This window comes from Python bivittatus, unplaced genomic scaffold (genome assembly GCF_059951505.1).
Source record: "Python bivittatus isolate LINGU-HERP-01145 unplaced genomic scaffold, Pbiv_v1 ctg000050_np1212, whole genome shotgun sequence".
NCBI classification, from domain to species: Eukaryota; Metazoa; Chordata; class Lepidosauria; order Squamata; family Pythonidae; genus Python; species Python bivittatus.
The window spans coordinates 8,734,786-8,939,680 of NW_028277033.1; the positions used below are offsets into that span (position 1 = coordinate 8,734,786).

General features: G+C 40.3%; 7 protein-coding genes and 1 long non-coding RNA gene across 16 annotated transcripts; 4 read left to right on the forward strand and 4 right to left on the reverse strand.

Moving 5' to 3' along the window:
- The first annotated feature begins 348 nt into the window (after window positions 1-348).
- SYT15 (synaptotagmin 15) lies at window positions 349-18,755 on the forward strand. The gene is made up of 8 exons (XM_007437738.4): window positions 349-673; window positions 5,886-6,078; window positions 7,774-7,916; window positions 9,609-9,904; window positions 11,133-11,303; window positions 12,243-12,363; window positions 14,070-14,240; window positions 16,379-18,755. The coding sequence occupies exons 1-8, from the start codon at window positions 667-669 to the stop codon at window positions 16,513-16,515; spliced, it is 1,239 nt and encodes a 412-aa protein (XP_007437800.2). The 5' UTR covers window positions 349-666; the 3' UTR covers window positions 16,516-18,755.
- SHLD2 (shieldin complex subunit 2) lies at window positions 18,744-53,468 on the reverse strand. 4 transcript variants are annotated; one of them, XM_088129533.1, is made up of 9 exons: window positions 53,360-53,468; window positions 35,461-37,724; window positions 34,232-34,339; window positions 33,310-33,504; window positions 29,223-29,357; window positions 27,925-28,131; window positions 27,225-27,459; window positions 21,579-21,694; window positions 18,744-20,633 (listed from the first exon to the last, which is right to left on the reverse strand). In XM_088129533.1, the coding sequence occupies exons 2-9, from the start codon at window positions 36,920-36,922 to the stop codon at window positions 20,446-20,448; spliced, it is 2,646 nt and encodes an 881-aa protein (XP_087985659.1). In that variant the 5' UTR covers window positions 36,923-37,724; window positions 53,360-53,468; the 3' UTR covers window positions 18,744-20,445. The 4 variants fall into 4 exon arrangements, 3 of the variants coding, with proteins under 3 accessions (XP_087985659.1, XP_087985653.1, XP_087985666.1); XM_088129527.1 differs by lacking the exon at window positions 53,360-53,468 and adding an exon at window positions 52,859-53,349; XM_088129540.1 differs by lacking the exons at window positions 33,310-33,504; window positions 53,360-53,468 and adding an exon at window positions 52,859-53,349.
- A 76-nt stretch (window positions 53,469-53,544) lies between these two features.
- Window positions 53,545-76,859, forward strand: GLUD1 (glutamate dehydrogenase 1). Its single transcript, XM_088129554.1, has 13 exons — window positions 53,545-54,076; window positions 62,439-62,519; window positions 64,832-64,887; window positions 66,141-66,204; window positions 67,169-67,263; window positions 70,793-70,972; window positions 71,712-71,849; window positions 72,334-72,471; window positions 72,598-72,678; window positions 73,680-73,803; window positions 74,071-74,162; window positions 74,692-74,754; window positions 75,535-76,859. Exons 1-13 carry the CDS (start codon window positions 53,614-53,616, stop codon window positions 75,652-75,654), a joined length of 1,695 nt encoding a protein of 564 aa, XP_087985680.1. The 5' UTR covers window positions 53,545-53,613; the 3' UTR covers window positions 75,655-76,859.
- Window positions 76,860-78,109: 1,250 nt separating this feature from the next.
- ADIRF (adipogenesis regulatory factor) lies at window positions 78,110-88,881 on the reverse strand. The gene is made up of 3 exons (XM_007443678.4): window positions 88,648-88,881; window positions 85,161-85,223; window positions 78,110-78,376 (listed from the first exon to the last, which is right to left on the reverse strand). The coding sequence occupies exons 1-3, from the start codon at window positions 88,706-88,708 to the stop codon at window positions 78,249-78,251; spliced, it is 252 nt and encodes an 83-aa protein (XP_007443740.1). The 5' UTR covers window positions 88,709-88,881; the 3' UTR covers window positions 78,110-78,248.
- A 198-nt stretch (window positions 88,882-89,079) lies between these two features.
- LOC112541562 (uncharacterized) lies at window positions 89,080-109,362 on the forward strand. Of its 5 annotated transcripts, XR_015793633.1 has the most exons (6): window positions 89,080-89,369; window positions 103,371-103,472; window positions 106,141-106,313; window positions 106,577-106,727; window positions 107,952-108,034; window positions 108,942-109,362. It is a non-coding gene; the product is annotated as an uncharacterized LOC112541562 (long non-coding RNA). The 5 variants fall into 5 exon arrangements; XR_015793629.1 differs by lacking the exon at window positions 106,577-106,727 and having other exon boundaries at window positions 106,141-106,384; XR_015793631.1 differs by having other exon boundaries at window positions 106,577-108,034.
- Window positions 100,046-114,054, reverse strand: SNCG (synuclein gamma). Its single transcript, XM_007435776.3, has 5 exons — window positions 113,782-114,054; window positions 105,506-105,547; window positions 104,005-104,132; window positions 101,504-101,584; window positions 100,046-100,428 (listed from the first exon to the last, which is right to left on the reverse strand). Exons 1-5 carry the CDS (start codon window positions 113,900-113,902, stop codon window positions 100,414-100,416), a joined length of 387 nt encoding a protein of 128 aa, XP_007435838.1. The 5' UTR covers window positions 113,903-114,054; the 3' UTR covers window positions 100,046-100,413.
- A 7,568-nt stretch (window positions 114,055-121,622) lies between these two features.
- On the forward strand, window positions 121,623-144,426 carry MMRN2 (multimerin 2). 2 transcript variants are annotated; one of them, XM_007435775.3, is made up of 7 exons: window positions 121,623-122,128; window positions 135,142-135,264; window positions 137,363-137,469; window positions 138,006-138,071; window positions 138,989-139,138; window positions 139,227-141,068; window positions 143,746-144,426. In XM_007435775.3, the coding sequence occupies exons 1-7, from the start codon at window positions 121,887-121,889 to the stop codon at window positions 144,126-144,128; spliced, it is 2,913 nt and encodes a 970-aa protein (XP_007435837.1). In that variant the 5' UTR covers window positions 121,623-121,886; the 3' UTR covers window positions 144,129-144,426. The 2 variants fall into 2 exon arrangements, with proteins under 2 accessions (XP_007435837.1, XP_025027283.1); XM_025171515.2 differs by having other exon boundaries at window positions 138,992-139,138.
- A 6,786-nt stretch (window positions 144,427-151,212) lies between these two features.
- On the reverse strand, window positions 151,213-171,995 carry BMPR1A (bone morphogenetic protein receptor type 1A). The gene is made up of 12 exons (XM_007435774.4): window positions 171,976-171,995; window positions 169,134-169,339; window positions 165,252-165,414; window positions 164,367-164,469; window positions 162,946-163,042; window positions 162,353-162,452; window positions 158,783-158,927; window positions 158,264-158,456; window positions 155,631-155,928; window positions 154,767-154,942; window positions 154,114-154,244; window positions 151,213-152,744 (listed from the first exon to the last, which is right to left on the reverse strand). The coding sequence occupies exons 2-12, from the start codon at window positions 169,192-169,194 to the stop codon at window positions 152,619-152,621; spliced, it is 1,593 nt and encodes a 530-aa protein (XP_007435836.2). The 5' UTR covers window positions 169,195-169,339; window positions 171,976-171,995; the 3' UTR covers window positions 151,213-152,618.
- Window positions 171,996-204,895: the final 32,900 nt, after the last annotated feature.

The following is a 204,895-nucleotide window of genomic DNA, read 5'->3' on the forward strand; positions in this document are numbered from 1 at the left end:
AGGAAAGATTTGCTTCCACTCACACAAAAGGAGGACCTTGCTCCCTCCTCCTTCATTTTTTAATTGCCTAGTTAGGAAGAAAAAAAAGTTGATGAGGCTTTATTTAAAGTAGAAGCCAAAGCAAGAAAAATTCCTTGCAATTTTTCTGCTCCTGTTCTCTGCTGTGGAGCAGTTCCTTCATCACAGACCATTTTAAGTCAGAAGGATGCTCCAGAGCCAGGAGCAAAACCCTCTCTTTTCAGGAAGGAAGGGGTGGCTCCAGCCCAGCTGGGCCCACTTGCTGCTCCTTCCCTAGATAGCAGGACTTGGCAGCTTCTCCCGCAGTCCTGAAATATTAAGGAGCTGGTGTGTGTCCAGGAGGAGGAGCTGGTTATTCAACAGCCAAAGGCAAGCAAAGACAGACGGAGTTCTTGCTGCCTTCGCCTCTCTAATTGCAGGTAGAGCAGATCTGGGGAGGGGGGGAGCACAGCAGCTGCAGCTGAGGAGAAGCCCCACCGTTGCTGCTACCACCACCACCTCAGATGCGACGGTCCCAGAGGACAGCAGGACAGAACAGCTGCTAGGGACAAGTGTGTGGAGAACTGGATCCAAGTTGGAATTGAGGCTCTGAGCTGCACTGCACACTTAAGATCCTGGGAACCGCACTGTTTCTGTCTTCTAGGACTCATGTCTGGTAAGGAACATCCATGTGGGCTACTGCTCAGAACAGGAGTTCCACCTTTGGAGCTGGGGCAGAAGAGTTGGAGGAGGAGGGCAGAAGAATCTCACTTTACTTCAGTGGAATCCATAACCTGATCTCCTTGAGCACGTCTCTGATTCAGGCAAGGGTGGCTTAGAATGTGGGAATAGCTGTCATATTTGCCTCTGCTTAGCCAATATTTCTGTCCAGTTGGACTGAGCAGACCATGTATGGAGTAAGCTTGGGGTTACCAGTTGTTGATATGCAGAACTGAGAATCTAAGTAGATGCAACTGGTCCGCTCTTCCGTCACTGTTTGCCCCTGGCTGTCCTGTCTGCACAATCTGCAGAAGTATTTCCACCCCAGACCAGACCATCAGAGTCTTCCTCTATTTGAGTTTCAGAAGCCCAGATCTGTATTTTGAAGCTAGGGCACTTAGTTTTCACTTGTTTCTTCTGTGTACTATCCTAAGGGATTTAAAGACAACAATGGTGATTAACAACTTTGCAGCAAATTCCATTTTCAATACTATGATTCTTACTTTCTCCATGTTTTACCCTTACTTTACCTGGATATCTAGTCACTTATCCAAAGAATTATCCTCCTAATTCTCATGTCTGAACTGCTATTAAGTTCTTTGCAGGTTGAAGAAACTTTTGTTTGAGTTCCCTAAATCTAACTATTGTGTTGATCTAATGGAGAAGTTGATAAAGCTGAGAAAATAAGATCTCAGTCACCTGTTGAGAAAGGCTGAAGTCTGAGGGACCTGATCAGAGAGAGAGAGAGAGGGGGGGGGGGAGGGAAGGAGAGTTCCAGGTAGTCTGAGAAAGATTTCCATCCCCACAGAGAGGATAGATTCTTCTTTTGACATATTTCTGAAACTGATGTTGGAAACTATGCAGAGGTGTATTCATGCATAGTAACTCTATTCTCCAAGTCCCTGTAACATTAAGAAAATGAGAATCCCTTTCCAGCTGTGGTAGTGTTTCTCCCTCTTTTAGAAGGCTGGAGAAGTTCTGTAAGGATCCAGCCTCATACGTGACAAGTATTCCACAGATGGAGAGAGGGACACACATGTCCCACTGATAAGGTCATCAACCTTTCCTCTGCCAGCATCCAGCTTTCATAGATATAAAAGCTAAGAAGATGTTCAGAACATTCAAGAGGAACATTATATGCTCAAAACACCCCTTTGAAAGCCAGCTCATTGTTGTATCCTTAAAAAATGCAGGCATGTGCCTTTAGACCTAAATGAGCATCTATTGTAATCTGCATGCATCCATGTTTATGTCCAGATGACAGTTTTAAAATATTACAGCTGAACTTTCACAGAAAGTGGCGACTCTCATTTCCTGGCCAGGTGATTGTAGCCCCAGCATCTTCATCCACCTAAAGTGCCCCGAGCATCACACTTACAGTACACAATCACAGGCAGAAATCCACTAGTTTGCAGTAGTTTCTCTCCATCCAGCCAAAGAGACCGACTTAGATCAAACAGGCACCCATTTCTAACATAGACAAGCCCAACATGCATTAAAGAGCTATTCGAGAAGGAAATGAACAACACACCCATACGCACATTACTAATAGGGTAGAAGTCTGCAAAGTATGGGATGAACTCCATCCATGGAATTCCAAGCTACTACCATAAATCAACTACCCTTCCAAGAGACAAGATATTGTTGATAGCTGTAAAGTGATGAATGGTTTAAGATGATTGCTTGCTAATGCCTGCTCCTGTTGAACACTTGTGGTTGGAAATGGCTTTTTACAAGAACCCATTAAGGTAGAATGTCAGGAAGAGAATCTGCCATCCTGGGCAGAATTCTGACACCTATTTATTTATTTGATTTGTATGGCCACCCAGTTCACAAGAGAGACTCTGGGCAGGGTTGTCGAAAAAGGTGGAACTTCGATCACAGTGTTGCGGCCAGCATCTTAACTTTTTGCATCGTACCCTGCAGGCTCCCTTGACTTTGGGCAATTAATGGTTTACAGGAATCTGAAAATAAAGAATTAAAAATAAAATACAGTACAATATAAAGTAATATAATAAATCTTCAGAGCATCAAAACAACAGGATAATAGAATAACAGAAATCACAAGATAACAGGAGTAACAATAATAACAGATGCAGCTGAGCCCAACCAATGTATATCTCATTCATGATCTGGTCCAAAACTCAAGGGGAGAGCCAGAATGGAAGGGTTGGGTTCAAGCAGGTATGAAAAGTGAGTCTGAACTTGAAATGTGGCCACAAAAATTCATGCAGAGGATTACCTTTAGTTTATTATATGCACATATAGCACGTCGTCCAATGCTGCATGTGTGATTTCTCAAGATGAAGCTAGCTAATATCAGGAGCATGGAAATGGCCTGTAGATAGACCCTTCTGTATTTCCCCAACTGATGCCCTCCAGAATGTTTGGCTACAACTCCAATTATTTTAAACCTATATGCTAGCTGTGGATTATGGGAGATTAGTTCAACGTATCTGAAAGGCCTAAGATGGGAGAGGCTGAAATAGTAAATGTTGATGAAGTTAATTTCCCTTCCAGTTGTTTTCCCAAAGCTATGTGGAGGCCAGATAAGAAAATCAAGACAGCAGATTGTATTATACAACCAAGTTTTCACTTTTCTTTTCTTGGTGTTTGCTGTTTGACCTTTTTAGCATTTCCCCTCTCTTCTGTGCATAGTTAGTGTTGATGGTGGGGTGGGGAAATGGTTGGGATACTGATGATAAGTAGAATGGAGGAAGTTAACCAAGCCTTGTGAAATGGGTGGGGAATGCTGACCTAGATGGCTTCAGCTCCCATGTAAATTTGCCAATGGTGAGACTGTAGAAAAGGCTCTGGCTGAGATCTTCCCACGAGCATTCTTGCTATGTTCTTTGCATGGTGCAACTGCATGGTGGAAACAATAGACATGGAGTATATTCAAACAGCACTTGGGATCCTATGTACTTGGGATAATATGCTCCCCATCTTAACCTCCCTTTAGTAATAATCTGAAACTCTTCCGGGAATGTTCCCTTCACATCTTTGATCCCATCTGCCCATCTTAGCTGTTGTCTTCCTCTTCCCCTTTTCCTTCTCTCAACCTTGCCGAGCATCATCTTTTTTCCTAGCCCATCATCCCGTTGCATCATACAAGATTCAGTTCCATGTTTTCTGGCACTGGCACTCCTGCAACAGGACTGGGGAGCAATACTCTCTTTGTATCAGGAAACATATGTATCCTTCAGTTCTGAGTCTCGCCTGCCCTGCTTCGATTCCATTTTCTGAGCTTTCCAGTTCATGCTTCATCTCAAGGCGTGAAGGAAAGGAAACACACACAGCCAAATAAAGTTTGCTGCCCAGTGCCTCAAGCCCTGCAAATTGGCACACGCTTCCCTGTTCCCCACCCAGTTTCTTCTGTGAAAGAAAAGGGGAAAAATATCTTGGTTAGACTGATGTGAGCATTCAGCTCAAATCAATACATGGTTGTAGGTATGCATGTATGTGCCAGTTTCAAAGGAACTTGGGAAAAAGTTGGTAAGGACTTATTCGTTCTAGGACTGGAACCCCCCAAAAGAAAAGGGCTTTACTTGTATCACCAATGTCTGGCGTTCATTCTGTCGGAGGAAGACCAAGGATTGGGGTTGGAGACCCTTTGTTACAAGAGCAAAAGTCATCCTTCTCCATATATTGCCAGCAAGCGCATTGAACTGCTTGCTTCTCTAGAATAGAATGCCCGCTATAGGTACGGTGACCATATTTTCTTGGGAAAAATAAAGGACAAGCCTGAAAAAGGGGCAAATCTGAAAAAGGTTCATAAGGATAAAACATTTTAATTGCTTAAAACTTTGCTTTACAAAGGAAAATTCAAGAGCAAAACCAAGAAAAACTTTATGAAAATGCCATGTTCTAATCAAAATATCTGAAATCAAACAGTAGGTGTGAATGTATTTTTTAAAAATTCAATCTCCATATTTTTCACATGAATGTGAAAGACTGTGGTGCAGTCCAATAAAAGTGCAAAAGTCCAAAAAAACAAAAAACCTTTATTTGTACAATAAAAGTTAAATGATCTAAATAAAGGACAAAAGTGAGTTTGTAAAAAATAAATAAATCTAAAGGACAGCTTTCTGAAATAAAAGACTGTCCTTTATAATAAAGGATGTATGGACACTCTAACTATATGGCATCTAAAGAGGGAGAGATTGGGGATTGGGGCCCTTGCCATAAACCATTCCCTGCCTCTTTGCACACACATGTGCATGTACACACAAGTCACCTGTTGCTAATAACTGTACTCATTTTGCTAGATCCACCCTGGTTAATTGATATTGTTAAACCCTGCATAAGAGAATCACAGAACACTTTCCAAGATAGAAAATTACAAAACCTCAGAGCAATTTTTACAACCTACTCCATAGTCAACACAAGATAAAATATAGGTAGTCCTCATTCAGAGACTGCCTCGTTTAGCGACTGTTTGCAGTTACATTGGTGAGGGAAAAGTCACTTTGCAACCAATCCTTGCATTGACAACCTTCGCAGGTCTGTAAAGGAAAGGAAAGATGAAGTCAGATTGTAAGTACAGTCGCGGTTTCACTCAGCAACTGCTTCGTTTAATGACCGAGTTGCCAGTCCCAATTGTGGTCACAAAAGAAGGACTACCTATATTTATCTCTCAGTCACAGTGAAGTGAGTTTCTTTTCCAGGACATGAACACCCTGGAAAATCCTGCATGACCAGGATAAGGAGCCCCATGACTTCCCCCAGAGATCCTCAGGGGATCTCCCTCATTTGCAGAAGGGATGGGTCCGGCCCCTTCTTGAAAGAGGAAGGAGTAGGGAGGAAGAAATACCAGTATATACTCTGTTATTGCTTTGGGCAGTTGGTGATTGTGACTATCACTTCTCTGGTATTTGTTCATTCAGCCACAACTCTATTTGCCCCTTTAGCTATAGGACAGAGTGGAGATGGACTGTCCCAAATAAGTGGAAGGTAGTGGGTGGAGACATCAATTAGCCCCTGGATAAGGGCTGGGGTTTGGACTGAAAGGACAAATAGAAGTGTTGCATATCTGAAGAAAAGAGGATGGAGTTGGAGCTTACATTCCCCCCAAAGCAGAAACTAAGCATCTGCCAGAACATTGGGCAACATGATTCCTCTTTGGTAAGTGGATGTCTTCTCTTTTTTCTGTGTGTTTGTGTACCCAGAACAGGTAGTTGCTGTGGCTGGCGGAGTGGTGGGTGGACTTCTTCTGCTGGTCCTTCTGGGGATAGCAGCATACCTTTTTTGGAAGAGTAAACATCTCAAGGCCTCTTATGAAGAACTGACTGATCCTGTCACCCCAGTTTTTCAGGATCCAGATGTTGCTCAATCAACTTCAGTTCCTTCTCAAAATGCCAGGTAAAAATGTCCTTTCTGCTGGCCATCACCTACCTTCAGGGACAGAGATGCGGAGGCTCTCTGCACCATCACATTCTCTGGGAGCTTCTTCCTCTGCCAGGGATGGGGAATCCAGACAAGTCTCAAGTGGATCATCTCAGTAGGTCAGGCTTTGGGAAGGAAAATCAGCCCTGGCAATCCAAGACCCCTCTGAACACTGGGCTGGAGACAGGAAGTCACTTATCCTTCATTCCTCTCTACCAAGTAGCAAAAGAAATACAGAAAATACAAATAAATAGACTGCAGACATTTAAGACCCTTAACTGTGAAACAAAGGATTCCAAAAGCATACGATTCTTCGATAAATGCAACGAGTAGCAGACAGTTTGCTCTTTTCCAGATCATTGAACAGTCCCTGTCTGAATAATAACAGTGTGAATAATAAAATGACTGTGTATAACTTAAAAGCACGCCACATTAAGACGGGAGGTGGTTTCAACAGATTTTTCCTTTGCAAGAACTGTGGAAAACTCTTATTTCTAATTATCAGCTAATTGGACATAAAAGATGCTCCTTTTGAACACCAAGAAAGTGAACAAGGAGGGAGGGAAAAGAAGTGCGCAAACTGGGAAGGAAAACTCGAGTTTGTATCAGCCCCGGGGCAGAATTTCCACAAACAACCTACCTATATAAAGCTCCCAACCATTTTTCCAAACCCTTTGCGTTGATCCACCGTCAGTGTGATGCTGGAGCATCTTTGACAGCAGTGCATTGTCATTAAAATATATAAGCAAACAAAATGCAAGTTTTCGGAGCATGCTGTCTGTTCTTATAATTAAATTGAAGGCCCCTGCAGTAGTTGAAGGGAAATTAAACCAAGATGGGCCAAGTTTCAGAATTTACTTGTCATTGGATGATACTCAAAGCTTTGAGTAATTTAGCTATGATTTGAGGGTTCTTTGGGCAATCGTGGTTAAGGCTGGATTTCCATTCGAAACCATTTTTCCATAGAAAAATGTAGTTCTCCTGGGTTCCTACCTCCTTTTTTCAAATTAAGTCAAAGCCAAGAAGAAAAGAAAGCTTTGTCTTCCCCCTCTCTCTCTTTCCATCTTACTGGTTTAAACTTTGTTTCTCACTTTTATTCATTTATCATATTTTTTGCATTTCTAATGAAAGGCAGGCAGTTGATTTCCTGCTCTCAGAGCGGAGCCCTGCTCTTATGAACAGAGTTGCCGTGTTTTTATCGGCAGCTGTTGCCTAAAATGGCTCAGGGTGTCCTCATCTTGGAATGATGTCACAAGGAAGTCCTTTTATCCTTCTCTCTTAATTTTATTTTATCTATTTGGTCTTGTTTTCTCAGATCTGTACGGTGGTTTTATTGCTCTTATTTTGTTGAGCCTGCTTTTAGGTGCTGTTTTTTTTAACTGTTGCAACTACTTTGCTGGTCACTGACTGTAAATAAGTGCAATTATAGAAGAAAAGGTAAACGCAACCCTAGAAAAGTTCTGGAAAGCAATGAGCATGATCCAATTAATGTCAAAGACCTTTTTAAGTTCCTTCGATTTCAGTGGGGAGAATTGAAGCTCCAATCCCTTCCATTTCAGCTGGAAGGATTCCAGATGCTCAACCTCGCCTGCATTCTTTTCAGAGCATTTAGATTCCTGATATCTCTTTCTTTTCTTAATGTAACTCAATGCTGTGTTTGTCTTTGGACAGAGCAAAAAGCGTTCCTTTCATTGTTCCACCCAAATTTCATCGACAAGCATGGACTGATATGACAAATGGAGAACAGGTCCAAGAGGAGAACGACCTCTATGTTACCCCAGATTCTGGGCCTCGATCCTCTTTCCATTCTTTAGGTAGGTTGGCACTATTTAGGTGGGTAAAATTTCAGGAACTGAGTCTGCCCAGCAATCCTACTTCAGTATTATGTTTAATGAAAATTGCTATTGTGTGGCTGTTTAAATAAAATACTTTCCTGTTTAAATAAAATAGTTTCCTGTGAGTCTGTACAAACAGATGTATCTGTTAGAGACAGAGGAGGAGAATTACTGAAGTAATTAAGGTCCGAAGCCTATTTTATGGTATGATGGTGTAATCTGGTTTAAAATCATTTCCTGTATTTCCAGTGTAACTCAAAATACTGTACGTGAGCATTTGTTCCTGCCCTGGATTGGCTTCATAACTACAGGATCCCACAGACATTGTCTTTGGGTGACAATTAAGCCTATGATGGTTGAGCAGGAAACGCACTGGGCCTGAGGTTTCAACTAATGCTCTGAAACTCTGCATAATCTGGGGAGAATAATTTCCCATTGGTGGGAACTTTACCTCACAACAACTCCCAACTCTTGGACTGATAAATCTAAGAGGCCCTGTAGCTTCGCACTATTGTTTCCATGCTGGTTTGATAAAATGAGAAATGTTCCTTGCTGGCATGGTGCATTGCTGGTTTTGCAGCCACCCCACTGCATAAGAAATACTCATGGTGTAGAAGGCACTATAACAAGAAATTTGGAATATGGGCATGCTACCATCAGAGGGTATCTATGTCTTGATGAGATATCTGAGTGCAAAGCAGTAAGTTTAAGGTGATGTCTTTAATTAAAGGACTGAAGGACAGCATGCAATTGTCTTGTCTCCATATCACTTCTTCTCCTAAATTCTTTCATTTAGATTTAAGTAAATTGCACTTGAGGTCTGCTGTGAAGTTTGTGAGGTCTGGATTTATACTGCTAGTGTAAATAATTGTGCAGAAAAGAGGAACCAGATTTTCCCAGAAACCTGTACCAGAAATGCAGCAAACTGTCTTGTCTGTTCACAATGAAAATTTCTTTTTATTTCTTGCAAATATGTGAGTATAGTTTTTAGTTTCATATTTATTTTGGTCATTGACCAGTACAATACATAAATATCGTACAATATTATAAAACACTAGAACCAATATAGGTAGCATATATGAGTTCATGAAGACACACAGGTTGCTCGAAAAATGTCAGCTTAATCCCAAGATTTTTTGTGACTTTTCAGGTCACAGTGACTGCTGTGCAATTCTAAGTGAGGTCATCAAAAATCTATATTAAACATGTTTAAGTGATGAAAAAAAGGTTAAATAAAACATTTTAAATGGCTGGGATTCTATGTGATAACACAGAGATAATGTGTGTTTTATGTATTATGAGATTTGGCTGCTTTTAATTAATTAACTCCTAATTTAATTAAATTCCATTGTCCATTGGAGTTGGATGACTATACAATTTAAATAAAGACATACAATTTTCATTTTAGGATTCATTGATTATCTTCTACCGATGTATGAACTAACTCCACTGAACCATATTACATTTACGAGGTGGTAGGAAGTAACATGCGGGTTCTGTCTTGGAGGCTTGATCCAGATCACCCTCAGGTGCAAATTAATGTGTCATCATCAAGTGAAATGTGTGGACGATCCACAGCGAATGCTGTAGGAACAATCAGATTTTAAATACGGTTTGCCTCTCTCATGTTTTTAACTCAGTGAGGTTGGATGTTTCCTTTCTCTCCTGAAGCTGGAGCATACCTTATAGGAACCATTAATCCAGAGCTCTACCGGTTTCCTGAAGACAAGAGCGAGACAGACTTCCCAGAGGGAAATATTGGCCGGCTTTGGTTCTCAGTGGAATATGAGAAGGAGTCGGAACGGCTCCTTGTGTCCTTGATTAAAGCTCGAAAGCTGCAGCCTCCCTCCAGTTCCTGCAACCCCTTGGTGAAGATCTACCTCCTTCCTGATGAGAGACGTTACTTGCAGTCTAAAACAAAACACAAGAATCTCAATCCTCAGTTTGATGAGAATTTTGTTTTCCAGGTAAGCAAGCTGAGGATGAACTAGATCACTATCTTCTGGCTTTGGAAAGTTGACAGCCCAAAAATATCTACCCTAGCCTGGTGGACCTTCATTTTTAAAGAGAAATTTGTTTGGGAGGGGGTGATCAGGCAATTGGTGAGAAGGAGACAGTTTACACCAAGACCAACTAATTTTTGTGAAGCTCGGTCTAGTCCAGGCCATTTTGAGGGCAGTTCAATCTGACTCTGAAATAGTTAGATCTCATTCAAAGCTCAGATTCAGGGAAACAAAGTTGTAGGGAAAGCACAAACTGCTAGCAGTTCTGTTGTTTTTTTAACATTTTGAAAAAGAAAGTTCTTTAAGATCCAGAACTTTAGGAGAAGATGAAGCATGGCACATTTTGTAGAAATTAAGGTGAGGTTATACAGCTATAATCATAGTTTTTTTTTTTTTTTTTTAAGCTGAGCTTGTCAGGAAGAAGATTGGCAGTCTTAAACTTCCCTTCCCAGGAGTTCCCTCACCTTGGCCCTGCTCTGGCTTAGTGGCTTGGTAGTTCCCACTGCCATCTCCAATCTTCCAGGGCCCCCATTCCCTAACTTGGCTGTGTGAGAGAGATAGGGGCCTTACAACCACTGATGTCTTTCTGTCATGGGGGTCAAAATGTTAAAGTAGAAATAATTCTAATCATGCTAGCTCCTGGCCATGTTCTATACAGGAGCACGGCTAGAGGTTTCAATTCTTTTTCCTCCTCACCTCACCTTGGAAGATAGAGCCATGACAGCAGAGGGAACTGGGCTGGAGCATCTCTCTGTCTACATGACAGAGTGTATCTGTCCCTTGTGAAGATGTGGATTCTATGTCTTCCCTGTCTCACGTGTAAGCTGGCCAGGTGTGAATGTCAGGTTCTCAGCCAGCCAGTCACAACAGCCCCAAAACTCAAGTCCTTATCACCTCAAATGCTGAGACTGGAGCGACCAACAATGGTCTGATTGAAAGATCATTTTCATTCGAGGGCAGACCATTTCATTGTTGGATCCAATGCTCCTTTATCCTTCATGAAACCATGAAAAGGTCCCCTATGGAGAAACTGACCAAGACTGGAGCTTTATGTATTGCCAGAATTAAACTGGAGAGGTTCTGAGCCATCTGCTCTGCCCTGAGCATTCAGATTATCTTGGTCTGCCTTGTGTTCGGAACTGTGGAGAAATCCAGCCCAACTGCTTATCCTTCTCTGCTTCCTACTATCTAGATTTCCAGCAGTGTTTTATTTCAAAAGACACTGAAGTTCTGCGTCTACCATGTTGACAAACAGAAGAAGCACATTCTCCTGGGCCAAGTTATCTTCCCCCTGAAGAATGAAACCTTAGCTGAGGATGGGAAAGTTGTTGTCTGGAGAGATTTGGAACCAGATACCCTGGAGGCAAGCGATGAATGAAACCTTAAGTTCATTAGATATATAGCCACATGGCTTTGTTTTTGTTTTTTGAGAACAAGTTTGTAAGCAGTGAATTTGATGGATCCTGACATACTCTCTATGTTGGCTAGTATTCACACATTATCTAACTCCCTGTGTGATTGTTTTTAACTTGGTGCGATCTGTGAAATTGTTCGTTTTGTGGGAAACCTTTTAGTGTCATCTTAGCTCAGGGGTCATAGAGAGTGGGGCAGTGATGACAAAAATTGGTTGAGGCTGTTTTGAGGCTGTCTTTTTCCTTTGATTTGGTGGGACATTTTGAAGCAAGTTCCCTGCTTTCTAAGCTTTATTAAGTCCATGCTAAGAGCTTCAAGCATCAAGTGTGTCCTGTCTCGAAATGCTGAGTATTTGTACTGTTCCACACATTTTTAACAATAGTGGAGATATCTGGGGACAGAAATAAGGGAAGTGAGGATCAAGTTAAGTCTTGAAACCTCAAACAAGATACCTCTGACTTATGTTCAACTAAACCATTATGGGTTCTTCAAGAAACCCTGGCTTAGCATTATGTGTGAGTACAATCAGCATCAGATGGGACGAGCTAAGAAAATCTTACTGACCTTCTTCCCTCTTCTCAGTCCAACAGGGGAAATTTGCTGAGGAAAAGATGTAGGATAACCTTTCCCATTTCAAATTGACTAACATTCTCCTCCTTCACCACAGTGCTGACCACTATCTTCCCTCCCCCCAACCTCCACCCCACGTCGGGGGTGGAAAAGGATTCAATTTAATGAGAGATAAGAAGTATAGTTCATTACTGCCTCATTAGCTATGTCATTTATAGTCCAGATGTCCCACTAATTGGAGTGAGCAAGATGTCCAGTAGTGGAGGAAATAATATTTGTTCAAGACGTCTGACCCATGTCTTCTTCTGCCTCCTCCAAGCCACCTTCTGAACATGGCGACCTCCAATTCTCCCTCAGCTACAACGACTACCTGGCCCGTCTCACGGTGGTGGTGCTGAGAGCTCGAGGTTTAAAACTCCAGAATGAAAGAAATGCTCTTGGTCAGTATGGGGAGATACACAGAGTTGTTTTGCTTTGTTTCTTTTCTCCAGCTAAGTATAGTTTGTAGGAATAATTTTGTCTTGCTTATGACTGCATTCTGAATAATGAACCAGCTGACGACAACCTCTGTTCTTCACCTGGAAGGTCAAAATTTGAGTAAACTGGCACCTTCATTCTTCATCCATGATAGGAATGCAGGCAAAAATTAAATGTTTGAATGTGTTTTTCACATCTCAGTTTGGGTCTAAATTGCTACCCTATCTGGGTTGCAAAAATCCAGATCGCTTTATGGCAGGGTTGAGATAGATCTCTTGTTTCTCTGTGTGGCCATCCAGTGTTCATTCAGAGTTTTGCAGCAGCCTACACTAAAAGAAATACCTCCATGTATTTTAGCCCCAAATTCCTGTTTCAAAAACTGTTTATCCTCAATATCAAGAAATTCTATTCCCAAAGATTTTACTTGGAACTCAGTGTCGATGTCGAATGTCCTCTAAATATTCTTAAGACATTTCAATGTTTGCTTAATATTCTATCTGTGTTTGACATCTCATGATTTTACATTGTAGTATTTGACATTTGCTATTTACCACTTGGTATGTAAACTTACCTACCCCAGTCTATTAAGAAGTTTACCAACAGTGATTTTTGAGGGCACTATTAATCATTCACATTTCACACACCCCTACGTCTCTCTTTCCCATGGCAGCCCAGGTAGGCAATGTACTGAGGCATTATAGGGAATGGAGATGCAGGTTGTGGTCAGAAAAGTCAAGCTGGTCAATGCAGTGGTGCAATCAAGCTCTGTCTGTTTTTATGTGTGTTGCATGCGTGATGCAGATTAAAAATAGGCAGAGCATTGATCACATCATTGTGGCCACCAGCTTGACTTTTTTTTAACCGTACCCTGCAGTCAATGAGGGGTGGGGGTGGGGTGGGGAATCTGTACTCACGTCCCCTATCTTGGCACCTACATGCTTATGCTGCAAACAGAAGACCTCAGCTGCAGGTGACCCTCCCAGATCCATTTTCATGGCCTTCTGAGAGCTTCTCCAAGGTCACACGGTTGGAATGTTGTGAGTCAACAAATCACTGCTTTTTAGTGCCATGACTTTTAGGTATTTGCTTTCTTTTACAGTCATAATGAGGGTCCCTAGGAGGTTTAACACATCTGTTTTGCAGGGACCCTACCAAAACAAAACAAGTCAACCATTTTAGCTCCAGAGACATTTCTCCCATGTTCCTATAGCATTTGGACGCTGAAAAAAAGAATTGAAAAGTTGTGTATTCCTGCCCCTGTATATACCTGAGGTGAAAAAGGATCACACTCATAGTAGCTGGCTGAATTTAGATCATATAGAATAGCATTGGAAGGAGTCTGATATCAAAACTGTGTTTTAACTTTCTCATAAGGAATCGAGAGATGATAAACTCAAAGCATTCAACTTTATGGATGTTCAAGCAGCAAATGTTGAGTGTTGGCCAAAGTTTGTTTTAGACATATCCATATCTACTTCCCAACAAAATCAAAATTCCCACTTATCCATGCTTCTAGTTGCCTGAAAATTTGGAGCATTGTTGCAGATGCAGCCCATTAAATTAACTGAAATTATATTTTAAATGGTAGTCTTCCAAAGCACAATTTTCAGAGGATGCATTTGAATATTGTTTTCTCCTCAGTATTTCCAACCTCATCCTTTTGTTCCAGGTGTGTTTGTCAGAGTGTCACTAATGCACCATAATCAGTTCATCAAAAGCAAAAGGACCACAGCAGTCATTGGATCCTCCAATCCATTATACAATGAGACTTTTAGCTTCAGGGTTGACCAGCTGGACCTTGATGCAACCAGTCTGAGCTTGTCTGTTCTCCAAGGAGATGGTAAGCAGCCTATGATGTTAGTTTCAAGAGTCCTGACGTCTTACATGAAGTTCTCATTTTTCAAGAGAGAGGCTAACACTAATGTCGGAAACAATGTTCTGAATTGAGATTGGCCTTGATATGATCTAGCAGGCTGTTCTTCCATTCACAGTTCCTAGTTTGCACTGCAGGATGGCCGGATGATTCTTGTGGTCCCTTCCATTTCTATAGTTCTTTGATTCATTACTAGAAATCATGAAACACTTTTCTTCTTCCCACAAATTAATCTTGCACTGGACTAATAGGTGCCCCTCCCTTGAAATGTGCCTGAAGATATTGGAAATAATTCTATGCTGAGTAGCTGACTAATGTTTCAAATCCCTGATCAGCCATGAAGATCTTGGGATGATCTGAGGTCACTTATTGCCTCTTCAGGGTTGTTGGGAGGGAGGGGGAAAAGAGATGATTAGATTAGGTCTTCTCACTTATGGTCAGAAACCAAGATGAGGCAGAGGGAAAGCATCAGGCAAATGGCCTTCAGCTTACAAAGAACTGTGGTTTGCTGCTGCGTCTCTCCTGCTCTCTGTTCAGGAAAAATTCACTAGATATTATTTCTAGTGGAGAAGAAGCATGTTATCTTGCATGCTTCATCTGCCCTGTGTCAAGATCTCCAAGCTGGTTTCTGGAAAAATTATGGAACACAAAAGGCCCACCAGCTCAGGCCAAAGTAGCCACTGCAGGGAGCTGTATCTAGCTACTTGGAAAGGGGACCACATTCTTCAGACTTTTAAGTTGTTTTTGCTTTTATACTAACAAGGAAGGAGAAGAGGCCATTGTGAGAATCTGGATCTTGATGCCAATGCTGTGGTACTGTGAACTTCTTCTCTGGGTTGGAAAAGGAAGGATCCCATTTTGCTTAACCTCAAGTGGCAAAACACACTGGCTCCACCCCCATAGACAGCTTCCTGTGCATTACTTCTTTCATATTCCTACCATAGATGAGTTATAGCTACTATAGATGACTCACAGCACATAGCAACCATTAGATGATTTGGGATGATCTCAAAAAGCTAAGCAGCATCAGCCCTGGTTAGTATTTGGATGAGAGACTATTAGGAAATCTCAGAACTAGGACATTTAATTTAAATAGCACTGGAAGAATTCAAAGACAAACCACTGCTAAACTGTTGCAAGAAAATTACATGGACATGTCCATGAACCATCAGGTATCAAGTTCAAACACAGTAGAGACTTTGTTTTTTATTATACAGGAGATGGAACATGAAATGTGTGGTCTTCCAGATGTTCCTAAATGACCACTCCAGCCCCTCAGCCTGTATAGCTATTGTGAAGGATGCCAGAATACGTAGTTCAAAAATAATCAGTAGCCACAGATTATCCACCCTGAAATTCTGCTGCCTGATCTTTGGCATACTGATTCAGAAGTTTGGAAGGAGTTGGGGGAATTTTTCCCCAAGTTAATTGTGCATAGAATAAGGTTGAGTTGTTCTAAAGAATGTTACATAATTCTTATTACTCTCTTAAAAGTACAAATGGATGATATATCTGTGTCCAGCAAGCAAGTGCAATCTTGTTTCTTTAGGTATTTTCTTACCTTGTTCCTGGATCCTACAGTCATACTTTTACCTGCTGGTCTTCCTCCTCCAACATGGGGGAGAATGAGCTCATTTTAGCTTCTCTTGGAGAAGTTTCTAACTTTCTGGTTTTTTTAAGGGAAATGACCATTGGAGGTTGAGTCAAGAAACCAGGTATTTTGGTTGCCATCAAATCAATTTTGAAAGAGGATCATCCACTGAGAGGAGAAAGCAGTCAAAACCTCTGCTTGTCCCGCACATGTCAAACATCAATCAGAAATGGCAACAATAGCTTAAAGGCACTATTAATACTGGCTTTGGGAGAACAAAGATTAAAAATGTGTTCCACGGGTCTACAGTTTATAAATGAACAACAGCCTTCACCAGTGCGTAGTCCTAGATGGGCTCAGTTGTATTCTCAACCCATCCGGAAAGTGCCAAATTAGGGAAAACTGGGTTAGAAATGTTGATCACCCAAGAACGTACAAACTACTTTTGTACGTACAGATCTGATGCTGATCCTTATCATTATTTAATTCTCATGGTTTTTCTGACCTTGTTTAGAAACCTCCTCACTGGGCTGTGTGATTGTTGGGCCCTTCATGTTCACCCGGGGGAAGGAACTAGAACATTGGAATGAGATGATCAGTAAACCCAAGGAGCTGGTGAAAAGATGGCACGCGCTGTCGCTTAGCAGCTGAAAGATGGAGCACTTTCCTGTTTAACTTACAAGAGAGTTTAACGGTGGGTCCATCTGAGGTACTTCCTGCTTCTGTTCATCACAGAAGTTCTGTGACCCAGTGATCAAAGACAAGGGACAACATCTCTGAAGAGGCTGGATCTCATTCTGATCTCATGCTAGTGGATGATTTCAAATCCACTGAACTGCAGTGAGAAGATTATGTGATCCTAAAAATGAGAAGTACTCATCAGTCACTGAGAAATGTGTGCTGGCTGTATTGCTACATTTACCATAACTGACATTTGATGTGCTTAACCCCAAAGTTCTGTGAATTAGTTTGAATAATGCATCCTTAAGTATAATCCAGAGCTTAAATCAAGGGGTTTAAGAGTACCTATGACAGGGTGATTTTTTTTTACCCCAAGCAAATTACTGTTTATGAAGCTACAACGTTCAAGGGAGTCTTCTAAAATAATAATGCAGCATTCCTGCTGAAAGCATGGGCTATTGAAATGGAATAAATGGCATAATGGCTTCATTTTAGCCATTTATTTTAGCCAGTTTGGGGTTATTAACAGAATACAACCTTCAAAATACTTAAGCTGGAAAATTCAGATAGCTAAAGGCTGATGTTTCCATCACAACTCAGTGGAAGTCTGCTGTCTAAAATGTTTCCATAGCTTATTTATTGTTCATCTTGGAAATACCCCTCTAGACTTGTAGGATCTCATACAGGGATCCAGTGGTTATTAATGAAGAACTGAATAAACTTGCACAACCAGAATGGTGTAAGTTTCAGATAGTTGCTTTAGTAAGCAACTTCATAAATATTCAAGCTGTCTCCCTGGTGAAATATCCTCTGCTTACTAGCGGCAGTAGAAGAAATGGAGACTGGTTTCTATCATGGAGTTGTCAGAAAATTCGGTTCTATTGGCGAAAGAGTAATAGTTTAATCCTTTCAATAGCGAGGAACAATCACACTCCATGAGTTATTTCTCTACCCTCAGCAACAATTAACTAATTACTTGCCTCCTAATCTGGCAAAGAGCTGGCAAGTAAACACAACAATGGGGAAATCAAGGAAAACTGATCTATGGAACCAGTGCTGTAATCCCTGTGTTATTGGAATTGTTTCCTGCTGCATGAAGACTTCGCCTATTTTCGTGCTGGTCTGAAACAGCTAGCTAGGCAAAATTCTGCATTAGTAAGGCAAGTGTTTTAGCTACTACATGATTCTTGAAGACCAAATTATAAACCTGTACATAAATACAAAAATGTTCACATAGTAGGGTTCCTCCACCCCAAAACCCCACCTTTCTATCTGAGATTCAGTCGAGTAAATTCTACTTGTGATCCTTTGCTATGTTCACAAATAACATGTACATTATTTAAACAAACTTAGGAAAACAAATCAAATGATTTCAGAAACTCTTCTGAGAGTCAACTCGTGATCTTTTGCAGCTATTAATTTATTCCTTAGCTCAACATCTCTTGAGCAAAGGGGAAAAAAAAATAAATCAGGAAATTAGTTGAAACAGGAACAGCTTTTCTCCAGAACAGGATACAGTATTAATGAGTCCAGTGCTGTTTTGCAAAAGCACAGGATTTTACTCTTTACTGCATTTATGGTTAAAGGAGTTCTGGTAAAGTGCCATGTCCTTCACTGAGTGGAAAACAAAGACTTTACACATTGTGCTGAAATAACGCCATTTGTTTCATTTGGGCTTAGCTCACAGTGGGAATCTAGGCACTGTGGTCTGTAGACGACGCTGTAGTGTTCATGCCCCTATGATTAGAGATGAGCTTGTAAATGCTGATTGGCAGATAATCCAAATGTGTCAATGCACATCAACACACCATTGTGGCTAATGCTGGAAGAGTACCATCTCTTTTATTGTAGGGTGGGGCACATGGTTGCAAACCTTCTTTGCCCAGGATCACCACAGTGCTGGCAGCCGTAACGTGGTTTCAGCTCGTGAAAACTCCTGTTTTGTAAACCACACTTAGAGTGATGTGTGAATCCAGCTGATTATGCTTTTCTTAACAAACCGTGATCGAGCAAATGCAGACTGAGCATCACGTCTGAACCCACCACCGTGCTGTGTTCTGTGTTGGCTGCTATTTTGCAAAAGAACATGTATTTGGTATCACTTGAAATGTCTTGGAGTCATATAATGTGTATTTTTGATGGTCTGTCATGTATTGTATTTTGTTAAAATAAATATTGCAAAGCCTGAGAAACAAGGCATTTCTCCTGTCCCTCTCAAGTGGGCGCTGTACGTTTCATCTTACATAAAAGGGCATTCGAAAACAATAAACTGGTGCACCTTCCCTAACAATTGTTGCACCTCGTCCAGGAGACCTTAGGCTCTGGTACCAGGTTCTGCCTTGCTTTCTGCACGCACCTTCTCAAAGGCCCATCCCTCACAGTTTTCAAAGCACACAACTGAGCTGGGCACAAGGAGCTCCAGGAAGGTTAAAAAAAAAAATTCCTCACCTACGCAGGAAGCCACTCAGGTGGTGAAAATTGCCAGGCAAATACTTCAGAGGAGACAAGCAATTGCTTTTCTGATTGCACGGATAAGGCCTCTCCAGCTTGCTCCAGGCTTGGCTGAAGCAGCAGCAGAGCCACTCGAGCGAGCTGTGCCACCAAGGGCCTTTCCACTCTGAACTCTCTGGGGGAAGAAAAGCCTTTGGTCAGGGATGGGGGGCCTGCAGCCCTCCAGATATTGCCCAGTAAGTGCCCAGCCGCCCACACCGCTGACAGGGCTTGTGGGAGATGCAGCATGGCAACATCTGGAGCTGGTGCAGCGCATCCGTACTATATCCCTGTGGATGGATATTTCTCTCCTTGTTCCCGCGGTTGTTGCAAGACTTGCACCTCAGAGCCAGTTCAGAATGCGGTAGCCTGCTACTCTTAGTAAGACTTCAAACAGATAAAAAATGTATTTCAGTAAAATGTGTTGCAAGCATAAAAGCTTTTTTGGCAATGTGGGGAGGTTTTTCTAATACAGAAAATAATACATCTGCAGGACTGAATGACAGCTGAGTAATGGGCTGGTTCTGTATATGAAGGAAGGTCACCACACTCGCGAACCCCCTCCTCCCCAAAAAAAACCCTTGCTGAAGCACTGTGCCTTATGAGAGCAACGTTTTAAGATCTAGGCTTCCCACCACAAATCAGAAGGGGTTTGGTTGGGCTCCACTAAGCTAAAATTCTTAACTTACACAAAAAGAGGAAAGAGTTATTAAATTTACTTAAGGCTGCACTTAGTTTGAATTTGAACCTGTTTCCCAGAGGATCAGCCTAAGAAACAGATTTTTTTTTCTTGTATATTTTAATCAGATGCATAATTTAAACTCTACTTTTTTCTTCTTCTTCTTTAAAGCACTTGTTTGCTTTGCAGGCTGACTGAATTTGGCACATCTCCTCCAGGAAGTAAAGGGTTTTTACGCAAATGTAGAAATTCTTGCCGACAGTTTGATAACACAGCTGAAGCCACCATTTGTAAGAGAAAAGCCTCTTTCTGCAATTTTGGATACTTGCTTTTCAGTACGTCAATATTTACTTTGAAAAGTGGGATTCCTGAGAGATAAACCAGTACAATTACATCAAGACAAAAATTGGGGTTGATAAAAAAGGGTGCGGCAAGGAAAGGCGTTTGCTTAGGCGACACACTTTAAAAAGTTGGCAGTGGGAGTTTTCAGATTCCTTCGCCATTAACTCTCTTTCAGGAAATTATTGAGGTCTTGAGGATAAAAGACCAACAAAGAAAACATCAGTCATTTCTTGAACAGCTTTTAATAGCTATCCTGAAGAAATAATTGTTCTTGAAATGTACAAAAAGTATTCATGAAAATAAAATGTATTCATTCCAGGAGAAAGGGACATTCACTTTACCCCCGTTTTACATCATTACGTGGATTTGGAATGGACTGAACCACCTCCTTAGAAATGGCTGCTTCTGAGATCGAGGTGGAAACTCAGGAGCTGGAAATCCTTCTCCAAAGGAAAACTGTTTTCATCCAGGACGAAACGGCTTCTGATGGTTAGAACATAGGTTGCCTTTGGGTCAGTGATCAGGGAGTGGCACAGATCGGCCACGATCATCCCGTACGTGGTATCGGAGGAAGGCTCTGCAACAGAAGAGGAGGAGGAGGAGGAGGTGAGAATCCTTCCGTCTGGGGGCTCCGAGAAACCTCTTTTCCCTGGCTATGCTATGGGATGGAGGAGCACAACGTATGTGGAGCCTGTTCTGATTCCTAGGGTATTTATGGGATGTTAACAGATCACTGCCCCTGCTATTTTGAATTGAGAAATGCATTCTGCGAGGGGTCCAGGCTAACTCCTAACTCCTATCCACTCTGACTCCAAATTCCTCGTTTCTGCTGAGAAAATGCCTGTGCGACTGCTCTCAGGGGTTCCTATCACACAATCCTATAGAAAGGGAGTTAATAATGCCCTTTGCTAGCACCCCATTTCAGTCCACGCTTCCGTACAGAAGAAGCACATTTTGTGAGGTGGTCTGGTGTGGGGGTGAAAGCTTTGTCCTGTGATCCAGAAGACCCAGATTCAAATCCTGCCTTGGCCAAGTATTCTGTAGCATCCTCCAATCCTCACTGGTGTCAATAAAACATCATGAAAACCGGTGTTGTGACTGGGTGATGCCAGCAACGCTAAGACATGCCCTGTCTCTCAGCCCAGGCTCCCCCACATGGGTGTTGGGGGGGGGATCAGAAGAGGGTCTATTATGTGCACTGCCTTGAGCTCCTGGAAGAAAGGCGGGGGATCACTCCAACCAACCAACCAACCAACCAACCAACCAACCAACCAACCAACCACGTCTTCCCTAGCCAGGTACCCTGCAGGTCTCTTGGATGACAGCTGTCATCATCCCGAGCAGCAGGGCACAGCTGGAGGTCACCAGGCTGGGGTGAGACGCGTCTTAGCCTTTGAAGATGGAGTGTCATCAGGGAACAGAGGCCAAGGAAGGGTCATTTCTCTTCGCTTCATGAACCAGGAGTTAAGGGATTACAAACAAAAAAATCTCCAGGTTACGCAACCGATCCCCTGGGTATTACCTATGATCTTCTTCAGCCATTCTGCTGGAATATTAAGGAATATCCTCTCCATCAATTCGGATCCCACCTGAATGGAGATTTCATATCCCCCATCCTCAACAGTCATCACAGCAGGCCTAAACGAGGAAACAAGGGGAAAAAAATCTTAATAGCCCTTCAGTTTAATGGTTTGATATTTCCTATTACAAGATACTTAAGAATATAATTGTCTACAATTACATATTATTGTTTATCTAGGAGTGCAGTATTGCGAGGCAGGGAGATGCCTTGCCTTGCTGTAATTGTGTACAGTACCTGGCATTAAAAAGCAGCTTAATTATCCCTCTAAACAATTAAACCAAGGGCATTATTTTCCAAGTCTTTGGTTCCATTTAAAAGAATGAAAAATCAGCACCACAGATCTTAAAAGAGAATCTGTAAAAAACTGAAAATGCCAGAGTGATGCAATACTGGCATCTTCCAGATTTGAGCAAGAGGAAAATGTGAGATTAAGAACAGTAATTTTCCATTTTGTTTCAAAATCAGAGTCTAGTTGAAAATATTTTAAACTGTAGGAGATCAGACATATATGAAGAACTGTGTTTAATTTTTAAAAAGTCTGCCTTGAAGTCTTCTATCAGCTCAGATCAACGAGAACTCAAGGTCTGCAAATCAGATGGACTCTTGCTTTTTTCACGTCTTGTTTACAGAGAAGTTGCAAAAAAATATATGTACCCTTTCAATTTTTTCCAGACCTCCAGGACATGTACTGAAATGTGACTTCCTTCTTGAATTTTAGATCATGTGTGATTGTTTCTGATTGTTATAAGTCATAAGCACAAAATATGCTGAAGGTTTCTTTGCCACTGCCTTTATAAGGGAGGTCTTTATCAGGGCACCTTGGAAAGGAGGGGCTGAACATGCCCTCTATCCTACAACTGAAACATCCTCTTGGAGGCGAACTGGTTTTAAGAAGCAGGAATATGTGAAGCGTCCAGGCACTGAACCCACTGTTGGGGTACCCTCGCCACCCAAAAACACAACATTGTTGCCGTGAGAATTCCCATGTTGTCTGAGCATGCATAGAAGACACATCCGTTGCAACCAAGATACAACAAGCAGCAAGTTCAGAGGATCCCTTCTGAATTTCCAAAGGCTTCACCCCACCCTATTAAGAACGGCTGTGCCCAGGATTGTCCACAGGAGGGTCAGAAGAGTCCAGCTGGTAGCCACAACATATAATCAAAGTCTTGCCTTGATGTGTGTTATACAATTTATATTAAAAAGGGGTGGGGCTTTGATCACATGGTTGTGGCTGCCATCTTGGCACCCCGTGGACAACCCTGGGCTGTGCTTCATTCAATACAGCACTTCAGACTCTCCCCTAAAAGTAAATAGTAGCCATTTTTCTTTCTTTCTATAGAAACGTCTTGACTACTGTACTGCAGGAAGTCAAACAATTTATTGGGGTTGATTTCCGAAGTGTAACATTAGGGTTGGCTGCCCCACAGACAGAACCTGCAAGTCACTTTATGTGTAAATGAATCTTAAGCAACAGAAGAAGGGAGAGGAGATTCCAGACACGAACTGCACCCTGAATGAGAAAACCACACAAACACACGTTTCTACAACTAAATGTGCAGCAAGGTGAGCTATCCCGGCCTTCGCTTGGCTCAGAAACACATCGCAGCCCCTGCACAGCTACCCTTGTGCCCGCCAAACCCTTGGCACTTCCCCACTCAAGGACATTTTCCACTTTGAAGTCCAGAGCGGCACCTAATCAGCCCGGTCTCTGCATGCAAGCAATTACTGTGAGCAGAACTACGGGGGCAACCAGAGCAATCCTTCCAATCCCCCACTAACACTTTTCATCAACAACAATTAAATGGCAATTTCAAAGCGAAAGAAGCCAACTCGCTAGTTTATACTAAATTATTTACACATAAAAACAGTGTCCAATTATAGCCTTATCAGCTCCTGATAAGGCTGCCAGAAACAATTTCACCAACCTTCACTGTCTTTGTAAAGTCCAAAGCACCCTCGGCACACTAAGGGCGTAAACTTGCCGGGCAAGCGTTACTATAATAATAATTATCCACCTGGTTTCATTACCATCAACAACCATGGCTGGGTTTTACCCACCGCTGCCTACTTTGAATGCCTGGAGAAGGAAGGCAAGGTAGTGCGTTAAAGAAACAAAATCCACACTCAGCTTGGCGCAGCATCGTCTGATTCAACTCAACGGAGGCTTGTTGCAAAAGCTGGACTCCCGCACGTAACACATGCGATCCCACCTGACTTTGGAAGCCCCGGAGGAGTGGGAAGTTTAAGAGAAAGGCCCTCGGCTCAAAATCCCATTGCCCAAATAGTTGGGACTGAATATGGAGCCAGAGGATCCACTGGGCATCTTTTTCCCTTCAGGAAAAAAGGCAGACTGAAAACAGCATTAGTATTGTTTTCTGAAGATGAATAAAAGCGGAGAGAACGGGCCCAAGCTACGGCATTAAACCTAAAAACTGCAAACAAATGAACAAACTATGGAAAACTGATATGGGGGGGGGGGGGGACAGAATAAGCAGCCTGAGCATGAGTTTTCACTGGGAGCAGCTCCTCCATTACGTTAATATGTTGCAGCTAAAAAATGGAAAATATTTCATATGAAATTCATAAGGCAAAAGCTTTGCTTGTACCAATTTCATGACATTTCAAGAATATTCTCCAAGAGAATCACAGGATATTTCAAAGAGGGCCTCAGAAGACAAGGGAGGCAAGCAGAACATGTAGGACTGGAGCCTCTTTTGGGCTGTGGTTGTAGTCAGAGGCTAAAGGGGCCTTACCTTAATTCTCCAAGTCTTTGGAGTGCTCTAACATGGCCCTTATTCCCTAGTTAAGGGCTTCTGCTTGGAAACGGCTCTCTTTCTTAGAGGGCGATTCCTTCCCGCTGCAGGCGTCTGCTGAAAGCATGGAAACACCTCTTACAAGTCCAAGAGCCTTCACAAAACTAGGGAGCTAAGAAAGTCTTTCATGCCAGAGAAGCAAGAGGCAACGTACCTATCATATTCATTAAAAATATTGCCCTCCACCCCACTTGCAAGGAAGACACAAGCACCTAGCAAACCTCGGCTAGTCAGGAAAGTGGAGACCTAGTTAGGACTTAAACAGGACACCACTAGTAGGCTAGGCTGGGCAGTCAGCCACAATAGCAAAACTCTTGAAGAGAGCAAGCTACTTCCATATTACTACGAAGAAAGCTATATAGATACATCCATATAGTGACTCCTGGCTCAAAGAATAGCTTACTTTTATAGTAACATGCGATGATTTTGTAACAAGGCCACCAAACAAACCTAGGAGCAGCGATTAGAAATCATAGAAAGTCAGGCAAAAGTGGCAGAAGTAAAGATTATCACCTTCAATCTGCTACTGGGAGATTAAAATGGCTTTGGTGAGAAAGGGCCCATAGATGGGCCTGGGCCCATTTCAGCCACAGACTGGGCCGTCAGCCTGGTTGTGAGTTCTTATCACCAACAAGCACCTTCGTATACAAACTGTGTAAACACAAGGGAAATCACCTTTAGGGCTTCTCCATAATCATGGGATTCTTCCAAAGCATTAAAAGCCAAGAACATTTCTCAGAAGGGATGCTGAGCAATTTGAGCTGAAATGGCTTTTGGCTACCCGGAAAAGTGAGGATTTTGCTACTTTTATATTATTTTTGCGTTGATGCTTAAACCAGCCTTGAGTTCTATGTAGCTCGATGCAAAAACAAGCAGCAACCCTACAACCATGCAGAACACATGCTATGAGAAAGAACAATATAAATTTGATCCTTTCATGTTAGCCTTTCTCAACCAGATGCACTGGACTGCTAACTACAGATTATGAAAGTGGAAATCCAACACTCTGGGAAGGTAGCAAGCAACGGGAAGCTGGTTTGAACATTCACTTCACTGCATAGTGAGAATCAAGTTTTGTTTCTTGTCCATTTCGGGGTGGGAATCCAAAGGCTGCATATGGTTGTCCATATGTGACTCAGAGTTTCTGATATTCAGATGTTCACATATGTCCTCCAAGACATTGCTGGGGATCATAACACAGCAAACACGACTACAGCCAAAGCAAAAACTTTGGGATCAGAGTAAGGTGAGGGTATCTTTGCATCTCTGCTTTGTAGAATAAGGCCTCAAACTGATTTGTCTTTTCCAACTTCTATTATCATTATATGAAGTCAGATATAACAGAAGATACTCCTTTTTCTCCACAAACTGTCCCTTGCTGCCATCTGGTGTCAGCCAACAGGAAGCTGCTCTTCCTGTAGATAAAGTCTCTTTTGGGTCCAGCTTGACTCCTGGTGACTTTATGGACACATTTGTGGCATTTCCTTTGCAGTACTAATGAGGTCTGATAAGGTTTAGCTTTTTGAGATCAGCTACATGGCTGCCTCCTAACTAGGCTTTCTGTACTAATTGTGAAATAATGGGTTTCTAGAAACAGGATGTAATATCTAGTTTTCAATCAGCAGCTGCTTCAACAGCTTTTTTTAAAAGTTTCCATTCCAAGTTTGCATCTAGAATCCTCTTGATATATTGATGTATGCTTTTCTGACACCGAGGCTCACAAAGACAAATGTGTAGCGAACCATGTAATATCCAGGGTATTTACTTTAACAATGTCTAGATTTCCCAAAGACTTCCATGATGTATACTTAAAGCTTTCTAATTTCAGTACATAGAACCACACAAGTGAAAATTATAAGTGAGAGGTCCAAAATAAGACCTTTTCAACCAAGCTAGGTGTGGTCAAGGCTGTCCTTCAGTTGGCTTCACAGTTTTTCAGGGTTTTTTTTTGGGGGGGTGGGGGAGAGAAAGATTGGGAGAAAATTAAGGTCTTGGAAAGACATCACTCTTGCTCCTCACACCAAGCTTTTCCTTCCCCTCCCCCAAGAAGGATGAAAAGAGGAACTGTCTAGCTTTCTGCACACTTGGCTAACCGTGTGTCAGGACTTAAATGATTCATGAATCTACCTGGACTATCATGGGGTGGGAGCTATTTTGGTTTCAAGTTAGGTCTTCAGTGACTCTCAAAATTTGTTGCATAACCTAGAACTAGACTGGAATCTCTCGGTGATCCTTTGATGCAATCCAGGTTTGAAGGCCCAGAGAGGACTCCAGATATGATGGGCAGGCCTGTGTTTTATATGCCACTTAAAATAATTATTGTATTTACTACTCTACCAAGCTCCTTCCTGCTCCCTCCTTGCTTCCAGAGCCTTTCCTAGCAATTCCACAAGCATCAGAAGGACTAAAACTTTCCTTTTCCTTTGAAGTACAATAGGATATCTTTGCCCAAGCCTATAGCAATGTTCAAAGACTCCTGCATGTGTAAGACGAATCCATTTATCCATGGATAACAAAATAGCCTCCGTTCACTATTGTCCACCCCCACAGAGGCAGAAAAAACAACAGGACAGAAAGCCTTCAACCCCTCAATCCATTCAGATAGTGAATGTAATTTACTTCACCTTCAAAACAGGGCTGTTTTGCTACAAAGGAGTTTCTTTAAAAAAATATGTAATGTAACTACAGAGAACATTAGGAACATAAATGAGAAGCTGCTACCAACTTTACTGATTTGAGTTTCTTTCTGTTCTTCTCCTTTTTTGTTTACCTGTAGAATATTTTGACTTTGTTAAAAGGTAAGCAGGTAAGGCATTGCTTGTAGATCTCGTTATCATCTGCCTGCAGTTCATGGCCACATTTCGCACATCCCGTGTAGGTGATCAGAGGAAGAGAGGCAAATATGTGTTGCAGCGAAGTATCAGCATCAAAAACACGCTGCCCACATGATAAGGAAGCATTCATAAAGTTCAACTTTGAAATGGAGGCCTTCACTTGGATTATTCCTATGAAAACCACAAGAATTGGTAGAGGAATTATGTCACTTTTTCTGAGGCAAGAAAATAGTAACTAAAAAGAATGCTATCTGGATCAGCGTGACTTGTAGCCCAGTGAAATTTAAGATCAACGGTATCTGCTCGTCCGTGCAGACTCATAGGAAAACCACGCTGGACTTATGCTCAGGTATGTAACAGGTTTTTCCTGATTATACCATTGCTGGGTCAGGTCAGAGCGCAGAGGGTGATGTTCTTGATGAGAGATCATATCCATGCAGTTCCCTGTCACTTATAAACTCTGTCAAAGAGCTTTTTAATTAAACAGAATTAATGCAGGCAAAAAGTTTGCATGCCAATGGTCCTGTTTTATTCTGAGTTGCAACGCTTTGCCTCAAACTCTTTGGAAGGGAAAAGGATAGGAGTTATATTAAGACACAAGACACCTTCTTCCTGAAACAGGAATAAGGATCTCACCAGAACACTTCTCTTCTAGATGGGCAGCAAGGGTGGACATCTTCATCAACTCTTCGACGTTCCTTTCAAACTTCTCTTTGAAGGCAAGAGCTCTTCTATCATCATCAAAAAGGCATTCTAGGACCGACCAAGGTGTGGTGTGCAATTCCAAGTCACCAGAGACAGGACTGTGTTTTACAAAGAGATATCTAAATTCCCAAATATGATCTGTGAAGAAGAATAAGAAAAGCATTAACATCACTGAAGCTTTGGACAAAACACTCTACTTTCAGAGGTAAAATAACCGATAATACTGTAAAGGAGATGTCAACTTTGACAACTTAACCCATCTTAAAACATTATTTTACACAATAATATATGAACTAGTATTTTGCTATTTGTGAAAATAGTATCTCTCATATTTTGAGTATACACACAGTTTCTACACAGATTGGGATGTTCGAGGCAATCTCATTCTTGGGGGGATAACTAAAGCAGTGGAAGAAGCAATATTATGGCCCTCAGTCCCAATTAAGTGGCTAGACCAATGTATCTCAATCTTGGCTACATTGTGATCTACTGGCATGAACCCAAGAATCCAGAGTTTGTTGGAGTGGATGGCTATAATAAATTTAATGAAATAAAACAACTAAATAATTAAAATAAAATCCCAGCCATTTCGGCCATTACTTAAAATTCTGGGAGTTGTCAACATTGGAAAGTGCTAGAAACAGCTGCTTATCACACATCTTAGTATATCAATTATGATACAATAAAGGGTGCCTCTATGGAAACTAGTGAAGTGTCATGGTTAAGATGTTGGACTTTTAACAGAGAGACCCAGGTTTAAGTTTCCACTTGACCATGGAGCTACCTGGGAGACCTTAGACCAGACATTCTCTTGTTGTGGGAATAAAACTGGGGAGATCCCCCATTAATTTGCCCTGGCCTGCAGGTTCTAAATGCAGTAAATAAACCATCTCTGAAATATAGGTGCACGGTAGAGATCATTATGGATGTTGCTGGTAATAGAATGAACTGATATTACACGAGGAAGCTGAAGTTGGTTTTACTCCAAGAAGAAACACTTGAGCAATCAACTAACCAAACATAGGTTGCAAAATGAGGGAAATCAGGCTGTTCAGGAGAAGGACAGACACAGACTCACCAGATGGTGAAAAGTTCATTTGTGTTAAAGCAGGAAGGAAAAGGGGCAAGGGAAGATAACCCTGCATTACTTGTTCCTTGCCACAGTACGGCAATGTGATACAGCAATGCACGTAGCTACAGTTATTTTAAAACATTTAATGACTTTTTACCTTTTTTCCTTTGCAGCTGAAGGCACTGGGCTGCTGCATCTCCCCAGATGACCAAAGCATAAGGTTGATCCTTGATTTGTTCCACTGTTAAGATAATTTTTCTTTGTTTTTCTCCTTTAAAGCTATACATAGATTCTAAAGGTTGAAAAATTGGAACAGTAAGTATGGTTTGCTTAAGAAAAGGAGGGGGATATCATAGCTTATTAAGATTACTTGAAATAGTAATTTGTTACATAATTTGTTTTCTCCCTATCAAAGCATTGTGTTCATTCAAGGTTATGTAATTTTTACTGAACTTGGTGTATCTCTGAGCTTATATTAAGAGGGGTTTTTGGGGGGGGGGATGCATTTGAGTCAGTCTTGACTCCTGGAGACTATCTGGATGAACCCAGGAAGTTTTGGCTGGTGTGGGCCTTCTGGGCTGTGTGGCTGTGTTCTGGAAGTTTTGTTTCCTAACGTTTCGCCAGCACCTGTGACCGGCATCTTCAGAGTGCAGGAGCACAGACAGGAGCAGTCCTCTCTGTGCCCAGGGTGATGTGACCCTTTTTGTGGGTATTTATAGAGATTCACCCCAACGTACTTCAACGCATATGCAAGACAGAAGCCCTTACACCCAGACTATACGGACTCCCCAAAATCCACAAAGACTCGATCCCACTCAGACCCATCATAAGCGGCATTGGCTCCCCGACATATGAATTATCCAAACATCTGGCCACCCTTCTACAGACCCACGTTGGACAGATTCCAGCCCACATCAGAGACTCAGGACATTTCATCGACAAAATCACCACCCTGAAACTCAACCCCACGGACAAACTGGTCAGTTTTGACGTGGTCTCCCTGTTCACCAAGGTACCAGTGAGGGACACCCTGGCACTCATCAAACAGATCTTCCCAGAAGACATCACAGCCTTATTTCAGCACTGCCTAACAACCAGTTACTTCCTATGGGATAATGAGTACTATGAACAGATGGACGGTGTCGCCATGGGAAGCCCCCTGAGCCCAGTCGTAGCAAATTTCTACATGGAACATTTTGAAAAACGGGCTTTAGAAACCGCACCCATTACCCCAACAGTCTGGTTCCAATTTGTGGATGACACCTTCGCAATTTGGAGTCAGGATGAAGAAGACCTAGAGAAGTTCCTGAACCGCCTAAACAGCGTCCACCCCAATATACAATTCACCATGGAAAAAGAAGTAGACGGCCAACTTCCATTTCTAGACACGTTGGTCATACGCAAACCAGACCTCAAATTAGGACACAAAGTCTACAGAAAACCCACCCACACAGACTGTTACCTACACAAAAACTCCAACCACCACCCACGTCAGAAAAGAGGCATTATCAAAACCCTCATGGATCGTGCCAATCGGATCTGCGAAACCCAATTCCTAAACTCCGAACTTAACCACCTTAATTGGGTCCTACAAGCGAATGGCTACTCCAAGAATGAAATAAAAAGAGCCATCAAACCAAGAAAACAACATGCGACTGAAGAAGAAAAACAGCCACCCACCAACAAAGTATTTCTGCCCTATATCAAAGGGGTCACAGACCGCATGGGAAAACTGATGGAAAAACACAATTTCCAAACAATCTTCAGACCCACCAGAAAAGTACAAGAAGTGCTAAAATCAGCAAAAGACAAAAGGGATCCCCTCATCGCCGCAGGAGTATACCGCATACCATGCAGCTGCAGGCAAGTATACATCGGGACCACAAAACGCAGCATCCATACCAGGATAAAAGTACACGAAAGGCACTGCAGACTACAGCAACCAGAAAAATCTGCAGTAGCTGAACATGCTCTCAGGCACACTGGACACAAAATCCTATTTGAAAACACAGAGATACTGGACAACACCAACAGCCACTATACCAGGCTATACTGGGAAGCCATTGAGATTCACAAACACCAGCACAGTTTCAATAAAAAAGAGGAGAGTCTAAAGATCAACAAAACCTGGCTACCAATCCTGAAAAATACAGCCTGCAAAAGGTCAGCGAACTCAGCTCAACCACCAGGACATGTGAACAGTTCACACAATGAACTTGCTAATCACCCCCAGCAGCCCCTCGTTAACAACTCAATAGAAGAAAAACCCTGCCTAATCCCCAGGAAGATACACACAGATTCTGACACCAAAACAAGCAGCCACTCAGTAACCCAACCCCTCCCACACACCCCCAATCCCCCTCCCCCCCAGATCTCTATAAATACCCACAGAAGGGTCACATCATCCTGGGCACAGAGAGAACTGCTCCTGTCTGTGCTCCTGCTCTCTGAAGATGCCGGTCACAGGTGCTGGTGAAACGTTAGGAAACAAAACTTCCAGAACACGGCCACACAGCCCAGAAGACCCACACCAGCCATCGTATGCCGGCCGTGAAAGCCTTCGACAATACCAGGAAGTTTTCTTGGCAAGATTTTTAGAAGTGGTTTGTCCTTCCTCCTAAGGCTGAGAGAGAGTGACTGGCCCAAGGTCACTCAGCTGGTTTTGTCCCAGGACAACTCATGGTCTCCATGAGTTTCTAGCCTGGTGCCTTAAGCACTGCACCAAACTAGCTTGCTTATGTTAAGTAACCTGACTTATAAGAACCACATACGATAATGGTAAATTATTTCAGCATGTCCTGAATCTCTCCTCCCTACTGAAGATATAGCAACGTGTCTATTCAATCATTTTGATAAATATCTTTTTACTGAAAATTTTTAAAAAACAATAATAAACGACAATACAAACTAAACTCAGAAAGGAAAAGAAAAAGAGAGAAAGAGAGAACAGAAAGAAATAGAGAGAATTCATTTTGGATTTAGTTATTGGCTTAGGTTACAAGAGATAGCAGCACCTAATCGACCTTGGCTGATTTCAGAAGAGTGAAGCAGGATGTCACCTGGTTAGTAGTTGGATTGAAGCCCACTAGAAATCCCAGGGCTATCAGTTAGACTGAGAAGTCCAAAAATCATCTCAGAAAGCACTGGCAAACCACTTCTGTGCTGTTGTCAACTGCTCCCCTATTCCCCCCTCCCCCCAGTTAAGGACTAGCCAGTGTTGTCACCAGGAACTTGATTTGAGTATGATTTTATTTAGACTTCAGTAGTGTGAAGAACTATTTTAGATTGGAAGGTTTGCAACTACCAACACCCCCCACTCCAGACTTAATATTTAATCACAATATACTTTGATGGTTCCCTTCATGTTAAAAATGATTTCTACATGGTATCTGAAGGAATGAGATTCAAGCCCCTTAAGGACAAGAAAAGCTGGGTGGCATTTTGGATTTATTTTATAGGCAGATGGAAGAGGTTGCTACAGTTTCCTAAAATTCACTAATAAGTTCTAGATGTTACATTTTCAAAACTAGGATTCCAATTATGCTTATAACTGAGCTTTCAGTCTATTTAACAGGTAATGAATGCTTTTTCTTTAGGAGTGGCAGAAACTATGCTGAATTCTGAAGCTCTCAATTTAGGACTGAGAAGCAAGAAGGTAGTAACAAATGTTACTTAAGTATGAACAGCAAGAGATGAAAAGGTCCAAACACAATAAATAATTCTGGGCATGCTCTGATTTCATGAAATCAAAACTTCTCTCTTTGCATTATCTAGAAAGTTAATTATTAATGGCTAAAGGCTGACACTATCCACATATTCCTTCATATCACTAATACCACTTCAATGCTCAGGAAAGGATTTTGTCAAATCAGATGACCACTAGACACAGAGAAGAACCTAAACTTGTTTTGTCAGGAAGGAAACATCAGGTGGTCTCGAATCATCTCATGACCTTTTTCTTATCAACAAGAGTTCAGATATACGGTACTCTGGTACTGCCCCTCTTTTCTCCTTGAGATGGACCTGGAAAGGATGTTTGCATGCTTAATGGGAAGACCGGACAATGTCCCTCCACAGATAGCTGTGCTAAAGTGCTTAGCTGGTGTTTTTCTCAAAGGAGTCATACAGAAAAACGAGAATTATAAAATCTAGAGTTTGCAGCATTCACAACTCCACTACTGCTTTCCACTGCAACGCACAGTCTTGGGGGCTTTGTGAAGTCTAGGATTAGACCTTCAACTCACCTATCAGCACGGTGATGTTGACGATTTTCAATACTGCGTGCACCAATGTATCTGGTTTGAGCTGACTTAGAAGAACATGCGGAACGTGGTCCAGACTCTGCCTTTGCCTCTGAGGGAGCGCTTGAAGAGGGGCATGCTTTGCAGAAACGTATGTCAGCAAATCCTGGAGAATATTACTGTCTACTAGATGTGAGACTTGGGGGGGGGGGAAGAGAGAAGTGCTAACAATTACCTCACCTTTGGCTATGGAAGTTGCGTATTTGTTCTGTTGGCAGTTCTGCACCAAATATTATGAGCAAATGGAATTAGCCATACGTCTCTGATATAATTTTGTTAATACAGAGATAACAGATAGTATTTCAAACGAGAAGATCAGCAAGGGAACATCATCCTGCTCCAAATACCAGCTTAGGGCTCCCTGCATTTCTGAGGCCTTGAAGAACTGGGCTTCTCCTTCTTACCCATCCCACCTATCTATGTCTAACCTTTTAGCGTGTAATTTTGATTGTGAAGCCTATCTCATTATTACTGAATTTGAAGGGACCCTAGCATATGGGCCCTCTTCTTCTAGCAGGAAGCCCCCTCAATCAACTTCCTCAACAGAAAGAATGCATGGACACGATCAACTGTTCCCAAGGCTCAGAGGCCAGACTAAGAAAGTGGGATGAACAGCAGTTTCTCATATCAGGTAAAAACAGATTTTACTGAACCCTAGGTATGTCTCATCCTTAAAAAATCCAAAGGCTAAGACTGCTTTTAACATTCAAATATTCCCTCCACATTACATCATTTAATTAACTTGGGAAAAAATACTTGTATTAGTAAAAGCTGCAACACATTAATGACTTGATAAACACTGAGTATAAATCAGTGACCTAACCTTGGGACAAGATTCCTCTGCATGTACTTTGTTAATCCTCACCTTCCTTCTGATTAATAGTTGAACAGCTTCCAAGATTCAACAGTCTGGTAGTAAATGTTGACTGCAACATCATTTCTCCAATCCAGTGGTTCTGATAAACAATGACGTCTGCAAGGAAAAGACAAACGAGGTCTATCAACGGAAGATCACCCAAGAGCTGTACTTGCATCGGATGCTGTTTATTCTTAGGGTTTCCACCAGACAAAGAGGTTGAGTGCGCAAGAGTACTGGAAAATGAAACTATGGCTTTCAAAACCATTTATGCCTCTATTAGATCAATAGCAAACCCCAGTAAAATTAACAATGAGTGAAATTTCAAGGGACTCATTTCATAACAAAGATTGAATAGGCTGAATGTAGGCAATCCATGTTTCTGAGAGGTAAAAAGGAATTATAGACCTGTTCTCTCTTTCCTGTCCCATTATGAGCATACTCTCAAAACTAGAATCAGAAACTCATTTCAGCTTAGAAGGTGAATGGTAAAGCAATAGTTGTCCATTGCAACATCATGCCAAACTGTAGATAGAGTTAAACTGCAAACTTAAAGTGAAACCACGCCCAAGGGAAGAGCTTTCCCAAATCCTGGTCTGGAAAACCCTTAAATGAGCACATGGCAAGAGAAAGAAGGAAAATGAACTGACCAAAAAGCTTGTGCTCCAGCTTAAACTGTCCTGAATGAAGGCAAATCAGAGAGATACAAAACAAAGTGTGGGACAGCTTCCACACATATATATATATACAAATATAATTCCACAGGCGCTTCCTGGATTTCCATATGGCTATGGGCATATATCTCATTTTGTTCCATACTGTTCATGTAATTCTCAGAATCTTTTTATTTTGCACTTTTTCATCTGCGCTTACAGAAGAATGCCTCTGAAATATAGAGGCACAAGAGGGCATGAGAGTCAACAGAAACGTACATGGAATGGGTCTGTTTGTATGATCTAAATTCTGCACATAGTCACGTATAAACCAACATAACCATAATGAAGGACACCATTTTCTGGTGGCTGGATAATCCCACCTTCTAAAAATATTAATGCAGTTGTACCACACCTCACCATGCTTCTGTTAAAGAGCAATGTCAATCGAAACATTTCCAGGTCATATTTACAGTTTTCTCAAAGATTATGACCTGGGTTTTGTTTAAACAGCACAATAATTGAAAACTAAGCATGTAAAATATCCCTCTTACAGATGGAAATGTAACTGTTTTACAGACTCACCTGTGAATAGTACGATATCTCCAGGAAAGACCGTAAGTGATAAAAATGCTGCGGCTCTCCACAACACAACCTTCCGTTGCATGGCCGACTGATCAGAAACGACAACTGTGGCTAAGGGGACTTTGGAGGATGTTGTAGTTCCTAGCTTGATTTCTTTGATGTGACAAGGATGCAGCACTATGACCAAGATGGAGTACTTCTGGCCTTTGTCAACACAGCGTTTTAGCAATGACAGTTGCTTTTGAGCTTTTTTGATTCTTGGGATCCTCATTTTTTCAGTTTTTTGTACTGGGCAAACTGGAGAACAAACTAATTTGGTTCTTTTGGATTGCTGCTGATCTCCAAAAGTAACATGAGAAGTAGTTACATTATCTTCAGAAGCGTGAGTCCTTTCAGCACAGTGGTCTTCTTGAGAACATAGCAGTCTTTTCTGCCGGGGTTTAAGGTGGTGTCCTTCTTTATCAAGTTTAACAGGTGAATATAGAGGACCTATGGATACACAAGTATTTTCCTGAAAGCTAGTTTCTTTGAAATATGAGTTATCTTGACTAGAGTTATCTGAATCAAAGAGTTCAACAGAATTGACAGAGTTTGGTTTACTGTTTATGTCAGCCTTCTTAGCAGCCATATCACCATCTTCATTTAATTTAACTAGCGGTTCTGCATCTGCTTCATCTTCCCTACAAGGTATGGCCAATTCTACTCCTTCCACTGCTATAGGTTTGTTTTGCATTTCATTTTGTCCTACAGCATACTGTCCTGAAAAAAGAGCTACTTGGCTTAAAGTCAGAATACTAAGGAATTCACTGTCTGTTGATAGGTCAAGAGTTGAATGTGTATCTAGTAGGCTTTCGGTTTTTGATTCATCTGTTTTTTGCGAACATGTTTTCAGATACTGACTCAGGAGCAGATGAGATTCACACTGAAAATATGATGGATTATGATTCTCTACCACACATTTTTTTAATCCCTTCTTCTTAGAAACCAAGGGAAAAGTACCAAGATGGTTATGTATTCTGCAACTAGCATTTCCTTCAGTATAAATTGTTTTGCTTTGTTGACACACAAGATGCTTCTTCTGGTTCCCTCTATCATCGTAGACAATACAACTGCTGTCAGGTGACTCACCCAGTACCTTATTTTTATTGCTGAAGGATTTGACACTTCCAACACTCGTTGCACAACCTGTTATAAAAGCATCAACTAAGCTACATTTTTTCCCAAAGTTTGCTGGGAAGTGATCTTTGGAATCGGCAAGCAAAACTGCATCATCTGCGGTCTGATGATCAAGAGTCCTGCAGTTTGCACTACAAAGGTTAAAAGTGTCATTGGTAAATGAAAGATAGAGTTCTCTCCATGGTTCCTCAGTAGCTAAAGAAGATTTATCTTCTTTAGTGTTCCTTGGAGCAGCTGGAAGAATGGGCGCACCAAAGAACATGTGAATTTGAGGTGTTCTGGACATTTTTGTTTCTTGCAGGTTTTTGATTATGGGGAAAACTTAGCTTAATGTAATATACACAATAGTTCATTTTATATGTAGTGCCTAAAACGTAATTTTTACTCATTCATAGCTTTTCCAATAATTCATTCAAGGATAGTACAGTTAATCTGTCATAAAATATCCAACAAACAAATTTCATCCACTGGCTTTGGGGAAATGCACAATATTAAATATTCATAAAAATACTCAAATTGGTTTCATCAACACACTATAAGCATGGAATTTATAGTCCTTTTAATGTTCTTGGAGTCTCATATTCTCTGTATTTAAAAATTAATTTTATGTTATACTTTATATTTTAAAAATCTCAGAGCACAAGAGGGTACAATAGGCATTCTACTCTTTTATTCTTTAATTTATTGTTGAAAGCTCCTGCTAAAATATTGAACCCTTTCACAGAATTATACTGACAAAAAAAAAGGTGACATTTTTTAAAAGTATACACTATGATGTCTTGAAAATTTGCTTTTTTTTAAACATATGGTAAAATATCCAATTTTGTTCAATAGCACAGACACAGTGAAATGAAAACAAAGTCAAAGATGAAATTTTCCAAATGATATTTCTCTGTTGAAGTGAAATAGACTATTTTTCACATTACTGAAATCTTCATGCTTTGTGTTACATTACAAAGTGCAAAGAACCAATTTCTCGCATCAGGAATTTTTGAAAATTATGACAAAATGTACTTTGGTTGAGCTACGAAGACATCCACTTGAAGTCAGGAATCCAACGTCTCTGGTAGAAATTTCAGATGTTTGTTCTATTGCAAAGAATTGAAACACATACAAACAAAACATTAAGCATTTAATAACAACATTCAGTTTTCTTCTAAAATAGTTCAGAAGCACATCTCCTTCCCAATTTAGAACATGTTGAATGTAGATGCTGATCTGACCATTAGAGGTCACCATACCCTCGGAAACCTTCATGAGGCGTATATGCATATTTTCTATACTTAATCCAGTTGTAATGTTGCAGCAAATTACAGCATCATCCAGTCATGAGGAAGAACTTGATCATGTATCTCCAGTTTCAAGAGTGAAGTACCAAGCTTACATTTCCATTGTAAATCACTAAGATATAAATCCTCTTAAGGTAATTTGAATCATAATCATTATTTAAAGCAAAATTGCCTGAACTTTGGGCATCAGAAACACATTTTTTATTCTGCTTTTATAAACTGCTTTTATAAAATATAAAAAGTAAAAAATGATTTACAGAAATGATGATATTTTATATATACATTACACAATTACAGAAAAGTAAAAACATTTTTAAGGATTTCCAGTAGGCCTTTCTCAAAACTACTTATATCCATTACATAAATGGGGAAAAACAGATGAATAAAGCAATATTGATACCTAGAATATTTTAATACTGGACAAGCTAGAAGAGAAAAGAACACAAGATGGCTTGTAGAGACCTACAGCTGCCGACAAGGACCACATGGAAGCAACACTGATCTGTTACAGGCCATCCTGGAGGACACTCTGCAACCGACCTCCCTTCTAGACAGGAAAAGCCAACAGGGAGTTTCTGTGCTGCAATTCATCAACAGTAACTCTCATCTTCATCTCTGTAGGGGCTCCCTTCTTCCAGAACAGTTTGCCCTCCCCACTCCAAGCAAGGATAGATCCCTGATTCCTAGTCGTCTAGAAGCTCCTAAAAAGTTGGTGGTCCAGTGAGACTTTGGGAATGGAGTGCTATTCAGCTGGGGATACCAGAAATATTATAGTCACTATAAACTGTATTTGTGTTGTTGTCTGTTAGTGTAATTGTTGCATTGGCTGAGGCTATTGCTTTTATATGCCACAACGAAGAGGTTTATAAATTCATGAATAAATATATATCTGCAGTATGTTCTACACTGTATTTTTCTTCTCATCTGTTCATAATTCCTCTTCCCATTTTTATTAGTCTTCAAGATGCAAGCTCTGCCTCAGGAATTTTTACTTAATTATTGCTCCATGTCAGTGTGCTTTAGGGATCAGGCCGATAAGCCCAGAATGTAATACGATTCTGGTTCAACAGCGCAGAGTACAAGGTATATTGATCCCATTTTGTAAAAGCAAAAAGAACAAACCAGCATTTGTAGATTAACAAAACCAAAATAAACCAAGGATGGAATTAATAGATGAGAATTCAAGGATCAAATAAAGAAAAAGTGAGAAACTCTAAGTCTGATGGAGAATTCCATATACAGTTGTGTATCAGTAATAGCCAAGCACAGATTAAAGGTTATGCTGTGTTTAACAAGATATGATGAAATTTTAGGCACTGATCTACTATCAGCAGGGTGGAATTTGCTATCTGTTGGAGAGTTCAAAAGTAACAGAGGAATGACAAGGGTAAATAATATTTCAGCCAAAAAATGTGAATTCCATCCCATCCTGGTTGTTCACAGATAAATTACATTTAATAGTAAAAAGGGGATATTTTATTTAGATTCGGGTAAATTTGTAATGTTTTCAGAATCTCAGGATGCTCAGTTAGTATTTATTTGTTTGTTTATTTATTGGAACTGTGGGAAATCTTGAGACTGCACAGTAAAACACTCTTAGAAGATGACTTAAAGGGTAACATATATTAAGCAAAAAGACAACAAAATGTCATTTCCGCTCACAGAGTCTTGTTTTCTGGGAGCTATCCCTGAACCTCCAGACCCACCTCTGGCCTGACCTGCTGTTTCAACACTTTTTCTGATATGTTGTCCTAGTAAGGGAAGAATATGGGCCCTGCAATGGGTCTGCACCTACAGGGTGGAATCCTCCTGGCTGGGGACAAGCCCCCACTGGATGGCATGGAAGTTGTTTATGAGCTGTCATGTATGGACGCTGCCTATATTCCAGATAGCATTTATCTTCAACCCATGTGAAGAAACAGGATGCCTGAGTTACAGTGGTGGTTGTAGGTTCTTGTCTTCAACATGAAGAACAACATCATTTTAAAGTTTCTATTGTTAGGCTTGAAGGATGGATCGAATATAATTTCTCAGATTTAGCACAAATTTATCTCAAGAAAGACCATCACTAACCCAAGAACAATGTTCAATGTTAAATAATCTACCTTGACTACAGAATTTCAATAACTCCGACTACCTAGATGCGCCTCTTCTGTTCAGTACATTCATTAGAAAGAAAAGAAAGAAAAAGAAAGTAGTGTTTGGTCCACTGCCAACTCTGGAACTTCAAAAGAGCTTTGAAGATTATGATGGTTAACATCAACTATATCTGAAGTTTGGGGATATCATTCACCGGCATTTGTTTATTGAAATATAATTATGCCCTGGACCCTGTTCAAGAGGAAGATCCATCTAAAGCTTAAGGTGTTAGAGAAGTTGGTTGTTATTTATTTTTCATTCATAAATGGGGCAGCAGGAAATTCAGAAACAGAAATAACTGAACTCCCTGGCAAATTCAAACTATTCCAATTATTTATATCCCCCATTCAAAATACAGGCCTCTTGAAGCTGGCTTACAAGTACCACCAATAATTAATAAAGCCACTCTATGAATAATATTAAAACAAATAAAAAATGTGACCAGCATCTTTCCCAGGAGACAGAGATGCCAGACCAGGTGCAGCCATTCTGAAGTTAACTTCCCTTTCCTTCCCCTGGTTTAAAATCAGAATTTTGGAAGAATATAATTTATTTTCATTCATCTAAATTTCCTTTGCTAAAATGCTCTCCCAACAACTGGGTGACCTCCTGATTACTTTCATTTAAACTGCAACTTTTTTCTTGAAAAACCTGAAATTAATCTCGGTCTTCGATAAGGGTCATACTGACAGCTCATGTTCTACTCAAGGTCTCAGTGTCCCTTTGTTGGCTGTTTTGTTCATAAAGCTGATGGTGGTGCAGAACGTGCCAAAACTCCTATCCCAGTCAATACCTACTGCTTCATCCAGATTGGGAGAGGGAAAATCTTCTTGTACCTAATTCCAAGCAGCGGTTGTCTGCAAAAAGCAGACAAACCAGAACAATGTTGGGTGAACCAGGCCACAGTTAAAGTCATAAGGAGAGACCACAGTTGGGGTCCTTGTGGCCAGACATGATGAAAAAAGGGGTAAAAGTAGGAGGCCTGCTTGGGCTTGTTCCCACAGTGCAGTGTTGTCCAAACTTGGCCACTTTAAGATGAGTGGACCTCAACTCCCAGAATTCCCCAGCCAGCATGGCTGGCTGGGGAATTCTGGGAATTGAAGTCCACTCATCTTAAAGTGGCCAAGTTTGGACAACACTGCCATAGTGCAAGGATGGGCAACTAGAGATGCCAGGACTGGATACTTTCCAAATCACTTCTATGCACTTCCCCAGCTATATAATGACCAAAAGCAGTGTTATGGTTTCTGACTATTCCAAGGCAAAGACTAAACCTATTTCAAACTAAGTTTTTAAAAAGTCTCCCCCAAAAAAGTTTGGGACAATTACATCCTAGCCCATCTGCTCTGGCCTCCAGCCTCCCAATGAGCATGATGGGTGGCCAAAAAAGTTGCCTCTAACCTGGCTTGATTATATGTAAACCAGCTCAACCTGAGCCTTGATCACTTCGCTATCATGAGCCAAGAAGGGCAAGGGTTGAGCAGGCACGCTGCTGCATTGGTCAATTTGCTCATGTCCTTCGGTAAAATCAACTGAAGCGAATCCAGGTAATTGCAGCTGCGAGAAGTCTAAACTGGGTTTCATCACAGACCAACAAGGATGGATGTAATTTCATCCATAGACAGGGATTATTGGTGCAGTCACTTCTATAGACTGCATATGCATACAATAAGAGGAAGGCTGAAGGCCAGAGTACATTTGCAACTGAGAGCAGCCATGGGAGGCCACCTTTCACAAATATGGTTTTCCTAGTGCACAGGACCCACCACTATCCATCAGAAGGCCCACTTGCCCCTGGAACGGTCTCTACCATCCTGCTGGGGTTGTGGGAAATCTTATTCATTGATTATCTAATTAATATCCTGCCTTTCTACTCTAATCTCTCAAGGTAGTTTTGTGAACCCCAAAGGTATTCCTGGCAATAAATATGAGGTTAGATGCCGTATAGCAAGCCTGGCTCCTGGTTATTTTTATTATTAAAAGAATCCTTTAAAAACAGCCAAGCACGTCAGGAAACCCTGTGGGCTCCAGGGGAGGTTCTGGGGAAATATTGACATTCCAGGCACCACACTGCCGATTCTTGGAATCAAGTTCAGTTCCCAGGGAATCCATGCCTCTGTCTCTGCAATCTTGGGAGTTCTTTGGTATTGTGTTCTTGTTTTTTGTTTTGCTTTCTTCATTGCTAGTTTAGCCATAGTCCTGGCATTTCCTGGGGGTCTCCCATCAAATTCTAACTAAATCTGCCCCTGCTTTGCTTTTTAGGATTAGCTAAAGCTAGCTAGCTGCTGCCACCTGTTGACCGAACCCTATGGCCAACAATTCTGCATCTCCCGGGTGACTTAATGGCAACCTGAAATTCTAACTTATATTTTGATCCTGCAATACAGTTAAAAAATAAAGAGTTAATGCTACTAAGCGGGGGGGAAAATCTGCCACTCACATGTACTGGTTGGAAATGAAAAGGCACATTTCCATTACCACTGTTAATTATTACACCATTTCTCAATATGTTCCAGTATGAGCAGCCAATAGAACGTTACCTCTTTATCTCCAAAGTGGTCAGAGTCTTACAGATGGGTCAATGATCTATTAAAATCCAACTACTTGCATCAGCAGATTTTGAGCTTTGCTGCGAACTGCGACTGATTGTTGAAACAGCTCTTACCACACTGTTCGAACACATGAAAGGAAGAAAAAAGACCCCTTGCACAAGCATGTTAATAAGATAAAGGATTCTTACGTGCAATGTTTGAGCATCTACAATTGTTTAGGCCATAGTATTTATGCAATTTTATACTAGGGCTCTACGTGCTTCAAACATGATTTCCAACACAGGTTTCAGAACACGCTGGGACCCCAATGGAACATCTCTTTAAAGCAGCCTGATCTTTTTTTCAGGCTTCCCTGAAAGATATGGGATTGCTTTAAAGAGGAGCAGTCTGTGCACTCTTTCCATTCCAGAGGACCTCTTCTGAATCCTTTCTGAAGCATACACAGCCCTATTTATACATACCTGCACTGGGTGCCAGTTTGCTTCTGGGTCCAATTCAAGGTGTTGGTTATCACCTTTAAAGCCCTACATGGCATGGGACCAGGTTACCTGAGGGACCGTCTCATCCCCTTTACCTCAACCCATCCCACCTGGTCAGACAGAGAAGGTATGTTACACACCTCGTCTATGAAAGAATGTTGACTGGCAGGGCCCAGGAGGACAGCCTTCTCTGCCATTGCCCCCACCCTATGGAATACTCTCCCCCCAGAGGGGAGGCAGGTCCCCACTCTCCCGGCCTTCCGGAAAGGGCTGAACACCTGGCTCTGCCAACTCATGTGGGGCGAGAGGGGATATAACCAACCCTGGGGGTGGCTAGTGCCTTGAAGATGCTCCCTGAGTCTAATAACTCCTTGGAAGGTATTTATTATTTTATAGGATGTCTTCTTGTAACGTATTTTAATTCATATTTATTCTAATTCATATTTATTCTTTTTACTGTAAACTGCCCAGAGTCACTCTGCAGTGAGATGGGCAGTGGCAAATTTGAAATATAAATAAATAAATAAAATATCCCAAGTCTTAATGCAACGTTTATTTTTCTGCAAATTTGACTCCTGGCCACCTGTCTCAATGGCTTGGATTACACATTATCCTGTACTATAAACCATATTTTACCAACCAAAAGGCTGGGCTCACACATGATGATTATTTAGAATTACATAATCCACACTGCAGTTTAGTGTCATGCATGAATTCAGCTTGTACTACTATTCAGGAAGAGTAGAATTAGGTTTGAAACGGGCAGGTTACCGCAAGCCACTGCGTAAGAAGAAATGTGCAGCTATCTAAAGATCAAGTTAATAGTTACTTCTCAGAACAACGAATAAGGCTTGCATCAAATTAGATAACTTTGTTTTTAAGCATGTCCATGCTGACGAAAGTAATAATGAAGACGTAAGTCACCTTGAGTGTCAAGCAGGCAGGTATAGCTAAAATACAGCTAGGATATTCCAGTTTCTGGCTGCAAGTATCAGCAAGGGCAATCAAAAATCAGCAAATACTAACAGGCCATTTAATGAGATTTTCTAGGTTTTTCCCTTTATCAGTATCATGCAACTCACACAGCCTGAATTTAACAGGCAAAAGTACAAAGGGAATTTTTAAAATTAAACTTACATTGCAATTAAATCATTATTCAAGCTTAATTTTCAGTTTGATTTTGCATAAAAAAACTACAAAAGTGAATTTAACATAATCAAGGTAGTAATCCTTAAGGTATTTTTTATTTTTTGTTATCTGCACTCAGTCGCTACCGACTCTGCAGTGACTGCTTTTTGGACGAGTCCTTTGCGCCACTGTGTCCCCTTAAGGTATTTACTCAGATGTAATGTACTCTGCCATGGAGTTCAATGCAGAATACATTTGGCTAGTATCATTCAGTTGCATGTAAAAGTTATTTATCTGCTTTAAGTGAAAACAAAATTGAATCCTCACAAAAACTTGGGGCAAAGACTTAGGTCAATAGAAGAACTCCTGCTTTTTAAGAAATTCTGAGGTTCAGCTCCTGGCATCCACAAAGAAAATGTCAGATAGCAAGACCAGATTTGACCCTGAAAAAATGGCCCAGCCCTGACTTCAGTGGACCAACAGCATTTCTGTGAAAGGAAAAAAAAAAAAAAAAAAGGTGGGGTGGGGGGAAGTCAGGGAACCATGTACAATATATTCTTGTCAATTTTGCAAGAAGAATGGAGGGCATGACCACTTTCCTTTATCCTTTCAGCCGTTTACTCCTATTTTTCTTTCCAATTTTATCAAGTTCACTACTTGTACGCCCATGTTCTTTCTTGTTAACTCTTTTTTCTTTTTTTTTTAATTTGGTGAATTACAAGATGAAACTTCAAGTGAGCGGATTCCTTGTACTGACTCCTCTCACTTGAAGAGGGTCCTACTTCTGAATGACACATGTTTGTACTTTACTTTTTTTCTGAATGTTTTATGTAGAGGCCGATTATGATGGGATCCCCAATTCCCTGCAGTCCAACAAGACATATATTTCGCACTGAAGTTCAGGCATTCGTTAGGATTAAATGAAAAATTATGACTCAGGTTGGCGGTTCCATAACTATCAACATCATAATTTATTGCTAACAATTATTCTTTCCATGACTCAGATTTACAGCTTTCCAATAAAGCCCATCCATCATTATGTATTCTAACTGGCTTCCAATAAAAATAGGAACTCAGATAGAACAAGTTAGGAAATAACAATTTTAAATTTCCTAGAAGTCTATGGAGTAGAACACTAGGTCTAAAATATAAACAAATACCTTTGGCACAATCAGGAAAGTTTACAGTTATACAATATGAAGCATTCCTGTTAAAATGTAACTAATCTGAAAAATGAATGCATAACTAATCAAAGACCGTATTATGCAGTGAAGGAGAGCAAGCAATGGACTCTCCTGTCCCCACTGCGCTCCAGTGGAATGCTATTTTAGGAAAAATCAAAAGATGAAGGATTCTGCTTTATGAACATCAAACTGATCATGAGGTGGGGGGAACTTTGAAAGGTTTGGGTTCATTTCAGCTGGGAGATTTTAAAGGGATTGAGGAATATAAATTATTTGTTAGGTTTATATTACCCCCCAGGGTGAGTTTCTGATACAGGCAGCAAAGTGGCTTTATCATCGTTAATTTTTATTTAAGTCATGAAATTATGAATCAAGTTCAATGTCCATAATCAAGTGGGAAATTCTATCTATCTATCTATCTATCTATCTATCTATCTATCTATCTATCTATCTATCTACCTGTCTGTCTGTCTGCCTGTCCGTCCGCCCACCCACCCATACACACACACACACACACACACACACACAATATACCAAGATAAACATCTTCCCAGGAAGGAAGCTTGGAAGGGCAACCCAGTGAGTATTAACATAGTAAGGCCAATGCTTACGGTCAGTGAGAGCTCCAGTGGCGTAGCACTGAAGGGGTTGGTGTGGGATTGGGGAAGCTCAGGTTCAGATTCTCCCTCAGCCATGGGTAACTTTGGGCCAATTCTCCCTCTCTGTCCACCTACCAGACAGGGTTCTTGCTGGGATAAAACCACGGGTGACCTGAACTCCCAGATATGAATCTAATGAAGGAAGAGGAGGGGTATCAAAACCACAGAAAACTCCAACAACTAGACAGAGCAATGCATTCCCTCTATCTAGCACCTGATGAAGATCATATATTAGTATTTGTGTCAGACCTGCAGACTGTAAACATCCATCCAGATAAACTATTTTGGTCCAGAGTTCCCTGGAGTTGGACTGCTATTATGTGGGGTTGTGTTTAGTTTTAACATGAATGAAAAGTGTTAAGGAGCCCCAAATTCTCTTTATGCCACCTTTGTTACAAACATTCAGTGATGAAACCCAGATTATCTCATCAGGATGGGTTCTTTTTGCTCAACACTTTCTTAGAGACCTTCAGAAGGGCTGCTTGCTGCTCTTGGGAAAATGGGAGATTTAGTTATGTCAGCATATCTTGTTAGGGTATCTCATTGAAAGGTTTTATTTAGACAGCTGTGAGCTTTCAAGGTATTGTTTTCTTTCTTGCAACAGAGGAGAATATATGTAACTCAGACTGAATTCTTGGGTTCTTGCTACTCTGACCTTGGCGTTTTGTTTGTGGGGCGGGGGCTGCAACATGTCAATACCAGACTAACTCTGATGACCTGATGATATTTTATGGTATTTTTTCCGCCCTCCCTTCCTTCTCTTTACCAGAATCATTCTGGAGGCTGAACCAACCTCCCCAAGTTTTATTTATACTGAGTTCTATAGTACAACCCAGCTTGCAAAAAATGTGCCTGCTGACATAAAGTTGCATTACAATATGATCCAATTGGGTGGATCATGATGTAGAAGTCATCATTATTTTAAGACAACATCTGAAACAAAGGTCCAGGAATTACACAGGAACACCTGCCATTAGGCAGAGCCAGTCATTCTCCTTCAGCAAAAGAGAGACCTACATGTCTATGACTCTTCATGCTAGCGAAACCGGACATGAGGCTAGTAACTTGACTGCAAGAGAACTGCTGTCTTTCACCGCCCAAAATGGAGCTTGCTGTAATGACGGCTCAGCATGGAAAATCAGATGTGAAGGGGAATGTTTCTTTCTCACTCTGAAATACACTTTTTAGGAAGAACTTCCCTTACAGTATGTTCTCTTATGAGCAGCAATCTGTACAGCCACCGTTTCTCTAGTCTGTCAAAAAAAGATAAAGTGTCACAGTCTTCCAAAACCAATGCATGAGATGAAATACCTGTGCTGCCCTGTGCTGGGCGCTGCTACCCAGATTTCTCCAAAATAAATGGAAGAAGAGAGAAGTTAAACATCACTGCCTTGGGAGCCCTTGCTAAGATACACTTTCCTGTGTCCAGTGAGGCTTTTTCCTAATGGCAGTGATTAAGAGGGCTAATGACGAGAGTGCCTTTCCAGCAGAGGCACTGCCATGCTACCTGCAGGAGATCATGTAAGGCCAGCAGAAGAGAACCCAAAAGTTGTGCACTGTTGAACAATGATGGGGGGAAGCTACTTGTCTAGCTCCCTTATTCCTAATTGCTGATAATGGGCCTGCCATATTTCTGCTCTAAAGGGTTATTGGAAAGTCTTTAGAGTGTTATAGCACAGGATACAAAGGCCAGGGCCAGAGACAAAAGGTCTCTTTGTAATGATCTAGGATTCAGGCCATAAGCTTTGGTTCTTCTGCCTGTGAATAGAGGCACAAAGGTTTTGGCACCGTCAGCTGTTTACAAGACATAAAAATGTGCCCAATTAAGTTCCTTGAGATGCCTTTCTGGATGCTCCAGGATCAACCAGGTTTCTGCTCATAAAAGTTTCACTGTCATTTGCGCTTCCCTGCGATGCTGAAGGTTGCCTGCCACTTCTCCTATTGGTTTCCATTGGGCAGTGAAGGCAATACTTTTTTGGGGGCGGGGGGTGTTAAATGATCTGTGTGGTTTTATTTTTTATCACACACTATGAGTTAGAGTTATTTATCTGGTTTTTATTTTGTAAACCACTGGGAGTCATTTGAGCTGAGCAGCACAGAAATACTGTCAAATAAATAATGATGCCTTTGTTAATTTCTAAGAATCATTTCAAGGTAATCACTTCATAAAAATCCAGTTGCTCTTTTATTGTGGACCAGAATATGTACATTTCTGCAATGGCTGAATGAACAGAAATGCTGTTTCAAGAGACCAGCAGTGAAATACAGTTTTATGTGAATAAGTAAAGGCAGTGAAAGATCTATCCATGTTCCTGTTAAGTGAAACCACTGAGTTCTCAGTGTATCTATTAATGAAATCAGCTATGTCACTGTGGCTTACAGACAAGATTCAAAAGTTGGGGTGACTTTCTCTTTTTAAGTCGAGATACCTACCCACCCCAGCAGGAAAAAGAATAAGGAAAATAAAAAAACGTTTCCACTGTCACAGTTGGAACATTTTACAAGCCCAGTTCTTACGGGGCATGCAAAGTTCCATATCTACACACTGCAGCATTTCTTTGCATATATTTCTTAAACTGGGAATTCTTTACCACTTCTTGTCACTCCGAGCCTGACAGACACAAGGAAAGTGCTGGACAGCACAGCACCCTCAACATGGCTATCCAGAGAAGAAATGAGAACTCCAGAGTAGGCAAAAAAGTGTTTTCGGAGGTAAGAAAATTCTCAACTGATTTTGCAATGGTGCAGAGCCGAGAGTTCAGCTGCGGGGGAAGGTCTTTCTGTCTTTGATCTCTCCTCTATTTCGTTACCTCACTTCTATCATTCCAGGATCATGTCAGCCTTGTTCACGTGACCAAACGTGAAATACTAAACGGATACTAAAAAATACTAAATGGAAGGCACAAAGGGCAGCAGGTACATGCCATTAGCTTATGCCCCAGCCCCTACATGATCACAAGTTCCTAGTACAGACCATGCCATGAGGTTGTGGCAGCTGACCTCTTCCATTCATTCAGGACACCATGTTCAGACGCAGTAACAAAAAAAGAAAAGAAAAGCTGGTTCTAGGCCATGAGAATTTTAACCACCGAACATTATTCTTGTCTTGGCTAGAAAAGCATTTGTGCAATCTAATGGCAGACTCAGACTTGCAGTAAAGGTAACTAAAGGTGGCGTACAAGTGAACAAATAAATGTGCTAATAGAGGTCTTGATGTCTCTATGCGGTGGTGGTGGTGGTGGTGGTGGTATTATTATTATTATTATTATATTATTATTATTCCAAGTACAATCATAGCTTAAGTGGATTAGGACCTCTGCCATTTCTTTCCTCCATCTAACGAGGCTTGTGCATTGAACATGCCCAGGTTGACCTAGACATTTTGTATTTTCCTCTACTAATCTAGGCCACTTTTGAACACTTGCTTTATTTCTACCTTTTTTTTTTTTGATCTCTTGTTACAGTGCTTAAGAAATGCTAATGTTTCATTCAGAGCCCAAAGATTCAGAAAAGAGTTTTCCAACAAATTCTCCTACTTATGTGACTTCAGTCACAGTTCAGGGAAAAGGACAGGAGGGCTAACGCTAGTTCAGCAGCGACTGGCTGACAGTTTCCCCCCCTTCTGAAAAAAATGCACTTTAAACAGAAGGAGGTGCACATGCTCCAGACTGAGACAAAGACAGTATGGGGTAGGTGGTCAGCAGACTTCCTTAAAGAACAGCTGTTGCTCCATCATCACAAAGATTTAGAAGCCTGCTTTTAAAGTATTTGCATATACTGAGAAAACAGCATGGTGCATTTCAGGAAAAACACAGTTTCTGCCCATTTGCAGGCTGGCGATCTAGCCTATCCACAGACACAGCCAAATACCGAGGCTCTTGTTATCTCTTGGGGATCTGAAGCAAGCAATTTCTATCTTGGACACTGTGCAAGCAACCCCAATGCAAACAAATTGATTGAAAGGGGAGGATTTTCAAAACGGTTAAGCTTTAGAAATGCCCCTTCACATGACAGTTACATTATTTTTGCAAGCTATGCTCTTTCCTTACACTGTCAGGGGAAAAAAACAACCTGCATCATTACAGCTGTTACTTAACTATGTAGCAGCTTTCTAGCATTTTGAAGGTCACAGCAGTTACATTTAACGTGTTCCCATACAGCATATAATAAAAACTGCTTTCATGAAATTTAAACAATTTAAGTTTATTTATTTCAGGGTTTTATATACCACCCATATGTCCAATGAAAACAGGAGCAAACAGTATCAAGCTATATATCTAATAGGCTTTGTTGTATTATCTTACAATAATTCAGCTTTACTTTAATCAGAAGCAAGCCTCCTTTTTAGTTTCTGCAGGCTTATTCTTGCAACAGTACACAGCGTGGACAGAGAACGCGTGACCTCCAGTGAGCTTCAGGACTCCATTTCCCATCAGCTCCTGAAAAACACTCGCTTCGGCTTCTTTTCTTTCTGAAAAGCCTACCAAGAAATCCTAAAAGATAACTGCAAATCTGTTTCCACCTTTAAAAAACTCTGTGGACTGGAAAGGAACCTGATATAAAACAAGCCGAAATCCAGCTCAGAATGTGCTATTAAAGCCAAAGGAATGCATTTTATTGTACTGTACTCCCATTTAACGATCAGTGAAGACACTGGGGGATTCTGTTTCTGTTATTAACTGTCAAGGCTGATCAGATACTTATACTGTACCAACTCACCAGCTTGCTTACATGGGCCATTTTCTGCTAGCTCAAATATATGAAATTCCCCTAAAATCATCTGAGTTTACAGGGCTGAACTCAGTAGGAAAGCACTTCTGGGTAGATATGCCTTAGATTTAACTGGTAATGCCACTGTTCAAATTTACTGCAGTGGCATCCAAAATGGCCAAAATTCAAATGGGCAGCAGTTTAGTTTGCAAATATGACTCATCATTACCAAGGATTTAAAATAGGGAAAGATAGAAACTGTGTATGTGATCAGGGAGAAATACAAGGCATGGGAAAAGCCTTATATATCACCATTATCCAGAGTTAGGAGCATGTTCAGTAGGCCAATCTTCTGCCATTACGGATGGAAAAAACGAACCTAGCCGATGATCAATCAGCTCTACTAATAAGCAAAGAAACAACTTTCATTTTGAAAGTTTCAACTAACCAACTCCATCTGTAGTTCCCAGACTGAAGAAATGTTGCCAGCATATTATACCCCAAATTCTGATATTTCCTGTAATTTAATGCATATTTTTCCATCTGGAATGTCAGAGTCAATATACGTTTCTTCACAGAATGGTAGTTTTAACTGAAATTTAACACAGCTCCCCACAGTATGGTATCATTAATGAGATTTGAAAGGAGCTCTAGGATAGCATTCTATGAATTTTTCTGATGTGCGTTGCAAAGATCAGGACAGAATTGTGAACTGTGTCCCTAGATTTAAAAGTTGAAGCAGCCAATCCATATTCCCATTAAGGGTTGGTTTCAACTCTTAATGCTTAGAAATGCCATACTCAAATTTGGTGGGGGTGCGCTGGTCCTTATTCCTTTCTAGACGTGCACTCCCCGCAATATACATTCTGCATATTTTATTTTTAACTTCATCAGTATGCATTTCAGCAGCAACCTTATAAACTCAGCATATTCTCAGCGTGCCACCTCTTCTGAAGATACTGCAGCGCAAGACAGAGAGAGGGAGAGAAAGACACCAGTGTTCATTATGCTAAAATGAGCGGCTGTGTTCACATGAGACTCGTAATCAGGGCAGCCCAAAAATTAGCCATTCCATTGGCACAGCATGTGACAGTTGGCGCTATTTATCAAATCCAGTATTTATTTATATGATCAAAGAATAGGAAATCATCCAAGAAAACCTAACCAAAAACAAGGGAAGGGTGTCACAATCCACCCAGGAAAGTGCGCATTAACAATATTTAAAATAAAAAAAGTTGTATTAGTCTAACGAAGTCAGCTGTCGTCACCCCAGTGGTTCAGGGGTAGAAGTCATTTATTTATTTATTTAAAACATTTACATAGCCGCCCACCTTATGTCAAACTCTGGGCGGCTCCCAACCAACAGCGAAGACAACATCAATATACCATTAATATCTACATATATCTAATAAAGCCACAAATGTTAAAACCTGGCACCAAAGTTAAACTTTCACACACACGGTCCACGTGAAACGCTCATCTGCTGCTCTTCGTTTAGTCATTCATTCATGGCTGTGCTCACATGACACGCTGAACCGGGGGCAGTCCAAGAACGAGCAGTTGCGCAGGCGCAACGGGTGACAGCTGGCTCTATTTATTTATTTAGCCCTTCATTCATTGGACCAACAAAATGCAGTTGATTAGGACATGGTTCCTTCTATTGCACAATCCCAGAAAAATGGGTCAATTGGGTAACCAAGATTAAATGTGTTGCCCGAACACTGCCCAGGTATTACAACAGTCTCCTCCTTTGATGTGGCTTAGCTTGCAAGGCCCTAGAGCAGCGTTTCTCAGCCTCTGGGGCTGGAAGAAGTGTGGACTTCAGCTCCCAGAATTCCCCAGCCAGCTGGGGAATTCTGGGAGCTAAAGTCCACACATCTTCCAGCCCCGGAGGCTGAGAAACCCTGCAGGATGCCTCATAGGGAGCCTTGTGCTTGGAAAGGGCTTAGCCTGCACTGTTGCACCCAAGAAATCATTTCACTTCACAAATAGGCAGGAAGGACATCATTATCATTATTGCTATTATTATTATCATTTTACCCTGCCTTTTTTTAAATCTATAACTCAAAGTGGCAAACATACCTCATCCTCCCACCTCCTCCCCCCCACCCCGTGAGTCGGGCGGGGCTCCGCCTTAAGAGACCTGCGGCGGGGGGGGGGTTGCAGGCAAAATCCGGACTCGAGGGCAGGAGGGCCTCCGAGCCTCCCCGTCGGTAAAAGAGCGTCTCTCGCGGAGGGCGGGCCGGGTTCGGGATCGACCCCGCACTCCTCCGGAGATCCCCCCGAGAGAGGCCGCCTTCCTCGCGGGGCCTGGCCCGGGGCGAAGGGCGACGTCGGGGAGCACAAGACGGAAGGACGGGTTAAGCGCATAAAATAAAATACGCCCCGCGGCCTCGTTTGGCCCTCCATTTTGAATAAGCTGAGCGGCTACTCGAGGGCTCGCGGGCCGAGGTGCGTGGATCTACGGGCGTCGAGCCCGTCTCTCGCTCCGTCGTCCCTCCCTCTCTCGATTCATTCCCTTCCAAGGCTGGTCCGCTCGCGGCCCGCCTCTCTCCCGCCCTCCCGCCGGCGCCGCCACCTTACCCGCCGCCACCCGGTCCGGAGGAGGAGGGCGGGGCGAGCGCGGGCGCGGGCCAATCGCGAGGCGCCCTGCCGCCCAGGACTTCCGGCCGGTTGCCGTGGCGCCCGGCGGCGGCGGCGGCGGCGCGTGCGCAGAGCGGCGCAGGGCGGGCGCGCGCTCCCGCCCGCCCCTGCGGGCCCCTTTAAAGGCGGCGGCGGCCGGGCCGGGCGTCCCCGTCGCCGCAGCGCCGCCTCAGGCCGCCTCCGCACCCGCCGCCATGTACCGCCGCCTGGGAGAGCTCCTCGCGCCCGCCCGCGCCGCCGCCGCCGCGCCGCCCCCGCCGCCGCCCGGCGCGGAGCCCTGCGCGGCCCTGGCCGCGGCGGCGGCCGGCGCGCTGCGGCCGCCCCCGTCGCGGCGGCCCGGGCCCGCGGGCGGGCGGCGGCACTACTGCCAGGCCGCGGGGCTTGCGGAGGGCGAGGACGACCCGAACTTCTTCCGCATGGTGGAGGGCTTCTTCGACCGCGGCGCCGGCATCGTGGAGGACCAGCTGGTGGCCGGGCTGCGCACCCGCGAGAGCGCCGAGGAGAAGCGGCACCGCGTGCGCGGCATCCTGCGCATCATCAAGCCCTGCAACCACGTCCTCAGCGTCTCCTTCCCCATCAAGCGCGACAACGGCGAGTGGGAGGTGGTCGAGGGCTACCGCGCGCAGCACAGCCAGCACCGCACGCCCTGCAAGGGAGGTGAGCCGGCGGCGGGCGGGCCCGGGCCCTCGGCGTCGGTTGGTTCTGTCTTGCCCTGCTGCTGCAGCGCCCGCGGAGGCCTGGCCGGCCGGGGGTTTCCTCCCCTGCCGACGAGCCTCCGAGGCTGAGGCGAAACAAGCTTTCTGAAAACGTGGGGCGCGGCCCGCTCGCCCTTCGTTTCTCTCCCCTCCACCCCCCGCTTTCCTTTAGTGCTGCCGTGTTCAGAGGCAGCTATCGGTGGTGGGATGTGTTGTGACGTTACGGCTGATTACAAATGGAAAATCTCTTCCCAGAATTGGTCGGGCTAAAATAATTAACGGAGCGGCAGCCTCCTTGCATCGTTTGCATCGCACGGCCTCCCGAAAACAGCCCCCCCCCTTGCACCATAGTGCAGGGTTTAGGTTACATGAATTTTGCAATTTCGCGTGTCTTTGTACAAGTATACGGCGAGAGTGTTTCGTGCCTGTCTGTGCATTAGTGACTTTTCTAGCGCGCTCTCTGCATAAGGGAGAACTTTCAAGTTGGCTGTTTTTGTGATTTTCAAGATGGAAGTGACTGCTGCACCAAGTCGCTCCTTAGAGACTGGCCTTCTCTTCCGTGGTTCTTGCACAGATACGTTTCCTGCTATCCCTGCTTAGAATATCATCCCAGTTAACCTTGTTAAAGACTTGTATACTCCTCTTAAGGCACATTATCTTCTGTTCTTCGGCTTAAGTGTGGAAGTCACTGGGAGAACGAATTGGCAGTCAAAGAATCTTACAGGAGTTTCCCTTAGATGCCTCACACTAGAATTTGCCCTCACGGATAAGTGGCGGATTAGAGCCTTAATGCACGAAATGGAATGGCTGCGTTGGTGGTTTGACTGTTTATTGTGTGACTAAAAAGTTCTAACAAACACAAAGGCTGGCCTGCTGCACAGTGGCAGCAAGAATGCCTTTGGGTGCCGTGTGGATCCCATAGGCATTCTTACGAAATAAAAGGGGTGAGTAGCTGCGGCGCTGGTCTTTGTTTGAGCCCCCCGCCCCTGAAGAAGGCAAAGCAAGCTGACAATCGGCAGCATGCATCCTTGCAGGCTGCAGAGAAGGTCGTCCTGGATATTTTGTGACTCATCACACCCGTGTTGGTGTCCATTTTGTGAATAGCCAGTTTATTTGATAGATTTATATCCCAAGTTTCCTCTAGGAGCTCGAAGGGGTTCCTCCCTCAGTTTTCCCCTCCCCAAAGCAACTCTGTAAAGTTGCACTGAGAAACAGTGACTGGCCCAGTCATTTAGTGGGTTTCTGTGGCTGGGGGGGTTCTCTAATGCAGGTCTTCCCAGTTCCAATCCAACATCTTAAGCACTAGACTTGCTTTTGGAACTAGACCATTGTGAACAGGGCACTTAAAATGAATCTCTGCATAGCTCTTAGAAAGCAAAAAGTCCACTTAGACTTATTCATTCTTTTTTTGCATCAGATACGCTTTTTTAATGCAATCATTGACTTGTTCACAGAGTGTATCCAACAGTCGACAGTTGGTTCAGGACAAAACTTGCAAGAACCGTAAGAATTGCAAAACATCCTTTCCAAGTATTACCTGGTTCTTTAGATAAGAATCTGCACCAAAGGTTAGGAAGGTGCATTTTTATATAATGAAGACATACCTATTCTCTGGAGGAGAGAGGTTCCTCCCCTTTCTGCCCCACTTTTAGTCCCCTGTGTGATAAACCAGCTTTTTGCAGGTTCTGACCATTTCCTACAGCCCATAGTTCATTCTTGTTTGAGTTACATGAGAGAAAGGAGGTTTTCTGAGGAGTCTGGAGGAGCTTGGCATTCCATAGGTTTGAAGGAGGCTAGGTTGGACAAAGACCAGTTAATTGCTGGAATTCTATTTTGAATTGAATATTTTTGTTCAGTTACCTGATATTCAGGGAGTGACTCAGTCTTTGATAATGGCTAGAATGCTTGGGGCTTATAACAGCACATCAAAATAAATATTTGATAATGAGGCTTACAAAAGGAATTCTGAAGAATTTCTGTGGTTTGTTGACTGTTTCAGATGTGAAGTTTACACAGCTGGGAAACGGGGCTTATTTTGGAATTCTTAAAGGATGGGGTGGTCCCAGTTCAGCACGTCCACATTAGTTTTGAGGTAAGGCTTTAAAATTCAGTTGTAGCCACTGAAGGATACTGAATGAAATAACTGCCTTGATGCAAACCAATTGTTCTTTAGTGGCTATATATAGTGAAGATAACTTAAGAATGGCACAAGACAAATGCAGTATTTTCTTCAGTTTCTGCCATCCAGATTGATTTCTTCCTGTGCCCTGTTGTCACAATAATCTTGAAATAACTTTATCACCACATAGCATAGTGTTTCCAAAGTTACTAATGCAGCTCTTTGCCCTAATATGGTTCTCTAAGAACCAGAACTTTTCCCTAACCTATGTAGGGAATCAGAATCCATTTACTATCAATCTCCAAACTGTTCTAACAGAAAGAAGAAAATTCTTGCTCAGTGAGCTCCATTAAATTGGCTTGGCTTCTTTGATTTCCCCAGTGCTGGTAAACATCAATAGCTTCCAAGAATCCTGAGATATTCTGAGTTTTAGTGTAGTGAACTGCATTATTCTCAGATACTTCTCTCAATGGTTGCCAAAGCCCCTTTGGATTATTTGCTTGTGAAAGTTTTCTGCACAGAGGTGAATGCTAGGAAAGATGGTGAGTTCGCAGAATGGATGATATGCCTACGGACCTGCCACCAACAGAGTTGCTGTGCTTGAAGTAGGTGGAGATGTTTAGAAGATACAGGTAATCCAACAGAAAAATAGATCCACTTGCTTTTTCTGGATTTTCTTTTCGTTTCCTTAACAGCCTCTCTTTTTCTGTAATTGATTTGTTAGTTGCTTTATATTATTTGTTCTTTTTTAATAAAGCTTTTTGATAATTGGAAATTGGGTAGTCTTCTCCCTTCTCTTTGACATTTAAACTTCACACCGACTTATATATTGCCCCTTTTTACATAATACATAAGTGACACAAGAAACAGTAGCAGTTTCTGACATGATCCATGAGTTTGACAATAGTGAGAGCCCTCTAATATGTCTGTTGTATGACAATCTCTCATGCTTTGGACTTCTGGCATACTTTTGGATATTACCAAGTGATTCCCTCAAAGGTAAAATTATAGTAATAGAGAAATTCCTTGAACCTTAAAGCATGATTGCCTGTAGTAAAGTTTAAAGCTTGGATCCTTGGTGAACTTTTAGTTACTTCCAGTGGGATATTGAACAAATTTGAATAGGTGGTCCCTATATCATCCCATTATTTAGAAGTGCAACATGTTATGGCCTGTTCTTAGAAAACCCTTGAACAAAATTGGAGGTTTCAGTCAGGAATTCTTGACTAACATATTTTCTCACTTTTGGAAGGAAGTCTTGCAAATGACTTCAAGAAACAGGAATCTTTCCCCCAACTTTATTATTGATTATTCATTGATTATAAAGTATGCTCTTATTTTTTGAGAAATCATATACTTGAGCTTTTAATATATCCATAGTAAATAAAATTTGGCATGGCATGTTTACATTTAGCGGGAAGCAAGAACGACTATTAAGTGGAAATGTAATATAAAAGGTAGACTGCTATTTGCCTGTTATAAAGTGTGTGCATTCTCATTTATAAAGGTTGTCATGTTGGAAAAGTCCATTTGAGAACTCGTCCTGTGAACCACTTAAAGCAGTGTTGTCCAAACTTGGCCACTTTAAGATGAGTGGACTTCAACTCCCAGAATTCCCCAGCCAGCATGGCTGGCTGGGGAATTCTGGGAGTTGAAGTCCACTCACCTTAAAGTGGCCAAGTTTGGACAACACTGCTTTAAGACCAGCACAAATAGTGCAGGCTAGAGCAATAATTACTCTTTAAATCACCTTTTCCACCCTGGACCTCATCATTCATGCTGGAGGAGACCAAGTCCCAGAACACCCACGGAATATATTTTACAACATTTCTGCTGCTGAGATGACAGATAATGGCATTGTCCCCATAGCATCATCTGCCCTCCAGCTACAGAAAGAACTTCTATATTTAGAGCTATCCCCCTTTTTTTTCTGTCTTAACTGCAAAAGGAAATTTTACTTCCTTATCACCGCCACTGGTGAGCAGTAACAGTCAGTGGTTAGGGAAAAAGGGAAAAAGCAGACAAACCAGAACAATGTTGGGTGAACCAGGCCACAGTTAAAGTCATAAGGAGAGACCACAGTTGGGGTCCTTGTGGCCAGACATGATGAAAAAAGGGGTAAAAGTAGGAGGCCTGCTTGGGCTTGTTCCCACAGTGCAGTGTTGTCCAAACTTGGCCACTTTAAGATGAGTGGACTTCAACTCCCAGAATTCCCCAGCCAGCATGGCTGGCTGGGGAATTCTGGGAGTTGAAGTCCACTCACCTTAAAGTGGCCAAGTTTGGACAACACTGACTTAAAGTATCGTAGTGAGAGAAGGATAGTTGTCAGTGTTTTCCGGCTATTTTACAGCAGATATGTTTAAAAGCAGGAATCCCGAGGTTTGCCTCAAACATCTTTTTGAAGTGGTTTTAGAAACTCTGGGTGCTCAGGTTAGGGCTAATTCATAACCTGACAGTTATGTTTTCAATCTGTATTCCAAGTCTATGTCATTATAAAATTCCACTGGAGTAGTATAGGAATATATGTTGTTATGCTTAGCTGAATTTGTGGATTTCATTTTTAAATGGCTGTGATGAGCTAAACTCTGCATGTTGGGACTTATAAGAGCAACTTTAGATTGGCCGTTAAATTAGCTAATAAAAACCGTTCTACTTTCTAAATATTAAAAATCCAAATAACAAAAATAACGCTCTTCTTCAGTAATGTAAAGCAGGAACCAGTAGTAGCGTCACGCATGGAGTAAAAATACTGAGCCCTAAATTTGTAAGGAGCATGGGTCTTGGGCTTCTTTGCTGGGATTTAGATTTTTTTTTTTTTTTTTAAAAAGGCCAGATCATTTTTCCCCCCCAAGGGCTGTAAGGCAATTCACAATCATTCATAATATAGTAAAGAGAAGAGCACTGGTGTTAGTTTGTTTGCCTGTATGATCATGTGCTTAGAGGTGGTGCTTCAGAAGAAACTACAGCTGCTTGTGTTCATCATCTGGACAGCTGTCTACAGAACTAAAAGTGTCCTAACAAGGTACAGGAAACAGGGATGACCTTCTGGTAGTGGAGTGTCATATGCTACTCTCTGTGCTTTATCCAGACTCCAACAGAGATACACAGTCTCAAAGGAAACCATTGTTCCTGTAGAAAAGAACAAATAGTTGTGCTGACGTTTTGTCTTTGTACTTGGATCAACCAGCAGAGCCTTAAGCCCAGTTATAATGGGTGTTTTATGTCATCTCTGTCTGCAAACACCCTTAATTGGTTTTTAAAATCCCTATTAGCTTCCTAATGGTGAAAGTCCTTTCCTCTTGAGTAGTGCACAAATAACTGAACTGGTGCTTGCTTCCAATTCCACAATTAATGTGTTGCTAAACAATTAAAATCTCCAAAGCTGTTCTTGTTAAACCCAGCTGCCTCCGTAAGAAAGGGAATCTGTGCAACCCGTGAAGGCTTCTTGCCTAAGTTCCAGATGTTCAGTTTCCCTCCCCTCCCCTCCCCTCCCCTCATCCAAGTCCGGACTTGGCTCAGAAGGACCTGGGGTCTAACTTCCAGTAGCAGCCCTGTTTAAAGGTATCTAGTGATGAAAATGTGGCAGCAAGACACATGTCCTCTATTGATATTTTGTGGCAGAAGAGGAAGGATTTTCCAGGGATATCCTGAAGCCTGTACTTTATGACCCCATGCAGATGTCTCTGTTCTGAGCTATAAAATATGAAAGTATTCTATCATATAAGCTTTATTTAAGGGGCTAAAGTTAGTTCCTCTACTAGTGAATTGTTTGGATTGCTAATACTGATAGGTAAGACCTTTGGTTCCTTGTGTTTTTGTATCACCATCATTCATAAACTGAATTATTGCAGTTTGTAAACAGCTGCTAAATTGTGTGTGTGTGCAGCTTTACCCTTAAGTCTGTCTTTTCCAGAAGAAAGTTAAAAGCTTACAAATTTAACTTCTTTGAGGATCCTTTAGTGATTTTTCACTGCTGCTTCAATACAAAGGAGGTGAATCTGTTCTCTGCAAACTTTGATGTCTTAGTAAGTTAACTTTCTTTTTCGGGCGTGCCGGGAAAGGAAAATCCTTAACAAACAACATCTTGTTCCAGTGGAAAGTTTACCCATAGTTATGAGTCATTTTGTAGTAGGAGGCTTTTATAACAGAAAAGCGTATCATCTGAGGATTTTGTCAAAGTGAAGATTTGCCTCTGCTGGGCATGATATTGCTAACTTTGGTGTAGTTTTTCTTGCATTTCTAACAGTTGTTTTCTTCAGTTTCTTAAAACAAAAGGCAATTGCAATAAATTTGGTTAGGAAAATATACTAGCACTGGATCCTCAGTAACAATACCATGAGCCTCTGGAAAGAAATACTTGGCATTACAAGAGAATAAGTGTAGCTCAGGGTTGAGCTCGAGTTCTTGGTGCTCTCTGAGCTTGGTTGTTTGCTTGCAAATGTTTCGTTATGCAACTAGGTAACATCATCAGCCTGAGTGGTGGTGGAACAGTTTTCTAGATTTAAAGCAGAGTAAAGGATGTGTGTGCGTGTGTATGGATCCCTAATTTTTTTCAAAGTTGTTGCTATTTATTCCCAGTTACAAGTATCGTACTATTTCAATAATATATTTTCTAACTATTTTTTTTTCTTGTGCATAATCAAAGTCTCCATTACATTCAAGAATAGTTTCTTAGTTTATAGCCTTAAGTCTGACAATCCTTGATTCCTGTCAAGTGGAGTACATTCATTTTCTCTTTCTTTTTAGTTCTTGGGGAACTTCCGTGATGTTGTCAAGAGTTCAGTGACCTGCCATTGCTTTTAAGTGGGTTGATAGCATTTGCAGCATCAATGAATGTTTAAATGCCTTATGGCTCCAACTTGGTAAATTTTAGTTGTTAAACGAGACTGGCTGTGAACTTGCTGCCTTGCTTGGTTGCGGAGGATTAGGTAATGCTCAGTAAGAGGGCTGGAAGCAGGCTGCCCAGATTAATGTGCTTCCCAGCAGCTGAAATGAGGAAGCGATAGCTTCCTCCAGAGCAGACTTTGCAAGATGGTGATGTATGCTGCAGGCACGTGAGCATTAAAGTAATTCATCTCTTTTTCATAAGCAGATTCTTGATTGACCAGAGAACACAGAGTAAACAGTTAATTTATTCCAGAGAAATCCTGCATCTGTATTATTACGCTGTCTTATATTTCAGCAGTTGAATCCAGAAAATTGTGGACTGTTTAACTTAACATGTGTTTCAGATCAGTTAGTAGAAGCCATTAATGATTATGAATCATATGGGGGTATAAGTCTTGCTGAACAAGCATCAACATTTATGCAAAGGCAGATCCTTAGTTCTTTGACAATATTAATAAACGTGGGTGAGAGTGAGCTGGTAGACATTATTTAATTGGATTAAAAAAAAAAAACTTTAAGACCTCAGCTCCTGGAAATTTTAGGTATGGTCTCCCAAAATTTCAAAGTTTATCTAAGTTTAACTTTTAATATAACTGAAAAGAAAAATACAAGACTAGAGTAACATATTCAACTATTTGATTTTACTTAAATTTAAATGTAAAAGAAATCAAACCAAAATATGTTTTTATTCTTATCTGTTCAAGGAGCTGAACCTTTATATTTCAGCTCAGCTTTTTGACATTGAAATTGATCTTTGTGATTTCTTCGTTCATTGATGGCCTCCTTAAACTCAACTGTCTGTGTTATTCTGTCAGTGTTCTCCTTATTGCTTGAATGTTGTATTTTGCTGTGCACAGATCTGCCTGTTAGTGCTGGTTTGCTTGCACTTGGGTATTCCAGAGCAAAAGCAGCATATAGAATGTTGGAAAATTGAGCCCTTGTGAATAATATTAGGTGTGATTAAAAAATATTTACAGAATTTGGAAATGAAGTTGGGATTGGGTCTGTGGTTGGGTTGGATTCCTGCTGAACAACCAGATGTGAAGATGATAATGCAGTAGCATAAAATCCTTGAACAAAATGGCTCCTATTGTGGGTATGTGTGGTGGCACAAATATGAGGGCTGATAGAATTACCTATGAATTTAGCTTCTCTTTTTCTGTTACCAGAAGATTGGGCAAAATAGATTGCATTGTATTCACCCTCACCCCAGTAATTGCTTTTTGTACAGTTGTGTTCCTTTCTGTGCTTATGGCCTATTCCTGATTGACAGGCAACACAATGCATCAGTCACTAATGTTCATGTTTCTCTTAACAGGTATTCGTTACAGCACGGAAGTGAGTGTTGATGAAGTAAAAGCTTTAGCTTCTCTAATGACATATAAATGTGCAGTAGTTGGTAAGTAATTCTAAATGCTTGGGTTCACACATCACACTAAAGCCAGGATTTTCGGTTTTTTCAGAAGGATGTTTATGAGCTGTGTGGGATTATTCCCATATAAGAGTTGGGAGTTTTGGGGAGTGGGAAGATCAGCCTTGCTCTGGTGAGCTGCTCAAGAAGGTGTTGAAGTGATGGCCTATGAGGGAGGTGGCTTGTCTCCACAGATTTGGTGGGTGGGCTGAGCTTGTAAAGTAATTGCCATGTTTTCCTCAGAATTTTAAGTTTCCCTTTCTGTTTTCTTGGTGTGACTGCTAGAGTATGTTCGAAAGTGAAGGATGTCCCTGGAGTAGAGAGATCTGCTATGCAAATTTTAGGGCATTTCAGGGAAGACATTTCTAGTCTTCATTTAGCCTCACTGTGTGGCTCTTTTTCAGTAGAAAACATAGAAAAGATGCTTAAATCTGACTTAATACAAGCTTTTAAAACTCCTGTCCATTTTAGCTGTTTGAGATGAGCTCACAATTTCTTGTTCTGCTAATCTCTGAGCGGAGTAGCACCACCGGCCTTAAAAAGGCCTGAATCCAAAGAACCTCACCAGCTACTGATGAGTCACAAATAAACCTTCTTAGTGCTTCAGAAAATAGTGCTTGGAGATGCAGGTGTTCTGAAACACAAAGCATCTCGGTCTTTTTCAGTCTGGTTTTAAGCCTGTTTAAGGGACAAATTCAGCTACAGTCATCCAAATACATGATTTCTGTAGGGGGGAGAGAAAGAGACAGAGAATGAGCGCATGCAGCTCTGTTCATCCTGCTTGATCTCCGAAAGGCTTGGGTTCCATCAACTCTTGCTGTCTTCCTGGACCATCTCTGTGAGTTAAGTATTAGAGTAGCTTGTGTTATAATGCTTTTGCTCCTATTTGGAGGAGCAGTTTCAGAATAGCAATGGTTGCCATCTATGCATTCTGGCAGCTATGCTGTGGAATGCCACAAGGTACTATTCTGTGCCAGTGCAATTAATAACATCTCTCAAGTGTGACTTGGCCAAGCAGTAGGGCATATGAGGCCAATAAACTGAGACTGAATCCAAACAGGATGATGGCCTTTGGAAAGTTGGGTTCTGACTATAGGAATTGGGGGAAAGGGGGTGTTTTTGTTCTTGCCCAGAAAGAATAGGTGGGTAGTTTGGGGATACGCATAGGGTCATCATTGCAGATCATATGATCTTTGACCAGGAGTGCTTTCTATTAATTTTGGATAATGTATCAGCAACATCCTTTCCTGCAGCTAGGGACAACCTAGCTGTGGTTCTTCCCACTGATAAACTCATACTTTGAGGAAAAAGCTCATTACGTTAATCTTCCTTCAGAAGCTGGTTCAGGATGTATCACATTGTTGAGTGGAACACCTGGCTGGTTGATGCCCTTCTGTTGTGCTGGATGTGAGCAACGGAGACAAGTTTAAAGACTTGCAGTGACTTGTAGGGTCATTGGGAAATGGGATCAGACCCTGACAGATCCCCCTTTGCCATTAGACCTGGTTCACTTAGATCATTCCAGCAGGACCTGCTGGGTATATCAAGAGCTTTGGAGTTCAGTTAGAGAGTGTGGGCTTGCCCATAAGGTGCTCCTCTTTGAACTTGGCAAAGTGCCCCTGTTTTATCACTTAGGTGCCTGTAGAAACCAGAAAAGGCCTTCCCTGTATGAGTGGTGTATGAATGTCTTGTTGTTTCTGTTCACCTTTTTCCTCTTTTTAAAATAAAAAGGCCTTAAATGTCCTTTATCAATTTTCTTGCTATATAAAAATGTAGCGTGATTTTTTTGGGTGGGGGGAAACCTTATTATGACCTATAGATAGTAAAATTGGGCTGGAAGGTGTTCTTGGGAATTTCATGCTGTGGAGTTTAAGAAAAATTCCTAGTGCAAGTTAAAGACTGATAAGCAATGAACATTTGTCGAATAACAATATTTGCTATAAATCTCATACTTCAGATCTTCTCATTTTGCAGACCTAATTAAACATAATATATATAAAAGAAATATCCTGTATTTTATATGTAAATAATTCTTTTAAAAAACCAATTGTGAATCAATCTCGGATACCTGTCCTCTTTTCATTATGTTGAAGGGCATGGTGAATTATTTTAAAATAAATCATTGTCTGTGTTTTTTCATTTTCTGCATTTTATGTTAATATCTTTGTGACTAATTCCCAAAGTGGAAAAGACCAGACAGGCATCAGAACTAGTGATAAGTTAAATCTTTACCATCTTACTTTACATTCTTGTCCTTTGTTTTTTTTTTTTTTAACTTGAGCATGAACATTTGTTTTCAGATGTGCCATTTGGTGGTGCAAAGGCTGGTGTTAAGATCAATCCTAGGCTATATACAGTAAGTTCAAATTCCAGAAAAATATGCTTTTCATCAGCATGTTTAGGCTTAGATATCCAAGGAGCTATCTTGCCAAAATAGGCTAGTTAGGACAATGGAGTAGAACCCTATATTTTCTCGGTGTGGAGAGATTAATTGCATACATTCATACCTATCGCTTGATTCTCTTTCAGATAAGCAATAATATGCAAATCACAGGTAAAAAAAAATCAGTTGCCAGATGAGCCTGTGAATATTGACCCTGCTGCCCATCATGATTCTGGTCAATTGAGGCTTTTGCCCTTCTTCTAAAACAAAAAGAATAACTTGGTTACCGGCTTTAGTTCTACTCACGTCACTGCTATCAGGAAGGACACAGCGCTGGTCAAATTTTGCATGTTTTGGCCAATATGCCAATAAAACCCTAGTTTACTTAGTGTGCTCTCCTTCTGTACAAGTTAGAATCTCTAAACTAGAGACTACTTTGCGACCCAACATATGCTTGGGAAGTACGTGCCGTGTACTGACAAACTCATAGAATAAGCGGAATTAAATGAAAAGGTTTATTCCAGTCACAAGGTTACAAGGTAAAGGGTGGTTCAGAATCATTGCTATAAGAGATTGTAATCCTTAGTTTTATTTATAAAACATCTGGCTTGTTTCTAGCAATCCTAAAGTGGGAGTTCAAGTCATTATGTGGTTAAGGTTAACTGAGAAAATAAAAATCTAAAAAAAGGTTAAAAATCCCAAACGCTTTAAAAATGCTAAAATATGACAGCAGTAACAAATCGGACACTGTAGAGGCACTGTAGCACCAGTTTAAGCAGAAACCTGAATGAAAAGGTATATCTTAACAGGCTTGGTGCAATCATACTTGAATAGGGAGAGAATTCTAGTGCAGAATGAACATCTTTTTCCTGCCTCTAAGAGATAGAGTATTTTTCCTGACCTCACAGCTGTCCAATTGCGGAATAACTACCTCCTCTCTTCCTCTGCTCAAGCCCTTTAGGAACGAATGGCAAAAATCAGCTCCAACCTACTCTTGTTCAGAGGTTGGCAAGATTAATAGCCGCAGTTATTCCAAAGTTCATGTAGAATCCAAAATAGTGGGTTGGGATGGTGCCTCACCCATTATTGCAATGTGGTTGAGCCTAGACTAGCCGATGGAACAGAGACTGTTGGGGTTTCTTTTACCTTTGGTAAAATCATAACAGTTGACTTTAGGGGTTGATTACTCACATCCTGGATATTAACTGCCTCCTTTGTTGTTGTAGGATAATGAATTGGAAAAAATCACAAGACGGTTTACCATAGAACTAGCAAAGAAAGGCTTTATTGGTATGTAATACTGGAATATCTGTTTGATTTGGGTGAGAGAGATCATTCAGTAGAACCCCCTGCCTTCTGACTGCAAAAAAAAAAAAACATTGGTAACTTGGATGTTGCGTGCATATTTTGAACATACCCAGAAGGACAAGAGTGCTTTGTTTCCTTATCCTAATTAATCCGTTACAGTAAAGCACAGTGTCTGAGCTGTAGGCTTGCATGCTTGATGTGTTCAGTTCCAGGGATATGCAGAATTCATTAATCTGGGAACAGAACGCTTCCAGATCGATGCATTTTGCATCTTTCTCTTCAACACTCCACATTAGAGTACCCGGAAAATCATGTTAAAGGGACCAGCTTTTACTTGGCTTCTCAAAAAGAGTATTTTGACTTGTTTGTTGGCTTCATAGCTGAGCCCTGGGCTGGTTGGAGAAACACCCATCCTACCTTGCTCTCTTTTTGCTGTAAACATGCTGTTCGTTCTGTAATAATCTCTCCAACATCCAAATAATAAAAATAAGATTTCCTTCCCTTCTTTCAACTTGCAAATATCTGTGGATCCTGAAACCTCTTCTGGAAGCCAGGGGCCATTCCTTAACAAGATGTGGTAGAGCACTGAAAACAGCTAGGGGGGAGAAGACAGGAGAAATGTTAAATTTATAAACTTCCTTTGGTGGCTTGGGGTATAAGTCACTGTCTTGTTACTTCCACTTCCCACTATCTAAGATTTTTTCAAGAAGTAAAGACAGTCTGTTTCTTTTTGTCTTCTAAGAGGTTGAATGGGGATCCTTCCCTCTATTTAGACCAAGGGATCATAAATAATAAGACAACTTTACCTCTAATGGCTTTGCAGTGTAAGCATAACATAACTGTAAGCGAAATCACTGCAGATCACAGCCAGTTCTTCTGGTTTCCATGCATAGAAGTGGTTTGTGTCTAATGATGTTCCCTCTTTGCTCCTGGTTGTGTCGAACAGGGCCTGGTGTTGATGTGCCAGCTCCTGACATGAGCACTGGTGAGAGGGAGATGTCGTGGATTGCAGACACCTACGCCAATACCATAGGACACTATGTAAGTTCCGAACAAAAGCACAAGATTCAGTTGTGGCGGAATGGCCTTAAACAACATGTTCTTCAAGTTGCACACAGCCTAACATAAACCTAGAACTTTAGCACCACCTGAACAGATTGAGTTCTTTGCACAAGCAACATAATGCAAAGGGTTGCATGATATGAACAGTCTATATGTCTGTAAGTTGCGCTGTTTAATGAGTGCCTTTTCCCAAGTAAATAGTCTTAATTGGAAATGTGTATACCTAGAAAAAGCTTGCCTGCTTTATACATGGCTATTAAATTCCCCATTTATAATCATAATACAGGAATCGTCCTTCAGCTTTAACTGTGTCTCCAGAATGATGAGCCCAGCTAGTTTTAACTCTCAACCCCATATAGAGCCTCTCCTCCAACATGGCAGATGGATTAGCAAATGCACTCAATTTACAGCCACATATTTGTGTCTCTGCTGCCACCCCAGGCGATGTGCTAGCTGATGGAGTAGGGACACCTAACGCAGGGGACCTGATAGCTTCCTCTCTATGACAGCACCTGCTCCTGGAAGCTTGCAGATCAGTTAATTTCTGGGCTGCTGGAATAATAATAATAATAATTAATTATTATTATTATTATTATTATTATTTTGCTTTATAACCTGCCATAAAGTAGGACACACCCTTGTTGCATCCTTTTTCTCCCGACACAGCTGTGCTCCACAGCCTCATACCAGTTAATACAATCTATCAACTCAAGTTCAAAGAGTTGATTGGATTCTCTTCCATTGTCTGCTAGTTTCTCTGTGGATTGGAGCCATAAAGTGATAAAGATGCACATTGAGGAAGAGACCTTGGCATGTCATCAAAGATGGGTCTTTGGCATTTGTTGCCCCTTGAGATTAGATGATATTAGGACTTTGAGAGGGCCAGTCTAATTCTCTCCCATAATCTGCCTGTAGCTCATGGCAGTGTAACTGGTGGTTGTTGAGGTTGTTGGGTTTTTTTTAAGTGTTTATATGCCACTGGCTGTTGACAAACTGACATAAAACTATGAAAACAATTCATGTCACCATAATTATACATGTGCTGTAATAGCCACAAAATGTGGCCATGCCCAATTCTAAAAATAGTAAATGTTTAACAGTAATTTAAAGCTCTGCTTTCTGATTTTGACCACCGTATCGTTGACTAGGAAAATAATATTTTCGAAGTGCCGTGCGGGGTTGCTTTCCTTCTGAATTCAGTTTTGTACCTAACCCTCCTAAACCAGAGGGCAGGAGAGAATTGGAGACTACGTTTTGGCCACCAAGAGGCTTCCTTCCTTTCAGAATTCTTTTAATTATTCTTGCATGAGCAAGCAATTGAATCATTCCACTTCGGTTCATCCGAGTTAACATTTTACTTGTTTGGGGTGACCATGGAAACAGTTTTCTGAACAGCCTCTTGACTGACTCCACAGACTTCTCTCATGTTATTTTATATTAGATGCATACTTACTTTAGCAAAAATCAGTCTCGATTGAAAGGCCATGAAGTTTCAGCTAAGTGTCAGATGGTGCATGTGCAAAGTCTTTGAACATTTATTATCCTCTGCGCATTGCTGAGAGGAGGAAATAATCTGCTCTTTAGTATTCTAGTCAGTAAAGCGGTGCTTCTAAACAACTTTTCCCCTTTTTTGTTTTACAATGCAGGATTTGTTAAGAGAGGTTTTCCTCCCTTAGTGCCCTGACATATTTTCTCTGGGTAGCAAATTGTTAAAAATGGGCAACTTCTTGGTCTTGGATCTTATGTAATAGGGGATTCACTGAAAGCTCCTATTTTATATTATCACTGGGAATGCTTTAGTGTATAGTATATTGCCTAAAGGAATTAATTTATTGCTCAGCGTGACTGGTGCAGTTCATGAATTTAAAATCCAGTGAATTTTCTTTGTAAGAATTACTTGTGTGTGATGCAACTCGTGTTTATTTAAAGTGCCAGATCTCATCTGCATTGAGATTTGCTTTATCAAAGGTTTTTATGAAGCCCAAAAGCTACTAATAGACAAGAGTTGATAAAACAAGTATTATAGGATGTTCTGATTGAAAGCTTGTTAGCTTAAGATGGTTGTTTGTTGTTTCATCACTACTCCAAGGTATGTGGCATGCTGCCTACAGCAGACAAGGAAATAAGAACTGAGCCCACAAATAAACTAAGACTGGCCCAGAAACTGATGCAGTTGTAGGTGTGATGTTTACCCCCAAAATATAGTATGCCAGAGACTTGTGGGGGGCACAGAGGCTTGCAGACCATATAGACACATTTGCAGCATCTGTTTCACAGAGGTTAGGCCATGCAGTCTCCTCTCTGTGGTTAAGCCTCAGATTGCAAGGCTCAGCATGGTTGAGCAGAGTACTTGGCAGAGCTGTATGGCGCATATGGGGACTATGACAACAGCATTATACACTTTCTACAAATGAAATGAGAACTTAAAAAGTCTGGTGTGTAAATGCTCATATGAATCATCAGCCAAAGGAAATAGTTGTAAGCAGTGAGTCAAACGTCCTAAAACTAAGACCAGCCAAGAGGAAGAACATTTACATTTTGAAGGCATCCCCATCAAATGTAAACGAAAGAAGAACAACAGATGTAAAACAAATAGAATATGAGGTTAATTTATGAAGTTCAGTGTCAATCTTTTTGGCAGTTGCCAAAAAATGAAAAAGATTGTTTCCAAGCATAAGGAGTCTGTTTAGCAAGACTTCTTGAGAAGGGATTTGAGCAATTATACTGTTTCCCATTTAGAAGCGATTTATCCCTGCGTACTTTGGAGCAGAGATTTTTCTGTTTCCTTTCTAATGGCCCTGCACTCCAGCGAGGGAGGGAGCCTCTTCACTGACAACAGAGAAGCCTGCAGCTGGCTGTTTATTTAATGGATTCCTGAATCTGTCCATCTGGAATCTGGTTATATATTCAGAAATACTGAGAACATTGGTAAAATTGCAAATGGACTCCTCATGTTCCTGCATTAGTGGCAGCCAGGGTGAGGAAACACGTAGCACAATGTGTGAACCCACTACTCCTAAATCAGAATATGATTTATAATTTGTGACTTAGTGTGTAAAGTTGAATCACGTGATAAGAGACTTCTGATTCTGATAGTGGCTTCGTATTTCTAGTGATTTGCAGTTCGTCATTCTTTGAAGAATGCAGACATGTGCAAAAGTAGAAATTACCCAACTACTTTTGGATTTGGTTCCAGAAAGGGTACAGTGAAGTAACCCCCACTGTTTTGAAGAATCATGTAAATAAAACCTGGAGAAGAAATGATTTTACAAAGAAAGGCTGAAGGAAGAGTTATCTTTTCATGTTTTCTTTTGTCCTAACTAAGTCAATTAATGCAGTATAGAAAGTTATTTCTCACATAGGCTGTGATGTAAATATGACAGTTTTTGGGTACTGAAACCCAGTAAGGATAAAACTCAGCAGAGGAGTCATTAACATGTTCTAGGATAGGTATTTTGAGAAACTCTGCCCATAACTTTCCGCATGAACTTCCTTCCTTATCTTCCAGGATATTAATGCCCATGCCTGTGTGACGGGGAAACCCATCAGCCAGGGTGGCATCCATGGCCGCATCTCTGCCACAGGTCGTGGTGTCTTTCATGGGATTGAGAATTTCATTAATGAGGCATCCTATATGAGCATCTTGGGAATGACTCCAGGATTTGGAGATAAAACTTTTGCCATCCAGGTACTGTCCTTGAAAGAATCACATTGGGGAGGAAAGGGAGAAATGTTGCCTTAAGACACATATAGCCTTGAGATAAGACATTTATACCCTTTGTTCTTTAATTCTTCAAGCGAGAAAGTTAGTGTCTTTGGTCTGTGTACTGTGTGCTCTGCTCTGTTACTCACATATGTGATCCACACAAACTTTAAATCAGGAGTATATGTGCTTGACCTGTGTTCCCCGAAGCTGGAGGAATACTGTTCTATGTCGTCTACAGAAATTCTGTAATTTATTTCATGATCAAGTGGTCTAGGGCTGTACCCTAGACTAGAAAGTCAAAAGAGAAAACAGGAAAACACATTCTGAGAGATGGCAGTGGTAAACTGTTTGCATATCAAGACAAGAAAATGGCAAGGGTGTATCCCTGTCAGTCACTAAGAGTCAAGCTTTGCTTTTTAAAAAACATATAGAATATTGGAAGAACATTTATCTCTCATTAAACACATAATGAATTTGAGCCAAATGATGATTACAAGTAATAAGTAGATGGGGGGTTGTGCCATGTCAGTCCAGTCATTGTACTCGGCTGTCCATCAATCGCATAGAGGCCCATCTGTTTTCCCCTGGATGTATATGAACAGGGTGCTTCTGATTCCAAAGCTTTTCTCGTCTTTAGGAAGTTGATGTGCTTCATAAAGCAGCACCAAGGAAAGTAAACATTTGCAAGGCTAAATAAAAACTTATTTTCATTTTTTTACAGGGGTTTGGCAATGTAGGTTTGCATTCTATGAGGTATCTTCATCGCTATGGTGCAAAATGTGTAGCTATTGGAGAAAAGGATGGTGCTATCTGGAATCCTGATGGACTTGACCCAAAGGAGTTGGAAGATTATAAGTTGGTATGCAAAATGGTTTAGCAGTACTTATTATTCTGTTACATTAGCTTAGCAGTCGTCTTGATAGCTGTACTGGAAGTTTTTGTGGTAAATAAAACAAGCATGATTTCATGTTGGAAAGAATGTATTAGATTAGCTTGAGTGAGGCAGCCAAACATTAGACCTTTAGAAGAGAATATCAAAAGAGGAAGAAGCTCCCAAGTAGGATGCTGTCTGACAAGGAGGGACAGAAAAAGAAAAAAATGGGAAGGTAAGCAAAATAGAAAACCTCCCTCTGAAAAAAGCATGGCTGGCTTAGAGCCTTGAACTGGATACCTTATATATATTATTGTAGCCTCCTCTTGGGCAAGTATCGCAGGAGTTGGAGTTTTTGTGTGGGTTTTGAAGAATATAGAATCTTCATCCAAGAGTATGATGTTGGTTAAGAAAATTAAGATTGTGGCTTAAGAAACTAAAGCATAATAATTCCCGTCGTGTCTCTCAACAGCAACATGGATCCATTCTCACCTATCCAAAAGCCCAAGCTCTGGACTGCCACATTCTTGAAGCCGATTGTGACATCCTCATCCCAGCTGCCAGCGAAAAACAGTTAACAAAAGCCAACGCCCACAAAGTCCGAGCAAAAGTAAGATGGACAGGTTGGGCTTGAGGCTGGCTCTGCCAGCTGAGACTTTGTTCTCCACCGGCTTATTTCACAGCCTCAGTTAAAGATTTCCTGTGCTTCACAGTGATGCTTTGATGTTCTTTCCAGATAATTGCTGAAGGTGCTAATGGACCCACGACCCCTGAAGCTGATAAGATATTCTTGGAACGGAATATCATGGTTATTCCAGTAAGGCTCTTTTGATAGTTGTTGTCTGAGGTGAAAGATAATGTTAATTTGATTCATAAAGATACTTCTGATTTTTTTAAACATAACTATTCTGTTGGGATTTTTAAAAACAGAACAGATTTTAACCTGTTTGTCTTCAGGAATGTAACTAGCCAATAATTCTATCAGTAGCAAATGGGTTATGAAGGGTGTCTGCACATGGCTGAGTGGATAAGAAAAATGGATGTAGGAGATGACATTGTTTTTGCCTCATCCTCAGCAACATACCTCTGAGGCCAAGCAAGCCCTTGGTCTTGGTCTACAAGGAATAAAGTTCTGTTGTACCCCCTCTTCCTCCTTGCCATGGGTTAGTTTGGGAGCAGGAAGGGAGTCTTCCTCAGCCATCCTCAGCCCCCATAAAGTTCCATCAGCAGAGGAAGGACCTTTGGATCTTGATGATCTCCTTGCTTGCTTGCCTCCCCCAAATTTCCTTAGCTGCTCCGATTGGGGATGGAACCGGCCGTTCATCTTGATTCCTGACAATTCCATCCCGTGTATCCAGAAGCTGTCATGGTTAATTGGCTAACCTAGTATGTTGTATGAATTCAGCTAATTGGGTGGGAGTAAAAATGCATAACCTGAAACCATGAAACTGGTTTCTGGGCTGCTGAACAGGATGCAAAGGCAGTTACTTATTCCTTTCTGCTACTCTTTGCAGAGTGATGTCTCCTCACTTTCCTTTGGCACCTTGAATTCTTTTACTCTTTGTTTAGCTCTTTGGCCTCACTTGGAGCCAAACACAAATTTGACGTATCTGTTAGCTGTTGATAATTGTTTATCGATTATAGTAGTTGTTAGTTTACTTTTAAGTCAATGGCGCTTTCATTTTAGACACACTGTATGCCTGAAGAATTTACTGGTGTTCTTCCTGTTAAATCTATCTTTCCAATCTTTATTAACCTATCTGAAGGTGGCTTAACTTGTCTACTTATTCTTCACTTCCTGACACACTCTTTCCACAGGACCTTTATTTAAATGCTGGAGGTGTGACTGTATCTTACTTCGAGTGGTTGAAGAACTTGAATCATGTCAGCTATGGTCGCTTGACCTTCAAATACGAAAGGGACTCAAACTACCATCTGCTAAGTACGTTCAACAAGTTCTGTACTTGACACACACGTGCCTGTTTGTTTTACTACAAGAAGCTAAAACTATACTGATGGTTTTTGGCATTGCATTGCTGAAATTTTTGGCAGGTTAGTGAACTTAGAGGAAATCTCACCTTTAAGTGGAAGTAGATGTATCTTGGCAGCACATTAAAAAAGAAAATTTATTCTACTCGGAGAATAACAGTCTTTTGATCATCCAGTTCCCTCAGCTAGGAGTTTTAACTGGCTGTTTTCTTTCTCCTAGTGTCAGTTCAGGAGAGCTTGGAAAGAAAGTTTGGGAAACACGGGGGAAGTATTCCAGTTGTGCCTACTGCAGAATTCCAGGATAGAATATCTGTAAGTAGCTCCTGCAATTTTTTGTTTTATTAATATGTAGGCCTGGGCAGACTCTGCGTCATGCAACAACAAAAGCAACAGGGAAATATGGGGAAGTAAACTAAAATGCCGCACTTTAGCTCTGTCGGGTTGAAGTTTTGGCTCAGGCAGTGTTTATGATACCAAGAATAAACTGACCAATTAGAGTTTTGTCTAACATTCAAATATTACAGTTCTGACTGGAGATCTGGAATTTTGGTCACCAGTGCAGTCTAAACTTAATATTGTTAGAATAGTCTGCATTAGTTCCAGTATGCAAAGTATACATTGCATATTCAGATATTTTTAGCTTGGTAGGTATAAACCGTTACCAACCTAATTTTTTTTTTTTTAATGGACACTAATTTTCAAGTAACTTCCAATTCCCTTTTCTAGTCAACCGTTAAAACGCTATGCAGAGAAGTGACATAGGAATTCGGCCTCTTAAGCAAAACCAGCCCCTTGCTGGTGACTTTAGACTTAACGTTGATGGCAGTTCTTTTCCATATAGGGTGCCTCTGAAAAAGACATTGTGCATTCGGGCTTGGCTTACACCATGGAGCGTTCTGCTAGGGTACGTATTGCACAGCCGTGAACTCATTAAATGCGGCGGACAGAGGGCCAGGAGGTCAAAGTCATTGGTGTTTTCCTGTCTGTGGGCTATTCTTGCATTTGTGCCTTATCGTAGGAAGATAAATGAAAAGCAAATGGTAGGAATTATTATTCGTATTGTAATTAGCCGTTAGGGTTTCTGTATTTAGAGATGAGAGGGTAGGATTTCTAGTAACATCATAGGCATCTGCCTATGAGAAAGTTTTACTAAAACAACGGAGCTCAGTATACACATATATTTAATTGCACTGTTAAAGTTTCAGCTTAATCAGAGGAAAGTGAGATTTCTCTTAGTTGCTGTCCTGTGACGGGCTGGCCATTGGAAATTATCCTTAACTGTGTCATTACTTTTGTGCAGTTTCTCAACCAGCCGTGTTTTGAATTCCCCCATTTTTTTTAAAAAAAATCAGGCTGGGATGAATAGGTCTTTGAACAAAGCAACAAAAAATGTTTAGTTTGTCATTCATAACGCATAACCCTCTAGATATCACTCAGTGACGGCTCCAATCCTCTGAACCTTGGCTGTTTTAGCTAAGGCTGATAGCAGTGGGAGTCCAATAACATTCCCAGGATCATTGGGTCTCCAAGCTTGATTTGTAACTTTGCAGATTGCCTCAAGCCATTTAGAAAATACATATGAAGCTACAACTTAACGATCGTTCAGTGGTTTCTCTGCATGCACACCTGTTTAGAAAAGCATATGTGTTGGGAGACATCATTGTACTATTTCTTTTTTCTGTAGCAAATCATGCGTACCGCCATGAAGTACAACCTTGGTCTAGATCTGAGAACAGCGGCCTACGTCAATGCGATTGAGAAGGTCTTCAAAGTGTACAACGAAGCCGGTCTGACCTTTACATAAATGGCTGCTCTGTCTCAGCTTGACACCCTGTTCTGAGTCCTGTTGAAAAAGTTTATGACAAGTTTACATATAACCACAGAAATCCTTTTCTCACTTAGTTGTAGTGGATATGATTCTCAAGTAGCTTCCATTCAAGCTAGTCCTTTTTTTATAATATTGGGGGAAAATCCATGGATTTAGGGTTTCATGTCAAGAGACAACTAAAGACAACCAGTTCATCTGCACCTGCATAGAGTTTTGTAGGTTTCATCTTGAAAGTTAAAAATGTTCCCTTTTCTTGTATGAAACTGGTCTTGCCTCAATAAGCAACTTAGCAACGCTTCCAGTGACATATGATGTTGAAGCAAATATTAACTATTCAAGCACTTTGGCTTCAGGCAATGCAACACTTGTGGTAGTTTAGGCACTTTTGAGTAAAGCTCTTGGATAATCAGTTTCAATGGCATTTCTGAAGACTGAATAACTTAGAATTCTCATTTTTGCAGTTACCAGAGCCAGAAGCCTTGTTCCTGCTAAGCAATGTTCGTGTTTTTCTTCTTTTTAATCTTTGCTCCTGCTACGTCTTGCCTCTAAATCATGTACTTAACCTCATCTTGATTTAAGCACTGTCCTGTGTGCGTAGAAAGATGAGTTCCAGGAATTATTATTTTTATAAGCTAAACGAGTATCATTGATGTACAGATATCCAGTAGAATGGCCTCTTGTTTAATCTTGTCACCACATATCCACTTAGCTTATGTATTTTTTAAAAAGAATAGCATGTACTTGAGCATAACATTGGGAGATCCGAAGAATTTTTGTAAGTTTTTATTCCTCTTGTTTGTATTTTAGTTTTTGAAGTGCTTTTAGCATTAGCCATTTGCCTGTTGAACAATTAAAGTAGAAATTATTGACACCAAGAAGATTTGCAGGCATGTTGATGTTTTTGCTCCATTCATCTGGAAATTCTGAACATAAATATTGTTAAGAGGGGCCTTGAATCAGGATTGGATCGCTCACATGGTTGCCTTGAGGGTTTTCACATGGTCTTGTGTCCAGATGAATCCTATAAAGTGCCAGATGTATTTATGTGATCAATTAGGATGTTTTTAAGATAAACCCAACCCCTCCTGGAAATTCACGCTTTTTTTTCCCTAGCTCCTTTATAACTCATGACATAACATGGCAACAAAAGCAATTATTAAAAGTTGACATTTTGAAACATATTCTGGTTTGTGTGTTTTCTACCCTGTATAAATAGAGATGGGTTTGGATCTAACTGGAAAGCTTCCAGTTCCCACGCCATTCCTGTTGATATAGGCTCAGAACTTTTCAGTCATTCCTGGAAAGGAAAGCAGAATGCTTAAAATGAAGAATGCCTTTTTCCCATTGGACAGCAGGAACTTAAAGAGCTGCACCATAGAAAGTGATATGTATGTGGACATTTTACTCATTTTTCATTTTTTTTAAAAACATATATGGCCACCCAACATTCGAACAGTGTTACTCTGGGTGGCCTAAAACTGAAAACAATGCAAAATGAAAGCAGCTATCAGTAATAATCGACGGCCTGACTCCCTGTCCTACCCTTTCCCAATGGAGACTTTAATCATCCCAGCCCTGACACCCAGGGGAATTTTTAAAGCCTTTCTAAATGCTTTTCTAATTTTTTTCCTAATTTTTAAAGCCTTTCTGAATTTTTAAAGCCTTTCTAAATTCTTGCCAATTCTCACAATGACGGCCATTCAGAGATGTGGGAAGGCATATGTGACAATGGTATTCTTTTGGTTAGCCCTAAAAGTTTGGAGATAGTAAGAATTGATGACTTCCATTCAGAAGTTCTTGCATTCTGAAGTGGGGGGACCTGAAGGTGTCAACCTCTTGATATTCATTCCCTGATGGACTTCCAACAAATGCAAGTTCTTGCTGCAAACACTCCCTTAGCCTTCCAAAATCTTCCTTTTTTCATTAGCTCTTGGGGTTCTTTCTGCTTAAAATTCAGTTTTTACTCCTTTTTCATCAACAAGCCTCAACTGTTGCCTGTTCAGTTCTGCAGTTTAGGTAGCTTTTAATGTATGAGGTATTGTAATGTAGCTAAACACAGTACAAAACTTCCATCAAAGTGTCTTTCCTGAAAAGAACTTCATCTGAGTTTTTCATACAAACGTTTCAACCGCCAGCTAAAGAATCTCCATTCGTGTGTAAAAATACTGTAAATGATGCGCAGCATATGTGTATATATGTGTGTATGTTAAATGCAGATAGAGTGTGGCCACCCTACATCGTACATATATGTGCAAGCTTTAAATGCACAACTGAGATTTTCTCTGTTTACACACTTCCCACTGGAAGCCTTGAGAAGCCAGCCTCATCTCAGTTTCCTGATACAATTGTGGAGAGCAATCATTGGAAATGTGCTGTCACCATTTACTCTGAAACTTGGGTTTTTTAATGTTTGATACTGCAACAAAATAAATGGAATATATTATTTAACTTTTAATGAAGGTGTAAAGTACATCTCATAGGTTAACCATCTGAAAACAATTTCCAATGCATAAAAAGATAGTTTTATCATTTCGAACACGCAAGGCAAATCGAAGGGAAGACCAGCTCATTTAGGCTGAAGCGTTCTTCTTTTCTTCACTCTCGCCAAAGCTTTTACTCCATGCTGTCATCTGACTTGTTACATTTTGCTTTGCCTTTTCACCAGCATCGTGTGCACTCTTGCAGGTGTCGTCAATAGCTTAAAAAAAAAGGAAATCATGGGATTGTTAAGTGTCAATATGTGCAATTTGCCTCTCTGGGAATATAGCAAAATTGACATTTCCTAAAGTCTGATATGAATTGTCTGAGGTCCCTTCTGTGTCGAAAGAATGCGTGGAATAGATGCCCAGAACCTTTTCCATCTATTCTTTTCCATCTGTAATCTGCAGTACACTATAATCTGAGCCAAATCCTGTAACCTTTGGATGGTGCTGATGATGTGCTCAAGATCAACATGATCCAGTTCATTTAGCAGATTGTGACGCTTAACAAGAGACACCATCCTATTTTACTTGTTTTTTCTTAGCAGAAAGCTCGCTAAGGTCAGAATTTGGCATTGCTGAATGCAACTCTGATTTGTTCAAAATGAGTTTAAAAAACACCTAAATGGTTAATCATCATCCAAATCAAACCCTCGTTCAATTTCTATTTCCTTTGAAAATGGAAAACTCATATCATTACTTGGTTTTATTTTCTATGGTTTCTCAGTTACTGGAGTCATTTCTCCTTTTCGTCACCAGCAGTATTATATTGAATAAAAGGATAGGTTTTCACCTGGTTCCATCAAGCCATATTTATTTGCATGCCATTATGTCCCTTCCCTCAGTTACGGGAAGAAATTACAAGATGCTGTTCACTTACCTGATAAAATGCTCTTCACTTACCTCATAAAATATTGTGATTCTAGCCACAGGAACTGTAAAAATATGTATATCCCAACCTTTGTAATTCAGTTTTCCAGGTATGCTCTCTTTGGGGAAAATCAAATTGAGGCTTACCAGTGTTTTCAGCACTTGTGATAGCAAGGACATCTGTGATTTTCTTGAAAGCCATTTCATTTTTAGCCATATCATTGGTTTCTTGGAGATGCTGAAAATAGACTTTTTTTTTTTTGCAGTATGCATTGTGCCTTATTGACACAGACATAATGATTCTTCCCATTCCACTGAGGACTTTTAACATTTTTGGTTGAAGGTGTTTTGGGCAAGTGAATGAAATCTTCATTCTCTTATCCCAAAATCTTTTCTAGGTTACTGAAATTCTTTTGGTGATTTCAGATGGTAAGCATCTGTAGCAAGCAGTATCCTTCGTGTATTAATATCACTTGACGTGCAATTCCTTGTTTATGTTTTCTGGAGCCTAGTCTTTTACCTTGATGTCGCCAGAATTTGATAGTAAATGCATGTTCTTTGCAGGCAAAGTGGATTTTCTCCTAGAATAAAAGCAGTGAAGTGCTGGGTGTTATTTTTCCAGAAAGCAGAAATTGACAGTGCACCATGTTTTTCTCACACTGTCATTGAGCTTCTCCACCATTTCTCCACCATCTGCCTGCGTTTTTCCTCTGTTTCTCATGATCTTCATGCTCCATTTGAAGTTGCTTTTCCTCTGGCTTCTGGGCTTCTCCTCAGATTCATGCTGTAGATGGTGTTTCTCCAGTTTGATGTAATCCAAGCTCAGTTGTGTAATACTTGGCAATGCAGGGTTGATAGAAGAAGCGGGTGAATTATTCAGTCATTTGGTCACTTTGGACTTTGATCTGATGGACCTTCTTTTCCCAGGATTGTCATTAACTACTGCTTTGAATCCTTGTAACCTCTTGCTTGTGTCATCAGTGATGGTACCTGGCCACCTTGTCTTCTACTAGCCTCTTTCTCAGTTGCCTTCCATTTTTCCAGGTCTTCTCCAGTGACTCTCACATTCGTATATGTGTCCAAAATATTTAAGTTTTAGCTCCCTTATTGGTGCCTTTAGCGACCGGTCTGCTTTTACTAGTAGTAAACGATCTTCTTGTGCATGTTATTCTGAACAATTCTATAATCCCACAATTTATTTTTTTCTTTCATTCAGTCAAGATTTCACAGGCATATATTACAACTGGCAAAAAATTTGACCTTAACAATACATGCCTTTGTGGTCAGGGTGGTGTCCCTGCACTGTAATCTCACAGTATTTCTCCCAACTAGCAGGCATGTCTCCTATTTATTTTTAACAGCTACGGTCATAATCCTTCTGATATTTTTGAACTAGAAAGATAAAGTCTTTTACTACTTCACCCTCTTCTCCACTTAAATTTAGAGTCGGCATTGCCTGTTGACACAATCTTAGTTTTAATGTTGACCAGGAGACTGGCTTTTGCAGTCTCTTTCACACTCAGCTAGCCATTACTTCCATCATCTTTGCTTCCGGTCAGCATCGTGATATCATCATATCTGAGATGGTTGATGTTCCTCCCATAATTACAATTCTTTTAATTCCATTTCTTCTAGTGCAGCCTTTCTCTGTATATATTCTGCATATAAGCTAAATAAGTATACAACATTGGTGTTCTCCTTTCCCAATTTTAAACTATTTAGTTGCTCCATATTCCATTTTAACTGCTTCCTAGTCATCAGGCAAATTCTTCAAAAGGCAGATGAGATGACCTGTTACATCAATATTTTAGAGGACTGCTGACAAGTAGCTTTGGTCTAATAGTCAAAAGATTTCATATAAAATATGACTCCCTACTTTTTAATCAGCATTATGTTGAGTTCTTTAGCAGACATTCCTTCATAAGGGAAAAATTTGACTATAGATTGACTTACTGCCTCATTGCCCATGCTGAATTTTTCAGACATCTTCATTTCTGTCACTGTACCTTGGTGCTGTAAAGATTTTCACACTGTTTCTGCAAATCATTAAAACTTCATGGACTATAGCTTCTACTTCATAATGCATTCACCATAGAGTTGTAGATTATTTTTTACTACTACATATTCCTCAGACAAGAAACTTGAGTCTGTGGAACTTCCCATCATTTTTAATTAAAGCCCCAAGTTGGTGTCAGAAAATTCTATCTCAGCTCTAGAAGTTTTTCATTGCTCCCTCTAACATAAACACTCTGGTCTTCTATAAAACTCAGCCTGGTTCTATGGCAGATAAATAGGACAACCTTACAAGATGAACAAAATGATTATGTTCCCTCCATTAAAGAACTTAATTATAAAGAGTGTTAGTTCTCAAGTAAGTTAGAACTTTTGAAAAAGATCAACTACATTTTATTAATACTTTAAAAACTTCAGCTAATACACTTTTAACAGCTTTTGCTTCAGCCCTGTTTTCTGATGGTGACTCCACTCCACCAATTCATAATCAGAGTAATCTTCCATTGCCTCTGGGTGTTGACGGTTTCTAGGATCATTTAAAACCTGAAGCTCCTTCTGGCCAAAATTTTGCTTAAGGACACCGACACTGTGTTTTGCTTCCTGCTCAAATCTTCACCACAGCCTCACAGGGCACAGCTTCCTGTTTGTTTTGGCCACCAGTTCCAGCCTCCAGATCTTTTTCTAGCAGGGTTTGCTCAGATTGGAAAAATTCCTTCCTCAGGAATCAGTTCTTTTTCAACTCCTCTTCCAAGTCGTACTCTTTTGTATTTCCCATCCTTCCAAATAAATTGTGAACAAAATCTCAGACCCATCAAGTTCTTTATAGGCCATCTAACTACCAATCCAATTTGTTGGTCTACTGATCAATCCAAACTGAACAATACATTCTGCCTGGTTGGCTGGTTGGTTGGCTGGTGGATGGATGGATGGATGATAGGTAATTTCCCCCCTCGAGTCTCCTTTCCACACAATTGTGATTAAGATAATCATAACTGTCTTGTGTTAAACAAAGCCACATTAACTCAGCTGCATGATAGGGTTTGTTCACAGGTCTTTTCAAGCTATTGCAATATATAACCAGTTAAAAATATAGCTTATTTTCATGAGATGTTTACAAAATACGGAACATAAATATCAGTGTACCTTTAGAATCATTTAAAAAATACTTTGTGAACAAAGAAACTATATTGGGTTAAACTATTGCATCATCTGTTCTGACAGGGCCTGACTTGGCAAGATCGCCATGGAATGTCTTTCCCATTATTGTGCTTCTTTATGACTGATGTAAGATCCTACCCCCAAGGGAAATAAAAATTAAAACAAACATTAATCAAGTTCACTCCTGGTAACTACATGCCATTATAAATTTATTGGCACCAATGCAGAAGTGATTGCTATTCCCTTGTTCGATAAAGTTCCTCTGACTTCTCAGGTTCTCCCATAATGCTGAGGTGCCTAGTGGGTCTCCCATCAAAGTATTAACCCGATCTGACCCTGCTTAGCTTTCTGAGATCAACCAAGGTCAGCTGGTGGCAGCTACCTGTTGTAACCTCCAAAAGAGGACCATAGTATACAAATCTGTATAATAAAGTGATTTGATTTTTGAAAACACTGACTCTACTTCAAGAACAGAGTTATGGGGGCGGAGCTGGCGTCGCGGCGATACGGCGGGCGATCCTGGGCTCCCAGGATGGCAGCCGATATCTCCTCGCCCGGACGGTCCCGATGGACCTAAGCCGTCCCGTAGAGATGGCGAACGCAAAGGGCGCGTCCCGCGGATCTCAGGGACGCCGCAAGTCCCAGATCGATCCCAGGAGAAGCTCTTGAAGCCGGTGGAGGAGAGGCAGCCAAAAATGGCTGCGAAAGCCGGGACAGCTCCAAAGGAAGATGGAAGAGAAGGGTGTCAACTGGGTGAGATGGACTTTTACTATTCAACTATTCTTAGAGAACACCTTAAGTAACTTAAAGAGATTTTTAAAAGTGAAGAAAAGTGGATTAAGCGGCGAGATTGAACCCTATTAAAAAAAAGAAGGGGGAGAAAATTTTTCTTTTCAACTTTCCCTTTTTAGTGGAATTGACAAGATGTTTTTCTTTTAAAAAAAATATATTTTTAACTGGATTGGCTTTCTCTTTTTAATACTCAATAACTTTTTATTTTAAGCCTTTTTTTTTACTAAGATTTTTTTATTGTTATAAGAAATTTATATCTTTTTGACTTTGAAATGGGGAAAGTGGAGTTAAGAGAAAGTAAATGAAAGAAAGTTGCACTGCCATTTAGAGGCGCGAATTAGTGCTTTTTTTTTCATTGTGACGCACGCTCAAAGACCCTGTGCTTTCTAAAAAGATAGTGGGATGTGCATGTTTATACAGGTGCCATCCGTAACTATAAACAAGAAAGTGGAGTTGAAAGCGACTTTGAAAACATTAAGATGGAAAGTTTGAGCCAGTCACAAGAGCCTTGATTAGTGGCAGTAGCTCTTTTTTCTGCTAGAAGCTCTGCTTTGCTTTCTATTCCCCCAGATGGATTTTTTTTTTAAAGAGGCTTAGCCTTTTCCTTCTTTTCCTTTTCTTTTTATTTTTCCTTCTTTTTTTTTCTCTCCTTTTGCTTCTTTTTTTCTCTTATTTTTGGCAAGAACAAAGATAAAGAATCCTTTGACTCAATGAAGGTTTATCAAGATAATAGACTATACGAGAAACACAATGCAGAAAAAGATCTTTAAACTATTGAGGATGACTATAAAAAATTGGAAGAAGAGCTGCAGAAATTCTCAAAAAAAAAAAAAAAAAAGAAAAAAGATATTAAAGCTAAAATGGACTTAATTAAACATAAAACGGGATCATTGGAAAAGGAAGAAATAGTACAAGAAATCAGAAACATTAAACGGAATTATTGTGAGGCCTATAAACTGAGAATTAAAAGGGTTAATCAACTGATAAATGAAGAGAGACAGATTTGTTCTTGGCACTGAGGGTGAGAAAAAGATTATACAAGATTATAATGGAAAATCGTACTAAGAGAATGTACAAAAAGAAGAAGTAAAACAATATTGAAAGAAACTATTGCAGATGTTTAAAGAGAAAATCAGGGGAATACAACAATGATGGAACTGACAGAAGCTTCCAAAAGCAGAATGTTCAAAAGGACACTTATTATTGCTTTCTCTTATCCAATAACATAGAAAAAAGGAATGAACAGCCAGATATTTTGGGACATTGAATGAAAAGGGTGAACTCAAAATTATGCAAGCGCTGGAATAAAGTATAAATCTGAGATATATAGTTAAAAATTGTATAACATGTAGTGAAATCTGGTTAGAACTGTAACTTGGTTAGAATTGTAATTGATACTGTAACTGATATTGGTTAGAATTGTAACTCTTAAGAATTGGAAAAATTAAAAAGTACTTATGCAGGAGGAAGTTATTCAAAATTATGGAATGTGCAGAGATGAGTTAAATTGAGATTTGAAATTAGAGTAAGAAGATAAGCAATTTTATATGACACGGGATTTGTTTTTATTAATGATTAGATGAGAAAATATAGTAATGTAATAGATTAGGAAATTTTATAATAGAAATTTGATATTAATTATTATATATATACACATATAATAGATAGATGGAGATGTATTACTAATCCTATTGAAAGTTAAAATTTTTTGTAATATATGATTTTATAGATTAGCTATGAATGATTAATAATTGTTAATTGATAAGTATACAAGTATATTTTTGAATAGATGATATGAGAATTTAAGATTATGAAAGGGGCACCAACGAGTTTAACTGGTTGACACACGGTATAAAATGGAAGATGCTTTTTTATGCCTTTTTATGTTTTTGTTTGTTCATGTTTGTTTTGTGTTTGTTGTAAAAATAAAAAAAACATTATAAAAAAAAAAAAAAAAAAAGAACAGAGTTATGGTGGATTTGGGGAGTTTTCCATTCCCTGATACTGGCTAGCTGAAGACAAGTTTATTACAAGCAAGATCGAACCTGACTTCCCTTGTTAGATGTCTGTACAGGAGAAAAACTGCCCTGAATTGGAAGGAATGTACCATCTTCTATGTTTATAGCAATGTAAATGCTGCCCCAAATTATTAAAAAGTGGGTTTCTTACCTTTCTGACCAGCTTCTGTCACCTGATCCAGAACGTGCTGCACAGCCTGGCCTGCTGAATTAACTGCAGTCATAAACAATAGCATGAATTACTCCCATAGAAATCTTACACCAGTTGCTTAAAATAGTCAAATCTGCATCTTAAAAAAAATAGCAACAGCCAAAGTTGTGTGTACAGTAAGAGCAACTATATCTAAAATGACATATTCAGCATGAAAAAATAAAGTATTCAGTAACAGCAATAAGTTATTAGGTAAGTAGTATCTCCATTCACATTCTGTATTTAAATTCAAATTCTGTAAAAAAAAAATTGTGCATTATCAATATTAGATTAAAATACATTTTTCACCTTTCTGGTTTTGAAGGAGATTGTTAAAAACACTAAATTCTATTTGATAACTTCGTGAAATTTTCAGGGAACTTTGCAAAAGAATCTTTAAAATCACACTAAAATCTAGAAATGAAAAAGTCAAGTCTCTAAGCCAAGCTTCATTCCCAGTGACTTCATGAACTTGTCCATCTAATTTTCTTGGGAAGCAGTTTGCCATTCTGTTCTTAAGGGCTGTCTTCCTTGACTTCATCTCTGGAATACTTTGGAACTTCATCAAGTGTTAACCAGCCCCGGCTATGTTTAGTTTCTGAGCCAGATAACATCAGCCAGGCAGGAATATAAGGAATCAGGATTTCCCATGACAAAGGCCTCCCTTACTAAGACTTGCAAGCTAAAAGCTTCCCGCAAGATCTTGGGTTGTACTGTGAGATCTTCAAGTGGAGCAATTGGCTCTGAGGTTCTTGATTCAGGGGTCCTATACTTGCTGTTAGTCCCATCTGATTGTCTTGCTTAGTAGAAATCCGCCAGTGTTGGGCTTCTGGAAGGGATAGTCATGGATCTCCAACTTTGGATGGAGTGGGGAAAAGTAACTGATGTTGCTCAGCTCTAATTTTTGGAAAGGGCAAGAGATGGTGTGTTCTTCAGTATACTCAATGAAGAAATTATTTGAAAAATACTGAATGTAGCAAGAGAGTGCATTACAAAGGATGTCTGAATTCTTGGCCTACCACATTATAGTTGGACCATGCTCCACAGTGGAAGATGGGGCATCTGCAGTTCTAAATAATGGTTTCTTTCTTTCTACCAAACCAAAAGCACTTGGTTGCTGAAGACTGTCCTTTTTTGCCCTTGGTAACCCTTGGCTGAGTAATAAAATTACTTCTACCTTTTTGACCCTCAAAGTAAGGGAGAAGCTACTTGGTTATGTTGATGGAGATGGAGGGAACCCTTGCTGTTCTCATCTTCTCCTTTGTCAAAACGTGTCTCTGCTCGCTGTGTTCTGGAAAGAAGTGAAAACCATCCTCTTTCACCGGGCCATTGAAAGATAGTGCAACAGGAATGTTTTTATGGCCTTAGTGTTATGATGTTCTATCATTGGGAGTCACCCAGTCTCATGAAGCAGATGACATAAAAAATGTCATTAAATAAATAAATAAATAAATAGCAGGAAGAGCCCAGTGGGGGTAGTTATAGTCTGGGACAACTTAGTAAATATAGATTTTTTTCCATGCATAACTTAGTGGAAGCTTTCCAAGAAAGAGTTAGGCAAACAGATGCTACAGGCTTAAAATGAATTTTAATTCAAGCAGAATTTTTTTTAAAAAATGAGAAAGCTGTATTTTAGGGAAACATTGTAAATTGTGGACTCCCCGAGCAAAAATCGATGTTTATGATGGCTAATATTCCCTTCAGCCATAGCTGGATTCCTGCACACTGAAGTTTCTCTCCCTATTGTTGACACTGTAGGAAAACTGCGGTAGTCAGCGGTAGTCAAAAACAAGGAGGAATCTGAGAGCACCTTTTAAGATTATGCCTTATAGTAAGATTTGTTAGTCTTAAAAAGTGCTACTTAATTCTTTCTGATTTTTGTCTCCCTGCTGTAAAAGTTGCCCCTTTGGGAATTCTGTAAGCCACCTTGATTTCTGGTCACTTGGTAAAACCATTATGTGCAGAGTTACTATTTTTTGAAGAACTTTAAAATAGCATCTTGTGACTTGACAGGACTTGAATGGAAAGCTACAGAATGTTATTTGTCAATGTGTCTGTTTTCAAACTTTCTGAACCGCACCTTAAAAAAAAAGTGGTAAAAGTCAAGATAAGCCCTGCGGGTGATACTGTTCTGGTAGAAGGGAGTTCAATTCCAGAGATTCCCACTTTCTGATAAACAAGAAATTCTTTGTTAAATACATCTCCAATTTCTAATCAGTCCACATGTTTATGCTCTATTTTTATTTGTGGAATAAATATGGGCAAGGTGCCCTAAATATCTGAAATGGGTACTCATGTTACGTAACACGTATTGGGGGGGGGGGGGACGCTAAAAATACAAAAAAACAAAAAAAACTGGGAAAAAAGGCAGAGGGTTTTTTTTGTTTGTTTTACTTTACTCCCCCCCCCTCCAAATTCTCACATAAAAGGGCAGGCCTATAAAATGATTCCCTGCAGACCCACCATTTTCCTTTTCACTTCTCCCCATTTCAAAAGGCCAGAAGAAGTAGGAGGAAGAAAATGAGGACTTAAATGGTGAAGGAACAAAGAAAAGATCCTAAGGTGGGGAAGAAGAAGAAGAAGAAGAAGAAGAAGAAGAAGAAGAAGAAGAAGAAGAAGAAGAAGAAGGAGGAGGAGGAGGAGGAGGAGGAGGAGGAGGAGGAGGAGGAGGAGGAGGAAAGGAAAGAAGGAAGGAAGGAAGGAAGGAAGGAAGGAAGGAAGGAAGGAAGGAAGGAAGGAAGGATGGATGGATGGATGGATGGATGGATGGATGGATGGATGGATGGATGGATTTGCTCCATGTTAAGGCTTTCAATCCAGGCGTATGATCTGCAAAACACAGCAGGGGAGAAATACAAGCTAATACCTTACCTATTTAAGTCAAACTGTTTGGCAAACAAGTCCCCTTATCTGACATTATCTGTGTCTCCCCAAAGACACAGGAAAGAAAAGATTTCCCAGACCTAGCTGACATTCCTTTCATTGGACATGTCAGGAACTTTTGGTATGTCAAACAGTTGTCCTACTACTGATCCCTTTCTCCAAGCGAATCTGCTTTTTGCAGCCTGGAGACAAACAACTTGCACGCTCCTACTTAGGGATAGAGAAGACCGGGAAAAAGGCAGAAGGTCTCTCTTGACTTCAAGTCCCAATAACTTGATGGACACCCTGGTTTATTTTTCTTGGCCACAGTGTACAAGGTTTGCCACCGTCTTCTTCTGGGAGGTCTTTGTAACTTCCCAGTCTGGCCTGCAGCCCTCGAGTCTTTGGTGGTCTCCCATCCCAGTACTACCCAGGTCTGACCCTTTCTTCAGATAAGCCAAAGCCAGCAAGGTGTGGACACAAACCCCATGTTGAGGTTAGGAGTGGATCCCCATCCAGAAAGGCTGTATGAGGATTAATGCATTCCAAAGTTTCCAAAATGACAAGGAGGTCAGAGGTTATTTACCTGCATCCTGGGCAGTGTTGCCGATCTTTGTTGCTTCCTCTGTAAAATTGAGTTTAAACATGTTTGCTGTCCGGGGGGTGATCTCTCGCTGTGCGCTCAGTACTCAGTTCCGCAATGGAGCCCAGTCCTGTTTCTCTGCTCCCAGATCTGTTGGGGTTTATATAACGGAGAACTCCTCCCAGATGGCACTCGGAGAAGCACGCCAAACTCTGTTTGGTAACTAGCTTCCAGCTGCAAAGGCAAAGCAGTGATGTTTGGAATTGCAGTGTTCCTTTTGGGAGGAAGAGGGTGTGGTTAGGCTTCAAAGAGAGGGAGAGAGAAGGAAAAGATCAAATATAGCTTTCCATAGCTGCGAAATGAAAATGGTTGTTGTCGGGAGTGTTGGCAAGGCAGACTATTTCCCTGGCTCTTCGAAAATATTTCCACTGGGAAGATTATGACTCAGGGGCTCTAAGGCCGCAATAGAATAACAGTGCCTTGCAACGTATGGAATGCGTGGGGGTAGGGGAGAGGCTCACAGCTGCCAAGAATTGTGAACTGTTCAGTTGGGCAAGGTTTCAACTTTAAGTCAACTTTGCAACCTTCTGATTACATGAAATGCAGCCCGGCAGGTAGGAGCATTTGGCCCTTGGCTTACAGGGCTGGAAGAGGAGGGGGGAAAAAAAGGAAGATTCATGAGTCAAGCCCTAGATAAAAGATCTGACAGACCATCTTTGAGTCTGGTAAGTCGCAAATTGCACAGACTGGCCCAAATTTCGGGTTCTAGTGAATGCTATGGGTTGGTTGACAATGTTCCCTTTGACAAGGTTTCTCAAAAGGGAAGAAAGCATATCTTGTTGATACATCATGGGGTTTGGAAGCAGAAGGTCTCACATGTGATCCTAGAAGCACCGGTTCTGCTACTGCAGATTTGGAAACCAGGTTAGCCTTTAAGTCTCTGGCAGATTGTGTCCTTCTTTGTGTATTGTGGTGTTGCTGAGGAGAAGATGCAAATGTTGGAGGAAGTGAGCAAATACAGAAGGAAGTGTCTTGTCCAGGGAAGACTGGAGCTCTTAGATGTTACTTCTGAGTTTTAACTATGAGGAAGTAACCTGAAATGGCTCCTATTGGGTTGTTTTCTGCAACCCCTTGACAGGTTCTTTGTCTAAGGTGTCTACAGTTGCATGAGAAGCTTTGATTGGAAACAGTGTTTTGCAGAGGCTCAGCAGAGCCAGGTTGGTTAGTACTTGGGTGGGAGACTGGTCCACCAAGGGATGCTAGGATTGAAGACTGGATTGGGAGGTGCAAAAGCCTTCATTTTAGCAGATGGTAATGACAAACCACTTCCACTTTGCTGCCAAGAAAGCGCTGTGGAGGTGTCATGCAGTCAATCGGTTCTTCAGAAGCAGCTCCTGATTGAGGCTCCTGAGTTGTGTAGATGGGATTGGCACGTTGGTAGGGAAAGTTGCCATCTGTGGGTCCACAAAGTCAACCGCAACCAAGCTGGAGTCAAGAGACCCTTCATTTCCTTCCCTGCCTTTGGTGCTGGTCCCATGCTGCAAACCCCAGCATACCCCCAAAGCCTGAAAACCCTGCCTATACCCTGGTTATCACTGACTTTCCTTGTTTTGGAGAAGTGTGGTTGCTGGTTATTTCTATGGGGTTCAAGGTTCTTTTGCTTGTTTGCTTCCTGGTTCTGAAAAAGAGAAAAGAAGAAAGAAGAGGGTCTCTTGGCTCCTTCAACAGAGCTTTGTTGTAGACTAAGCACTCCTGTAAACTGAATTTATCTATTTATTTAGTAGATTTATCTTCACCCATCTCCCCCTAATGGGGGACTCTGGGCGGCTCTGGGACTCTGAATGCAACAGGACTCAACTTGGCCTATTAATGTCTATACCTGTTACTCTGGATGGTGGCCAGCAGCAAAGACCAGGTGACAAACTGGAAGAAAAAGAAAATAGGACCCCTTTTCCATTTCAGACACAGGGCTGCAGGTAATTCCCAAAGCAGGGAATGGCATGGGAGTCCTGCAGAGGTGGTGATCGCTGACTTTCAGGGACGTCTCCCCCCACGCCCGTCCTTCACTGCAAACGCCCCAGCTGGCTTCCTTCCTTTTCCGTCAGCACCCAGTTTCAGAGCCAGGCACGTGTTCATGGGTGAGGCTGGGCAAAACAGATGGTTTCCAGGATAAAAGATTTTATATTTTGATCCACTGGTGACTTAAAATTGATTGCTTCAGTAGTGCTGCTCCCCTGTCCCTGTTTTGAATGCTTAAAAGTAAAAAAAAATCTCTTTTCAAATTTTTAAAAGATGGAAGGAGAATCAAAATAAAAAGGTGAAGGATAAAGCAGGTGTAATGCCCCCAAATTCAAGAAGATATGCCTACTTTTAATAGGCTTATGATTTTGTGTGTTTTTTGGCTTTGATGCGAATCATGTTTGTTTTCGGTGGAAAGTCTTTTTACATTTGGTGGAAGATGAAATTTTTGATCGTGTAAGAAAAATACATAACAGGACTCCAAAGAAGGATAGAACTGAAGGCCTTTTGCTCTCAGAATAAAGTGATTTTTAAGGGTGTCAGGAAGTAAGTAAGGTGAGATATCTGTCCTATATTGACAGACAACATCAGATACTTCCCTTAGCCAACAGACTGGGCTGTAAACATTCCTCAGTTGCTAAACGGACCTCTTAATCCTTCCAATTTTATTTCTTCAAGCTGGAATCCCATCCATTACTCTTCAGGTTCTGATACCAAGTTACAGGATTTACCTGGGGAAAAAAAAATAGAATAGGCTCCCTGAACTGCATGTAAATTGTATTCAACGCCTTTAGACAATATAATGCCATGCCCATCTACTCAGAATTGCATCCCATTAAATTCAGTGTAGATGGGCACAGCATTATAATTCCTAGGGAGCTGTTGGGGATTCTGGGAGCTGGAATTTAATACATCGGTCAGCTGCAATCGTTCTCAATCTGGGCAAACTGAAGTTGTGCAGACCAGCTCCCAGAATGCCATAGCCAGTACAGCCATTGCTGAGAATTCTGGGAGTGGAAGTCCACACACCTGAAGGTTGCCCAGATAGGAGAACACTCGGCTAGAAGATAAGATTGCTGGAAGGTTTTTCTTCAGCTTTCTGCTTGTTACAGAATTTACTTCTCTTTCACAAACACAGTGCTTCGGTCCACAGCATACAATTGCTATGAGCGCATCTGGAAAAAATATAATCACTTGCCCATCTGCAAATTGCTATCTTACCTCTTGTTTACAGGGCTGATGTCATGAAATTGGCAGGCTTGGTCTTGCCACTTCTGCGATCTGAAAATAAATCCGTGTCTGCATACCTTCATACTTAACAAAAGTGGTTAAAACTGGCCCAGTCTGCACTCAGCATCACTAACCATGCATTATAAAAGAAAAATAAAGAAACAGGCAAGAAAGTGGGGAGCGTGAGCCTCCATCAGGCTTCAGGGACGGGATGTCTGTATTGACTGAGCGTTTGAGAGGTTAAGAGCCGTCCCGCTGGACTTGGAGGTCCCACTGCTGAACTGCAGTGCAGCAGAGCCTCTGAGACCTGGAAACGAGGGAGGGTTTTGGCCAGCCCAATTTCCTGGTGGAGTGACCACAGCAAAGAACGGGGCCAACATTTAGCCTGCTACACAAAACCAGAACAAAGCGTGGCCCAGATTTTAGAAAACGTAAGGAATGGAGGGTGGGGGTGGAAGTGGCTGCTGCCAAGAGAAATTAGACCGGGTTGAGGTGCAGTCAAGAAGAAGTGGGACACAGATGGGGAAACTGCTGGCACTGGGATGGGCAACTTTGCTCCAAGAGCTCCGCTTCCATCCTTGGGGTGCGGGTGGGCTCAATATCTTACAGTCCTTGCCAATCACTTAGGGCAACGGCACTGATGCTGTTCACGGTCTGTAAGCAGTGAAAACCGTGTTTTGTGAAACAAGCAAAAAAAAGCTCATAGAAGTGTATGAGGAGAAACCGTGCTTAAGATTAATTACCAGAATGGCTGTGCTTGTTTTAAAGCAGTGTTGTCCAAACTTGGCCACTTTAAGATGAGTGGACTTCAACTCCCAGAATTCCCCAGCCAGCCATGGTTGAAGTCCACTCATCTTAAAGTGGCCAAGTTTGGACAACACTGCTTTAAAGGAACTGGAGAGATGAAGCTTCCCTTGAATCAAGCCCAACTCCATATAGTCGCCTTAGCAATAACGCAGAAGTGGTTTGGCCCTTTTTTGACATCCCAGATTAGCCCATGGCTCTGGGATTTTCTGGAGGTCTCCCATCCAAGTATTAACCAGGCATGACCCTGCTTAGGTTTCTGACACCTGTCAAGGCCAGCATGGTACAGCTGTCCTGGAAGCCATAAACTGTTTGCAGCCTTAATATTTGAGGGATCTCTGCCTGAGTATTAAAATCTGCTGAGATCTTCTGCACTCTTTCTTTGGGAGGATACATGATGATGTGACCCTTCTGGGCTGTGACAGCCTGGTTGTGCCCTTCCCAAGAGGCTAACCCAGTGCCAAGACTGGGATCAGTCCAGGATCAAGCAAAGACTGTATTGGCCAAAATTTTGGGGTAACGCTGACCATTGCTTCTCTTCTTAGATGGTTTGTTTTGAGTGTTGCAGTGCAGTTTCCACTGCTTATATTCTGTGGTGATTCCTTGATCAAGAGTCTGTTCTAAATCCTCAGTCAATCAATTAATCAATGGGTGTGGAAAACCGAATGGAGAGCTTGGAAGAATCAAGATGATCCGGTCACCTTGTAGTTGTTTCTGTCCAGTTGTGGGAGGGAAGCAGGGGAATACAGGTCAAAACGGTACGGCCGGAAAGTTGGTTGGGACAAGTGGAAACTGCGGAGTGCTGTTTCAACAAGGAAGTCCCGGGGTGGAGACTTTTGTCAGATGGTTTGCTGCCAAATGGTGTTTTTGCAAGTGCTGCTCACTTACAGCCTCGGGCAATTAGAGATGCCACATTCATCTGGATTCATCCCGGGTCACTGCAGATGCTCTCAGCATTTCCTAGGCTGAAAGCATGAGAAAGGTCCATGCAGCAGGGATGGGGAGAAGTCTTTTTCAGGGACTTGAGTCACCTAGAACACCTAGAAGATAGGCAGGATATAAAGATTTAAACTGAGTAAAGGAGAGGGTTGGGCCATGCTTCAAATTCAGTTCCGCAGCATGGCTGACGACTGAACATTTTGCACATATTTACCTTGGAACATTTAGGATGATTCTCATCAATCGTGGAGATAGCAGGCTTCACCTCCGCATCAACCAGCTCATTGGCCCATTTCCAGCCCATCTGCTTTCATACAAGAATGCAGGCATCATATTAGGTGCACATTAACTGAAGGCACAGGGGAAAGTGTGAACTTCGTATACTTCAGGGAGATTTCCTGAACTTCATAAAATTCAGGAAAAAATTCTAGGCTTTGTGGTGCACAGGACAGAGAGAAGACCCTTTTCCCCATCTACATATGTGGTATCATTCACTTGAGACATGACCACCTATTTTAGCACTGATGCTTTGAACACACGTCTCAGTTCTGATTCTGACCCAGGGTCAGTCATTCTGTCATTCAGGGTAATATCGCCACATATAATTTTATGAATAATTTGAAGACAAGATGGCTCTGTCTGGGTCACATGTTCACCAGGTCAGATCGGCTCATCTAGCACTGCATTCACCTGTGCTAAGCTTGATATGGATAAGACATGATTTCATGTTGCTGTGCAAAATTAACCTATGATTCCCTGTCTGGTTTGACCCCAGGGCGCATACTAACTCAGTTACTGAGTTAAGCATATAAATGGCTTGTAAGTGGCAACATTTAGGACTTCCTTGCCGCATTAACACCCAACATCTCCCCAAAGGGTTCCCCTCTCTCGTTGCTGTCTGCAAGGCAGCTCCAGATGTTAGGTTAACATCTGGACCAGTGACTGGCTCCAAATTTCCTGTGATTTTCATAACCAAGGTGGGACTTGAGCCGTGCTCTTTCTAGTTGATATTTCCTGGGACAATTTGGTCCACATAATCATAAAAAACTGTAGCCTTTGTGTCTGATCTCAGAATGCATTGCTCCTTTAACAAAATGCCATGGGAAACAAATAGGGCAAAATTCAGCTATGCATCTTTGTAGGCTTGTGCTCCATCTTGTGGCTGGAAGGAAAAACTACATCAAATTTACATATTTTTCTGTACTGTAATAGCTGCTTTTTTAATTCTACACGTTGGATTGAATTCCCTCCTGTGCTGAGACTGCTGGAATTGCTGGGACGCAATGACATCTTATGTCCCATAAAATAATAATAATAATAATAATAATAATAATAATAATAATAATAATAATAATAATAATAATAATAATAATATGTTGATAAGACAAAAAAGTCTGGATATTGGACATTGCAATACTTGGAGACAGCAGAATAGGAGAGAAAGGATTCGAGAAAATCACAAAATATAAAGACCTGAAAATAGAAATAGAATGACTGTGGCAAAAGAAAAGATAGTACCAATAGTAATAGGCAACTTGGGTGCAATCCCAAAACATCTGGAGCACCCCTTGAAGACCATCGGCATTGACAAAATCACCATCAGCCCATTGCAAAAGGCAGCTTTACTTGGAACAGCTTCCATCCTGCGACGAGACCTTTAACACCACCAAACAACTACATCTGCCTATCCCAGGCCCTTGGGAAGGACTCCATAGCTGGATAAAAATGCTAAATCCAGTCTAAACATCTGGCTGACTGTGTGATCAACCATAATAATAAAAACATTTAGAGAACTGCAAAAGGCAAAAAACCACTTTACATATACAGTGGGGCAAAAAAGTATTTACTGAGCCACCAATTGTGCAAGTTCTCCCACTTAAAAAGATGAGAGAGGCCTGTAATTTTCATCATAGGTATACCTCAACTATGAGAGACAAAATGGGGGGAAAAATCCAGATAATCACATTGTCTGATTTTTAAAGAATTTATTTGCAAATCATGGTGGAAAATAAGTATTTGGTCAATATCAAAAGTTCATCTCAATACTTTGTTATATATCCTTTGCTGGCAATGACAGAGGTCAAACGTTTTCTGTAAGTCTTCACAAGGTTTTCACACACTGTTGCTGGTATTTTGGCCCATTCCTCCATGCAGATCTCCTCTAGAGCAGTGATGTTTTGGGGCTGTTGCTGGGCAACATGGACTTTCAGCTCCCTCCAAAGGTTTTCCATGGGGTTGAGATCTGGAGACTGGCTAGGCCACTCCAGGACCTTGACATGCTTCTTACGAAGCCACTCCTTTGTTGCCTGGGCGGTGTGTTTGGGATCATTGTCATGCTGAAAGACCCAGCCACGTTTCATCTTCAATGCCCTTGCTGATGGAAGGAGGTGTTCACTCCAAATCTCACGATACATGACCCCATTCATTCTTTCCTTTACGCGGATCAGTCGTCCTGGTCCCTTTGCAGAAAAACAGCCCCAAAGCATGATGTTTCCACCCCCATGCTTCACAGTAGGTATGGTGTTCTTTGGATGCAACTCAGCATTCTCTCTCCTCCAAACACAACGAGTTGAGTTTAGACCAAAACATTCTATTTTGGTTTCATCTGACCATATGACATTCTCCCAATCCTCTTCTGGATCATCCAAATGCTCTCTAGCAAACTTCAGACGGGCCCAGACATGTACTGGCTTAAGCAGGGGGACACGTCTGGCACTGCAGGATTTGAGTCCCTGGCAGCGTAGTGGGTTACTGATGGTAGCCTTTGTTACTTTGGTCCCAGCTCTCTGCAGGTCATTCACTAGGTCCCCCCATGTGGTTCTGGGATTTTTGCTCACCGTTCTTGTGATCATTTTGACCCCACGGGGTGAGATCTTGCATGGAGCCCCAGATCGAGGGAGATTATCAGTGGTCTTGTATGTCTTCCATTTTCTAATTCTTGCTCCCACAGTTGATTTCTTCACACCAAGCTGCTTGCCTATTGCAGATTCAGTCTTCCCAGCCTGGTGCAGGTCTACAATTTTGTTTCTGGTGTCCTTTGACAGCTCTTTGGTCTTGGCCATAGTGGAGTTTGGAGTGTGACTGTTTGAGGTTGTGGACAGGGGTCTTTTATACTGATAACAAGGTCAAACAGGTGCCATTACTACAGGTAACGAGTGGAGGACAGAGGAGCCTCTTCAAGAAGTAGTTACAGGTCTGTGAGAGCCAGACATCTTGCTTGTTTGTAGGTGACCAAATACTTATTTTCCACCATGATTTGCAAATAAATTCTTTAAAAATCAGACAATGTGATTTTCTGGATTTTTTCCCCCATTTTGTCTCTCATAGTTGAGGTATACCTATGATGAAAATTACAGGCCTCTCTCATCTTTTTAAGTGGGAGAACCTGCACAATTGGTGGCTGACTAAATACTGTTTTGCCCCACTGTAGCTATGAGTTGACTTTTCCTAGCACGTCTCTTTTCACCCAGAAATGTAGTCTTGCATAAATAGAGTCTGTTTAACACAGCCTGGAAAACTATGTTACTTTACATGAGAGCCATCTGGTTAGATTATGAAATGCAACCAAGCTTCATACGAATACTTGAATTATGGAGAAGACCTGGAGAAATTACTGTAGCTTTGTACCCCGAATGAACCATTTAAGCTCGCCCTGGCCTCTAGGGTTCCTCTTTGCTGTAGTCCCACCTCAAGAGTTCGGCAAAGGCTGAGCTGGACCAGCCATCAAACTTCATGAGCAATAATGAATGACTGTCCAAAAACATGGAGGGGAATGTATGCAGTAAATAACGCCATGCTTGATTTCTCCTTGGGTTTTCCCTCTTCAGGTAAGCTGAAGCAGAACTTCCAATCCAGTCCTTTTTCCGTGAGGTTTAGGTCAATGGTCCTTGTGCTTCATTGGCAGCACTGCCAATATTGATTTAAGTAATTGTATTACCAAAGTAGTTTATTTTAGTAAATCAGGCATGGTTTGCTCACCCTTTAATGCAGCATTGGACTGGCCTTTAATGGCTCCTGTCTCTTGACCTGGATTTTTAATAAAGAAAAAAGAGCAAACAGTGATTGGAGACTGGCAATTGAACATTGAGTGCTGTCCAGATCCAGGGGAATTGGACACACAGGCACACAGCAACACATGAACTTCTCAGAAGAGACAAGAAATGAAGACAGTAAACGGAACCATGCAAAATAACCAGGTCACGGTTTGGAACTGGGGCGTTGCAGCTTTTAGCTGTAAAATTATACGGTTGGAAGATAAACCAGTGAATCCACAATGCAAGTTTGAATCTATACTGAGCTGGACTGTTTGCAAAACATTGTGTAGGGCACACTGGCAACTTTACATCAGTGAATCCTGGTAAACAAATACTTTGCAGAATACACCTGGTCCACACACTTAGTTCATGCAGTATTTGAAAGTCTGTTTTTTTCTGAAGTTACAGGAACAAGGGCAGTGGACTACTCACTCTGTTTTACATTCATAATGTTGTGGGTTTTTTAAAAATCCTCAGCTCCATCTGAGAGCAAATAACAACAACACACACTCTCTCCATTTGAAGAATCCTGTTAACAGAAGTGTGGTTGGTTGAAGGCCTAGCTAAAAAGAAGCACCCAGTTAAGCTTTAAGGGACTCAAGACCAGTGTTTCCCAACCTTGGCGACTTTAAGGCGTGTGGACTTCAACTCCCAGAATCCCCCAGCCAGCTGTGCTGGCTGCGGGATTCTGGGAGTTGAAGTCCACACGTCTTAAAGTCGCCAAGGTTGGGAAACACTGCTCAAGACGCTAAGCAGGGCCGAAATGGTTAGCAGCTGAAGGGGAATCCACCATGAAATGCCAGGGTGTGGGCTAGACTAAGAAATTAAAAAAGAAAATAGAAACAGATAATGGCCAACCACGGTTGCCAAGAAAACTACATGGATGAGTCCATAAAATTAGCAGGATTCAGGCATGACTGACAGGGGAGTTTTGCCTTTATGTGTGCAAAGTAGCAGCATGGGTGTTCAGTCAGAAAGAAGGAGAAATCTGATAGACATTGAAATGTCAGGAAGAAGACAAATGGGGTTGCTGTTAGCCAAAGTTGGATGGTTGAGCAGAAGGAGGGATTTGTGTCTTGATCTGTTCCTGGATGTCCATGGAAATACATTCACTAACAGTGCTGGGTTGCTAGGATCTGTAAAAGCTTTCTCTCCTCTCCTGGGAGCTTACATTCCCTAGATGTTTTGAAGGCTTCAGTTCCAGGTGCCCTTTCACTATTACTACATCATCCCTCTAAAAACAGGACCTTTTCCGGTTGTTCTTATTCTCTTCCCTTCCCATTGACCCTGAGTTGAATCTTCGTTGTTCACCTTCCTGCCTGGAAATTTGGACTGCAATAATAATTTCCATTAAGCTGTTTAGGAAGCCTCCATACAGCCTTTTCCAAGGTGGCTCCCTCCAAATGTGTGGAACTAACTCCTCTCACCACTGGCATCCCCAGGGGGAGCAAGAGACAATACATGTGTCACAATGTCATCATAAAAATGGCATGAATTACATACTTGCATCTTGAAATGATGGAAGGAAGTCATTCCCACATTTGGAGGATGATGGCATCACACATGGGATGCCATTTTGATGTCAACAGGGCTTCTATTGGACACCTTTGTGTATCATCTTTGGACCCTGGAGGAAATGATTCCATGTCTTCCTTCAGACACAATTGCAACGATGCTCCTTAGATTTTGTGCAGCCAGCCAGCTGGGCCTCCTAATGAGTCCCAGACTCAACAATAGAGTTGCACCAGACAACCTTTTAAATGTTAAAAACATCTCCCACAGTCAGAAACAGGCAACTGATGATTGAAATGAATCCAGTGTTGCCTTTGGGGCACACAAACTATGATAACTTTGGACTGGGAGGGACTTATTGCTGCACTGATGATCTTGGTAGCTGTGCCTCCCAGAAGGCAGCATCTGATTGGCTCAGCTATCTGCTATTCACTCTTTATACAATGCTTTTCTTTTAAGTGATCCCTAGTGTTGAATTCTGACCGGCTGAGTGTTCATCCAGATCTTTTATGGAAGATGCTGGTTGGCTGGTAGTCAGTGGGAGGAGAGAGGATGATGAGGTATCATTTCTGAGAAAGAAAAGCAACGTCACGTAAAGCAGAAAGGCAGCAAGGTGACCTTAGCAGTGGATGGGACATTCTGAAGAACACAGTCTCTTGAAGGCACCGTGCCCAGATTCTCCAGCTTGGTAGTGACAGGGCAAGATTGAGGGAGATGTGTGTTTTGAGATGCAAAACTGCCACTCTATGGTGCAATATGGCCTTACAAGAGCAAACAGCGAGCAGACAATACTTATGGTCAGACTGATGAATTTAAAAAAGTAGAAGAACAAGGACGTAGTTGAAACAAGATTTTATTTTGTCTCTTTAGAAAAAAAAAAGGTCCACCCTTTCTAAGGAAATAAAGTGCTGATACTAATGAGCAAAAATACATCAATCAGTGATTCCAACCATGACGGTGTGAAATGGCTATCAAGCCGCACTCTTGGAAGGCTCAGAGATGGGTAAGGAAGGAAGCCACAAAGGAGACACGTACAGTGGCCCTAAAACGTACAATCAGCAGTTTGCCACCCAGCTAGGATAGGTTAGAATGAGGCAAAGGAAAGCCTGTCGTGCTGAATGAAGTTAGCGTAGGACTATGAGAGATTTCCCTGCTCTAGTGTCCTCTAACAGGTCTGCATTTACTCCTGGGATTCTCACGTTTCATACTGTAGGAGAAGACCTGGAGAAGGTTAATTTCCTTTACCCTGAGAAGAAAAAAGGCAAGAAAATAAATTAATTTACCTCCCAAAAAGCCACCAACTCTACAGTGTGGATATCAAAACACAGGTGGGCAGCATAGCCTCCATTATAAACTAAATGAGTTTTGGGGGGATTGGGGCATTACTAGGAAGGTGGGCTAAATTTATTTGTTTTCCGTAATTGTTTTTCTTTTCTGTGGATATTTTATTGTATATAATCTTGTTGCAAGCCACAGGGAGCCTGAATGATTTGGCAGTATAAAAATACAATTAACACTGCTGCTGCTGCTGCTATTGCAATAACAGCAACAGTAACAATAACAATATGCAAATTATGTAATTTGCATCATTTGCAGATGCCTGAGTATTTCCATATTTCTTTAAAGGTGAAGTGAATATTAAGGAAGAGACCAAGTCAGAGTTAGTTGCTTTGAATGCTGCCATTTAAAAAGTTATAAAAGCATTGTAAAAAGCATGAAATTATTAAAATGATAATATAAGTTGAGATTCATATACACATCTAAGTAAGTGTATCCATGCTTTAACAAGAGGCTTTTGGTCTGAAAAAAATTCCATCCTTAAGCTGTTAACATACTTAATCCAGAACAGTCCTGCTAAATAAATCTCAAAAAATGACTTGCATTTATTATTAACATTAAGCTAAGTTCATATATTTAATTAATAATTCAATTAATAGTCATTGATAATTGAATTTGTGTGGGAGTTATTGGGACACATCTGGAGGACCATGGATTGTCATTGGCTGAAGCTGAAGGGTTTTCAATCTACTTTCAACTCTCTTCATGATCATCTCCAGCCAAGCATAATGTCAAAATGGTCTAGAAATTGGGGTGGAGGAAGAATGGGGGGGGGGGGGACACCAGAAGGGAGTATTTTGATAAAAAGCAGTAGAGCAAAGATTTGAAAGCACTTCATGGAGAAAATAAATGGTAACCATCTCAGCAAGGAAGTGAGGAACAGTAGAGCTTGGATCACGTAGTTGTGATCTTGAATTTTTTGACACTCCCTGACCCCCACAATCAAAGATTCTGGGGTTAGCTGAGCTGAGGCACTTCTTTACCTCTGTGGCTTCCACTGGGGTGTCACCTTCCCCAGCCCCAGCAGGCTGGTCTTCAAGCTGCGCCGGATGCTCTAAATCCTCCTGCAGAACATACAAGAACAGGACCTCCTTACTGGATCAAAATATAATCAGATGCCTGAATGACCAGAGGGCTGGAGGAACTCCTCAGGTCAGGGTTTCCCATTCTGGGTAGCTTCCAGATGTGTGGACTTCAATTCCCAGAATGCTCAGCAATGGCTGAAGCATTCTGGGAGCTGGTCCACAATCCACGCATCTGGAACAAAGTGTTGGACTAAGACGAATCTTGGTTGAATCCATGAAGACTGTTCTTCTGCACACAAGGGCCAGGCACATAGACTATAAACACTGAAAAGCTGAGATTGCCCAAGCTGAATGCTATTCACTGTGTCCCATTTTGTACTGTTTCGTTTTTCTCTGTTGCATACAGAGAACCGATGCAAATATAATTTCCCATCCTGGCCCTGCTGAACTTCAAACTCAGTTTCTGCTGACTCGGTGAACATAGCCAGGCAGGGCTGTTGGGATTTCCCTGCTCGTGATTCCTCCAAGGTTTGTTTTTTGTTTTCTTTTTCACTTCCCCATCTGGCCTACACTTCTGGAGACCCCTGGTGGTCTTCCATCCAAATACTAAATGGCTATGAAGCATGGAGTTAATGGTCTAAATTTAAGAATGTAAACTAGGAAAGGGGTTGATTTAGCTCCTTCCCTTAGACCTACCCTCCCTGCCGCTCGCCAACAATTTATACATGAATGAGGCAAGCATGTGCTCTGGATACAAACAATTGTCTGTGTGTTTCCTTGGTCCTGGGGAAACATCCAAGCTCATCTCTAATTCTGAATGGTGGGCTTGAGAATCACATCCTCTGTTTGTTTCTCTTGTGTCTGCATCCCTCATCATGACTTCACATCTCTGACTCACCCTCTATTTTTAACCAGGCAGGAAAGGAGCATCGTGAGATTTTTTTCCTTTCTTTCTGAACTGGAGCACAACTACAGGATGGAAATGTGTTGGTCTGCATGTTCCTTCTCTCGCCATGCCAATATAGATTTGACAACTTTGACACATCGAGAGATACTAATTTTGGACACAGCCACTCTCTAAATCAAGAACATGTGACCCAAGGCCTACCAGCCTAATATTTTAGGACAGTATCATCTAATGTTTCAGAATATTCCCTACCAAACCAAAAGATTTCTGGGCAGGAAGTCATTCTTCCAAACAAAGCTCTACCTAGCTATTATTTTGAAGCATTTTTAAAAGAATTCCTATGACATCAGAGGTACTTCTCTAAATAAAGAGCTTGCTATTTTGTGGAGGAAACGCCATAATCAATTATCTTGGTCTCTGACGATAAAAAGACCCAAGAATCAAAGCCTTGTATTCTCTTTTTTCTTGATGTTTCCCAGAAAGCTTTGTGGACCTACTGTTGTGCTTGCAAATTTCCCATAATTGGTTTTTGGAGAAAATGAGATGCTGGACTGGAAGTCTTTGGAATGAACCAACAGCATTTGCAGAGCTTTTCTTTACAAAAAACCCCCCACAAGTAGGCAGAAAAATTAGTAACTTTCAGTTGTACAAACAGCCAATCGAATGTTCCATGAAACGGTTGCTGCAGAATGTACAGAGAAAACCAATAAAATCCCAGGACAAACATTGCTCAAACATCTGTTCAGTTTCTGTATCGTGTCACTAATGGTTTTCTCTGTATTCTGTTCTTCCTCATATTCAAGATACAATTGTTGTATCTATTGCCCGTTTTACAGCTCTTAATGGGTCAAATGCCACTTTCATTACTAATGTCTTTGAGAAGGGCATGTTCACTAATGTATCTGGTCTTCTTCTTAGGTAGCTCACCAGATGTTGGTCTTGCCAGGAAGAGAAGGTCATGGACACTAGCATGGCCTTCACAATGAAGCTCATGTGTGAATAAAGATCCAGCTTCTTATAGTAAGTTGCAAAACTATTTTCTAATAATAATACCAACCTGGAGGGGATTCATGTAGGTTTAATGCTTTTAAAATATTTCCAGCTGCATACTCAGGGAGATTCACAGGCTATATCTCTCAGCAAGTGGTGGTAAGAATATCAAGCAGGAAATGGGAAGACATTCTGCTTGTTGAAATCTAGCAACATGAGAGTTCTACCTTCATGAAATTCCTTTATTGGGTAAACAAGTCACATGCAAGATTTACAACCTTTTTCACAGGAAGAATGGTTTACTGAGGGGAAATAACTGTTTAGCTCCACCCATGCTTGACAGTTTCCCGTCTGGCATCATTTCCCCATCGCTGGTCTTAAACCAGAAGAAATCTGGTTAAGAAGTAGGAAGGATGCTATGGCGGAAAGTTAAGAACACATTCAACTGGATGGTTTCCCCCTGCAAATATCACCACCCCCTGCACTGGCCTTATCTCACAGGCACAGCATTAGGAACATGGTAAAGTCTCATTCATGGGCAAAACTGAAAGATCACACCTACCCTTTTGACAAGTCCACTGGTGGTTACAATGGTCTCTGCTCCTTCCACTGTCTGCTTTGCCACTGTGTTCACACTGGCCACCACACTTTCTCCCACAACATTGGCCTGTTCTTTGGTCTTTTCAGCAACTGTAGTTTAAGCAGAAAGAAGTTGAGAGGATGAATCAAAGTAAGATGAAGGTTCCACTTTCTGGATGTGGTTGGAAGCTACCATCATAAATTGTCTGCTATCTTTCAGTTGAGGCCAGTTATGAACCTCGTTGCTGCCCTCACCTGCATTTTTGCAGCCCAGATCTGGGAGGCCTGCTACCAGCATCCCTTCTGGTGATCTCCAGAATCCCTCCCCAAAATGGGTGGAGGCGGATTGCTCAGCCCTCATTTTGCACTTTCTGGAATTTTGAAGGGGATTTAAGACCACCTCCCAGAATGTATCAAGTCTGCTCCCACTTTCAGAATAGAGCCCAGCAAAGCCCTGAAGCTGAAAGATAGAAGAAGTTGCACAAGTTCTGGGAACACCATCTTGTCTTTCCCTCAGATAGAAAAAGGTCTAGAGTTGACCCTGGTAGAGGGACTGTTATGCATTATTTCCTCTGTCTGCCTTGGGGAAACGTACTTTATAGCTGCTGAGATGTTTTCCCCCTTCTGATGTCCAAAGAGACGAACCAAGGCTTCTTTGTTCTCTCCATGAGTCCATCAACCATTTTTCTCATGGACCACATGCTTGGAATTATTCTTGTAACATATGGCAAACTCTTCTGCAGCTTTGCATAAGTGAAAGTGTAGCTCTCACTTTCCACATGCACAAATATGGGACTTGGATAACTGAAATGGTCTATTTTCCAAAGAGCTCTGAGCTAGAAAATGGTAGGCTGATAGTAGCCCACATTCATGATTCCGCCATAACATGGTTGGTTGACTTCTGGATTCTCTTGATGTGCAAACCACTGAGGCTATAACCTTGTTTTCTTTCTGGGGATATTAAGCTAAAAATAAACCACATCGTAGCATAATTTTTGTTTGTTTTTACTTTTATTGAGTACAGCAAACAAAGAGAAAGAAAAATAAACAATGTACAAAATGATAAAGAAAGAAGAAGAAAAACTCAAGAAAACTAAAAGAGAAACCAAAATATATAGGGCTATGTTCACAGTTATACATGTACTACACAAGCATTTCATGGAAGGAGTGGCCATATTGCATGATAATCATCCATTGCTAATCTACATTGATAAGTGATTCATTCATAAGTTGCTAATATTGCCAACACTGCAGACCCTGGAGATGTTGGGGCCATGTCTTTATCTTTCCAGTGCTGAAGAATAAGTCATACTCTATTAACATTCCATAATGTTAATGGATGGAGCATTTTTTGGAAAATATGTGAATTCACATGTATTCATGCAAGTCCCACATGGATATAGGAAGATATGAGAGGGTGTCACTCATTCAAAATATGGAATCCAGCAGCAAATCCACAATGCCGAAATGTGTGAAGCTCTTACCTGAAGATACACTTTGCACCACTCCCTCTTTGGTTTTTGTTCCTGTAAGGAGGAGAGAGGAGAGAGAGAGGGGAAAAAATTATTAGTTTTGCTTTCAGAAATCATCCATTTATATTTGCGGTAGTATTACAGCTTAGCAGAGAATGAGTCACCAGATAAAAGGCATTGAGTTTCCTGCTTCCAAGATGAATATGGCACTTCAGACAAGTGGCAGCTTGGAGCAACCATTCAAATACAAAACCCACAAACCAAACAGATTTTAGATAGCAGCTTTTTTTTCTCTTTTGAGGAAGGAGAACTTCTTAAAGGAAGAGTCTGTCCCCCACTCTGGTAAAATAGGGAGGACCTTTAGCCAGAGAAAAATGAAGAAGATTTTTGGAGGAGAAAAAAGAGTAGTTAAGAGTTGTCTGTAGATGAATAAAAAAATGGGGCAATGCTCTTTGCTGTTTGCGGAGCTGTCCCAGAGCCAACACTTTGGTCATAAGAAAAAGAGAGAGAGAAAACTCTACCATGTAGATGCAGCTATATTCTCACTACAAAGGCACTACGTTTCCCCAAGTATATAGAGTTATGAACTGCTCGCCACATTTACTGCTTTTCAGATGCCTAAAAGGTAAATGCAAAATCTCCTACAGGGGTTACAAAGAAGGACATCACGTCTTTGGTGCTTGGCCGATGGCTTGAAAACTCTGCTCTCCTCCTAAGGACATCATCTGGTCTGCTTCAGAGGTCAGCCCGATGCTACATCACAGCCAAACTCCACTGCCATTTTAGAAAATTAGATCATCGGATCGTGCATCAAGTTTATGTATCCTTTCAAACTATCCAAATCCAAGGATGATTTTACTTGGCCTAACAATGCCAAAAGTCATTGTAGAGGTGATTCAAGTCATACTTTATTGTCACCCCTGTTTTAAATCACATTTATTCAAAAATATCAGGAAGCCTTATTTTTTTAAAAAATAAATATGCCTGTAAGCTCCTTTTCAACTTATATTTGCTTAGGGGAGGTGGAGAGGGTCTTAACCTTAAAACCAAGCTCTACTTTTCCATAAATATCCTTCACTCCAGGAATCTGGTTTTCTTCCCCTCTTTCTTTTCTGAATTACTGCATGTCTTCAGCTGGACTAACAATCACCCAAAATCAAGTGTGTGAAGGTTCTTCTCTGAGGCCTGCACGTTCACTGGAGCTGATCTGCAAAATAATCCCAAAGGGTTGATGGTACAGCAGAGGGAAAAAAGCAGCAGCTATACTAATGAGCAAACCAATTTCATTTGCCATTATTCATTGTTGTGCTGAACGGGCATTTTAATGAGCCAGGTCTAATCTCCAGCATAGTCATGAAAGTCAAGCAATATTCCTTTTTAAACTAGCAACAACAGAGCTTTAGCTTTTCCTGAAATTTTAGACAATATTACTGAAGTTTGAACTGCTCAGTATTCATGTCCAGCTGCTATCGGAGTTGCCAACCTGTTTTCTCACCAAGACCCCCAAGATTTGAACAGCCTGGAGGCTGGTGAAACATTTTCTGACATGCAGATGTTTACACTGGAAGGAAGATAGGCTGCATATTCACACACTGCCTAAATTAATCCAAACCTGCACACACATACACACCCTAACTGAGATTAAAACAAACTAAGTTTGGTTTGCTGTGCAGTGCAGCTTTTCACTCATCTTCTGAACTGTGTTCTGTTCAGGGGGAAATTGTAGGAGAGGATCCCTTCCGTACAGATGACCTCCTCTTGGATTTAACTGAAAAACACAGTTCTAGAGCTGCTAACTCGTCTTAGCAGCTCAAGCACCGTCCTTCCCACTACGTTTAATCTTCTCTGCCTTTGGAAGGACCACACCCAAGGCCTCCGAGTTCTGGTTTGTTTTCTACATGGCATGAACTCGGTATCCCCAAAACACTGCAGTTGCAAGCCAAAAGCAAACGACTGGCCACAGACGAATGGATCCCAGTGGATATTGCAGGCTCAGCTGATCTCTCCCGTTGCAAAGCTTTCTTGCTTGCTTCTTCCATTCTTTTACTGCATCTTTGGGGGCAACAGTCAACCTATCCTCAGCATCACTTTAGGTGCATGCCTACACTAGTTGAGGGGGGAGCTGCCATTTAAATTCCCCACGATGCTGCCAAAGTAGCATGATCTTGAGCCCTGTGGAAAATGTCAATGGTAGGGTCACTGTCTAGGCCACCTGGGGTTGATCACATCTGCTCATTTCTGCCATCACAAAGTAACTCCACTGGCTTTCACTAGAAGGGGCTTGGGTCCCCGCATTTGGAGATCAGTCCAGAATGAGACTGTGTTTGGGGTGAAAAGGGCATTTCTGCTGTATTTTTTTCTAGTGCTTTAGTCATAAATCAGGAATTTCTGACCCCTTTTCTTCTATGCCCCCCTCTCTGAGAAATTTGGGCTTTCCCACCTCTTTATTTGTCTCTAGAGAGGAGTAATTCAGCACCTGGCCCTGTCCACCGTGATAAGAACCTTCTAGCGCCGTAATAAGATCATTTCCTAAAGCAGCAGGTGGGTAGTCTAGGGTGACTGTGGCCGTGGTCCTAGTTTGTTCCTACTGCTCTTGAACAACTTCATGAGGATAGGTGGGGGAAGGGTTAATCCCAGAAGAAGGGAAGGAAGCTTGTTGGGGAAGAAACATAAGGGGAAAATGTTGGGCAGATGGGAATGCACAAGGAAAGCATTATCTAACAAAGTTCCTGGTCAAAACCTTCTCCATCAATCTGCAGGATGGAAGGAAATGCAGGAGAACTGGTGAGGTGGTGTTGGCTTCACCTCTTTGGGACTTTCCACCACTGGCTTCCCCCCTACCCAATTTCCACACCAGCCCTGGTCATCTTAGACAGCTACAGTGTGTGTTATCTCAGTAACTCTTGAACCACCCCCACTCCCCCTCACCAAAGATGCCCAGTAGCATTATTCACTTCTTGCCAATGAGGGTGAACTGAGAGCTGTTGGCTGGAAGGTTAGACAGATGCCCAATGTTATACTGTAATTCTCAGCTTGAAGCTCTGTTAGTGGACAACGTTTTTTCTGCTTGAAGGGTTATTCCTCCAAATTTGGTTTAAAGGTAAATAACCCTAAGATGGGAAGAGCAGGGATCTCAGATCACTAGCCTCTGATCAGCAGACCGAGCAAGTAAAGACATCACCATCTTCCTCTCCTATGGCCAACGACACTGCAGTTCTGCTGAAAGGAAAACCATATTTTCCTAACTTCTCTTTCTAAAGCCAACTTATTCCAACTCTGTCTGTTCCCTTTTTCCTTCGTGTGCATGGATGTGATATATTCACAGCCCTCCTACTGACTTGTCTAAAGCTAGAGGGCTTACAGTGGAGCCAGTTATGCTGCTTCTAGCCTCTCTGCATCTGTTCACGTGATTGTGAGCAGAGTACACTTTCTGCTTTCTTTTTCACAGTTGTTGGGAAAGAAGCCATCGAGATGACGAAGGAAAAGAAAAGAGGATGTCTGAACAGCGCCATTGCAAACCTGAGCTGCAGTGCAGTCAAGCTCCTGCCACTCATGTGAATCGAAAAGAACCTGGCTTAGTTTAGATCTGGAGGGGCTGCAGCCACCCTTGACCTACCGTTTTCGGCTCCCAGCTGTTCAACAACAGCAGCAACAAGATGACCTTTACAGCAAGCAGAATGGGGCTGCTGACTGGAATGGCGTTTGCATGAAAGCTCCGTTTTATTCTGCAGGTTCCTAGACTGAGAATGTGCCTGGAAGTTCCCAGTTCCTTATTCTAAACTCATCTCTCTTGAGTCTGTCTCTGGCTGGCGATTTGCTTCATTCTAATAAAAGCAGACAAGGCTGGAGTCGTTGCAAAGCACAGTCTGTTTTATCCTGACACTGTTCTTTCTTGTTGCAATGACTCAACATTACTGGGACTTGTTTACAGTCAACAGAAGACGGGGGGGGGGGGAGCGCTGGGGAGGCAGGGGAACACAAGGAAAAAATCTCATCAAAGCAGAGAGATGTTGCCTGCTAATGAACTGCAAAACAGCAGTGCCAAATCTGAGAGGTGGTGCCAGCAAAGGACTCACTGGCTAAGTTCTCACAGGGTGGAAGAAGGACTCGCATCTAATTTCCAACCAGGCTGCAAAAGCTCCACATTTATTTATCCTTTCCTAGTAGTTTCTGAACACACATATTGGGCCTTCCTTCTGAAACTTTATTCAGTAGTAATGGCAAAGGAGCATTTATTTGATTTTTCAAAACACATAGGCATGATTTCAGCCCAGATTAAGATGGCTTTTTAACCGAAATGGATTTGTGCTGTCAGCAAGCACTGTGGTTAGAAAGAACCATGTTATTATATTCATGTATTTATCATTTATTTATTAAGCAAATGTGTCTGTCCGCCCCTCTTACTCAAATAACTCTGGGTAGTTAACAAAACGTAAGCCCAAAAACCTGCATATAAAAACTAGGGAACACAAAAGATGCCAGGTGGAAATAACCAGCTTCTCAATCAACACAGAGAAAAAGTACACAAACCGGGCTCCACTAACCTCCTGGCCCTGAAGCCTCAGGTTTCTAAGGCCTTCTGAATGGCCAAGAGGGTTGGGACCATCCAAAGCTCAGGGAAGAGGCTGTTCTACTGTTAGTCGTGGATCAGTGAGCATCTCACACGATGGGCTTCCATGACATCTCCCACCAGATGAGGAGAGAGGGCCCTTGTATCTCCTCTCCTCTTATCTCTTGTTCTCGTCAGAAGTATCTTCCCACCTCTGCACCCAACATGTGAAAGACAAAAGACCCAAAGGAGGAAGAAGTAGATACAGCCTTGCTCTCCTTTGGTGAAACGGGGCAGGGTAAACATGCTGGCCAGACCTACCTGCATTCATGGGATAATGCACAGCTTCTGGGTCCAGCCAATACACTCAGCCAAACGCAATTTCTTTGATCAGGCTCAGCACCATGTGCAGACACAGCCATTGTGGCCTATTCAACCAACCATGATTAAGCACATCAAGGCCTAGCACACCAACACAACTTGGGGAAGGCTGCCTGATGCTCCAAGAAGATGGACCAGTTTAAATGCAGGAGTTTGGTGTGGTTTCAAAGAAGTAGGGAGCTGGGGAGAAGAATGTCTGTCACATGGGTAGGATGGCTGAATCCAGAAGCATTCACTATGCCTTGGCCTTCCTGAGCCTGAAAGGAGATGACACTTGTTGTACAGGGTTGGGATGAGCTCTGAGTCTCTTTGGGTTGGGCTCAGCTCCTGTTCAACAATATGGAAGTGGTTTACTTTATCCTTTAGCACAGGGCACAGACCCACCCACAATATCAAAATAAAATTCTAGAAAAAGACATAACATTATGACACCCCAATAGCCGCCTTAATAGGCCCAAGTCAATTTATAAGCTCCAACTGCAAACTTTATCAACAGCTAGTGCTGTTTTGGGGTCTTGGAGTGCCAAGAGGGGCTTCATGTAAAACTAATATGGCTATGTAAGGAATTGAGAGGCGATGGCAGTTTGCTATGAGTATCTCGACCAGTATTACATTATGCACAGATGTGGGCTGGTGACTCAATGTTCCCAGACTGAAAGGGACACGCCTTGTTTTGCAGAAGGAATTTCTGCCCTCCCATATGGCTGATAGCAAAATATCAACCTGCAGTATCGCGAGAGCCAGTTAACATGTTTAACTGTTTAAAACCAAGTTTCCTAGGTCCCAGTCACACTGTGGGTGGCATTTTGCTACATTCAGTTCAAAATGCTTCATCAAGGATCCTATATTTAAAAACTTGCATAGCCTGTTCTCCCAGAGTCAGCGGTGCCTCTGGGGATGGAAATGGAAATCCTTCTCCCAGGATGTTGTTTTAAGATCCCCCCATCTAGCACACAGCCCTGGGATGTCCTGCTGTTCTCCCATCCAAATATTAACCAGATATGGCCCTGCTTAGATTTTTGAGATCAGCCAAAGTTGAGATCAGCCAAACGTCTAGGCCAGTGTTGTCCAAACTTGGCCACTTTAAGATGAGTGGACTTCAACTCCCAGAATTCCCCAGCCAGCCATGCTGGCTGGGGAATTCTGGGAGTTGAAGTCCACTCATCTTAAAGTGGCCAAGTTTGGACAACATTGGTCTAGGCAGCTAGCTTACCCGGATTCAGATGCTGATATTTTTCCATCGGTGGGGCGGGGAGGAGAAGATTCTTCTATTTAAAACTAAACATTCCCACTGCCCATCGATGGTGCACGATGCCAAGCAACTCCTAAAATTTGCTGCAGAGGTTATGTTTCAGCAGCTTCAGCAGACCATTTAGATCAGGATTTTAGGAAAATACGGTGGAGATACCATGACATAAAGAAAGAAGGGTGGACCTGCCCATCTAATTTGGAAATTTAGTTGGGGCATTTGTTTTCAGATGATGGCTGATGTGTTGGAATATAATCATGCTTCAAAAGTAGGGCAAAGGGATGACTTTGCCTCCATTTCATCCTTTTCCCCTGCTTCCTTTCCCTTCATTTTTAAAAGTATGGCTCTTCCAGGTCAAACTTCCAAAGCTGTGTCTGCAGACTCAGGAGAATATGAATTTAAAGGAACATCTGCGGGGCCTTTGAAGACATTTCTTCTGATGTTCCCCTGCAATCTCATTTCCCAGACATGTGCTCCAAATTGAGTTATCAGATAAAAAAAAAAAAAGCTTAGCAGGAATTATACATGCTGGGATGAAATGGGAAGGTTACAGGGCAAAGAAGGGAGAAATTTATGTATTTATGAACTGGAAAATGTGTTTGCCAAAGTATTATACAACTGCACCCTGAGAAATGAAGCAAAAGGGAAGAGACAGAAGAGGAATGCAGAGGGAGGAAGGAGGAGGATTATGTGGCAATAAAAGAAAAAGCAATTCTCATTGGCAGACAGGATTATAAATGTTCCTGAACTTGACATGAATGAAAACTTGTGCATTAGAAAAACACAAGACTTGAGACTAGAAGGTGATGCAACTGACCATTTTTTTAAAAAAATAGCTGCTTCATGATGCTTCCAAGGTACAGTGATGGGTTTAAATAGTTGCTTATTAGATGAATGAATATTGGTAGTTTCTTCATACTTGAATTAAGACAGAGTAGGGTTTAGTGTACTCTGGAACTGCAGTTGATGATTCTGGCAAATCTGTACAATGCAGGATTTCTCCATCCATGTCAAAATCCTGATTCCTTACAGTTTCTATTAGTTTCCAGGCTCTGGAAATCAGAGGACACTGCAGTGCTAATGTATCTTTCAGGTGTTAAAGGAGAAATACCTTGCTATGGGGATGGGAACTTCCTTTTGCAGGCCATCATAAAATAAGGAACGATACCAGGGGAGCCCAGAGCAAAATAACAGATGTAAGGATTGCACAGGATTGCACAGATAAGCAGTTAGAAACAAACCAAGCGAATGCAAAGAAAAAAAAGGAATTCTCTTAGATGCAGACGGTGGCAACGGTCTTAACACTTTCTCCATTCCATCCCCTGAGTGTCGACCAGGGAAACGGAGAGTGATTCTGTTGCCTTTGCATAGCGCACAAGCCCTGAATCCTTTGGCGCAGCTTTTAACTGATAATGCAATTCAGTTCCTGGGAGGGAGCCAAAAGAGATTTTACCTCTCTCAGAGAGCCTGTCTCTGGCTCTCTTTTTCAGGCGAGGCGAGAAGAGACCAAAGACAGCCAGAAGGGAAGGCTGAGAAACATGGCGACAAGGAAGCAGATACGGAGAGAAACACTTGCTTTCTTGATTCCTTCCTTTTGTGGTTTATCCTCACAAAAAATCTTTGGGTAAGGGGAGAGTTATAAGTTCTCAGATGAGAACCAGGCCCAAGAAACCCCACCACCTACAGCCAAACTCATATTTGCCTCCTGCTCTTCTTCCCCAAAGCATTTCTCCAGCCAAGGGCAGAAAAGATTTGTCTCACATATCCCTTCCTTCCTTCCTTCCTTCCTTCCTTCCTTCCTTCCTTCCTTCCTTCCTTCCTTCCTTCCTTCCTTCCTTCCATCCTTCCTTCCTTCCTTCCTTCCTTCCTTCCTTCCTTCCTTCCTTCCTTCCCTCCCTCCCTTCTTTTTCCTTTCCTTTCCTTTTCCTTTTCCTTTTCCTTTTTCTCTTTCTCTTTTTTAAAGTCATATATGAGAGGAGCCCTATCCCCCTCCCCCTTTGCCTGCTCTGATCTCAAGGGCATCGTTCTGTAAGGTCACAAATACAGATTGGTTCGTGCCAGGGACCGCAAAGGTGGCTGCTGGTTAAGAAGATACATCATTTGACCTACCTACATACATCACCCCTTCTTTGGTCTTCTCAGCTGCTTCGGTGACTCCCTGCTTGGTCTTCTCAGCTGCGGCCACCACTCCCTCCTTAGCAATGGAGAAGCCCTTTTTAAAGACATCCATGTTGGCTGGATGGCTGGCCTCGGCAACAGTTTTGCTGAAAGCCGGTGGAAGGTTTGCCTGCCCGCTCTGTGCAGCCCTCTCGCCTGGAGACAGGCTTGCTCCGACTTCTCTGCCAGAGGAGAGCAGCAGGCACTGGGTGACTGACTCGTCCTTCCACGCTCTTATTGAGGAAACATATCACAGGGTAGCCAATGCCTGCAAGAGGTTGATGCTGAAATATTAATGACATGGATTTGCCTGTAAGGCTTTAGAGAAAGAAGCAGCAGAGAAAGGGGGGAGGAGAATAGCAAGGTAAGTGACTTTTTGGGACGGTCTTTAAATGCCCTTTAAAGAGCTACTGCAATGCTTACTCAAGGACACATGTTTTGCAAACACTTTCAGCAGGAGACAAAGGTTTTAGCTGCCCTCCCCCCAAAGCTTTTCATTTCTCGACTTTTTAAAGCAGATTTCTCACAGGAAGGTGTAGGCAAACAGGAGACTAAGGGACGGGTGGTGGGGGGGAGAGAGAAAGAGAGAAGACTGGAACCCAGCAGAGCATCACACTTTTCAATAAAGGTTTAATCTGAGCTGCAGGGTAGCTTATCACAAGTCTCAGGGTTTATAAACTAGGCTATTTCACAACTAGGGACTTGCAGCATCTTGAGAGCATCACCCAGCCATTGCTGAAGTGAGAGAAAGCTTCATTATTGCTATTTGGCACAAGGATAGTTGGGTGACTCTAGAAGAAGCTGGAAGTTGCTCCTGGAAATGGCTGTGGTCCCCCACTAAAGAGGGTGTTTCTACCACCACCTTCCCCTTCCAAAAATGACCATCACAGATAAGAGGATGTGCATGCTTTGTCAAAAAGAGAGGGCACCCATTTCCAGTCCTCTCCTTTCACACCTATTCATGTGCGCAATTAGATGCATGCATGCAATTTTGGAAGCAATCATTACAATTTCATTGGAGTTACACTACATCTACATATATGGGGAAAGTTCATGGCCTGGTTGTTCTCTAATGCTGATAAGCAACTGAAGGCCCTTGTTCTAATTAGTATGGATTTGAGACTCTAAGGCAGACTTGGACTGGAAAAACAGAGGACACCTTCAATTAGAGGATCTCCTGCTGAAAGCTCTTCAAATACTTTTTCTTGCCAAAAATGGGCATGGTTAATGCCTTCTATGGGACTAAAAATCCATCCTCCCATAAGCATTTGGGTAGTGAAGAGGAGAAAGCTCAGCCTAAATTGTAGATTGTATTTGAAGAACTATATGGAGATATCTCACTCCACCACAGACATTATCAACCAACGGCCATTCTTCAAGGAATGTTGTTTGGTGGTCCTGTATGACATCTTCAAGCATATCAAGTTCGTGTTGGGGTGCTGCTTACACTATAAACTGTAGTCCTATGGTTGTCTGCCATAAGCCACGCTGGATAAATATTGAAGGGTAAGTATAAAAAAAACTTTGACCATGACCAACAAAATAAATATTTACAGCTTAAGATCCCAGGACCCTTAAGTTTTCATGGCATCTCACTGCCAGTCCATCTGCCCTTTGTCCAGCAAATTGACTCAGTCCTGTTTGTCCTAAGCCCCAGAATCCCATCCTTCGGCTGTTTCCCAAAGACACACTGATTTACTTGCTTGTTGTTCTCCTATTTTATACTGACTTTTGTGCAGGAGCTCTCAGCAGCATACGTAGCACTCCTTCCTCCTATTTTTCCCCACAACAATCCTCTGAGGTAAGTTGGGCTCAGAGGGAGGGACTGGCCCAAAGTCGCCCAGTGGGCTTTTGTGGTTGAGGATGGAATGCCACCTAATGTTGACCGATGTCAACATTGGCCCTGAGACACAAATGGGCTTTACTATCTATTTTCTACAGCTTGTGTCAGTGCTTGGCCAACTTGGCTTATCTTGACAATGTACTTGGATGGATGACCCCAGGAAATCCCAAGACCACAGTCTAAAGTGGAAGGGAAAAAAAAATAATCTCAGAAGAGGGCATTGTCAAATTGCTCCCAAGAAAACTTGAGTCTGGCTTAACTCAAGCAAGTCTCTTACCTTATTAGTGGACTGGGCCACCACTAGGACACGTAGCCACCCACTGTGACTGCAAGTGATTTGGAAACGTCTTCCTGGTCTAGAGTTTTGCAGAAATGATGATTTCTAAAGAGAGGGAGAGAGAGCACACAGAGCTTTTGTATTAATTTGTTGAATAAATAAAGGATAACCTACTGCTTTTGCTCATTTGGGGATGGAGGATCAAATAATTCAGTACAGCTAACAAGAAGGCACAGGTTTTGTACAAAAGCAACAGGTGTGGCAAGAGAAAAAATGAGGTCCTTATGCAAGCAAGTGCCTCTAAATAAAGTTACATGATTGATTGATTGATTGATTGATTGATTATGTGCCATCAAGTCCGTGTTGACTCTTGGTGATCAAACAGAAAGATTTTCTCCAGGAAAAAGTAGGTAAGGCAAATGCAATGCTAAAACTAGCATGTTGTTATATGAAGAGGCCGTTGCATCACTGAGATGCCACTTGGGACTGAAGTTCCCCAATGAACGGAGAGAAACAACCAAGAGAACCTGATGCAATAGAAAGCCAGTTTCAGTGATAGATAAAAGCAGCAAAACCATATCTGAAAGTTGGAGATTAGGAGAAAAGACTGGCCAAAGAAACAAACAATGGGTAAAGAGGGGGCAAGCTATTTCTCTCCTTTAAATTATAACATCTCCTGGAGTCTTTCAGATATATAGGAGAGACTTCGATACGTCCATTTGAGTTCTCCACTGAATGTTCATCTCACCTTGGTGGGTCCCTGTAGGCCAATAGGCATTTGATAATGGAGTGTTACTGCCCGTTCTGGATTTGCGGGCCAGGCATTCAAACTGGTCACACTGAGGGTTTCTAAAGCCAGTCCTATTTGCCCTTGAAAAGGCAGATTGTTGGCAGCCTTGCAGAGAAGGATGGTTTTGCCTCTGGACTTCAGGCAGGGAATCCTCACTGATCATCACTGCAACGAATAAATAAAATATTGATTTCTGCTGAAATTAATGCTGCATTGCTGTAATCGATGTATTGCTATTGACCAGGTCTTAATTAAGGCAAAAGGGTTTTCTTTTTCTTGCAATCGTTCCCTTCCCCTGTTGACCTTGGCTGGCACCTCAGAAAACTCTCCGAATTGTCCAGCATGGGACATACACAGGGAGATATCAGGCCTGTAACAGCTCTGGACCTTTTTATGCACAACCCGGCACAGCTGAAACTGAACAGCCCGTGAAAACTGTACCAAAACCTCTACAAAGGTTCAGCCATTGGAAACTCTTGCCCCACCCATTTTCCACCCCCATTATTGAACCCATATTCCATCCCCCAAGTAGCTGGTTGATTTCTGTGAAGCATGGAGGCTGCCAATTACTTAATTCCAAGGGCCACAATATGACCACCGGTCATATAGGCAAAATGGTGGCTGTGTGATCAAAGTCCCATCCTTTTTTACGTATGAAATGCGGTCGATGTATTGATCTCACCCCCCCACCCTCCCGTGGATGTCCCTGTTCCAGACCAGGGTGGTTAATATTGCCAAAAGCTTAATTAAAATCCAGAGTTCTCCAGTGCTTGTTCTATTTCCCTCATCACCATTTCTCCTAGCCACTATTTTTTGCATCTTTTCTTTCAAATGTCTGTTTTTATAAATCATCCTCAGAACAAACCTCTGAGAAGTCCTTGGTCTTATTTTCGATTCCTTGCTCCCTCTGCCCCCTTTTTAACCCTTCCGAAATCCCATCCCTTCGCTGAGAATGGACATCCTCTGGCCCCACATTCTTTGAGTTTCCATTTTATTTAAACATTTCTTGTCTTTTGAAGTTTTATTGGATCTGATAAAACTCAACCAGTGCTGCTGCATCTGGAAAAGTTTGCCCCCCACCCCGAAATAAGGGATTGCATTTTATTAAAATATTAACCTGTTGAATAGCCTAATGTTGAAGTGTTGGGCTGGAAGCGTTCCTGTGGCTTGGACCAGTTACGCCCTCTCAGTTCATCCTACCATACAGGTTGTTGTGGTAGGGATAAAATTGGGGAAGACTCCAGTAGAGGCCACTTTTACTCTCAGAGAAATAAAAAAATAAAAAGGAATAAATTATACATTGACACTTCGGTTGGCATGTATTGGTCAATTTAATTTTAATCTTACAGTCTTTGTTAATCTTCAATTCTTTTTGCACTTTAATTCTGCTTATGTAAATAAATTAGCAGCAACCTTATTATGGGATAAAATGGACCCGGTTGAATCAAATTTAATGTCTACTCATCTCTGCTTAATTTAGTTAACCTTTTCATTAATTTGATACATGCTAAATTCAGGTTCACTTCTGCATTCTCCCTCCCAAGTAAGGAACTGAAAGCCTTGTTCGGTTTAATCGTGCCATTAACTTCCTTTCCCTACAACGTTGCTTGGAAAGACTCTCTTTCTTCAGCGCTTGGCTTTGGATGCTCAGCCTTCACTGCACCTTACGTGATTCACCTTCTACAAGGTGATTCTCAAGGTGTGCTTTGCCAGATGCACTTTACTACAGCCCTTAAGAACATGCTCAGTCAGGCTCTGGGCTCTGTTGTAAATTGATGTGTGAAGGAGCAGAAATGAGGCTTGCTAAAGTAGCCTTCCCAGCCTGGCACCTCCTGGATGCATTGGACTACAATTCCTAGCATCCCCAACCAGCTTGGACATTGGATGCAGGTGCTGAAGTCCAAAGTCCTCTTCAAGTTGAATGTGACTCCTGGTGACTTCACGGGCAGGTATAGCATGGAAGTAGTTTGCCAGTTCTGCTTTCTAAATGTTGACATCCTGCAATTTTTCTGGTGGTCTCCCGTCCAAATATCTGTCTCGGCTTAGCTTTTGGAGTCAGCTGAGACTGCCACCTGCTGTGGTTGCCCATTGAAAAAAAACACATCAATGTGGCCACAGTTGTTCTAACATCTGGTAATTGCCACATTGCTTTCAAGGTGCTTCCAGAATGACCTCATGACCTGCTCTGCTGTCTTCCCAGATGCTGGTCAAGTTAACCAGTCTGTGGTTCACAGCAAATGCCTATTCATTGGATGGAAAACGAGATATGAAGATAGCCTTCCAAAGCTAAACTTGACTTCTGAGGACCATACGAAAACGGTTCACCTTCCAGTCTAGCCTTGAGTCCCCCCCACATTTCCAAGTACTAACTGGCTCTATCTCATAGGTGCTCTAAAAGGATCCAGATTATTAGGGAACCCTGTTCTGATATCGCACTGCTTCTGGAGTGGAGGAACCCAAGAAGGAAGTGACAGCTATCTTTGAAGTTCAGGTCTCAGCGGCTTCTGCAGATGGTTTACCTATTTTTGGATGAGTGTATGCGTGCATGGAACAGGAGGATGTTTGCTTCCTAAAGCAACTTACATTGGATTTTCTATAAAACCTAATTATAGAAATTATCTTTTATTTTCCTTCCACCGGAAGAAAAGAGTTAAGAGTTTGTTGATTTAAGAAAACATACCTTAGGATGTATAATACAAAGCACCTGATGAAACGCCTCCATTCCTGAGCCAAAATCATATTTGAGCATTCGAAGGAGGATTCAGGAAATTAAACTATGTTTTAGCATTTATTTAAAGAGGGATGTGTATGCCCTGTGTTAAAAGAAACACCCAACTTGTGATGAGGTCACCCCAAATTTTGTACAATTGGCAACCCTTTTGCACTGATTGGCAACCCTTAGTGCCACAGTGGGCTTATTTTGCAGAAATTGCTCTTCACTGTTAACATTTGAGCATAACGTCTTTGAATTTGGCTAAAGGACTTTGCGGAGAATCTCAATCAGTGGAAAAACTGCTTTGCTTACTGACATATTAGGTGCTTCTTTACATAATTAAAGATAGAAACTTGTTGTTGTTATTAAGCAATGAAAACCAAGATTCAAATGAAGCTGATTTATAAATCTGTAATGTTTTGGATTCCTTCTCATTCTCTCAATGGCCTTCAGTAACCAACCTTCCTTCCTTCCTTCCTTCCTTCCTTCCTTCCTTCCTTCCTTCCTTCCTTCCTTCCTTCCTTCCTTCCTTCCTTCCTTCCTTCCTTCCTTCCTTCCTTCCCATCCAGAAGATACTTTGTATGACCTAAACCACTGAAATGAAAGGAGCAATATTTATACAGCAATTAATCTTGCATGCTCTGTAGTCATTCTTTCTCTGTCTCTCTGTCTCTCTCTGTCTCTGTCTCTGTCTCTGTCTCTGTCTCTGTCTCTCTCTCTCTCTCTGTGTGTCTGTGTGTGTGTGTGTGTGTAATTAACATGATCTTTACAACAATTCTGTAAGGCAGATTATTATCAGGATTCCTACATTCCTGGGGATGAAACTGGAAAAAAAATCAATTGTTTAAAGGTACTCAGTGCAGTCTAATCTGGAGCAGTGCCCTCAAAATTCTGCATTTTGATCTCTATAAAGTGCTCATTTTGAGATCTTTGGTCCTCAGTCCTTCCGTCTGAACCACTCTTAGATCTCTGACCTGCAAAATAATGCTTTTGCCAGCTGTCCGTGGCATCTGCCCGTGGCACCTTCAACACTTCCAACACTGCTATGAATTCAAAGATGTTTTGTTTCGTTTGGCTTTCTGAAAATGCTGTGAAAACGTCTGAGGATTCTCAAGAGTCATTTTACCTGGAGTGGAAGTTGATGATAAGAAGAAGCTGAGCATGTTCTGGATAAGTCAAGAGAAGCACGAGATGTCTTTTCTTTAAGAACAACAGATGCAAAGGCCACTGTCATTAAAAAACAGACAGGCATTGCTGGCTAGGAGATAGGACATTTTCTTTACTGGCCATGATAATAAGTGTTCTTTAAAATGTATTTATTAATGTTATTATACTAAACTAATTGTTGTATTTTAAAGTAACATTTAATTGTATTTAGAATAGAAGTTTTAGCTGTATCGCGGATATTTTAAATTTGGTATTGACATTGTTGATAACTACTAGGAGTCCTTTGTATGTTCAGTGATACACCGATGTGATAAACACATAGATAAGAAAAGAATAGATACATATATTAGTATTAAGAAAATAATATTGTTTCAAAATTAATAATCATGATCTTAATTATGAAAGAGAAAAAGAGGGGCGTGAATACTATGTTATAAACAGAACAACTCCCCCCAAATTGAAACTCTTCCTCCTTGCTTTTTGCCAAGAAAAGAAATCCAGCTACTTCAAATATTGACGACCAACATGCAGTGCTTCAGCAATCCATTGGTGCCAATCAAATATAGATTGCTCTTCCAGTGTTAAACCATGGGAAATGATGTCCTGTAACTTAGCTCCATGTTAGTTCATTTACATTCATAATTTTGTCTCCCACCTTTCTGCTTCCATAAGCATTCAAGGCAGCTTGCAATTTAGACAAGACCCAGGCTCCAGCTTTTTTTGGCAAGGCGTCTGACCCCTTGGCTAGAGGATCTGACTCGTTTTAGAGATGTAGACCTGCCTTGTAGGTCCCTGCTGCCAAGTGCCAGGATATTCAATGATATTCATCTTGGGAATCTGCTCCAGCCCTCAATATTTACTTTTCCTTGCCTGCTAGTTAAAGTTAACATCCTTTTCCTGTATCCCAGCAAGAAGGCAGCTGATAAAAAAAGGCTGTGTTCCTGTGTGTTTGTTGATAAGTCCAGAAGCAAGTCAAAAGTAAGATTTGCCCCCTTGAATCAACCACAGCTTGTTCCATATAATTCACATACATACATCACCCACACAGAGGTCCTTTGCGCTCCCACACAGGAACCTATTTCACATTGTCATCTGACCTCTGACATTTCCACCGTAGCTGGGAGGGTCAACATTTTAAGCTTCCGCTCTTTGTTAGCGGTATCGTTCCTTGTTCCACGTTTCAGTTAAAGGAACGGGACGAGGCAGGTTGTAGGAACAGACTGATTTGAAGTTCAGAGAGGTCTCAAGGCGTTGAGAAGAACCGAGGATGCTAACTACAATTTTACTGCTTTGTGGGGCTGTTGGGCTGCTGAAATCAGACATGCATTCACGGTATCCAGGTTATCACCATCCCAGGCAAGGGCCAGAAGTTCATCAGATGCCTACACCTCCACAACCTTCTTCTCCAGCTGAGGAATTCTGGAGAAGAGAGTCGGTCCAAGAGGAAACTTCCAATACTGAGGCAGAAGCGGGTGATTCTTACCCTGGAAGTCAGCAACCCAGAAATGAGTAAGTATTGGCCAAAATGACATCTCACGTGTTCCAATTTGCAATGTACTGGAATGGCACTCGATTCTTTATTCTGGAATTGCAAAAAGAGCTGGGGGATTTAAATACCTATTCTAGAAAAGGACGCTGTTTGTTCCAGAATTTGACTGCATCTGATATCCATAGAGTAAGTACAAACATAATGCAGCAGGTCAATCTTTTCATTCTGCAACCCTATTAGAAACCCAGAGCAAAAGGATAGGGACCCAGACCCAAATCTCTGATCCTCAGACTTCTTTATGTCACTACAGACCATCTACATATTGTTGGTGGAGCTGGCAAATTACTTAAGAGCATCACTTTTTGTCCTATAATCGAAGCACACACAACGCTACGCCTTTCCTGACCTAGTGCCTTCTAGATACGTAGACTATGACATCCATCATTCTTGACCAAGGCAGGCAGATTAAGAGACTTAAGCTGCACTTAGATGGGGACAACACTGAGAAAGTCCATCGCTGTCTGCAAATCAGTGGAACAGAGCTTAGATTTACTGATTTGCATCACATTATTTTTTGTTTCATTCATTTATTCAATTTACAGCCATAGACCAAAACACAGAAAGAAAATTAAAAAGAAAAGAAAAACCATGTTTGTTGTTGTTGTTTAAAAGCCAACTAAAACAAAACAAAGCAAAAAGAGAGTAAGCAGTTAGGATTTTTTTTTTTTAATCCAGGGGCAAAGTGTTTCTCTTGCTGGATCTGAATTTGGCTTCTCATCGCCAAGGCAGCAAAGCAGAATTTGGCCGCTGTCAGAGATGTAAGATTGCACTGATCAGCCAGCAGTAGTTGAATATAAAAAAGATTTATGTGTCCTGAGAAATCCACTAAATGAGGTGCAATGTACTGTTCATAATATCTCTGCAGAAGAGGCAATGTAATAAAATATGGTTTAGGGATTCTGCCGTGTTCAATCCACAAGGATATCACGGGTCATTATAAGGAACTCTTTTGAAGAGCTTTGCAAGCCAGCATTGGTGGAGCATCACAGCAGGACAGGGTGAGGTTTTGCTACCTCGTTCAGGTAGCTCGCTGGTTTCCATGAGGGTGGAGTTGCTTAAGAGAAGATGGTTAGGTAAGGAGGTGGAGCCAGTTGACCATTCTCTATCCAATGTACACGTTGATATCAAATCTTGATATCTATCTGTTCTTTTTTTTTTTTTTTTTTTTGATCAGTGTAAATGCTCATATTGGCTCCATTTGCAGTATTTAGTGAACATTTATTCATCTCCTGACTTTAAGTCAAGGCAGCTTACAATTAAAAAGAAACGCAGGAAGAGAGACAAACCAAGCAAATGACAGCAGTGTGCAACCATGTAATAAGGAAAACACATTAACTGAATTAAAATATGTGGGAAATCTGGACTGGGAAAAATCAGGTACTTCTGTGTCTCTTTGGTTTGGAGATTGAAGTGCATATTACTTTTCGTTGATATCAGTGGGATTTCACACTTCTAAATCATGGGTTTGCAGACTTGGTGAGCCAAATCATGATTGCCATCATTAGCCAGTCCTTGTCCTAGATCTTCCGATGACTCTAATAGGAATGTGAACAGGTTTCCGCAGAGCCTTCAGTGAAATAAATGTGCTCTGTGTACTTTTTTTGCATTGACTGTCTCTGCCACTTTTCAGAACAGGACAATCCTTCAAGGAATGGAGAACCTCAGTATATATACTGCAGTAGTTCTGGCCTCACGTTTGCAGGCCTTCAACCAAGATGTTTGTTGTGACCATCTCTTCTTCCATATTGCCAGCTACTTGCTGTCCTTCATCCTCTGGGCCAAATCCCCAGAAGGAGGGCACAGGAGAGATCAGACAAGTCATAGCAATTGCTGTTCTTTCTGGTAACCCCCAACAATAGTTGGTGCACTCTTCTTGGCCAAAAAGCTAGAGCAGGTTAGAGAAGTAACAAGGAGGTCAGAGCTCTTGGTGGCAAGCAGTGAATCTCCTCCTGGGGTATGGGCCTTGGCAGGTGTTTATATGGCTGAAAAAAGATGGTAGGAACTATGTAGCCCCTCTTCCCATTTACCAAGCCCAGCAGGAATGTATAATAGTGGTGTTCCAGAGCTAAAGGGTAGAGAAGGAAAACTGTGTACAGTATTTTCAAGGCTTCCCAAAACAGTGCATTTGGGAGAGATGCAGAGCATGTCCATGGTTCCTGTCTGATAAAATATAAAAATCTTGAGGAAAGAGGGATGAATGCTTTGTAACAACACACTTCATTGCTAGGCTACTCCTGGGAAGTGACCTACTTCTTTGTATTTATGGTCAGTGCTGCTAATGCTTTGTTCCTTTACTTTCAGAAGGGTGAGTTCTCATAGCCAGACTCTTCTTTGATGGATATAATGGGCAAATCCAGGGAGAAGTCATTTCCTTTCTTATGGTTCTCTAAAAACAAGAACAAAACCCACTCTTCCAGAAGATTAGTTTCCCTATTGCAGATTCTCTGAACCTGATGTCTTCCAGATGTCCTGGAATGCAATGTTTCATCCAGCAATGGAAGAAGGGTACTTGTAGTCCCACATCTGGAAGATTCCAGCTTAGAAGGGATGCTCTATTCATTTTCTTCCCATCTTTTTTGTTCTTGTTGGGCATGTAAGTAAGTTTTCCCAGGACCCAGGGAGCCCCAAGCCAACCAAGTGGTCCTTTCAAGGTCTTGTCTCAGTGTCTGGAAGCTATCAGGATGGAGAGGAACAGACTCAGGCTCAACCCTGGCAAGACTGATGGCTGTGGATGTTGGTGTCACCCAAGACTGGGGAGCTTCCACTTTTAGTTCTGGATGGACTCATACTTACTCATTTGAGACTGGTGCAAAACTCAGGGGTTTTCTGGACTCTTAGTTCCTGCTCAATGACCTGGTAGCAGCTCTGGCCAGGAAGGTGTGCTAGTTGTGTTCTTTCCAGTAATGAGAAGTCCTCCTCACAGTCACTCATGCTTTGGTCACCTCATGTGTGGACTATTGCAACATGATCTACATGGGGCCACCCTTGAAGTCCACTCAGAAGCTACCACTGGTCCAGAACGCAGCAGCACTACTGTGATGGGCAAGCCTTGCTATGCCCATGTCACATCCCTGCTTCAAGAATTGTGGTGGTTGTCACTAAGCTTCTGGGTGTAATTCAAAGTGCTGGATATCCCCTATAAAGCCCTACATGGCTAGGTCCTGGCTACTTGAGGGACCATCTGTCTTCTCTGGTTGCTGCCCAGCTTATGTGGTTCTTCCTCCAGTCCTCAGGCAAGGGTGAATGATGTCAGCCCTTCAAGGTGAGCCAGGTCAGGAAACAGACACTACAAGAAATATTAGACTTTGCTGATGTAGGCTATTGTAACAGGATTTTGAAAGCCTGACACACTTTCTTCTTCCCTCCCTCTTCTAACCAAGAGAGTCAAGGTGGGGCAATCTTGAGTTTCTTTCTCACACTTCTCTGTTCTCCTGAGTTAAGCTTCCTAACAGTTGCTGTGTATTTTTTCGAGGGCATCTGTGTACTCTCCTACAAGCTCAGGGCTCCGTGAGTTCATTTTTTATCCAAACCTAATCATTCCCTCTTAGATATGCAAAAATATCTCCAAAAAATCAAAATCCATTCCTGCTATCTAATTTTGTCTCATCTCTAAACTATTAGTCAGTATCACCTGTTGCCCTTAACATCAATCTGTGCGGTTCTTTGCAGATTTTTTGTAATTTCCAGCATTAAAAAGGTCCAAGGCCGCTTTATTATTCATTCATTTCTGATTACAAAACTTTGCCTTTCTCTGCACATGTAATCAAAGAAGCTATATTTATGGTATCATCAGTGTGCGAAGTTCTTTACAGATTTTCACGGAGACATTTTATTCATATTTCTTATCCCAAAAGGCTATCATTCTGCAGACATAAAATCTAAGCAGCTAACGAATCAGCACAATGCACGAGCAATGACAGTAACAGAACCATCCATACCCTCATCTGAAGCATCTTTTCCCAACCTATCTCTTTCCAGATTATAGTCCTCATCAGCTCCAGTTGGCATGGTCAGCAAGCATGGAAGCTGTAGTCCAAATCAGCAGGGGCGCCAGCTTGAGGAAGGCTAACAGAAACAGGGATCAAAAGCGGTAGCCGTCAGCAGCCAGACAATGTCCAACCAGGTAGTCATTACTGAGAGACAATAAGGAGGGAGAGAAGACATGTTAGATAGAGGGAATGTGAGCAAACAGAATTTCATGGACAACAAAGCACTGGGTTTAGGCACAATCCCAAGGTTTAAACTATAATCGGTCTTTTGGAAGAGATGGTCCTGCTTCTTCACAACTTGAGATCCAGTAGTAGGAACTCCATTTAAGGATTCTCACATCATCTGCTGCATTGGCTCCATTTCCTGAAAAGTAACAAGAAGTGGTAGTAAAGATAGTAATGAATTAAGTCAGAAAGATACATGAAACAGCAAGGCAAGCACTTGTCCCATGGAAACACTTAAACCTAACCGTGAAATGTTCATCATCTTCTTGGCCCCAGTGTCACTTGGCCCCTTGCCCAAATAATCCTTTCTTTTCTTGCTTGCATTTAATTGTGTTGTCTCTTATTGCTTGAAAGGAACATGCTCCACTCCAGCAAGGTGATCCAAGCCTGAAAATAGCCTTCTGATATATGGCTCTACCCTTTAGGATGTTCATTTAGGTCCCCTGGCCAGGCTGCATGCATCTTAGATGGGAAGTCATAATTGCAAATAGATGCTGCAGTTAATTCTGGATGAGGGGCAGAAGCTCTAGGCTTCCTGTTTGTGGGGCTCTTCAAAATGGATTTGATTGGAGTCATCACATGAAATGAATATGATGATCTAAATGAGGCTTTCACATATGAAAGTGGTGCCTATGCTGAAATGGCCCCTCAAGTGTAAGCGTGAGAATGTAATCAGAGGAAACAATTAGATTGCCAGATGGAGCCATCAACCAACCCTATATAAATAAATCCCAAGGACGTCCACATTTTCCCATACAAGGTCATATACAGCATTATCCTACTTACTGTAATCTCACCACAGGTGGTTGAATGCATATCTGCAGGAGGATAAGAGATGTCTATTATTTCTGTACATTTTTCTTGGTTTCATGATCACTGAGTGGTTATCAGGAAGATGTTAAAAAAAGGAACCTTGTGATGTGACCGGATACAAGGAAGTTCTATAGCAGCAGGAAATCTTTGAAGCTGCCCCTCACGTCTACCACCAGAGTCTGAATTAAGCAGAGGTGCAGGAAAGGAAGGTTAAGACACTTGCAGACAATGGGGCTTTCCATCAACATCAAGTCTTCTAATTTCACACTGGAATCAGAACAGAGTTCTGGTGGGCTGTTCTGGTTATGAAAGTTACTAGGATGCTAGGGGAACCTCAGTGCTTTGCGTCCGTAGCCCTTGCACAGAATCAACAACCATGTAGAAAATCAGAATATCACCACCAGATGACAGAGATAGCTTTGTCAACCGGTCACGGAGATCAAAACAAATCTCAGCATGGCTTGTGAACAGGAATTTCCCAGGTAAAAAGACCAGTCACAAGCCAGATCAAGAGGAAGACATGAACTGTGCCATCACAGGCATCAGGGACAGAGTCAGCTAAACTGTTGGGGGTGTCAGTTCACTCTGGGAGCAGATCTGAGCCTTCCCTGGAAATGAGGCACCCAAGGAATGGTCTTATGACTCCCAACCTCCTTTAGGTGGCTCTGTGTATTAACTGGCTGATATCAACCCCGCTAGGTAGACCAGACCATGAAATCAACTCCATAGAATGTCTACAACTACTTTTTCTGAGATTAGCTATAATAACAGAACAGAACTCTGCTTTTGCTCTACCTCCTTCTTATAGTTCAATGAATTAGGGAGGTGTCTGTCTGAGACGCTTCCAAATGTTATCCGGACAATCTGGGCTTAGCAAATGTTTCAGCCCTTGTTGCCTTGGCAACAGAGTCTGCATACCGCCATCAAAGCCATTTTTCTTGCTCTCTACACTTCAAAATGTAGTAAGAGAATCCTGAAATGTTATATTCTTCTAAGGGGGGCATGGATTTCTGCTCACATATCTGCTCATTGGTGTAAAACCTGACAGAAGTAATATATCCCTGGTATTAGAAGCAATTTTGGATAGAAATCTTAAAATGATTCCAGCGTAATCATGTAGCTTGTTGTTGAAATGGGTCAGAATATTCATTTATTTACAAATGGCCACAAATGCTTCTCTCTTCACCCCATCACACCCTGCCCCAAAGGTAAGACATCAACCAAAAAAAAAAAATTATATGAAAATATGGAGACAAATAACTATGAAGAAATATGAGGGGCAGGGGGGTGCCAGCATCTTCCCAGTTTTCAATTGAGACCCCAGGTGCAGGCCCCTGAAATTCGATGGTAAAATGGCTAATTAGGATAGAGCCATTTTTAGTGAAAAAATTACCAGAAAAAGATGGAAGGGGGTGTCTTCAGAGTCTATGAGAGTCTCTTCAAAAGTCTACAACTCAGGCTGAAAAAGTTGGCAACCTCTGATCTAATACAGCATGTAAGAATAACCCTATTATCTGATATCAATATTGCAGGTTTAAACGGGTCCTGGAGGGATGAAACTTTTGAGTTGTAGCTCAACAACCTGTAATTTATGAGACCCTTTGGGCAAGGAAGGAGTTCTCTCACCAACAGACCTCTCTTTTGAAGAAACAATCTCAGCAACACCCGGAAATAGCTCCTCCTGGTTTGCTGCTTCCCCCTCCTCCTTAGTTCTTCACGTCCATTAGTGCAGGAAGTACAAATCAGACTGATTTGTTTAACATTGCGGATTAATCTTCAGAACTAATATTATCTGGAAGCACACCTCCAACCTCCTAACTGTCATAAGAATCCTTGAGAGAGAGAAAAAGAAAGGGAAAGCAGACACATTCCCAACATTTAGGGAAAGATTCTTATAAACGTTCTGGATCTGTAAGTTAATGCTGGTAACAGATGAGCTGAAAATCCAGCAGTGTCCAGAGACTGCCTTTAAAGCTTGACCTACAGCACATTATTTACTCCTTTCTCCTGCTTAATTGCTCTACTTTTAACAGAGGTATTTCAGCAACACTATTGATCTCCAAGAGCTATCAGCTCATCAAGAGAGGCCAGCTCTGGAACTTCCCATCAGCTGCAGGAAATAAGCCACGAAGCAAAGTTTGTTTCAGATGCAATGAATTATCACGTAATAATGATCAGAATTTCCTGCTTTGGAAAAGCTAGTCAGCTCACTCATCAGAAGAAACTTCTCTGTTCTTGCAAGGCTGCTTGGGTGATAAATGAAGATCACAGGAATCCTCCAAAGTGTTGGAAACTGATAAAAGCAACCTGAGATCCCCCAATCACTCTACTTGCAGAGGAAGCCAGAACCATGAGTATTTATCTGATATCACTACAAGCTCTGATTAAAGTGGTTTCACACTTCAGCGTTAGGCAGAAATGCTTCCCAACAAAGCTGCTCCTGGATGTCGTGACCCTCCAAGGGGAGAACATTGTCATATGCCATTCAGACTTATACTTCCTTTTGGTTTTTAGTCTTGTGTCACATTGCAAATTGGAAAAGAGAAGTTATTGGTGGGGAGTGCCTTGAATCTGAGATGGGGAAGAACTAATAGTTGCAGACAGGTAGGAGAGATAAGAAAACATCAAAGGTGATTTATTAGTGAGACGTGGTGCTCCTCAATCTCCATGCCTCACTATTTTCCTGTTCAGAATTCAAAAGGATCTGCTTCAAGCTGACTGAATGGAAAGAGGGAAGTGGGGAGTCCCACACTTGACCTGTTTTGAAGAAGGAGGCGGCGGCGGCGGTGGCACTGTGCCCTTCTCCTTCTCTGTGTCTTCCTCAGGACATGTGGTTGAGCACCATGCAATTTCCCATCCTAGCCATCGTAACTGGCTCCTGATCCTGGGAGATAGGAAAATGAATGGCACAAGAGCATTAATTTAGTTGCCTTGTATGCCCCATGGGTGGGAAAACAGCATCTAAATTATAAATCATCGTCATCCCAAATAGAGGACTTGGAAACATGGTCTCTTGTTACAGGAAGGCAGGCGAGAGTAGAAAGTTCAGAAACATTGCTTAATAATAAGAGCAGCGGGACATACTTCTGAGGGAGGTGGTGACCTCCCCTTGTTCAAACAGAAGCCAGACACTCACCTGTTGGGGAATTCTTAAATTTGGAGTCTGATGAGGAGCAAAGGGTTGAAATTGATGGCCTAGATGCCCTCTCCAAACTCTGGCATTCTGTGAGAGGATAGATAGATGGACAGACAGACAGACATCCTGGGTTGTGTTAAGCCTTTAATCTTAACAAACCTGGAGCCTACCTTTAGCCCAAACAGACATTTTGGAACCCCATAAGGATGTTTATGGTGGCCAGGCAGCATTCTTTTAATCAAACCTATCCTCAGTAATGAACTTGCCAGCCAAAAGTCAATGTTCACCAGTTCTGCTATGGGGTGGGGTGGGGGGAATTCAGCAGCAGCAATTCCATGCTTCTCAAAATGTCTTCTAGTTTCACGTTCAAATGGCCTTTAGCTTTCTTTCAACTCCAGTACGTGCCAAATGTATCCTTTCCAGCAACTTGTTTTGCTAAATTTCATCATTTTCTATCTACTCCTTTAAATCCTATCCAGCTCTTAGATTTTATTCTACTTGAAGTTAATACTTCTGCTTTATTTCATTCATTTATTGTTTTCTTCTGTAGCAGCCTTATTTCCTTCAACACACTCATTTTTCTGCTGTTCAGCAGTTTTTCCCCCTTCACTCCATATAGCCTGTTTTAACCCACTCTTACTTTCTGTATAAATGTCAACATTTATTGACCTCTTCCTTTCTCTCTCTTTGCATTCTCCACAATTTTTTTTAATCTATTGCTTAGCTTTCATAATTTTTCCTTTCTGCTCTCAACCTTTGGAATACTTTTTCTCTGAATGTTGCAGAACTCCGCATCAGAACAGTACCTGGAAATATGTAAAAAAAACAAAACACAACACCCTTAAAAGACATCCTCAAGTTGAATTTGATCCTGTTGCAGACATTGTTATGCAGTTTCGGTGACCAAAGTACGGAAGTGGTTTGCTATTGCTTGCTTGCTTAAGGGCCATCAAGTCTGTTTTGACTCTTGGCAACTGCATAGATAGATTCTCTCCAGAATAATCTGTCTCCAACTTGGCCTTTTAGATCTCTCAGAGGTGTCTTCATTGTCATCACACTGAATCCATCCACTTGCTGCTGGTCCTTTCCTTTCCTTGCAACTTTTCTAAGCACTGAGGACTTTTCAAGCCTGCAGCCCTCATATTCCCCAGTTCTGCCCCCTGCTAAGATCTGGAAACACAGAGTTGCCTTCTTGCATGTCCTGTTGCCTTGACTGGGGAAGGTGGGGATGGGGGACCCACAGATTAATCTATTTATTCCTTTATTTTATTTTAAAGATTTATATAGCTGCCCATATTGTAATAACAACCCAGGACAATGTACAAAAGAGTAAAAATAACACACACCTCAAACCAAAAATAAAACCAGTCAAAACTCTACAATTTCTCTAGTAGGTATTTCATCCAAGACATGGATGGTATCAACTGCAGGGGAGAAGAACTCATTTACTTCATGCCAACCACGCTTCCAACATGGGTTCATACAGGGAAGGAAGGAACACCTCAAAATTCATTCCAGTGGGTTTGCCACTTTAGGCAGAGGTGTAAGCTAAATTAAACCTCTTTGGACTCTTCTAGGATTCTTCAGTTTGGTGTGATAATATGGATTAAGGAGGAACCAAAGCAGCTTTCGGAAAAGAGAAAACACTTTATCACTGCATTATTCAAGTGCAAGGACTGTCTTGGATTCTTTTCAGAAATCAACATTTCATTTTGAACCTGCTCTTTCTTGACCTGCTTCCTATAAGACTTTCGAATTGGTTGATTTTGACTTTGGCCTTTACCCCCAAAGAAACTGCTTTCTAAATACAACAGGGAAAATCCTTGGTCCAAGTAGAGCGCCCCTATGTGGGCTGCAAAGCTCCAGGCAACCACTAGGTGGCATCAAAGGGCTAATATTTCTGCTTCTCTTTGCTTCCAACTAGCGTTCCTCAAGATAAAGTGCACACTTTGGATGCCGTAGTGTTGATATACATTAGGTATAACTGAATTAATGAATCCTGGCCAAGAAGCTCTTCTGAAACTCCTCAAATAATGACAGAAACCTGAAGTAGGACCCTGGGCATTATTGTGATTCCAGCCCAGAATGCTATTCTTTGTAGGCCCCAATGGTTTCCTACCTAAATCTGCAGCTCAGAAATAGGAGTGAAATAGGAGTGAACTGAGCAGTTGCAGAGCAATAGCCAGCCCTGCCCCATCACGTATCCAATCCATGTCCGCCTTGCTTTCCTCCAAGAAGCATAAGCCAGCATACGTGGATCTTCAGCCATCTGATCTTCACAACATCCCTGAAAGATACCTGAGGCTGAAAGTGTAGACAGATCCAAAGTCAGCCGCACTGAATGGGCGTTTTAAACCAAGTTTTTTTTTTTAACCCAGTTCAATTCACCACTCAAAGCCCTAAACCACAGATTAGTTTGCTTCTCATTTGGGCCGAGAGATGCCAGTCCAGTCTTGGTCCATTTAGTCTGGAATGTGTCTCTCTCCTTTTACTTTTGATCCTGGATTAGGGAAAGAAAGCAAGATGCTGACTCAGGAAGCAAGGCCGGTTTTCGCTGGGAACAACCAAACAATTGAAGGAAGAGAGGCCTGTCTGAAAGGAGTTTTCCTTTCCTGAAAACCAGCCCGTGCTTGTGGCTGGCAGGCTTCCCAAAAGACTAAGTCTGTTTCAGAATAAAATCATGCCAGCCAAGTTGGCAATGTGTGTGCGCTTTCATTTTCATGAGAAAGTAGTCGAGGGGATAAAGCTGGAGTGGGGAGGACTCAGTGAGCATGGAAACATTTTCAGAGCAGTGCCAAGCACACAGATGCAACTGAGGGGTCTCCCTCCTTAGAGCACATTTTCTGCAGAATTTATTTTGGAAGATTATTGAATTTCTGACCAAGTCCTAGGTAGCATCATAAGCCAAGAGTACTTCGTTAACAATGCCTGAAGATGAGGTGATCGAAAGAGGATGGTTGATAGATACATGCAGATGGGGATCAAGGAACTTTATGTTTTACTTCAGTTTTAATCAGCACAAATGTCTAGGACTGTTTTAGACAGAACTGGCAAGATGTGAAGAAGGGCGCTGCATGGGATTTCTGTAGATAATTATTTTCAATCTTAAATTCAGATCATCTTCTTTTCATTTTAATAGGATAGTTGATAGATGGGAGAGGGTGGGGGAGAGAGAGAGAGAAGAGAATAACATTTGCTTTGGATCAAACTGAACTCTGGATGACTACCTGGACATGTCCATGCAATTTCTGGGGAACAATACAGACGTGTTGTACCATTGCCTTGTTCTACAAGTTTTTAACTTCTCAGTCTAGCCAACAACTCTGGAACTTCTGGGCACTTTTTCCTTTCAAGTACTAACCAAGTCCAGAGTTGCTTAGCCTTTTCAAGGTCAGTTCCATGCAACCGTGCATGCGCAATGTGTATGTATCTGCATGTCTGTGCATTCAAACACCCATTATAAACAGGGTCCCTCTCTTCAGGGGGAGAGTTCATTGCAAAAGCTGAGCACAGTTGTGTCTTGGCTTTGGGTTGGTCTGCTGCCTGGTTACCACCTTCAGTTGCAAAGCTCCTCTCTCTCACGTGTAGCCACAAACACAAACAGTGCCCCACCTCAGGTCTGATCTCCATTTCCCCTCGGAGGCCTTACGCACTTCCCATTGTTTCGGACACTCCAGCTCCAAAGCAGAAACTTTCCCATGTAAGGAGATTATCAGAACTTGAGTTCCTCTACTCCCACTCCAAGAGAGTAAACTACACCAGCCATTCTTCACAGGGTGAAGTTCTTTCTATTCTTAGGAGACCAACACCCAATTTCAATGCGAATCATCAGAAACAGCCATGGGGAAAGGACCACTGACCTTTCCAAGTTCCTCTCTGGAGGCTTGTGGCATTGTATGAGGTTCTCTGTTTTGATTTGCTCACCTGCCATTTTAGGAAAAAAGTGTATTTATATCGGCACAATGGGAAGGGAACAAAATCCCTCCACCTTCCTGGCATCTGCCATAGTTACTGATCCAGGACAATTCTGGGTGGAACTGCCCGCTCATGTTTTCCAAAACATCAATACTTTGGGTGAACTGAGCTTCTAACACAACATCTTTGCAGATTGAGCCACTCCATATGGGACCTGCTGAAATGGAGGTGGAGCCAGCGTGGAGTTTAGAAGGTTGTGTGCTAGAAGAGCCAGTCTGATATAGTTGTTAAGGCACCAGGCTAGAAACCAGGAGACCACAATTTCTAGTCCTGCCTTAGGCACAAAGCCAGCTGGGTGACCTAGGAAGAAGAAGGCCAGAAAACCACTTCTGAACATCTTGCCGAGAAAGCTGCAGGGACTTGTCCAGGCAGTCACCAGGAGTCAAAGAAGCTCTTGTTTTTGCATTCAACTTCAATCTTTGGCATCTCAAGTTGGGCATTGCTTATCTGAAACTTTGCTTGGTTGCTGACCCTCAGGACAGAACAGCTTTCCCCATCTTGAAGGTCTTGAGATGTTTTGGCTGGGATTGATCAGGTAACTAGTTCAAACGTGTGGAGGAAAGCAGACTGAGGAGAGCTGATGCACACAGTCCTAATCTGGATGACCCAGTGCTCTAATTCACGGTTTTCTCTCCTCTCTCTGTGTAAGGTAGTTTCTATTGTGTTTGCACCACTGCACCAGAGGCAGAGAACAAGGCTTTTGAATGGTCTTGCAAAGGACCGATAGGACAGTTTCCCCCATTAATGACAGAGAATCTGCTTGTAAAAATGACTTGCTTGATTTCAGAGATCAATGATGGCAAATCCCATATGTTATTTCTTTCTTTTCCCCTAGGAACTGGTGTTCCTCTGTTCAATCTCGCACCGTCACGTATGTCGCAGTTTGCAAGACAGAGAAGTACATAATTAGGTCACAGCAACCATGTCCGAATGGGACTCCAGACTGCCAGAAGGTCATGTATGTAGCACAAACTTTCCTTCTTAAGGGGGTGTCAACACAGCATTTAACTCAGCCTTGCCTTCCCAGATGTGTTGAGATCAAAGTGTCTGATGTCTCCCCTGGCACGGCTGGAGACATTTGGCAACCTCAACACACTGGAGGGAACCGGTTTGAGAAAGGTGGATAGAAGATCTTGTCTGCCCTATAAATGCATTACTTATGCCATCTAATGCAGCTTGAAGGTTTCCAGGGGTGAGGAAATGCCTGGTTTAGCTTAGGGGAATTTGCCTTCTTTGGGAATCACACCTCGCCAGAGCACCCCGATCAACATGAATGCAATGCACACAACCCAGAAAGCCAGATTTATAAGTTCATTACTGAGACCTTTGGTTATGTAATTTATTCCAGTTTGATTCATTAGCATGTAGCCAGAAGCAGACACTCGAGCTGTGCTCAGAGATTGATACACGGTTGTAGCAGCCAGTTCTCCCAAAATGAGAGTCGCTGGCAAAATGTCCAGAGAAGAATTTTAGAGGAGCTTTGCAGAATGTCCCAGGAATCCAGAGATGATTTCTTAGTATTGTCCCTCATTTATAGTCACTAACCCATCACCCAAAATGAGGAATGGTTCCCCCCTAAAGGCTTCCTGGAATTGGTTAAAATCAGTGGTCTTGTTGATGGGCATTTCTAAGCCCCTTTTTAGGGCATATTTAAACCTTGAAGGGGACAACTTTTCAGAGAAGGGAGAGGACACCACCCAAAAGAGACTGTCTCTCTGATGGCCCTCCAGGCAGAAGAAGGCCTTCTGCAAAGCCAGGACTATGGTCAAAGAAATCTGCATCTTACAGCAGCAGAGCAGGCAGACAAGAGCCACACATTCCTACAGCTCAGCCTATGGCGTCAAGCTCAAGAGAAGTTTCCAGAGTTTATTTCTAAAGTGCCGTGAAGTCCATGAAAAGCACCTCAAGCCACTGCAGTTCAGTACTTCACAAGTCATGGCAATCTATGGGAGACAAGGAGGTCAAGAACAGAACTGCACACAGTGACCTCCTTATGCAAAGGAGAGGAATATCATGCATTAGCTACATGGTACGATTGACCTGAAATACAAAATGTACTTCCTTTGTGTGAGGATGTCAAGGCACTGTCATGCACGTAAAGTCAATACAGCATGGATGCGTGAAATCATTTCACGGGAAGGAATTATGCAGCATAAAATGCAGAATATTTGAAAACATTTTTCTTAAAAAATAGTCTAGCTCTGATTATTATTTTTCTTAGGTCCTTCCTATGAAGCTCCTTTTTTCACTTACCCCTGATTTGTAGGGTCTTAATTAAATGTGTGAGAACTTGTCAAATGTCAGAGGTGCTCTGTTTGGACAATGCTTCCAGGGCCAGAAGAGAAGCCAGATCTTGGAGTTACCTCTGCTTTTCCAGAACAGGCCAGACCAACCAATGTTGCTAAAGCTATTTTCTGCTGTAATTTAACTTGGGGCAGCAGGCAGTTCCTGGTGTCAAATGATATTTTGTTTTATTTATTTGTTTATGTGTCAAATTTATATCATTGCCCAACTCCCCCACAAGGATATTTGCTGTGCAGGGGTATCTGGATAGTTGACATTGTATGACTTTTCGTACTTTATGCTATCAAAGAAATCAAGAGGTTTTGGCAGCTCTGAAATATCAGTGATAACTTATGTGCATAAGGCCAAGTGGCCTCTGTGGGACTCACATCAACATGGCCATGAACAGGATTACACTAAAGAAGTCTCAAATTATTTGGTACATTTTCACATTCTAAATGCAATCCTGGGTGGTTGCAATCATTTCTTTCATACTTTCATGGAAGTATTAGAGAAACAGAGAAGACAGGGAGTACAAGCAAATGAAGCCTACCATAACTGGGCTGCAGAAATCCAGATGAAGACTAGATGGCAGCAAAGGGGTAGAGGAAGTGATAACTCCTTGCTGCCATCTGATGGTCAGCTGGAGTCAGTAGGCTTTACCTAACGAAAACTTCTGATTCATTCCTAATTGCTATGTTGCCAAGGTTTTTTTTTACCAGGGTATGAGATTATGCTTACTTCTAATCTATCACTCTTTCTTCTTCTTCTAGGTACAGAACAGCTTTGAAGCCAGTCTATATGATAAAACAAAAAGTTGCAAGCTTTTTACACTGGAAATGTTGCCCAGGCTATGTCGGCAAGAACTGTGAACAATATGGTAAAAACAAATCTTTAACTAGTCTTCTACAATGTTGTATCCTCTGCGTAATCATCAGCCAGATTGGCCAAAGTCAGGTCCAACATATCTGGAGGGTTGAGGAACCTAAAGGGGGACATGATTGTTGGGAAAGGTCCTGCAGATCTCTCTTGGGGCATGGGTAGCAGAAGAGCAGAGAAGAAGATTGCAAAGTCTTTTCCATACAGGTCCTTCCTTCACTCTCTCAGAATCTGAGCTTTTATCTCAGTCCCCAAGACTGTGTTGTCCCCTACAGTATGAAGATAATCCTGAGTCAATTGTGAGGATGACAAAAATACAAGAGAACTATTTTGAATGAGCAGAAAAACTTACCCTAATTGTAAGTCGGTGTTCTCTTAACACGATCACATCAGCACGTGTATTGCTATTCAGAAAGGGATTAATGTCTGGGATGATACACAAATGAAAAATGCTCTTTAAATATTTGCTTTTTTCTGTGATAAACTGGGGAAAAAGAGGAATAAGGGAAATCAATGTCTTACTGAATTCACTTCCAGACCCAGCTCTGTTTCCGGTGGATACCAGTCAGCCAGAGCCCTGGGAAGAGGCATTCTCGAACCACCGTATGTTTCAAATCATCACCTAGTTCCACAACTGGGATAATGTGTCTTTGAAGCTGTTGGTGATTAAGTTCATAGTCCTACTTCACATTCTCATACTATGCATAGAGAATATTTTTGCAGCTTATTCATTCATACCACCTGCTGTTTTTTCAGATATATTAGAGTATAACTTTTTCTCCTCCTTCTGCTTCTTCCTGCTTTCTTTAAACAGCTGGTGGTGCTTAAATCAACAATAGCAATGTCTACAGAGTCATTAATTATCAATTAAAACCATGCCTGAAAAACATGGCCCACATTTATCTCTTAATGGTTAATCTCTGGGCATTACCAAAATATGAGCAATGAAAGAGGAGGGCAGTAAGAAAAAGTAAACAAGGTAGAGATGAAGGCATGCCAGATGCCAGTATGTATGTATGTATGTATGTATGTATGTATGTGTGTGTGTGTGTATGTATGTGTGTGTGTGTGTGTGTATATATATATATATATATATATATATATATATATGTGTGTGTGTGTGTGTGTGTGTATATATATATATATATATATATATATATATATATATATATTTAATTCAGCCCAACATGTTTTCGAATGTATGCTTTTCTCAAGGGTACTGTACACACAAATGATACAAGCAAGGACTTTCAAATGACCTGCCACCTACATGCATTATATTGCTTGTTTGAAGTTGCATTTCTTAAACATGTTCCATGTTGATTGACAGCGGCTCTGCTCTGTTCCTTGCTCTTTTGAAATTCCATTCATTGCAAGGAAGACCCACATTCTTTCCTCCTGCTTCCTATTAACAACATATGTGCATGGTTTTTATATCTGGAGGTTCACCTAAAATAGATTAGAAGTGTCTTTCCCTTTTCTTGTTTCTTTGCAAATAATGTCATCTTTGTTGGATTCAGGAGAAACCCATCAAAGTCACGAAGCATTGCTAGAAGACCTGCAGAATGATGTTCATCAGATGGCAAACAGTTTAGGAAACCTACAGAAGGTGCTTCATCACAATGGCACCCATAGAAATGGTCCTGGGGGCATGAACCAGGACCAGTCAGGTAAGAAGGTTATTTCTCAACAATCTCAGGCAATCAATCAAGCATTTAGGTAAATGCTAATGTATTTTCGGTTTGTGATGTATTTCAGAAGTCCAGCAAATGCTCTTTCTCCACATAAACAGTTTCTTAAAGGAGCATTTTAATCCTGTTTGGGCAAGCTTCAATAAAAGTCTACAGGATCTTTCCATTGCTGTGCAAAACCTTTCACAGAATGTCGAAGCTAATCGGAAAAGCATAGAGAGATTCCAAGAAAGCTTTGTGCCCAGGAAAGATTTCCAAGAGCTAGGGACAAAGTTTGAATCCAAAGTTCAAGCAAATGTTCTGAGGGCAGACCAGATGAAGCGAGAAATGGATCGCCATTACCATCTACAACAGGCAGTCATCAACTACAATCTGACTATGATCAAAGCAGATACTGACCTGAAGCTCAAAAGGCACCAGAAGATGCAGCAATCCTTTTTATTAGCATTAAACAACAGTATGGCCGACATGAGACAAGAGCAAAATAAGCTTCATGATGAGCTTGAGGTCCTAAACAGAAATTTTGCACTGTTCCCAAGAAAATTAGGCAATCAGAATGAGGTATTTACCGACATACATATGCAGAGCCTCAATCAGACCTTGCAAAAGCATGCTCAAGAGCTAAAGAAACTTGATCAGGAGTCTGAAAAAGATTATGAAGAACTAACTCATTCCATCACAAGGTTAAAAGACAGCTCAAAACGTGACATAGAGGACTTCAGAGTACGATTAATAGAGGGGAGTCTCATGATAGATGAATACCGAGAAGATGTAGAAAGGAAGATTTTAGTTCTTAATAATAGTCTGGCAGGTATTCAAGAAAGCCACTGGAATCTACAGAAGTCCATGAAGGCATGCTGTTGTGAAAACCAGCCTTCAAGTACCGATATAGAAGACTTAACTAACACCACCCAGATGCACGGAGAACATATAAAGCATCTGGAGGCACGTTTAAAAGATCTTGCTGCCGCTTTCCCTCTGATACATCAATCTTTGGATTTCCAGCAAGAACAGAGTCGGAAGCTGGAAGGCGGCATGTCTCTCTTAAAGACCCATTCTGAAGCTTTGTTTGAGAATGTTGATGTGCTAAAAAAAGCCAGTGAGAAGATGCATGGGCACATCAAGTATCTCAACAGTTCTTTCAACTCTTTGCTGGGCGATGCAGTGAGGCACGAGACTGCACTTGAGGTCTTGCTTGGAGAGGAAATTATGGAACTCCTCTCTGAGGAAGAGCTAATTCCATCCACAGATCAACTTCCAGTGATGAGCATCAAATTAATTACAGACAATCTCAAGAAGCAAAGTATGGCATTAGAATCTCTTAAGGAGAGAATACACTCTTTGGAGACAGATCATGAGCATAACCCACATACTCATAAATCTTTGAAAGATCTTGATACTGAGAAACAAATGGAGCTCAACCCCCAACACAGTAGAGTAGAATATATGGAGCCAAACCATGAAGCTGCCATGGAGGATGCCTTAGACAATCCAGCATACCATGATATTATGACCCTAAAAAGGGAGATTGGACACCTTACCAAAGAGATGAAGAAATATGAACTGCAATGGGATCATATTCACTTCTGCTGTAATCAGACTAAGGCCAACCTAGAGGATCTACTCAGTGTTTCAATGCAGGAGGTGAGGGAAGATCTTGTATCAGCCAAACAAAACTTTGAAGAACATCTAGAGGTCTTTCAGAAGTTGTTTGGAAATAGTAAGGAGTTGGCTGCCTCAAATGTAAGCCTGGATGTAGCAAAGCTTCAGTTACTGATGAGCAGAAAGATGAGGAAGCAGCTTAAAGTGCAGGGACAACAAAACATGAGAGACAAGAAAAGGGCCCATGGCCACAGAGAAGGCACTTTGAATGGAAGAAGCAGGATAAATGCAGAGACCCTGGAGGCAGGTAAGTTTCTTCCAACATTTTTTTTAAATGTTCTCATCATGGTTTCCTAAAGTTCTTGTCCCATGCCCCCACTGTATTTGTGTGTGCATGTTGAGATCTCAGGACTAGATGTGATTTTATTCCTGCATGTAATAATTGCTCATATATTAAAAAATAAACAGCAATTGTGTCTCTCCCCCTCCTCCTGGGCAGTTGAAAATCAGACAAATATTGCTTGTATGCAAAGCATATGACTTGACAGTTGCCATTCCAACACATCTGGATGTTGGGTTCTTTTATTTAAAATTATTGAAGACTATTTTAAAAGAGGAGTGGTGGATAAGAAGAAGGCACAACCCTAAAAGGTCCAGGTTGATCCTCACAACCGATGAAGACTTCTGTCCTTTCCTCTGTCGGGTCCCTTCCCATTCTCTTCTCCCTGTCCCAGGCTGCGATGAGTAGTTAAGAGATGACGTAGGGGGCTGGGTGTACCGTCATTGATTCTGGATGGCAAAGATCCTTACTGGGAAAATTCAGAAACCTTGGAGTTCCCCTGCCAATTGCAGCAGATTGTATTGAAATCTGTGTTTTGTGTTTCCCAACCTTGGCAACACCAGACGTGTGGACCAATGGCTGGGATAGCCATTGTTGGGAATGTTGGGAGTGGAATTTCACACTGGATTTTGTCAAGGTTAGGAAACACCGAGTAAATGGCCTGACAAGGTGGATTATAGTTTCCTATGTACCTCTGATCTGTCTGGGCCATTTCTTTTACTTTCAGCCCTTGGAGGCAACGGGAGTAGTATTTGGAAGACACCAAGTTGAGGAATGATCAAAAGTATATTGATTTTTTTCCTCTTCATAAACTCACAGAGATCCATGTACAATACCCTTTGACTGCAAACTCACTTAGGTAGAAATGGCCTTCTGTCAGGATTACCTTTCTGAAAAGAAACTCAGTCGTGGATGATGAGGTGAAGAAAAAGCAGCCAGAGGATTCCAAAGAAATGTCCTCATTTCATATCAGAAGCACCACATGGCTTCTGACCAGTACTGGACTAGCAAAGGTCCCTAAATCAGCCTGTCCCTTGTTTCAATCAGCCAGACACCCCATCTATCAGTCAGTTTAGAGCGTTTCATCTGCTGAAATACTAAGTAGACCTCACTGTATTTGCTAAAGGGGTGTGTCACGTTGTCCTAGAGCTACACATTCTCTTCCCTTGAACATGTGGGAGAACTCCCTTTTCAGGTGCATTGGGTCTGCACCTCTCTCACCTAGCCTAAGATGGCTGGGGATTGTAGCCATCCAGAGAGCACATGCTGGGGAAATTATTCAATTTAAAAAAGGAGATTTTTGTCAAGGACCTGGATCTAATTACCACTCATGCACATTTTCAGCTGCAGTGTCTGGAGAGGAAATATAGAATGATCAAATACTATATAATCAGATACAAAGAGCATTATGTTTTGAACATAATCTACAAATGCAGTTTGCTATGCTGGGATGAAAAAAGCCATATACAAGGGCATGTTTTACCAGAGTGAAAAATGTATTCTATACCCTTGGTTACCTTTCAGTATCTCTCTATATTAAATATAATAGTCAAATTGCTTACTGAAAATGCTGGAGCCTATCAACAAGATGGCAATAGCTAAAACTGACCTTCAAGAAGCTGCTAATTAAAGCCTGAGTCCTAAGTGTTTTCCTTTTTTCCTGAAATTATTTTGCTTTGTAGCAGCGACATCTCCTGGCCATTTTCTCTTCCCGAACTGAACTGCTTCCTTGATTGCATTTCAGGACCCTTTGTTGCAATGCAGAGCAAATGCACCTCCTTCACTGACACAGAGAGCAATGTTGGGTAGGACGTTTCCAGGAGTCCTTATGCTTTGCACTGGTGGCTGAGTTGCATGCCAGATCCCAGAAGTAGGCTGTGCTTTCTCTCTTTCCAAAAGGCTCTTGTCTTTCTCCTTCATAGAATGAGGAAAGGAAATATTATCCTTTTTCATCTTTGGGACAAGAAAAAAGAATACTCTTTGGACATGGTCGATCTTCTTGTGGATAATTCCATCCATACACACACACACACATTCAGTTGTGAGTTGTGTTTACCCATATTCTGAGCACCTGCATACTGTAATTGTTGGAGAAACCACATATTGTCTAAAGTGGAAAGGACCACCAGTCTTCACTCATATCCATTTCTAACCACTCTGACAGCTGGGGAAAGCTGCAGCCCCCCCAGAGTCCTTATTTCTCATCTCTAAATTTGGTGGCAGTTATGGCACACCCAAAATGGCTGATGAATTATTGTACTAATCAGTTGGAAAGTGTCCCAAGAGCAGAAGCTACTTGAAGTTGTGGGGCCTGCTGATGGCATGGTGAGAAATTACACTCTTTGTGAGAATTGAGCTCCTGATATCACCATTAAGTTAAGATATAGAATATATTTGAGGACATTGCAAGGATGGAAGAGGGAGGTGGAGATGGCCTTAGATGACTGGGAATCAAAATCTGGATCTGAGAAAAAATTGGAGGTAAGATTTATCTTGAGTTTTGGCCTCAGCTATAAGTCTCAGTATTCATTTCCAAGCTGGGCTTGGAAGAATGTCGCTAGGATTTCTACGGTTACTTTGAAAATGTTACAATTATATGGAATTCTATTTGCAACCATAACTTTTCCCTTTGTCTTACCTCCAGGCACAGCGGTGGCTTTTTATGTGCAGTATGCCGAAGATAAAGAGCAACAGTCAGTCTTTAATAGCACATACCTTAACTATGGAGGAGGCTACTCTCATGAACATGGCTACTTCAAGACATCCCACAGTGGTGTTTATATGGTGGCTGTCAGTGCTGAGTTTCCCCCAGGACCCGCCCTAGGACAACTAGTTGTCAGCAATGGGCATAGAATGACTCTAATACACAACAAGAAAAGGAAGTCCAGTGGTGGCTATACCACTCTGTTTGCACTTGTGGAACTGGAGAAGGAAGACCTGATGTGGTTTGAACTGGTGCAAGGTGCTGCAGTGAGACAGAACCCAGTTGGACTGAGCATGGCGGGATTTCTGCTATTTAAAACTTGAGAAGGATCACCTTTGCGATATAAGGGGCCTTCCCGTAAGCGTAGTCAACTTAATATTTTAACGACACAACCTGTTTTGTTTTGTCTGCATGTGGACATTAGGTCAGTAATGCTTTCTAGAAGGACTTCAGTAGCTGCTTAGCCACAGTTCAAGCAGGGTGAGATGCAGACGTCAACGTATTTCTTCAACTGGCCAAAAGGCAATGAAGCAGATGCTCGTGGCTTGTGACACCTTTCGTTGTCCTCAAAATTTCCTGCTCAACTCCCTCACCCACATTTGCAGAGATAGGCTATAACCAGGGAGATGGAGCAACGCTTTTAGAACCCATTCATGGAAAAACACAACTTTGGGCTTCATGTCGTGCAAACAAACTACCTTGTCTAATGGGTATGTCATGTTTCTTCCTGCACCATCCACAGTCATGCTGTACGTAGGATTAGAAACCCAAGAGGTGTAGCAAGGCAATTTCTCCATTTTCCTAAATGATCTGCAGGTAATTACCAGCTGATCAACCAAAACAGCAATTCCTAAAAAGCATTGTTTAAAGATGACCATAAAAGTACAGTATATCGTCAGAAATATATCACTTCATTTACATTCTTGAGCCACAATCTTCTTTACATTCTGAGTTAAACAACCTGGAGTGATTATTCCCAAAGTTAAGTGCTGAAAACTGTGGGATCAAACTCACCTGATTAATGGAAATCATTTTTAAAAAGCATTCCTTTACAGGGCATGATTCCAATTTATGTCTCACAATGCTTAAAAAGCAAGTATGAATAAAATCAAGAGTTTCACAAATGCAAATTTAGAAATCAGTAATAAGCCCTTTGACAACACTGATTTGCCTTTATCTAAGATTGGAAGGTAAGCAAAAAGGGACCTAGCTGGTGTTTGGATTGGACATCTCCAGACAACACCAAGGCTATAGTTAGGATGCGATTTTTTTTTTAAAGGCAATTTCTGTGGTTGCCAAGAAAACTACATAGATGTATTTATATAAGCTTGATCCAAAGGGGACTTCATGTTTAGTTTGATGAAATTTATCTAATTTTTTTAAAAAATGAGTGAGGATTGTATTGATTGAGTTGCTCTACTCCAGGCACTTATGCTAACAGAGATGGGGGTGATTAGTTTTTGCATGGGAATACTTCCTCCATGTATGCATCACACTGAGTAGCAAATACACTAGCTAGACCACCACTGACAATCACAGCTAATGATCAAACAAGTGGCATCGTTTTGCCAGGAAGCTGTATCAGCAACACCACAGATGTGGAATATGTTTCGGTCACCAGGGACAGATAGAAGTTTACATTTTAGTTTAGTATCCCGTTGTAATGTTACTGCATCATTTCTTGATGATATAGATGTACCGTACTCCCTGATTTGGGGCTGTAATAAATGTGATTACTACGCCAACTAAGAATAATCTTCATTATTCCTACAGAAGATTACTCCATGTAATAGTTTCACTGCAAAGTCACTGCGTGATGCAGGGCTAAAGGCCTCCAAGTTGGATTCTGAATTTAAATACAGGGACAGTAATTGCCAACAAATGTAAGTAGCTGGGAGTGAATCTGGTACGTAATTTCAGCACATTCTGTATAAATATACGACTGGGATCTAACTCGTCTCTTACCAATTTCCCTGTGCTGCAATATCCATGTAGCAATTTAAAAACAAAGAAATTCAATGAAGTTTCATTGCGTAAAGCTGAGTAAATGAAAACCCCAAATTAGCCATGCCCACTTAATAGTACCGTGTTTAAGTCCCATTGAAAGCAAGGACTGTGTCTACCTGCTCAAAAATTTCTTTATGAATTGTACTCAGCCAAGTACGCCATGTTTAATTTTTGTAGAAGGGTGGTGTATTTCGGTCCTATGGATTTGGTGTCTAACCTGTAAATATTCTTGGCACAAGACAGGACTGCAAAATAGCAAGAGTCATTTCCACTGACAGAAAATTTAGCATTTATGGTTAATTATGTAGGATTCACAACTTCAAGTTACCATGATAGTATTACATTGCGACATCCCAGTACATCTTTGTTACATTCTTACCCACTTTGATGGTGTTAAGTTGTGGCATCAGGAGTGTGACTTTTAAACAAGAATGCAACATGCTGACATCACATTTCAAGCGAAGCATCAGTGAGGCTAGAATTCTCTATAAACCAAGCCTCTGCCAAAGTATTTAATATTCCCTGGAAACTCATTCTCCAAAATGTGGATTCTTGTGTTGACTACCCACAAGGCTCTCAGAAATTCCAAGGTTTTATAAGCATCACAAAAGGGATTGGAAAAAACATAAAGGGCCTTTCTGTAAAAGGGGGATGAAGAGCAAGATCAGAGGGGAAGAAGACAAAATGGTCAACGGGGTCAGAGGAATGGGCTTCAAATGAAGCGGCCAGGATAAAATCCTGCTTGTAGTCCTCAACAGGTGCAGGGCAACCCTTTGCACCATGGCATTTTTGCATTATATAGTAGAGAGATTAAATGGTGAGACTGGACTGACAAATCAATAAATGGAAAGCTTCACGTTTCCCCGTGACAGCAAATCCCCAAACCAAGTATGCAACTTTTCCAGTAAGACAATTTATGATTACAGAAGAGGTTTATTATAAAAACCTGCATCTTCAATCAGATGTATTTTTGTCTCTCAGTGTAGGACCCCTTATCCTATTATCACAAATTTCTTTTTATTTGCAATCATTCACTGTTGCTAGTGTGTGCATGGATTATGTGGCACACATCATGAAGAGATCCCAACAAGTTACAAGGGAGATGGCGCTTACACAGCACTCAGGGGCTCAACGACTCCTTTGGTGCCCATCAGTCTCCCTGGATCCGACTCTTGATTTTTTAAAAAAGATTCCTTCAGTTAAAGAAAGAAAAGCCAAAGCACCAGCCTCAGGCATAATCTGCCCTTCCAGGACGTCTCTGGCCTTCACGTTCTTAAATTCCAAAACAGTGTTTGGGAGCAGCCAAGTTTTGTTTGGAACTGGGCCTAAATGCCTAAGGAAAAAAGGCCACGGTACGATGAGATCAAGGAAAGGTAAGAATGGGTGGTGGGAAGCCACTTGACCAATCCGGCTTTTGGTCAATGGACTGTGGGCACGTCAACTGTGGCAGCCATGCTGAGACAGTGCCCGTCGCACGCTACCGAAATTACAAACATGAGAACTGTACTTAAAAGGTTGGGGAAGCCTGATGTGTCATGCGTAAGTCTGGCCTGAGATTAAATGGGTTTTCCTTACCAGAAAGACAGACACCAACTTTTCTTTCTTTCTTTTGCAAGGAAGACATGACTGGGTCTCGGCTTCAATGCATCTTCACCACTTCTCAAACTAGTTGAGGCAAGTGTGCGTTTTCCTGAGCGGATGAGTTTTCTTGTACTTGGCTGCATGTTTTTCCGTGCTAATTTTAAAAGCAAAAGAGACTGCCACAGTTGTGCAGCCACCCGTATGAAACTGCTAATGAACAAATATATTACTAACGTTTACTAAAATAAGGTTGTTTACTCAGAAATGATACAGTGACATAAACTTGTGTACAGAACAAAGCAATTCATGGTAAACATAAGGCACCTTTTTAAACGGATGTGGTACAAAACATTTCGCCTGATACACTTAAAAACATTCTACGACGTCTGGCACATATAACAAAAGGAGTATAATCAAACCGCTTCTTTCACCCTCTCTTCTTTATTTACATAATCTATAAGGTCAGCTACATTACTCTCTCTGTATACAATATAATACATTTTTATATAAGGCATGAATAAGCCAGAGCACATAAGAGTACATGAAGTGGGCTTCTATACTGCATTCAAGGACAATACAGGAGAAGGCAAACTATTGGATGAGATGATTGAGTCTGGACAAAAACATTGTTCATTCCACATTTATGATACCAGTAACATGTCTTTAACTGAAGGGCCCACCCATCTGAAAATCTGAGGCGATACATGGACGTTGTCTATTGCGTAGGAGCTTTCTTGCTGAACGCAGCAATGCTCCCTCCATCTCACTGAGATGCCTGCACAGCTGTTCCTGACGGTCTGCCTGCCTGGTAAACCTGCCCTTGCTGCCACAGTGGACTGGGGGAAGACTCACAAGCACTGAAAATTCAGCAAAAATGTGGCAAGGGTAACTGCGTATTTAACTGCTGTCACCAGAATATGGATCAAATCAGTATCATTTCACTGAAGACCATTTAAGTCCTCTCATGCACCACTATGCAGAATTTGGCACATAGCGTTACAGTGATTTTACTCCTAACATTTCCCATTTAGTATCAGTTGACACTATTACAAATTGATTTCTGCGTGCGCTTTCTCTCTGTAACCAAAATAATCCCAGTGCTTGTGAAAGCCGGATAGGATTTTCTACCCTCCATGCATTACATGGCGTAAACAGAACCATTTGGATCCACTGACAAATGACCTGAGTCTGAAAGAAGAAACTTAACAAAGTGAGAAGCATGAGCAAATAGATATGAGAAATTAAGCGTATTACTGAGAGAAGCAAAAGGTATTTGATGGATTCATGAAGCAGAGGATTCCTCTTGAAATATGAAGGCTGATAACAACATCCCTTCAGGGCAGGTAGGCATTTATGGGCACTGAAGCTCACTGGACTGTTTTTTAATGGCACCGATAAGATTCAATCTTTTTGCAGAAGGGTTTCATCACTGAAATTATGGCAACTTTTGGCAGTGTTATGCTAATACAGATACAAATTTCCCTTTCAACACTTCTGATTCATTTATTATTATGTAATTAATGTCTTGTCCAGTGGAATGAAAATGAATAGAAGACTTCAAGGAGCAGAAGTGTCACTGATCTGATTACAACAGGGGCCTTCAGGAACATTTTAGAGTAAGAAAAGAAAATTTTGCATGGGAATACGTGAATGCTTTCTAATTGCAAAATGCATATAAAGAAGTTCAACCTGTCTGCTTCTAACACCGTTCATCCCCCAACAATAAATAGAACATGAAAACTTTTCCCCACAATCAGGAAATTGTTCTGCTGCTGATTTCACTGTCATGTTAATCTCAAGGCTTCAATTCACAAACACTTTTTAAGGTGGAAGGTTTTCTTAAAAGCACAGTTCAAAGGCACATACTTGTTAGTTGGGCATCATTCTGCACAGTACATAATGGAAGACATTACAAAGCATGCATTTCTCAAGAATTTGTACATACTCCCTAATGGCAACTGGACAGAAAAGGACAATATGCCACTATGAAAACTCTCCAGCTTGGGGAGGGGTGTAAAAATAAGGCCATTATTTAATGAAGCTGTTACTTTAAAATTCAAAACAAAACAAACCCATATCAAATTCTGACCACCTCTGCACAATTCCCTTTTGCCATAATGAATGCCACATTTCTTTATTTGCCTGCAATTTAGTCAGCTGAAATGACTCTGAATGTGTTCCCCCACAAACTTTCCCCACCAACGTCTCATGATGGCAGACGAGCACCCAGGGAACTTTTACGCAGTGCAATTTGGTCATCTGTATCAGACCGATCACACAGAAAGAAGAGTTTCCCCCCACAAGAGATGGAGATGTCGGGTGTCCTCTACACACAAATGTAGAATTCTGTGTTATCCATCCGTCTGTCTTAGAACCACCAACTAAGTGGCAGTTCAGCACGTGGCACCTGATCATTGCGTTGCGCAGGTCAATAAAGTGACCTGTAGAGCTGTTGCAAACGTGCACTTCAAAAAGGCAACGCAGGTTGCACAGATGTATCAATAACCCTAAGGAGCTAGAGGAGAATAGAGGCAACACGACCTGTTGAATTACACCCTAAATGACTAACAGCCTGGGGAGCACTGAGTAGAAGCTATGTTTTTTTCAGTTAAAGAGTCAGAGCTGTGAGGCAGATTCTAGGCAAAACAGGAATGAAGGGCCACATACTCTGAGACTTACTGCCATGCCATGCAATTGATGGCAACAGTTCAGCAACACCACCTAGCTGAAATAGCTGAAGGAGTAAGGCCCTCAGTAGTTGAGTAAATGACATCAGTTTCTGGAGCAGAATCTCCCACATTGTGAATATTCAAACTAACCTAATTATCTCAGGACTTCTGATGATGAATGAAACTGACCTAATCATCTCAGGACTTCTGATCGTTCATCCTCAGAGGTCCTGAGATAATTAGGTTAGTTTGAGTATTACAATGTGGGAGATTCACCTACCACTAAATTGCAGAGAGAGAGAAAAAATGTGATGCTTCTCATAAAGAAGTGTGTTGTTTTGCTTACACAATGTGGGAGATTTTGAAACGAGGGGTGTTCACTATGTTACACAGCTGTAGCCCAATCTGGGGCCGCCCAGAGGCATAAGAATTCTGGGAAATGTAATCCCTATTCTACTGGAGGTCACCAGACTGGAAAAGCTGCTTATAGTGAGGTCTGCTAAGACAATGTAAAGAGTATTTAATAATCCATAGCTGTAACAACAAATTAGGAAGCATACTGGAGTCAAAGACCAATGGTTCTGACCCAGTATGACATTTGCTAGATTGTCTTTTATTCTAAAGCTTCATCAACACAAATATTAATGGTTAGCACTTACCAGACTACTAAAAGCTACCCACCCTACATGGCACTTAGGAGCAGAAATATGCCAGTCTAATAAACTGACATACTCCTCACCAAAATTTCCAAGATCCATGATATTTTTGTAAACAGATCTTTGCTTAAATGGAATTTTAATGTAAAGGAACTTGGTCTAGACCAGTGGTTTCCTATCTGTATTCTCAAGAACCCTGAGAACTCCTCAGAAGATCACTACAAGCAGCTCACTGTCCCTCACCACCACAGACACTGTCCCAAAATTAAGAGAAAAATCAGAAAGTTGGGTGCGTGTTCTAGGGAACGAAGTCAGCTTGTGAGCCATAATGGTGAGGTCCCTCAGTGGCAGATGGGAGTTCCTTAGTGCAGGGTTCCTCAACCTTGGCGACTTGAAGTCCACGCATCTTCAAGTCGCCAAAGTTGAGGAACCCTGCCTTAGTGGACATATCCATACTGAAGACAGAGAGGGATCCCTGAAAGCACAGAGTACAAAAACAACTGGTCTAGATTAATAATTCAGTTTATCCCAAATAATCTTCAACTACTTGTGCAAAACAAAAGATGAGGTAAGTTTCAGAACATCAGACTACCTTTCTAGCAATGGACAGAAAAACATGACTTTCGCTAAGGACCTGTGGCAAAATATTGTCCATTACTTGCTGCCTTCACAATAAATTAATCCATAGCTTATGTACCCATGAACTGTTCAGATGACTATGCACTAATACTTAAAGGCATTACTGAATGAGCAATGACTTAATGTTAAATAAAATTTGTACACCAAGATATAAATTAAAAAAATACTGCAATGTATTGCCTGACCAAAAATCCCCTACATTTTATTGTTTCTTGAATTCACGCTCAAATTGCATTAAACTTTCTACTGAATGCTTCTCAAAGGAAAATTTAAACCCTTTTATAATATCCATGCATCTATTCCAACAGACTATTCAACAGGTCTACATGTCACATTCAGGAGGTGTGTTTCTAACTGAATGTAATTCCTTTTAAAATTATTTTCAGATCTGTGTATGGCACATTTACACATATACACAGAACAGGAAATAAAAGTACATTACGCACTACATAAATAGCTTCCCCTTTTAAAAAAATACCTAGGGCATGGTTTACAGTACACGATTACAGGCACTTAAATTATCAAAGAGATTTTGCAGTTCCATGTTGCGGACTCAGTCTCCAGAAATCGCACTGGGAATTGATTTATATCTTCACATCCAACTTGAAAGAGACTTGCTGCACAGATTTAGAGTAGCTCTTTGATTTTGGGTCATCCTTGATGCAGCACAAAAGGAAGGGAGAGGTAACTTTTCTTGGAATCCCAAATAGATGTCATACTCTTGGCCGAGGCATTACAAAAGAAATGGTAGCTTTGCACGAAATTTAATGGCTTCTGAAGTACTCCAAATGACAGGAGAAAAGTCCTGGCACGAAACTGTAAAAGACTTAAGGAATTCTCCGATTACTTAGTATCTCAGACACGCAGGCTATTCTGCCAAGTCCTGGTAAGGTATCATCAGGTAGGAGGCAAAAAGCTTAATTTTTCCACTGCTGTTGCATTCATTTAACTTAAGGCTTTCACAGAAAGCACTATAAATCTGAATATTCCATTCAGAACTTAAGAAATTGATGGGAATTTAAAACTGTGATGAAAATCTTAATGCAGCTCAAAACACAACAAAAAACACGAGGCTATCCGTGCATGTATCATATAGTGTGCACGGATACCATATTCTATGACAACTTAATATTAGCAGCCTGTAGAATTAGCGAGGAAGTGGGCTGAAATTCAGGCGCCCTCTCCCGATCCCACCAAACCTGCATTTGGTTGAGTGAACAGCTCTAGAGTCCAAAATTCACTCCTCCATGACACTTCTTTGTCAAATTTTAACATCTTGCGATTCCACCATCTTGCCAAGTGTCTTCTTAATCCTCAAGGCTGTAAGTCTAGAGGCTGGATTGTGGGCCCAGCATTCACACATTAATTTCAATATTGCTCTTAAACACTGGAAACAGAACAGAAAAGAAAATCTTATAGAAATGAATACAATGAAACTGTGCAAGATATGCTGGCCTGGTTACGCACAATTTAAAACTGGTTACGCAAAGAAAAATAACATCAGGCCAAGCACGAAAGGATTCTGAAGGGAATGAAGGACTGGCCAGGCACACCTTAAGGGCTCTCCCTGGACCGAACGAAACGAGAAAAACGAATGCCAGAAAACTAGTACAGAAGACTACGTACCACAAACTGAAGGATGAAACTATCCTTTACTTTGGTTGCATCTGCTGTGTGGTTTTATGTTAATTTTACTAAATGTTGTTCTTATGGGAAATTCATTATTTTACATTTTATTTGATTTACCTGTCTGAACCTCTCCCAGAGGCAGTTTATTAAGAGGGCTAAGCTTACAATGAATCACGGCTTCATATGTAACACTACACAACCCAGAAAAGTGATTTTAGAAAGAGCTCTGCTGCTCGTGGGTTTCTCTAGATTGAGTGACGGAATGCTGTCCAAATTGTAAAACCAAAAACAAATTGTTAAAAACCACAATAAAAAAATTGCAATTACACAGGTTTCTAACGCTTTAAACTGTAAATATCAAGAGGACTATTGCATTGATGGTGTCTGCAGTTCTGGTGTATGTCTGAACTCTGAGCAAGCTCCTGAAATGCAGGTTTCCTGGCTTGTAGAGCTTTGGATGGGGTATAGTTCATTAAAAAGCAAAATAACAACTTGATAGGTGGATAAAAATGCCAAATCCAGTCTAAACATCTGGCTGACTGTGTGACCAACAAAAATAAAAAAAAAAAAAAGAGGCAATAACAACACAGTGAGGAACAGTACATCAAAACAAATTAAAGAATGTATCTTTTTAAAAGAGGCTCTAGGAATTGGGGGCACATATGTATACAGAGAAGCCCACATGTACAGACAGATTTTGAGAAATAAAAACATTTTGAACATCTACACTTAGTATTTTGAGCCAAAACAGTGTTTGCAAGTATGGATAATGTATTAGCAAAAATATTAACAAACTTTAACTAAATTAGTTAAAATATTAAAAAAGTTTGTTAAAAATATTAACTTTAGCTAAATGTGTCTTTTGAATATTGTTACATTCAAAGCTCTTTGATGCTGCATTAACTTTTCAGCAGAACAATTTCTCACAATGCACAACGCAATTTAGTTCTCTGACAGTGTGGATAGGATTGTTTTGTTTCTAAACTTGAAAGAAAACATTTCGTGCACACTCTAAACTTATAGCCACGATGGATGAAAAGATCTCAATCAGGAAGCCAGCAAGAATCCTTCTTGTAAGTGAAAGAAATAATCAGTCACCCAGATTTCATTTTCTGTATTGTGCTTACCTCATCGCTATTCCATCTGTTGGACACCACCGGGCGCAGATGCTTAACACAAACGACCTCTCTCATATCTTCATAGGAAGGGTCAGTTGGTACCATATCGTAATAGGGTAGCTGGTATTCTTCAACAATGCCTGCAAGAAGGTGACAGAAATGTATGCCTACTATAAATATTGGAATGAGTTACACTCTATAGTAGAAAAAAAACCTTGTCTCTTGTTCAAGTCACAGCTGAGCTCACATGGCTCAAATTTTCCCATTTCAGAGAATACTGTGGCAAAAGAGGCGGCAATTTTTGGCTTTCTGTATTTCTGGAGCAAATCCAAGCAGTCCCAATGAACATCAAGGGACTGTGCGAATTATAATTCAAAGCATTTGGACAGCACTAGGCTGCCCACTGTGTTCCATTATATTTACATCCCATTTTTCATGCAAAATATACATACAATTGCCTCACAGCTACGGTCAAAACAGAGAAGCAATATACAAAAGGGCATCAAGAACGAGAAATTCCATATTATTCTGGGTTGTTCAGATGCCACTTTTAGTACTGTGTGCAGTTCTGGAACCACACATGAAGGATTTAGACAAAGCGGAACACTTTTGGAAGGCGCCACGCGCACAGGATCGTATACAGAGACCAGATTGTGCTTTACCTCCTGTGATGCAACGCCGAGCCATTTCCCAAATTATCAAGCCAAAGCTGTAGATATCAGCCATGATGTATGGCTGGAAATGATTTTTATTCAAACTTTCATCCAGGACTTCGGGCGCCATGTAACGTTTTGTTCCCACTCTCGTATTTAAAGGAACATCAACTTCATTTGTATCACTAAATGAAGGCAAAAGATATACTGTTGAAACAACGTAAAAATGGGACAGAGGATGAAGCGATTACGATATTATGATATGGAAAATTACGGTTATTCGCTTTTCATGTGAATTCCCTTTTCGTGTGAATCAAACACTAAGATTAAACTAATTTACAACTAAAGAACACTTTAAACCGCCTGCTTCTAATACTGAAATTATACTACTACTATGTTTACATACTGAGCATTAATACAAATGATATTACCCTGAATATTCAGCTTTGAAAGAATATCTTTATTGTAATGGAAATATTTGAAACTGCCAAGGAAAACCAGAATCAACATTAAAATATGTCTTATTATTTGAAATCAGGGATTTTCTAAAAAGTATGCAGCATTTTTAGATCTTCAGTCTAGGTGTGTTTTGACATTAATGTTCTGTCTCAATTATTCTTTTCATGTTCATTTTATAAAAAAACCCATTGAACTCTTTCATTATTTTTATACGCTAGGATTCTATTCTTCTATCCATGTGAAGGAACTATACTATTTAGAACTATGGAAAAACACCCATGCTATGAATTAGGACTCAGTCTCTACTGCAGCGGATTCCTGCACTGGTCAAGGAATTGGGCCAGATGATCTCCAAGCTTCTTTCCAACCTATAATACTGGACTTTCTATGCTAAAATAGGACTTGATTGTCTACCTGTTAAATTTGACAGCAAGGCCCAAATCTGCGATGCAGCATGTCCCATTTCTCTTGATCAAAATATTTTTGCTCTTCAGGTCTCTGTGGGCAATAGCAGGCTTGCCCTGGGTCCCGTAGATTTCTGTGTGCAGATGACAGAGACCACACGCAGCAGAGTAAGCCAGCTTCAACAAAGCTCTGTTGTCCAGAGTGGTATACTTCAGGAAATCATACAATGACCCATTTTCATGATAATCAGTAATCAGGTAGAGCTGAGTCCAGGAACCTGTGCCTTTAATGTCTGCTGCTATAAACCCTGTAGAATTTGGAACAGAATGGGAGTTAAGTGCTTCCATAAATCATTAAATGGAAAACAAGTTAGAGATCAATAATGAATACATTAAAAAAGCATTTTGGAGACAACATTCAGGCTTCTTCGCTCTACTTAGGCAGCTATCACCCAAATCCAGTTATTGTGCTTTTAGGAGAATAAAAGCCACATGTTCGTACAATGTTGCCTGTAGTGATGATTGCTGATTCATTTTAAGACAGGTCATTTTATTTGGAGCTTCTAGTTTATGTTTTTGTTAACTGTGGTTCCAGGTTTGCTAATATAACAATCAGGTGAAAAAGCAAAGTAAAAAGTAATTTATTTTCTTTTGGACATATCAATATTTTATCTTCAAACAGTATATAAAGGTGATGCAACTGAACAAAAAGACTATGAAAAATTGACACTGCAATCATTTATTCCCCCCTAAATGAACAGATATGCCATTTCCTTCTGTGGAAAATGTAAACATGCCTTTGGCTCTAATTCCTGGTATCAGGGCAGAAACAATCTCAAGTACGCATTCCTTATAACTGTCTACCAGTCTCTGACACTGACTGAGAGGATTTTTTTCCCACTCCCATGCAGAATTTTTTCAGCTGTGCAATATTTGAAGGGGTTTCTTGTTTTAAATCACCCCACAGCATCTTGATGGGATTTAAACCTGGCCATTCCAGAACCCTCCATTTCTTTTCTTTTCTTTTCTTTTCTTTTCTTTTCTTTTCTTTTCTTCTTTCTTTCTTTCTTTCTTTCTTTCTTTCTTTCTTTCTTTCTTTCTTTCTTTCTTCCTTTCTTTCCTTCCTCCCTCCCTCCCTCCCTCCCTCCCTCCCTCCCTCCCTCCCTCCCTCCCTCCCTCCCTCCCTCCCTCCCTCCTTTCTTTCTTTCTTTCTTTCTTTCTTTCTTTCCTTCCTTTCTTTCTTTCTTTCTTTCTTTCTTTCTTTCTTTCTTTCTTTCTTTCTTTCTTTCTTGCCATTCCTTGGTGGTTTTACTGAAATTTTTAGGGTTCTTGTCATGTTGCCATGTCCACTTTCAGTTGAGCTTCAATCTTCTGACAGATGTTCTCCCATTATCCTCAAGCAACCTCTGGTATGATAAAGAATTCATAGTGGATTCTATCATGGTGAGCTGCCCAGGCCCTGATGCAGCAAAGCAGTCCCACACCATAACATTTCCACTACTATGTTCTACAGTTGGTAACAGGTTCTTCTGGTGAAATGCTGTCTTTTGTTTTTGCCAAACATGTCCTCTGGTACTGTAGCCAATCAACTCTATCTTTGCCTTCTCTGTCCAGAAAACTGTTCCAGAAGTCCTAGTCTTTGCCTATGTGTTCATGAACAACTTTAGTCTTGTCCTGATGTCCTTTCTGGATCACAAAAGCTTCCTCCTGGCACACCTCCCATATAGATCAAATTTGTGCACCTTCTTTCTAATGGTACTTTCATGCACTCTGACATGAATTTGCTGGGGTGGCCTGGCCTGGGCAGCTGGGAGCTGTTTGAAATCTTCTCCACTTGTAGATGATCTTCAGGACAGTAGAATGATTGATGTCCAGTTATTTGGTGATCTTTTTAAGTCCCTTCCCACACTATTAGCTCTAGTGATACCATACGCTTTTGATCTAGGCATGGTGATATCACACATTTCAACAACAAAGAGCAAGTCAAACTAAATACTGGAGGTTTAAATGACAGATGTTTCTCCCGGAATCTCTCTAATAATGTCCTAATTGTTTGTAGCTGATCTGGTGCATCTGATTTTAATTTTAGGTATTTGAAGTAGTGAGAAATGTAGGAGTGTACTTACTTTTTCCACATGCAAAGTTTGCATTTATGTTTATTTAAATTACAGAATGGAATGTAATATGTAAACAGTGCATTATCTTTGTTATATTATATCCCCTTTATCTATCAATATGGTTGAAATCATGATAAAATATTTGTATGTTGAAATATGTTGAAAAACTAAAAAAATGTCAATGGGGTACTTACTCTAACAGGACTGTATATAAATTACATATGCTACTAGTTGCAAATCCTGTAGAATAATTTTGCTTACTCTGCACTCTAGGAAAGAAAACTGGGAATATAGTAGATTATACGGTGATATTATGGCTTTTCATCGCACCTAACTTTCAGTTTACTGGAGAATATATTTCAAGTCTGAAAAACTACAGTGCAAATGAAACTCAGTTAAAAAAAACCAAAAACACCCTGGAGAAAACTTTTATCATCTTCTCAAATTCTGCTAGAAATGTTGCATTATATATGATATCCTTTCAATGACAACACAATCCAATTCCAGCATGAACTTCTTTACTTACCTAGTATATTTTCATGGCGCATAAGAACTGTCTGGTAAATCTCTGTTTCCCGAAACCAGCTAGCTTCTTCAGTGGTGAAAAACACTTTCACAGCCACCTTTTCACCTCTCCATTTACCCATCCAAACTTCACCGTATCTCCCTTTTCCAACTTGCCGTACCATCTGAATCTGTTTGGCAATTGTCCGTTGTACCTTCAGAAAGAAAAACAACACTAAATGATTCTCAGGATGCAAATGAGGTGTTTGAAAGCCTTTATTTTAAAAAGATGTGAACTGAAGATAATGACCTATTTGAGAATTCTTCTTTCGTAGATTGGGCACTTAAATTATTCGTTTCAAATACAGCTATAATTTCTTTTAAATTAAAACATACAATAGCTCAAAACAATAGGACTAAATCATAGCCATAGGAAACCAAAATACTTGGACTGAAATAATTTTGATTGTTATCCTTCAAGAATGCCTGAGCCCTAGACAAATCTTCTGTAAACCAAAGAACTGTTAAACCACTGGCTTACCAATAGAGGAAGTCCTGACCCACTGCCAGAGCTTATTGATTGGTCAATAAGATCCTTTAATGATTCCCCAGCTGGAATGAAGGCCTCATCCTGCTCCAGATCACGATTATAACATTGTCTCTTTGCTACCCATTTACAGTAATGCCTAGAGGAAAAGAGAATTAATAAATTACACATTTTGATATCACACATTATTCAAGAAATAATTTAAATTTTTCAACAGTAATTCCAAAATTATATATCTGGAAAATATTTTCAGAAAATGAATTGTTTAGAAAATTTCTATGGGGTTCTTTGATTCCGAGAATATCTTTACAGAAAATGCAATTACCAATGAATGAGGGAGGATTCGGTTTTCCGAATCTGGAACTATATCATAATGCTTACTTATTGTCAAGTATTAAATACTGGAAACCAACAATTGGTGTTAATTTTCTGATTTGGGCAACTTTGGAATACATATATACATACAGTACTTTTGGTTGGATGGACAGCATTAGGACCTGAATACACTAAAACGCCAGTATCTCTGGAAACAATTACATCAGTTAGAAAGCTGTGGAATATAATGCCTAATAAAAAAAAGATTTGACCCTTTTTCCCATGCTAAATTGACTTTATGAGGAAACCCAATTTTAAAAATTGGGGAAAAGATGGTGATATGGAAAAATTGGATAGAGGCAGGGATATTGACTTTGGACCAATGGACAGATGATGAAGATGAATTGTTAACTTACGCTGTATTAAGAGATAAGGATCATCTATCAGATGTAACCCAACAGCAATATTTAGACCTACAACATTTGCTAATAACATTGTTTGGACCAGCAGCATTTTCAGCTTCTGAGACACCTGAGATACTAGAACAACTTGTTAAATCCTTTAAAACTAAAAAACCTACTATTAGTTTGTATAGATATTTGTTATCAATAAATAAGTTTGATATGCAGGTGATAAGAAATGAGTGGAATAAAGAATTAGAGTTTCCTATATTGCCTAGGCTATGGGAGAGTGTCTTAACTTCTATAGCAAAGAGTGTCAATGGACCTCAAATTACGACTTATACAACAAAAAATAATATTTAGAATTTATTGGACTCCATTATGTTTGTATAGAAAAGGACTGTCAAAAATAGCATTTTGTTGTCGATTAATAAGGATGCTTTTTTTAAAACACATGTTTTTACAATTTCCTACTAAGTTTTGGGAGACAGTATTAGACTATATAAATATGATTGTGCGACAAAAGCTAAAATTTTCAGAGGATAATACTCTTTTGAACTGTATACCTAGTACATGGAACTTGACAACTGGACAACGCAAATGGATTCTCCATGACCTTACTATGGTTAAAGACTGATATTGCAAAACTGGAGAGATAAATGTATGGCCCCATTCACTCAACGGATTGAAGACCTGATTACACTTGCCACTTATGAATGGATTGCCTACAGACGTAGACTATGTATGGACAACTATAATGAAATATGGGACTCATTTATATAAAATACAGTAGGTTAAAAAAAAAATAGGGTTATAAAGCATATTATATATATATATATATATATATATATATATATATATATATATATTTTGTCTGCGCTCAGTCATTGCTGACCCTGCAGTGACTGCTTGGACGAGTCCTTGCAGTTTTCAAGGCAATTGTTTTTGGAAGTGGTTTGCCAGAGCCTCCTTCCTAGGGCAGAGCCCAGCTGGCGAGCGCAGGAGGCGGGGTTTCCGTTGCTTTGCGCCCTTTTCGGGTGCGCGCGGTTTTTCGCGCTTACCGGCAACTGCTCCCAACTCCTTTTTGCAAGGCGCCGCCAGCATTTTTCCTCCCACCGGAGTGAGAGTCCCCATTTATCTACTCACGTGAGTTTTCGACCTGTTGGGTTGACAGGAACTGGGGAGGAAACAGGAGCTCACCCTGTTTAACGCGAAGGCTGGACTCGAACCACTGAAGTGTCGACCATTTCTGGCCGGCAACTTTCAGCATCATTCAGCCGCTGCGCCACCGCATCCCCCTATATTATATTATATTTGTATAATAAATATATATATTTATAATATATATTATACAAATACATTTATAATATATATATAATAAATATTTATTATATGTTATATTATATAAATTATAATATATATATGTTATATATATATATGTTATATAATATATATATATATAAAAATAAATATATTATACAAATATGTAAGCACCTTGGGAGATATTATTCATGTATGTATTTGGTTTTTTATTGTATTTTTACTGTAGTTTCATACTATTTTTATTGTATTTTAATTAATATTTATTTGTTGTTTTTATTGTAAACTGCCCAGAGTCACTTATTCGTGAGATGGGCGGTGGCTAAATTTGAAATATAAATAAATAAATAAAAATGTATTAGAAATTAATATATATGTACTTGAATATTATTTATATTAGATAAGTACATATAGAATTGTAACTGTTAATTCTTATAACAATATTGTGAGAGTTCAAGGCTATTGGGAAGGAGGGGGTGCAGTCCAGGATGGGGGAGGAGGCAAGAGGCAACAGAGTCTGCAGGGGGAGCATGAGAAGAGGAAGAGATTCAAGACAGCCACTCCCTAGAATTTCCCAGGGTAGATCCACTAGTTGTAGTAATATAGATTTAGTCTGGCAAGATTCTGTCTATACGGTGTAAGCTAATAAAGGAACTTTACTCAACTGGGCTGTTTCACTGTTGTTCTTGAGCTGGGCCTGACAAATATATTAAATATTTTTTTCTTTTTTCTGTTATATTTTTTCACTTTTTAAATCACTTTTTATGCAGTTTTTTTCTTCTCCGCAAATGTATTTATTCACGTTATAATTATCTTAGTGTTTTTTTCTTTTTCTCTTATTTTAAAAGCAATAAAAAATAAACAGTAATTCCAAAATTATATGCAACAGAAAGATTTCCTCCATTTTTACATCAGTAATTAAATTTCCTAATTGTTTACTTTACATGACTGTTACCTACTTGAAACAGAAATGAATACCTGAACAGAATGATTGTGCATCACCTTGAATACTTGATTTACTGAAGTGATCTCAATGTTCAGTCACTAACTTCTATGGACAACAGCGTAGTATCATATAAAATGTCTTCATCTTACTATGAAGCTATTTTACTTAGACCAAGCTAAATATTTGAAGCTTAAATTAGATGAACTTAAATCATCCTAGTTTTTCTGAAAATGAGTATCTTCATATAACATCACAGCATGTAAAGGAAGACATTAAGTATAAACATTAAGTTTGCAGATATGGAAATACAGGTCCCAAGTCATTAAAAATGTTTTATATGCAGCATGACAATCAAGACCATGAAGCTTGACAATGTCTTCTACATTCCACTCCAGACTGCAACAGGGGACCTGAGTGTTACTCCCTATCACACCACTTTCTATACATTTAACAACCAAAAGTGATGTAAATCAAACTGTGTTCAACTCTCAACTGCCCTTAAAACTTCCAAAAAAACCCAGAAAATCTACACTATTGTGATCTGACACATTGAAGCTGTAAATATCCAACAACACGTTTTACCTGTAGCAGAAACAGCTGAAGAGGACAACCATAGCGATTATGCAGACTGCCATGGAAATAAGCACAGCTATCCAACGTATGCTGCCATCAAACAGATCATCTAAATAAAAAACACATTAACATAATCACAATTAAATGCAGAACACTCTCACAGAAATATCGGGCAAGACTTAGACAAATCCTTTTGGAATTTACCTTAAGTAATGCAATTTTGCAATAGCTGTATGTCCAAACTGCATGCGGAAGGCCAGCACGTACGGTTCTGTTATTCAACTGGTGTCTGACTCCCCAGATATCATAATTACCGAGGTAAAGATGGAAGACAGACCTCTGGCTTGGAAGGGTCTGAAACAGGGCAGTCTGCCTAGCACCCGATTTGATGCCCATGCAATCAATATTTTATTTCCCCAAAGTTTTATATTATATTTTACTCTGCTCAGAAGTAATTGATGCTCCCCACTGCTAAGTCTTCTATTGTTTGGGTTCAGTTACTGGAGTCGTAGACCAAGGTTGAAAAATTGGTAAGTGAAATCTTCATGTGAACGCTCACAGCCCTGTGGACCCCACCCACTCAATAGCCACAAGCACTGTACCTTTTGGACTAGGGGGTAGAGTGGGCTGCAGATCTTGATTGCAGAAATCTGTCCGACAACATTCAATCGTACGGCGCCGCTGTACAACTCGCGAATCCTACAGAATAAATTGTACACTGAAGCAGCCCAGAAGCTCATACATATATAAGTACATACATCAGTCAGTCATATGTGTTTTCACAACGTACAGATGTTCTAGAATCCACAGCAAAGTGAGAGGCTAATTCTGAACTGGAAATCAGGCACTTATGCATATTTTTGCTTTCAAAACAATCTTTAGAATAGAGAAATGAGAACTGCAGCAAAAGATGTGATGTGAAGTGCTCCTGGTCAGAGTTCCAAGTAGCCATAACCTTCTCCTAGGATGCCTCATTCTATTTTAGACTCTTTATTTTCCATTTATTTCTCCATATTTGGCAGTCTCTACTCACTTGACATACACAATCCTCTCTGGGACATTTTCAGAGCTGCCCATTTGCTCCTGTCTGCCTGTACTTGTACACAATAAAGTAGTTTCCACTGAGTTAAGCTAAACCCCTGATGACCTCATGCAAATATCACTACAGTCATCTTGGCCACAACATGGAAGTGGCTTGTCATCACCTTGTTTTGGATTTTTTTTCCAGCTTCTCAGACTCTACAGTTCTGGTATTCCCCCATGTATTCTGGTGGTCTCTCACACTAATACAGGTAGTCCTCACTTGCCGACCACAACTGAAACCAGCAACTGCTAAGTGATGCAGTCGATAAGCGAAACGTTACGTGACCATGGCAGACTTACGATGTCAGTTCCGCTGCGGTTGTTAAGCGAATCACTGCGGGGTCATCAAGTGCGACATCATGTGAATGCGACTTGCTACTTCCTGCCAACTTCCCTACTGTCTTTGCTTGTCAGAAGCTGGCTATGAAGGTCACAAATGATGATCACGTGACCATGGGACACTTGGGATGGCCACAAGTTCAAGGACCGGTCCTAAATGTACTTTTTTAGTGCCATTGTAACTTTGAACAGTTGCTGAATGAGGTAGTCAGTAAGTGAGGACTACTGCACTGTTACAGCTTTATATTTGACAAAATTGCAGCTTATAGCCCAAATTTTACCAAACTCAGTCAATGAAAGCTAGGTCATTAAAGATGAGCAAAGAAACTGGAGCAGAGGAGAGAAAAATGTGTTTCTCCCAAATTAAAACAAAATAATCTTATGACATCCCTCATTCTAAATTAAAGCTTAATTTGGAAAAATATTTTTGATAATGTTACAAACCTTTTAAGCTATTTGGAATAACCAATATGCTGCCCTTGGCCTATAGCAAAGAGGTTAGGTTTTAACAAAGTTGGTAAGCAGCTTTATGAAAAGCTAGCAACCATTGCTTCTCCTTCCTTATTCCTGAAAATCACTGAGAGAATCAGTAACTGGATACCTTGCACTGGAAGTCTGAACCTTCGTATTTCATACAACCTGAAGAAAGGGTTTTTTCTCCATTTTCATCTTCTTCAATGATGGCAAAACAATGTCCGTTAGTTCTGAAACAGATAAATTAATTTCAGTTTTCCAAATACTGCATTCAGCCAATCTGTTCAATAAACAGAAAGTTATTTTTTCCCTTCTAGCATTATGGGCACATGCTACCCTAGTGGGAAATGAAACTACCCCAGAATAGACAGAGTGGAGCTAAACAGAGTGGGAACTGGAAATAAATTCACTGCTCCATTTTCCCCCATGTCCTAGGGCCACAAAAGTAAATGGATTAACAGTCCATTAATTACACGTCATAAAATTACATGTCCATTAATTACATGTCATAAAATTGGCCCAATAGTTTTTCTTTTTTTTAAAAAAGAGCAGTTAATAGTTACAGAATATTAAAGCATACACACTGTTTTGTTACCACTGAGTTGGCCTAACAAAAGGCATTGTTCTAACATGAAATTTGGAATTCTATTTAATATATAAGCAACCACTCTGTATGCCTCCAGAATTATTCTGCTGTTTCCCATTTTAAAAGTGCCTTCACCAGATTATTCAGATACATTTAATAACAGCAGAGTTGATATAAATGTGATCACTAGAGGGCAATAAAAAACAGCAGTTCTAATACAACCAAATCAGATCTTTTACTTTTATGAATTATGCTGTGTAAAAGGTTCAAATGCATTAAAATTTTATATCTTGAAAGCTCTGAAATATTTCAAAATAAGAAAGCAAATATTTAATCATAAACATATAAGGAATTAAGAACAAGGGAGGATAAAAGATTTTGAAGTCTCTAATCTCACCATGCCTTCATTATGTCTGCAATACTTACTTGCATGTGTTATTAACTGCATTTTCTGGACAGTGCCCTGAACAGTAGCACTGTAAAAAAGGCATTATGTCCTCTGGTGCTAAGGTCACTCCATCTTCCTGTTTCTGCTGTTTAGGATCTGTCTTTATTCCTGCTCCGTGAATCATGCTGAATTGGTTCCAGCCTGTGTGATACCAAAAGGATGTTAGTTTTTGCTGCAAGTCCATGTGCAGTAGAAGTATAAACACTCAGACAACCCTACAGCCACCAGACCTTTTCAACTGGCTCTCTCTTTCCAGCCAAAGGACTGCTCATTTCCAAATCTCTATCGTAATGAACACACACTCTAACCTCAAACAGATTTACCTATAAGAAAGCAACACTGAATTACAATGGAGCTGAATTCCAAGCATACTTCCAAGGACAGTCAGAACAACAGACTGAAGACAAATATCAATCCACAAAAATTACCTCGGTACAGCCTATGGAGATGATCTCACGCAAAAATAAAGATGAACACTTTCATTTTATCAGCTATGTAACAGGTAGGCTCTGTGTAGTACCCAGTGTTAATGACAGATATTCCTCTATGATCATGGATGTCTAAGTAATATCCACAGCAATATGACTTTGATATTCTTTGTTTCAAAGAACTAGCAACCAGAGGCATAATGCATAATGAGAAGCGCCTACATTTCGTTTTGTAGCTAACTTTATCCATGATTGAGAATGATGTCATACTTATATCCCAAGTTCTATTCTTCTATCAAGCTATCTGTATAAATATTAAATATACATTTTGAAACAAAAAAAAAAAAGTCTAGTTTCATAGCAATCTAGGACTGCAATCAAGTTCAATCTAAGGACATTTTCTCCATTTGTTAAAAAAACAAGGACATGTTGAGTTTCCAAGTTAAAATAAAATAAAGATAAATGTCTTAAATTGTTTTCAGAGCTTGGAATAAAGCATATTTTAAGAAAACTGGAGTTCTTACCTGTAAGTTATCAGAAATACAACCACTATTTCTACAAACTGATAAACCTACAACACTAAAACATACGCTCCTCTCCGTTATATTAGTAGGAAGGTTGTCCTTTTGAGTCAACAGCATGGATTCAATGACTTGTCATTCTAGAAGGGACTATAATGTTCCAAGCCATACCTATTCAAAATTTGCTTGGAATTCTACTCCTAAACGATTAGGAAAAAAGACATTTCCCATTCAGCTGACTTGGAGTTTTCTTCTTTTAGCTTCAGCAAGGCAGCAGAGTTCACAACTGAAATGCACTTTCATCTTCCTGTCTCAATGTTTGTTGATAAGAAAATCAGCTGCAATCATTTAGTTCTTTAGGTGGATTTGGAATCAATAGGACTGAGATCAGCGTGCTTAACCATGAATCAGTTTTCTACATACAGGATGAGCTTTTATGCACATATACCTGGGAGCAGGACCCAGTGAATACAATAGGGCTTTACTGGATAAAGATGAACAGGGCTGTGCTATTAGGGTTCTTGAAAAACATCACTATCTGCAGCAACATGGATAGTTTATGAACACTGTTCTTTATTTCCCAATAACTACAGCAATTGAAAACTAGGGAAATCACTATATCTCATTGACTGAAAGCAAGTACAATAAATACAAAACCACCTAAATGTCCTGACACAAACCATATATATCACAAACATACACACACACGGAAATTACCAAGAATGAAATTAGAAATTAATATTTACAAATAAATTTGGTAAACATCAGTTAAAAAAATACACAACTGTATTGGAAGCCAGATGAAGTTAGTGCTTATTTAAGTATTGCAGCTCTAATGAGTTAATCTTGACTCCACCACAAGACAGTTGTACAAGACTTAAACACTGGCAAACGAGCAACGTTCTAGGCTGTGGTCTTGAAACTTAGAGCACAACACACTCTGGATGGAGCTACACTTCTTAGAGCACTGCTTACTAGCTTTATTTGGCTGTTGAGCAGTGACTTTTCCCGGATAGAGCTATCTCACCTATAGTGATCCACACTTTTGCTATCTCCAGACTGTAAGGTAAAAACTCAGTCAATAAAGAATGTTTGGAAGCTTCAACTAGGCCAGAATTCAGCTGTCAGAATTCGAACTCTTCTAAACTGACTCATCTTTCATAAAGCCTGAAGGACCTATATCAACTGCCCATGTATTTATTTTTTATTTCCCCATTAAACGTGCTGATACTTATCTTTAAAGCCCTACATGCTTCTCTGGGGTATCCTCTAACCTGTGAAGCACTTTTCCCACACAGATTCATATGGCACACACTCTCCTGGTATTAGGATGGTAATGAAAATTTAACTGATCAGGAGAGCCTGTGACAAGCCACACATAACTGGGCAAGATCAAAGCAGCAAGAACTACACGGAGTTCAGTAACAGGTCTTTAATGTCAGTCTTGAGGTAAATACAGAATCTTGGAAACTGCAGTAGGAATTTCCAACCCCCATTCATAGTGACTTCATTAAGGTGAAGTCTCTTTCAATGGCATGAAGGGTTTCTCCCCAGGTTTCTGGCTACCTGGACTGAACTGTTATTTATAAAATCAATTTATCAGTAGCCTTCCTTTCTACCTCTTGAATGCTTAGGTCTAGACTCCCTTCCATTCCTTTCCCAGCCTCTCCACAATCTCTCAAAAGTTAGATCTTATCACTGGGAGATGCCTATGTTAATATAATTCTGGTAATTTAAGATAGCATTAGGTAAGTATTCTGTTGCGAAGAGAGATCTCTTTGGAGAAGACCCTGATGCTGGGAAAGATTGAAGGCAAAAGGAGAAGAGGACGGCAGAGGATGAGATGGTTAGATAGCATCACTGAAGCAATGAGCATGAAACCGAGCAAACTCAGGGAGGCAGTGAAGGACAGGAAGGCCTGGCGCAATATGGTTCATGGGGTCACGAAGAGTCGGACATGACTTAACGACTAAACAACAACAAAAGTATTCTGTGCTTAATTCTAAATTTCATACTGTACACTGCCAGGAGTTCATTGGGAGCATGGTGGACCCAGGCTATAACCTTTTTATTTGCATAAGTATTTAAAAGCAAGGCAGCCAAGATAGTACTATTTTAAAAATTCTCCATAATGTTAAAAAATAAAAGGCTATACCAGTCAGGGCAATAATGTCTTTTTAAATCAAAAAAATCCTTTTCTCTGCTTCCTTATTCAGTTTATCATCTATGTTCACAAATTCTACTTCATTTCTCCAGTATTTATGCAACTGAAATTCCTAATCTTGTATCTGGGTAACGACATACCACAAATATTCTCAATGTGTGGACAGTCCCATCTAAAATTCAGAATAACTCAAATCCCTCCTCCACAACAAAGACTAGTAGAATCTTTTGATTAAAGAACAGGGAAATGAGCCTTATCTCAAATCATCCTTATCTACATTCAAAATAATTTTGTCTTGACCAAATTAAATTACATTTTAAGAGAACTGATTCATCAGTTAAATTATCTGAGTATCTTCCGAGGTGTGTTTTAAATGGATTTCCTAATACACTGAGACTGCAAATACATCTAAAGCTTGACTAATAAAGAAAGCCAATTAAGAAGCAGATGCCAATTAAAGTAATTTTCATCCCAAATCTCAGCATAAACAATATGAACATATACATAAAAATAAAATTTTAATAAAGGCCAGCAAGTAGTAGCTCTCATGCCAGATTCCTATATTATTTTGTAGCTTCTAGTTTTCAAAAACATTTAAAGTTTTGAAGTTTGTATTAGTTTATCACTCTATTTCAAATTGCAAACTAAATATAACAGTGTTGCTATTGTGCACGTTTTATGCATTGTGAACACTGTATGCATCAAAACCATTTCTTAAAACCTGAAGGTTTAAAAGTGTGACTTTACCTTGAAAAATGAGGAACGCGTAGAACCCCAGCAATCTGATGAAAAGTTTTGGACAGATCATTGTTCACATTTAAAGCCTTCCTGTACACTGTCAAGCTTGGCAAATTGTTCTGCTGTTGGACAAGTTTTTAAGCTGGACTCCTCAGCGAAATCTGACAGTTTTGGTAGTCAGTTGAATCAAGGATTTAATTATTCCAATTTGTTTTCTGAAAAACAAATGAAATTAAATTTTTGAATAGATAATAAATTCCATCAACTAAAAAAATATCTAGAAAGAAAAAAAAGTTTCACATGGATAATGTATAAGGAGGTCTTAAAACAAGTATATAAATAAGACAAGCTAAAATAGTACCTGTATTTTAAGACTACTTATTTATTGACTGAATTTATACCAGCTGCAATTGCTAAAAATGAGTTTACATGCTACTATCTGTACAGTCGATGCACCTCAAACTGGTAAGTATTCCATGAAGAATTTTCAATGGCTCATAATCATTTTATTCTAAGATGCTAAAAAACTGTATTACTCAAACAGAATGAAGAATATTTCATTAGAGAGAACAAGTCTCCTTGCAAGAGTGTCTGAAAGAAAGCAGTTTTATGCTATCTTATGCTAGTCTATGATTAAAATAAAAATGTATTTATTAAAAATGGCATTTTAAAAACTCCTTGTTTAGGTCCACAAAAAGAAAGCAGTTAAATTGCTCCACCACTTCGAATCACCCTACTGAATTAAAGCAGGCAAACACGATCATATTAAAAAGTTGCAGCTGACCCACAGAAGTTTCTTCAGTGATTTTAACAGAGACAAGCTTGATCTACAAGGAATAAACAGCAATTTGAATACCTAAACAATTACTGTAATGCAGACGATACAGATTCTGTGTTCGGATGAACAGAACACTGATTTTGCCTTTTTTGGGCCTCTTGTCTGAGTCTGATCCCTGACCCCTGTCAGCCTGGCACTATTCTTGAAATAAAAATGTGTATTTGTTCAGGGATGTGCTGTAATTACTCTTGGTAGCTGCTTCTGCCATAAATAATTCAGTCTCTTTATTGGTAGGACCCAAGAACTTCTGAGTTTAATGACTGCTTCATAGCTATTTAACATGGAAGCAAATTACTGTGAGAGTTCAGAGGTGTCTGCACTTCTAATTTGCACATGCAAGGGGCACACAGCCCTCAACCTATGGCCTACTTTTCACACAACTGTGACTTCTAGTAATCAAGAAACAAAATATCTTCCTGACATAAGTAATAAGTCAATTTATCTGAGGACTACTTGGACCAACTTAGCTAAGGATGCCAAAACCCAGCCTATTCAGTACTGCGTTATGCACAAAAACTCAGTGCCAAACTTCAAGCAAAAAGCTTTAACAACTCTACAGTTAAGGTTAAGCCTATTCAGATCTGAACCCTGTTCCGTAGTCATTCTAACAATGCTTTTCCAAGGGGATTCACTGCAGGTAGAAATAGTAAACACAGATGTTTATTATATTTAGATTCATATTTGTACGTATATCTATTTGTAAGCTTTTATTTGTGTCTGTGCATTTAATTTCCTTTTCACTTTATATTTTTTGGGTTTGCCTTGAAGTTTTGTTTGTTCAATAGAAAAACAAAACACAAACTAAAAAAATACTTTAAGTTCCACCCCACCACTGAATATATTTGAAAAACAACAGGAAAATATATGCAGTAGCAAAGTATTTTCACTCCAATAGTGAGAGGTACAAGCCATTTTTGTACAAAAACTGTTACATCTGAAAAGCATGCGCGTGTGTGCACACACACACACAGGTAGCCCCCAGTTTAAGAATGAGTTCTGTTCCCAAGGTCTGTCCTTAAGTCGAATTTGTAAGTCGGAACAGTTTTATTGTATAATACTGTGTAAGTACTGTTGTGAACTTAACTTGAATCATTGTGTATTTAATTTGAATTTTGTCACAATAGGCTCTGTTTTTAAGTCTGGGTAGTCTGTAACCCAGGCGTTCTTAACCCAGGGACTACCTGTATTCCAATTTATTAGTAACCAAGGTTTAGCATATACAAAAAGTATGTTGGAACATACTAATTTTTATGGGAATGTGGAAAAAATGTTGAAAATTATGAATAAAAATAAACAGGTGGTTCGGAAGCTCAACAAGCCCAAATATGGGAAACTAAGCTGATTAGATGCAAATAATTTCATTAAGTGTTGATATTTATTCATTTTAACAAACAAGACAATGCCATGCTATCAGTATTTTGGCTTTTTGCCCCTTCTTTTGAATACAGCCAACCATAAGCTGCAAATCATGCTTTTATGACCTAGGCATGATAGATGATAATGACCTAAGCATGATGGATGGTTATGGATGATAACTAGCTTTTTTCACTTTACACAAAATCTGTAGCACTGTTCACTTCCATAAACCCCTGGGATTTAGCTAACTAACCTTATCTTTCTAGATTGGCAGGCTGTGCTCACTTATATTCCTTGCATGTTGAATGCTAGGTTACTTGATTTATAACCCATCCTATCAACAAGGACAAACACATTCTCTAAAATAAACCCTTGCTTATCCCTGGCCATTAAAGGCTTGGCCTAATACAAAACTCTTACATCACCTTTGAAAGATGTCAGAAAATGGCTCTGACATAACTCAGGATGAAAGAAAATCAAAAGTTGTCAAAGCCCACAAGAATATTTCTCTATATACTGTTAGCAGTGCCTAGTTACATGAGATGATTTGCATTTTGAGATCCCAGCACAAGGAACAATTATTCAGAACTACAGCAAGGAGCTGTATATGATTTTTGTTTCTATCTTCTAAATTCTGTAATTTAAAAATCTTCTAACCTTTCCTTCGATGCTGAGCACACACAACTGCAACAAAAGGATGTGTTTAACCTGTATAAAACAGAACATTACATATAATGCCATTTGTGATTTTCAATGTAAAACCACTGCACCACTGATGTTGGACAGCCCCCGTATATATCAAAGTTTGAATTCTTTTTAGTTTGTTGTTTAAATCATACTGGAAAAATATGCCACTACATAACAATGTCTTATTTTTCCCCACTGGGTCTGAAGATGAACATGGTGCCTTGAACTCTGCTGAATGGCAAGGAAGTACAAAGCAGTAACCTTTAATTTGGATTATTTTTAATACATGCAAATAGGTTCCCAGTGAATTGGAACACAAAATAACCAAAAGCGTATGCTTCAATATACTTCTGATATAAGATTATCAAAGCAGATAGCATTCCATGGACTCCTTGTGAACTGTAAAACTTATTTATGTACCAAAGCTAGAGATTAGGTTCCCTTGGGTACAATGATCTTATGGATCTTCTTGGCCATTCATGAAACACTGTGGGAGAAGAGCAATATAGAAGCCACTTCTTCCTCCTCATTTTTCACATCAAAAGGCCTTCGGGAGGGAATCATTGGCAGTGTCAGCACCTAAGGGCCCAAAAATATAATCTGAGGTTTCTCCTCTGGCACATATCTAGGCAAGTGTGTCAAAAGTTATCCCAATCTTTTTTTTTTCCCCCAGCCCACTGGGATCCAACACAGATCCAGACAAATAGGGTATTCTTATCAGCTTCTTTTGCTGGAAGAATCTGAGGGGACTGGAAAAGACTGAGGCTGCTATGTAGACAGACATACTGTATGTCTAACTCTCCTGCTGTAGGGGAGCCTTGCTTCAAGGCTTAGGGAGCTGAAGAAGCTCAATGATGATCACTGTTTTAGGCCAACAACTGAAGTCTGGGTAGAGGATGGCCTAATCCATTCCTGGAAAAAGAATGTTCTACCTTGTATTTTGTTGACCATCCCCTCTGATATGTGGACACATGGTTCTCTGAAGGGACTGGAGACAATCTTTCACTTCTGGGAAAATGGCACTGATGGCGCTCAGCTACGGAAAGTGCCTGGGATGAATGGCAGGGAGGCTGCGAAGCTTAGTTCAAAGAGTGAATCCCAGTGATAGCAGCCCCTATTAATCAAGAGCTTCTAATTTGCAAAAATCTTGCAAATAATGGCTAGGGTGTTAATTAACAATTCTTCATTAACAGAAGAATAACTAAAGCGACACACTAACCACAGCTGGTAAGACCAAAGAACTAAATGGCTGTTCTCTACTTTACTTTGTGGATCCCAGAAGAACATTCTTTGGGCCTGCCTGCTAGAGTGGGTAAGAAGAACCCAACCGAGAATAAACTTCAGCTGCAGCAATAAAGTGAAACATTTAATAATCGTGTCAAACTTTGTATTCCACTATGGAATTATCTTATTCATGAGGAGAAACACACAGAATCCTTGGTTTTCCATATGTAAGAAAAACCCCTCCCCATCTGTCAGCTGGTGCAAAGTTTGTAACTGCAACGTATTTCTAAAAATGCCACAATGGCTTTTCTATTATCTCTTAGAAAACAGTTTGGCATCTTGGTTCTTATTAGCAGAAACCTCACTGCTACTTTTTGCTAATTAAAGGCTTCAGAATTTCAGTGATGAATTTTGCATACCAATGCAGAGAAAAGTACTGAGCCTCAACTCAAGGCCCAAAACAGGATGGCCAAGAAGAGACTAAATGTCTCCTCAAATGATTTTTTTGCATGAGCAAATCCAAACCAATGATTGAACAGCTATGAAATGTACATATTTCACTTGCCTTCTTACCAATAAGTGACTCTGAACATTATCATCTAATAGCCACTTGGAGATAACACTTCATTTGCACACTGCTATCTTGAGAATTAGATTTTATGGAATGTGGGAAATAGTGAGCAAGAAAAAGCTCACCAATGAAATACCTTTCTGTGTATTTCAAGACTCACATAGCAACAGATTTGATATAGACTTTGGGCCAACTGATAGAGGATGAAGATGAATTTTTAATGTATGCTGTGTTAAGAGATAAATATCATCTACCAGAAGTAACCCAATGGCAATATTTACAATTACATTTGTTAACAACATTGTTTGAACCAGCAGCTTTTTCAGCTTCTGAGACACCTGAGATATTAGAACAACTTCTTAAATCCTTCAAAACTAAAAAACCTACTATTAGTTTGTATAGATATTTGTTATCAATAAATAAGTTTGATATGCAGATGCAAAGGGATGAGTGGAATAAAGAATTAGAGGTTTTTATATTGCCTAGACAATGGGAGACTGTCTTAACTTCTATACCAAGAGTGTCAACAGACCTTAAATTACAACTTATACAACAAAAAATAATATTTAGAATTTATTGGACTCCACTACATATGTATAGAAAAGGACTGTCAAAAATAGCATTTTGTTGGAGATGTAATAAGGACAATGCTTCTTTAAAACATATGTTTTTACAATGTCCTATATTTATCAAGTTTTGGGAGAAAGTACTAGACCATATAAATATGATTGTGTGAGAAAAGCTAAAATTTTCAGAGGATAATACTCTTTTGAACTATATATCTAGTACATGGAACCTGACAACTGGACAACGCAATTGGATTCTCCGTGCCCTTACTATGGCCAAAAGACTGATATTGCAACATTGGAAAGATAAATGTATGGCCCTGTTCACTCAATGGATTGAAGACCTGATTGCACTTGCTACTTATGAGCGGATTGCCTATAGACAAAGACTTTGTATGGACAAATATAATGAAATATGGGACTCATTTATACAAAATACACTGGGTTAAAAAAAAACAAAACAGGATAGTCTTATAACTCTATTAGAAATATATATGTACTTGAGTAATATTTGTATTAGATAAGCATAGAGTTGTAACTATTATTATAATGATATATTAACTTTTTTTGTTGTACTTTTTCACTTTTATGTTAAAGCACTTTTATGCATTTTTCCCTTTTTGTAGTAAAAAATAAATAATAATAAAGACTCATATAGCAACAGATTTCTACTGATATGGAAATGATGGCTGAGATAGTATGATTATTCAGTCTAAGGATATGAATATTCTATTTCTTCTATAGTTAATAAAAGTTTGACAATTTATTTTATGGAGTGCTAACATCACATGTAACAGTATTTTATTTGATATAAATGAATAGATTTTAAATTAACGTCAAACAAAATCCAACAACTGCCAACAAATCCGTTTAAAATATATCCATATCACGTTACAATAAAAGCAGCAACAATAATTAATTATTTTATATTACCAAACAGTAAAAAGTTTAGCTATCTTCTAAAACAATTTACCTTATTTTCAGTGTAGCAATTGAATGGTTGGAGATGATTCTTACAAAGTATGAACAATTTATACAATGATTATTAGCAGACTTGTGTCCCACTTTTTATTTGAATCCTCAAATTCACTGATAAGATTCATAAAGGACATGGGGTCCCTCCCATTTTTCTGGCACAGCCACCACTGCATCCAAGGCTGATGGCTGATGCCAATCAGAACAAAAAGGGGAAGGCATTTTTTAAAAAACAAAACCATGCAATTCCATTTTCTTTCCTTGCAATATTAACATTTTTGTTATTAAGAGTGTTTTTATATTGTTTTTTAATTGATTTTATCTCTGCTGTAAACCACCTAGAGTCGTTTCAATGAGATGGGCGGTGACAAATTTGATATATAAATAAAATAAATATAAATAAACGTATTTGAGAATCCATTTGAGAAATACTGGAGCTTTAGCTCCTATAGAATGACCCAGTCTTGGAATTGCAAAAAAGAGCAAAATATCATGCCACTGAAATGGATGACTTCTGACCACAGATTTCTCTCTTGGAAAAGGCCTTCCATAGTATCCAGTGCTCCCCCAGTTCCCCCAACCCCTCTCCCCTTAAGACTTCTCCCTAAAGCCATATACTTAAAACAATCTGCTGCCGGTTGTTATTTGTGGACTGCTATCATATTCAGCAATAAGTTATTCAGAGGCCATGCTACTGAGAAGAAAAATCACTTGGCATCCTAGCTGATTTACAATCTGCTACACAGACGTTAATCATCTAACTTTTAATAAAATACATAATTCCCTTTTCAAGAAGCACCACTAAATATATGCTATCATTCTCAAACATGAAACACAATCTAATCAGCCTAAGTAGCAGGATATAACATTCACCACTTCAGGAACAGAGAACTCTTAAAAAAAACAACAACCCATCTGGATGATACTCCTGAACTGAAAGCACAAGCCATTATACAAAACATTATATAAAAGTTAAATATAAATGTAACTAATACGTATCAGCATTCTGCCTAATTCCTTGCACGTTAATGAGACAATTTTAATCAAACTGAACTGTAATGACACTGGGCCGTCTTCATTTCAAAAGAAATTTCACGGTGGGATTTATGGTTCTACAGCTAAGCCTTTTTGCTCTGTTTTAATTGCAGCTAAATAGTAAATACAAGCAATGCCAGGAACTCAGCGTACGAGAAGTAGAGAGTGGCTCCCCTCTCTGGTTCCCACACCCCATCCCAGCCTATGCAGCAAGGATCCTGGCTCTGGTTCTCTGCCAGCTGAATAAAGCAGCTTGGCGTGCGCACTCCCCCTCTCCGGGGCCCCTCCCCTTAAGCAGCCCTCGGCGCCCTGCCTCCTGTGCTTTCCAAGGCGTGCTAGACTGCGCAGCAGACTTTCTGGCTCCATGTCCATTGTTTGCATGGCTGCATGGCTCCTTATCCACGGGCTGGATTAGCATAAGAATACTGCCTTCTCCTTCAGTAAGCAGCCTCCCCACCTCGCGTCCTTTACGGGCAAACATCGAACGGCTTTACAGATAAAACACTGAAAGCGCTTGGTTTGCTATTCAGCGCCCCTGGTTTCATAAAATATTAATTCACAAGAAAGAAGCTCAGAAATCCGGCGTTAGCATTTTTGGTGTTGGTATTATATGACAGCGATGTTGCAGACAAGCAGACACAGGACTTCCCAGACGTATAACAGAAGCCGGTATTCTGAATTAGCTTCAGCTAGGTAGGGGAGGGAAAGTGGGGGAGAAGAGAAATCAACAGACCACCGTGCCAACACAACTTTAAGGGTGACGAATATTAGATAATGCAAGGTATGAGCTCATCTGGCCTGCTTTTAGAAAAAACTAGCTCCTATGCTCTTATTCCAATGTTTCAGATAGGAGAGACACGAGTTACACAAATGTATTTCAAAAGTCTTTTCAGCTATGTCAACAGTCAGGTTCTTGGAAAACAAACGCACTGTGTGAATTATGAAATCAGAATGACAAAGGTTTGTTTAATCAAGATACTTGGCAGGACTGTGCAAGCTCTCAAAAGAGGTGCTTTGTAACACAAAGGAGAAATTATTTTTGAATTGTTAAAAGCAGCCATGTTAGTGACAAGGCTCCTTCCAGACACTGCTCCTAGCTGTCACTTAAAGCTGTTCATGTATATGCATGCAGAGGCAGCCAGAATCAGTACCAGAAACAGCCACATGAGCCTTGCAAACTGCCCAGCAACTTTAATGACTCAAAAACAAGAGTTTTGTAAGGTTATTTTGAAGATTCTGTGTAGTTCTAATATTTACTAAGTCTTAGGATATAATTTAAGAGGGGACGCGGTGGCGCAGCGGCTTAATGACGCTGAAAGTTGCCGGCCAGAAATGGTCGACGCTTCAGCGGTTCGAGTCCAGCCTTCGCATTAACAGGGTGAGCTCCTGTTTCCTCCCCAGTTCCTGTCAACCCAACAGTACGAAAACTCACGTGAGTAGATAAATGGGTACTCTCACTCCGGTGGGAGGAAAAATGCTGGCGGCGCCTTGCAAAAAGGAGTCGGGAGCAGTTGCTGGTAAGCGTGAAAAACAGTGCGCGCCAAAAAAGGGCGCAAAGCAACGGAAACCCCGCCTCCTGTGCTCTCCAGCTGGGCTCTGCCCTAGGAAGGAGGCACTGGCAAACCACTTCCGAAACACCTTGCCTTGAAAACTGCAAAGGACTTGTCCAAAGCAGTCACTGCAGAGTCGGTAACGACTGAGCGCAGATTAAAAAAAAAAAAAAAAGGATATAACTTATATAATAAAAAACCCAGCTCTTTTATTAAGGATGAATTAAATTAACAGAACAAATTAAATTAACATAACGAGGTTCCATTTCTCTCCTATAGCTTGTTTCAAGAGCCAACAGTTGAGCAAGGACCAAGAACTTAGGGGAAAAAACCTGGGCTTTAACACATTTCATTTTTATACCTTTCATCTTATTGGCACCAACTGCTCGATGTTCAAGTTTATAAATATGCCCTCATTTTACAGAGTAAGGTAAGAGTGAAGTAGAATAAATTGAAGTTAAACTCCTTCTAGCAACTCCTTCTTCTGCAACTAATACTATCTATGTCAAAAGTTGGAAGAACATAGCTGTCTTTAATACACCTGATGTACAAAGAAGGCAACATATATGACCCACAAATTACTGACCCATTACTTTGTTGAATCCTGTTGGTAGGGTCTAGGCTAGATATTTTATTGGAAATTCCTGGATTGGATGGACAGGGCCGGATAGAGCAGAACACATTTGCAGAAGAATGTATTAATTTCAGAGCAGGAAAATCTACAACTGATCAGCATCTGAACTTACAACATTCAGCAAGAAATATCTTTTATGGGTTGCTTGCATGGATTTGTAATCAGCTTTAGAGTCAATGTTGAAGGGCACTTTGGGATGGGGAATTATAAATCACAAATACAGAACATCATCTTATGGTATTTAAGATGTTGCTAGAAAGCAGCACCCTCTTACTTTGTTCTGACTTAATATTATTGTAGCTTCACAGATAAAATGAGAACAGAGTCGAAATTTTCAAATTCTTTTGAGAGATGTTTTTTGGAGGCTGGGGAGAAAGAGAGGGAACGTTGACAACATGATCTCAAGGTGGGAGGGGGACACTGCATGCAGCCCACAAATTGGCCACATCTGCCTTAGAAGGTAGATTCATTAATACCCCAAAAGATGAGTAGTTCTGTCTCTCTAGGGCTGAGGAAACAGATGTTATGGGATATGCAACTTTACAGTCCAGATTCTACAGGAACCTCCAGGTTATGTATCGTGTCATGTCATGTCGTGTCATGTCACATCATATATGTGTGTTTGTGTGTGTGTGTGTCTGTGTCTGTGTGTGTATGTGTATATATATATATATATATATATATATATATATATGTACACACACACACTGTATATGTGTGTGTACGTAACCATACATTATCCTATCATATCACACACCATATTATGAGAATGCCAGGGAGAAGCAGGATAAAATCATATGATCTGTTAATAATCAGTACCAGAAGTCTCTAGGGGGAACCTAGAGTAAAAAAAATCACAGTATTTCACTATGAATTAAGGGCCTTAGGCTTAAGGCTCCTTAACATTAAGAGAAGAAGAATTAAGCTGCGTTGTGCTGTAAATATATTTGGTGTGGCTGAAGTTTCTATGTCCATAACAATGGCTACTTACTTCTACTACTGCTCAATCATTGTTACATTGCTATTGAGACCAGTAAGGACTTACTGGGAAAGAAAAACATATAATGGCATATCCCACTTCAACTGAATATTATTTTAATAGCATCAACACTTAAATAACCCATCTTTCTCTAAAAGAGAGAAATCTGCTCATTTCTGCCTGTGGACAGGTAGCGAAAGTAAACAAGGTGCTGCAGTGAAGATCATTAGATTCATAGCACATATGTCAGTGGTACATTACCTTTTTCAGTTAATGCTTTTTCTAAATGCTACTGGAAGGAGCTGAAGAGTAAAGTAGTAGAAATATTCTTCCACTACTTTATTGTGTGTGTCCAGATCATAACCATGATATTTCAACTTTTAGATCTCTTTTCATCCTAACAGAAATAAATCAAGGATATGACTATGTATACTATCTCATCAAAAGGGAACACTTGGCTTTGATTCTAGCTTCTTCCAAGAAAACAAAATTTTAATTAATGGCAGGTATTTCTTTCTGGACATAATGACGAGTAGCCATTAATTAGCTTTCCTCTGCTTCTTCATGTAGTGTTTAAACAAGGGGTAGGCAATCTTCTGTGCCAGTCTGCACACTTGGAAATTTGAGAACATGTCATTAATCTTTGAAAAAATGAGTGGTAAGGTGGGAGGATTACCTAAATACACACTGGCTGACAAGGTTGGCATAGCCAGTTGCAAAACACCCATGTATGAGAAAACAAATATGTGAGATTGCTTCATGCCATTCAACCCCCATCATCTCAGCTTACCTTTGCCTTTTGGCCTGGGAAGATGGGACATATCCAGAAACAGCACTAAGTTCTAATCACACACAATTTTTATTTTCTAAGAATGCTTATGGGGCTTATGCAAAGACTAAGAGGAATAATTGTAAATAAAGATTAGATTAGATTAGAAATTGGTGCTTTGCATTTAGAAGTCCATTCTCTGTGATAGAAACTCAGTGGTGATCTTCTTGGGGTCTATCATAATCAGTTTAATCTGTGTTACAAGATCATATAAATTTTGTTCTTTTTGGGCAAATTTAGAGTTGTTTGGGTTTAGACACTTTTCCCCATGCTTCTTGGCACACCACAAACAATTTGAAAACTTCTACTTTCCAATTTTCATCAAACCAGAGTTTCCCTAAGTAAGTCTAGTTAGTTCGAACAACCTTTCAGGTGTCGCTGCCTAGGAACGTTGAGACTTGTAATCCCAATGCATCTGAAATACACTAAGATAGAAATGATGGACTTAGAGCATGATTATTTTAAAAACAACAGAGGCTCAAATCACAGTTTATGAGAATATCCTTTTTATTAACTAGAATTCAGAGGTAATGGAGAACTCGGGTAAGAGTGAAATTCTATAAGTTATTCCTAGGCTAGAAACGAAAGAGGAAAAAGGTAGGGGGATGGTATTTATTAATGCTAAACCACAGATTAACATTTCATCCAAATTAAGCTATGACCTTTGTCATGGTAAACTCAATGGGACTTTGACTAAATCTGGTTCCAACTCATGGAGACAATAACATTTGGACTTTGAAGTACCAACCTCTTTATTTTGTTTTTAAAAAGTGCTGAACTGAATTGTTCAAGTATTCCCAATATACAAAATCACCCCAAAAGTATTTAACAGAATGCATTAAAATTTAAGTAACTAAATTATTGAAACCTAATTTTTAAGTAACTATTTAATTACCCACTCTTTCTATGTGAACCTTGCCTTCTTTGGCACTGAGACCCCCAATATACTGTTCAAAGGATGGTGTGGCCACCTGCCCAACAAAAGTGGCATACTTCCGTTTTACTGGATTAGCCCAGTACTTAATTTCCTTATGGTGACCATAAATTCTAAATCATATATTCAGCATTCATCCTTTCCATTTTCTTGCAACTATTTCTTGCTATTTATTACCATTGGTTTTGTTAACTTCACTACTTTCTTCAGATAATTTTCCCTTTTGATATAACCAAGAAAAACATCACAGAAGAAAAATGCAAATTGACTTTTCATACCATGTAGAAAGTTGTCTACAGGACAACCACTTTTAAAAGAATTCCAACATTCATGCAACCTACTGACATATTAATGGCTATCTTTCTAAAATAATTTTTTCTTGTGTTCAGCTATACCACCTTCTCACAAAAGAAAGAACAATCACTACTATCACCACCATCACAGAATCATAGAATTATCATTTAAGGCTTTTTAAGATACCAGAGTAAAAGACATTTTTGACTTTAACAACTGCGAGGATTTTCTGAGAGAATGTGATTTGTTCAAGAACACTGTATCGCTGACAAGGGATGTGATATAGAAACTCCAACATGGAAAGTGTACAGATACTTATGATTCAAACACAGAGCATAATAGGCAGTGATGTTCAGTTATGTTTCAAGTGCCTGGAATACAGATCATGCACTCCTTCCTGGATGACAGATAAAACCTGTGAGGTCAAAGAAGGCTGAAACAGATTTTGCAACTTTGAATCTAGCCAAAAGAAGAGAGAATCTGAGTTTCTGGGATTAAGTGGCTTGGGGAGCCGCAGAGCTACAGTATGATGCTGCTTCTCAAGGCTGTTATTACCTTAAGACCAACACTGCCCATCTCTGTCCTTGCCAGCTCATTCCTCACCAGCCACAAGCTGAATATTTGTAATTAAATAGGCATTACACAAACACAATTAAGTCTCTTACAAGAAACTGACCCCTCTATGATAACACTTGCAAGTGCCTAGTTCTTGTGAAAATAAGGACCACAGTATAATACAGTACATTTGTAAATAACTGGATTCTGGCAGCAAAAAAATAGCTCAAATGTTAACAGCAATGCCCTTCTCTAGTAATTAGTAACTAGTCTAGTAATTAGTCAAGCATTAGTAACTTCCATTCATTTCATGTATCCTAAAAGACTCTAGACAAGCCATCCAAGATGAAGATTGGAAAAGCTGGATAACATCTTTCTTTTACAGTAATGCCATTTCAGCTCCTAAAACATCAGCAATAATACAACTGCCTATGCATGTAGTTTGAAGTGGTTGGCCCCCCCAAAATAAAAGTGCTACTGCTCAGAATCGTAAAAGGACATACTCCAAAGAATACCATAGGATGCTGACTAAATTGAATAGAGAAATAGTCAAACTACAGTCAAATGCCAACATTTGTAAAAAATTCTGCTAAAATTCAACTTGATGTTTGAGAGGATAATGTTAAAACTATGTAATACTCTACCTCAATATTCCTGCTTCAGAATAACCTTTGCCATTACAAATCATATACTTCTCTTCATTTGGGTTTGTTCTCAATTAGATTCTTATCACTGTGCTTGGTAGCTTCACAAACAAAATGTATGCAAAATGGAACCATCTGAGAACTAACTCAAATATTAAATAGTATCAATTCTTAACCATTGAAGCTTTTGCTAAATACATGCCATACAGAAGAGGCACTATTTTTCCATCCATCCATCCATCCATCCATCCATCCATCCATCCATCCATCCATCCTACTGTAGAATATTTGGATAGCCTAAATACAAAAGGGGGATTTTCTGAACTATGAAATTTTTACTGAAAAAGAGACAATTATTATATAGTACAGTGGAATGCAGCAGTAAGGATAGCTCTTTAATAGACAACTCTCACACTGACAAATAGCAAGCCACATTAGCTTAACATATATATCAGATTGCTAAAGGATTAATAAATGTAGGAAGCTCCTTCCACCTGGACAAAGGTTGAAATGGTGCATCATGACTAAACGAAACAAATCAGGAAAAGCGGGAAGGTTCAGAACTTCTTTTAAAAAGGATCTAAGTGAGTATTTCACATACATGTTTTTGGCAGATTTTAAACATAACTTCAACATGATCGATTCATTACACAGGTTGCATCAAAGTAACTGCATTCCAAGTGGGGTGAGGGGAATGTGATTGGCTCGAAATCTCTTACAAACACCTCAGCTAAATTTAGAGAACTAACAATTAGCCAAATCCTAGTGGTGGCTTCAAATCAGCAATTCCACCAGGAAAACTTACCAGCAAACTGAAGCCATTACAAATCAAGAACTAGGGACTGAATTCTGTCCACTGAACAGAGCCACCCCCAATTCCCATTGCCAAATTCTAGCAGATCATGTTCCCTGTCTCAGCCCCATAATTTCTTCATTTGGTTTTATCTATGGATTACACAAAGAACATTTTAGGAGAATTTACTGGATCTCACCAATTTTGAGACTCACATTCCCTCTCCCCCTTACATTTCAGGCCTTTTGAAAGATAGGAATTCGTAGTAATACCTTCCACCAGTATTTATATTTAAGTCAGGCAAACTATTCAACAGAAGAGAATGTGAAAGGAGATGTTCACTTATCACTTTCCCCATCCTAGGAGACTCCTGACAAAATACTACAAATGAAAGCTTAAAGCCATGACAGAAATGCTGTGAGGTCTGAAGCAACTGCTCCAATGAACTGAACAGATGACAAACTGAGCCTTTACAAAGAAAGACCTTTTATCTGCCAAATGGATTGCCATTCTGCCAAATGGATAGAAACAGGTATGTTTAAATGTTTATTATATAGCAGTTACTCTATCTATTTGTACCATAATGGACACTAACTTTTCATTAATTTTATATGCAGGTATTAACTAAATGTACATGCTGAAAACAGAGCTGTCCATTTTCTTAATTAAGTATATTAAAGGAGGACACCCATGCATATTTTCATGTTAATGGAGAAAGTATATAAATTCCGAGAAGTGCATTCAAGAGCTTTATAGCATGGGATATGCCACAGAGCAAGGAGAAGAGTTTTTATTTAGTTCAAAGGAAAGCTTATTGGCAGAGGAATCATAAAGCATTATTTTCTTTAAATAATGTTATCTAAAATTAATGTCAGAGATATTCCATTAAGCATGCATTCCTATTTTAATTCAAGGTAATACTGATTTCTCTGGAACATTTTGGGCAGGAACATTATCTATTTATGTATTTGAAGGCTGAAAGCAAAACGATACATTTCAGAAATAATTAAAGCTAATTTTCTTCAAGTTATGCGGTGTTATATACTTAATCACAATGTATGGTCTGTGCAGGAGTCCTACTTCCATGTATACTATCAATATAATTTCCCTTCACAAATTGTACGAATCAGCTACATCCATGCAGCCACCCACATTTGCACTACTACATCTGAGAATTAATCTCATCTCATGGGTGTTCGAGTACAGGTGAGAGGAAAAAGCTATAGCAGCTGAAAGCTTACAACTGGGACTTTTGGTGGGCTGAGAAGCATGTTTCGCCACAGCTCTATTTATCTAACATTTGTGAACACTTCTGGGAAAGTCACTACGACCTGCCTCCTCAAACATTTTAAATCGGCTGATTCTACTCCAATTTTGTGTGACCACAAAGAGAGTCCAGTAGACAAACTGGAGCAGCACAGAAATGCTTGCTTGGGGCAAGCTCTTTGGGCGAAGTTCCTCTTGGGAGCCAGCTCTTGCTCCTGAACAGTTTTTTTTTTTTTTTTATTAACAAGATCAATCCAAATCAATAGTAGCTAAGTCTAGGAGATGATTCTGAAGACAGAGGCATACAGGCTTTACTTGGGAGCAGGGAGTGTTGAAAATATGTTTCTATCAGGCAAAAATATTGACATAAACAACTTGCAACTTGTTCTCGATTCGAGTTGGTCCAGCGGAAGCCCAAACTGCCTGTATCCTTTGCTTTCAGATCTGGCCACACCTGAAAAAAGGCACTACAGCCTTTTATAAAATCACAGATTTCTTCTTTTTTAAAAATCCATAAGCCTAGAGATGCAGTTTTTAATTAGGTCAATTACTCAGGTGAGGAAACATTCCTTTTTCTGGTTCTGAACCCACTTCTGAGTTTTCTTACTGACAGAGGGAAGAAAGTAGGTTTGTTTTAATTCTAATTCCTCTTTTCTTTTGTAAGCCTCCGTGACATCTTTCCTTTGCAGCTTTTTGTTTTCCAAATAGAGAAAGTCTCTCTCTTTAGCCTTTTTCATAAGGAGGTTGCCCAGGCGTCTCATTACTACAGAGCCTCTTCACTCACGTGGCATATACTGGATGACAAGGTCTCTAAATAGATTGTGTCAGGATGCAACTTCCTGGCAAACTCCTCCTCCAAATATTACTGATGCTGTGCCATATTCTCAGATAAGGACCCTTCCAATGGGACGGTGACAAATGTGTCAAACCACAGAATCTCCATAACGGGCGAAATATATTTCTGAATAGCAGCTGCTGGAGATGACAGTAGCAGGATAGCAGGCCGTTACCCTGTGAACTCTGTGTTTCACATATTTTAAAAGTGCCTAGCTTGCTGCAGCTAGAAGCAGGCGTTGGTTTTATACAGCATGCCAATTCCTGTATGTTTTGCCTCATTTTATTGTAATAAGGCTCACCCATACTAGGTATCTAGTAGGAAGTAGTATACCTGCGGAGCGTGGGCAGGCTGAATGCCTTCTGTTTCCTTGAATTCTCAGATTCCAAAGAATAGGAGGCTACAGTTGGAACCAGGCGTCTATGACTGGAATTGGGGGGGGATCAAGCCATCAGTACACTTGAAATATAAATCTTAACGACTAGATGAATTAGATGAGAGTAAAAATACTTACCTGAATTAAGCAAAAAATGCAGTACTCACATTAAAAAAAAAAAAAGCTCTTCCCCTTACTAACATTTCTCCAGAGTTGGAAATGAGAGGTCCTTTCTCATCACTTGAAAAAATTCCACAAAGCTTCTGATTGAGGCACTTTTTTGGAACCTACTATAGTTTTTTGTGCTAAAAAGATCAGTGATTTCAGATTTGATTCAATTTTACTTCACTGAAATATATTCAAACAATTCATTTTGAGTGTGTGTGTGTGCGTGCGTGTGCGCGCACCCACACACAGATACACATTCCTGTTTGTTTGCTATCTTTATGGCATCATTTCCAACAATAAGCTGTATGTTTTCCAAGGCATGATCAGGAATACTCTAAAAAGCACCTTCTCAAGATGGTAGAAGAAGTCAGGAACAAGCTTTTCCTGATTTATCCATCTTTTCCAAGGGCAAGAGTTCTTTGCATGTGAAGATAAAATGTGCGTCTGTGTAAAAGAGATAGACTTATCTCTAATGCTGCATTTTTTATGCCAGATAATACATATCTCTCTGGGAAGAGCCTACTAAACAATCTCTCTTACTTCCTTTGTAACAATACATACAGCAATTACTTCATTCTGTACTTGATAACTGATGAATGCGATAATAATACGGGTATTTGCAGCATCTTAAAGAATACAATTGCAAGTTATTATCTTCTTCCTAAAACAAGTCAGTTATTTTTGCTCAAACAGAAAAACAAAACCAAAAATTTTCAGGTGCAAGCAAATCTAAAACCCAATAGAAGATATAACAACTGCACTTAAAACGCTTGGTAAGAAGAAAAATTGGTTTTCCCTTTCAAGGCCCCTTTTAAAAGAAAATCTCTTTTGGTCTGTCCTGAGTGGGGACAAGGCTAAAGAGGATTGGATTGGCAACTGCGTCTTCTAGTCAGCATGTCTCCAGGCTTCAAGGGTAGTGGTAGTCTCTGGAATGCAGAATGAGTAACTTGATCCTTTCCCTTCCCTTCTCCTTCACGGCAACATTTGGAAAGTAATTTAACCTCTTAAAATGGCATCTCAGCATTGGTTCATAGAGTTATTCTGCTGAAATCACGAAAGAATGGTAGTTTTAAGTTTGTTCTCCCACTCTCTCCTTCTCTCTAAATAAACCTTAGAAGTTAACTCTAGATATACAACCATAAATACATTTCTCTCTTTTATTGGGTGCTCCTGCTTCCAGGAAGCAGAATATCTTGATTTCACAATAAACTTAAACCCAGTGTTAAGGCTATTATTTATTTTAAACAGAATTTTCCTCTCAGTTAATATTCTCAGAATTGAGGTTTGACATCTATACAATCTCTCTTTCTTAATCAAAGACGACCAAATAAAACCATCGTACAATAGACAAAATATTTCATTCTGACAATGCACAAAAAAAGCAAACATCTCTAAGGTAGGAAGGATGAACTCTAAAGAATGAGGTAGAGAGAGAGATTCCTTGTAATTTTAAGCATGAATAGATATGAATGAAATGCTGAGGATATGTTACCTAAATTCAGGAAAATTGTTTCTTTGCACTGTTACTGAAAACATTAACAAAATAATTTTGGAACTAAAATGAATCCCCACTCAGAAATGCTACAGATCTGAGAGGAACATAGTTTGTGGTTACACTGTAGTCACAAGACAGGTTTAAAATGTTTTATCTTGATCCATCAAGCTACATTTTTAAAGGTTATGTTGAACATCGTATGTAAAGCAGAGCAGCGACTACAGTAAGAATCAGAATGTTAAAAATTCCATGGCATGTTAGAATTATTTGGTATCCCAATAAAACTATGGGTTTGACCATACTGTAGTATCAAATAATCCCTTTATCATCTCACGCTTAGTTTACCTTTAAGAGAATGCAACATACTTTAAGTGTTTCCATAATGCCTCCTTTTTATTAGGGAAAACTGTCTCTAAGCACTCATTCTGGCATCTTTGCAAATAAATTAAGAGAAAACAGACGCGTTGGCAGAGATGCACGGAAAACACTCAGACCATGTCAGGGATCTATTGTGCTATAAATACGCCATGCAGCCTAAGGAGGCTTCTCTATTGATACACGTGTCTTTTCCATAACAGCAGCAAGCAAGTATGGATTAAATACATCATTAAAAAGATGAGAATGCCTTTTGTTACTTCTGAAACAAAGACCTGTGCCAACAAATTTAACTACTGAAAATACCCTACTGTACAGAACAATCAATATTGGGGCAAAGTAATAAAAATCTATTAAGCAGCCCATGTGTTCTTTAATATAGCAAAGCACATTAAAAACCAGAATATAAGCCAGTTAAAAGTTCTTTAAGTTCTATTGAATTAAGTGAGAATTGAGTATAGAGCTGCAGCCTGAGATAAAGTCTCCTTTAACTTATCTGAATTTATTTCTAAGTTGACATGAATACTGAATAAATACATGTATGAATTTGCTGTTGCAATACTTAGATTTGCCTAAAATCTAAGTATATGACCAAAATATGTCTTTTCTGAAGGGATTTCAGGCAGAGGGGACCCATACATACTTATATGAAACACAAAGACTATGTTAAAATATTATTATTTTTATTGGTGAATAATAGCATACTGCTAGGTTTTTCAAAGATCTAAAACTAAACTTGGCAACACATGTCACAGTCATATGTGCATCTTTTGTTTTGCTTCAAAAATGTATGAACACCAAGAAGGTAGGGGGGTGATTACTTGAGCCTGAACAAAATGTACATTTTGAGAGATTTATGGTGGGGTGGGGGGTGGGGAAGAAGTGAACATTGAGCGGAATCTTCAGAAATACCCCATGCCACAGGACGCATTTATAAATATATGTTACCAAAATGTTAAAAAGAACTAATATAAGTACATATTGGTGTTTTGTTTTTGTTTTTTTAAAAAATATGTTTTAGTGCATATGGGCCATCCTCAGTTTGCACACAAACCAGGTAATGCTTAGCTTAACCCTGCTCAAGATCCTCCATGGACCAGGACTGTACCTACAATAGTAGATCTTGTTCAAATACCTGCATTCCCCAACGCCATGCCCTCCAGAACTACAACACATCAGGAGGGTACATACTATCTGAGTATTATGGGAATTGTAGTCCCATAATAGACAATCTGTGACATGATGCTGCAGAAGGCTGCGCTAATCTATACTATCTTCCTTTCTAGAAAGGTATATTTCAGCTGTCTTTGTACACTTATAGGGCCAAGATAGTTGACTCCATGCCCAACACTGCTCTGAAATAGCAGACAGTCCTCTACCCCACTTACAGGAAGATGTCTATGTTGCTTGGTAAGTAAAGTCAGTCTGAGAACTTACCTAGAACAAATAAGAGAACCACCATCACTAAAATTGGTGCTGAAGAGGATCTAGAGAAATTTAGTACAGGTGGCCCCCAGTTTAAGAATGAGTTCTGTTCCCAAAGTCTGTCCTTGTCGAATTTGTAGGTAAGTTGGAACAGTATTACTGTACAATATAATACTGTATAAGTAGTATTGTGTAATGAATTTGAACCATTGTGTATCTAACTCGAATCATTGTATATTTAACTTGAATTTTGCTACAATAGGCTCCATTCTAAACTATGGATCATCCTTAAACCGGGCTTTCTTAACCCAGGACTACCTGTAGAGCAATTTCAGCAACTGCTCTATTTAAACATGACTACTTTTGCTGGTTTATGCAAAGGGATTCATCACATTGTTATTTTATTTTTTTCTCACACTGTACTTCTTTGACTGCCCAGGAATGTCAGTCTTATGTCTATAGTAAACTGGATAGGGTTTACTTATAAAAAGGAGGTCCAAGATGGTAGGATTTATGTAAAATTAATGAAAATGCTTTCCTATTCCACCCAAGCTTTGTACAATATGTATGTATAGTATCCATGTCTCTTTTAATATCTGGAGATGATTTTTTGGAAACTCATATGCTCATGGAATGCATCTGTACTTTGGAACAAAAAATCAAGTTAATGTCGAATCTCATAAAGTACAATAAAGCATTCCAGTATTTCTTGGCCCATCTTTTTATCTGGACAATGTCAAATATGAAATTGCAAAAGATGCAAAGAAATGTAACAATCATTGTATTTTTTGCATCTCAAGCCTGAAATACCAGACTTTCTTTTTATTAAAAACGTAGTGAGAAACCACTGGCTTGGAATAATAGCACTAAGGAATGAGTGTTAGTTTCCTCTGCTATGCAACTGTAGCCTGAAAAAGGTTGATTTGATCAATCACAAGAATGATTTCAGTCAACTAAAATATGCTTCCAAGCAGCACATTAAACATATTTTTATATTCATTTTTATAAAAATTGCAAATGGCAGCATCTTACTCACCCTTCTCTTGATGTACTATGATATGCATGCATAAAAGTTATTATTTTTAGCCATATGTAAATGTAACTGAAAAATAAACTGCTTGACTCTGTTGTAATTTTCTTGGGAAATAATTAACATTCCTCTTCGATTGAAAATACACTGGTAGGTAGGTAGGCAGGTTACTAGCATCAGACTACCCAGACAGCAGAGGTATAATTATATTCCCTACATACACATACGACAGCCAGTCCAGACCAAGCATGTAATAGTCACAGATAAAACGGTGCTGCAAAGACTCTGCAGCTTTTGTGTTCCTGTGTTCTGCCAACAAAACAGACTAAACCACATTTATTCTATTGATGTGATTCATGCTAACTATGGCCCAACTCTGCAAACAATTTTAGGCAAGTAAGCTTGGGGTCATCTCCCCGCAACAGAGCTAGCCAAATCCCAAAGGGGACAGGAACATCCCAGTGGAGATATGAACCCCCACAATTATTTCCCACCAACAGAAACACACTCTCACATTCCAGTGACTCATATACATACAGACATTATAATTAGCCTTTAAGACAATTTCTACTAATATTAATAGATTTAAAACAGTCTCTTTTAGGTTAGGAGAAAGCTATTTTTCATTCTCATTTCATTCTCAGGAAGGTTAACTCTTCTTTCCAAGCAGTGATTCTTCCCCTAAAAATGATAATTACTTTTTTTAAGCCTTGCTAGTTATTTTCATTTTCCACTTGGGATACCATGGAAGATAGGAATCTTTTGGGGGGGGGGGTTGATCAGGATATGTGGCCTCCCCAAACTGCTGAGAGGCCAGAACCTGTAGGGACTTCATTAGGCCCACAGCCAGAGGCAATATGTGAAGAAATGTATGCACATGGTATAAGCAAGGATGGGTTGCATGGACAGAAAGTATGGAAAAAGATAGTTAATGTAAACTATATTTTCTTTCCTCTTCTCTGATCTCCTGCCTTTAATTTCTTTGCCTTTCTATTTCCTACTCCTCTCCTGTGCTCTGCATAACCTCAAATGAGGACAAAATCATGGGTATTTTTGTATGTACAGCCAACCATCTCATATTGTTCTTTCCTCCCATCTCTTTCTAATGAGCTGGAAGGGAAAGCAGAAAAAAGTTATTTTCCACTTTTTCATGATTTGGCTTTGTGAATAAGGCAACCACTGACTATCAAAATACCCCTTTCTAAATTATCCAAGAATGGCTAGATGGTTCCAGTGCTTGGCCAGTACCTCTTAAGGGCCAGAAGGCATTAGGGCTGGGATGGTGTTATTTTTGAAAGAAAACATGAAACTCTCCTCCTAAACTAACAAACCGTCAAAGCAAGCAGAGACAATTAGGGAAAAACAGATACAATAAGAGATAATAGCCAATGGTGCTAAACTCTGTAGGAAAAGAGGTGGTGAAAGAGGAAATTCCTGAGTACATAGTTCACCACAATACACTGCTAAGGTGATCATATGGTATCTCTATTTCTGGGAAGTGAACAATTGCAGAGACTGTAATTCCCATTAAAGGCCAGAAGGCATATGGAATATATTCAGGAGGTAGGAGGTAGGTTTTAGTTTGAGGAGAAGTTCCTTCTGCAACCAAAATCTTTACCCTTGGCAGGGGAATGGGGTAAGGCCAGAATAGCTTTGAAGCCAAGGCTTTCATTTATAAAAGAGGAAATGAACAGCACTGCAAATAACAGAGCTGCATAGTTACAGACAGAAATTGTTAGCTATATAGGTAAGAGTTAGATGGATGTTGTATCTTATATCTGTTTCATAACACAGACATCTATGGAAGGAGAACCAATAAGAAGATATTTATACATATGTGAAGACTAAAGGATGGTTGGAGAAAGAAGAGAAGCTGGAAAAAAAGATGCATGGCAACTGATCTAACTTAAACGATAAACTACCAGAATAAAGTGTAAAAAAAAATCTAACAAAATGGATTCCATGATGTGACGTGTTAAACTTTAAAATGGAATGATTCCACAGCTGCTAAGCAGATGTTTAATTCCACTGTTAGATTCTCTTTCTTTTAGTTTATTTTTACAGATCCATCTCAGACTTCAAAGTTGACATCTGTTCTCTGACCTTCCACAATTTAGTTTACACTTTATGTTCTTATTCATTACAGCAGAATATTTCTCAATATAGTAAATATTCTTCACATTGGAAGGCGTGAACTGGAAAAGTAGTAGCAAAGCCTAAGCGGTCCAGAAACTCAAAGAGTAACGGAGTTAATGTTTGTTTAAATCTTATTAGCAAGGCCTACCTATGTTTCCAATATATTCATACTTCTCAGCAAAGCACAAACACTCCTTTCGAACATTTTACAGAGTTACTATTTTGATGATGTCCTGTTGGTGCTTGTCCACCATGAACAACCTGATATATCCCTATACGAACTGGATGTATCAAGTAAACCTTATATGCAAAAGTTTACATAGCTTACAGTGCTTCACTGAAGCACTGCTGTACAAAAACAATGATGTGAAAAACCCAGCTCGATATCATTCTAAACACGAATAATGTCTATCTAACACGCCTATTAGCAAGAGTGTGGGATTAGAGATGAGATCAGATCAGTCCTATTCCATGGATGCTATATATGACTAGTACTTTTACCACTCAAAAAATCTGAATATTTAAAAAATGTCAACAACTACAGTATTTAGTAAAATGGAATCGATAAATGAAAGGGATAGTGGAGAGGAATAGAAAGTGAGGACAGGATTAAGTGGATAAAGGAATGTACAGTATTATGAGTCAATTGTAGAAGGAAAAATTGATAATGGCATCAGAACATAGAAGATATTCCATCTAGGAATGTATTAAGGAAATTTCCATCACATAAACATCTGCATTTCAGTGAGATCACTGAAGTCCAATTTCTAACAGCAGTAATCTCTTCTAGAGGGTAGATCTATTTAATCTGTACTAATTCATTCTAAATTGAGAAATATTTTGGGAACTACAAGACCAAGTTTGTATTACAAATGATGGAAAAAAACCCCAGCAAAGTAAAGGTGAAAGAGATTGTCACAACCATTGCATGTTTTGAGCTTTTGGCTGAAAATGAGTTTGAATTTTTAAAAAAATTAAAATACCCTCATTTTAAACAAAAACTCACTTCAATAATCATAATCATGCTTATGTAATTATGCGTATAAATAAATGAACTGAATTAACAATGCACTGTCAAACATATTGGCCATATTTGCATGATCCAATCACACATAAGAAGTCAAGATAACCAAGACTTTTAGCTACACATGCAATTTCCTAATTCTTTCCTTTGTGCAAACAAATGTAATTAATTTAGTAATCATTTCTGTTTGGTCCCAGCCTTGAAACTATAGTTAACTGAAGACTTCCCAGTTCAATCATCTAAATCTTCTTAATAAGTCAAAAGCCTTTTTCTATGTAAAAGAACAAAGCTGTCAGGCTCAGCCCAAAGAACTCAACGAGACAATGCAAATACAGTTCTGTTGCGTTTATTAGCTTCCACCTCATGACAGAATCTCACCAGACTGAACCCAAGTTCCCAAGCCAGCCAGCCGCAACACCATGAATTCCTTAGGGAGGTGCCAGCCTCATCTTCTTGAATTTCCCACGCTCCTGTTGGGGGCTAAGAACACGCTTATCTCCCTGAGCATGGCCTTCATAAGTCCATTCCATCACAAAAGCAGAAGCACAAACACCTGGTTTTGAAGTCAAACAATAACAATAATACAGAGGATTATTTAATACATTATTGTGCAGACCATGAACATTTAGAGACATAATACATATTCAATAGGTTTAACTCCTATGTAAAGAGTATATGATTGCCTTTATATTAAAAGGCACAGATGCAGTTTCTCCCTTTTTCAAAAAAAAAAAAAAAATCCATTCAGTAACTTTCAGCTTCTTAGTCTGAACATTTAGTCTTTAAATACATATTCTTGAGTATTAATTCTTAAGAGGGAAAAAATCCTTAATTTCAGGATGGTTTTTCCCTAGGGAAACCCTAAGGAGATAGGAATTCTTTAATTTAAAAAGTCATATGGATTGCTTGGCCTTCTTAATCTAAGTAACATTAACTTTTTAACTGCTTCTATCTGCAGTGAAGCCATCAATGCATGAAGTGATCAGATTTTTATTGTTTTAAAATCAGCCAGCTTTATGAAAAGTCTGACATTGATTTGGGGTGAGAGGGAGTGAATGGCCCAAGGTCACCCAGCTGGCTTCCAAGCCTAAGGGAGAAGTAGAGCCAAGTTCTCCCTGCTCTTAGTCCAGCATCTCAGTCATCATAACATGTTGGATCTCATAAGTAAAATAACCACCCTACAGAATTCAGTTACAAATCATTAGGTTGGATTAAGGAAGAAAAATAGGTGATTTTTTTGGATTCCTCTGTTCTGCCATTCTTTTTTGGTCCTTTCTCTCTAAAACAGCTTTTCAAGGAGCAACTGCAAATAGTGAAGGAACATGAACAAAACCACCTCTTTCTTCAGCAAAATCAGATCAGTGCAAAAATTGTTCCAACCAATATATGTATTTTATTAATCTGTTTATGAATATACATGTGCGATCAGAGTATTAAAGAAAAAACAGAAACCTTGCTTGAAATCAGCTCCCCCCCCCTCGGATTTACATGGATTCATCCTCACTGAAGTGCACATCCACACATCCACAGTTACAGAACTGACAATTCTTGTAGAAAGAATGTCATACTTCTATCCAGTCAATTATGGTTTGGCTGCAAAATTCAGTTGGCACTTTCAAGATTACAAATCAGAGTCTAGACTTCACAGGAGACATGCTGTTTTTATTATATGCCACACTAATCATTGCATGCATATTAGTATAAGTTATGCAATTCTGGAGCTCTTCCGAGAATTCTTAAGTTTGTATTTCAAGCTCCACAGAATCATTCTGCCTCAATACAGATTTAATCAGTCATCTCTACTGATAAGACATTAGGAGTGTGCAATGCTTCAAAGCACAAATGCAGTTCTAGAAAGCAACTCTTTAAAACCACCATGTCTTTGTGGTAGTGTAGCAGCTGTGAAGGACACTTCTGCATGCTCCAAAGCTTCCTTTGGAAATTGAGCTACCCAACCTGCTTTATGCAGACATGCAACTACTTCCTTCTCAGGAAACAAAGTTTCCTCAATGAATAAATCCTATACAAAGGTGTTTGCAGGGGGGTGAAATGACGATACAACACAAGCCTCACCCGTTGTGTATGTGCATTGTGATGTTGCACAAACATATGAAAGGGGCACAGCTTGCATCATGACAGTATAACACTGCTTTTATCATTATGAAAAAAGTGCTTGATCCTGTAGATATCTCTGACTCTGAAAAATAGTAAAATAATGAAATCTCAATGGAAACCATATTTTTATCCTAGCAGAATCTCTGTTAACAATCTATTGTAGGAATTAAGTTTGAAAGGCAAACACTCAATAGTAAAGAAGTTTCCTTTACATTAGTCTTTCGTTTGGGAAATTAGGATTTTAGAATAGCACAATACTTCATCATAAACCTAAAATATCACACAGCACACTGTTATAACAGAGAAAAAAACTATCTAATACTGATATTCTCAATAAGACAAAAAGCAACGAACCATGATAGCTAGTAGCCTGTAGCAAAGAATTCTTCAAGGAAGCTAAAAGGTTTACTGAGGGTTTGCTTAAAATAATTAATTAAATCACTTATTCTTTTTATTTCTTTCAGGCCATAAATAAATATAAAGATATAGGAAAGGAGAAAGATCTAGACAGCTTTGTTAGCTGAACTGCCCTATAAACCTACATCTTATACAAAAATAGAGAATAATCTAGACTGACTTGTTTTCAGGCTGGATTGGTAGGATTTCCACCTGTAAAAGCTTTTCTAGTTTATATTTTTCAAGAATTTCATTTTTATGGTGACTTTGTGACACGTAGTACTTATCTCTTCTCTTCCCTACTGCATATTTTTAGAATTTAGATCTTTCTAGGACCCATATCACCATAACTCAAGGACCAGTACTCATCCTAAAGGAAAAAAGAAAGAAATCTGCCTAGTGCCAGATTTCTCTAGTATATCAAATCAGGTGCAAATTTTCATAATTTGACTCAGGGGCATGTCACCAAGTTGTCATCCATTTTTATAGATAATTCCTTCAGTACCAAGTATCAACCTTATTAATAGTTTTATTAATAAAATATCAGCAAACTGAAAATAATTTTCATGTTTTAGAAATGAGAATTTTAAACACTTTTAAATATTTCTACACAATAGTTACACCATAAACTTTGCAACTTATCATTTACTTAACACTGTCCATCTAACCATCCCTTTCTGTACAGTTGATAAGGCTCAGCCATTCATTGTAAAATTTCTTAGATCCACAGTATAAGATGAGTTGTTCCAGCAGAAAGATGAAGAAAACTAGCCTTAACTTTACCAACAAGAAAAGAAGGTTCTTTTCAAGTTTAAGGATACTGCCTATGAGAGAAATATTAAATATTTTATCACAGTCCCAGTTACGTTTACCATCAAAGTATATGATGATATTTTTATAATTTCTGAGCTTGCTTGACAATGCAGCGAAATCACTATTTAACAGACTACCTGGTGGGACGCCAATGAAATATGAACATACAAAATCTGCAGAAATTTACAGCAATTGTGTCAATCTGTATAAAGCCATTATCCAAGTGACGTAAATGTATGTTAATTTTACATTGTCTGCAGCAATTTAACTGCCTTGTTGTGAGTATTTTGATTGTAGCAGACATGCCCGTTATTTGAGGAGCGGGGGAATGCTGGGGTGGAAATCTGGTTCACCACATCTGAAGTCCTCTAACTGGGGGTCTGGTAACTTGAACATCCATTGTATTCTGCTTCCTTGGGTTCCAATGCTCATAGTATCTCTGAGTCTCTTAAAGATGCTTAGTAAACTTCAGCATATTGCTACTGTATCTGATTTCAATAACAGGTCAGTCAATTTTCTTCACCTTTTAGCTTCTAAATAAACACTTGCTTGTTTTGCAAACCTGTCATTAAAATTGCAGGCTTATTTATAAATTCTGGAAAAGATTGTAAATTGAGGTCCTCTATGCAGCTTTGATTTCCCTCCTCTTTCTTTTGTCAAGAACTTTTATTTAAATTGTTTAGGGAGTAAGATAGCATTTTATCTCTTTTTAATTTCATACTTTCCACCTGCATCAGTATGTACAGCACATGCCAAGGATGCAACAGTCTGGAAGAACAGGTTTTCATTTTTGTTTATTACTTTCTTTGCTGCAGAACTGTTGCATCTGCATTTTTGTTTATTCAGGATGGATCTGGCATATCCTTTCTTGCTGCTTTCTTCTTTCAATGATCCTAATTTTCTTTTATGGTATATTCCACCCTCCCATGCAACTGTTTTGGTTTGCCTACAATCACTTTGTCTAGCAATGATCTAGAATCAAGCCTTCTTGATCAATTCCCAATTAACTAGCAAAAACAAATATTTTTATTGAAGGCATATAATGGAAGAGTTTCCTAACAGATCATTGTTCTCTATTTTTAATAAGGTTTACATCACGTATCTTCCTCAGCCAAGAAAGCACCCTATTAAATGTTTCAGCTGTAGACTCCAGGAATAATGTGTATATATAACTGCTATTCTGGCCTCTAGATTTACACACGGCCATCAAAGTTCTGGTAACATTAGGTTTTTAATTTATTAATAGCTTTAACTCAAGATAGATAGTTACTACTCTTTTGGACGTCGAGAAAGCTGTTCATATAGTTTCTAGGGGTCTCAAAGAATTTTATATATTGTATAGAAATGGTTGACTTGGACAATAGTTCACACATGGTTACAAATGTATATTTGCTCTCTCTCTCTCTCTTTCATTTAATGTCATGGTACTCATAAAAGATGCCGCCTCCTTTTTCTTAACGGCTCTGAAACCTCTTCCTTGTGCTATGAGAAAGCCTGAAAATATTAACACTACTGCAGATGAGGCAGACATTAGATATTCTATATATACTGCCTTATATTTGATAAACAAATGATTATAAAATGTATTTTAGTTTGGTATCTCATCTGGTTGTTCTATAAATTGAGGAAAATCAGATTTAATGCTAGGAATCATATTGACATGTTTGGGGCTTGGGGTTGTGTCCCTATTATTTTCTGTATCTAATGTAATGAATCTTGGAAAACCTCCTCTACTGGAAATTTACATTTAGTTCCAAATCTGGTGTGAATGAGGAACTATCTTGACAAACAGCCCCAAATTCCTCTGAGCATTTGTGGCAAGAAAAAAGCAGTTATCTGAGGATGATTTGTATTTTAATAAGAAACCTGCTGATTTTTATACCTTCACATTAGTTTAAGTAAATGTATAAGCTACTATACACATTTCTTTGGCAAAGTCATCCTTCATGAATCTCACTCCATGCATTACAATTATCTGTTGAGAAAAACATTTTTAATTCTTCACATTTTCAGTCTTATCATTTGGGTTCAGAATTCAGACCTTTGGGGGCCTCAAATTATTTGCCTTCTGTTTGAAGTTTGGCAGATATTGAGGTACTTGTCTAGTGATATCTTTCAATCCCTGGATAATGCAGCAAAATATATAGGATAAAAGTTATAGTTTTAGCCTTTTACCCATGAAAATCTTATATTTTGCAAAAATCCCGATTTCTGAATATCTGTAAACTGCTTTTAGGGGATAAACTGAACCTCCCAAAATACAGAATTGAATCACCTTAGAGTAGTCCTTGACATTTTTCTGCATTCAACTTACAAATTCCTTATTTGAACATTTTTGTTATGATGCCAAGGCTCCCTTGAAAGCCTGTGTTTCCTAACCGAAGAAATAACGGAGGCTACCATCAAGCCAACAGCTTAAGGAGAAGCTGCAAGAAGTAGACTGAATTTATTTCTGCAACCTATGCAATAATTAATACAGTTAATACAACAAAAAACAGCTGTGTATATATGGAACACCTCAGAAAATATTTAGTGTTACCACTGCCTTGCTGCTGTGAGATGTAATCCAGGAGTTGGAACATAAACACGGGTCCTTTGGGCACGTCCTGCTATGGCAATATTTTGGGCTAAAATTCATAGTATTCTTAATCTAATTTTAGAGCAAGCACTAAAGCAATGTTTCTGGACTCTTGGGTCTGAAAGCAATTATTATATAAGGTTGGAAACTTAATTCTACATCTGATTTGCAGCAGGTTGCCAACATGTGCTATTTGTCACTCTTTTAAGTCATCTTTTGGAACAATCTTATCAAATTTTCTTTTACCTATGCACACCCATTTTCATTTTTTATACAGTATAAGTTGTTCATGTTGTTTAAATGCATCAGACCATTCACTTTTCTATTTATCTGCGTATCTCCAACCTCTGCAGCTCAACTTCTCGGCTCATTTATTTCTGGACCTCTCATCTACTCCTATCTTATAATCTACGCATAACTCATCTTTCCTTTCCCTTCCCCAACTTAGAAATTTCCCTAGACTTCCACAACGACAGCTACGTCTTCTCTCCTCACACCATCTTCTCTTCATTCTACCGTTCTCTTTGAGTCCCATCTTTCCCATCGGCCTTTCCTGCTTTCATTTTTTCTACATGCCTTCTTGCTTAGTTTGGCATCTTAGCTGCTGTCAAGCATACCAGATACTCTGACTGCAAAAGGCTGGAAAAACAGCTGACATCTCCACCAGGTACCTCTGAATCTAAAGGGAGAAAAAAAAATATTGGATACAATGAAACACTATTTTTCCAAACTCCTTACCACTTTTGAAATGCGTGGGTAGATTTAAATGTTCCCATAAACGTGTGAGAAAAGGATACGGAAATTCCTTTAGGGAACTGCAACTAGGTAAAATGAAGTGGGACACCATTTGCTCATAGACTTACGCTATGCAGACCTGTTTAAATGCGATCCACATCATAATGAAATGTTATTAATTAAAATATGTTTTCAGCATTAAGTGGTTCAAATTCCCTACATTTCTTTTTTACTGACAGGCCTAAAATTATCTTAAATACTATTCTAGTGGAATTAAAGTACTGATACATGACATACATTTTCTTCTTTTATTATTATTTCAATTTTATATGGTCTAAGTTGTTTATTCTGTTAATGTAAAACAGACTTTCTCAGCACATCAAATGCTGAATTCCTAGGCTTGAGCTGGTATTGAGGCTTTCATTTGGACATCCTGTTTAACTCCATTTTGGTCCTACCCAGGATGCATTTCTGAGATCAAAGGAGTTCAGAAGGTGCTGTTTTAAGAGCCACCAATACATTTAATTAAATTATAAATTATATGCTAAATTCTTGTCTGTGGAAGGGAAGCACTGAGGAATCTTCTTGTCTAGGTACTTTAAGCTCTGGCAAGCAAATCCCAAGGGAAACAGCCAGAAGATTAGCTTATCTTTGGCCTTGAGTGAGGACAATCCAATCTCGAAAAAAGCAAGTATATCCAATCAACTATTCCATTCAAACATCCTACTGGCCCAAAATATCTGTTCCAGTGATTTGATTATTTTTTGGCAGGATTCACACAAGCATGCTAAAAAATATTGGCTTTCACTTAACAGGATGTGCGCATCCAGACACTGTGACTCGAAATGGTTTAGGGCATCTTGTAAATCCAGTCTTGAGGTTTGTTCTTGTTTAAAAATAATTGTGATTTATCCAAGGATGACTCAAAGTGGCCTGAGCAGTGCTACTCCCCCAATACTACAGAGAAAAGAGACTTGGAGAGACTTGAGTACCAGACAGATCCAGAAATTGGTCATCCCAAAGAGAAAGAGGAGCCCACCACTTGGTTAACATCAGCTCCCCCCCCCCGCCCCCATCAGTTGTCAAACTTCCTTGGTGGCCCATCAGGACGTCTTAATGCTTAGGTTTTTCAAATCCTTCTTACTCTCAATGGGGTGCCTGAAGGTCCTCAACTTAGCATAGGAAACGTTTTCTCAAATGAAATGAAATAAAACAAATAGTGCATTCAGACACAGAGGTCAGGGAACCCTTATAAGGAATGTTAATAGGGAAAAGTTCTGTTTTTGTCTTCAGTCAGTCTATCTAAATATGACCTCTATTAACTCTAACTAAAAAGCTGCCTTCTTCCCTTCTGGATGTCTTTAAAAGCTAAACTGCCCAACTGGAAACCTTGCAGCAGCAAATAAACAATATCATAAAAGCTAAAGCAGGAGAAGAGAGTTGCCAATGATAAGGGAAACCATCTGTTTACCTGTTTGTCCTTGCACTGGACAGATATTAGGAAAATGCTGGGATGGAAACAGAGGTCACAATTGCTGTTGGCCAAATGAACCCTCAGTTAGTTGAGGGTATTTGCTAGTGCGAAGCAAGGAAAAATGAGGCTACACTGCTGTAGTAAATATTGGATTAACATCTGTTGTAAAGCAGAAGTTTTCTAATTTAAGAATAAAAGAAAAAGACCCTCCCAAGTTGAACTCTTAGCTTCATTGACCTAGCTATGTAGTTTTCTCAATAATAACAGACAAGTGGTTTGCCACTGATTCTTTATGGTTTGTTTTTTTTTTTTTAACATCTCAAGCCTGCCTAAAGCCTTGGGATTCTGATGGCTTTTTGTCCAAATTTTAAGCAGTGTTAACCCTCTTAGCTTGATCAGCCAAGAAAAACATAACGTTTTTAAATTATCAACTGAATTTATTATTTTCTTATCAATTTTTAAATTATCAATTTAACTGGCCCCAAAGAACTGAAGCATTTTTAAAGACTAGTTTTCCGCACACACATGCAAATTACTTCTTGCATTTGAATTACTTAGAAAAAAAATGAAAATGCAATCCTATCAATCTCTCAAATAATGCTATCACTCAATCTCAAGTAAGGCATGATCACCTAAATTGTAGCTGTACTCCACAAATGTAAGATTACAAATTTAGGGGCTAAACTCTATTGAACATAGTTAGACTAACTTCTGTGTACAATAAGCAAACATAGCAATCAACTTTAATGAAGAAGGCAATATTTCCATGTAATATTATCTTTCATTTTAGTGATCAAAGTAAGATTGTGAAATAATTCTAATAAGGGCGGAACTTCAAATTCGTGCATACATTATAAACTCACCTCTACCTTAAAATCTCTTGGCAGCAGATTCTAAAACTTTACCAGGAAATTTATTCTACTTTTACAAACATACTAAAAAGTATGCATTTTTCTTCTACTTAAAATTTGTTTTGCCATTTACATTATCTTAATGATGGCCTTCACAAACAAGTCTCTTTACAGTAATCTTCTTTTTGACATGCTGAAGATACCTTTATTTTGGCCCTGGTTTTCACTTCATCTTTGCTTAAAACTCTAAGTAATTATAAATTAAAATATACTGGGAAGTGTCCAATGTTACAGAAATAGTGTGATGTTCACACAGCAGGGCTCTCTTATCACCCCTACATTCCCAAAATCTGCACCTGAAAGTCTCCTAACCCTCCAGAGCAGGATGGTAAAGAATAACAGAGGAATCTTCCCATGTGCTGGTGATACATGACCGAATTCAAGTATTTATTTATACATACATACTAGGTTTATATGCTGATCCAATCTGAACTGAGTAGCTTACAGATCTCCAGAACACGAATAAGATTAAAAACTAAACATAACAACATAAACATAATGTAATAAATAACATCCCAAGTGCCAAAGAACAACCATAACACAATTATCTTCCAGGAGAAACTAAGATGATCCACACAGCTCTCAAAAGAATAGCCAGCTTTTAATGGCCCTCTGAAAGACTAGCAGAGTTGCAGCCTGTCTGATATTGAGAGAACACCTTCCAGAGATGGGAGGTAGTGACTGTACAGGCCCAACCTGGGATTCCTGCAAGTGACATCCCCTAAGGGTCAGAACCCAGAGGGAGCCTTCTCTTCCAGAAACGGAAGGAGAGTATTTAATTGTCAAACATACTAGCATCTTGTATTTGGATGGTTCATAACCATGTGGAATATGATTAATACAAACACTGTAACTTCTGACACACTATCAAGGAGAGTACAGTATGTTCAAAATCAAAATAACACAGTTCTTGAACAAATAACATTCAGCATATTCCTAAACATTAATATAAGGAGACAAGTAGCAGCCTTCAAACTGTTGCTTTAATATCCCAATTCCCTTACTTAGATGTAAACTATCTTCCAATTTACTGAGCACTGCAAGTCAAGAAACATGACTGAAGTAGACATAAACACCTTAACAAGAAGTGTGCATTCCAGAATCAACATAAATTTGATAAATATGTAGATATTTCATTCATTTTTTTAAAAAATGGCACTAATTTGATTTGAGACTTGTTAAAGTAGTGCTTCCCAAACTTTTTCCTTCATTACCCAAAACCGCTTATCAGAAAGTCCTTTTTACCCAATGTAGGTAAAACACTAAGTCAATTTAAATGTCCCTGTTGTGATTGGGTAATGGCTTAGTGTGTCATTGCCCAAAGAAAAACCACTTTTACCCAGTTTTGGGTAATTTACCCAGGTTTGGGAAGCACTGTGTTAAAGGATGCAGAATCCAGGTTTAAGAAACCCATTTGTTTAATTTCAAATGGATTCTTAAACTGCACACCAGAACAGGACCAGAACAGGATTTTTGGTGCAGGGCCAACACACACTTTCTAGACTACCACGTAACCACTTGCAAGTCAAGTCATGTCATGGATTTGGTGTACACCTGTTAAAATCACTCATAAATGTTACTGACAAACTGGAGGAGTGTTCTTCTCAGGAAGTGCTATTTCACATGATAATCTCATGGAGAGAAAAAGCTGAAGACAGTGAGAACCATTGGCCAACCATCTCTGGCAAATTAGTCACAGATCCTATTTGCTCTAGGACACCCCCCCCCCCAAGCAGGGGTACACACAACACATAGAGGAAACAAAATTTCAAAGAAACATTAGAGAAGGACTGGAGATCCCTGTCTTACATATCTGACACTTATAGAGCTTACGCTAAAATCTAAAATATCCTTGCCCAATCTGGTGCTTTTCTGGAATGTTGGACTACAAATCCTATTATCACGAGCAGCATGTACTACGGCCCAATACAATTGAAGGAGGTGAAGTTTGAGGAGGGTGAACTAAAAGACAACAATATTTTCCCACTGAACGCAGCCCACGGCAGGAGCAAAATAGAATGTAACTTCCAATCCCAATCTTTATCACCTACTTTCTTTTTTGTAGCAGGAAAACTTTCCTTTTATGGAAATGACCTTCTCTACAATCTCTGTCGCCAAACGGCTTCGCTAGATTTATTTATTTTGTTTCCTAACA

Coding starts and splice junctions, on each gene's coding strand:
- ADIRF (XM_007443678.4), bottom strand. CDS start 88,708: ATGTTTAAACTCAATTTTACAGAGGAAGCAACAAAGATCGGCAACACT. Junction 85,224..88,647: donor CAACACTGCCCAGGATGCAG/GTAAATAACCTC, acceptor TTATGACTGCAG/TTAATTCAGCAGGCCAGGCT. Junction 78,377..85,160: donor GACAGAAGCTGGTCAGAAAG/GTAAGAAACCCA, acceptor TTTTTTTTTAAG/CTATTGACGACACCTGCAAG.
- SHLD2 (XM_088129533.1), bottom strand. CDS start 36,922: ATGTCCAGAACACCTCAAATTCACATGTTCTTTGGTGCGCCCATTCTT. Junction 33,505..34,231: donor AACTATTAATCAGAAGGAAG/GTGAGGATTAAC, acceptor CCCCCCCCCAAG/TCTCACATCTAGTAGACAGT. Junction 21,695..27,224: donor AAAGTCAAAATATTCTACAG/GTAAACAAAAAA, acceptor TTCCTCGTTTAG/GCCTGCTGTGATGACTGTTG.
- MMRN2 (XM_007435775.3), top strand. CDS start 121,887: ATGCTAACTACAATTTTACTGCTTTGTGGGGCTGTTGGGCTGCTGAAA. Junction 135,265..137,362: donor CCAGACTGCCAGAAGGTCAT/GTATGTAGCACA, acceptor TTCTTCTTCTAG/GTACAGAACAGCTTTGAAGC. Junction 139,139..139,226: donor CATGAACCAGGACCAGTCAG/GTAAGAAGGTTA, acceptor GATGTATTTCAG/AAGTCCAGCAAATGCTCTTT.
- GLUD1 (XM_088129554.1), top strand. CDS start 53,614: ATGTACCGCCGCCTGGGAGAGCTCCTCGCGCCCGCCCGCGCCGCCGCC. Junction 71,850..72,333: donor AGTTGGAAGATTATAAGTTG/GTATGCAAAATG, acceptor GTCTCTCAACAG/CAACATGGATCCATTCTCAC. Junction 74,163..74,691: donor AATTCCAGGATAGAATATCT/GTAAGTAGCTCC, acceptor TTTTCCATATAG/GGTGCCTCTGAAAAAGACAT.
- SYT15 (XM_007437738.4), top strand. Junction 11,304..12,242: donor TGGAACCAGATACCCTGGAG/GCAAGCGATGAA, acceptor GCCTCCTCCAAG/CCACCTTCTGAACATGGCGA. Junction 14,241..16,378: donor GTCTGTTCTCCAAGGAGATG/GTAAGCAGCCTA, acceptor GACCTTGTTTAG/AAACCTCCTCACTGGGCTGT.
- BMPR1A (XM_007435774.4), bottom strand. CDS start 169,194: ATGATCTGTCCAAAACTTTTCATCAGATTGCTGGGGTTCTACGCGTTC. Junction 164,470..165,251: donor GCAGTTAATAACACATGCAA/GTAAGTATTGCA, acceptor TATCTGTTTCAG/AACTAACGGACATTGTTTTG. Junction 152,745..154,113: donor ACAGATGGAATAGCGATGAG/GTAAGCACAATA, acceptor TTCTGTTTCCAG/TGTTTAAGAGCAATATTGAA.
- SNCG (XM_007435776.3), bottom strand. CDS start 113,902: ATGGATGTCTTTAAAAAGGGCTTCTCCATTGCTAAGGAGGGAGTGGTG. Junction 104,133..105,505: donor GGTGCAAAGTGTATCTTCAG/GTAAGAGCTTCA, acceptor CTTAAACTACAG/TTGCTGAAAAGACCAAAGAA. Junction 101,585..104,004: donor CCAGTGGACTTGTCAAAAGG/GTAGGTGTGATC, acceptor TATGTTCTGCAG/GAGGATTTAGAGCATCCGGC.